Source organism: Podarcis liolepis, assembly GCF_965112155.1.
Source record: "Podarcis liolepis genome assembly, chromosome: 14".
Taxonomy (NCBI): Eukaryota; Metazoa; Chordata; class Lepidosauria; order Squamata; family Lacertidae; genus Podarcis; species Podarcis liolepis.
The window spans coordinates 36211811-36455674 of NC_139569.1; the positions used below are offsets into that span (position 1 = coordinate 36211811).

Consider the following 243864-nt stretch of genomic DNA (forward strand, 5'->3'; position numbering starts at 1 on the left):
CACTGTAGATGAGTCTAAACAATGCCATATGCTGACTGAGCAATAGTCACAATTCTTATTATTCCATTAAAGGTTCCACTCCCCCTCATTTCTTTGGCTCTGTTTTAACACTACAAATCAAGGCAGAACTTAAAGATACAATCAATACATTTTAAGGAGTCAGATTCAAATAGCAAATTCAGTTTAAGATGTAACTTCCGCTGTGCTCAGATGGGTTTACAGCCAGATTAGTGACAATAGGATTGCAGCCTAATCATCCAAACTTCCTTTTGTGCCACGCTTTCTGGGCACAAGTTTGGGATTTCCAGGTCCATGACAAAGAAAACCTGAGTCCTGTTTACTCCGATTCAGCTATAAAATGTGGGTTTTCCTGGGGAAAGGGGCGGGAGAAAATAAAACCACTTGGACACAGAAATCCCAAACCTTTGCCTAGAAATGAGGCACAAAGGAAATTTTGAATGAGCCCTGTGTGATCCTATACATGTTGACTCAAAAAACTAGCTCCATTGAATTCAATGGAACTTACTCCGAGGTAAGTGTGTGTATAAGATTGCAGTCTCATGTTAACATCTTATCATAGCTGTCAACATTTTCCTTTTTTTAAGGGAAATTCCCTTATTCCAAATAGGATTCCTCGCAAGAAAAGGGAAAAGTTGACAGCTATGGATCTTATTAACTTTAATTCAGGCTAAAATGTTTGATGGGCAAAAGCCTTTAAACCAAAAAATCATAATACAGTGGTACCTCAGGTTAAGTACTTGATTCGTTCTGAAGGTCCGTTCTTAACCTGAAACTGTTCTCAACCTGAGTTACCACTTTAGCTAATGGGGCCTCCTGCTGCCGCCGCGCCGCTGGAGCACGATTTCTGTTCTCATCCTGAAGCAAAGTTCTTAACCCGAGGTACTATTTCTGAGTTAGCGGAGTCTGTAACCTGAAGCGTATGTAACCTGAAGCGTATGTAACCCGAGGTACCACTGTACTTCTGATGCATTGTACTTTGTTTACGCCTTGTTTCCTGGAGCAGGATTTGGGCATATGGGATGCCTTGGGTCATATCTGCTCATAGCTGTCAACCGTCCCTTATTTGGTGGAAAAGTCCCTTATCCCAGCGCTGTGTCCCACTGCTGTCCCTTATTGATGATGTCCCTTAAACTTCCGGGGTTTCAAAGGAAGCAGCTCCTCTCCCTTCTTCCCTCCCTGCCGGCCAGGGAGGAGGGAAGCTCCAACTGTGTTGCTTGGCTGCGTTGCTCACCCAATAAGAAGTCTAAGAATGACTGGGGGATGGAGCTTGCATGCCTTGTGCCGATCAAATCGGCCGCGTTGCCTGGGGACTCGCCTTTGCTCAGCGCTTCCCAGCGGAGAGGTGACGGTGCTTTTCCTTGATGCATTCCCTTTGCCGGGTTGCTGCGCTGTGGGAACCACCGCTTGAGGCTTCGTTTGGCTGCTGGCTGGGCTTTCTGCCTTTGGCTCAGAGGGGCTCAGAAGTTGAACATACCTGTGCTCTGAAAATCCCATATTTTGGCTGCTGATCCCTTATTTTTGAGGCTGCTGGTCCCTTATTTTCAAATCTGTAAGTTGACAGCTATGTATCTGCTTCAGCCCCACAGAGTTATGGGTGTCTCATTGTGGGAACCAATGCACTTCTGTAGTGTGGTTAGGAACGAATGGCTGCTTCTAGGGGAAGCTCTCAGTTAATACCCAGCAGAGCACGACTCCGCTGTTTTTCTCAGCTGCTTTCCCACCTTCCCAAGCCGCACCTCAACAAAACGTATTTTGCTTTTGAAGAGTTGTGGGCCAGGGCCTCCTTCTCCCCCTACGCCACTGCCCTTGCAACCCCCTTGCTGTTTTTCGGAAGTGCCGCTTGCCCTGGCAGCATCTTCTGTCACGGGTACGGTGTTTCCAGAGCCTCGGAGACACTGAGTCACCTGCTCCATTGTTCCAGGTCAAAGGAAAAAGCTGTCTGGTGTGATGCGTGTGGCGATGGGGCAGCAATGGCTCCCGAGAGGCCCAAGGAATGTGCTGAGGTGTATGCAGCCTTCTCTCCTTTTCCTGGAAATACCGCTGAGGGAGGATGCATAATCACAATGCCTGTTTGCTGCCAAGCATCACAAATCTCTCTTGCCAAGGGATTGGCTGAGCTGACAGGGTGTCGCAGACAAAGGAGGACTGGGATTGGTTGGAGAGCAGGGATGGAGAACCTCTATCAGCCTTCCAGGGGTCACGTGACAATGGCCAGCCCAACCACATCTCTATACTGGGCAGAGTGGTTGGGCAATTAGGCATAGGATGGTGACGGCCTCAGACACATTTAAAATCCAAACATACTCCATTTTGATATAATGTATTAGAGGGTAATATAGGGACGCGGGTGGCGCTGTGGTCTAAACCATATGTATATCACATTTTTATACCCTGCGTATTTTCACACTTCGTCTTGCACTTTATTATTTCCCCATTTTTACATCTTCATTTCTGTGTTGCTAATTGTAAATATTTACTCAAACCCTGCTAGTGATTCTACTTCTTTACAGTTTTGAAAAGGCTTCCAGGTTCTAATCTTGGCATCTTCAGGTATCTCTATTAAAGAGCCTTGTCCAAATCCTGGAGAACCACTGCCAGTCAGTGTAGGCAATATTCATCTAGATAGACCAATGACCAGACTCCGCATAAGGCAGCTTGCTACATTTCCCCCTTTTGACTTTAGGCTTCATTTTCCTCTTTACTACCACTCTGAACTATTGACCCTCCCATGAACTGTTAACCTTTCTGGTTAGAACAGACCCTTTCAAAAAGAAAACATGCGTTTTGGAACAGAGCGCCATCATTCACGTTCCTTCCTTCATAGTTTCACATCCCACCTTTAAATTCCTTCCCCTCCCCACGCACAATTAAAACAATAATATAGAATAATATAGAATTTAAATGTTGCAGTGAGTTCAATAATAACAGCGGTGATATCTCCAGAGGCATCCCTAACCTAGAGAGAACGAACGGGCAAAACGCATTCCAAAATATATAGCAGATTTGTTCTGATTTGGTTATGGCGAGGTTATACAACAATAAGCATTCACACTGGGTTCATTCTGTTTTGTTTAACATAAGAAGAGTCTGCTGGATCAGGCCAAGGACTCATTTGGTCCAGTATCCTGTTCCTACAGTGACCAGATGCCTGTGAGAAGCACGACCAGAGTCCAAGACACTCTTCTCTCTTGTAGGTCTCAAGAACTGGTTTTCAGAAACATTACTGCCTTCCACTAAAGAGGCGCAGTATAGCCATCATGGTGAGTAGCTATGGATCGCCTTGTCCTCCATGAATATGCCTCATCCTCTTTTGAAGCCATCCCAGTTGGTGGAAATCGCTGCCTCCTCTGGGAGCGAGTTCCATAACTTAACTGTGCGCTGCATGGAGCTGTACTTTCTTTTACCTGTTCTGGATTTTCCAACACTTCGCTTCAATGTATGTCCATGAGTTATTGCTTGCAGGGTGTTTCTACATCGGCCCATTAATCAGTCACTTATCCCACATTTTTCAGTCCGTTTCTCCATCGCTTTCCCAACTGCAGGAGCGTGTGTGTGTGTGTGTGTGTGTGTGTTTAAGAAGACTTGTTAAACTATGGTGGCAGAGCACTTGAATCCACATTAATTAATTAATAATAATAATAATAATAAATTTTGATTTATACCACGCCCTTCCCGGTTCAAAAACCGGGCTAACAACAAAGTTAAAACACTTAATTGTAAAAGCAACATAAAATACAGTATAAAAACATGAATAACAATAAAATTCAAAAATCAATTTAGGGGAAATAAGCAATTAGATAATCCCCAGGGCTAGCTGGCTGAATTGGTCCTACTTGGGCCAGCGAGGAGGCCAGGGGAGAATTAGCTGTGGGATCTCAGAGCGGGTAATCTTCATAAAAGGGGAGGGGGAGGGAAGAGAAGGGAAATAAAAGATCAGGCTGAATTCAAATTAAAGACCAGGTGGAATAGCTCTGTTTTACAGGCTCGACGGAAAGAGGTTAAATCCTGAAGGGTCCTAGTCTCATGGGACAGAGCATTTCACCAGGTCGGAGCCATCACTGAAAAGGCCCTGGCCCTGGTGGAGGATAGTCTGAATTCCTTAGGGCCCGGGACCTCTAAGCTATGGTTATTCATGGACCTTAAGGTCCTCTGCAGGGCATACCAGGAGAGGCGGTCCCGTAAATACGAGGGCCCTAAGCCACAAAGGGCTTTAAAGGTCAAAACCAGCACCTTGAACCTGACCCTATACTCCACCAGGAGCCATGAACACAAATTTTCCAGTATGCACTGGAATCTCTCCCACAAAACAGTGACTGTCTGGAGGCACCCTTTAGAAGAAAACAATTCCCCCCCCCCCCTATTCAGTGCTGGCTGAGAAGCCAACTTAAAGGAATCCATCCAAGTCAACAGCTTATAGTTCAAGAAGTCTTTCCTTAACTGGGAGACTTGTAAACAATGTAAGGCAACAGACCCTATTGAATTGTACTGTCCTTCACGGAAAGGTTCTGTTTCTTTAGTCGCTGGTTCCTGCTCCCGCTGCAGTTTCCGAGACAATCAGGACCTGTGTCCACTTGCCAGCTGGAACTGGGTCAGACTGACCAAGCCTTTAAAACCAGCCCAAGGTTTCTACATGAAGAGATCTGAGGGTTCACATCTGAGAAAGCATTGGTCTTGCATGCTGCAAGGTGTAGTAGTAGGTAGGGCTGCTGATAAAGACTCCAGCTGAAACCCTGGAGAGTTGCTGTAGATGCTGCTGGATCAAATGGGCCAAGGGTCTCATATAGGCAGCTTCCTATGTTTGGAAAGACCGGCACCCTTAGATGCGGAAGCCCTTAATTCCTCACATTCAGGGATTCTCTCTAGTTACTCAGCGAGGAGGGCAAGCTATGCACTTTGCAAAATGCTTGCAGGTGCTTAAAAGCATCCACTACCAGCATAGCACCCACAAACTTTATCTGAGGAGAGAGAAAAGTGAGGTGGTGAACTGCAAAAAATGTTGAAAATAACTTTCGTTTTAAAAAACCCAGAAGCTTTTCTATTAGGAATTTTAGGTACCGGCATTCCAAACGAGCAGAAAAGACTTTTTATGTATGTGATAGTAGTCACACGGATGCTACTAGCCCAGAGATGGAAAGAAGAAAGAGTCTCTACCGGAGAGGAATGGCAAACTAAGCTGATGGACTATGCTGAAATATCAAAGCTGACTGGAAAGCGCAGGAACCAAGAGGACAAAAACTTTTTAAAAAGAATGGGGGGGGATTATAATTTACTTAGGAGACCACTGTAAACAGATGAAAACATTGGCAGGATTTTAATATCAGTTGTAATGTAACAGGTATTATGGATAATATGGATGAAAACAAAATATAGATTAGGAAATAATATGTAGCTTAAAATGTTCACATTAGGACACATGGAAGAGATGGTCGTGAGATTCAGAGAAATCTCTTTATACATATATGCATTTGGTACTGTTATAAACTCATATTTGTAAAACCAAATAAAAATAAATTCAAAAGAATTAAAGAAATAAAAAAGGGAGGTGGGTGGATGCTTTCCCCATGTAGGAATGAGCTACACATCCCAGCATTCCTGACAGAAAAATGATGCTGTTTCCTGGGATGTGTCATCCTAGTTCCTTGTGGGAATAAACTATCTGGGTATCTGCTGCGGCCAGCTCCCTCAGGTAAGGTTTGTTAGTCCTAGTGTGGGCAGGCAGTCTAGGATTGGGGCCAGCAAGGTTAAACCAGGGCTCTGCTCACCTTGACTCCACTCAAGTGAGGAGTCAAAACAGGGGTGGTCACTTTTGTGAGCACCCCTATTTGATACCTCAAACCCCCCCCCCATCTCTAGCTGGTGTCCGCATTTACACACCACATTCTTCCAAGGAGATTGCGGAGGATAAATGAATTTGTTTCGTTTATTTAGTTATTTAATCATTGTGACTGTTATGTAGTGACTGGCCCAAGGTCAGCCAGTGAGTTTCATGGCTGAGTGTGAATTTGAACCCTGGTCTATCAGGTCCTAGTCTAATAACTCTAACAACTACCCCACAGTAGTGCTCAATATTTATTCATTGCATCTGTTAGCGCTACTTTAAAGGTAAAGGGACCCCTGACCATTAGGTCCAGTCGTGGCCGACGCTGGGGTTGCGGTGCTCATCTCACTTTATTGGCCAAGGGAGCCGACGTACAGCTTCTGGGTCATGTGGCCAGCATGATTAAGCCGCTTCTGGCGAACCAGAGCAGTGCACGGAAACGCCATTTACCTTCCTGCCAGAGCGGTACCTATTTATCTACTTGCCCTTTGACGTGCTTTCAAACTGCCAGGTTGGCAGGAGCAGGGACCGAGCAATGGGAGCTCACCCCATCACGGGGATTCAAACTGCTGACCTTCTGATCGGCAAGTCCTAGGCTCTGTGGTTTAACCCACAGCGCCACCCGCGTCCCTCACATACACACAAAGGACCCAAAGTGATTTAAGAACAAAGTCAAAGACAAACAGGTGAGATCGACTGAAAGACAACATACAAATTAAAATCCCTGAAGTGCTTATCCTGAGGTAAAACTGGACAGAGTCTCTCAGCCTATCCTATCAGGGATCCAGCGTTGACTGGTTTCCACCAAGCTGTCCATGCAATTAGTGAAATGGCCAGGAAACCACAGAGTAGCTTTTTCAGAAACACGAGAGCCGATGTAGGTTCAAATCTCTAGTTAGCCACAAAACTTAGTGGCTGTCCTTGGGCCACTTAATATCTCCCACATTTCACACCACACATGGCTGTTATGAGGACCGAAAGGAGAACATATCTGCTGCCTTGATCTCTACAGATGACTGGTGGAATAAACATTTTCATGACCTTGATTGCTTTGGGGAAATGGTCTTGTAGCGATGCTCTAAAGCAGGCATAGGCAAACTCCGGGCCTCCAGATGTTTGGGACTACAATTCCCATCATCCCTAGCTAACAGGACCAGTGGTCAGGGATGATGGGAATTGTAGTCCCAAACATCTGGAGGCCCGGAGTTTGCCTATGCCTGCTCTAAAGAAAACTGAAGCACTGATCAGCTTCTCCCCCACCCCCAAAAAAACCCACCCTTTGGTGCTATGCTTGCAGCCAGGAATTTCCTGGTCGCAGGAGACGAGGATGCCCATCTTCTGATGTTTCCTGACCAGCTGTCTTCCAGGCACCCAGCAGAACAAGCATGCTGATAGCCAGGAGTTAAAGACAATGTTTGTCTCTGCAGCGTGACCTACAGTGTGAGGGGGGCTCCCATCGATTTCCTGCCTCTACATCCTGAAGCTGTTATCAGCAACTGCTCCCCAGAAAAAAATGTCGGAAGGATGCTTGTGGCAAAAGGCAGAGGTGCCAGGAAAATCTTGCTATAATCCATTCCTTTATAACCATGGGGCCTGGAGAACATCAAAGTGTCAAGGTATTGTGAGCGAGTTATGTGCATCTCTGGAGACTCGCAGGCTGAAGCCGATGTGTTTGAAATCGCTGGAATGGGGAACATCATTGTACCATTAACTTCTACTGTTGTTTAAACAAACCTCCAGTTAAATGCACAAAGAGAAAAAGGAGATTTACACAGTGCTTTGCCGAATTGCTAAAAATGCTTCACAAGGGCAAAATATCTGTACTCCTGATTACATCCCTGTAAAGTAGGCTATAATCTACCGTAGAGAACACCAGTTTGGCAAAGGTTGATCTATTCCATGCTGCAGATGAAGCTTAAGATTACGTGGTAAATCGATGGCTAAGGTTTGAATTTGTAACTTCACTGCTCAGATTCTAAAACACTACTCTATCATGTGGCGTCGTCTGGTTCACATAACTGATTAAGGCTGTGGTTCTGTGCATGCTTACCTGGCAGTAAACTCTACTGGAAGCAAAGGGACTTACTCCTGAGCAGACAGGCATAGGTGGTTGAAGAATGTGCTTTGGTCCAGAATTTCATGTGAAGCAATATGCAAATTGAAACACATAGCCATTATTTTAAATGGGCATGTCTCCAAATTTTGTTATGCAGCTCTCCAACCAAATAATGTGTATGAAAGGGCAGTGGCGTAGCGTGGGGGGTGCAGGGGGGCCGGCTGCACCGGGCGCAACATCTGGGGGTTAGGGTTATGGGGCGCAAATCCACGGGTTAGGGGGCGCAAATTACTTGCCTTGCCCCGGGTGCTGACAACCCACGCTACGCCACTGTGAAAGGGTGCATATTAGGGGAAATTGTGCATGCATTCATGAAAAAAGCATATAAAAATGCATAATGAAGGCAAATTTGCATGCAAAAAATGCCAGCAATTGCAAAAAGAAATTGCTTGCAAAAATGTGTATATCAGGGGAAATCATTTGTAGACGTGTGAGAAAAAGTTTGCACTAAAATCACTTTTCATTATGACCTTTAAAAAATTGCAACATTTATGTATACTGGATATATTTTGTATAAATATATTTTGTAATGTTAATATTAATATTTAAAATGCAATGTGGAAATGTGGCAAACGGAACTCAACACTGGAAAAATGTGAGCCTGAGAGAAAATGGACTGGTTCATCCAGTCCTAACAGTAACATAATTTAGTTTTATAACTTGCAATAATCTCACACTTCAATGGATCGTTCAGGATCCTCAGGAGAAAAGCCACTTTCTCCAAGAGTTGCATTAAGTAAGTGTATGAAATTTTTAATTCATGCATTGATCAGTCAAAAGCCAGATAGCTATTCAGCTTTCTTTTTAAAATAAAATATAAAATTAATGAGCTGACAGTCCTATTTATAATTGTGGAGTGGGATCACAGGGCAAGGTTTTAGCCGATTTGGCAAGGCTGTTGCCCTGTCTTGGCACAGACTTTTATTATATCCGTGCCTGTCTCGGATAGCGGCCAGGGGCTGAGGAATTTACTAGAAGCTGGGAGGCAATTAAGAGCTGATCCATCCTCCCTCTGGGACTGGCACCTAAAAACCTTTGATTGTTAAACAGCTGCAGTTTGAGCCCTTCCTTTGGGGGCTCACACTTTCCCATGCATAGGGGAGAGAGAAGCAGCTCAGGCCCAGATGAGCTGGGAGCGGTTGCCAAATGAGAGCATCTGTGGGGCATGGCTAAGGCACAAAAGCTTATGAGCCGCTTGGTCACAAAAAGCAGAGAGAGAGAGAGACAGACAGAGAGAGAGAGAGAGAGAGAGAGAGAGAGAGAGAGAGAGAGAGAGTGAGAAAAGAACCAACTCCCAATATTCTTCAAACGAGCCCCTTTTCTCTCTTTGAAATGGCTCACAAACCCTGAGAACAGGGGGCATTTGTTCAGCTGCCCTGGAAATAGGCTCAGATTCTCCCACCCTGGGTGATACAATCTGCCTATAGAGGCATCATCCTGTGGACAGTTTCCCTGCAAAGTGAACAGGCGTCTAAATAGCTCTTTCGGCAGCCAAGAGGGATGTTCTTTCTCACAGAATTTCAATCTTGCCCTTCTTGTGGATCGGAACCACCATTTAAAGGGTAATAATAATAATAATAATAATAATAATAATAATAATTTGTTTATACCCCGCCCATCAAACATTAAAAGCTTCCCTAAACAGGGCTGCCTTCAGATGTCTTCTAAAAGTCTGGTAGTTGTTGTTCTCTTTGACATCTGGTGGGAGGGTGTTCCACAGGGCGGTGGGTGCCACTACCGAGAAGGCCCTCTGCCTGGTTCCCTGTAACTTGGCTTCTCGCAGCGAGGGAACTGCCAGAAGGCCCTCAGCACCAGGGCTGGATGATGGGGGTGGAGATGCTCCTTCAGGTATACTGGACCAAGGCCGTTTAGGGCTTTAAAGGTCAGCACCAACACTTTGAATTGTGCTCAGAAACATACTGGGAGCCAATGTAGGGTAAGGGAGGACACCCTGGCAGAGCACTTGATGGAGATGCTCTCCCTCCATGGTTGGAAGAGGCAACAGTGCTTCTGAATGCCGTTGGCGGAAATCGCAGGGGGGCTGTGTCCTCTAGCACTCAGGTCTGCTTGCGGGTTTCCCACAGGCATCTCGGTGGCAACTGTGAAAGCAGGATGCTGGAGTAGATGGGCTGCTGACCTCATCCAGAAGGCTCTTAAGTTCTGCACATGTTCTGCACATAAGGTCCTAGTTTGGATCTCCAACATCTCCCATTAAAAGGATCTCAGGCAACAGGTAGTGGGAAAGACTTCTATGTGGGACCCTGGGGAGCCACCACTAGTAAGAGTCGATTATGATGATGGGCTAGATGAACAAATGCAAAGGGGCAGAAGGTCCCAGGTTTAACCCTGGCATCTCCAGGTAGACCAGAGGGAGAGTTGGGAGAGATGCAGCCCATCAGCATAGACAATACTGAACTAGATGGACCAGTTGTCTGGCTCAGTATAATGTAACTTTCTATGTCAAGTGTGGGGAACCTTTGGTTTTCGGGTTGTTGCTGGCCATTAGCAGCAGCATCTGGAGGTCCAACAGTTCCCTACACCTGTTCTTAGCCTAACCAGGTGCTTCCTGCTCCCACATTGCTTGCCGCTTGCTCTGGGCCCAGTCTGCACAGCTACCCAGGAGTGCCCAAGGCAAGTGATGGATTCTTCTGCAGCTCTTTGTTCCGGTCACTTGTCTGTATGGGCAAGAAGTGGGCAGGCAGTAAGCACAAGGAAAAGGTGGAGAAGCAGCAACAGCAGCATAGCCAGGAGTCTCCAAGGGCAGAGTTCGCTGCAACCACAGTCTCCGTAGTCATGCTACCAAACACAAAGGTGAGATTTCATGGTTGTGTGCAAGAGGTGTGAATAAAACCATTCACACAGCATCTAAACTGAGTACAGTGGTCCCTTGGTTCTCAAACTTAATTTGTCCCGGGAGTCCGCTTGACTCCTGAAATGTAAGCTTTCAGAATATTTAAAATTAGCCAGACTGACAGATATAATAAGACAAAAACCAAAAAGTGAAGTGAAAAGGGGAGTGCCTAAATGAATACCTTAAAAGCCAAGGTTCGGGGACAGAAATCTGGCTGAGTCTGGCATAACCTTGTGAAGTGAAAGGATAAGAAAGAGAGATTTATATCTAGATGCTAGGATAGAGATGATAAGGAGAACAGGATGATACAATGAGAGGTAAAGAAGGTGCTGTGGTATTGGTGGAAGTCAATGTTTGTTTTTCTTTTTAGTGTTTATATTATTAACTTGTATGATATGGATTTGGGTTTTTGTATGCTGGTTTTTGTGTTTTGCTATTTTTTGATATTTTTCGTGTTGTTGTTGTGTGGAAAATACTAATAAAATTTATTATTTAAAAAATGTAAAACAAACCTGTTCGAAAACCAAGGTGTGGCTTCCGATAGGCTGCAGGAGCGTCCTGCACTCAAGCGGAAGCCGCGGAAGCAGTGTCGGACATTCAGCTTCTGAAAAATGTTTGCAAACCGAAAGACTCACTTCTGGGTTTGTGGCATTTGGGAGCCAATTTGCTCAGGAGCCAAGCCGTTTGAGTACCAAGATACCACTGTATAACCCCCCCAAGAAATAAGCATGATGTCACTTAACAAACAAACAAACCAGGAGGTACCTTATAACACCTTTGTTCTCGTCTGCAGGATCACATTGTGTCCTCTGCCCACTTCCACTATTCTGTTGCATACTGTTGAAAGCTCTTTGCTGCTTCCTCAATAGAGAACACTCTGTATTTAGGAAGCTGTCCAAGATTTCAGCTAGGAATCTTTTCCCAGCCTTACCTGGAGGTGGTGGGGATTGAACCTGGGGGCCCCTGGAAAGTATGTGCTCTGCCACAGAGCTACAGACCTTCCCAAGCAGGGAAGCCATTCACTCTGCAATAACCTGGCACTCCACTGCCTGATATGCCAAGAGAGTTGTTTGTTCTTACGGTTGAAAAAAAGACCAGAAGATTCCTACAATAAGTTGTCAGCCGTTCCCACCATTCATCATCAGCTGCATTGTGCGAGAAATCACAGGCTGAGCTTTGCATTGTACCTTGGAGCTCTTAGCTATTGTGGGGTTGGGAAGGACCCTGGGGGTCATTGTCCAATGCAGGAGTCTGGCAGCCGCAGCATCCCTGCTGCCTCTGATTAAATGCCTCCACTAAGAACATAAGAACCTGTTGCATCAGACCAATGGCCCATCACGTCCAGCCAGTGGCGTAGCGTGGGGGGTGCAGGGGGGCCCGGCCGCACCAGGCGCAACATCTGGGGGTTAGGGTTAGGGGGCACAAATCCACGGGCTAGGGGGCACAAATTACTTGCCTTGCCCCGGGTGCTGACAACCCACGCTACGCCACTGCGTCCAGCATCCACTTCTCACAGTGCCCAACTAGATGCTTGTGGGTAAATGCTCAAGCAGAACCCAGGCACAAGAGCATTCTTCTCTCCTGTGGCTTCCAGCAACTGGTATTCGGAAACTTCTTTCTTCTTCGGCAATCACTCGTGGCCAAGTAAGATTGTCTTCCATGTCTTAACAGTGTGTTTGCAAGTGACTGTGGAGGCCAATTCTGGATCCGCGCATCCTTCCACAGTGGGAACATAGGTTTCCGGGTGGGAGTTGATCCCAGTAAGGATTTGCCAAACATGCCTTCCTCTTGGCTCATTTCTCCCTTTCATTTTGAGTTCGTGCTTTTTGAAAGTCCATGAAGTCTTTGGTAGAGGCTATTCTCCAATTGGAGCACTCACAGGCCAGTGTTTTGCAGTTTTCAGTGTTTATACATTTTTTATATATTTGCCTTGAGAGCGTTTTTAAACCTCTTTTGCTGTCCACAGGCATTACGCTTTCCATTCTCAAGTTGGGAATAGAGCAGTTGCTTTGGAAGATGATAATCATGTATCCGAACAAGACCATTGTTGTTGTGACAACATTACTGCCTCCACCAGTGGAGTCTATCACCTTCTAGGGTAATGGACTCCATAGCTGGTACCATGGTGATCATAAGATAATTATTCTCATATTTAGCCGAAACCTGCTTTTTTGCAATTTCCACGCACCAATCCTATCCTACTCTTTAGGGCTGGGTTGGGGAAGCCTGGTGTATCTATGCAAACATACAGGTTGAGAATAGGTGGAATTGCATGGCAGTAAACATGCCAGATCTCCATTAGCTTCCTAGGTTGAACACCATCGTCATCATGATTTCTTGTAGCAGGTATGGTGGACTTCAATCAGGGTCCCAATTTGTCTCATGTTTTCCCCAAACCTTGCCCCACATCCATCATCATATGTGAGTCTTGACAGCAAGGCTTCTAGGATCAGCTGTGTTGTGAAAGTGGTTTAGCAATTCATTGCTCTTAATGGGGACCTCTGGAACTTTTAGCTCTCTTGGGGGAATAGGGGTCTCCTAGCACCTCTCAGTGTCCTTAACAAACTATAGATCCCAGAATCCTTTGGGAGAAGTCATATGACTGTTTAAAGTGGTACAGTACTACTTTAAATGTATGGTGTCAACATGTCATGTAGTTGGTTTAAAATAGCATGACCATCCAAAGGAAAATAGGGCTTCAGAAAACCCAAAAGGAAATGCCACAAGATGTGACAATGGCCAAAGGCATAAAATCAATGGCTTTAATGACCAGGGTGTGGTGTGAAGGCACATGAGACCACCACGTTGCTGAAACTAAACCAACCTAAGTGTGGTCTGCACCTGGGAATCGTATGCCACCATGGAAGAAAGGTGGGATATAAATGTGAGAAAATAAATCACAAATAAAGGGAGATTAGGCAAATGCATGGGTGAATAGTCTATCCATGGCTACTGGTCATGATAAACAGCGGAGACTGGTCCATGAAGGTAAAAAGGTCCACCGAGGCCACCAGTCCTGGGAGGTGGCTTTGGCTATCTGCTTCTTCCTCCTTAGTCTCGGTTTTGCCATTGTGGAACTCAGCAGTAAAGCAGAATGAGTTTTTCCCCCCCTGCCATTGTCTCTGGCGCCACCTACTGTTAGCCTCCCTCCTTTACACCCTCCCAGTCCCAATAGGCACCAGCCACCATTGGTGGTGGTTATGCATTGCCTCCTGTATCAGAGGCAGAAAACTGATAATGAGAGTGAAAATTTGCTGAATACCGGTTGATACAGACAAGGAAATATTTATTGCCTCAGTGCTCTGCTTATTATGGGCTTCCCAAGAGGTGTTTGGTTGGCCACTGTTTGGGACAGGACCCTGCATTAATCCCTCATCATCTTCTTATGATGATGATGTAGTCCTCTCCACCGGCAGCTCATGCCTTTTCTCCTTTGCACATAAATAATCAAAGCCTTCTGGGCATCTCTAACACATCACCAGCTTTTCTTTTTTGGAGCTTGCTTAGCCAACCCTCCCCAAAGGAATGTCTCTCTTGAGCTCACGCTTTGACTTAAGAGTCTGGTTCCCAGCAGCACCAGACGTCACCATCCCATCCGCCGTGCGACCTGCAGCTGGAACAAGTTGCAGCTGTAATCTAAGACCTCAAAATACGACATTGGAAGGCTGGCATGATGCACCCGGGAAGCATTTGTGGATCAGGAAGCAAGTGCAGCCAGTAGGGTAGGGGTGGGGCCTGCATTTATCCAGCAAGCCAGATCTTTACCTTCCCTACCTTCCATGACTCAAGCTTGACAGCTGGGCAGGGCTGCTCACCGGTCCATCATCTGACACAATGGCTCCAGGTGACCCATTTTCACTTGAAACCCTACGTGCAAAGGAACAACTGATCATTGGTACCTCTATGCCATTCACAGAGCTGCAATTCCCAGTGATTTAAGCATAAATCCTGTTTCCCCCCCAAGGGAACTCTGGGGACTGTAGCTCTCTGAAGGAAACAGGTGGTCTCCTAACAAACCTCAGCACCCTTTAAAAGAAAATTCTAGCTCCCAGGAAGAGGGGACTGAAGTGGTATCATAATGCTTTAGATGTATGGTGCAAATGTGATTCACTCTCTCTCTCTCTCTCTCTCTCTCTCACACACACACACACACACACACACACACACACACACACACATGTAGGGGGGGGAGGGATGGAAGCGCCAAAAGGAGAGGAAAGTAGGAGGGATAATATAAACAGCCTTGCCAGATGCATTGAGCTCTCCCACCCCACTCAATAGGTTATCAGTTTCCTCCTCAGTGGAGACAGTGGAATTGCCAGAGCCAAACCCAGACTGGGCCTGTGTGGGCCAGAGATGTAATTGTTTTGTGCTGATGTGGGGCACTTTTTGAGTACACACCACCACCTGTATTGCACAGGCCAGACTCGGGCGGTTACTTGTGCATTGTCAAGTAACAAGAGCACAATAGACCAGAGTTTTGCATAAAATGTGAGTTTATATATGTATTAGTGCAAATTTAGAAAAAATGTAACTTGAAGGCAATATATGCCCCCATGTTGTGGGGGGGGGGTGACCACATGAGCTGGCTGCTGGGAATCTTCTTCATCTGCTGTCCGGGTGCTGCTCGTAGGCAACTTCAAGGCACCTGATGGTCTCCCTGATGTCTTTAAAACTCAAAATGGGCAGTCCCTCAAATAGAGGCAGTCTTTCCAATTGAAGACTGTCCTTTGATTGACCTTCCAAGAGAAGACCATCCTCTGCAGGTAGGGCGCATGGCTAGCCTCAGCCAGATGTGCTCTGAACAGGTTTGCTCCAAGCACAGAGCACTGCAGAGTGAGCAGGCAACAGCACATGGGGAAATGACTGACAGAGAAGATCTATAGCTGATCTGCCATGGTGCAACACAATGGATGGGACTCCCTCTTATAGGCCGGCACAGATGTAATGCAATCTGCCTCTTAACCATGTTTAAGACATCAGAGACAAGCCATAGGATTATGCACACCCTAGTCCTGCCTCCCTGACACCAGCCTTAACCAGGGTTAACATTTATATTAGGACAAGTCTTCACCAGGGTACCTATTGACCTTGGTTCTGCAACTAGCTTCAGAACCCTGGTTTACAATGTCAATATATTCCTCAACCAGTCATGATAAGCAAAGGGGATTTGTGCTTGAGCAAAGTCAGCCGGGCAAAGAATGCATACTAATCGGTGGCCTCATTCCCAAACCCTTAACCACGGCGAAGGAATGGCTACCCAGTGCATCTGCTTCATGTGAAGAGTCAGTTCAGCTCATTGGGATCCGCCTTATCTTGCAGCAGGGCATCTTCAGATTTGGGCTCCTTTCTGATTGGCTGTCACTCTTTCCAAGCACTGGATGTTGTTATGCTTGCACTAATATAGCACCAGAAGCATGAAGTTGGAAGACCTCCTTGTCCATTGGCCTTGAGGGCTGTGTGTAGCCCTTCGGTTGCGTATTAGAGCACCTGGGTTACTTTCTACACACATGCATACACCCCTCTCCCTCCTCCCACTAGGGAAGAAGCATCACCCAAGTGCAAGGACATTTTCCAGCCAGGCAAATATACTAAGGAGGGAGAACAGGGCTAGTGAGAGGCTTGATGTGGGGGTGTCTCATGGACCAGACAGAAAGGCTTGGAGGGGCCCATTCGGGCTCCCAGGGCCAAGGTTCTCCACTGCTGACTTAATACCATTGGCCACCTGAAGACAACTTTCATTGTCCATCTCTTTCATCTGTACAGTAGGCCAGGAACTTAACAGTATTATCTCTCACCCCCAACTCTGCCTCCCTCTCCCCCATCCATTGGTTCTGCCTGGGATTCCATGTGTTGAAAGAGACATCAAAAAGCAAGTGTTCTTAAAGTTTGTTTTAATACTGAGAGTCTTTACTTAGGGACTGTGTCTTGCTGAGAAGCCATAGCGGATACCCTCAGAATTTCCTATGGCTTACAAAAAAAACCTGTGCTCTGGGTTAATTGCTTCCAGATCCCAGACGGTGGCCCTACTTGAAGCCCCTCTTATTAGGTTTGTCTTACCGAAAGCCATGTGTTCCCCCAGCCGCCACCACACAGACCCCTTCCAAAAGGGACATTCCACATTTGTTTTTGTTTTAAAATGCTGTCCTTCCTTCCTTGACACAGCTTCTCAGAGCCCCGCTTCTTCACAGGGCCTCTGCCAAACGTGGTCTCCAAAAGAGAGAAGCAATTAGGGGAAGCTGTTGCGTTAGTCGCAAGGAGAGGGGCCTAGTGGGTTTAACAAACAACAGCAACAACAACAGTGCCGTGTCTTTTTCAGTATGCAAAAACTGGAGGGTTGGAGAAAGGTTAGACTACTGCCAAAACAGCCCCAGCAAAGTTTGAGTAATACTTTACAAATCTGTGAGTTCACCCCGTCTCCAATCTTTTAGCATCCTGAGAAAAATTTATCAAGGGAACAGGTAAACTGGGAACAGGGCTATGTGGATTTCATGCAGTGACTTCCATTGCTGGAGGAAAAGCAAGCTGCTAGTCCCTCATGGCTTTGAAAACGAACTTGGGAAAGTGTGAGCAACCGCGTGGTTACATGTGAGGAGCCGAGAGGGGCGGAGGCCTCTGTTTCCAGGAATTAGGGGCATTATGGGCTTCTCTGTGACTTGTGAAAGCAGAATAAATTACGCTAAACTTCAACTTATCTTGCAAAAACTTAGAACTTTGAAACCCTGGTTTTTTTGGTCTGATGTTCTGATCGTGTTTTGAAAAATAATGATGCAAGGGAGTATATATACAACACTGCCTGTGACCTACATCGTACCTAGGCTATTAAACTTGCATCTTAGACCAGCCATTGGTTCCTCCAAAGAATTCTGGGAAATGTGGCTCTGGGAAGCTGCTAAGCATTTTCCGTTACAGTCGCCCCACACCTTGAAGCACAGTTTCCAGGGCTCCCTGGAGAGAGGGCAAGGACTGTTTGAACCAGTTTGTGTGCACGCCGATGTCGCCAGGAGGGAATCAACCATGCATGGGGTAGGGCTTACAAAAGCAAGAGCCCAGACAATCAACAGTGGCTCTTAAAGTGCAGTGCAAGGGACCCGCAAGAAGGGGCCGTGGTGATGCAAACAAAGTAAGCCAATCCCTGAAGGAGCCAGCTTGTCAATCGTTCTTCAAAAGCAAAAGATGAGGGGGAGATAGAAGACAAGCAGAGGGTCGAGGAGGTAACAAGGCCCCCGGACCATGATAGCTGCTGGCTCTACAAAAAATGGTGTTCCCAGTGCTTAACACAGGGCATAGGATTTTTTATCAATTGGAACTAGGAGTAGTGGATTTGGGAACAGAAAGCGCCACAGGTCCGGGGATGCAGGGGGCAGGAGACAAAGTGGGTGGGGAAGTCAGTCTGGCTCTCTGCTTCACGGCCTCCATGGTCAGGGGTGTGGGGGCTACTCATCACAGCCCAGAAGCTCCACTCGCAAGGTGATGCGGTTGTGCCAGGATTCGGGGAGGATGCGCACAAAGCGGGTGTAGAAGGGAACGTCAAACACATTCTTCTTGTGCGAGTTGTTGTCGTAGTTGCCTTGGAATATCTGTGCCAGTGAAGAGAAAGAAGAATGGTTAGAAAACACAAGAGCGGGAAGGAAGCAGGCCGGCTGACCTCGCAGGGCTGTAAGCAAGGGTTACCCTTTCTTGATTCTTCAGCATTTTAGTGTGAACTTCTCTTTTAATACACACACACACCCTTGGCTAATGTACCCTTTGTTGCAAGCAATTTCTCCTGATATAATGCTGCATTCTACGTTTCTTTTCACTAAAGTATTCATTTTTAAGCCCTGAAAAATGTCGGGGAACTGCGTCGCAAATTTCGGATAAGTGCAGATTTTGAAGGGTGGCTGTTTTTTTGGTTCTCATCTTGTCCTGGAGAGTGCAGATTTGATAAGATTTGGCCTTAAATGCAAACTGAATTGAATTTCTCTCCTATTCCTCAGTGAGGATGGGAGTGGTTTCTAAAACACAGAGGATGCAAAATTCCCCAAGCCTACCTTGGTGGCGTTTGTCCTGCTATCCTTGTAAAGAGTCCAGGACTTCCCATCTTCACTATAGGCCACTTTGTAGGCGGCAACATACTGAATGTGCCCAAAGTCACGAGCTCCTTGCGTAATGATCCCTGTCACCTTCTTCTCGGCCCCAAGATCGATCTGCAGGGAAACAAGGACAATGTTTAATTTGTGAAAAGGAAGAAGAAAAGAAGGGCCCAGACTCAGGTGAGGCCACCTTCCCTGGAAACCTTTTAACCCCAATGCACAAGTTCTTAACCCATCCAAGGTTGAAAACTCCTCTTAAGACTCGGAAGATGTGCAGAAAAAGCATCCAAACCTGGGGGCAAGTTTGCATACAACTGAGGGCTCATCCAGACTTCCTTTTGTGCCACGTGTGGGATGTGACATCACTGTAGCAGTCAAATAAAACACTTCCTGTTTGCCCAGAGTGGACACACAGGGGGATGTTACTCCAGCCAGGAGGACTTCCTGTCCCACCTGGTCTGGAGCATCCTCTGTGTGTGACTAGATAGATGGGCGTGACCCTGTGAAACCCTGTAAAAGGGCCAGTCACACAGCCATCTTCCTCTTTTGCTGCTCTCTTCTGATACTGATGCTTTTGCTGTCTGCTGGCTCCCAGCCAGCAGCACATGGGCTCATTCCTATATGGGATGAACTGAAAAACTCTTCTGTAACTACAAGCTAAAGCTTGCCTTCAGGATAATACTGTGAACTGAATGTGAGTAAACTTTAAAAGAGGATTAGACAAATTCACGGAGGACAAGTCTATCAATGGCTACTAGCCATGGTGGTTATCTTCCAGGCACTGAATATAAGGTGCTGGGAATCACAGGTGAGCAGGATGCTGTTGTGCTCATTCCCAGCTTCCAGGTTTGTTTGAGGAATCCGGTCGGCCACTGTGAGGGCAGAGGGATGAGCTAGATGGGCCACTGGCAGGCTCCTCTTATGCCACACATTCAAGTGCCCAGTCTTCACCCTTGCACTGCCCTTCCACCCCTCCTTCCTGCATAGGAGCAGCAAGGCCTTACCTGAAGCCACTCGTCCTGTTTGCTGCGGAGGGCAGCCCAAGCGTTGCTCTTGCCCGTCTTGTCCAGGCGGGCATAGTGCGGGTGCCAAGTGAATGCATCGATGCCCCATGTCTTGTAAACGCTGGAGGCTGTGATCTGCTGGTCGCTGATGAAGTGGGATTTCATGCCCAGCGGCTCCGAGCAACCTGCCATGTTGAAATACACTGTAACACAACAGTTTACACAGACACAGTGAAAGGGAAGAGACCGGAAGCAACAGATGCTCAAAAGAAAACAAAATTAAGCACCATCAGACAGACAGAAACACACACACACATTTTCCCCAAGGCAGCAGCTTTCAAAACTTCCCATGCTGACCCATCAGCCTAGATCCCCCCACGTAGAAACATGCCTGCCACAGAAACTCCCATGTGTTGCGAAGATTCTGGGGAAGGTTCTAAGGCAGAATTCTGCAACCTGCATCCCTGTGCTCTGAACATCAGCAGTGGTGAAGGGCTGATGGATGCTTCAAACCAACTTGTCCACCATTAGGGATCTCACTAAAAGCAAGTCTTGCAGCTTCCCGGAAACTGTTTTAAAAACAAGGAACCAAAGCACAGATGGAAACACAAAGGCAAGGGCGACGGGAGGAAGCCAACCCAAAAGATGGAATCCCAATGATGTCCACAAATATTTACAAGTCACTTTGAGGGTGCAAGAGCTGGGCATCTAACATGTAATCTTTCAAGTGTTGCTGGATGACACCTCCTGTTGCCTCAATGGTCAGGGAATGATAGGAGCTGCAGTCCAGGAATATTTAGAGCATCAAAGGTTAGCCACCCTGGTTTTTACCCAATAATGGTGTAATTCCATTCCGATTTCATCAGTGGATATTCCTCAATAATTATCCTTCAGATTTCCCACTTCTCTGAATTCTGTGATACGCTTCTCAAGTCACAACACACACCCAAATGCTGTTCTAGGATAAAATATTTGAGATGCATACTCAGAGCAAAGATGTTTAATTGGTGTTTTGTGATTAAATGATAATTTTTTAAGTACATATTTTTTAAGTCATGGGTTAATGCGGAGGGTGGGAAGAGCTGTGGCTCATTGTTAAGAACATATGTATTGCATGCAAAAAGTTCCACATTCAATCTCTGGCATGTCCGGGAAGGACTCGGAAAGACCCAGGAGAGGTATTGCCGGTCTGTGTGGGCAATACTGAGTTCTGTCACCCTCCACCAACATTTCAGCTGTAAGGTCCTCAGGGCAGGGGCCAGTCTGGGTTTCGTGGCACTGCTCAGCAAAGCACCGAGCAAATTTACAATACTACATCAGAGCTGTGACAGTAAGAAGCAGGAAAAACAGTCAGCTGGCCTATAATTCTGAGCACCACCAGAGGGTGTCACTGTACAGTCGTACCTTGGTTTTCAAACAGAATGCCTTCCGGGAGCCCGTTTGACTCCCGGAACCATTCGAAAACCAAGGCAGGGCTTCTGATTGGCTGTCTTGCAGCCAATCGGAAGCCATGCTGGATGTTCGGCTTCCGAAATTCGTTCGAAAACCAGAACACACACTTCTGGTTTTTGATCATTCAGGAGCCGAAATGTACGAGTACCAAGGCATTCGGTAACCAATGTACGATTGTAATTATAGATGCAGAGGAGGAGGAAGAAAGAGAAAGAGCCCCAAAGTCTCGATGTGGGCAGTGGTGCAAGTCGAGCCATTTTAGACTTTGGGCTTCCGCCTGCCACTTGAAAATGCTAATATGCGTTACTTCATCTATTCTGGAAACGCGTTAAGCCATATTCCCAAAAGTGAAAATCCAAACAAAGTTGTTGGAGGGCGGGCGAAGTTGATGACCTTTCTCTGGGAACATGTCCCAAAAAAAAAAGAGCTTTGGAGCTTTTGGGGGATTTTTAAAGGAATTTTTCTTTAAAAATCGCTCCAGTTGCCATACATCCGGGTTTTCTTATATATATATATACATTTTTATTGAGTTTTTTTACATATCATTTCCAACATTCATTTAACATAACTTCTTATCTTATACAATATTGCAGACTTCCATCAACACCTCTGATGATTTTCCATTCTCTATCACTTATTCTGCATTTCTTAATTTCTCTATTACTCTTAATTATCATTAACTAATAATTCTCCTCATAGTCTTTCTTGCAATATTTCAAATAGTCCTCCTTACAGAACTTCTTGCAGTCCTACTAGCGTAATCTCATACATCCAGGTTTTCCAGGACATTTTGCCGACTTGGTAAAAATCCACCCAGATGCCATTTTGACAGTCCAGTTCCCGGACGTATGGCAGCCCTAGTTAAGCCAACCCTCCTGGATTGGGGAGCCCACCTGTTCATTCTATTGTGGGGACCCCGGGCGTTTGCCCATATGTCCCGCCCTGACAGCACCACTGCAATAGGGAGGCCTCCTGGCCTAGACAACAGGACCCAACAACCAAGACTCCATCACTGCTAGGGAAGCCAAAGAAAGCCTAGTCCTACCAGGCCAGTCCTCACCAAGTGGCCGCTTCCAAGATCAAATTGGAAATGACTATTTTGAGCAAAGCCCAACAGTGGAGATCCATGTGGTTGGAAGGGACCACAAGGATTATCTGGTCCAACCCCCTGCAACGCAGGAATATTGTTGCCCAACACGGGACTCAAACCCACAACCCTGAGATTAAGAGTCTCATGCTCTACCAACTGAGCTATCCCAGAGAGAGTTTGTCCCATAAAGAGGAGACAGAACAATGCATCAAACCCCAGCCAGGCAGATGCATATTTAAAGTTCAGAAGTGAGGACTGCGTATCAAGTCTAGTCTTTTCTTAGCTTCCCAGCAGCTTGGAGAAAGATTCTCAGTTCCCCTCTCCGTGGCCCAAACAAAGCCAGATGAAAAATATGATGCAAACAGCAAGAAATCATGCAAAAACAGGCCTTTTTTAAGTGCAAAATCTGGGCTGCCTCTGCACAGAAATGTTAAACGTTTCTTTACAGAGCAGACAGAGCTGGCAATTATCCACAGTACCCAAGTGGCCAATCTGAGAGTCCCAGTTTTCACAGTTAAGTGCCAACAGATTTTGGAAATTAGAGGTCAGCAAAGGCAACTGCTTCAACCCTGAGGAATTCCCCCAGGGCAATTTGGGTGACCTGCTATGGGGACGGGGGTGAAATTCAATTCGGTTCACATTTTAATGTGAGCATACCTGGTTTGCCTTTTCCAAAGCAACATGCAAACCAAATATACAGCTATCCTTGGAAAGTTTGCATTTTTCCAAATTTTGAAATGCAGTTCTCCACAGACAAGTAACGTAGGCAAAACATCCATATGTCAGGTTAAAGGATGAAAATACATTAGTGAAAATAACATACCAAAATGCATTGTATTAGAAGAGATGGCTTTGCAAAAATGTACATATTGGGGGAAATTGACAATGAAAAGCCAATGAATTTTCATGAGGACCTTTTCTTTTTTAAAAACAAAGTTCACAAAGCGATGTGCAAATGTGGAGAACTGAACTTAGAATTGGAAAAATGAGAAACTGAGAGAAACCAACATTGACCTATACCCCCATCCCTAGACCTACAGTGACATTTTGGCTTACCCAAACCAGATTAAGGAAAAAGAATTCCAACATGGAGGAAAGGACGGTGAAGTCAAATTCTCCAGGGTGCTGCTGCCCTCTGATTGTCCATGCAAGAAAGTCCACCACCACCAAGACATTTAGGCCACATTCGCACCATGCGTTTAAAGTACTCTGTGACTACTCGAAACAGTCACAGCTTCCCTCAAAGAATTTTGGGAGCTGTGGTTTGTTGTGGGTACTGATTTATTTGGAGACACCTATTCCCCTCACATGGGACGCAGGTGGCACTGTGGGTTAAACCACAGAGCCTAGGACTTGCTGATCAGAAGCTCAGCGGTTCGAATCCCCGCGACGGGGTGAGCTCCCGTTGCTCGGTCCCTGCTCCTGCCAACCTAGCAGTTCAAAAGCACGTCAAAGTGCAAGTAGATAAATAGGTACCGCTCCGGCAGGAAGGTAAATGGCGTTTCCGTGCGCTGCTCTGGTTTGCCAGAAGCGCCTTAGGCATGCTGGCCACATGACCCGGAAGCTGTACGCCGGCTCCCTCGGCCAATAAAGCGAGATGAGCGCCGCAACCCCAGAGTCGGTCACGACTGGACCTAATGGTCAGAGGTCCCTTTACCCCTTTACCATTACCTATTCCCCTCACAGAGCTATGATTCCCATAATTCCCTGGGAAGAGGGACTTGCTGTTAAACCACTCCTGGTTCCCAGAATCCTTTGGGGGAAGCCATGAGTGGCATTGCAGTACTTTAAACGTACGGTGCCAGTGGCCTTAGACCAATGGGAAGCATTTACCATTCATTTCGCAGCCGACCAGCTCAAAGCGCAGAGTGCAGGCTCTACGGCAGATCACAGGGTAGATGCGGAGGTACTGGGCTGTTACCGGAGGATTGAAGAGGTTGGTCACTGTGTCTTCATAGTCTGAGTTGCCAGTGTAAACCTGCCAGGAGAGAGGGCAACGGTGAAAGGATGAGACCTTAGGAACAGAGTTGATGGTCTAGAGCAGGGATAGTCAACCTTTTCATAGCTACCGCCCACTAATGCATCTTTCTTGATGGTAAAATTTCCTTACCACCCACCAGTGCTTGATGGAAGGAGGATTCCGCTTGTGACGTAGAACCCCCTATCGCCAACCTAGAATCCTGAAATGCCCACTAGTGGGTGGTAGGAACCAGGATGATAACCCCTGGTCTAGAGTCACATCTGCTCTCTAAAGAGGACATCTTCTTAGGCAGCTACTTCGAAGAGGCAGCATGGCAGAATGGTTAGAATGCTGGCACTTTTTGACAGAGATCATGAGCTCAAATCCAGCTCTCCCTTCTAGCAGGTTTGTTGCGATTATAAACGTGTGGTGACCTGCATCTATGCAAACTATCCTGAACTCAATGGAGGAAAGTTGAAATAGCAACAGAAACTCTGTAGCTCAGTGGCATTGGCCTTACACGCAGATGGTGTTGCCAGTTGGTGCAGACAATACAGAGCTAGATGTATCAAGGGATGCGGGTGACACTGTGGTCTAAACCACTGAGCCTCTTGGGCTTGCCAATCGTAAGGTCAGCAGTTCAAATCCCCGCAACAGGATGAGCTCCCATTGCTCTGCCCCAGCTCTTGCCAACCTAGCAGTTCGAAAGCACGCCAGCGCAAGTAGATAAATAGGTACCACTGCAGCGGGAAGATAAACAGCATTTCCATGCATTCTGGTTTCCGTCACTGTGTTCCATTGCACCGGAAGCAGTTTAGTCATGCTGGCCACATGACCCGGAAAGTTGTCTGTGGACAAACGCAGGCTCCCTTGGCCTGAAAACGAGATGAGCGCTGCAACCCCAGAGTCGCCTTTGACTGGACTTAACTGTCCAGGGGTCCTTTACCTTTACCTTTAGATGTGTCAATGGTCCGACTCAGTTTAAGGCAGCTCCCTATGTTCTTTCTACTTCTACTACAGAGTTTAGAGCTTGCAGGAATAACAGAGGGAGCCAATATATAGGAGAAGGAAAACTCTGGTCCTAAACCTCTGTTGTCTTGCGGGATACCAACTCAAACAGTTCTGCTAGCTCACAAAACAAACTTGCTGTAAGTATAATCAGAACAGCTTAAACCAGCTATTTAATTGGGGTGAGGTGGGGGCTGTTCGTGTGCTGGGACCCCCCCCCCCACACCAACTCCCCCCCCCTTTCATGCAGAAGCTAAATCAACTCTTATGTACCTTTATCAGGCTTCCACTGGGACAAGAGAAAACGTTTAAGGTGGGGTGGGGAAGGGTGGGTCTGAGGAATGGCTACTATGCAATGTGTTTCTGATTATCGCGCTTAGGGGGGCTTTGTCGGTGCTTGCAGAAAAACTCAAAGAACTTCTGGACTTCCAAATATTCAGCATAGCCTCCTCAACACCTGCACGGGGACAAGTAAGGACCTACCAGGCTCAGCACAGTGAATTAAGCATCATTAGTATTCTCTGAGAAGAGCTAAAATGTTTCTTCTTCCATGGTTGGGAGAGGCTGGAATTGCAGCAATCTAAAGGAAACAGGGAGGGCAGGGCAGCAGAGCCCTCAAGGCACACCTGCCAATTTCAGTTTGTCTCAGTCCCCCCCCCCCCCAAATCTTAAATTCAGTTCTCCACCTTAGTTCGCAAAAGGCAACTTTTAAGTCCTCATGGAAAAACTCCTGCCGCTCATAAGATTCCTTGCAACACCATTTGACAAGCTCAGATATGTTTCAATCACAGTGGATTCTTCTACGATTGCAACTAAAAATGTATGCTGTGCTCAAAACTGTTCCTTTTTTGTAGCAAAAGGTGATGCGCTTCAATGGAAAAGACGGCTTTAGGAGAGAGGAAGCCCATTTTTTTCTAAGCAAGACATTTGTACAATGCACTGCCCATCTCGCAAGGCCCTCCTACAGTCCAGCTTATGAACCCAGGCCATTTTTTGTGCGCAATTTTGCCTAACTAATGCATCCGATGCTAGAAGAAGAAGAAGAAGAGTTTGGATTTGATATCCCGCCTTTCACTCCCTTTAAGGAGTCTCAAAGCGGCTAACATTCTCCTTTCCCTTCCTCCCCCACAACAAACACTCTGTGAGGTGAGTGGGTCTGAGAGACTTCAGAGAAGTGTGACTGGCCCAAGGTCACCCAGCAGCTGCATGTGGAAGAGCGGAGACGCGAACCCGGTTCCCCAGATTACGAGACTACCGCTCTTAACCACTACACCACACTGGCTAGTCATGGTAAGAGCACTTTTTTGAAATCAAAAGGGCATTACTAACCTACGTCCATTCATTTCAATGGGTCTACTCGGAGTACGGCTAGCATGGGAGTCACCCCACTGTTTTTAGTTTACTAAAAGTAAGTAAAATACACATGCTAAATTTAATCATTCTCTAGGGCAAGAGTTTGGAGGGGGGTTAGGCTGAGGGCCAGATCCCCTCATGGACAACCTTCTGGAGGCCACATACAGGGGGGCAATGGGAGAAGGGCCGGAGGGGGGGAAATGGGCAAGGAAACTGATGTGTCCTTTGTACATCAGGAGCTCTGTGGGAAATTCAAGCAACTGCCACTCTGCGCAAGTCAAAATCAGTTTTGTGGGTCATGGGGCAGGCATCAGCATCCGAAGCAACTACAAAAAGCGACTGCGGGATGGTGCCAAGCCTAACAACAAAGGCACTGTTTTAGTGGCCTACCTTGGGAGGCTGCTGTTAAGAAAAACAAGGTAATGTATTTTATAAAGCACTTCAGCATCGTTCAGGGGTACAGGTGGCGCTGTGGTCTAAACCACTGAGCCTCTTGGGCTTGCCGATCGGAAGGTCGGCGGTTTGAATGCCTGCAACAGTGAGCTCCCGTTGCTCTGTCCCAGCTTCTGCCAACCTAGCAGTTTGAAAGCACACCCGTGCAAGTAGATAAATAGGTATCACTGCAACGGGAAGTTAAACGGTATTTCCATGCATTCTGGTTTCCATCACGGTGTTCCATTGCACCGGAAGCAGTTTAGTCACGCTGGCCACATGACCCGAAAATCTGGCTCCCTCGGCCTGAAAGCGAGATGAGTGCCGCAACCCCATAGTCACTTTTGACTGGTCTTAACCATCCAGGAGTCCTTTACCGTTACCATCTTACCATCCACTTTTTTTTTTTTGTTTCCCCACCTCTCAGGCACAGCTGCAGCACCTGCCCCGTTTGCTCACCTTGTCATGATCTTGCTCCTCATCCTTAATGTACATAAACTCGCGCCCGTCGAGGCTGTAGGCTACTTTGTAGGCCCGGACATATTCCAGGCGGCCTACGCGGCGTGCACCTTGCGTGGCAAGGCCAGAGATCCTCATCTTCCTCATCAGGTTGACCTGGGGTGAGGAAAAGCAGGCAGAAACTGGATAAACATCTCTGTATGTATGTGTGTGTGTTTGTGTGACTCAACACTAATCAGATGTTTTGTGTGTGGCTTATTTGCCCAACAGCATGCTGGGAGTCACAAAAACAAGCACAGCACATTGAAGCACCCATTTCTCTTTTTACCCCCACCCATATCTATTTATTTAATTTATATCCATTTATATCCCTCCCAAAGGAGCCTTAAAACATCAGCCTTAAAAACAATGAAAGCAACACAATCCAAGCTATGCTTATTAGACTTATTGGTCACTTGTAACCTAAGAAGGTATCAAAGCAACTTGCATTAAAATACATTACACCATAAAAAGGAAGTCGCATTAATGTTTCTGTAATTCAAACAAGCTGCCTCAACAGTAACAGCACATTCACCATTATTACATAATCGACTCAGTCTATCAAAGGCCTGTTTCCACCTGGCCCTCCCAGTTTGAGCAAATGCTCCTTGCTTAGTTTTTGGCCTCCCACGTTTCGAAGCCCACCATTACCTGAATCCAAGGGCTCCTGTCATAGTTACTGGAGGTCCAGGCATTCACAATCCCCTTGTTGTTGAGGCGGGCAAGCTCTGGACCCCAGCGCTGCAGGCCAAGGAACCCGTAGTGCACTGAAGAGGCGGCGAGCTGTGTGTTCGAAATGGCTCCTGACTCCATGCCGAGAAAATTTGCACATCCTGGAGAGGGTCACCAAGACCATAGGGAGGAGGGCAGGGAAAGGGGGAGAGAAGACACTGAAACCATCACATATTGCTTCCCTGTTAATACCTGCCTCCACTTCCCTCCCCAGCTTCTTCCACTGTGTCAGCTTTTCGACTGTAAGCTCCTTGGGGCAGGAACCTGCCTCTTGCACTCTGCAAAACAACACACACACACACACACACACACACACACACACACAGCGAGAGAGAGTTGGCACCCTGCAAACAACACCACAGAGAGAATTGCCACATCAAAAGAGTAGGAGAGCATCAGACTTTTTGGCTGTGAAGTATTTATCATTCTATATGAAGCAAAGTGGTACTTCAAAGTCCCAAGCAGAGACTGTTCTGTGCTTTTATAGAATTTTATTCAGATCTGCATGCACTCAATTCATTCCATACCGTGTTATTTTATTTTAACATTTGTTAAACAAGAAGAACATCCCCTCCCTTTTTAAGAAGCATGTTGCAACCTGCCAGGGAAACATGGCATTATAAGTTTGTTTATGATGTTGCCTTGTGTTACTTTTCATATGGTTCAAACTTTGGTCCTTGGGATGGCTGGATAGCTATATACAAATAAATGTATATAATTTAATCTCGCACACATACATATGCCATCTTCGGCTGCTGGAGAACCTGGGGGCCTGCAAGATCCCTGATCTCTGACCGGAGGTGGGTGCAAGCTCTGGTTCAACCTCAAAGGAATGCTGTTCTCAAGCCAATGGCTCCTGCTCCCTATTTCTAGCAAAGAAGCCCTCAAGGAGATGGGAGGGGAAATATCTTTGTGGGGTTATTCAGAATAATGTGTTTTTCTAGTTCTTATCTCCCTTCAAGTGTCTAATTTGTTTATGCAATAAAAGTGTCACCAAGAAGCAGAACATCATGAAAATAAGTCCTAGAGGAGTTTTTGGGGGACTGAGACTCTCAATCACTTCATGCTTAAATTAAGTTAAGCAGAGAAGACAATTACGTGTTAATTATCTCTGACGTGTAAATGTGAGGGAAGTTCACGAGAACTGGGCAGGCATAGCTTGAGCGGGAACCCAAGTTTAAAAGAGAGTAAGGAACAGTGGGGAATACTCAAGCGGCTTTCTTGTAGGGATGGTTGAATCTGTAAATGTCATTTTGTCTTTTTTCCCCCAGTCTTGCAATCTTCCCCTCTCCCCCAAATAATGCATTTCCCCCAACATACATTTCTGAAAGCACTTTTGCTTCATATGAATTTTGCAAGCCGTTTCCCCCTACATGTAGAATTTGCATGCATTATTTTCTCTAATACAGACGCAATTTTTGTGTACACATTTCCCCCCAAGGTACACATTCTTGCGCATACGCTTTGGTTGGAAAAGTGAAGAAGTGAACATTGCGAAGGATAGCTGCATTTTGGTTCCTGCACTGATCTGGAAAGGGTAAAATCAGTCAGAAGAATTCGTCTTTCATTCTACTGCATAGTGCTAGTGTAGGGCATTGCACAGGTAGGTCATGTGTGTGTGTGTGTGTGTGTGTCTACACACACAAACACACACACACACATATATAAATTATATTTATTTCTTTTTATTTGCACTGCAAGAGATTAGAGCTTAGTTGGAAGCCATGACTGCTTCACAATGCAGAGGGCACCTTAGCTCACTATTGGCTTATAGAATTTTGCAAGATTTCTGCATGTATACAGGTGATAACGCTCAATGCAGAAACTGGGTTATCCATGGGCATAATTTTATTTTACGTATACACAATCTTCTATATATTTCTGAATACAAGATGCTGGTGTAATGGTGTTTTTTTAAAAAAAGAAAGAAACAGACTAGGAGCGGGCTCAAATCCCATCCCAGCCATGAAGCTCTGAGCCACTTGGGAGTCTTCTCAGCCTAACCTACCTCACAGAATAAACTCGAGGGTGGGAAGATAATCAGTGCATCTTGCCTTGAGCTCTTCGAACAAATATCAGTGTAAGCAAATAAACTTCAGTTCATCAACCTGTTGGCAAGCTTCCCCAGGGTCTTCCAGCCGCTAGTTTTCAGAAGCAGACTATTGGGCTGGATCACAAATGGGAGACACCCCACCCCACCCCTGATCTTGATGGATCCCAACTCTCAACAGCCCAACCAGCAAGGCCAATGGTCATTGATGTTGCAAGTTCTAGCCCAACAACATTTGCAGGACCAATGATTCACCAGCTGTGCTCTAAATGGATCTTGGTCATTTCATCACTACCACCCTCCACACCCGTCACGGAGCAGGAACTTACGGAGTTGGCAGGATTTCCCCAGGTAGGGCGGCATGCACTTGCAGGCATAGTCCCCACTGAGATCCAAGCAGGTTCCTCCATTCTTACAGGGCTGCGAAGAGCATTCGTTCATGTCTACAGCCAAAAGGAAAGAAGAATTGAGTTGATCGCCCCCAATGCAGCCAAATCAGGATCCCCGTTTCACTAAATACCCATGCATTTGATGGCTTAAGAATATTGTTCCTAGCAACTTCAAGATTGCTGGATGGAAGCATGCTTCAAATTGTAATTGCTGCTAGAATGTTTTGGTCCGTTTTAGAATTGGCTTGATGTGTTTTTCTCTTGTATATCTATTTGCCTTCCTGCCCTCCTTGGGGAGGAAGGGCAGGATATAAACTCTATAAATGAAAAGAAAACCATAAAAGAAAGCTTTGTTGCATTTGTCAGCCATGTCTTAAGACTGCAAATATCTGAAGGTCATTTGTGGCCAAACAGAAGATAAGGCAGGGTACCACTGTACTTTTCCTATCTTCGATGCTACTTTGAGTTGCCAAAAGACAGATAAATTGTGATTTTCTTTGTGGAACAGCTGTAACAGTTACCGGCTGAAGCTGTATCTGCCATCAACAACAGACTCGCAGAGAAGAGTACGGAGTATGAACAGCGAGTATAGTGCACTGGTTAGAATGTCAGGCTAGGACATGCAGGACCAGGGTTCAAATCCCCACTCTGCCAGGAAGCTAACAGGGTGAGCCTGAGCCACAGATGCAACATCTCACCCTTCATTGCCTCGCAGGGTTGTTGTGAGGGTGAAGGGGGGGGGGGAGAAGGGACAGAATTGCCAGACACAGGAAGAACAAGGATATAGTTTGAGTGCCTCACTTGTACGTCTAATAAATCATTTATTGGTCAACACAAATAGAAGTTATTAATACTGCAGCTGTTGTATAAGGGATTATTATTTTGACCAGAATGTAATTGAAATTAATAAGATTTTGGAATACAGAAATAAAGAGGGAAAGGGAGATATAAATGTAAAATCTGGCCTACTATAAACATGGATGTAATTGCAAGAGGAGGTTGTTGCCCTGCTTGGGGGCGTTCCTAGAGGCACTGCTGGAAACAGGGTACCAGACTGATGGGCCATTTGCTCCAAGCCAGCGCGAGCTGCTCTTCCGTTTGCAGCTGCAACTTTCCCAAAGACACATCTCACACTCACTGTTTTCGCAGTGTTTGCCTTCATAGCCTGAAGGGCACTTGCAAAGGTATTCGGTGAAGACGTCACCCCTGTTGGGAACCACCTGGCACTCGCCCCCATTCTGGCAGGGGTTTGGGTGGCAGGCACCTGAAAACAAGTGGTGCAGAAGGAGAAATTAGATGCAAACAAGAACATCTCACAGCCCCTGCTAGATTTAACTATGCAAGAGGAGGCCGACAAACCACCACCTTCAGAGTTATCAGCGCGCCCAACACACATGCAATTTCATTAGAAATCTGGTTGGCCGCTGTTAGAACAGGGTGATGGACTAGATGAGCTACTAGCTTGATCCAGCAAGACACTCCTTATGTTCTAAAGAAATCATGTATGTCAGAGCAGCTGATGGTTTGCAAATGGCAATCGGGATGTGAATATCCTTTCCCAACAAATGAGATGTGCATGTCATTAGCATTGCAAAATATATTCTGAAGTGCAACGGAATAACAATAGCATAATTAGCAGGACTGATGTGCTTGCACTTGTTTTAACTCCGCCATTGTTGCAGTAAGCATTTGGGGTCCCAAGGTGGAGAGATTTTGAGACCACTGCAGAACTTGTGTCAGGAGTCAGATCAGTCCCTTATCCAATGCCTTATCTACCGTATTTTTCGCTCTATAAGATGCACTTTTCCCCTCCTAAAAAGGGGAAATGTGTGTGTGTCTTATGGAGCGAATGCAGGCTGCGCAGCTATCGCTGAAGCCAGAAGAGCAAGAGCGCAGCAATCCCTCTTGCTCTCCTAGCTTCAGGGATAGCCACACAAAGGCTCGGGAGCGCAGCGGGAGCGCTCCTGCCTCTTCGCTCAAGAGGCTTTGCATTGCTTTCTTGTTTCTTGTTTCCCTCCTCTAAAAACCAGGTGTGTCTTATAGAGCAAAGAATAAGGTATTCTGCGATTTAGTCATGCTGGCCACCATGACCTGGAAAGCTGTCTGCAGACAAACACCAGCTCCCTCAGCCTGAAAGCCACAACACCATAGTCGCCTTTGACTGGACTTCACCATGCAGGGGTCCTTTTACCTTTTTTACCTATCCAGCATTTTCCTCTCTGGGCTCCTCCAAGCAACTTCACTACTGAGCACTCATCCTGAGTTGGTTTTACTCTTTTTAGAGCTTGTGTTGTATTCCATTTTCATTATGCACATCGTTTTGATGGCTTAATGGTAGCCTATAAATCTGTATTAATAATCATCATAAACCATCCTCTGCTTGCTTAAGTTCTAACGATAAACCCCACGCTCCGAACACCACATTTACCTTTCTCGGTTTCATTGCAATCAACCCCAGTAAAGCCTTCTGCACAGATACAGAAGAAAGGAGATTCGGTGATGCCGGTCAGGCAAGTTCCTCCGTTCTGACACTTGTTCTCTTCACAGAAGTCACCTGGAAAACCAAGGGAGTGAATCAGTGCAAGGCAGCAGCTTTGTAGTGAAGGTCCCTCTTCCCCACCACTTCTGAATCATAAATACCAACGGGGGTCAGCATGCTGATTTGTCTGAGGTTCCCATTTCCAATTTTGTCCAGGAGTGGGGGAGGGGTCACAGAAAACATACAGTGGTACCTCGGGTTACATACGCTTCAGGTTACAGACTCCGCTAACCCAGAAACAGTGCTTCAGGTTAGGAACTTTGCTTCAGGATGAGAACAGAAATCGTGCTCCGGCGGTGCAGCAGCAGCAGGAGGCCCCATTAGCTAAAGCGGTACCTCAGGTTAAGAACAATTTCAGGTTAAGAACAGACCTCCAGAACGAATTAAGTACTTAACCCGAGGTACCACTGTATTTGGAGAGGGGCCACAGCTCAATGGTACAGCATGTGCTATGAAATAGAACAAAAATAATCCCCAGAAACCATTTTTATCCTGCCTGTTTTTCTAGGGATTATTTAAAGGGGGGAGCATCCTCATAGGCGTCGGAAACCTTTGGGCACCCAGACGCAGCTGAACTACAACTCCCATCAGGCACGCCAACACCTAGGGGCTGAAGTAGTTCTGTGGGGGCCATTTTTGGGGGGGGAGGGTCCTCTCAATGTTCAGAGGGAGTTTGGCTCATCGCGACATCACGTTGGGCCCCCTCAATCGTCTTGAGAAGATGGCGCCTCTGACTCCCATCATCTTTGGCAACTGGCAATGCTTGCTGGGGCTGACAGGAGTTCAGCAACAAGTAGAACCCTGGTCCAACTGCACTGGCTACCAATTAGTTTCTGGGCCCAATTCAAAGTGCTGGTTTTGACCTATAAAGCCTTAAATGGCTCAGGACCGCAATACCTCAAGGACCACCTCTTCCCATTTGAGATCATCTTCTGAGGCCCTTCTTTCTGTGCCCCCTCCTTGAGAGGTTCGGAGGGTGACAACACGAGAACGGGGCCTTCTCTGCGGTGGCTCCCCGTCTGTGGAATGCTCCCCCCAAAGAAGGTTGCCTGGAGCCTTCATTATACACCTTTAGGCGCCAGGCAAAAATGTTCCTTTTTAACCAGGCCTTTGATTGCTCTGATTGACATCCTATGCCCTTTTAAAAAGTGGCTCTTTGGGGGGGGGCGTTATTGGGTTGTTCTTTTTATTCTGATTATGTAAGTTGTGGTTTTTATGTTTATCTTTTCTCTGAACCACCCTGAGACTTCCGGGTATGGGGTAGTATATAAATTCAATAAAATAACAGCAACAATAACAATAACTAGGTCAAATGTTTCCCACACTTGGTGTAGCAGCAAATTCCATAGTTAACTATGCGCTCTGTGGAGAAGTACTTGTGTATACTTAAGTACATTAGAATAGCCTGCTGAATTAGGTCCATCTATTCCAGCATCCTGTTTCCACAGACGCCAAACAGATGCCTAGGGAAGCTATGTCGAAGCACTGGCTGGCTTCACAGTTTTTCATGCATCGTGATTTTTGCACAGCACACACACGCACATGATGATTCGTAACATATTGCCAGGTCAAAAATTATGAAACCGGTATCACAATATGGACTTCAAACCGGTTTTGGGCGATGTATTGATATATTGCCTAGCTCTAGTCATCATTGTGATAGGAATTTTATGGTCTTAGATATATGGTAATGTTCATAAGCGTACCAATCAAGCACGTACATAGATCAGCACAGGAAGACCGACCTGGAACCATTTTCATTCCTAAACTGAGCAAATGTTTTCTCTGCACAGTCAAAGTGGGAAACCTCCCATTGTCTTTTTCCTCACAAATCCTGTCTTAAGGGCACATTTAAGATATGAATAGGGTGTGAGCCTGTGACCTGGCCCAGGAACTAAGTATTTATCATTACAAAAGACTGGCCAGGCTGCCCAGGCAATCCAATCAAGTAACCTGCCAGGCAGGAGATAAACAAGGACAGGAGAAAAACAACATTCAAATTTCTGTTTAGACCGCCTTTTCTGTGATGTAGGTATGATGTATCTGAGGGGTGGTCTTAGGTTACACCCCTTCTGTGATGTATGTATGATGTTTCTGGGGGTGGTCTTGATCTACAGGGTGGCAATTTCAAAAGTCTTTATAAGGCCTTGCGCGCCATTTTTCTGGGTTCCTCCTCTCTCCTGCGGGTGAGGGGAGCACCCTGTTGCAACAGATCAATAAAGATCAAGCTTACTAGCTGCTTTGCTTCTCAATATTCTCTCTGTCTGGCCTCTGTTATTCTCTCCTACCAATAGGGAACCTATGTAAGGACTCTATATGAGCTCTTGGATACCCCATAAGGGAAAAGGGCAATTTTTGTTTACAACATCATCTTGCAGAAGGGAATCCCACAGTTTAACTATGCACGGAGAGAAGAAGTACTTTCTCTTTGAAGAATTCCTTTTGTTTTGCCTCTTCTGAATCTCCCGCTGTAGAGGACCCAAGGCAGATCGTCCAAAAATAGCCTCCAGGCTCCTTGTTTGCTGGGGTAGGGCTTTAACGTCCATGGCAGACAGATTTCATTAGCTTAAGCTACTCCTCCCAGCATTATTGCTCGTAAGTCTTTTTATAGCAGAAGTCCCTGGGGTTAATCTCACTTCCTAACACTCTGCTCCTCCAACAGGCTAAGAAGAAACCCGGCTCCAAACTGTGTTCAGAGGTGCATGGGCAGCTCTCACAGCCCAGCCTGGGAAGGGAAAATAAAAAAAGCAACAGAGCTCAGGCACTGCCTGTGTTGTCGCCCTGGCTGGTGCCAGATGACCTCATCTTCCATCAATGCGCTGCCACGAGCCACAGCCAGGGAGGAAGGGATGGCCATAGGAATCTGAGATGTTGCTTCCGATCTGACTTGCTCCCAAACAGACAGGAGTACTTAGCTGCCCTCTGTGTCTCTCTGCCCTGCCTTTTGGACAATTAATGCAACTGAGAGCCGGGTTCACATGGAGTGGAGTGGCCAAGTTACTACAAAACAACAACAACACTGAGCGTCTTCAGTGGAAGTAGGTGGCTGAACAGAAATGCTTTGGCAATCAGCAGGGATGTGTGAATGCCAGAGTTTTGCAAAAGGATAAGAAAAAGAATTCAGAATCCAGGTTCTCAGTGAACCTCTGAGTTGTACTGAATTAACTTTTACTCAGAGTTCCAGGGGTCAGCAAACTTTTTCAGCAGGGGGCCAGTCCACTGTCCTTCAAACCATGTGGTGGGCTGGACCATATTTTGAAAGGGGGGGAATGAATTAATTCATATGCCCCACGAATAACCCAGAGATGCATTTTAAATAAAAGGACACATTCTGCTCATGTAAAAACAAGCTGATTCCTGGACCATCCACGGGCCGGATTTAGAAGGCAATTGGGCCAGATCCGGCCCCCAGGCCTTAGTTTCTCTACGCATTTAATTGACTCATCAAACTTAATGGGCATTCATTTCAATTGGTCTAAAAAAGTTAGTTGAATACAACCCCAAGTTTTCATTTAAAAACAACCCACCACCACCACCAAGTTTCTAACCCTTAAAAGGCTGGGAAAATAATATTTGGCTGTACAGTGGTACCTCAGGTTACATACGCTTCAGGTTACATACGCTTCAGGTTACAGACTCCGCTAACCCAGAAATAGTGCTTCAGATTAAGAACTTTGCTTCAGGGTGAGAACTGAAATCGTGCTCCAGCGGTGCAGCGGCAGCAGGAGGCCCCATTAGCTAAAGTGGTGCTTCAGGTTAAGAACAGTTTCAGGTTAAGAACAGACCTCAGGAACGAATTAAGTACTTAACCTGAGGTACCACTGTATTGAGGATGGGCAGCGTCCCAGAAGTTTCAGAAGCCAAGTAGAGGTGATTTCAGAACATGGCATTCTGGGACAGATGCCAGGGCCACAGCAGGAGAGCTGTTAACGCCTGCTCTGGGGCTGCCTTTAAGGGAGGGTAAATTCATGCCCCAGTGCTTCAAGCAATCCTGCATCTGGGGTTGGTGGGAGCTAGAGTTCAACAACAACCAGATCTGCCTTCCCCAATTTGCTTTGGACTCCAATGCCCATCAGCCCTAAGCCAGCCTTGTCATGGTCAGGGATGATGAGAGCTTTCATCCAAAACACCTGGAGGACCAGTGTTAGAAACCCAGACAGGTATATAAGCTAACAACCGTTGGGTCACCCCAACGGAATGTCTAGGCGCCATTCCACCAGGATGAAGTTTTTCATTGTTGTTGTTGTTAGTCATTTAATTTCTATAGCACTTTATATTTTAAAGTAAAAATTTCAAAGCAGTTCACAACACATTAAAATATCAAATAAAACAATCCAGAATAAAGCAAACTCAAGCGTCAAGGAAAACAATGTGGGGAGCAACTTTTAAGACTATCCGCAAGCTGTTCAGCAAAATTGGAGCATGTGTGATTACACAGCTTCCAAACTTGTCCATCATGATACTTTGTGAATTGCCTGCCTCAAACCGCCATCCATAGTCAGACACATTTAATTTCCCTGTCCAGACACTTTAACTACCCCTGTCTCCTTCTCCCTCCCAGATCTGTTCTTCTTGCTCTTGCCCAAATTCTCTGATAAGCAAAAGACCCCCATTTGACAGTTCCCGTCTTCTACTGATGAGCAACTTCCTCCAACCCAGTTACAGAGCACTTGACACATTCTCAGCCCACTGAGGGGTTTCTCAGATTCCTGGCTACATCTTCAGAGGTGGCTGCTCGGGTAAAATACAGTCCGAACACTGCTGTTCTGTCCACCTTTTGGTTTAATAATGTATAATTTGACATGAGCTTCATTCACAAAGCACGGTTTCCCATTCATAAAACATATTATCTCTCATGAAAAGGTTATGAATTGAGCTTCTCTGGGCGGGGTGGGGGGTGTGCAGCATTCACCCTCAAATTACAGCAGAACCAATTAATTTCCCTGGTGTGTTCCTAATAGGACAGGCATTAAGTAGGTCTCTGCACAGCTCTGCAAGCCGCTTACTATTTCAAGGAAGAGGCTAGAGCAGAGGAGAAAGTCGACAGCGTGCAAAGGAAAAAGTGAGTTTTAAAGGGCGACTCTCCTGTCTGTGAACTCCTGCTACAATTTCTGTGACAATGGAACTCCAAGTCAAAAGGCGGGATATAAATACCTTAATAATAAAATAACATCTTCATTCCAGGACGCTGTATTTTTACAGTTGCTTTTATACTTGTAATTTTGATGTCTGCCTTTATTTGTTTGTGGACTGCCTAAGCAGTTCTTCTGGAAATGAAAGTGGTATATAAACCCTTTTAATCATTAACATCTGAAGCTAGACAGGCCAGTGACCTGACTTGGTATAACATGGTTTTTGAAGTCTCTACAAGTCTCAGGTTCAATCCCAAACAATTCCAATTAGAAAGGACAGGTAACAGGCAATTGTCATAGGAGAGAGAGTTGCACCAGAAATCCTTCAGAGCTGCTGCCAATCTGAGTATGCGTTATTATTTCTTTTATTTATTATTGACATGTCTAAGCAGCGCCAGAGCGAGAGGTCTCTGGGCAGTGGTGTAGATAAAAATGGCTTAAAATCTCATGTGCCCCCTCCATGGGAGATCTGGACAAAAACAGGGCCTTTTTAGTGGTGGTTCCCCACTCACAGAATGCTCTCCTGAAGGATGCTTGCCTGGCGCCATCATTACATATTTTAGGTGCCAGGCTTTTCTGCTAGGTCTTGGGCGAGTGGGATGTTTTAATCCTGCCTTGTAAAAATACAGTTGATTAAAATTTTGTTTTTGTTTTATGCTTTTTGTAATAATAATTTATAAAGGGACTGGTAAATTTAAAAAGCAACAACTATAATATAAAGCAGAGTAGATTGTACTAGCCTAGGTGAACAAGAAGCCTGATCTGGTACAAGGCAGTGTCATATCCTACATGTAGTCTGTTCCTTTTGAATTATGGTGCTGGAGGAGACTCTTGAGAGTCCCATGGGCTGCAAGAAGATTAAACCTATCCATTCTGAAGGAAATCAGCCCTGAGTGCTCACTGGAAGGACAGATCCTGAAGCTGAGGCTCCAATACTTTGGCCACCTCATGAGAAGGGAAGACTCCCTGGAAAAGACCCTGATGTTGGGAAAGATGGAGGGCACAAGGAGAAGGGGACGACAGAGGACGAGATGGGTGGACAGTGTTCTCGAAGCTACAAACATGAGTCTGACCAAACTGCGGGAGGCAGTGGAAGACAGGAGTGCCTGGTGTGCTCTGGTCCATGGGGTCACAAAGAGTTGGATACGACTAAACAACCAAGGGTCCTCTTTAGGGAGTCCCTGCAGAATAAAAAGGTTGCTCCCAGACCCATTGGTGCTCCTTTATATTCTTTTCCTTTCCCCCATTCTGACTGCAGGCTAAGAATGTTTGTGTCCTTTGATTAGCTACTGTTTAAAAACCAGCTTCATTCCATTTGGCCCTGATAAACAAACCAGCAAACAATGGAAAGGGGGAAACATATCTTCTGGCTGGGATAAGAAACTATTGTCTGCTTGCAGAGGGAAGGATTGCCTAATGATTAAAAGAATACTATGTGTCTGCATCGGGACTGTTGGGTCAGAACCAATTCCCAATTATCACTTCACTCACTGTCACGAGGCAAGGAAATCGGATGAGAAACACAATAATGCCCCCATGTGTGAGAACCATGTGTCTGTTTCCCAGAATCAGAAGTGTCTGGGGATAAACAGGATTCCTTTAAGGCTAGAGAAGAGGGGAAAGTAGACAGCGTGCAAAGGAAAAAGTGAGTTTTAAAGGGCGACTCTCCTGTCTGTGAACTCCTGCTACAATTTCTGTGACAATGGAACTCCAAGTCAAAAGGTGGGATATAAATACCTTAATAATAAAATAATATTTTCATTCCATTCATCTTGCCTGGAACTGGAATAGCCCCAATTCCTGTTGCCCACCTCTCCCTTATGTTTCATGACCCCCAAATAAAAGCCCAAATCATTCCTAGAGAGTTTTGATTCGTTGGGAAGAGTAGCATTTTCTGTACGCTTGACTCTAAATCGCTTGGCAGAAGGAATGAGAATTATTTTTGCAGGGGCATCACTGATTGAAGGTGGCTTAGGTCACATTCACACCATACATTTAAAGAACATTTTACGCCCACATCTTCCTTCAAAGAACCCTGGGAATTGCAGTTTATCCCTTGCAGAACTACAATTCCCAACAACCTTGACAGGCTACAGTTCCAAGGATTATTTTGGGGAAGCAATATACTTTAAATACCCTGGTGGGCCTGATAGTAAAGTAAAGGGTAAAGGGACCCCTGACCATTAGGTCCAGTCGTGACCAACTCTGGGTTTGTGGTGCTCATCTCGCTTTATTGGCTGAGGGAGCCGGTGTACAGCAGGACTAAGCTGCTTCTGGCAAACCAGAGCAGCGCACAGAAACGCTGTTTACCTTCCCGCTGGAGCGGTACCTATTTATCTACTTGCACTTTGACATGCTTTTGAACTGTTAGGTTGGCAGGAGCAGGGACCAAGCAACGGGAGCTCACCCCGTCGCGGGGATTCGAACCACCGACCTTCTAATCAGCAAGTCCTAGGCTCTGTGGTTTAACCCACAGCGCCACCCACATCCCATATGCCAAATATCAGAGGCTGGTCCCCTATTCACCCCTATATTTTGGGGTTGGCAAGTGTGGCGAGTGAGTGGGGGACCTTTATCACCAGTGAAGGGGGCTGGATGGCCCAGAGGTTGCCAGATGCGGAACTTAAGTTAGAATTTTTAAAAGGAATGAGGACAAGAGGACAGATTGCACCAACAGCAGAATCCACTGGGATTTTCATTCATGCAGAATCCAGTCTAATCCCTTTTCAGCTACATACATCTCTGCACCTCCACCGTCCTGAGTTCCGGGTTGTTGTTTTTTTCCTCCTCCAACAAAGACTTAGAAGTGCTGACTCTGCCCTAAAGTGCTAACAAGAGGAGGCAGATAATGCTTAGCTCACTGTTGGGTTCAGGCCCGTACCCATCACAGCCCTGCAGTAAGCATTTAAGCAGTCTCCTCCCCACTGTCACCATCAATCAGAAATATAAATATGCTGTGTTCTCTTCTCCAGCAGTTGCCTTAGGAACCAGGTAAAACCGTCGGAAGAAAAAATCCCCGATTCTGACCACACAAAGGAGCATTGCCAAGTGTGGGAAGAGATGTTACAAGGAACATATGCCCTCAACTTCCTCATTCTATTGCTAACTTGTTTTTTTATCCTGCACTCCTTTCAAGATCGGCATACTGCACATGATTCCTTCCCATGAACGCATGTTCTGTCCTCACAGCAACCCTGTTAGGTAGGATAGGCTAAGAGGGAGCTGTTGGCCAACAGTCTGTTAATGAGGTTCAGGGCCAAGTAGGATTCAACCCCAAGTCTCCCTGACCCAAGTCCAACAGCCTACCCACTAGAAAAGGGGTGAGCAAAATTCAGGCTTGGAGAATATGCTTTGTTGTCGTTTTTACTATGTACCCAAGGTCCACCCATGGGAAACTGGAGCAAAAGAACTGCATATAAAATTAAATAATTCTGAGCCCAAGTGTTTGCTCCAAGTACCAAAACCGAATGGAGCTCACAGTCCTTGCAAACAAAAAATCCCAAGTTTCCTTTCAGCAGTGTTAATCGGGAGTCATTTGGTTGCTATTAGTACTATAAGCAATTAGGAATCTGACTCCTTGCGGATGAGGTGATCACCAGCCACTATCCTATCCACAGCCTTGTCTGCACTACACATTAAAGCTGTATCATACCACTTTAATTGGTCGTGGCTTCCCCCAAAGAACCCTGGGAAGTGTAGTTTGCTGAGGGTGCCGAGTCATTAGAAGATCCCCTATTCAGTTAGCAGAACTACCATTTCCAGAGTGCTTTAACAACCAGTCCCTCTTCTCAGGGAACTCTGAGACTTGTAGCTTTGAGAATGGAACTAACAAACTACAGTTCCCAGGATTCTTTGGGGGAAATCACAACTGTTAAAGTGATAAGATAATGCTTTAAATGCATACTGCAGATGGGGCCCAGATCTCCCCTCGCCCCATCGCTGTACTATATTATGTTGGCTGTTCAAGGCCTATTTACCATGGATAGGGCGTAAGAAAAAATATGATGCTTACATCCCAATCCTGAAAGCAATTGTTTGGAATTACTTTTCAAAGAGCTTACTAGGGAAGAGGCACAGTTCAGTGGTAGTGCATCTGCTCTGCAAGCAGAAGGTTGCTGGTTCAATCCCCAGCAACTCTATGTATGGCTGAAACCCTGGAGAAGCTGCCAACCAGAGTAGACAATTCTGAGCTAGATGAGCCAATGATCTGACTCCACCTAAGACAGCTTCCTGTGTCCCTATGTACTTATTTGTTTATATTCCACTGTTTCTTCAGGGAGTTCAATACACTGCATCTTCACAACAGCCCTGAGAGGTAGGTTAGGCTATGAGAAAGCAACTGGCCTAATGTCATCCAGGGCGCACTTTGGAAAGAGGAGATTTTTCATACTCAAGGCAACTGAGAGTACCTCCATGGTGAGCAGAAAAGGAGTTGAATTATTTTGCAAGAAGTAGTAGTTTTTAATTTCAGACCATCACTTTGGCCCAACTTACACATAAAACTAAACCAAAGCAAGGCTTAGTGCAAGCAAGCAGGTTCCCTGACTGAAGGGAACTTTTGTTTTTATTGTGTATTTCATGTTTTCATATTGTGATTTTATGTTGCAACCTGAGACCTGCGGGTATAGTGCAGTATACAAATTTAATGAATAACCAATAAATAAATAAAAGATCACTGTGACAATACTCCTCCCCAATGCCGCTGCCCTACAAGGGACGAAGCCATGGTTTGGCATATTGTTAAAACCCAGACTTATGGTTTGTCTACCCTAGATAAAGTGGTAAGCCAGGAACACACCTTGGTTAAAGTGCATGGTTTGTCTGGAGCAAGACAAACCATGGGGCCAAGGTCTGTATGCAACATTAAGCCAAACCATGGTGCCTTTAAAGCTATAGGAGCCTCAGTATGGAGGTGCATATCTAGGTAAAACTTCCAGACAGCAGCTTCCAAGTAAGATTAACCCTTGTGAGGGGCCACTGCTCAGAGGTAGGGCTGGGAGAGACTTCTGCCTCAAAGTCCAGAGAACCATTGCCAGCCAGTGTTGACAAAACTGAGCTAGACAGAGCAATGATCTGACCGGTTATGGAAGCAGCTTCCTACGTCCCTAAGCTCCTTTCGGAAATGAGTCACTGCACTGATCCAGTGTCTTCCACATCCCCACAAAAGCCTACCGACATCTTGCCCACAAGCACCCAAAAAGACCCTTGGGAGATTTATTAGGAAGTCCCTTTAACCAAACATGCACACGTACCTGGAAATAGGTCGGTATAGAAGGAGAACAAATATACATCTCCAGCACCAAGTTTTAAGAAAAGAGGTTACTTATCCCCAAAACTACCCTGAAAGCCTAGAGCAGGCCCCCTTAGGCTCTCCTTTCACTTTGATTTCCACAGACCAATTCCCGTGGGAAAATATGGTGCCTATTTTCCCACATTGCAAAATGTTAGTCTGATGATCCCCAAATCAAGTCAAGGTTCAGAGGGTGGGGGAAGAGAGCACAGCCTTACTCTTTGTGTTGATCCCACTAGCTATTGTTTGTAAAATGTTACTGAGGAACGATACAGATAGGCTAAAACTGGGCGAGTCAGAGGCTTGTGGATTTCACTAGCTCCCTTTCCCTTTCCCTTCCCCCACCGTTTCCCTCCACAATTTGAACACAGGGTCTGCTTCTCTAAACTTCATAACCAGGTCTTCGTCTTAGAGCTTGCCAAGGCTAAATGCCCCAAACACAGGCAGGGAGGAGGAGAACCATAAAAATAAAGCCAGGACTTAGCGCCGCCCGCCGCCCCTGGCGAATCCATCATTGCGCACAGAACTTCTCGAGCATGTACAGAGCGCTTTTGCCTAACCCTAACCAAACCGCATTCCAACCCAACGCGTAAACAACGCGCTTGTGCGTTCGGCTGATCTTTTCAAATGGGCATTTCGAGATTTCACGGCGCTTTAACGCGAGTTTCGTGGAAGGATTTGGTCGGCAGCGAAGGAATAAATCGAGAGGGGCTGGGCTGACAAACGGATTTAAAGCCAGGGCAGCTTCGCCTTCGAGGCGCCCCGCGCGCAATTTAAGAAGGGCTCCCCACCCACCACCTCCAGTAGCCAAAAACCAGGCAGGGAAGCGAGAGAAGGGAAGGGAAAATCAGCGCTGCCTACTCACCGCTGACAGCAACCAGCAGACAGAAGGCGAGGAGAGGCCCCAGCAGGAGCTGCGAGGAGCTGGGTCCCTTCATGGTGCGTCGTTCCCCTGCGGGGCTGGGCTGGGCTGAGCGCGCCTCCCGTCCCGTCTCGTCCTGCTCCGCTCAAGCTCAGCAAGTTCTGCCGCCTGTTTGTGTTCCTGCTCCGCACAGGCGAATGACTCAGTGCAGCCCAAGGCAGCGAGCGAGCCCGCCCCCTCTTTCCCTTAAGGCTCAGCCTGCCAATTACGCCCCGCCGCCACGTGCTCCGGCTGTCGAGCCAATGGCAAGCGGCGTCGGAAGGAGCAGGAGCAACAGCAGCGCAAAGGAAAGCCGTTTGGCCCATTTGGAGGGATGGGTGAGCGGACCGGGATGGGCTGCTGGGCGCCTAGACGCCAACATTTGGCTAAGCGCAGTCGTGCTTGAAATAGGTTTACCACCTTTGTTCTGGTATAATACAGGACAGGGTAGGGTGGGGGGAGCCCCCGATTTATTTATTTTCCATCTGATGCGAAGTGACTTCAAAGCAAACCATTATGATCTATTTTTTTTAATTAAATAGTTTTCATTTGATTTTACAAATTTGTTCACATTCCAAATCACAAATAATAAAAATTACACAAGATTCTTCCGAATCTTGAGACTTCCCTCCTCCCCTACATGGGTGCTTTAGTTAACCTTTAGTTAACCTTTTCAGCTACATATTATAAGTCATCTAATTTTTCGGTTCTCCATTGTGTCCAAAGTCTGTGTAACATTACTTGAGTTATTTAAGACCGGCTAAAGAGTTCAAATGCTTACAGTGGTCTCTCAAGTATAGTACAGTGGTACCTCGGGTTACATACGATTCAGGTTATAGACTCTTCAGGTTACAGACTCCGCTAGCCCAGAAATAGTACCTCAGGTTAAGAACTTTGCTTCAGGATGAGAACAAAAATCATGCTCCGGCAGCGGGAGGCCCCATTAGCTAAAGTGGTGCTTCAGGTTAAGAACAGTTTCAGGTTAAGAACGGACCTCCAGGACGAATTAAGTACTTAACCCGAGGTACCACTGTATAAATTTTCCCCATTCTTTGTTGAAGTTTTGAACCTTTGTTGAAGTTTCTGATTTTCCCGGTCATTTTTGCCATCTTTGCATAGTCCAACAACTTGGTCTGCCATTCTGCTCTGGTAGGGACCTTATTGTCTTTCCAACTGCAATAGAAAGGCATTATGATCTATTGCAGCCTAACAGGACGGCCCCTCCGGAATTTGTCACACACGTACAGGCACACACATGAATTTGTAGATCTGTCTATGCTTGGTTACCCAGAACTTAAATACACTCTTTCAAACACGTGCATTTGGAGAGGATCCCTAACTTGGCAGGGAGAGAGAGAGAGAGAGAGAGAGAAGACTTGAAATACAGGACAAAGGTGCACCAATACAGGATGCAGCATTTTACATCAAATTATGGGACAATAGTGTATTTATACAGAACAGGTAACAACCCTACTTAGGTTTGCCATGGCACCTTATAATACTAGCATTAATTATAATACGTTATAATAGTACTGGGACGCGGGTGGCGCTACAGAAGTTTGGTGGTTCACATCCCCATGACAGGGTGAGCTCCTGTTGCTCGGTCCCTGCTCCTGCCAACCTAGCAGTTCAAAAGCACGTCAAAGTGCAAGTAGATAAATAGGTACCGCTCCAGCGGGAAGGTAAACAGCGTTTCCGTGCGCTGCTCTGGTTCGACAGAAGTGGCTTAGTCATGCTGGCCACATGACCCAGTAGCTGTACGCCGGTTCCCTCGGCCAATAAAGCGAGATGAGCGCCGCAACCAGAGTCATCCACGACTGGACCTAATGGTCAGGGGTCCCTTTACCCTTTACCTATAATACCACTATGCTGTAGTGTTTAGAGTGTCAGACTAGGACCTAGGAGACCAGGGTTCAAATATCCACTTGGCCACAAAGTTCACTGGGTGACCTAAGGCCAGTTGCCAGTTGCTCACCTAACTGACAAGGTTGTTGTTGGGATTAAATGAGGAGGGGGGAGAGGAACACCCAAGCCAGCTTTTTGGAGTGTTGCAGGAATTTATGTAAAGGGGGGGGGTTGCCCCTCCAGCAGATATCATGCAGATATCATACACACACACCCTGACTACCAAAATCAACACAATCACTTCAGCAAATGTCCCCACAAAACACTTTGTCCCAGTTTTTCCTTTCTCTATTCAAAGCACCTCTGTTGCACATTAGCAAACGTAACAATTCGGAATAACAGATACAATCTTGCTTAAAATGTATATAGGAAGTGCAGTGTAAGCGATGGAAGTTAATCAATGAAATTTTATTAATATTTTCATATTGAGATATTTGCAGAATAAATTTGGAAGAAATTCTTCCAACTTTTCTTCTTTTCTCTCTCTATTTTTTCCTCTTTTTTTCTTTATATATATGTGTGTGTGTGCTTATCTGAAATATATATGTATGTATGTATTTGCAATATTTTGCTTATATTTTGTAATAATTATGTTAAATAAATTAATTTGTTTTTTAAAAAACCAAATGTAACTATTCACTGATAAATGTATCTACATCCTGGCTCACTGGGAAAACTTTAGAAAGTCATATAAAATCTCTCCAGTATGGATTTGCACCATTCTGACTTTGTTCTGTTCAGGAATGGAATGGCTTGCGAAGGAAGGAGGCTGGGATGTGGGCAGCCATAATCCCTGAAACCTGGGATCACGTGCACAGCAGCCTCTTGCACAAGAGATAATCACTGGCATCCTGGCAAATGGGTGTCAGACAGGCAGTCATCCCACGGACAATGGCAAACCATCCAGGAATGGATTAGGTTCTTGGTTAGGACAAAGAGATGTGATTAACTTGGCCTCGGAAACCAGGAACTTCTTTTGTCTTACTTGATGGGTGTGAGGTGGAGGTCAAGGGAAGGATGGGGACAAACCTGATGCTCAGGTTTCTGTCACCAGACCCTCCCAAGCTGTGATGTATTTGTGGTGGTGTGGGTATCTTTGTAAAACTGATAAAAGTGGGAACCATCCTTTGTTCTGGGCTTCTTTCTGCTTTTCCCATGTGGTGGGTGGAAGGCCTGTTGCAATGGTCTTTTGAATAAAGACCAGGCCTACTGGCTGCTGCTTTGCTCCTCTATTCCTGGCTGGTGTCTTTGTTTGGTAATCCAAGTGAGCCCAGGGATTTTCCTTTAACAGGAGGAAAGGGGAAGATAGAAATTCAATAGCAAATAAATAAAATGGAAAATGTATATAGGAAATGCAGTGTAAGCGATGGAAGTCAATCAATGAAATTGTATTACTATTTTCATATTGAGATATTTGTAGAATAAACTTGGAAGGAATTCTTCCAACTTTTCTTCTTTTTTCCTCTTTATTTCTTCTTTTGTTTCTTTTTCATATATATGAGCTTATTTGAAATATATACGCATGTATGTATTTGTAATATTTTGCTTATATTTTGTAACAATTACGTTAAATAAACAATACAACTATTTTTAAAAAACAAAGAAATAAATAAGGTGGGGCCTCCAGGGTCATTGGATCAAGTTGAATGGTGGAAGATTCAGGAGAGACAAAAGGAAATAATTCTGTTTAATTTGCTCCCACAATATGCAGTGATGGGCGCTGATTTGGATGGCTTTAAAAGGGGATTAGACACATACAGTGGTACCTCGATTTAAGTACTTAATTCGTTCTGGAGGTCCGTACTTAACCTGAAACTGTTCTTAACCTGAAGCACCACTTTAGCTAATGGGGCCTCCTGCTGCCGCTGCGCCGCCGGAGCACAATTTCTGTTCTTATCCTGAAGCAAAGTTGTTAACCTGAAGCACTATTTCTGGGTTAGCGGAGTCTGTAACCTGAAGCGTATGTAACCCGAAGCATATGTAACCCGAGGTACCGCTGTAGTTAGAAGATCAGGCTGGAATCATTATCAGCCATGATAGTGTACTGCTTTCCACATTCAAAGGAAGCCTGCCCCTGAATACAAGGGAGGAGTGTGCTTTTGTGTTCACGTCCGTCTTCGGGTTTTCCACAGGCATCTGGCTGGCTGGCCACTGTGAGAACAGGATACCAGGATACTGGATTAGAAGTGGATTCGGTCTACTGAAGCATTTTAGGTTCATTTTATATTCTTATTTTCATCCCAAGGACCTGATCTCCCAACACTCACAAAGAGACTCGAGCTGAAAAGCGTACCTTGGGAGTTTCCCTTCCATGCATGCGACTTTTGAATTCCATTTTTCGATTATGCACATAGCCTGTTTCAAAATGTTGGTGTGCAAACTGTATTTTAGCCTTGTCATAGGGTGATAAAAAAACTGCACACTAGTTTTTGATCACAATCACTCACTGTTTGTTGAACAGGGCAGTTGAGGGTAACAACTAGGCACAACGGCGCATACCCTCCCTGCAAATAATTGGGAATGGATGCTCAATAAACAGCCGAGGATGTATATAACCTCCCTACAAGCTTTGTGCAAACAAATTGGAATGAATGCTCAATGAACCAGTGGTCTGGAAGTGACCAGAGAGAGAAAGGAGTGGCAAGGTGAGAGAAAAGGGGGTGGCCTGGCCACACACAACGGTCTTTGGTTCTGTCCCCATCCACATTGAGTTCTACCCTGTCCTGCTTTCGTCTTTGGTGTCCTGCCCCAAAAATATTGCCCCCAAGGAAATACGACCCTCACCAGGAGAAAAAATACCGTATTTTTTGCTCTATAAGACGCACTTTTTCCCTCCTAAAAAGTAAGGGGAAACGTGTGTGCGTCTTATGGAGCGAATACAGGCTGCGCAGCTATCCCAGAAGCCAGAACAGCAAGAGGGATCTTTGTTTTCGCTGCGCAGTGATCCCCCTTGTTGTTCTGGCTTCTGGGATAGCTTCATGAAGCCTCCTCAGGGCAATGTGGTGTAGTGGTTAAGAGTGATAGACTCGTAATCTGGGGAACCGGGTTCGCGTCTCCGCTCCTCCACATGCAGCTGCTGGGTGACCTTGGGCTAGTCACACTTCTTTGAAGTCTCTCAGCCTCACTCACTTCACTGAGTGTTTGTTGTGAGGGAGGAAGGGAAAGGAGAATGTTAGCCACTTTGAGACTCCTTTGGGTAGTGATAAAGCAGGATAGCAAATCCAAACTCTTCTTCCCCCTGCCCTGAAGAGGCTTTGCGCTGCGCAATGATCCCTCTTGCTGTTCTGGCTTCTGGGATTCAGAATATTTTCCCCCTTGTTTTCCTGCTTCAAAAACTAGGTGCGTCCTATGGTCTGGTGTGTCTTATAGAGTGAAAAATACAATAAGTTGTCCATCCCTGGACTGGTGACTTGGCTGCTTTTTTCAGCTTTGTCAGGAGACAAACGCATCACAATCATATATTTGAGGAAATTAAATTAGAAGAGCTTGCCAACATCTGGAAAAAGTCCCTGGCTACTGGTGGTTTACAGCGCACACAGTTCTTGGCATGCCCTTTTTTGCCCTTTGATCATGTATGGCTCAATGACTTTCACTCTGCTTTTCTATTTCCCCAAGGGTATTTCCAAACCCATGACCCACATCTCTTAAAAATAAAATTAAAATTGGCACATTTTACTCTCACAGCCTGAAACATGTTTGTGTGTTTTAGCTTATTCTGTCAGGTTGATAATAATAATATTAATTTATTATTTATACCCCACCTGTCAGGGAACTGCCATCAGTGGCACAGGAGAAGGAGAGGGTCTCTGAGTCTGCAGGGGAAGGTCCCAGCGGTAGAGGGAGACTCAGCTGGGAAGAAGGGGAAGAGAATGAGTGTAACACCAGGGATCCAGGAGAGCAACGGGACAGGGAGGTGCAGGGGCTCCAGGACTCTTCATTGGAAGTTAGCAAGGAGAGCCCAAGCACCCCGCTGCCCACGCCCACCCGGCGCAGGAGACTCCCGCGCAGTGAGAGGCGGCGACGATTGGGCGTCAAACAGCTCTTATGTTGGCAGCGCTTTAAGAAACGCCCACAGACAGATTCTACGAGTGACTAAGAGCAGCCACGCTAAGATGGGCTGTGCAGTCCGGAGGGTTTAACCAGGCAATCAAATGCTCAAACGGAGCAGGATTATGCACGAGTAACTCCCAACCCATTATACCACCCATCTGGCTGAGTTTCCCCAGCCACTCTGGGCGGCTCCCAATCAAATGTTAAAAACAGTACAGCGTTAAATATTAAAAACTTCCCTAAACAGAGCTGCTTTCAGATATCTTTTAAAGATAGGATAGCCGCTTATTTCCTTGACATCTGGTGGGAGGGTGTTCCACAGGGTGGGCGCCACTACCAAGAAGACCCTCTGTCTGGTTCCCTGTAACCTCACAATGAGGGACCCACTCTCAGAGGTGAAAAACTAAAAAAATCTAATACAGTGGTACCTCGGGTTACATACGCTTCAGGTTACATATGCTTCAGGTTACAGACTCCGCTTACCCAGAAATAGTACCTTGGGTTAAGAACTTTGCTTCAGGATGAGAACAGAAACCGTGCTCCGGTGGTGCGGCAGCAGCAGGAGGCCCCATTAGCTAAAGTGGTGCTTCAGGTTAAGAACAGTTTCAGGTTAAGAATGGACCTCCGGAACGAATTAAGTAAACCTGAGGCACCATTGTACATGAAACAGGGGTAGCTACAGGGGGCTAGCTGGGGTTTTTGCCCCAGATGAAACCTCCAGAGGCTCCTAGACTGTGTATGCATGTACACAAATGTTCATGTGGTGGGGAGTGCCAAACTGGGTCTTTGGCCCAGCTGAAATAAAGCCTAGTTTTGCCCCTGCCTAAGATCTTTACACAATTCATTAGCCTGCTGCATACCATACCAAAAACAGACAAACAAACCCGTCTGTTTCATTTCCGGTTACCTTCTCATGTTATCCAGGATTTATCTGGATATCTACCGCCCTGTCAGCCAGCTTTTCCGAGCAAGAGACGGAAGGCCCAAAGAATGACTAGTGTTTGCCATGATAAATAGAGATAAAGACAATGGTTCCTTTCCCAATATCCCTTTCGGCTTATGACTTCCATGATGGCATCAGCTGCTAATGCAACACTTATTCTTGAGCGCCTCACTATCAAAGCCCATCCAGCCACCAAAATGGAGGCTATAGATAAAACCAAGGACTAACCAGAATTCACAACAGCACACATGACATTGCACACTGGGTTAAGTGATACAGTCCTTGATCAGTTGATAACTATTAGATCTTGGTGGATTCATTGTGTAAGCAGGCCACTATCAGTTCATGTGTTTTTTCGTTTCCTTGATATTGCTATCTGACATTGTTTCGATGATTGGTCTGTTGTATTTATCATGCTTTTGTTGCATCTTTCTTTATATGGATAAGGTGTTCATTGCTTGCGAAACCTTTGAGCGGTACAGTGGTACCTCAGGTTACATACACTTCAGGTTACATACTCCACTAACCCAGAAATAGTGCTTCAGGTTAAGAACTTTGCTTCAGGTTGAGAACAGAAATTGTGCTCCTGTGGTGCGGCAGCAGCAGGAGGCCCCATTAGCTAAAGTGGTGCTTCAGGTTAAGAACAGTTTCAGGTTAAGTACGGACCTCCGGGACGAATTAAGTACTTAACCCGAGGTACCACTGTATATAACTATAACATGGCATGGCATTTCTGCGCTTATTGCTTCTAAATATAATATATCAGGCCCCATCTGCACTATACCCTCAAAGCAGTATCATACCACTTTCAACAGTCATGCCTTTCCCGAAAGCAGTGTTCCCCCAACCTTGGGTCTCCAGCTGTTTTTTGGACTACAGCTTCCATCATAACTAGCTAGCCAGAGACCAGTGGCTATGGATGATGGGAATTGTAGTCCAAATGCAGCTGACGATCCGAGTTTGGGAAGCAGTGCCCTAAAGCATCCCTGATAGTTTGCTAAAGGTGCTGAGAGAGTTGTTAGGAGATCCATATTCCCCTCACAGGGCTTTTCCTTGGACTAACAATGAACCCAGCATGCATAACTTACCAACCCTCACTTCCCATAGAATTAAGTGCAAAATAATTCAGAGTATACTGTAACAGAAGAGGAGCTTGCGGGCTCAGTATTCTGTTATTACAGCGGCCAAAAATATGCCCATGAGAAACTCCGATACAGGACCTGAGTACAACTGCGCTGTCCCTACTTCGGATTCCCAGCAATTGGTATTCAGAAGCATGCTGCCTCCAAAAGCAGAGTTAGAACATAGCCTTTATGGCTAATAACTATTGACATACCCTCCAACATTTCTCCAATGAAAATAAGGGCGTACCATTCCATAATGATAAATTTACCCCACATATCTTACTGGGTTGCCCCAGTCACCCTGGGCAGCTTCCAACATACAGTGGTACCTTGGTTCTCAAACGTAATCCGTTCCGGAAGTCCATTCCAAAACCAAAGCGTTCCAAAACCAAGGCGCGCTTTCCCATAGAAAGTAATGCAAAAGGGATTAATCCGTTCCAGACTTTTAAAGACAACGCCTGAAACAGCAATTTAACATGAATTTTACTATCTAACATGAATTTAACTATCAAAAACCTCTCAGAAACGAGAGTCTACCGCCTTCCGAGTCCTTCCCATTGTCAAGCAGCTCTTGCTGCCAGAAAGTTCTTCCTGAACTTTAGTCAGAATCTCCTTTTTGTAGCTTGAAGCCATGGCTTCAGGTCCTGAGGGCCTCTGGAGCAGGAGAAAACCAGCCTCCTCTTTCTTCCCTGTGAATGTGCCCTTGTGATATTGACAGGGCTGCATGGTGTGGCTCTCCTATCAATGTCCCGAGAGACAGAGAGCAAAATGTTTCTCTCTCCCCTTTCCCCACCCTACACAGAATTGCAAGGGGTCAGTGCATCTGGTTGGTAAGAAGATGGTTGGAGTTTGGAGCCCAGCCAGGGCTGGCTGTGGGCAGGATCCTTGCATTGCCGGGGGTTGGACTAGATGACCCTTGGAATCCCTTCCAACTCTACCATGCTATGATTCCATCAAGCAGCTAAAGGAATGGGCAGGGGAGCAAGATGCGGAAGAAGGGGAGGTACAACCACACACCCCAACAGCAACCTCTGGCCTGACCCACGGTGGCCTCATCCCAGCACACTTTCACTCCCCTGGTGTTATTTTTCTTAATTCAGCTGCCTGACAACCCAGCAGCCTGGCGCCTGCTTCCCTGCTTATGTCACAAAGTGCTGCTTTGCAAGCAAGCCCTATATTGCCCTGCAAGAGGGATGCCTGTCAGATGATGGTGAGAGACTTACCGAGACAAGTCATGATGTGAAAGAACTGTGAAGGTAAGAGGAGCTCCGATGCCCAGAGGAGAGGAGTGGCATAGAATAATTATTATTATTATTATTATTATTATTATTATTATTATTAGCCTCATCCATCTTGGCTTGACTTGACTTATCCACAGCTGTTGACAGCTTGGCAGGTCCTCAGCTGTGGTCCCCAGATGATATTTTCTGTTGTGAAGAACTGGTTGCTTACAAGGTTGAACCATATGGCCTTTTGATGCCTCTTAACCAGCCATAGGCAAACTCGGCCCTCCAGATGTTTTGGGACTACAACTCCCATCATCCCTGACCACTGGTCCTGTTAGCTAGGGATGATGGGAGTTGTAGTCCCAAAACATCTGGAGGGCCGAGTTTGCCTATGCCTGCTCTTAACTCTAAGGCACATGCCACACCTGTAAGTCATGGGGTCATTCCCTTAAAATGTCAACCTATTTTGGTATTATTTGTTTGCACCACCACTGTGTGTGACCCTCGATAAAGAGGTTCCTGCCCCGAGGGGCTAACAATCTATAATTTGACACAGGGAGGGAACAGGGGAGGGTTGAGGTCCAGGGTGGAACCTGAGTCCTCCTGGGAGACACAATAAACCAGGGTCTCTGAGTTTAGACTTTGGGATTACCAGACATTTCCCATCTGTAACCTCTTCCTCTGTTTTTGCAATATGGCAGTTAAGGTGATGCTATTAGAATTCCTAAGAGAATGTCAAGCAGGGAGGGAGGGGGAAGAGAGAGAGTGGAATTCTGGTGGAGATGGAAGGTTGGAGGAGGCTTGGAAAGGGAGTGTGAATGTGGGGGGGGGAGGCAAGTGAGAGTCAGTTGAGAGCGGTGGGTTCTAGAAGGGGGGCACTTGGTGGGGGACCTGAAGCTGGCCTGGCCTTAGGATCAGTAGTCCAGCTGACATTGCTAGGGGCACATGGCTAAGAGAGGCTCTGCCAGCTGCCCGGGAACAGAGGTAAAGGTAAAGGGACCCCTGACCATTAGGTCCAGTCGTGGCCGACTCTGGGGTTGCGGCGCTCATCTCACTTTATTGGCCGAGGGTGCCGACGTACAGCTTCCAGGTCATATGGCCAGCATGACTCAGCCACTTCTGGCAAACCAGAGCAGTGCACGGAAACGCCGTTTACCTTCCCCCTGGAGCGGTACGTATTTATCTACTTGCACTTTGATGTGCTTTCAAACTGCTAGGTTGGCAGGAGCAGGGACCGGGCAACGGGAGCTCACCCCGTCATGGGGATTTGAACTGTCGACCTTCTGATCGGCAAGTCCTAAGCTCTGTGGTTTAACCCACAGTGCCACCCGCTGTCCCAGGAACAGAATTCCCTCCATTTAGATGAGCCACAGAGCCAGGGCTTGGCTTGTACTGCAGATGCCCAGATGCCTCGCACCACCCCCTCCAAGCACCTGAGAAGCAGCTTTACAAACTGTTTTCCCAGACATTTCCCATTTCTAACCTCTTCCTCTGTTTTTATTTTATTTTCTGCCTCCCAGAAAATAGACAAACTAAGGCCTGGGGGTCGGATGCGGCCCATTTGCCTTCTAAATCCGGCCCGTAGATGGTCTGGGAATCTGTGTGTTTTTACATGAGTAGAATGTGTCCTTTTATTTAAAATGCATCTCTGGGTTATTTGTGGGGCCTGCCTGGTGTTTTTACATGAGTAGAATGTGTCCTTTTATTTAATATGCATCTCTGGGTTATTTGTGGGGCATAGGAATTCGTTCATTTTTTTCTCTCTAAAATATAGTCCGGCCCCCCACAAGGTCTGAGGGACAGTGGACTGGCCCCCTGTTGAAAAAGTTTGCTGACCCCTGTCCTAGGACAAGCAGGCCACATAGGCAGCTGTGGATAGCGAAAGAAGGTGAGACCGCAATCAAAGTTGTGGTATGTTAATTCCATGGGGAATCTGTTATGTATTCAGACTGGCTGCAGTTCTCACTCTGGGCCACCAGTATGCAAATGAAGGATTGAGAGTTGCTTTCATCAATTGGGTAGTTTGTTGGAACTAGTTACTGTTACAAGTTATTGAGCATTATGTAAGGCAGCCAGCTTCACTGTTGTTCAGAGAGACTCATAGTAGTGCTAACTGCTGTAATAAAGAGCTGTTGCTTAAAAGAGCTGTGTCTGTCACCCATCTTTCCCACTATACAACATAATCCATTCCCCACATGTGCCAGGAGGTCGTGGTGCCAACCTGAGTGAAACAGGGGTGGGGGGGTGGGGGGAGAAAATAATTGGGGGAGGGCCCATGGGAACCCGTTCCCCTAGAGTAGATGCTTAAGAATACAATGTCCTTCTTCTTTCCCACGGCTATGGTTTGGGAGAGCAGCTTAAGTCTCCAGCCAAGCAGCAGCAGCCCAGCGGTACCAGGTGGAAACCCAGCATTTGCAGGTATGCTGTGGTCTTCTGTGACTCTTCTATTGCTGCGGATGGGGATTGCCATTTCTTCATGCCAGCAATGGGACAGCCACTTCTCTTCCTCCCTGGCTATTGCCTTGGGGAACAGCCCCCCCCCCAGGAGCTGTCTCCATGGCTATGGCTTCAGACCTGCAGGAATCAATACCAGCCTACTAGTCCAAACCTAAATATTTTGGGAAATATAGTTTTCCATGTTTGGGATTCAATTTAAGCATATAGCTGTCCAGGACCTCCTAGATCTCAAACAAGGGCACGTTGCACTTATTCTTGCCATCTTCTTCTTCAATTCTTTAGAAATGCTGCCCCCAAAACATTAACACCAGAGCCAGGTTGAGAAATCTTACGAAATCCCCAAAGTTGACAGAAATATAATGCCTTTCAGGTTCTTTCTTTGCCTTCTTAGTCCATATTTCTTCTAATTTCTGCATCCCATGAAAACGTCCTTCCTGAGATTCTAGCCAAAACCAACCGGGGGTCTCAGTTACCGTAATGAACCTTAGAATAAAATAGATGCATATATTTATGTGGAAGTCCTCCAACCAATCAGACTAACTAAGCTTGTTTCTTCCTTAGGAGAGAGGCACGCCGGAACAAAGGAAGAAAGGCTCACAGTTCAGGTAGGTGGAAATGCCAATTGAGTGCCCCATATTATAGGAATGCTTCCTTCCCATGTCCCCCACCCTCATGCGACAGACTGGTGCTAGCACGGCTGGGAGCCAGGCGCCTGCTGATGTCTCTGTTTTCTTTGTCGCAAGGAAGCCTTTCCCCAACATCTACTTTGTTCTGGCGAAATCCCTGGAGAGACATGACGACCCTCAGGTATGGGGGCAGGGGGAAGGAAGGGGTCCTTGTGAAACGCCTTTGGGGGGGTCATAGGAACACCCTCTTCACCTGTGGCTTCCAGGAAGTGTTTTTCAGAAGCATTTCTCCCTCCAACTGGGGAGGATGAGCATAACCTTCATGGCTAGTTGCCTTGCATAACCCTCTGCGCCATGCAATTGTCTCACCCTCCTTGAAAGCCACCTCATCCAAGATGCTCTTGTGGGGCATCTGATTCTCCTTGGCTTCCTTATTCCTGCAAGGAGGTGGCTCTTGAGAGATCGGCAGTGCGAGCTTGTTTACTCTCCTTACAATGTTCCACCTGGTTCGCAATTGCACGTGTACATTATTCCTTGACAATGACAGAAAGCCTGGAACTTTCGCACATCTAATTTGTATGCATTTGGCTTTGTGTTCTTGGCCCCAAAATCTAAAGAATCAAAATGGGGGGCAGAAAGGCAGGTGTCCGAAACTTTGGCAATCCCACCCAGCCCTGAACTCCATGTGTTTTGACCCTATGAGATTCTGGTTGGAGGCGCGATCTCCGGAACATAACCCCTATGAAAGTGGCAGGCTTCCTCTTGAGAGCATCCACCACGCCGGACATTCAAAGGCCTCTTCTACCACTTTCATGGTCTTGGCTTCCACCAAGGAATTCTGGGAATTGTCGTTTGTCAAGGACCTACTATTCTCAACAGCTACCATTCCCAGCACCCTGAACACACTACAGGATTGCCAGGATTCTCCATGACTGTGAAAGTGGAGACAGAAGCCTTTAAACAGCAGCGAGGTAACCACTGTATATAAAAAACATAATAAAACATTAAACATTTTTTTAAAAAAACTTCCCTATACAGGATTGCCTTCAAATGGCTATGGGGTTGGAAAACTCCATACCCTCTGTAATGGGTATGGGGCTGCTCGTGCGTAAGTTGCCGCCTCTCCTGGCTATGTTGCCTTGTTAAACCTTTCTGTCTGGACAGCCCTTCAATTCGTGGCTGCCTCAGTCGCTAGCAGAATCCGTCAGTGGGCGTTTCTTAAACCCCTTCCAACATAAAAGTTGTTTGACTCCCAGTCTCCTCCTACTCTCTCTGCGTGGAAGTCTTCTGCGCAGGGAGGGCGTGGGTAGTGGAGGACCCGTGCTCTCCCCGCTGGTGTCCAGTGAAGAGTCCTGGAGCCCTCTCGCCGATTCCCCCATCTGCCCCCCTTTATCCCTGGTGTAACGTTGATTTGCTTCCCCATCTGCGGAGCTGCCTCTCTCCCTGCTGGGCCCTTCTCCAGCATCATTTGAGAGCCTTCCCTCCGCCTCAGGCTCCGATGTCAGTTCCCTGACACCCTCCAACATTTCTCCAATGAAAATAGGGACATCCTAAAGTGGGACATTCTGGGATCAAATCAGAAACCGGGACGGCTTCTCTAAATCAGGGACATCCCTGGAAAATAGGGACACTTGGAGGATCTGTACTGATAGGCTTATCATCTTCCAAAAATTGATCCAGTCCTCTTTTAAAGCCCCCAAAGTTGGTGGCCCTCACTATTTCTTGTGAGAGCGAATGCTGACAGTTTGTCAGCAGCCCTGGAGAGCAAACTTGGGCCAGTGTTCACACTGTACATTTAAAGCACTATGATACTACAATTCTCAGAGTGGTTCATCAATTGATCCGTGTTTCCAAGGAACACTGGAAATTGGAGCTCTGGGAGGGGAATAGAAGCCTCCAAACAACTCCCAGCACCCTTAACAAGGCACAGTTCCCAGAATTCTGTGGGGGAAGCCATGACAGTTAAAAGTGGCACCATAGTATGGTGTGCATGTGGCCTCTGACTCTGTCTGTGTGTACAGATAAGATAGTACAACCCACCCTGGATATCCCTGCTTTTATTCATTGACAGAGTCCGGTTCCCTTGCACATTATCCTCACACTCTTCACTCCCAGTGCTACTGAAGCTGAGTCATGCGTGAGGAATGCCAGGACTTCAGTGGGAGGAGTTGGGTCTCCCGGACCCAACAATCTAAGAGATTAAAGAAGCCTCTCCTGCCAATTGCAAGGGGAAGTAAGAAGTCGGAGACGATGCTGTGCCAGTTGGATAGGCCTATGTCTATCAATGCCAATTTCAGCAGGTGATGGAGGAGAGAGACCTTTGTACAGCACAAAGTCCTTTTCTTATTTCTCTCCCCTGCAAAGAACACAAAGGAAAAGGAGAACATTACAGCTTGGGAAGAAAGGGGAAGTACAGTGATTCTTTCCCCCACCCTAGCATACCCTCCAACATGACACTGCCCCAAACCGGGACACCATTTTCCTGTTGTTAAAACTGTTAACGGAGAAATCTGAGGGCTCCCTTGGACAAAAAAACAAGGACACCAGCCAGGAATACCAGAGCAAAACAGCAGCCAGTAGGCTTGGTCTTTATTGAAGGCTGTCGCTACAGGACTCCCACCTGCCACCAGGTGAAACAAGATGGAAGCCCAGAACAAAAGAAGACCCCAACTTTTATTAGCTACTAATCCCCCAAACTACACCCCTAAAACTACATCACTACATCATTGATACATCACAAAAAGGAGGGGTTGAGGGAGGAGTTGTGGAGGTAACCTGAGTATTCTGCCACCTGGCTGGTTCCTCCTTTCCCCCTCCCCATGAGTACTTTCCAGAGGACAAAGGGGAATTTGCAGTTTCCTGCCCCCAGAGGGAAGAGGTGATCACTGTCCTTTGTTCCAGTCCGTGCTGAATCCACTCCCATATGCAGGTCCTTTGTGAGTGTGATGGTCTTCTGTCTAGGACCATCAAGGTTGGCATGCCAACTGGGCAGGTTTGGTACGCTTGAGAGGTTATGCCTGCCCTGTATCAAACCTTCACCATTTTGTAGTCCTTCCTTCATGGAGTAAAATAAAAGTGGAACAGTCAAGATCCGATGTATGGTTGATTTTCTATGAATTTATAACAGAGGCGTTGCGTATGTCGTGTGTGTGAGAGAGTGTGTGTGTGTTGGGTTTGTACAAATTGAATGATGGGGGGGGTTCCTGGGACACTGTGCAGGTCATGTGACCGAGATCATGACCCTGAAAAAAGCACTTTGGTGGGGCATGGTGTCAAAAAAATGCACGTTTTGGTGCACCACGCAAAATCACTGCCCCGAAAAATGGGGGAGGGGCAAGATTGCAGCGCAAAATCGCAGCACCTAAAATGGCTGCCGTGCTCTCATGAAAAAAACCAGGATGTACTGAGACAGTGGGGAGGGGAGGAGGTATGCCCTACTGCAGTAAGCTGTGGGCCAGAGGGCAACTGGCTACCTGGTTGGGGAATTAGCATCCAGCTTGTGGGTGCTGGCAGAGAAAAGAACCCACAGGAATCCATGCCCTATTCAGAGTTGTGGGCAGAGGTATTCTTGGCACTGAATATAAAAGTTGTCTAACAGGAAACAGGGCATGATGTGGGGCGATCTATGCAGGGATGGCGTCAGCAGCCAGAATTACCCTCGGACAAATGCCTAAGCCCTAGCACCTCACCCGGACCCCACTGATGCTGATTCTCATGACTCCTTTAATTCAGCTGTCCCTAGCCCATGGACTTATCTGGTAACAGTAGCTGGGCCTGGGAAGCTGTCTGCTACAGTATTTGAAATTCCCCACAATGCTTTGGACTGCCAAGCGCAGAGGAATTATAAGAAATCATCATTTGGCCTTGAAGAGTCCTCTCGTTATGTCGGGGTGCTATTATTATTATTATTTTATTATTATTATTATTATTATTATTATTATTATTAAAGATTTTCTTGATTTACAAAAGTGTGTGCAATGTCCCTCTCTCGTATTCCCCCCCCCCCATGTAACATTTTTACAAATCAGTTTCATTTGTTGAGACATAAAGAAGAAAGGGGAGGGGAAGGTGGAGGGGGGGAAGATGGGTGGGGGTGGGGTCAGGTGGCGATGTTTCTATTTTACTTACTATATGTAGGGTTTGGTGTCAGCGTTGCTTGTGCAGGTTCTTTGCTGTTCAGAAAAATTAACCGATAAACTGAAACTTACACGGGGACAAATAGAAGAAGACACCTTCACCCCGGTATGGCGCCCCTTTATCACATACACAGCCCAACAAGACAATGACAAAAACCCACCAACAGCATACAAATCAATATGGTCGGGGCGGTGTTGTTGAGGGAAAACAGCTTTGTGGGTCAAACTGGGCTGATTCCACCTGGGAGCTAGGTTTTTAGGGCACACGCCAGTCGTCTTTGGTCAGGGGTTTGTGTACAGTTTCCTTTGTTGTGTTGGAGAACAGCCTAGAACAGGCATCCCCAACCTGCGGCCCTCCAGATGTTTTGGCCTACAACTCCCATGATCCCTAGCTAACAGGACCAGTGATCAGGGATGATGGGAATTTTAGTCCAAAACATCTGGAGGGCCAAAGGTTGGGGATGCCTGGACTAGAAGGAGCTGCAGTTGTTGACAGTTCAGCATCTTTGTTGAGCAGGGAAGGGACCAGAAATACAGATTGTTGCAATAACCACTGGCAAGGAGACAAAGCCATTTTGTGCCATTTTTATAAAACCGCAAACCCTGAAACGTTTTCCCTAAGCCAAAGACGTGGTGTAAAATTCAACCCTCTCCTTCCTGAATGTTACCAGGCTAATGTTGCCATCAGCACAGGACAAAGGTCCAGGGCTCCATTCATACCCTCCAACATTTTAATCTCAGAATCTGGGACATGGCCCCGCCCCCACACATAAGTCACATGACCCTTGCAATATCATAGAGCCTCAAAACACGAGTTCTGGAGCTCTATGATTGGGTGCTTTTGGATACTCACAGAGTCCAAAACCGGGATGTCCCAATTTTATTGGGGCAGTTGACAGGTATGCCCATTCAGCACATGTAAGGCAAAAAATATTTTAAAAATATTTTTTTTTAATTAAAAATGGGAAGGGGTGATGTTAAAGGTGAAATGCCAAGCAGAGCCTAATAATAATCTGCTGCCTAAAAATCTAGAGCTAGATCTATCCATTGCAAATTAAAGGAAAGGGTTTTACAAAAGGATCCATCTGCACTGTCTTTAAAGCAGCATCGTAGCACTTTAAGCAGTTGTGGCTTTCCCCAAAGAATTATGGGACCTGTAGTTTGTTAAGGGCGCTAAGAGTTCTGTAGGAGACCCCTATTCCCCTCACAGAGCTACCTGGAAAGCAGACAAGCCCTGTTGTCATAGTCTGCAGTCTGTCTCCTCTCTTCTCTTGCTTCTGGGTAGACAACAGAAAAGGCTAAGGAGTATTGCAGCAGGGTATGGATTTGATCCTGAGGCCTCCAGTTGCCGATTCCCTAGCCCGGCGCATAGCATAAAGCAGCGATTGTGCAGAAAAGGAAGCCAGAGAATGTGGGTGAATGTTTGTCAGCTGCCCTGTAGAGTGGTGTTTACACTCCAACAGTTATTGCAGGGTGAGCTCTAATAAAACAGACCATCTATTATTGGAAAAGTGTCCTTTCCCTCTCTTCTCTCTCTTGGGGGCACAGATGCTAGATTGAGATAAACAAATCACTTTTAAGCATGGAGCAAATGGAGTTTTGTTTTGTATTTAATGACAGGCAGATGCCAAATAAGGACATTGTTCAACAATCTCCAAGAAAATGGGACTGTAGTGGAGCAAACAGAGGGATCCCGCTGTTCCCAGGGATAATAACGGAGGCAAGCTCTGTTCAAGTGACCAGGAGGAGAAAAAAGGAAATTGTTTTTGTGTGTGGTGGGAATTGGACTGGGAGAGAAATATGGCTTGTTGGCAAGTATAGATAGATATAGAACCAGTGGAAATTTTTGCTTCTACTTGACTCCTAACCATTTTTTCACAGGCCAGCTAAAACATCAACATAGGAGAAATCTATTTTTGTCCTGGTGGATTAAGCAATGAACAATAACTCTATGTTCCCTTTTTGAAGTACTTTCAGACAGTTTTGATCTAGGGCTATTAAGAGACTTTGGAGCCCAGGTGCTCTAACCAAAGTGTTCGATTTGCTCCCTTTTGTTGCATTTGCTTGCAACATCTGGCACTTCTGTGGGTGCTTAAGGAAACTCAGATAATTTGCAGTTGGTTTGTTAGGCTACAGCATCAGGTGCCCAGCCAGTTCCCATGCCATTTGACTGGCGTGTCATGTTTTTGTTTTGATTCCAGGTTCCAATCTGAGCAGCGGTTAAGGCTGCAAAAAGAAGGCTTGCCTTATAGTGATGTGGGAACAGAGGTCTTGTGCAGCCCTGGAGCTGCAGTTGTGGTAGAGGATCTGAGGCCCAAATACTCCTCAAGCATCTCTACTGGAGCTCTTCCCCTGTGGCACTCAACCTTCCCAGCCCACTACACTGTCCCAAGCTATCCACCTCATATTGTTGTTTAGTCGTGTCCGACTCTTCGTGACCCCATGGACCAGAGCACGCCAGGCACTCCTGTCTTCCACTGCCTCCCACAGTTTGCTCAAACTCATGCTGGTAGCTTCGAGAACACTGTCCAACCATCTCGTCCTCTGTTGTCCCCTTGTGCCCTCCATCTTTCCCAACATCGGGGTCCTTTCCAGGGAGTCTTCTCTTCTCATGAGGTGGCCAGAGTATTGGAGTCTCAGCTTCACGATCTGTCCTTCCAGTGAGCACTCAGGGCTGATTTCCTTCAGAATGGATAGGTTTGATCATAACAGCCGTGTGACCCCCAACTTTCTCCTCCCCTCTCTGCGCCGAAGACTACTGCGCAGAACGGGCGCTGGCAAAGGGGGACTCACCTCCCCTCCGCTTTGCTCAGGCTCGGTGTTGAGGCTCTCAATAGCATCTTCTGATCCTTGCACCCCCTCCCCACTGGAGGTGTGGCTTCCCTCCTTGCCAGAGGAAGAACTACTTGGCAAGATCTTCGGAGACTCCCTGTAACACAGCTGCCCTTCCACCTCTCGCCTCTGAGCTGATGGCAGTTCCTTGACACCTGATATCAGTTAAGATGAAAAGCTGGTTAGAAATACACTAACTGGCCAGTTCTTGAGGCTACACACTATATCTTAAAAAGCATATTCTACCCCTTAAATGATTTTGGCATGGTAGTTCTTCCCAGCAAGCAAGTTCTTCCCAGCAAGCCTTAACGAACTACAGCGTCCAAAATTCTTTGTGGCAAAAGATGTGCTTCAAATGTGCTTTAAATATATGGTGCATACACAGCTCATCAAGGCCCCCCAAATTTAAGTTTTCAGATGGTAAATATAAGAATGGCAAGTCACTCTAGAATTTCCTTTGTGCTGTGCTTCTTCCAGGCTTTTCTCATTCAAGTGATCTGAATTAATAAATAATGCCTCAACTAGGCAACATCGCCTTTCTTCATTTGGTTACCATTTAAATCATCTTGCCGCTTGACCTCTCCTGCATTCAGATTCTCTAAAGCCCACGTGGCCCCATTATCTCTCTCCCTAGCAATCTTCCCCTCACCCTCCCCGCTTGGTTGCCGCCAATCTGACCTACAATGCTTAAGCAGACTAGGTCACACCGCAGTACAACGAGGTCTACATTTTATAACTCATTTATCTGAGCTCCAAGGAGATTTGCCATGGCCTTCAAATTAAGCCTCCAGCAGCTATGTATGTGCTTGTGACATGGTGGGGGAGGAGAAGCTGCAATTTCCCAACAGTCTCAAAAAAGATTAAGTCCTATGCCTGCTACTAATCCTTCGGCCGGGACAATCAAAGCCCGCACTCAATGGCTGGTATCTCTTTCGAGGGACCAGCTACGCATCCTAGCCAGCTACGCATCCTGGGCACTAAAAATAACCAGGTACCACAAGCAACAAGTGCCAGGAGGATAAAAGTTTAACAATGGCATTGTATGGGATGTGGAGCCAGTAGCATACAGTGGTACCTCAGGTTAAGTACTTAATTCGTTCTGGAGGTCCGTCCTTAACCTGAAACTGTTCTTAACCTGAAGCACCACTTTAGCTAATGGGGCCTCCTGCTGCCTCCGGGCCGCCGGAGCCCAATTTCTGTTCTCATCCTGAAGCAAAGTTCTTAACCCGAGGTAATATTTCTGGGTTAGCGGAGTCTGTAACCTGAAGTGTATTTAACCTGAAGCGTATGCAACCCGAGGTACCACTGTAGAGGCAAATTCAGAAGTCCAGGGTCTGTTCCAGACATAGGTGCCAACTCCCTGGAGGCCTTGTGTTCCTGAGCACCCACAAAATTCCCCATGAAGGGGCCGGGCACCCACAAATTTGGGTGCCAGGGCAATGCACACTGCATGGCATCCATGGCCCTGGGCACCTACAGTCGCGGGGCCAATGTGGCACTCCTGCTTCAAGATAGTCACACCATGCCCCTCACAGCGCCACGAGTCCTCCTAAGATTATACAGTGGTACAGTGGTGCCCCGCAAGATGAATGCCTCGCAAGACGGAAAACCCGCTAGACGAAAGAATTTTCCGTTTTTGAGCTGCTTCGCAAGACGATTTTCCCTATGGGCTTGCTTTGCAAGACGAAAACGTCTTGCGAGTGTTCCGATTTTTTTTCGCTCCGCCCTTTTTTCTAAGCCGCTAAGCCGCTAACAGCCTTTTAGCCGCTAATCCGCTAAGCCTTTAATAGCCGCTAAGCCATTAATAGCCGCTAAACCGCTAATAGCGCTAATCCGCTAATAGGGTTGCTTCGCAAGACGAAAAAACCGCTAGACGAAGAGACTCGTGGAACGGATTAATTTCGTCTTGCGAGGCACCACTGTACCTCGGGTTAAGTACTTAATTCGTTCCGGAGGTCCATTCTTAACCTGAAACTGCTCTTAATCTGAAGCACCACTTTAGCTAATGGGACTTCCTGCTGCTGCCTTGCTGCCAGAGCACAATTTCTGTTCTCATCCTGAAGCAAAGTTCTTAACCCGAGGTACTATTTCTGGGTTAGCGGAGTATGTAACTTGAAGCGTATGTAACCTGAAGCATATGTAACCCGAGGTACCACTGTACAAGAATCTTATAATTATGCAACAATAATAATTAGGGAGGCTCCAATACTTTGACCACCTCATGAGAAGAGAAGACTCCCTGGAAAAGACCCTGATGCTGGGAAAGATGGAGGGCACAAGGAGAAGGGGACGACAGAGGACGAGATGGTTGGGCAGTGTTCTCGAAGCTACCAGCATGAGTTTGACCAAACTGTGGGAGGCAGTGGAAGACAGGAGTGCCTGGCGTGCTCTGGTCCATGGGGTCACGAAGAGTCGGACACGACTAAACGACTAAACAACAATAATTAGGGATGCACTGCAATGATCAATGCAGATCTCCATGTGTTGCAGTATCATACCACTTTAAACAGTCACGCCTTCCCCTCAACAATGTTGGTGAGTGTAGTTTGTTAAGGGTGCTGAGAATTGTTAGGAGATCCCCCATTCCCCTCACAAAGTTACATTTCTCAGAGTGGTTTAACAATCACTTGTCACAGGGTATTATGGGAATTGTACCACGGTGAATTGTACCATCTGCACCATCAATTTAAAGCAGGCTTCCTCAACCTTGGCCCTCCAGATGTTTTGAAACTACATTTCCCATCATCCCTGACCACTGGTCCGGCTAGCTAGGGATCATGGGAGTTGTAGGCCAAAAACATCTGGAGGGCCGAGGCTGAGGAAGCCTGCTTTAAATTGATGGTGCAGATGAGGCAGCTTCCTGTGTTCCTTTTGGCTCTGCCTGCGATTGGCTCTAGCTCCATCTACTGTTTGGCCTCCCTGTCTTCCACCCTACCAGGTTCCACTGACTCCCAGCTACTGTTCCACCATTGATGTGACTTGACCAAAACTAAGAAGATACCCAGCTTGACTCCAGCACTGGACTTCTTTACAATGCCATAAAACAGCGGTCACAGCCTTTTTGTTTAAAAAAGAGGGTAGGGGAATCTGGGAAGAGCACCTCTTTCTCCTTCTCTCCAGTCTTAACCTCAAAACTGGAGAAGAAAATGCGAGCAAACGTTTGAAAAGCCAGATGGAGATGGGAAGCTCCCCAATAGTTCCACACACATTCCTTCCTCCGCAACACATGGAGTATTCTGTGAGCTTTAGAGGAAGTAGTCACCCGAACATAGCTGTACTGGGGAAATATTTCCGAGAAGAAAGGCAAGAATGCTTGGGTAATAAGCTTTCATTTGACATTCTGAGCAGATTTAATGCAGAGGAAATGATATGGCTCAATAATCTGATTCAAATTCCTGTTATTCTTTTTTTAAAAAATAAATAAATCATTTTTATTAATTTTCCAAATACAAAAAATACAGAAAAGAAGAAAATAGAGGGAGGGAAGAAAAATACAGAAATATCAAGAAATTCCACAGACCAGACCAAAGCATAGCTGTCAAGTGTCCCTTATTTGAAGGGACAGTCCCTTATTCCAGCGCCATGTCCCGCTGCTGTCCCTTATTGATGGATGTCCCTTAAATGTCCCTTAAATGATGTCCCTTAAATTTCAAAGGAAGCAGCTCCTCTCTCTCCCTCCCTGCCGGCCACAGAGGAGGGAGGCTCCAGCTGTGTTGCTTGGCTGTGTTGCTCACCCAATAAGAAGTCTAAGTACGACTGGGGGGTGGAGCTTGCATGCCTTGTGTGTGGTTAGTTAATGCAAGCTGAGGGGTTTTTTGAATGCTGGACGCCATTTTGTTGCACGTGCTGCTGCAAACTTTGCAGTGCAAAGCCAGGCCGGGGAGCCATCTTAAGTTGAGGCTGCATAGGCCTTGTGGTGCATGTGATTCAGATTCTATTCAGTTGAACCTCTGGTTACAAAGTTGGTTGGACAGTGTTCTCGAAGCTACCAGCGTGAGTTTGACCAGACTGCAGGAGGACAGGAAGACTGGAGTGCCTGGAACAGGTGAGGCTGCAGGTTCCTTATTTTGGCTGCTGGTCCCTTATTTTCAAGGCTGCTGGTCCCTTATTTTCAAATCTGTAAGTTGACAGCTATGGACCAAAGATCCCGCCCCCTTTCCCACCCACCACCTTAACTTATACTTATAACAAATTTTAAACTAAAATATGACTTCCTTCCATCAATGCTTGACCTTATTTTACACTCTTATCTTTATTGTTGTGTTGGTTTTTTTTTTATTTCTCCCCCCCCCCATGTAAGTTTTGTGTAAGCAAATTAGGATGAATACTCAATAAATAGGTCATCTGCAGGCCCCCTCCCTTGGATTTCCACAGGCACTCTTCAAATAGGAGCAGCAGCAAGCAGAAGACCACCAACCCACGTCAGTGTGTGAATCTTATAGATACTTGTATGTCCCCATCCCCTTGTCCCACCATGGAGCATAAAGCAACTTGAGTTGGTAGCTGTAGATAGGAGAAGAAAGGGGCTAAGCATCTCCTTCCCCAGCACCACTCCCCCAGTCCTATCCGCCTTGCCCTTCCAAACTCATGCACCACAACTGTTTCAAATTTCAAAAATGCCCACAAGAGATCTGATCATAGTTTACCAGCATCTCTCATCCGGTGTGGCTCTTCAAGGTCATAACCAAACAGGGAGCTGGAATCGTATGCGGCCCAACCCTCCTGCAATTGAGTGGGATATGACAAAGCCAGCAACTCAGATTGTGCCCAGAAGGCAATAGGGACCGAGTGGAAACTCTGAAATAGCCATTCCCCAGCTGGTTTCAAGCTAAATCCTCCCCCCCCCCCGTAGATTCCCATCTGCAGCTTCATAAAATCACATATTTTGCAGGGCACTGAAACCGCAATTGATTCTGGCTTGCCGGAGCCCCATATTCAGGAAAGGCTTTGCCAGTGGCTCATTCTTCCTTCTTTATGACTACTCCTTTCCTTGAACGGAAAGGAAAATCCCCTCAAATAATCAAGCCCTCTCGAGCCAGCCATGTGCCCTAAATGAAAGCCATGTGTGGACTGTCACCAGCAGACGTCTCCCAGTGGGGCTCAAGCCCCTGAGGCTCTGACGCTTGTTATGCTGAGGTTAGGGGTGGGGGAGAAATTTGATTCAGTTTGTGTTTACAGGCAAGCCTACCTAATTTACCTAATTTTCAAAACAGTGTATAAGCTGAAACACAGCTTTGCTTAAAAACTTGCATTCCCCCCCCCCCCCGGACTTTTGCAGCCAAAAAATAATATTCTAGGGGAAGCTGCCAGGAGCAGACAGCAATAAAACACCCAGTGTCTTTAAAGTTAACTATTTATTCAAATAAACCAAAACAGCACAGGCTCCGTGATCACAGCAACCCGTCCTGGTAGGTCTTGCCCCAATGAGGCAGCTGAGAGGATTGAAGGTCTCTGCCTTCCCGCCACTCTCCAAGGCTCTTTCCCTGGTTCCTTCACCAGCAGCCTACGGCTCTTTCGCCTTGCATCTCATTGCTCAGTTTGCCCTCTTCATTTATCGGTGTGTTCTGGGAGACCAGGGGGGAGGGGAACTGGTCACATCAGGAGGCTGGCTTCTTCAGCAGCCTGCCTCCACGCTGCCTCTTGACCCACGTCTGCTGCTGCCTCTGATTCTGGAGTGCTCTCTGCCACAGCCTCTTCCTGCTCACTAAACCTGGCCACCTCTTCAGCTTCCGACACCTCCTCCCAATCTGCCCCCTTTTCTCCCTCTGACCACTCATCGCCATCCCACCACCAATCTCCTGGATCTGAGCCTTCTTTCCCCAGGGGTTCCCTTGGGGATTCCCCAGCTGGTGGCGCTGTGGTCTAAACCACTGAGCCTCCTGGGCTTGCCAATCAGAAGGTCGGCGGTTCGAATCCCTGCAACAGAGTGAGCTGCTGTTGCTCTGTCCTAGCTCCTGCCAACCTAGCAGTTCGAAAGCATGCCAATTCAAGTAGATAAATAGGTACCACTGTGGCGGAAAGGTAAATGGCATTTCCATGTGCTCTGGCTTCCGTCACACTGCTTGTTGCTCCAGAAGCGGTTTAGTCATGCTGGCCACATGACCCGGAAAGCTGTCTGCGGACAAATGCCGGCTCTCTCAGCCTGAAAGCGAGATGAGCGCAGCAACCCCATAGTCGCCTTTGACTGGACTTAACCATCAAGGGGTCCTTTATCTTTATCTTTACCTTCCCCGTCTGCTGCCTCAAACCACTCCTCTGCATCCAGCCAGTCCATGACGGTAGCATGTGCACAAAAATGCACATATTCGTGGAAATAGCACACAAACAAAGCATGACAATTGGCAACACTGCTTTGCAAAAATGTGTATATCAGAGAAAATGACATGAAAATGTGCCCATCAGGAGAATTTTGCACTAAAATGCTCGTGGTTTTTTTATTTACCTGTCTAAACGGTTCATGCACCTGCATTGGTTTGTGGTCTACATGATGCAGGGACTGCGAGCCTTCCTTGCTGCTGCAGCTGTTTAAGCAGTGCCTGCAGAAAGCCAAGAGAGGGGATCCTGCTGCAGATAACCTATTTATTGTGTACTCATTCTGATTTGCTTACACAAAGCTTGCATGGAAGAAGAGGGGAGAAATTCTGTTTTCATTTAAGGGAGAATCTACCAGCTCCACACTTATGCAAACTACAAGGCAGTCATCCTCCGAAATACACACTTCCCTAAATTTTGCAGTGCAGTTCTCCAACCATGTAATGTGTATTAAAATGCCAGGACTCAGTGTCTATATATGAATTCATGTATTAGTGAAAATAATATACAAGATGCATTGCGTCGGGGAAAGCAGTGGTTGCCAAAATGTGTGGAACAGGCAAAATTGCATATCAAAATGTGGATATTGGAAGACATTTGTGCTAAAAGGGAAATGAATTTTAAAAAATTAAGAATTGCAAACTGAGGAGGGAATGTGGAGAACTGAATTAAAGATGGGAAAAATGAGAAATTGAGAGAGACAAAGCTTATGACACATTTCAGAAGATGGTATGTGTGCGTCTCAGTGTGTAAGGAAATGTACAGGATGTTTTCCATAGGCAGGAAAACTATAGTGTGCCATGTAAGCAATTAACAGAAATCCCCTTTCTTTCTACACTTCAAGTTGAGAAGGGATGTTTATAACTCCATTACACTCCTGTATGGCTCAGTTTGTCCCCCACCTTTCAACCGAGTAATCCTGGCCACTTCTTATCATAATTGCCCCCTAGCAGTGGTGTAGTGGCAAATTTTGAAACACAGGGGCTTGTAATGACAGCCTACACAGCTGGGCCCCCACAAAGGCATATCCACAGGCACCAGACCGAAGCTGTCAGCCTAAACCTTTTTATTTCCAACTTACGGTACTTTCAAATGACGATGGTTAAATCTGAAATGCAAAGGCAGTAGTTACAAAAACTACATGTCCTTTCCTTTCTCTCTAGTGTGTATGTACCCTGAGTGTGCAGCACAGCTGTCAACCGTCCCTTATTTGGCGGGAAACTCCCTTATCCCAGCGCCATGTCCCGCTGCTGTCCCTTATTGATGATGTCCCTTAAATTTCCTGGGTTTCATGCTCGCCCGGCTCGGGAGAGAAGCAGCGGCTTGGGGTCCTCCACCGTGAGAGAGAGCACACGCACGAGCTGCCGCGTCTCTGTCTCTCCCTTTTCCTCCTCAGGGGCGCATTGTGAGGAGACGGGTGGCGGCGGGCAGGCAGGCAGCCCCTCTCTTGCGAGACTTCCACCGCGCTGCCAGGGGAAGCCGGAGGCGGCAGCTGAGGAGGCAGCCTGAAGGAGGAGGAAGAGGAGCAGATGGGGAGGGACGTAGAAGGGTGGCACTTCAGGGCCGCCACCGCGCTGCAACCGCCTCATGCTGGGCTTGCGGGTGGCGTGGGTGAGAGTCTCCCTCCCTCCCTCCCTCCCTCTCGGGTGGGGAAGGGCCGAGGGAACTCCTCGCACCAGGACGACAGCAGCCCCGAAGTGCTGCTTAGCATAACCTCTAGCCAGTGCAGCATCTTAATGCAGTGATTTCCCCCTCTGCATCCCTTTCATAACTCTATTTTTATAAATCATATGTCCATCCATAGTTCAAATTTTTACTACAAGTTTTCTGTCAGTCCTACCAATGTATGTAACTCTTGACAATAGCTTTTCAAATAAATTATGAACTTTCCCCATTCTTTATTAAAGAGGTCCTCTTCCTGGTTTCTAATTCTGCCTGTAAGCTTTGCCATCTCGACGTCGTTCATCAGTTTTGTCTGCCACTCTTCTTTGGTCGGAGTTGTAGACCCTTAGGATCATCTAGTCCAACCCCCTGCAAAACACAGTCAGTCGCAGCAAAATCAGCATAGCTTCATCAGTGCTGGATTTATGTATAAGCTAAGCAAAATCCCTTATTTTGGCTGCTGATCCCTTATTTTCGAGGCTGCTGGTCCCTTATTTTCAAATCTGTAAGTTGACAGCTATGGTGTGCAGGCTTGACTTACTTACCTGAGTTGCTAAGGCTACTTATTGCACAGCCTCCCCCCCCCCATGCATTCACTCTCTGTTTGGGCATGCATATTACTTGACGGATAGTCCTTTCAAGGATGGTGTTTCAGGAGAGGTGTTTATTGTTGCTCTTCATGGATGCAAGGATTTCCCCCTCCCAGCACCCATACAGTATTGCTGGCAACATGCTCCAAGGTCATGAAATGCTGACTGACCTTTGGGAAAAAAAAGAAGAAGAGTTTGGATTTGATATCCCGCTTTATCACTACCCCAAGGAGTCTCAAAGCGGCTCACATTCTCCATTCCCTTCCTCCCCCACAACAAACACTCTGTGAGGTGAGTGGGGCTGAGAGACTTCAGAGAAGTGTGACTGGCCCAAGGTCACCCAACAGCTGCATGTGGAGGAGCAGGGAAGTGAACCCGGTTCACCAGATTACGAGTCTACAAATCTTAACCACTACACCACACCGGCTCCCAGGTGGGAACCAGGAAATGAAATGGAGTATCCTGCAGGAAGACAGCTGACTGGAACCCTGAACACAAGCACTCCCCCACAGTGCAACGTTTTACAAGTCCCAATTGTAGTAGAAGAAGCAGCAGCAGCAGCAACAACAAAAATAAATAACTAAATAAAATTCGCATATAAAGAGCATCTCTCAAATATCAGAAGTTTGGAAACTTGTTCTAAAATAAATAAATGTCTCCAGCACTGTATCAAGGCTTCCTTTTTCTCACTATTTGTTCTAGATAATTAAGCACAAAGATTGACTTATCTGAAGTTCCTGGTGTGATAGTATGACAACTAACAAAAGTAGCATCTCCAAATCAGTGATGATTCCTTCTCAGCCAAGTACCTATATAGTCATATGGGAAAAGATTAGTGTGAATCATAGAAAAACCAACAGCAATTCTGGGAATTAAGATTCCCTATGAGATTGTGGGCCATTGTGGAAATATGGCTATGTGCACATTAGCAACATAAAATGCAGTGCAGTTGTCTTCCCAGTTGCATTTCAAGTCATTTTTTATTTTACTTTTTATGTTGCCCAGAGAGAAGACAGTGGTGTCTCCGTCTAATGCACATTGCCAGTTTCCCTGCACAGAAGTCCTTCCTATTCAATGAAATTGCCAGTTGCGCACAGTGCCAGATTTATGTATAAGCTAAAGCAGTTATAGCTTAGGGCAGGGATAGGCAACCTAAGGCCCATGTAATGGGTCCATAAATTACCATTTATAGCATATAAAAGGTAAAGGGACCCCTGATGATTAGGTCCACTCGTGACCGGCTCTGGGGTTGCGGCGCTCATCTCGCTTTACTGACTGAGGGAGCGGGCGTACAGCTTCCAGGTCATGTGGCCAGTATGACTAAGCTGCTTCTGGCAAACCAGAGAAGCACACGGAAATGCCGTTTACCTTCCCACCAGAACGGCACCTATTTATCTACTTGCACTGGTATGCTTTTGAACTGCTAGGTTGGCAGGAGCAGGGACCAAGCAACGAGAGCTCACCCCGTTGCCGGGATTTGAACCGCCAACCTTCTGATCAGCGAGTCCTAGGCTCTGTGGTTTAACCCACAGCACCACCCGCATCCCATTTATAGCATATATTCAACACAAAAAACAGCGACAATTTGTTGTTGGCAAAGGACAGCTGGACATATAAAGGGCCCCATTATCTTCCGTAGCTTAGGGCCTCATCAAACCTAAATCCGGCCCTGTCTGCGCATGAGCAAGAGGTGTCTCGAAAGCACATGCCACATCTTAAACGCAGCTTACCTTTTCAAATCAGATGGAAGCTGGTTTAAGGGTAAATGCAGAAAAACAGCAGCATTTCTTTAAAAGCTGCAGGATACATATGGACTGTGGCTACACCGTATGTATACACGGCTTCAAATATCAGAGGTGGGAGCGCACTGGAGCCAAAGTAAATTTGCAATGTGCGCACAGCCAAAGAAGGGTAAAGATGGCATAGCAGGGTTGGCGACTCCCCACCCTCACCTGCCCCGGGTCCTCTTTCTGTGCCTTTAATTTGCAAACATTGCATCTCTGTGCTGTGAAAGGTATTGTCGGGTTATTTCTGCAGCGCAAGGTGTTGTGAAAGGACGAAGGACCAGGCAATGTGCAAAGCATCTGCCTCCCACACCCTGCTTCTTTGGGTGCTTCCAGACAGGGGCTTCACCTGCAAACAGGTCACTGGGATAGATCTCTGGTGTGGGGCAGATAAAGCCGCAGCTGCAAAAGGAACAATTGGGAGCGCTAGAATTCATAGAATCATAGAGGGACCCTTAGGATCATCTAGTCCAGCCCCCTGCAGTGTGGCAGTATCAGTGGCGTGTGGTGAAATTTTCCATAGGGGAATAGGGCCAGAGGTGGCAGCATGCGAGGGTGATTGGACAGGATGACATCCTGACATTTCGCCCTCCCTAAGCCAGGCAGAAGCTTTCTGGGCTTTGGGGAGGAGGTGCCAGGCTTTAACACTTTAATACTTTAATTTACCGGGAACATTTAGGGGGCTAGCTTAGTCCACTGATCGCACACCACTAAGGAATATGCAGCTGTCCCTTACAGGGATCAAACTTGCAACCTTGGCATTAATAGTATCATGCTCTAACCAACTGAGCTATCAATTACAATTCAACAGCAAAGGCAGGTCGGCTGGGATCAATCCTTAGTATTTTCCCAGATGGTGCGAATCGAGACAGGAATCCTGAAAGGCAGAGCATTTAGAAAAGGCAGAGCATTTAGTTAGAAGAAACATGGGCGTAATGCTCACCCTGTTTTCCTACGCTCTTTTCTCTTCTTTCATCTCTCATATTTCCTGTATCGTTGCTTGTCTTCCTCTCCTCTTTTTCTTCTGTTTGCTTTTCTTTCCCCCTCTGCTACTGCTTGCATTTTGTTTCTTTTACTTCTCGTTTTCCTGCTTCCTGCTTCCATCCCTGGTTGCTCCTTCCCAGGCCCTCCAGTACATCCTTCTCCTTTAAACTTGTGAGCGGCTGATACACATCCGATGGATGAAACAAGAAGCCGTGTCCCGAATGTCAGTCTCAGTCTGCCGCTCATCTTTAGGGAAATTTTTAATGTTTGATGTTTCATCGTGTTTTTAATATTCTGTTGGGAGCTGCCCAGAGTGGCTGGGAAAACCCAGCCAGATGGGTGGGGTATAAATAAATATATTATTATTATTATTATTATTATTATTATTATTATTATTATTATTGAAATGTATGGAGCAACAGTGGTTCCAAAGGTTGCACAGCACAATCCCCAAATCCCCGCGACAGGGTGAACTCCCATTGCTCGGTCCCTGCTCCTGCCAACCTAGCAGTTCGAAAGCATGTCAAAGTGCAAGTAGATAAGGAGATACAGTGGTACCTCGGGTTACAGACGCTTCAGGTTACAGACAATTCAGGTTACAGACTCTGCTAACCCAGAAATAGTACCTCGGGTTAAGAACTTTGCTTCAGGATGAGAACAGAAATTGTGCTCGGGCGGCGCAGTGGCAGCGGGAGGCCCCATTAGCTAAAGTGGTGCTTCAGGTTAAGAACAGTTTCAGGTTAAGAACGGACCTCCAGAACGAATGAAGTTCTTAACCCGAGGTACCACTGTAAGTAGTGCAAGTAGATAAATAGGTACCGCTCCGTCGGGAAGGTAAACGGTGTTTCCATGCGCTGCTCTGGTTCGCCAGAAGCGGCTTAGTCATGCTGGCCACATGACCCGGAAGCTGTACGCCGGCTCCCTCAGCCAATAAAGCGAGATGAGCGCCGCAACCCCAGAGTCGTTCACGACTGGACCTAATGGTCAGGGGTCCCTTTACCTTTAAGTTAGAAATATGTATTTGTTTTATTTATTTTTTACATTTACACAGTGCCTTTTCCTTAAAAAAAATGTTTAGGGGTACTCTCATTTTGACTCAATAAAATCACCATTTTATAGTTCACATCGGGGGAAATAAATACAGTAAATGGACAAAAGTACAAAGGTTCACAAAATATTTAGGGGTATGCGCCCCTCCCCAGAAAAAAAGCACTGCATTTATATCTCAACTTTCCTCAAGGAGCTCAAGGTGGTGTACGTAGGTCTCCTCCTCCCCCTTTTATGCTCACAACAACCCTGTGAGGTAGGTTGGGCTGAGGGGCGGGTCGCCTGGTGAGCTTCGTGGCTGAGTGGAGATTCATTGGCAGTGAACATGTTTCGGTGGCTGGACTAGATGATCCTCAGGATCATTTCTTGCAATTCTATGATTCCATGTTGGTTGCCTAACAATAGAACAGGAAGTATCATATCTCCCACTGCTGGGCTGGTATCTCAAGTCTAGACTAGAAAAGGGATCAATGATTGGATCTCCCACCTCATCCAAATTTTGATAAAAAGCAGTTGTGAAATGCAAGAGGAGGGATATGGATTGGGACTTTGGCGCTGGGGGAGAGGGAGTTTAACCCATTTCTCCAAAGCAGTTTTTCCTATGAAAATTGCCCCACAAAACTGGCAGGGGGTTTTTGCCCTGTTAAAAGAAAATATACCCATCACCGCTCCCGTAAAATGAAAGTGACAAGAGTATGAATTATGGATCTCTGTTCTCTCACCAACTTTGTTAGTTTTTAAGGCAGTAGTTTCCAAAGGTGTTTTTTTTAAAAAACAACAACAACACCCTCATAATTGCTTATTGGGATGAAAAATTGCCACGAGATAATATATTTATTTATATTTATGTTTAGTCATTTGAAGTACAGTGGTAACTTTGAAAAGACGTCATTTAAAGATTTAAACTCCAACATCAGAAAAGTGGTTCCCCTCCTGTTTGCAGGAGAGGAGGGGAGAAGTCTGAGCATTAGTTACCTGCAAGAAAAGGGGAAAGTAAAGATATATCCGCTGCCTCAAAACCCTGGGAACGGACTGCCTTTGACAGGGAAGCTGATCAGTGGGAGGACTGTCAGTACGTTAAAAGTAAAGAAGTCTCTGAAAGATACACTGTTTTAAGACTGCTCCTGATTATAAAGTAACTTTCAAGGGTACTGAAACTGTGGCTTTTAAGGGATAAGGGGGACATATAAGGACTATATTTGTTTTAAAAAAGAGTTACAAAGTGAAGCTGGAAGTGTGTCCCCCTAGAGGAGACTTGGTTGCAACAACAATTAAGCCACTAAGTAACTAAGCCATTGGAAAATTCCTTTTCAAAACAAATCTACGAGGCGTGAGACTGACCTTGAGTTTGCATGAGAGTGTTATGGCAAGTGAGAAGGAAAAAGTAACCAGGTCTGGTAGACCAGTGTTTCCCAACCTTTTTTGGGCAACGGCACACCTGTTTAATGAAAAAAATCTCGCGGCACACCACCATTACAGCCCCGTGATGTCAGCGCGCAGCGTCACGCCGGGAGGGACGCACGAAAGTGAAAGTTTTTTCCCTCCCCCTTGCCAGGGAACCTCCAAGCTTTGGGGGTGGGAGGAGGCAGCAGAGCGAGGGACTGAGGGACGGCGGCAACTGAGGCGGCGGCGGCTGTTGTGGTGGCGGCGGCGATAGCGGGCGGAGGAGGGGGCGGCGGCGGGGCTTGAGGAGCCATCGCCGGGAGTTGCTGCTGCTGCTGTTGCTGCTGCTGCCCGGACATGCCGGCCTCCTCCTCCTCCGCTGTCTCGCGCTCCTCCCTTTTGCACGCGCTGCCCCGCCGCTCGGCACCACCACCGCGGAGCCGCCCCCGGCTCGACGCGGATCCTCGCCGCCGCCGCCTCTCACCGCCCGACTCGCCCGCCTCCCTCCCACGGCACACCAGCCAACGTCTCACGGCACACTAGTGTGCCGCGGAACACCGGTTGGGAAACACTGTGGTAGACAATACAAGGCTGACATTACACATCAGCGAAGGGCTTCAATTTCTGGTGCAGCAGGCACAGCAGGAGCAGCTGCTTTGCAAGAATGAATGAACGAATCTTTATCTTGCCAGATAATTTTCAGCAGTTTCGGACAGAAGTTTAAGAGAGTAGATTGGATTGGTTTTACAAAGCCTTTCCTAATATATACTCTTGGGGTTTTGTTCCATTCAGATTTTCAAGGAACACAGCAAGCTGTTCTGCAAAAGCTTCCAGTGCAACTTTACTTGTGGCTAACAAACAATGATCCTCAGTAGGAGCTCAATTTGGAATCACCTTAACAAAACCTTTGCCTCTTGGCTCCTTCCTGCGATAGATATGTTGATGAACATGCAACACATTTTTTTTACAGATAGGTAGCCGTGTTGGTCTGCCATAGTCAAAATAAAAAATTCCTTCCAGTAGCACCTTAAAGACCAACTAAGTTAGTTCTTGGTATGAGCTTTCGTGTGCATGCACACTTCTTCAGATACACTGAAACAGAAGTTGCCAGACCCTTCTATATAGTGAGAAGGTGGGGAGGGGTATTACTCAGAAGGGTGGTGGGAATGGGAGATTGGCAGATAGCTGAGATGAGCCTCTTGACGACTCTTAACGACTGTAATAGGTCTTACAGGAAAAGGCAAGGGGTGAGAAGGTGAGAAATGGCTTAGTCATGTATAATGAGATAAGAATCCAATGTCTTTGTTCAGACCAGGTCTCTCCATGGTTTTAAGTTTGGTAATGAGTTGCAATTCAGCAGCTTCTCTTTCCAGTCTATTTCTGAAATTCCTTTGTAGTAAAACAGCTACTTTGAGATCTTGTATAGAATGTCCTGGGAGATTGAAGTGTTCTCCTACTGGTTTCTCTGTTTTGTGATTCTTGTGATTTTTTTTGAATGACTGAGCGGCTCTGAGATCAAAGTCCCCCCCCCCCCAAGAGGTAGCCTTTGTCTTCAAAATGCTCATTTATCATTGTCATTGCATGTAGGTTCCTCCTCTTTTGCCCCAGTAGATGAATGTGGGGTGTTTGTGTGGAGAGAAAACCAAGTGTGTTATTTTTTGTAAATTACCCAGTTAATTTTCCAGTTTGCTTCACACAATTTCCTGAAATTGACTTCTGAAAAGCTAATTGCGTGCTTAGTATGCATTAATAACCAGTCAGGTGACTTTAAATCTGTTCCAGGAGTCCGTTCGACTCCCAAAACTGTTGGAAAACCAAGGCACTGCTTCTGTTTGGCTGCAGGAGCTTCCTACACTCAATCGGAATCTGCGAAAGCCGCGTTGGACGTTCGGCTTCTGAAAAACGTTCGCAAACCGGAACACTCACTTCCAGGTTTGCAGCATTTGGGATCTGATTTGTTCGGGAGCCAAGCCGTTCAACTACCAAGGTACCACTGTAATAATGAATTGATGGTGATGGTGATAATGATGGAAATTTTAATTTCAATTATTTCTCCCGGCAGCCAGTTTAGTATCGAGAGAGCTGGTAGAAATGCAGGATTGTACAAATTTTCAGTAGCGTATTGGGCTTCAAATGTGCAGGCTGTTCTAGAATCGGTCCAGACCTAGTGGCAAAGTACAAAGAATGCAAACAGCGTATTGATATCTCACTACAAATAAAAAAAAACCAAGACCAGCGAAGTCTTGCATAGAAGGGAAATCACTGAGTCACCAGCATTTCCTGTGCCACAGTGCCCCCTAGCACTTGTGCATGGTATTTTGTACATTATTAACTGGGCTTACCAATTTTAATTATAGATGCTCGCAGTTCTTTGAGCGTGGGTTGTAGGACTTGGTATTCATGCCTGACTTCCAGTTTCCTCTCCAAATATTTGCCAAATGTTACCCAGTGGCGGTTCTAGGATATCTGACACCAACAAGGAGTGCTAACGGTGGACTAATTTCAAGGAAAGCACTAATTTGCCAAAAGAGAGTCTTGTGATACTTTTAAATACTAGCAATGATCATCCTCATTATTATATCATTATTATGTTTGTTGCCCACCCTTCGCCATAGGCAGCGTTATAATTTAAAACACAGTATTAAAAAGAGTTTATAAACAAATTACAGCCGCAGAAATAGGGCGGGTCCTGAAATCACACACCTTGGGTGTCAAACGGACAGGGCAAAGAGGCGAATCTTCAGCATTTGCTAAAAACTGTATAGTGAAGGTGACTCTGTAGGGAGGGAATTCCACAACTTAGGGGGTGCCACAGATAATGCCCTCTCCTGGGCTGCTGCCACCCTGAGCTTCTGAGGTTGGTGGAACTACCAATTATGGTGCAAGCTTTCATGGATTAGAGTTCGCAGACGCATGAAGTGTCATCCTCATTTGGCTTATTCTATTTCACAAACATACTGTAAGCAGTAGCCTGAGCTAGAAAAGAAAATGATGTACAGCCTCATTTATAAAGCATAAGTTTTTGTGCACATACTCAAGTAAGCAAGAATTACAATTCATCACTAATTTCATATGAGCTCCTGAGAATCTTAATTTCCCCTCCCTTCAACATCATACTTTCACTGTGATCTGGGAATACCCACCTACCTGCCACCCCGGTAACAGGTTGAACAGGGGCTCTTTAGAATCTAAGAGCCCTGCTGGATCAGACAAAATAATTTGATTTTACTTTTTTAAGGAAATGAATGTTGCGGGTGTCGTCTGGAGCCAGTGCTGCAGCTGTCTTCGCAGGGTCCTTAAATACCACATTTTTCACTCTATAAGACACACTTTTTCCCTCCTAAAAAGTAAGGGGAAATGTGTGTGCGTCTTATGGAGCGAATGCAGGCTGCACAGCTATCCCAGAAGCCAGAACAGCAAGAGGGATCGCTGCGCTCCCTCTTGCTGTTCTAGCTTCTGGCTTAGCCTGGCTCTGTCCCTTCCCCCACCTCCCGGAAAAGCCCCCAAGAACCGCGCTCCCTTTAAAGAGCCGTGTGGAGCGTGTGTGCGGCACTTGGGGGCTTTTCCCCAAAGAGGGAGAAAGGCAACCTGTCAATGATGGGCTGCCCTTCTCCCTCCTCGAGGAAAAGCCCGCAAGCACTGCACACACGCTCCACACGGCTCATGAAAGGGAGTGCTGAGCAGAGCCTGGGATGCATACAGGCTTTGATCAGCGCTCCCTTTAAATAATTTTTTCCCCTTGCATTCCCCCTCTAAAAACTAGGTGCATCTTATGGTCATGTGCGTCTTATGGAGCAAGAAATACGGTATATAGAGCCTAACCCCTGCCAGATACTGACACTCCTTTGCCCAATATTCTCTGTGTTAAGAGAAAAAATGGCACACACAAATTGAGGAGGTGAAAGAGAATTAATTTGGGATCTGCGCTCGGTTTAGTTCCAGGAAAGGGCAGAACGAAACTGCTATGTTAGCCCCGTATTGCTATAGACGCATTCTTATTTGGCACAATGCTTAAGACTAGGAGATATCCACAGAGCATTCAGACTCGAGAGCCAGCTCCTGTTTGCTAAATCTACCTTTCCTTACTTTGAAGCATTTACACCACCTCCTCCATGCATGCCTACTACCCAAACCATTAATCATGCTCACGCACATTGCCCATCTTTAAAAGCAAGCCTCTGCATTTTTTTAATAGAACTCGCAGTGTGTCATTATGCTGTGTGTTACACCCACAAATGCATGCATGAACTTGCTTGCATGGAATCGCTACTTAAAGGAATACAGGATGTGGTTGGTTTTGCAGTGTAATTATTATTATTATTACTATTATCAATCAAATCACCTTCTATCTACACAATCATCTCAAGGTTATGTACATTAAAAACACGACCACAGAGCTTGAGGAACTTATAGTAAATTTATGTTGGTGTTTCCTGAGAGCTGGAAGAAGTTTGCTTCTGAATTAAAATTAAAGCATAAAAAGAACCCAGTATCCAGATGCATACTGCACCTGACAGCAGGGAAAGAACGTGCCTGTCAGAGTTCGTAGCCCCTGAAAGTCTTATCCACCACGAATTTGTCTAATCCTCTTTCAAATCCATCCTACCTCAGCCTTCTGCTTCAAAGCTGCCTTATTGATTAGGCCACACAACAGCTCTAAAGAAGGTGGCTTTGTTTATTTGATTTGTGGATATCAAGTCAATCACAGCCCTCATTTCTCTCCCTCTCTCTTCTTAATTTTAAAATAACCTTTATTATACAACAATTTACATATAACTTAGACAGTACATACAATACATACAACAACATAGAAACACCATAGACACTAACGTACAATTTCTCATCAAACAAAACACCCTTTTTAACTTCCAATTCACCTCATCGTACTTTTTACATTTTGTTAATCTATATGCATTTCGTTATTATTTAGCTTTCCCATTATTTGTCAAGAAAATTTTATATGCTTTCTCTATCTTTCAAAATTCAATCTAGGTCTGTCAGGAGATTTGCATTATCACAATAATTTTAAAGGTACAGTGGTACCTTGGGTTAAGTACTTAATTCGTTCTGGAGGTCCGTTCTTAACCTGAAACTGTTCTTAATCTGAAGCACCACTTTAGTTAATGGGGCCTCTGCTGCTGCCGCTGCGCCACCGGAGCACGATTTCTGTTCTCATCCTGAAGCAAAGTTCTTAACCCGAGGTACTATTTCTGGGTTAGCGGAGTCTGTAACCTGAAGCGTATGTAACCCGAGGTACCACTGTATTCTTCAAATATTATCCAGTCTTTTCTAACTTTCTGATTTGAATTTCCTCTCATTCTCCCGGTCATTTTTGCGAGTTGTAAATACTCTATCATTTCCGCTTGCTAGTCTGTTTTGGTGGGGATACTGTTGCTTTTCCAATTCTTTGCTATCAAAATCCTAGCCGCTACGGTACATGAAGAGGGTTTTAAAATTTATCTTGATTCACATGGATTTTTCCCCCACAGCCCTCATTTCTCAGTGGCTGAGGTCTTTGTAAATGCATGTTTGCAGAACACATGTTAAATTAACAGTGGTTCTGGGTGTTCCTCTCAGGGTTGGGCTGAAAGCAAACAATATTTCTTTGTATTGCAAATACGACTGCAAAGCAAGCAAACAATGGTAACCAGGAGGAGACAACTGTGGGAAGGTGGGGACCGTCAGTCCTCACAACTGCCGGGATGTGTTGCTGAACCCACTAGGCCTAGCATCAGGAGTTGACCTTGTTTCATTGAATAAAGAGTTAACTTCATTGATGCTGTGTGATTTATCGCTGGCCCACTCCTGGCACTTGCTCCTGATAGCGGATGAGGGAGCAGCAGCCACGCCTGAGCAGAGCACCTGTGGCCTTGGCTGCCCTGAGAGGGGCCGAGGCAGCAGGTAGGTGGGCAAGGGAGAGAGGAAGCAGCGGGTCTGGTGGCAGCAATCAGGTCCTCCTCCCCATGTGGCTGCTCCTTTGCCTTCGCCACACAGCAGCCTCTTTTTTAAAAAAACAAACCTGGGTGTCATGGGGGGAATCTTTGTGTGGGTGAGGTGGGTGCCTTTGTGGGTGTTTTGAGGTAGGGGAGCGGTTCATGACTCCATTTGTTCTTACTCCTTGTGGCACTTTAAATTTTAACCCACTTCCACCACCACTTTGTAATAATAATACAGTGGTACCTCGGGTTACATACGCTTCAGGTTACAGACTCCGCTAACCTAGAAATAGTACCTCGGGTTAAGAACTTTGCTTCAGGATGAGAACAGAAATCGTGCTTTGGCGGCGCGGCAGCAGCAGGAGGCCTCATTAGCTAAAGTGGTGCTTCAGGTTAAGAACAGTTTCAGATTAAGAACAGACCTCCAGGACGAATTAAGTTCTTAACCCGAGGTACCACTGTAGTAATAATATATTATTTACAGTCATACCTCAGGTTACAGATGCTTCAGGTTGCGTTGTTTCAGGTTATGGACCGCCGAAACCCAGAAGTACAGGAACGGGTTACTTCCGGGTTTCGGCAGTCGCGCATGCGCAGAAGCGCCGAATCGCAACCCATGCCGCTGCGGGTTGCAAACGTGCATCCTGCACAGATCACGTTCGCAACCCGAGTGTCCACTGTATGCATGTATGTATGTATGTATACATACCCCGCCCATCTGGCTGGATGTCCCCAGCCACTCTGGGCGGCTCCCAACAGAATATTAAAAACACGATAAGTAAATCAAACATTAAAAGCTTCCCTAAACAGGGCTGCCTTCAGATGTTTTCTAAAAGTCCGGTAGTTCTTTATTTCCTTGACATCTGATGAGAGGGCGTTCTACAGGGCAGGTGCCACTACCAAGACGGCCCTCTGCCTGGTTCCCTGTAACCTCACTTCTCGCAGTGCGGGAACCGCCAGAAGGCCCTCGGAGCTGGACCTCAGTGTCTGGGCTGAATGATGATGCCAATGCGCACCCAAAGATAGGGGGAGGGGGAATTCAACATTGTTCCAAGCATTTCAGCTTGCTACATGGAATGACCACATCCCCGTCTGCCCCGTGCACCGATCTGGGGTTTCTCCTGGCTCAGCAGATCCAGTTTTCCGGGGTGCTGAGAAAGGTTAGAAGGAAAAGCTCCTTTTCCCAAGTGGAAGCCCATCAGCTGACGGGACCCATTAGTTGAATCCCACCCAGGAATTTGTTGCTGTCATGTGTGGTTTGGACCTGAGCTGTGGTTCAGCATAACATAGCAAGGCATTTCCATTTTCTCGTATTAAGAACCTGAAAATGTCCCTCCCCCCTTTTACAGAACCCCCTGTATCATTCAAGCTTCTGTAGCACCACTGCAGTGGTTGGTGTTTTGCTTTGGAGGTTGTATGTCCAGTCCCTGTAGCTGAACAAATAAAGGGGCTGGCCGTGTCTCCACTGTACGACTTGTGGCACCAGTGGAGAATTGAGTTTGTAAAGGGCATGAACATGGTAGAGAGAGAAAAAGCTTTGCCTAAGGGAAAGGAGCATGCAGTAGAGTCATCATAATCTAAATATATATTTAGGAAAGGAGCCTATTTTCTTTCGACAAAAGTGAAAGAATGCCCGGAGCAAAATGTAAAGGTTGTTGTTCTATTTCCTCCCTCTCTGTTGGGTTTAATTAAGCGCCGAATTAAAACTGTAAAGCAAACACAAATTGAGGGGTTTTCTTTTTAAATGAAACGGGAGCTTGCTCACTGGATGGGGGGGGGGGGACCCCTCATGCTGCTCTGGCAGTGATAGGGATGTAGACTAGAATGTCCCTATTTTCATCTGAGGAGTGTTGGAGGGTATGCTGTCTAGTCTAAGGTTACCAGATATTTTTTTCAATGAATCCGGGGACACTTTTCAACTTCCTGCTAAATAGGTGAATTTTGTCAGGGGACTGATTTGCAAATCCGGGGATGTCTGGTAACCTTAATCCAGTCACCACTGTTGAAGTAAGATTCAGCCACGAGTTCAGTTATCTTGTGTACGTAGAACAGGGAGTGCCACCTTGGATGGCTGTAAAAGGGGATTAGAGAAATGTATGGAGGAAAAGGCTATTGATGACTACTGTCCATGATGGCAACGCTCTGCCTCCACAGTTGGAGGCAATGCTTCTGAATACCAGTTGCTGGAGAAGAGAGGACTCTTGTGCTTGGGTCCTGTTTGCTGGTTTCCCACAGGCATCTGATTAGCCACTATGAGAACAGGATGCTGGGACTAGATGGGCCATTGACCAGATCATAGCTGTCAAGCGTCCCTTATTTGGTGGGAAAGTCCCTTATCCCAGCGCTGTGTCCCACTGCTGTCCCTTATTGATGATGTCCCTTAAATTTCCCGGGTTTTAAAGGAAGCAGCTCCTCTCCCTCCCTCCCTGCCGGCCAGGGAGGAGGGAGGCTCCAATTGTGTTACTTGGCTGTCTTGCTCACCCAATAAGGAGTCTAAGAACGACTGGGGGGTGGAGCTTGCAGGCCTTGTGCCGATCAAATCGGCCGCGTTGCCTGGGGACTCGCCTTTGCTCAGCGCTTCCCGGAGGAGAGGTGACGGTGGTTTTCCTTGCTGCATCCCCTTTGCCAGGTTGCTGTGCTATGGGAACCACCACTTGAGGCTTCGTTTGGCTGCTGGTTGACTAAAATCCCTTATTTTGGCTGCTGATCCCTTCTTTTCAAGGCTGCTGGTCCCTTATTTTCAAATCTGTAAGTTGACAGCTATGGACCAGATCCAGCAGGCTCTTCTTATGTTTGCCAAGCTGATACCCGTCTCCAGAGGTTTTGGACTATAACTCCCTCTATGCTTGCTGGGGCGGATGGGAGGTATAGTCCAAAACATCATGAGGGCACTAGGTTGGCAAAGGTACCTGTGTCAGGAGTGAGCCGACAGTAAATCACACTGTGCAATTTGGAGTTAACTCTTTATTAGCATGAACATGACCTGCACAGACTTAGAGGAGTGTCGGGCCAACTGAACACAGCAGCTCTTCCCTGGTAGGTCTTGCCCCCTGATAGTTCTTGCCCCATGGATCAGTTGCTGAGACTAAAAGGCCCTGCCTCCCCACAGCCATCTAAGTCCTCTCCTCTCCAGGGTTTTTCCCAATCAGAGACTGCGCCTGCGTGAAACCAACCTCTCCCTCACTCTTTTCATGCCTCTCTTCATTCTGGGAGGCCAGTGGGGAAGAGAGCTTATTGCAGCAGAAGTGGAATGCACCCATGACTCTTCACCAGCCTAACTCATCTCTGCCTCTTTACGTCCCTCCTCCCACTCGCCTACTTCAGATTCTGCTTATGATTCTGGACTTCTCTCTGTCACAGGCTTTCCCAGCTCAATAAAGCCTGTTACCTCTTCAGCTTTCAACACCTCATCTTCTCCCTTGGACCACTCATCATTGTCCCACCACCACTCCCTGGGCTCTGAGCCTTCTTTCCTTGATGGTTCCCCAGCTGGTTCCTCCCACCATTCCTTTCTGTCCAACCAGTCCATGACAGTACTCTAGGCAGAGTCAGGCATATCTATGCTCAATTACTTCATTAAGCAGGCTTACATGTTCCAAATTACCATGGGACCAGGCTACATGTTTTAAATTTAGCCATTTCTTCCTTATGGCTTTGTTCCATTCCTCCATGGTGACTCAGAATCTTTGGGACTTAGTCACCTTGATAGACGTACTAGCCTTTGGAAAATGTGACTACATTATTACAAACTTGTTTTTATAAATTACGCTTTCAGCAAATGCACACAAAAAACCCCCAACACAGTAGTGAAGGAAGGATATTTTTACAGAACTATGTCAAACACCCAGGATACTAATATAGTCAGAATTAATGTAGAATAGTACTGTTGAGACTTACATAATTTAGGACCAAGTCACCATTTTAAACTTGGACAACAGGGCTGCCTCAGACATTGACTATGGGGAAAGATTGTAGCTCAGGGTGGTAGAACATGTGGTTTAGATTCAATCCTTGGCATTTCTAGTTTAAAGTATCAGGGTTAAGGGTGCTGAAAGTTGTGAGGATTCTCTGCACAAAGTGGTGCCAGACACACCTCTGTGAGGAAGGAATTATACAACTTAAGGGCTGCAACACAGAATGCCCTCTCCTGAGGATGGTGAAACTACCAAGAGGGTCCCCTCTGCTGATCTTAACACCCAAGAGAGTCTGTAGGCAAGAAGGCAGGTTTTAAGACATTTGGAGCATAAGTTGATTAGAGCTTTATACACTAATGTCAGCACCCAGAATTGGGCTCAGGAACAAACTGGCAACCAATGCAATTAAAACTTATGAGTTCTAAATGGATCCCTAGCTAGGGTTGCCATATTTTTAGTTGACTTGCCTAAGATTCAGGACAAAGTGCTGCCTTTCAGACGTCAATTCCACCTTTTGAAATCCCGGTAATGTCCGGATGTATGGCAGCCCTGACCTCAGCCAGTAATCTGACTGCTGCATTTTGGACCTGTTGAAGTTTCCAAGTCATCTTCGACGGCAGCCCCACATATAAAGCAACAATTGCTGTCTCCTTTTACACCTTCTGTGACAGTGCATTACAGCACAGGTGCCAGTCAATCAGTGCCATCTATAGTTTCTGCTGCAAACTGGCAGAAAAGGATTTCCTGAGCTCAGGTCCAAAGATATTGCTTCCGCAATAGTTTGTATGCCCAAATAATGTACTTAATAGTCACATGGATCCTCTGCAGGGGCTGTCTCTGGGTATGAATTCTAATAGAAAAGAGAGTCATTTATAGAGGAGAGTTGGGAACTCCTATGTCTGGCTTGGCACAGGGTCCCCATATCTTCTACCCTAGCCATGGAATATGCAGACTAGAATAAGTATTATTTTTGGTCTATTTTTGCTTTTGCTGGTGGCTGTTATTACAGCTACCAGCTGCAGTTTGGACTAATCTACCAAACTGAATAAATGTTTACACTTGGTCCTCAAGCCATTTTGGAGCACTTCCACTAAATTCAGTAGGACCATTCTGAAATAAGTGGGAGGACTGCAGCCGCTGCTATCAAGAGGCAGCAATGAGAACATATGACTCAATTATTCTGTAAGCACATGAGAATCCAAGACACACAAAGGAGCTGTCACGTTGAATCAGCAAGTGCCACCTTTGGCAGTCGCTATGAAGGTCTAGTATAGCAATCGCATGCACATGATAATTTGAAGGCCAGGCAAATGTTAAGCAAACCATTATTTCTATATTCAGGGTCCAAATGTGAGTGTCAGTGCTTTGGTGCCAAAATGTCACCATCCACACACAAGAGGGAAATATTAGCAGGCTCATGGAAAGCCCATGTTTGCAGATGTGCACATACAACCCCCCCCAAAAAAAACAGAGAACACCTAATGGGGAGGGAAACCCCAAAATAGCTCAGAGGATAGCTTAGGTTTGCTAAGTGTCCATACAATGCTGACTGACGGTTGGAGTGAAACAGTCTAACTAGAAGGGGAAATGCAATGCAGTAGCCATCGACTAGCCGGCAGGAATGCTCCAGCATGCAATGTTCCATTGAAGGTATCACTTATAATAATACATTTTTAAAAGATGTAACATTTGGTATTTTTATAAGGAAGATATGTGGATCACTGAAACTGAGTTATGCTTTAAACACTTGAAAATAGTGCCTTCTCTTTCGCCACCTTTCCACTTTAAATTGCCCCCTTTTCTAAAAATAAAACTTGTGCACAATGTGTACTTTGCCCTTTAGGAGGAAGCTCATCGACCTTTGGCTAATCATAGTTTCTCAGCTGCCCGTACCTCGCAGGGTTGCTGTGAGGATCAAATAAAAGAACACAGTATGCTTAGCACAGAGCTCACTGGAATGAAGTCTGGATGCAAATGTGATGAACAATTATTTTATTAGTGCAAGCTCACCATCAACCAGCTTTAAAGCATCTAAGAGACCTCATTTTAGTGGGGAATAAATAAATAAAGCCTAAATGGCTGCAGTTGGGATTTTTATAAAATTATTTGCTGTCTTTTTCTCTCCTCTTCCCCCAGTTCTTTCCTTCTTTATTAATGATAGCAATAATAGGAAACACTCAGATCTGTAGCTAATTCCTATTTGTTGTGGAGAACATCCCCCCCCAATGTTGTTATTCATGACTTTTCTTTAGTGCTCAAAAAGGATTGCATGTGTGTAACTGCAAAGAAGAGAAGACTACTAATTTCTGGTAAGCTGAGTATGAAGAATTTTCAGTCGCTGCCCAAATATTTAGGATAGAAATTCCTAATGCATGCGACTGTAGCATTCTTTGAAAGGCACCAGCTCTTTCTTCATCCAAGAATAGCTGATGGAAAGGAAGATTTAGAGGTTAAAGCGTAGAAGCATGAATCAGACCAATATATCTCTCACCAGCTGCATGCCTGCTTTTATTTCTCTCCTTGGAGGGGTTTGTAAAAGAAAAAAGTCATCCCTGGTCATCCTTTTTAACTATGTTCACTATGGCTGCAATGGGAATAAGTCATGCCTAGTGAGTGAATTGTAAGTGCAGATGTATTACAGGACAAGGGAATCACAGGACAGGGACAAGGACACAATCATGGCATGCCCTTGTCTCTCTCAAAATAGTTTTCGTTTTAATGCCCACTTGTATTTTTTGACATGGCTTGTCACATGGAGTATGTCACTTGGGACACACGGGGGGGGGGAGAGATAGGCAGGGCCAGCTCTTTGTGGTAGCCCGCAGCCAAATGTTTGTACTGAAACAGGAACTGCAAAGGCAGCTTTCCGATCTCATTGGCAGTCTGTGCACAGCAGCTGCCTTCCTCCTTTCATATCTTCTGCATGCAGCACGGGCCTGCACACTTGGATGAATAATGAAAGGGGCTGTTGCTCACTCTGTTTGGACCAGCCTCTCTGCGCAGCCTATAGGCTGGCTTTGCACACAGAGGAGGAGAATGAATGGCATTGGACATGGGGCCTGTTCATAAACACATGAGCTGCCACGTGCAGAGGCTAAGACTGCACTTAAAGAGACCCGCAGGATGAATCATAGGGCATCACAAAAGGATCTGTGGAACTCCACCCTCTCTCCAGACAGTGTAGGCAACCACTTGAGAAAAGGTCAATAAATGGCTAGAGTTTTACAGAGTGCTATTTAGGGATGAGCAAATATGCCACGTTCAGTTCCTCTCAGTTTGCCATTTTCCCCCAATCTTGAATTAGTTCCACGCATTTCCGCATCAGTTTGTGATTCTTTAAAAAGCAATCATAAAAAAATTCATCAGCATTTTAGTGCAAATTCCTCTTAATACAGTATGCACGTTTTTGTATGCAATTTTGCGTAATATAACTATCTTTACAAAGCAACATTGCTGATATTATGCATTTCCTATGTTATTTTCACTAACGGAACATTTTTGAATTTTGTTTGATTTCACTGGAAAGCTGCGCCAATCCATTTATTCTGGGAAAGCTGGCACTTTCCCTGTGGGGAGGAAACAAGTTGTGCACAGGCCAATATAAATTCTGAGGGGTAAACATGGCTTGCCTAACATTACAAGCTTTTCCAAGCCAGGCGAAGGCCTTCCTATTTGCCCGTTTTTCAGACTGCCCCGTTGTTTTCAACACCACACAGAAAGCTGCCTTGGCCCATGTTGCTCAGTATTGATCGGCATCAGCCCCACCTGAAAACTAAACCTGGCACCCCTTTGCATGCAAAGCACCTGCTCCCATAGTTGAGCTAGGGCTCCTTTCTGTTCTATACAATATTTTGAGCTTTTGAAGTTTTTGGCTCTTTTATTTTTTGTATGTATGTTACTCTCTTGGAAAGGGAAGGCAATGAATAAATATTATGAATGAATGAGACAGCCTGAGGCAAAAGAACTGAGGCAGCATCTTCCACCTGAGGTAAAAATTAAAAAAACAAAAAACCCAACACCCACCCCGCCCCTTTCCCGCTCATTCCCTCTTTCCCCTCAGCGCGACGCAACGCTCAGGCACGCGTCACTTCTCCACCCATCCCTGACTGACACCCCTCCTGGCCCAATGGCGCCTCGTGTCTCCGCCCAACTGCGTCATAAGGAACCAATGGGCATCCTCCTCCTCTTCCTCTTCTTCCCCGGACTGCTGCGGGGAGGGCAGGGCGGCGTCGGCGTCGTTGCTGCTACCGCCGCCGCTGCCGCCGGCGCCGCCGCCCTGACAACCTCCAGGCCCTCCTCTTCCCACCCCCTTCTCTTTTCCAGTTCCCACTCGGACGAAAGGCCGGCTTCCGACAGCCAATCCGGCGCCGGCTGAAGGTGGAGAGTGGCAGGCGCGGGCGCCAATGGAGTGACAAAGGCGGCGGCTGAGGAGAGGGAGCGGGAGGGGGTAAGCCGGGAGCCCGAACCAGGCGCGGGTGTGTGGCGGTGTATCTCCATGGGAGTCGCAGTCAAGACAGAAGAGAGCGCGAGAGCCCGGACCGGGCCTACGCAGGTGAGGCTGCGGCGTGAGGTGCGCTGGGGGAAGGGGGGCGGGCACGAAGAAGGGGGAAGGGATGTCTGTTATGTGGGGGGGGGGGGGCTGAGGCAATCTCCCAAATTGGGCGGCGACCAATAGACAATCTGCGGGGAGGATGTGGTGGCACTATTAGTCCCCTCGCCCTTCTTCCACTTGGACCGGGGGGGGGGGAGATGCGGGAGGCCTAGGCACCTTCGCACCTGCCTAATGTGGCGGAAAGGAGCAGGTGATGGGTGGGGAGGAGCGCGGCTGGTGGGCTTCTGTCGATTCCCCCCCCTCGCACCCCCCCATTTTGCCACCCAAAGCGGCGACAACGTGGGGGGGGGCGGGGTTGGCTTTGTGACCTTGGCCCAGAGGCCTCCCTCCTTTCCCAGCCATGCCCGGGCTGCCCATCCATCATCATCACCCTCTGCAGGGAAAGGCAGGCCCCTTCTTCCCCCCCATAACAACCACCTAAATTCCTGCTGTCGATTTCTCCTATTCTCCTTTCCAGCTTCTATTTCTCCTCCTCCACCTCCCTCCTCAAACTGTTCGTTTAATTTAATTTTAAAGACATTTTTAATTAGATGTTTCATATACACACACAGAGAGAGAGCGAGAGCCGTAGCATCTTATGTGGGCTTCTCCCTCTCAATCGCTCTCTTTCTCTCATCGGTTTTCCACAAGCATTTGGTTGGTCGCTATGAGGATAGCATGCTAGGCTAGATGGGCCACGAGCCTGATCCAGCAGGGTGGTTTTTAGGTTCTCTCCTCTCCAACCCCCCCCCCAGCCACACACAATTATTTTGTTACTGTTCCATCTCTTTGAGTATTACTTTAATAATGGGGTGTAGAAAGTAGCCTAAACAAAAAATACTGGCTCCAGTGGCGTCCCTTTAGCTTTCCTCTCTCTGCACGTTAAAATCAGCAGGTCCGTCACTTCAAAACTGGGGAAAGAGGGAGAACTTTTAGTATCGGGGCTGTGTGTTTTAAAAACAGCCCCCCCCCCCGCTCCATCAGAATAAAGGTCTATTTAGTAAGCAAAGCCTGGAGGCAAGGGTCCTCCTCTGTTGAATAACAGGGGTTGCCTGTGCCCCAGCAAATGTAGTGAAGAGGTACAACGATTACTCCAAGGTTAAGTTGTAAAAGAAGGTGGTTTCATCTTAACAGCATTTTATGTGGTTTTTCTTTATCACAATGGAAATGCTCTTGAGAAATGATAGGGTCTACAACTCAAGAATTGTAACCGAGTCTGCTTTTTTTCTTCCTAAATGGTCTGTAATAGTGATGGCTGAGGTTCTGCCCTTTACCAACTGTTTCCTCTTTCACCTCTTACAAAGGCTCTTGTTTGTTTTATGGTTTGGTTTCATGGGCTACGCCCCACCTATCATACCCATTGTTGTTTCACGTTACTGCATGGGTTTAACATAACATGAAGTATTACTAGACTCGGTTTATCCTCTTCTTACATTATGGACTGGGTAGGGGGTTGAGGTGAGTTTTCACATCTCTCTCCTTTTCTCCTATTCCCCAATATTTTTGTGTGTGCAAGGGCAGCAACATTTACTGCCTAGGTTCAGCATCTTTTTCCTACTGAGTAAAAATTATTCTCCCTAATTTTTCTTTCAAATATGCTTCCCTTCCTGTCGTCTTGTTTATTACTTTCTGGTCCAAACTATGGTTATCCAAGTGCTAGTCACCTCTATCCTTTGAGCCATGTGTTGCTTCTGCTTTGGGAGATTTCACTGAACTAGCCCACTGTTTCTCCTAGTGTCATTCTCTACTTCCTGCTGTTTCTGAATTGTACCCAAGACAGACTTCCTATTATATATTGACTGGTGATTATGATCTTCTGTGCAATGCATACATGTTTGCCCGTATCCAGCCAGCAAAATGGTGCTCCACCAGGCGTGCTTCAGAATTTCATTGACATTAGTTGTTATCCCCTCTCTACAAGTATATGTTGCCAGAGGGAATAATGACAAATGTCAATGAAATTCTGAAGCAAGAAGCCGGGAAGGGCACTGTTTTGCAGGTGGAATGTGAGGTAATGTATAGCCATTTGTCTTCCTATTCCTGAATCTTATCTATTCCACACTTGTCTTATAGCTAGGCTTTATAGGTTGGTTACTTAATTTAAAGACAGTTTATAAAGTTAGTTGCTCCAGTCACCTGGGAGTTTTTATTATTTTGATTAATTGAAGTTGTTATAAGCCATAGAATAGATGAGATTACACTGATAGAATAAGACTTATTCTAAAATAATCCATGCACAAGAAGACTAAAAGGGGGCATTTCCCTCTCCCTTTTGCTTTTGCTCTTTTGTGTTATACACTTATACTGATTATAACTGATAATTATACTGAAGCCTTTCAGCAATTTACCATGCTCTAGATCCATTATTTCTGTTTGGAGTGAGTGGTGGAATTACTGTATAGACTGTTTCTGTATCCCGCTTTAGATTTCACCCAATTGCTGTTTTGTCAATGACAATCTTGTCAGCTTTGCATGAAGAAATGAAAAGTACTGTAAATCTTGTATTGTGTCCCTTAAGGGTATTAAATACAACTGTACGTATTCTGTAATATGTAGCAGTTAAAACAAATAGCTGGCAGGGCTTGTCACCCAGTGGTATATACATGTTCTGTATAGGCACTCATAAGTTGTCTCATACAGAAAAGTGAGATGCAGAGATGCAGTGACAAAGGCCAGAGCGGGTGCTGGCTTTGAGTGGCAACAAATTTGGTTTCTCTGATCCTTCTGAGACTTCTTCGGCCATAAAGACCAAATGTCTCCTGCTGAATATGTGTCTTGTGATTCTTGATAATGCTTTATTGTGCTTATATTCACTCTGGGCCTTGCCATCTTGCTATTTGCTTGATTTATCTGTTACTTTTTTATGATATTTATTAAAGTTTCAGAAAAGATTACAAAAGTAAGAAAAAAAGGAAAAAAGAGAATACAAAATACAGAAAAATAAAAACAATTAAAAACAAATCAATCTTTCCATGTCTTGTCTTTCATTTACTTGTTTCCCTGACCTCCTCACACCTCCCTTTTTTGTATTCCAGTTCAGTTAGTTAATTCAGCAAATCCTTTCCCTCTTTGTTTTTATCTTAATCCTTTATCTTAATATATTATAACTTTAGATTCTCACCTATTAACAATCCATTTTTACATACTCCTTTGTAACATTGCTGCTAAGACCACTTAACTTCATTCCGACATCAATCTAATATTCATTAATTTTGCAGTATTTCTGTAAATAGTCTTTAAATTTCTTCCAGTCTTCTTCCACCGACTCTTCTCCCTGGTCTCGGATTCTGCCAGTCATTTCCGCCAGTTCCATATAGTCCATCACCTTCATCTGCCATTCTTCCAGGGTGGGTAGATCTTGTGTCTTCCAATACTTTGCAATAAGTATTTTTGCTGCTGTTGTAGCATACATAAAGAAAGTTCTATCCTTCTTTAACACCAATTGGCCAACCATGCCCAGGAGAAAGGCCTCTGGTTTCTTCAGAAAGGTATATTTAAATACCTTTTTCATTTCATTATAGATCATCTCTCAGAAAGCCTTAATCCTTGGGCACGTCCACCAAAGGTGAAAGAATGTACCTTCCGTTTCTTCACATTTCCAACATTTATTATCGGGCAAATGATAAATTTTTGCAAGCTTGACTGGTGTCATGTACCACCTGTATATCATTTTCATAATATTCTCTCTTAAGGCATTACATGCCGTAAACTTCATACCTGTGGTCCATAACTGTTCCCAGTCAGCCATCATTATGTTATGTCCAACATCTTGTGCCCATTTAATCATAGCAGATTTCACCGTTTCATCCTGAGTATTCCATTTCAACAGCAAGTTATACATCTTTGACAAAATCTTGGTTTTGGGATCTAACAGTTCTGTTTCCAATTTTGATTTTTCCACCTGGAAGCCAATTTTCTTGTCCAAATTATATGCCTCCATTATCTGGTAATAATGAAGCCAATCTCGCACTTTATTTTTTACTTTTTCAAAACTCTGGAATTTCAATTTGTCTCCCTCCTGTTCCAAAATTTCCCAATATTTCGGCCATTTGGCCTTCATATTGAGCTTTTTCTGAGCCTTCGCTTCCATCGGTGACAACCACCTTGGGGTTTTATTTTCAAGTAGGTCCTTATATCTTATCCAGACATTAAACAGTGCTTTCCTGACAATATGATTCTTAAATGCTTTGTGTGCTTTGACCTTATCGTACCACAAATATGCATGCCATCCAAATACATTATTAAAACCTTCTAAATCCAAAATGTCTGTGTTTTCAAGAAGCAGCCATTCTTTCAACCAGCAAAAAGCTGCTGATTCATAATAAAGTTTAAAGTCTGGCAGGGCAAATCCACCTCTTTCCTTTGCATCCGTTAGTATTTTAAATTTTATTCTGGGCTTCTTGCCCTGCCAGACAAATCTAGAAATATCTCTCTGCCACTTCTTGAAGCACTCCATTTTATCCAAAAATTGCAATGTTTGAAACAACATTCTAGGCAATACATTCATTTTTATCGCAGCAATACGGCCTAGCAGTGAATGCTTCAAATTTGACCAGATTTCTAAATCTTTTTTCACTTCAGTCCAGCATTTTTCATAATTGTCTTTAAAGAGATTCCCATTTTTAGCTGTCATGTTAATCCCCAGGTATTTCACTTTCTTGACCACTGTTAAACCTGTATCATTCTGAAACCTCTCTCTCTCAATCGCTGTTAAATTTTTCTCTAAAACCTTTGTTCTTAACTTATTCAGTTTAAAACCTGCAACCTGACCAAATTCTTGAATCAGTTCCAAAACTCTTTTGGTACTAGATTCTGGCTCCTGTAATGTCAATACTAAGTCATCTGCAAAAGCTCTCAATTTGTACTGTTTAGCTCCGACTTGTATACCTTTAACCAATTGGTCCCTTCTAATCATATTCAGCAGGACCTCCAGGACCGATATAAAAAGCAATGGGGAGATTGGGCAACCTTGTCGTGTCCCTTTTTCTATCTTAAATTCCTCCGTCACCACGCTATTAACAATTAATTTTGCCTTTTCAGAATAAATTGCACTTACACCATTTCCAAAGCCTTGACCTACCCCCATCCCCTGTAGATTCTTCTTCATAAAACTCCAAGAAATATTGTCAAAAGCTTTCTCCGCGTCCACAAATGTCAAAACTGCCTTGGTATTAATATTCACTTGTAATTTTTCTAAAATATTGATTATGTTTCTTATATTATCAGACAAGTGTCTACTCAGGAGAAAGCCTGCTTGATCTTTATGAATCTCTTCCACTAACACCTTTTTTAGTCTTTTAGCCAAGATGTCTGCAAAAAAAATTATAATCCACATTAAGCAATGATATGGGGCGGTAGTTCTTAAGCTGCGTCTTTTCAGTCTCTGTTTTCGGTATAAGTGTGATATACGCTTCCTTCCACAACTCTGGTGCCCTTTTCCCATCCATTATTTCATTACAGACTTCCTTTAAAGGTTGTACTAGCCATTCTCCTAAGGATCTGTAATATCTAGAAGTCAGTCCATCCAGTCCTGGAGATTTTCCTAATTGCATATTCCGAATGGCACCTTCTACCTCCTGTTCAGTTATTTTATAGTTCATCAATTTATCTGTTACATTTTATAAATGATGTTAGCTGTTTTGGGACTTTGGTTGAAAAATGGGATATAAATCTGCTAAATACCTAAATATGTACTTGCATATTTTTTCTGTGTATCTGAGTCAATTTAAAACTGTCAAGAAAGATCTATAATGTTTTGTATGAGTTCTGAAATATGTTCTGTGTATCTGTAGTAGTACTTTGATAAATGTACTACTACTTTGATAAATGTACTACTAGTTGGATCGTCACCTAAAAGATTTAGGTGATGGTCCAACTAAGATTTACTCAGAGTAGACCTATTGATTCTCCTTGCCCTTTAATTGGTCTCTTAGTATTAGTATATCATTCAGTACCCATAACATTGTCAAAGGATCATACTCCATAAATCAGAAGTTATGTTTAGACAATTCCTGCTTTTTCATTATTCAAGTTACAGACAGCAACTGCAAGCAGTCAACCTTTCTTGGACTTAAAAGAAACCCTCTTCTGAGAGTTATCTTGCAGTGTTGCTTCTGTTTAAGCAAACAGCATGGGTGTTTATCTCTTCCTCTTAGAGTTCTGACACTCAAAACCGCTCATATAATAAAAAGCATATCTGATATATTACTGGATCCATGTCTTCTTCACAGCGAATATTTTGCCCACAATATCACTTTGTCCCTCCCTTATAGGGACCCACCCAATTCTTCTGATTGCAAATTGCTTTAACTGATTTTAATATTTTATACTATTACAGTACTCCATTTGTTTTAAAATTCATGTTCTACTCTTTTCTTTCTAAACTGTGTCATGTCATGCCATTATAACATTATCATTATAACAGAGTTTGGATCAGTCTGCTTTTATAAAGTCCTTCACTCTCCTGGGCAGATACTTTCATGTCTTAAGGCAGCTGAGACAAACAATCAAATAATCATCTAAGCATTCTAGTAATTGTGTAGGAAGTTTTGAGCTATTTTGGAAGATAAGTTTTTATTGTGGAATTATAGATTCATAAAGGCTTTGTTTGGTAGTTAGATTCCATTATTGAAATAGAGAGGGCTTTCCCTTTGTTGGGAAAGGCGCTAAATGTGAAATTGCTTATTATTATACTTTGAAGGTGCTGGCTGGCTATGAATTAATGTTTATCTTTCAGCTTGGTTTATATCATTCTCTCAAAGTTTTCTTCTCATCCTGAATACTGTGTAATCTTAAATTACTATGACATTTCATAGAAGAAATAATTTTGGAGATCTAGGAGTGGAAACTTTGGGTTGTGCAGTAGAGATTACCAGAGCTCTTACATAGGAGAAGCAGGGTATTTTTGTCTTTTTTTTTTTTAAAAAAAGTGTGGCTTAAAATTAGTTGCAAATAAACTCATGCTGATAACTGGCATGTAAAAAATAAATGAGAACTATTTAGCATCACTGTTGGTGACCTGTTTGGCCTTGTGACTAATAATATTTACAGTTTAATTATACAGTAGGACATTTGGAACTTCCTGTCATTTAGCACTAAAAAAATGCAGATCACGTACTTGTCAGAATTATGTAACAGTTCAGCAATGAATGATTATATTCCAAAGTTCACTTTCTTTTGAGAACATTCTGTAGGCCTTAAAATGTATATAGAATGAAATATTACTCATCATCAAACCAGTATTCAGAACTGCAATGGGGAAGTTAAATTGTATAGCAGCTTGTTTAGCTCAGCAAATGTTTCCAGCGACTGCAATTGAAAATGAAGAAGGGGCTGAAGTAGATAAGTCCATCTTCTGGCAAGCAGAAGATCTCTTCTAATACTAGTTTCATGTGCAGCATTGGAAAAATGTGTAGGTCATAGTCTTTGGAGCTTTTAGTTGGAGAGGGAAGGCAGGTGAGAAGCACATGATAATGGTTTATAAAATTTGTGAAGACAGTGGATAGAGATTATTTTAATAAAGTTGAAAGATTTGAGATTCAGAACAGTCAATAGGAAGTACTTCATAGGTAAGGGTACCCCTGACCATTAGGTCCAGTCACGGATGACTCGGGGGTTGCCCGCTCATCTCGCTCTATAGGCCGAAGGAGCCGGCATTTGTCCACAGACAGCTTCAAGGTCATGTGGCCAGCATGACTAAGCCACTTCTGGCGAACCAGAGCAGAGCACGGGAACGCCGTTTACCTTCCCGCTGGAGCAGTACCTATTTATCTACTTGCACTTTGACGTGCTTTCAAATTGCTAGGTGGGCAGGAGCAGGGACCGAGGAAAGGGAGCTCACCCTGTTGTGGGGATTCGAACTGCCAACCTTCTGATTGGCAAGCCCTAGGCTCTGTGGTTTAGAGCACAGTGCCACCCGCTTCATACTTGCGCATAATTAAACTATGGAGTTGGCTTTTGCAAGATGTGGTGATGGCCATCAACTTAGATGGCTTTAAAAGGGTATTAGACAAATTTATGGAGGATAAGGCTATCAGTGATTATGGCACACATCCAGGATTAGAGATAGCATGTCCCTAGTTGCTGGGGAATATAATGCTATTGCCATCGTGTTCTGCTTTGTGGGTGTCTCAAATGCAGCTGCTTGGCCATGCAGAAAAACAGGATGCTTTACTTACTAGATAGGGTCATTCATAGCACAAGCAAATAGGCAGTGGTGAAAGCTGCAAGCAGATGGGCTTCCTGAGGACATATTACCTAAGAGTCTCCCAAAATTGAGAGCCAATGCTGACTATGAAGCTGCTGATTGCTTATATGGAGTTTAAAGGAATGAGAAGTGAGAGATCTTAATAACAGATCTTCCACAAACTGCATTTAATTTGACCCTCATTGTATTCTCTGAGGTGTAGAATCATGAACTGAAGAATGTAAGCACTAGTTAAAGATAGAAATGTATGTGGAATTCAAACTTGTAGTGGATTAGTCTTTGCATGTCTTCAGTAACTTTCAAAGTGAAATGTACATCTTTTTGAAATAGGTTGCAGATTTCCAAACCTTAGATATTAGGTTGTAGATTTCTGTAGTGCTTTGGCATATAAATGCTTTCATTAACATCAGTAACTGGTGATCTCTATTTTTGCTTTTGACTGTACATTAAATGCTTTATCCATCCAGTCCAAAACAGTAGACCTTTATCATACCTTTGTATGATATACCTTTATAGCACCTTGAGAATAAAATACTTTGCACATTGCTTCTTTATCAAAAACCCAGCTAGAGACTATGCTAATTCCAATTTATACAGATGGAGATCTGAACTTAGATAGTGATCTTGTGCAATATTAGTGAGCAGTGACCTCAGATGTTTCAAATCTGAAACTCTGTCCCTCATACTGGGTCACTTGCACAATCCTTGAAAATACAAAGTCCATATATTAATAATCTCTTTCCTCTTGATAATGAAAAAATGTTGAATAAAATCCCCTTCATATCCTATTTTCCTGATGGAGAAAATTATTTACTTTTCTGATACCTGACAGTTTATGCAAACACACATGGACTATGCCCCGAGCAACTGCGTTTCTGAACCCTGGTACCTTTGGCGGAGACGAGTGGGGATGGCATATGAGTTAAGAGTGTTCCACCCTGAATTGTAAGAAGTAGCTCTTATAAATGATGAAAGAACTGCTGTGAGCTCAAATTCCAATTCTTTGAACAGTCTTTCCCTTCCTTTTGTTAGCTTTTGAAAAGGGCATTGGGTAAGGAGAAAATGTTGAGCTGGTTGTAAGTACTGCTGTCTTCTTGGAGGAACTAGATTAACAAATAGAAGAGAGTGCTAAAGGTCTTTTTTAGATTATTTGATTTTCACTCCTCTTCCTTCCTTTCTCCTGTCCCCTTCCACCTTTTCTCTAGATGAGCACAGTTGTGATTTGGGTATACTGTATTATAGACTGGCCCTAAAATTCCCCCTCCCATGCTTCTGACACAGCTTTGTTACTGGTAACTGCTTCCTCTCTTTGTCTGTTCCTAGAATGTTTAAAGAAGAGTCTGGATGTAGCAACAGCTCACTGGGGGATTCTGACTTTCCCATTGTGGTGCTTCCTAGTAGAGTTGGCTATGACATTAGGTAATGAATTGGTCATATGGAGAATAATAGAGAAAGAGCTCTTGTGAAGCCTCAAAGGCACTAATCTTTTTCAAAGATCTTGGGTGCTTTGGCACCTGAAACCTTTCACAAAGGTTCTCCCCTTTGAGGACTCACAAGAGCCCTTTCTCACTTACCCTCCTCAATGTAAAATGCATTGCTATTGGAAAGCATCACAATGGGGGAATACAGAAACCCCCAGAGTGAATGAGATGTCACTATGCCTAGCCACCTCTCCTTTTAAACATCCTAGGAGCAGACTAAAGAGGAATCTGTCAAAGGTAACTTAAGCTACATTAGAGACAACTAAACTGGTGATAATTAATGCTCATGGACATTAGCCTATTCCAAATTGGTGCCCTCCTGATATTTAGAACAGCTCACATCAGTTTCAAGTTAGAGGGCACCAGGTTGGGGAGGGCTGGTTTAACACACACTGCCTTTTGCTTCCCAATTTCTACCGAGCAGTCAGACTTGAAGCTACAGCTCCTGGATTCCTGCTGTCTAATTTCTAGAATGCTTCCTTGTTAAAGACTCAATGTTCACCCAGCTCTCATGTCTGGGAGTCTGCTCTCCTAAGAGCATAAAAGCCTTGGTGGAGCAGACCAAATGCTCATCTGGTTCAGCATTCTGTTCCCATAGTGGCCAACCAGATGGCTATGGAAAACCCACAATTAGCACTCTCTCTACTTGTGCTCACCCGCAACCTCTAATATTGAAGGTAGCACATAGCCCTCATGGCTAGTAGCTGTTGAGAAGCTTGTCCTTCCCAGTCCTAAATAATGCACACTTGTGAATTCACCACTGTTAACTCGTCTTGGAGAGGCAGCACCCATTCTGAACTTAAATGTCCTTATTAGCACTTGGCCTTCTTTGCCAGTTTAGTTGTTTGGTTAGTAAACATAGGGAATGAAAGGCATGCATTTGATACTTGTGGACTTCTCTGCTTTGTCAGGTAAGTAGACTCCAATTTATTTTTAGTACTGTATCAGTGCCCATTGGAAGTACTCTCAGTACATTTGATAACAGGCTCTGCCATTTATACCTTTGAAGGATACAGAACATATTCCAGTTTTGAAATTTGAATTATTTAGCTTATTAAAGAGGTGAATGACACTACAGCCATATTCCTTCCTGCCTTTTCCCTGGGTGCGGCAAGGGTGTATGCTCTACTTCTGCAAACATTCCCTTTAAATGTCAAGAGCTTGATTGGAGTTTGAGTTATTACTAACTTCCTTTGCTTTAGGCTGGTTTAGTTTCTTCTAGAGTATTTAATTGCTAGCACAGGGTGTTGCATTTGATCTTATCTCATTAGTTCCACCCTCCAATCTTTCCTTCATAGGGATATTCTACAAAGCATTATAATATCTATATGTTTCTGCTTTTATATTCTTCTACGGCAGGCTTCCTCAGACTCGGCCCTCCAGATGTTTTGAGACTACGATTCCCATCACCCCTGATCACTGGTCCTGCTAGCTAGGGATCATGGGAGTTGTAGGCCAAAAACATCTGGAGGGCCGAGTTTGAGGAAGCCTGTTCTACAGTATTGCCTCAGTTCCTGTGATTACGCACACCAAAGGTTTTATCCATTGTAACAGCCATCACTTCAACCATCTTTCATCCAGCAGATATTTTGCACAGTTTTGCATTAGCATTGACTTCAATATAGACTTTCTTTGAGTTTTCTTCAGGTAAAACGTTGCTGCTGTCAGATATGTGTTGGGGCAGCTGATATTGAACAATACAAGTTTTGCTAATGTTAGAGGAATTCAGGTTGAACAACTTTTTATAGTTTATAGGTACAAAAGTTTTTATTGTCAGCTTAATTTTGACTCAGGCAGATGTACAACCTTGTTCTCCTATGTAGCATAAATATTATACAGGACTATATCTCGTGGCACCAGTATTGCTGATTATGCCAGCTTTTATCGGCTTTTTGTTGTATAAAATGGGAATCTACTACTGTTACATAGATTATATGTATATATAAATCTGTTACATAGATGTAACATACTGTTACATAGATGTAACATACTGTTACATAGATTATATGTATATATAAATCTATGTATAGATTATATATTCTGCTATGCTGTTGTCTTTGCAATATGGTTTTGCCAAAACATGGAAGCAAATCATATTCACAGATTCATATGGTGGGCTACTGCACATGATTAGCTCTCTTCAACTTCAGGTGGCCCCTGGGTAGCTGGCTTGCATGAAGTGGACCTATGACAGCTATCCTCTTGTGTTCTAGATGGGTTGTGCTCTGAGCCTGTTGTGACTTTTGCTGTGTTATTATTGCCAGTAAAATAACATTCAGTTTGTCTCTTATTTTATAGGTTAACCTTGATCTGAACAACATATTTGCTTAGATGATTCCCGAGTCTCCTGCATTTAAGAATAAGTGGCACACAGCAGAAGGTGGGTTTTATGTGATTGAATGCATTATTTGAGAGTTGTCAAGGACTACTCTCAACATCCTGCAAATTATTGCTAAACAGAGTGCTGCTATTTTGGTATGTAATCTAGCAATGCTTTTTCTGCTGGTCTCAGTTGTGGCCGAGTCTATCGTGCCAAAATTGTTGTTGAGGTTTTATTATATGGAGGAAGCTTAGGTTGCCCGGGAGCATATGTATTGGCTCCTAACAAGTCCAGATCAGCTAACCAGTTAGTTAAGCTTTCAATAGAGGTGTAGCAAAACCTCTTACTTGAGATAAGGCATCTCCAGCCCCATTTCTTGCACTCTTGCCATATGAAGAACCAGGTAGTCCATATAAGACAAATTAATTTCATCTTGCTTTGCAATTACTTCTGCCTCCCTTGATTCACAATAGTCAAGCATAGATTTGTGGACCAAACCTGACAAAGGAGTTCCAGACAATTTATCTAAAGCACTACGGGTCTGTGTTTTTGTGGCAACTGTATTAAAACTGTTAAAACTGCAGAGTCCTTCGTCGCAGTGAGCTTTTAAAAAGCATTCCTTACCAGTTGAATGCTAAATGCTACACTCCCAGTGCCTGTCCTCCAATTAAAATATATTGCTTTTAAGCCCACGTAAAAGTAAAAGCAGATATGCTCCTTGCCTGTATAATGCAATTAACATTAGTGGTTGAGCCAACTGACTTTAAAACTATTCAAAATAACAAATTAAAACAGACCACAGAGCTCAAGGACAAGCAGCCTTACTCATTGCCATGTTCACGTGGACTTTTGTAGCTTGTTAGTTCTGGGGAAACTCTTAAAAGCTTCAATGAGAGAAACTGCAGTAACAAATTGAGCTTAGTAATAACAGATGGTTGTGTTTTTCACTAACATTATATTCATTTTACAAGCCCACCATTCATCATAATGATCCCAGGGTGGGATACAACATAAAAAGCAACATAAAACACAGTGGGCTATTGCAGTGACGTTAACCATTACCATAACATGTCATCAGATTGTTGGATAAAAATTACAATGCAATTTTTACTAGTCCAGCAAGCCATGTAATTGGCCACATAACCTCAGCACTTACATAAGCCTTAGATCTAGAGGGTAGCCCCCACTTGTGGTCCCATCAGTGGACATGGCCTTTTTGCTGGCGATGTAGGATAGGTACATCTCTGTGGCTGCAGCCTCATAGCAGAACTCCTTTGTGGTAGGGTTGTGATTGTCCCTTAGATCATAATTATTACACTGTTCCTAAGGACCCCACTTGTTTATCCAGGAAAGAATGGGGCCAATGAATACCTTTTCTGTTGTACTTGTGAGTTCTGTGTCTTAAATTGTATTACTGATATTATTTTGTGTTGTGTTTTTAAAATTGCTTTATGTATATTCTGCATTGCGTTTTTAAGGTTGCAATTTGTTTGTATTCTTTGCTTATTTATACTCTTCCTTGGGCTCTTAAGGTAGGTAGAATGGGATAGAAATTCAAGGTTATCCAACCATGTTTATGTGGCAAGTTTGTCAAGGAATGGCTGTAGCTGGCAAACCAGCTGGTGCTGACAATAGACACTCCTTGCCATTGACAGCTGCACAAGTCATCTCCTGCATGGATGCATTTGCTTCTACTCCTCCATGATTCAGCATCTTTGTGTAACTTCTCTTGCGATTCTTGTATCTTGTTTCAGTTAGCTGATTTTGTTTTTAGAATAGGCACCAGAATTGTTCCTTTGTATCATTTGCTTGGATAGGAGCTTTATCAATACTGGCAGAGTCATCAAACAACATTTAGACAGCATTTGGGGGGGGGGGGTTGGAATAAATATCCTAATTCTAAACACTGTCTACAGAATTATAGACACTGTCAAAGCAGCTGACTGATAATTCTGTCATGCAGTTGTTCTTTGGAGTGTCTAATCTTTAATTGGTAATATAGAGATAAAAATCAAGATAAGGATTGTCAACCAAGAACAGAAATCTCTGCTTTGTCAAAATGTTCTGGTGTAGAGTCTAGAGATTTATTGTGTATGTACACATAGCTCTTAAGCTAAACTGGATAATCTGTTCTGTGTGAGCCTGCCCTGATCTGGGCTTTTTATGAATGTTTTTTATACATGAAAGCATTTCTAACAACACTGTTCCATGGCACCGCTTTGTAAGCATGTCTCAGTTGCTGAAAATAGATTTCTGAGCTTTATTTTTCTTTCATAGATTTCAAGATGAATTCCTTAATGGAAACCCCTGAGCTGCCGGCAGTATTCGATGGGGTGAAGTTGGCTGCTGTTGCTGCTGTTCTTTACATTATTGTCCGCTGCTTGAATCTGAAGAGCCCAACTGCCCCTCCAGATCTCATATACCAAGACACTCCTTTGTCCCGCTTTCTACTCAAGTCATGCTCTCTTCTAACCAAAGAGTGAGTATCCAATGAATATATGAATGTTTAGGTGTCCAAATGCAAAAATTCATACATAAGAAGGGAATTATTTACAAATGGGAAGAGATCTTTTATTGGGATTAGAATGGAACATTTTTGTGCAAATATTAAGAACATAAAGGCTTATGTGAATGAAACATTTCTATCTTTGGAAAGTTGTGTATCGTATAGAGGTGTTGGATTTAAGAGAGCGAGGCTGACTGCATCCTGTTGTTGAGTTCACACTTGGTAACAAGCCTGGGTTTGTTGCCATATAACATGTGGAAAGAACCTATTTTGCTTGATCAAACTCCAAGGCCCATCTAGTCCAGTTTTCCATTTTTTACGGACAACCACATGTCTCTGGTGATCATAAGCAGGGCAATTAAGGTAATGACACCCCCCTATTCAGTCTTCAGATCTAGTATGGGGAATGATAGTGCTCCTGTACTTTTTGGAGCTATCAGTCTAGCATCAGGAAGTGTTATTTGCTGAAATGACCAGGTCATTGCTATGTCCTTAGTTGAAGTTGTTTTGTAGCAATTTTGTTGAGTTGGACTAATACCCATTTGCAGTGAGATCTTTGGTTTGGAGAAATAGTATTAAAACAATATTACTTACTGTCAAACCTCAAAAACTACCAAAATAATTCATCAAATCTACTTTCGTTGGGGGAGGCAGGAAATTTCATGGCAGTAATGCATTAAGCCACCTATCTGTACCTGCAGATACTGCACAAAGGTGAATGAACAATCCACATTTTAATCTACTGTGACTCCTCCATGATAGGCAAAGAATCTTTGAGGAGTAGATGGAAAGTCTGGTCTATAGCAAAATACCATTTTTATTTTAAGGTTTTGAGATCACTATTCAATGTATTAATTTTCTTTTTGCTTTGTGTTGATGGATATTTGTCTTTTATTTTTGGTGTGTTAAAGTGAATATATATTATTTTTAAATGAAATTGTGCGCAGCGGGAGGCCCCATTAGTGAAAGTGCACCTCAGGATAAGAATGGTTTCAGCTTAAGAACAGACCTCTGGAACGAATGAAGTTTGTAACCAGAGGTACAGTGGTGCCCCGCAACACGAATGCCTCGCAAGACGAAAAACTTGCTAGACGAAAGGGTTTTTCGGTTTTTGCGTTGCTTTGCTAGACGAATTTCCCTATGGGTTTGCTTCGCAAGATGAAAACGTCTTGCGAGTTTGTTCGCTTTTTTCTTAAAGCCACTTGAAGAGGCGCAGTTGCGACGGACCGTGCTTCGCAAGATGAAAAACATTGCAAGACGAAAAGACTCACGGAACGAATTAATTTCGTCTTGCGAGGCACCACTGTACCACTGTAATAGCAGCAATCTCTGCATCTGTATCTGCCACAACTCTGCTTTGATGCAAATGTACAGCAAACCCCTTTTCTATTATAGAGATATGTCCACTGTTACATCTCCTTACTGGTTGAGTTTCATTGAAAGAAGGCAGCAAATACAAAGGAAGAACCTCTCAGAGAAACTTGTTATTGAATCCAGTAGTATAGAATTTCATACTTCATGGCTTCCTGTGGATTATCAGAGCTGAATATAATTATACATATATAATTATGTAGCTAAATAAACTATTGGTTAAATCATTAATGTAAAATTATGTTTGATATGTGTGGGAAGCAATAGCTTTATAGAAAGTTTCCTACCATTATGATACAAAAATCTGAAAGATTTTTATACAGGTAAACTATTGCAAGTCTGTCTTGTTTAAATGTGAATATAAACTAAATGTTGGATTGGAAAATGAATATGTATTAAAACAGCAGAGCAGTAAAAACAGATTTCAGGGAAAAAAGTGTCAGGTGCCTCTCCATAGGAAATAGAGCTTTCCAGAAATGAGGCCTTTTCATATACTGCATTGCTACCTGATCTAAACAGTTTTGGGGTTTTTTTGGGGTTTTTTTGCCATTATAATCTGAGTGGGTTGAAGGAAAACCACCTTCAACCATCTGAATTTGCTGTACTGTATAGCCAAATACTTGTCATACACTTGTGTAGAAAAGCCCCTCCCCTTCTCTCATTCTGACTTGGTTCTGATGTAAAGCAGAAGTATGATTTTGTTTTAATGTCTAGACCAGAGCTGGTCCACAAACTGGTTGTTTGGGGCTGGCAAGCAGCTCAAAAATAAGGTAGAAAACAAAATGTTAATAAATTTTGTTTAACGTTAATTAAACAAAATTAAATGTCCACAATTAATATAACTAAGTAAGATTTGATAATTACTGGACAGATTTGAGCAGTTTGTTTTATTTACACCAGGTGGAATGCAAATATTCATATCTGAGGAATGAACAAATTGGTTCTTAATTTACACTAATTTAGAGGAAGCATTGTATATATTTGGGAGAGACATTTATTTTAGTCAGACTACAAACTGTAGGGCGAGCATAGATTCAGATTGTTAAACGGTCTGATTTGAATTTTTAAAATCCTATTCAAAATTTTAAAATCTTAATTTTTTAATTTAAACAATTATTTTTATCACTGAGACTTGGTAATGTCTGCATTTGAAGGCTCGTTAATAGTTTAGTGAGCATGTTAATTTTTTTTGTTTTGTTTTTTTAATCTACTTGGGTGTAAGCATTGAACACAGAGGAACTTTCTTCTTGAGAAACGTGCAAGATTGGGTTCCAGTTAACCAAGTAAAAAACTGCTGTTAAACCCTGTACAAAATGCATGGAATCTTAATTACTGTGTTCCTTGGGATATTCCAAGGACCTTACTGAGGCTTAAGGGATTTTGCATGCCTCTTCTAGTTTGATCTCCTGATTTTAAAGGACTGCTGGAACAAGTGAGTAAAAACTCACACAGGTCAAACTGTAATTTCTGTTTTAATCAAGTTAGCTTGTGTAGGAACTGGACTCCTGAAAGGAGCGTAAAATAATGACAACACAGCACAGTTGATGAGGTTTAACTTCACTTTCCACCTGACCAGCATTTGTAGTAATTTTTGAGTTTTTGTTCTCTTTCCCCCAAAATCATTCAGCAGTAGTGAACACTTGCCATGGGGTGGCAAGGTCAGCAGGACTGCAAGCAGCACATGATAAAGTGTTTTAATCCTCTTGCCATAGTACATAGCACAATACATCTGTGTTCAACCTGCATAAAATATTTTAATGGATAATGGGCCAAGCTGAGCTTTTTACATTCTATATTAAGGTAAAGTGTGCAATTGGGTAGAAAGGCAAAGCACAATTTTAACAAGCAAGTAAAAATGGCTTTTGCTTGCTTGCTTTTGGATCAGCTCTCAGGGTGATAGGGAATACATGTTGCAGGCTAGACAGTTGGTTTCCTGTGCTGAGATGGTGTAATACTGAAAAGCAAGATTTTATTAAACTTGTAACATTTCCATGTACATGATCTTGAGAGGCTTGTTGACTGCTAGAGGAATGTGATTTGGAAAGCAAAATACTAACACTCAAACAAAAAGACTATTCCATACATTTGCATCACTAGTGCTTTGGTTATGGGCACTTGGCCTTGGGAAACATTGCACAGACTCATCATTATTCCCAACGTTCCTATGAAACTCCTTGTAGTTGGATGTGAATTACAGTGGTACCTCGGGTTACATACACTTTAGGTTACATACGCTTCAGGTTACAAACTCCGCTAGCCCAGAAATAGTACCTCGGGTTAAGAACTTTGCTTCAGGATGAGAACAGAAATCGTGCTCCGGCGGTGTGGCAGCAGCAGGAGGCCCCATTAGCTAAAGTGGTGCTTCAGGTTAAGAACAGTTTCAGGTTAACGAATTAAGTACTTAACCTGAGGTACCACTGTAAATTGCACGTTGGGGGCCTCTTGAAAGGCCCTTAGATATTAATACCATGGAATGGTGGCAAAAGAGGATTGATCCAAAGTCTGCCAGGAGTACAATAGAAACTGCTCACTGATAAACCACTCCCCAAGTGACAGTGTTATCTGTTATCAAATGTAATTGTGTGCAGCTATGCACCGTTTCTGTGTTTCTCACCAGCATAATGCATGTTTGAACTGTGAGTAACTGCACTGCAAATACACCTTTATTAGGAGAACAGTCATGAAGGAGAAGAAGCTGTATATTAGGCTGCTAAATGCTTTGCTTCATAAAGGAAGTGTAGAGTTTGGTGAAACTCTTGAGCCATATAAATGTATTGTGTTTGTGGTTGGTGAGAAAAACAGGAAAAGGTAGTTCCCGCTGTGAAATTTTTGCAAGAACTACTTTGTGAGAACACTGCTGTGGAGCAAGTCAGTGGTGGTAAGACAACTAAGTCATTTTTAGAGTGGTCCCACTGATATCAGTGGTTTAATCAAAACACTTAGAACCAGTGACAATTAAAGTTAAGATTTTTTTTCTAAAAGTTGCCATCAGCCTAGGGTGTCCTTCTGTAACCTATGTTTCTACAGTGTGCAGCATAGTTAATATTTATTTATATGTTTCCCCCCTCTTAAACTGTTTCAGCTTGGCAATAATTCTGGATCAGTAATAACTTTAATGTGAGAGCCTGTAGCACTAGAAGCCCAGGACAAAAGCCCAATTCTAGGCACCATCATTTGTTTGCTTATTTATTTATTTATTATTCTGAATCCTGCCTTCCTTCCATTTCGGAACCCAAGGCAGCATCTATATGGTTCCAAGGCAATTACTGACCTGACCCAGACCTAATTAGCTTCAGCATGGTAGAGTATAAGTAGCACAGTATCAACAAGATCTTGTAGCTGATGGCGGTCTTCTTAATTTGGTAAATGCGCGCTGTGCCCCAACTAAAGTTTGCTCATAGCAGATCTTTTAATTCAGTCATGTCCATTAGTGTCATTGGGTCAACTTTGATTATGACTAAATTTGGATAAAACTTTGGGTTGCTCAAATTTGGCTAATGATAATTCTACCTTAACATTTTTTTTTAAAGATTCTGGCATATTCTTAAGCAGCATCTTAACAACACTCTCTTAGTAAAGTTTCCAAACTTCGAAGTCTTGTCATATGCCTATAATGGGAACAAGTAATTTAAATGCTAGTGCAGCTCATTAATCTGAAGATCTTGTGAAATGCTCTTACTGTTGTCCACAGGAAACTAGGAGCATCTCTGGCATTCTTTTGAGAGTAGCATGACTATAAGCAGCACAATTGCATGAATGCAGTGCTGTTTACTAGAGCAAGAAGAGGAACTTTGTGTAGAAACTGAAGCTAAATGGCTGTGTACATATGTTCTACTTACATATAATCAACATGACTTATGTATCATTTGCACTACCGTTGTAGGAGCTGCCACGATACTGGTCTATATATTTTGGAATTATTAACCACAAGGCTGTTAAGAGCATTTAGAACACCAGTTTAGGACAGCTAACTGCATAATGGAAATTTCTTTTTTTCCAGTCTGCTAAAAAACCACCAACTATCTGTATTTCCACTGCTGGTGTTTAATTTCTAATTAGACCATACTGATGACCTTTCATGAATAATTCTATTAGCAACACCAAACATTGCACAGGATATGAAAGATGTATGAATGTGTTTGAACAAATTGGATAGGATTGCAGTGCTAGTCAATTGACTACCTGTTATTTGATTACTGTCAAAGATTCCAAAAAATCACAAAGTCTGTGTGACTGATAGCCCCCTTTTTCGTTGTATCATGCTGTCCTCTGATAGCAATACATTGAGGGCCCTTTTGCTTTACCTACAAGACTCAGTAAAGCTATTGTCTAATTTTAAAGGGGGGCAGGCACCTCTGCACTGCAACTCTTGTGTTTCCTGTATTTATTTATTAAATTTGTATTCCCCCCTTCATCAGTAGATCTCAGGGCAGTTGACAACATGCTTTCCTTTAGTGAACTACAAACTTTTTCTATGTTCCTAAGCAATACTGACTGGCTGTCCTCTTAAGAATGTTTACGTTATTGGGAATCAGTTATTGATTAATGCTCCTGCATTTGCAACAATACTAGTGTGTGTATGTGGTACAGTGTGACCTAGCTGCAGCTCTGCAATAATTTCAGTATGCCTACCTGCCCTCTTCCAAATTAAGCCATGTGGCCAACTTTTCCCACTGGCAATATGCTATAAATACAGCCGTGTCTAATCAGAAGTAAGATTCAAGAGAAAGCATAAATCAAGCATGCACATGTTGCAAATGACCCAGACTTGGGGCTATCACTGAAACCATTTCATTTGCCCTGGGGTCATGTAGAAGGGATTGGGCTCTGATGTTTTCTAGAGCCATAGTATCTCTTGTAGTTTTCATATTCCTCTCTCTTCTAATAAATCTGTGCTTCAATATTTGGCTATTGTTTGACTGTTCAGGTTACTGATTTATTTATTTATTGGAGCAGGTGCATGCACATGTGTTTTACTGGTCAAATGTTGACCTGATCTCTCTTCATAATGGGTTCCCAGGCCTTGTAGGGCTTAGGACGCAATAAGTATTGGAGCACCTCTCCACATAAGAAGGGAAGAGGGCTGTTTCTCTTATGAGCTCCAGGTTAAGGAATGTTGTCCCCTACGATGACTGTCTGGTGCTTATGTTAGCAACTTTTCAGCACCAAGATCATGTTTTCGCCAGGCATTTGATAGAATGTGCTGTTTTGGTCCATTGCTTGTGTATTACTGGGAATTACTGAGAATCAGTTGCTGACAGTCAGTTGCTGTAGAACAATGTGTAGTGACATTCTAATGCTGTTACTTTTCTGTGTTTTGTATTTTTGCTCCAAATTAGTGATAGCTGCTCAGTTTTAAATTTTATTGAGTTTTATTCTGTTGTGAGTCACCTAGAGACTCTTGACAGGTGGCAGGTAAAATCCAATGTATAAGCACATAATAAGTATAAGCACATAATTTAGACATTCATTATACTTTTATGTTGGGAGTCAGGTTCTGATGAGCTCACCAGTGTCAGGCATGATTGTTCTGTGTACAGTAGAAAGCTTGCTTTCCCCCATTTTGATATGCTCATGACCTCTGTATTGGTACCAAGGACATACTTCTTTTGAGTAATGAACTAGGTTTCCTGATATGCATTGAAAAGGTCCCTCCTGTCTGGCAGCTTTGTATTGCTCACCTACTGATTTAGATTGGTGTTCCTAAAGCAGATAAAGTTATCATCTTTATATCTTTATCTCCCCACCCCCACCAAGTTTCTTCTTCAGTACACCAGCAAGCATAAATCCGAGATAAAAGGCCATCTGCTTTGGCACCAGGCCGTACCACCTTCCTGATAAGCATAGTACAGATGTTCTCTTCTTCTTTGAAAGGAAATGCTTTTGTAAGCATTCTGTAGCTAGTGTTTATCAGAAGTCACTAAATTATACCTGATACCAGATCAATAGGTTGGGGGCTCCAGTTCTATATCTGTTGGCCAATGCACTTACCAAGCAGCTGCTCCTTATTTTTACCCCTGCACATCACAAAATACTACTCTAGGAAGGAAGTGCCCTTGTTTCAATAGCAGATCTGCTGTCCTAAAGCAAATAAATGCATTTGTTTTCTTTGTAGGTACATTCCACCTCTGATCTGGGGAAAGAGTGGGCACATTCAGACTGCCCTCTATGGAAAGATGGGGAGAGTAAGATCACCGCATCCTTATGGACTTCGCAAGTACCTCACAATGTCAGATGGTGCAACAGCAACTTTTGACCTCTTTGAACCACTGGCTGAAAACTGCATTAGAGGTGAGATAACAGCTGTTGTGGGTTTTTTATTAGAAGTTTGAGTAAATGTGGGGGAAATACACTACTATTTTTGGCTACCATTGGCAGGCTAGGGAGCCACTGCTTTCACAACTCTGGGACATGTTTAGGTGGTTGTAAGCTTCTGCAGCTAGTGCTGTTATGAATCATGTACCAAAAAATCAGTTTTTACAACCAAGTGATAAGATACAAGGTTTATGGCCTAGATTTCCCGTTGAGTTAATGGGCATGAAATGCTATTCCTCTGACCCATAAATAACATAATGCTTAGGATTAAGGTCTCTAAACAGGCTGTTTTGCCTGTAGGACTTTTCTCTTGTGTATATGGGCTTAATCACATCTGGAACGTGTGTGTGTGTTTAAAAACAATATATCAAAATTTAGTGAGTAATGACATGTCTTTCTGAAGGTGAGGTATAAGGGGCCGTTGATTCTGCTTGTTTTGAAATGTTGCTCTAGTGCATAGGAAGCTGCTGCTAAATATTCTAAGAATTTCACTCTCAAATGTGGAATTGTACCAGATGCTGGAGGGTTGATTCTTACTACCAAGCATTGTTTCCCAATGTAGATAGCAATGTGATGAGCTGTAGAGCTGTTCTCAGCAGTTGATTTCTCGGCAACTATGATTTGATCTTTAAAAGAAGGAAGCATTGCTGACCAAATTGATATTTTTCAGTGTATAAATCTGGACCCTTTATTTAGTCAACAGACGTGCCAAAACAAACAATTCCTTCTCTTATAAAGTTATTTCTAGTTAGCCTCAAAGACCTTCAGTTTTAATCAGATACATTACCTCAAGGTTCTTCATGAAGAGTTTCAAAATAATGTACGGAAACTGATAGAAATCCTCTCTCTCAGTGACATCGTTTGGAGTGACATCTGTAGTAAAGTGTTAAAATAAACTCCTCTCAGTCAGGTGAAAGAACTTAGATGAACAAACTCTGAAATTGTGCAGGGCATATTGTGTATTTCCCTTGATGATATAAACATAGCATATAAAACATCACTACAGATTGAACAAACTGTATGCATCAGGAGCAAAAATTGCTTTGTTGTGAAATAAATGTGTTTTGTCTTTGTGGAATATGAAACCGGTATAACTAGCATGTATTCTTTTGCTTTTGCTTTAAAACTTGCCTCTCCCGACCTTTTTCATTGTGCAGAAGATATCACAATGGTAATTTGCCCAGGAATAGCCAATCACAGTGAGAAGCAGTACATCCGCACCTTTGTTGACTATTCCCAGAAGAATGGCTATCGATGTGCTGTGCTAAACCACCTTGGAGCTCTGCCAACTATTGAGTTGACTTCACCACGCATGTTTACTTATGGTAAATATTGGCTCTTTCATCTTAACCTTTCAGAGTTACTTTACAACTGGACAAATTCCTCTAATGTCAAAGCACACTAGATGGTGCCTTCTGAAGCTTGAAAGTGTTGTCTGTGATAAAACCTCCTCCTTTTTGCTAATTCCCAAGCAGGATGACTTACTTGCTCAATTTAAAAAAAAAACAAAACAGTATTCAAAGTAGCAGCTATTACTTGTGCTAAGTCTGCATTAATTTTGTTTCCAAAGGTTGATTCCTAAAACCCCTCTCTTTACAGTACACTATATTGGGAAACATTGGGAAGGGAAAGTAGTAGGGACAAGATGACTTGCTGAGATAATACCATGATCACCTTGCCAATGTTTTGCCATATATAATGCTTCACAATGGGATGACCATGAGATAGCAATTGAAGATGCAACCACTATAGCATTACCAGCTTCCCAGCGTCTGTGTGTCCAGTACATTCATCCACCTAGAATCTATTTACTCAGTTTCTCTTTGCCAGAAAAGTAATTGATGTGTAACTTTTCAAGATAGCTTTAGAGAGCAGGTGAGCATAAAGCTGATATCTATTAAAGGAGAGTGGGGATCTCTTTAGCTGATGTAGGCCTGTTGGCTCTTGTCACATCTTGTATCTCAGTGCTTGTGATTAGAATATCAAGCCTCCAGGGTGCGGTCTACTGCATGGATGCTCTTTAATAACCATAGTCTATTACCACCCTCAGGAGATAATTCTGGAGTGTTGTTGCGCAACCCAAAATGTTGTTGTAAAGCTCTGCACCGCCCCTCCTTCCTATGGGAGTTATGTTCTTTGAGGCTTAGGTATGGTGTTCATAAACAAGGCTTGAAAAACATTTTCAAGAATGAAGATGCAGCCTCCCTACCAAAAAAAAGTGCTGTGCAATGTCTCTCCTCCCCAAAGTATTAAATATCAAGCTGTGACACATGTATCCTCTCAGGGGCTGGGAAATCAACTCAGTACCTGCTGAGCATATTTCAGGCTGAGCATGCCCAGCCACGGAGCTGCATCTGGTCCAACCCTAGCCACCCTATCCTCTTGTTCTTTTTGGGAAGACATCCTCTGAAAGGAAAGAGATGAAGTGCATCCAAAACCTTAGTATAGGGTTGCCATATTCCCAAATTACAGTCCGATTTTTAAAAATTGCAATCTGATTCCCGGACATGTGGCACCCCTACTTTAGTGCAAAGCTAAGCACCCTTTCCTCTCCCAGAAAAGAAGGCATGCAGGGAAAACGCAAATGAGGCTGCTATATTCTAAGTTTGGGAAGCATGCTGCTTCATAGTTGTGGGAAGGTAAAAGAAAGTAAGATGGTGATAGAGCTGCTGCAGCCCCAAGAGAGCTAATGGGAGAAGGGGGTGAGAGCCGAAGAGAAACTGCATCTGTAGCCAAGGGTCCAATATGAAGCTCACTGTCCAACCAATGTCTGAAATGTTTTGCCAAGATCCCCATCTCCCCATATTCTGTGACCCTCCAGAATATGGAGGTGAGAAGCATGCCAGTAACTTTTTGTGCCCACCTTAAGGGCTGCCAGAGTGTCTCAGAAACCCATGTTATGTTACTTAGCTGGAACACAACATAGTCCTGTTTCAGTCACTGCAAGCAAGCCCTGGGGATCAGCGTGGTATTGGTATTAAGGCTTCTTGGTGCTGTCCCTAACTCTAAAAAAATCCTGAAGGGTTATAATGTCTCTGAGGGCTGTAGCTCAGAGGTAGAGCATCTACTTTGCATGCAGAATGTCTGGGATTCAGTCCTTATAATCTCCAAGAAGAGTTAGGAGAGACTCCATCTTAAACCATGGAGAGCCATTGTAAGTCATTGCAGACCATACAGAGCTAGATGGACCCCATTGATCGGTATAAGGCAGCTTCCTAGGTTCCTGTAAATGTTTTTGAAGGAGTGGCCATTGACAGTAGAAAATAATAGCCAGGCCATGTTGGCACAGGAGTGCTATGTGTATGAATACAGTCTTCAGTTCCCAAAAGTTTGTACAAATCCCTGCACATGAAGGATTACAGTCAAATGCACAAATTAGACTTAATCGCTGAATAGCTGCTGGAAATCTGGACTGTGAGCAGCAATTTGTGTGTTTTTTTTTTGCAGGGAGGGGGATACTTTACAGATTTCTCTCCCAGTTTACAGTTGGAAGAAATGACAGTGTGTGTAGTATTTTTAGTTACAGCTTTTGGCTGGAACCTGATGACTGCTGAACAGAGAATGAAATATTTTGAAAAACTTGCTATGATCCTTTAAGGGGGGGGGGGAGTTTTCTGCTGTAGCCGGCAGTTAGAGGCTCTGCTCATATGGCAGTAAAAAAGGGAATAAAAAGGTTCTTTAGAAGAGCAGGGTGGGTGTATTCTCCCTCTGTATGATCTTCTGGAATATCACTGTATATGTGCAAAAATGCCCATTGTGATTCAATAATGAACAATGATGTTAGAAATGTTGTCTCTTGAAGTGCATATGTGAGCTCTAGGGGAAGATTGGGACTTTAGATGCATCTGTGATATGTTATGTTTATTTTTTTTTTGCTGTTCTACAGGTTGCACATGGGAATTTGGAGCCATGGTGAACTACATCAGGAAAACTTATCCTCAGTCCAAGCTGGTTGTTGTGGGCTTCAGCCTTGGTGGAAACATAGTGTGCAAATATCTGGGGGAGAACCAGACTAACCAAGAGGGTGTATTGTGCTGTGTCAGCGTATGTCAAGGGTACAGTGCACTGAGGTAAGCTTGGTCTTGTAGAACAGGAGAAACTTATGGTAAATGCCTAAGGAAATAATCTGCTGGTCATGGAGATATGATACAGATACCAAAAGCTTTCTTTGGGGTTCAGGGGCATAAAAACTTTAGTTGTGTGAAGTTTTGTTGCTAAACTGTGTTTTGAACTTTTTGCACAAAAAAGGGAACTGGGAACTTACAGCAAATTTCATCATTAAAATTGCTGTTGGCATATTCAGTTGCTGTACGCATTTAGTTGAGAGCAAAGGGTGCAAACCATTTCCACATATACCCAGCCTATTGATTTGTACTCTTTTATTCATTATTAGCAGTCTCTTTTGAAGCTTTGTCATGGCCAAATTTTTTGAGATCTAGTGCCAGTGGGAAGAATATTAGGCACACCCTTCCCTCCTGCTGTTCTTTTGTTCAGAGTCACAGTCTCCCAAAACTACTTTGGCTCTGTGTATTTCCAGTGTTGAACTGAGGCTCCAAACAGGATGTATAGTAGTGTCCATGTGTGCACACAGGAGCTACATATATCCCAAGAGATCAAAAGTGACATTTTAAAAAGGACCTTAAAGATGTTTGCTTTGTGCTACTTAGAAGCACAGCACTATTATATTATATTATATTATATTATATTATATTATATTATATTATATTATATTATATTATATTATATTATATTATATTATATTATATTATATTATATTATATTATATTATATTATATTATATTATATTATATTATATTCTGCCCTATACCCGGAGGTCTCAGGGTGGTTCACAGAACAAAATCAAAATATAAAACCACAAAATACATAATCAAAATGAAAACAACAACCCAATAACCCCCTCCCTCCCCCCCAAACCCAAACATTTTAAAAGGACATAGGATGTCAGTCAAATCAACCAAAGGCCTGGTTAAAAAGGAAAGTTTTTGCCTGGCACCTAAAGTTATATAATGAAGGCACCAGGTGAACTTCCCTGGGGAGCGCATTCTACAGATGGGGAGCCACCGTAGAGAAGGCCTGTTCTCATGTTGCCACCCTCTGGACTTCTCAAGGAGGAGACACACAAAGAAGGGCGTCAGGGGATGATCTCAAGGTCCGGGTAGGTTCATATGGGAAGAGATGGTCCTTGAGGTATTGCGGTCCTGAGCCGTTCAAGGCTTTACAGGTCAAAACCAGCACTTTGAATTGGGCCCGGAAACAATTGGTAGCCAGTGAAGTCAGACCAGGATTGGTGTAGTATGCTCAAGCCATCTTGCTCCGGTGAGCAACCTGGCAGCTGAATTCCGCACTAGCTGAAGTTTTTGAAACGTCTTCAGAGGCAGCCCTACGTATAACGCATTGCAGTAATTCAACCTTGAGGTTACCACAGCATAGACAACAGTAGTTAGGCTATCCCTGTCCAGATAGGAGTGTAGGTGGGCCACCAGCTGAAGCTGATGGACAGCACTCTGGGCCACTGAGGCCACCTGAGCCTCGAGCAACAGCAAAGGATCCAGGAGTACCCCAAAGCAATGAACCTGCTCCTTCAGAGGAAGTGTAACCCCATCAAGAACAGGCGATCTCCACCCATCTGGTCTAGGGAACCACCCACTAACAGTGCCTCAGTCTTATCTGGATTGAGTTTCAGTTTTTTGGCTCTCATCCAGTCCATTACCAAGGCAAGACACTAGTCCAGCACTTCCACTGCCTCACCTGCAGTTGTAAAGCAGAAATAAAGCAGAGTGTCATCGGCATACTGCTGACAATGTACTCCAAACCTCTGGATAACCCCACCCAGCGGTTTTACGTGGATGTGAAGGTTCCACGGGGCTGAAAAGCATTCCCCAAGCAACACCCTCTGGGAAGTAGGACTGGAACCACCGCAAAGTGGTGCCACCCAACCCCTAGTTCAGACAGTTGCTTCAGAAGGACACCATGGTCAATGGTATCGAAAGTATTATAAAGCCAGATTACACTGGAATATTGAAAGATAGAGTCTTATATTCTTGCCAGTCTCCAAATGATGAGTAGAGGTTTAGGAAGGGAATTTCTTGGTGTTCTTTCAGATCTGATTAGATATTTGTACATTTACAGTAATGTTAATTCAGGCAGAGTATGTAGCAACCATGCTTTTTATAGTTCTGTGCGCTGAGGGCAGTGTATTCTGAAAGAAAGGTTAAAAATCGTTTGACCTAACCTTGATGAGCTCTGGTGTATTTTAAGGTCAAAACCCAAGGGGAGGGTACTGTTCTAAAAAAACAACAACCAATAATTTATTTCGTCACCCACTTGCACAAATGGATTTAGAGTTGGAAGCCTTCCCTAGAATGACATTTAGTATGCAAAGTTCTGCTTATTAGGAAATAAATGCCATTGAAATCCATTAGTTGCAGTACTATAGCTGCAACTGTACTTTAACTAAAGGATGTTGTATCTGAACGTAAATACTACACAGGAGGCCCTTCTGGTTGGAGAAAGTGTCAAGCAAGCTAAGGAAATGGCAACCTCCATATTAATAGAAGACATAGCAATTCAGCTCTGGTTCCAAACTGGACAACAAAGGATCCCTTTATATTTAAGACTGTGCAGCTGCAGAAATCTTGTGGCAGGATTAAATTTTTTAAGCAAGAGGATTAGAAATTGGAACAACATAAGCTTAATACACCGTGTCTTCTCTCCTCCCCATCTCTAAAATATTTGTCAAACTTTGTTTGAACCTGAGAAAAATGTGAGGATACTGCATGTAACTGCAAGATAGATTTTAGACTTTTACAAATTGCTTCACAAGACTGTGCCACCTTTGGCATGTGTACACATTCAGAGACTGCTATTTTAAAAGGGAGGTGGGTATTGTGCAAAAACCTCTCATTCTTATAAAGTACTAGTTGCTCTGTCTGTGTTTTCCTTACTTAGTTAACATTGTTTTTTTAAAAAAATAGCAGTTTCAAATACAGTTTTGAGTTCATCTGTCCATGCTCTGTCAATTTTTGTAACGCATGTTTGAAATTACCTGTTGAGACAACATAGAACAACCCATCTCTTCCTGGAAAGTTCTGTTTTGCAAGCTGTTGGCTGTTTTGTGCTCCAGTTTCTAATGCTTTTGTTCCCCCTGCTGGCTGAATCCTTTAATGACACATTTCTCTTATGCATTACTGTGCGTTTGAAAAAGGAAAAAGCTGATTCCTTTTGAAGGTGTGATAGCTTATAGGTGGCCCCTTGAAGTGAATCAAATTAGTTATGTGGAAATGCTGCCATGTATTTGCAGAGTACTTTTTGTTGCTGTGACCCTGGAAGCTTGCTTTTCCAGCTTTTAATTAATTTGCCCCATGTCATATCTTTAGGGCACAGGAAACCTTCATGCAGTGGGATCAGTGTCGGAGATTTTACAACTTCCTCATGGCAGACAACTTGAAGAAAATCATATTGTCTCACAGGTACAAAATGATGCTCTTTATATTCTAAATGGGCCTCTGTGTCAGCTGATAATGTGCAGTACCATAAATTGTTCTTATGTGTCACCAAGTTGAGCAGGGTACCAACAAAATTAATTCTCCTCTGGATCAGTAGCTACTGAAGAACCATGTGCATTAGTAACCTTACTTTCAGAAACATCTTACTTAAGAAAGTCTGTGACACTTTGGCTGTGCTTGGGGAAAGGGTGTGAAATTACAATAACTGGTTGTTTGAACAGTTCCAGGTTAGCAGTAGTCAAAGCTTATAACTGTAGTTGCTGTATTGCTTCCTGTTTAAGCCAGTATGGAAAAACAGCTTTAAGAGACTCTAATTATGTATAGGATATAGAACCCCATTAATTCATCCCAGATAACTAAATATTATGACAACTTAACTAAATATATTAATCTTCCTGTTAAAAGAGCTCTTAGTTGTAAGCATGAGCAACCTTTAGCAGGTTTGAAGGACGGCTTGTTTTTCTCCATAATGGATCTTTTGTGCTCTAAGGCCAACCCTCAAACCAAACTTCCTTTTGCACATTTTCTGTTCCACCTCTGCTTTTCGGAGAACATGATCATGCATCTGATCCATAGTCTACAGCACACACCCTCTTGCATTGTTCTCACCAATGCTGACAGGGCTATTGCTTAGTAATGTAATTGCCCACAGGACCTAGTGCAGGGGGTGCTAACCTCTGGCCCAGGGGCCTCATTCAGTCCCCCAAGCAGATTTTTCAGCCCCTGAAGACCCCACTGCTTTTTGCAGCAACATAAAGGTGGAAATAAATTCCAGCATTGGGATGGGCAGAGAGATTTCTTCTTTCAAGGATACCAAGGTGGCATACGTGGTTGTGCGCATGCACACACACTGCCATTTTATTTTTCAGCCACACTGTGAGAAAAATGAGACTGAGATGTCTGGCCCAAGTTAAGTCAACACCAGCAAGCTTCATGGCTGAGCAGGACATTGAACTGGGATCTACTGCTCTAAGGCCAACTTCCTGACTACTGCAGTACACTGATTCTTAAGCACTTCTGACCTTGGCTCAATTTTACTACTACTACTACTACTACTAATTATTATTATTATTATTATTATTATTATTATTATTATTATTATTATTATTATTAATACCCTGCCCATCTGGCTGGGTTTCCCCAGCCACTCTGGGCAGCTCCCAACAAAGTGTTAAAAACACGATAAAACATCAAACATTAAAAACTTCCCTAAACAGGGCTGCCTTCAGATGTCTTCTAAAAGCCAGATAGTTGTTTGTTTATTTCCTTGACATCTGATGGGAGAGTGTTCCACAGGGTGGGTGCCACTACCAAGAAGGCCCTCTGCCTGGTTCCCTGTAACCTCACTTCTCGCAGTGAGGGAACCTCCAGAAGGCCCTCGGAGGTGGACCTCAGTGTCTGGGCTGAACGATGGGGGACGCTCCTTCAGGTATACTGTTTGTATCTGCACCAGTTTCTGCACCAGTGTCAAAATCTGTGCCAGTATCAAGTCTTCAGGGCTGAACAAAACTGCCTTTTGTATTTTCTTCACACGGGACAGATTCAGAATTGTATTGGAGATGACAGTAACATGGATCTTAAGATCTGTGTCAACATAAAGCAATTTATGGAGTAACCTTCAGATCAGCAGTAAACCCAATAGAGTAGGTTCTCTAATAGTTACAGTATGTCTGTGTTTCATAGTCACTCACTTCATTCTCTACGTTTCAGACACACCTTGTTTGCTGAGAGCCCTAAAAAGCCTCATAGTTTATTAGAGTCAGACTTGAGCAGACTTCACACAGCAACATCCCTTATGCAGATTGATGACAGTATCATGAGGTATGGACATCAAGAAGCACATTTGGTAACTCTCCCCTGTCATTTAGACCTTCCTGAAATGCAAGCTGCTGTTATCATCTTTGTGCATATAACTCCCAATTCTTTCTAGATCTTATTGTTTACAGGTTTGTCTTGCCTCTTGTTCGTTAGACTTTTAAAAATGAATTTACCATGCTGTAAATAGCAAAGCTGTTGAGTGAGTGAAATTAGGGTGCAGGGTGACGAATCAGACTATGCAGCTGAGGTTCTACAGTGTTTCTGTGAAACATATCTTCAGCCAGTACTAGAAATCTTTTCTGAATGGTTAGAAAACAGTGATCCTTGTCATCTAATTCCTTTGGCAAATTCCAATAATTTGAGTTACTCGGTGGTGCTACAGAAACACCTGAGGGGTGCTGGTAAAAGTTCATCAGAATAGAGCTATTTTGTTTGAAGTACCAATGCCCCCAAATGCTAGCACCACTGCTGAATCACTTTCAGGTATGGTATAGATGGAAAATGAAGCCGGTCTGAACGAAATGTGTATTTTAGATTTGTAGTTGTATCAAATTCTTCATATACTGATTTGCCAGTAGCCATTGGCATAACAAAAAGTTGTGATTCCTTATGATCAGTGCTTACCACTTTCTACATATTGTGTTACATAGCTGAACTTCTGTCATGGAGTTTCAAGGGTAGGTTTTCCAGTAGAAACTAGATAAAGCCTTTGTTGGTTAGCCTTAGTTTCCCCTACACCCTGTAGTGATATGGCAAGAAATCAACCCTGTCCTCAGAGGACACCCTCCTTTTTTGGCTGCACACTTGTTCCTCAGTAAAACTTGCATTCCCAAATAGGCGGACTAGGAGTTGCTATACCTCCTATGTGTGTTTCCTTGCTTGTTTTTGCTTGCTTCTGTTACTTCATCCAAGGAGTCCTGGAATGTATTGTACACAAATAATTCGTAGGATGCCCTGTTTATGACTCATGACCACTACAAATAATATTTAGGGTGGCTGGGAGTTATATGAACATCAACATTACGTTCTACTAGTTAGGTAGGGGATTGACTTTTGTTCTTAGAAGAACTTGGGAGCCTGATGTTGCATCTAAAGAGGGGCTAGTAATATAATTAGTTTTAACTTCCTTAACTTAGGGGTTCTGCAGTTAAATCGGAAAGGATGTTTCCAGTGTATTTGATATGGCTACGTGTGTGTACACTCCTTTCCACATATTTGTCTTACTGCTTCCTTGCCTGGTATTTTGTTCCCTAGCTAATTGTTTACTAAGTAGCCACATTCTTCTTTTGATGCTTTTTTCCTGCAGGACAGTCAGTCTTGGGGAATGGAATTTAGATATTAAATCTAAGAACAAGAGGAACATATAAATAGTTCCATATTCTTTGGATGTTTCACTAGTTAGTTCTTTTGAAAGCCGAAGCAGAATGTTGGCTTTAACTTGTATAGAAGTAATCATTTCAAGTGTCTTATTTGGAGAACTATTGTAATCCTTTGCATAAGAATTAGAAGAAAATATGTGTGATTCTATAACAAGAAAATCTCTAAATGCTTAAGCTTTCTTTTTACTGTGTCTCAGGAAGTTCCATGGCTACAGCACCTTAAAGGAATACTATGAACAGGAGAGCTGCCTGCATTACTTGCAGAAAGTAAGTTGATATGATATTGTTATTCTAGTTTTTGACATGCACCACTTATGTCAGTATGAGATTTGAGGTGAGATGGAGAACGTCCCCATGTGCTTCTAGCCAAATTTATAGCACATGTTGCTGAATAGTAGTTCTAATCAAAAGGCTTTATGTGGGGTCATCATAAATGAGCAATAATTTTCCTTGCCTTGGAAAGTATGCTTATTTGTGGTATGGTCAGCAAGTGGAAATATGCATATCTGAAATTTTCACAACCAGTTTATTATCTTTTGAAGAGACTAAAGCTCCTCTATCTTATGATCGGGTACTTGGAGACCAACATTTCTTACAGAATCTATTTATCTATTGTTTTTCTGTAAGGCAATTTCTGATTAACTTCTATGGAATAGGCTAAATATGCTGTCATTAGTGCTCCCCCCCAATTCTGTTGCCGTTTTCCCTAAATTTAGAAAGCAGCAGATGTCTGTCACTGGAAATATTAAATTTAAGTCACCGTAGCCAATTCTACACTCTTGAGTTTTATACTAGTTCAAAAATTTTTTCCACCTATAGGAAAACAGTGAATTGGTTTTGCCTCAAACCCAGCACTGCAGAAGATATGCTATTGACTGCTGCTTGTAGTAATAAAAGCTTTCTGTGACAGAAATCACTCACACTGGTGCTAAGGAGCCCCTCCATCAATTTTAAATGTGTATTATCTGAACAGTGGTGTTTCTGCAGGTTCAGGGCACCTACAGCACTTGATGTACTCAATTGTGACTTCATAACTAGACTACAAACAAGATTGTGTTCCACAACAGAATTCTTTTTTTTAAATCTGCAGATCTTTGTTCCCCTCTTGCTGGTTAATGCTGCTGATGACCCTCTGGTGCACGATAGTCTCTTATCAATACCAAAAGCCCTCTCAGGTGAGCTGAAAGCTTCAGTAAATAGATTTCTGCAAGGCAGTGTAGCGTTGTGATAACCTAAAGATAGCCTTGGAGGGCAGAAGGCATGTTTGTTTTTCCAGACAAACTTGTAACCTATGCATGTGTCTCATATAGCACCATAATGTGCATATTCTTTACAGAGTCCAAAAGGATAGGCCCCTTCCCCATGGAGTTTTCAACCTAAAATTTGACACTAAAGGAGCCGTAGATGAGGGTAATGGGATATCTTACTTTCTAGAAGGATCAGTGGGAAATACCCAGCACAGACTTGATTTCATGTAGCTTGCATCTTGACTAATGCAACTGCCTTATAACTGGAGTATCATGCCTACCTGGAACACAGGTGGCTGTATATACATTTTCCAGCCAAAATAATACAGTAGAGTATAAGGGACGCTGGTGGCGCTGTGGTCTAAACCACAGAGCATAGGGCTTGCCAGTCAGAAGGTCGGTGGTTTGAATCCCCGCAATGGGGTGATCTCCCGTTGCTCGGTCCCTGCTCCTGCCAACCTAGCACGTCAAAGTGCAAGCAGAGAAATAAGTACCGTTCCGGCAGGAAGGTAAATGGCTTTACCGTGTGCTGCTCTGGTTCACCAGAAGCGGCTTGGTCATGCTGGCCACATGACCCGGAAGCTATACGCCGGCTCCCTCGGCCAGTAAAGCGAGATGAGCGCCACAACCCCAGAGTCGTCTGTGACTGGGCCTAATGGTCAGGGGTCCCTTTACCTTTTATACCTTAAACCTGAGGTTTTACTGGACAGAGTACTGTACTTTGGTAAGATGTAGATCCTGTTGAATTCTAAACTTTGTTTTTTCACTCTTGCAGAAAAGCGGGAGAATGTCATGTTTGTTTTGCCATTGCATGGAGGTCACCTGGGTTTTTTTGAGGGTGCAGTACTCTTTCCTGAACCCCTCACCTGGATGGATAAGCTTGTGGTCCAATATGCCAATGCCATCTGTCAGTGGGAGAAGAATAAATCACAATGCTCCGATACGGAACAATCATCTGGCCAAGAATAAACAGTTCCAAAGACTTCAGGTTGTTTCACCTTTAATCCCCATCTTCTGGAACTCTTAATCTCTTCTGCTTTTCCAGACCTAACTTCTGAACACGTTGAACTTGGGCATTGACCATAGTGTTTCATGCCAAAGTAGAGCTACGGCCAGAGAGGCTAATGACTGGCACTGAGCAAGTTGGGAGTATATTTGATCATTTGCAGTACAGTTGTGTATTGGAAGAACTGATGCACTGTATTGGTGGGTTGCCATCTATAGCTTGCTTCAAGGTTCTGAAACAAGTGCAACAAAAGAACATTTTTGAAATTAGCAAGAAGTTTTGATGCTCTTGACCATCTGTTCACACTTTCACTGATAGAAACTGAAACAAAAAAACCCATTTCTGGTTTTTGCAAAACTTGTCTAGCAGTCAGTGATGTGCGTTAGGAGTTACAGTCTGTTTGTGGTTGCATTTTTTCCCTCCCCACCTGGGGGGAGACATCTATATCTATCTGTAGAGGAAATCAGTCGTAGTTCGCTCTGCAAGTCATCGGAAAGGCTGTCCACAAAACAAGGGGAAAGCTGAAAGAATTTTGAGTTTCCGGAATTGCATCCCTTTGAGAAGGGGGGTGGGGGGGGGGGCTTGCCCTTTCTGATTAATGCACTTCGAGGGTTTAGATTGCTTTGAAAGTGTTTGATGTGTAATCAGCACTACAGTTGCTCCAGAATTCTGGAGTGATGGCTGGGTGTGTACAGTCACATTTTGCTTTTTGTTGAGACTTGGCTCAAAGATGGCTTCTGGGTTGATCAGTCCAGTGGATTCCCTGTTGTGTTACTACTCGAGACTAAACAAGTAGCCTTGTGATACTTGCCTTTTCTAGTATAAAGAATTTTTATTTTGACACAAGACATTTGTGTGCTCTTAACCCAGGCCTTTTAATACGGTCTCTGAATGGAAGCCACTTGCTATCAGTTTGTAGGTGGCCCTTTTTTGTGTTTTGTTTTCTAGAGTACTTCTTAGCAAATCTGTATGTATACTCTTAGGAACTTTGTGTGTGTGTGAAAGAGAGAATATAATATCCATCTATGCTTTTTTTTTTTTTTTTTTTTTTTTGGTCTTGCCCACATTTCATGTCTGCTAGGGAAGAACATAATAGATAAATAAATTAAATCCCCAGACTTCTAAAGCGTTGAACTGGCTATTTTCAGTCAGTATGCCTTGCCTTAGAGGAGATGGGGATTTGGTGTCTACAATACTAAAATGCTTAAAAGGAAGAAAAAAAAGTTCTGTATCTAATGCATCTACAGTTACTAGGTTATATAGGACAATCTGATGAGTCCAGTGTTCTGACTTGTCTTTCAGAGCAAAGACATCAACAGAAAATTGGTGAATGATGCATTAGGCTGAGTTACAGTAAAAAGGTGGTTTTTTTTACTGCCACACAATAGAGAGACATATTTCTTCACTGAGCTACAGAGTTTCCACCCTGGAAGAAAAATATTCAGCCATATATGTATTAATAAGACTTTTTAAAAATCTGATATTTAGATTACTTTTCTATTAAGACAGTGGAACATTGTAGTAAGACACTGATTCCCTTCAGAATTGTCAGCTCACTGTTGCCTCCTTGTGGTCCCTTTCACCTCTTTTTGCAGGAGTTCTCATGCACCCCATTTTCCATAACAGTTAGCACTTTATTGTTTAATCCTTTTTGATTTTGTTTCTCAAGGCACTTTAATTATAGTGTGATTTTTTTAAAAACATGGATAGGAATCCTTTCTGAACTTGGATGCTTCATAGAACATATCCTGGAGCAGCTTAGAAATTCAGAAAGGTGTATGTTGAGTTTTCGGGGGTTATTCTATTCTCTTCTAGTTTTATTTATTGAGCAATAATTAGCTACTGTAGCAGAGGTGCAGTTCTCACATCAGGAATAAAAACTCCTTCAGCCTTAGTTCAGCAACCTTGACATGTCTGGCAAGCTGTGTAGAACTCATGTTCTACCCCCTCAAATCTGAGGGCGTGACCAAGCCTAGCAAGGCATGATTTGGCCAGTGCTTATGGCTCTTTCCTTTTCCTCGAAGAGTTGGCTCTCCATTCTTTTTCAGCCTATTTGTATGTTATTCTTTGGATTTTTCTTCTATATCCATAAACTGCCAAAATCCTACGTAAACCCTAGTGTGCGGATGAAATTATAGGTGCATAAGCAGTGCAGGTCACTATCTAGAGTCTCCTTTCTGTTTGAGTGGAAGTAGATGTTGAAATCATTTTTAGTTACTGCAAATATATATTGGAAGTGAATGTAGCTTCTTTACCCCCACTTAAAATTTAGAAAGTTAGCTATGAGAGTGTCTGTTTCACATCAGTCTCCACAATATTAGTTTTTTCCTCTTTAGTGTGCAGCTGTTTTGCCAAAAAGAGTTTGCCTAGCAGCACATAAGCATAGAAGCTCCTCTAGCCCTGCCACTGAGAGCCATCTTTCTCATCTGCCCCACTTCTGGTTTCTCTTTAGATCATATAAATCTCATCTGCCCCACTTCTTAGCAAATAGGTACTAAATAGCGGAATTTAACACTACCATTGACTTCTACCCAAGTAAGACATTTTTGATGCATTTAAAAGGGAAACTGCATTTTTCACAAAGGAAAGGCTTTTATTACCTTCTCCTGCTTGAAGGCGGATGTGAGGATGCAATTATTTGTAAAGGGCCCTTCAGCTATGGAACTAGTTTTGCACCTGAACAAGAAGATGAGTTGATGCCTGCTTTTGATGGCACTCCAGTGTTCATATTTAGGCATTCTTAAGCTTCAGTACTCAGGGATCACATGGCAATGCACCTATGTAATACAGCCTTTTCAAAGAAGATCACTTCAGTGGTTAAAATTCTTTTAAATGGAGGAGAGCATGAACCACTCTTGTCTAAAACCATCAAACCCTTGAAAATCATTAGCGCTCTTGTGAAATGTTAGAAGGGATCCCTTTTCCCTACACACACACACACACACACACACACACACACACACACACACACAAAATGTGGAGCTGTTACAGAGTCTTTAGTTCTCACTAACATGGCCATATAGAAATTTGGAAACCTATTTTGCCCCAGAACACTGCCAGTGAGACCATAAAATTTAGGTTCTCAGTCTGCTTGATAGACACACTTGGGGATACACTTAATGCTCCCCACCCCCCAGAAAAAAACCCCAGTAGGGGAAAGAACGAGTTAACTTGATCCAACAGGAGGAAGTGGCTTTACAAATTCCATTTTAAAAATATATGTGATTCTGACTTTCAGTTAGTATTTTCCAGTAAATCTGTGATTCTGCTGTAATGCATCTCCCTGCTTATCAGTAGGCTAGACTTCAGCCCCCCCCCCAAAAAAAAGATATTACATGGAAACAAACAAACAAAAATAAGGAAGCATCCAGTACACTAACATTTCTTCCATCCCATTATTTTTGCCAGTAAATTTGAACTTGGTGATGCTTTCTGTGTTACGATTTGCTGTTTGTAACTGTGCACAGGAGCTCACCAGATCTTGTTACTTAAAAAAACAACAACAACAGCACACCTCTTCAGACCTTTCTGTTTGAGGTGATCTGTTGCATTCAATTGGTTTGCCACGTGGTAAGAGCTGCCATGTTCAATTATTTTCAAAGCAGATTTCATCAGATGAAAGCATAAAGCAGCTCTTCACTGATAACATCTGCAGCTTTCTGTAAGCTGTGCATCTATTTCAACATTCATATCTTCACTGTTTTGTTGATGCCTGCACTAAAGTGGCCTGGTTGTGGGTGAAATGCTTGTATTCCAGACATTCATGGACTCTTAAGGTTGGGCACCTTTTTAAGATTGGCTTCGGTCTTTTTGTGAAGGCTTATATTACTTAGGTAGCAGGCCATGTTTACAACTCTCTCTTTTTTTGTCCCAGACTCATGCTGAAAGTGTTTGGTATATTCTTTTCTAAAAGGGCATGCCCTACATTCAGTTATACAGAGGTTAGCAGTTTTCTTCCAATTGTATTGTCATTGGCCTTTGAGTTTTCTTCCAGAATAGAAACTTCCAACTCCCTGTCTGGGGACTCTTATCATAGGAAAGCATCTCTACAAGGAGAGGTCCAGGGGTGTATCACTGAGTAGTCTTGACAAGAGTAATAATAGCCAACAAGATGGTTGTAAAGTATCTGAAACACACCACCGGCCCCCTCCCATATATCAGTTGCCTAAGCAATCCTCCTTAGCTACATGTTATGCAGACCTCTTAGTCGCACACCAGGCACACTTATTGCCAGTGATATAAATGAGGGCGAAAAGTAGCCTTCTGGTAGTGTACTGAGCAAGGTCTCCATTGAAAAGGGGTGGTGGGTGCCATGCAACGCTGCTGGAGTTTTGTGGCCTTCGTACTATTCTAACATCTTGTTTCGCTGTCTCCACATGTTCCTTATCTGGAATTGTTTTCTTTTTAAAATCTCCTTTGCCTTGAAGCGCCTCTGGTTTGGTTGCTTGACAAAATGAGTTGAAATCAGCCGGGTGGAATGCGGGGGCAGTGGGATCTTTCCCCCCCTTTTTTAATCAAAAACTGTACTGTATCTCATTGAAGCATCTGGTGTTCTGTTCTTTTTGCTGGTTACATTAAAGGGCACAACCATGAAAGGGCAGCATTTATAAAGCTGGAACTGAGAATTGGTATTCCCCCCCCCCCCCGCTTTTTTCCATTTTGCAACCAGAGCAACCATCCCTATTTCCTCCATGCAAGACATTTCCTCAGTTTCTGGGACCACCAACCTTCCGCACTTTTGCTGGTTCAAATCCTTGTAGAGTAAGCCATTGTTTCAAAATTCCTGAGATGGGGATTCACTGTTTTTCAGCTTTTTTTTTTTTTTGCAACTTGCAGGAGTTATTCTTTTGCTATATGCAGCAGAATCTCTGCTTGTACCAAACAGCCTTTTCCAGAATTGAAGTAGGTTCAGTTCCAGATCAGTGGCTGATAAAAGCCTATGCAGACATCACGGCTTAATTTGTGTGGCTGTTTCGTACTGGGAACCTCAAGAACTTAATCTGCCATTGAGATTCATCAGTGTAGTGTGTTAGAATCTGTGAGTCTGTCCGTTCAAGTTATTTCATCGCAGCTATTTCGATTGCATTTGATAGTTAATTCATAGATTTGTTCTGACAGCCTTTCACCTTATTTAAGAAAGCACAACTTTAAAAGATAAACACCCCATTTTTCTCCTGAACACACAGAGGAATATCCGAACACCTCAGGAAGCTAGACCTGTACCTGTGCGCTCTTTGATTTCTGTCACTGCAGCTGCCTTATCGGAGTGAGTTGAGTGTTTGGTTTTTTAGGGGGTTTTGTTTTTTTTTAAGAAAATGTCTCTTGAACCTCAGTTTTTTTCGTTTTTTTCTTTTTTGGTAATTTTTGCTTCCAGACAGACATTTTGGAAAACATCACTTTCACATTCCTAATTCCTTTGGAAACAAAAATGCTGCCCTGAACAGGTTTCATGTGTGTAAGTGACTCTCATGGTTGCTGGTTCCTTTCTTGTCTCTTAGGAACCAGTTGCTGCTGAGATGAAAATTTGCAACTAGCAATGCAATTTTTCTAAATCTGCTAACGTTTCAAGTTATTAAAAGTGTGTCCTTGATCTTTTTTTCTTAATTTTTTTTTGTTCTGTGTGTGATAAACAGAGTCATGCAGAACAGAGTAATTTTGTTATATTTGATTCAATGGAATTTCTTTGCTTAAAAAAATAAAGAACTTATTTGAGTTCAGAACACGTTGTTTTGTCTGTCATTGGTTTCAACTAGCATAGGAGGTACAAAATGGAAGTGATATTATGACAACTATTCAGGGTGGATTGATTTTAAATCATAATTTTAAACCAGCAAGGGGGCGGGGAAACTGATCTGCAAGGAAATCTGACTACTAAACCAAGTTTAGTTTACAGCCAAGTAGAGTATTAGTTACAGTTTCATTCCTATACCCAGGCCTTGAAGCTCTTTGTCACACAGTATACAGTGGTTTAAGAACACCTTAGTTTATGAACAACTTGGATTAAGAATGCTGCAAACCAGGAAGTTGGTGTTTTGGTTTGTGAACTTTGCCTTGGACTAAGAACATGTTTCACTTCCTGTTGAGTGTGTTCCATTTGTAAATTGAGTCCCCCGCTGCTATGGGAAAGATCACCTTGGTTTAAGAATGCTTTGGTTTAAGAACGGACTTGCAAAATGGATTAAGTTTGTAAACCAAGGTACCACTGTACATTGTGCATGCTTTCCTTAAATAGATAGCAATGAAAATCCCATACAAGCTCTTTCTACAAGCAGCTTCCATAACATCTGTGAGGTTGGGTGTGAGAATTTAGGAACCTGTGCACTGGACAAGTCTTCTTTCCACACTTGCTCATTTCTGTTTTTCTATGCCTTGGCTAGCCCAACCCTTGCAGAACCAGCAGCAAACAAAAATGACTGCTATGTGTCTATGATTAGCATTTTCCTTTCATTTGCCACTTGGTTTTTGTGAGGATTGAACTGGCCAGAGCACAGCAAAAGAGAAAAATCTGGGAGTCACTGGGCAGACTAAGAACAGTTTGTTTCCATCTAACAAAAATGAAAATGTCTGTGCATGGCACAGCAGATATTTAAGTATACATATTTTGAGAAATAATCACATTGATTCTTCATTTACATGGAAAAGCCTCTTAACTTGCAATGTATCTAGTGGAAGCATCGCTACCCCTACAGTTAATCTTTGAACTGAGTCAACTGTACTGGTAACATGCTTATATCCAGATTTAATATTAACCTAGTTATTTAAGAGAAAAGAAGCCTAGAGAAAGAGACCTGGGGGGGAGGAAGTACAGCATTGCAGAGATGCACAATGCTTCAGTTCACAAATTGATCTGAAATGACCATCCAGATTTGGGGCTTGTGGCTTCTAGTCAACAACACACAACAAACTGGCTTTTTGTACTGCAGCCTACTTAAGCCCCCAGAAATTCTAGGAACCAAGCTGTATATGACCCACAAAATCATGTGCTGCTCTTGGTGGGCTCTGTCACAGCAGACTGCAGGTCTGCATTGCTTACTCTAAATTCCCCGCATTTGGGAAAACATCAAGTCAAAGGTAGTGGTGCAGCTGGAACTCCTTTCTATAACTTGCTGATTTTTGTGATCCAGGGGGAAATGCTTATTCCGTATACTAGTTATATGGGTGGTGGAGTGATGGGTGCTTCTTTTATTTCTTTGGGAAACCTTAACCTGACTTAACATGGGTGAATTCATCAGAAAGAGTGGCAAAGGGACACTTGATTCCATCCACATCCCTTGCTCCACCTAAGTCTGACCGAACCCAAAGGGTGCTCATCAATGGTTCCTCTTCATCCTGGAGAACAGTGACTAGTGGGGTGCCACAGGGTTCTGTATTGGGCCCGGTCTTATTCAACATCTTTATCAACGACTTGGATGATGGACTCAAGGGCATCCTGATCAAATTTGCAGATGACACCAAACTGGGAGGGGTGGCTAACACCCCAGAGGACAGGATCACACTTCAAAACGACCTTGACAGATTAGAGAACTGGGCCAAAACAAACAAGATGAATTTTAACAGGGAGAAATGTAAAGTATTGCACTTGGGCAAAAAAAAATGAGAGGCACAAATACAAGATGGGTGACACCTAGCTTGAGAGCAGTACATGTGAAAAGGATCTAGGAGTCTTGGTTGACCACAAACTTGACCTGAGCCAACAGTGTGACACGGCAGCTAAAAAAGCCAATGCAATTCTGGGCCTCATCAATAGGAGTATAGCATCTAGATCAAGGGAAGTAATAGTGCCACTGTATTCTGCTCTGGTCAGACCTCACCTGGAGTACTGTGTCCAGTTCTTGGCACCACAGTTCAAGAAGGACACTGACAAACTGGAACGTGTCCAGAGGAGGGCAACCAAAATGGTCAAAGGCCTGGAAACGATGCCTTATGAGGAACGGCTAAGGGAGCTGGGCATGTTTAGCCTGGAGAAGAGGAGGTTAAGGGGAGATATGATAGCCATGTTCAAATATATAAAAGGATGTCACATAGAGGAGGGAGAAAGGTTGTCTTCTGCTGCTCCAGAGAAGCGGACACGGAGCAATGGAGCCAAACTACAAGAAAGAAGATTCCACCTAAACATTAGGAAGAACTTCCTGACAGTAAGAGCTGTTTGACAGTGGAATTTGCTGCCAAGGAGTGTGGTGGAGTCTCCTACTTTGGAGGTCCTTAAGCAGAGGCTTGAGAACCATATGTCAGGAGTGCTCTGATGGTGTTTCCTGCTTGGCAGGGGGTTGGACTCGATGGCCCTTGTGGTCTCTTCCAACTCTATGATTCTATTCTATGATTCTAAGTCATATTAATGCCTCTGGGTAGGGTGAGATTGTGATGCTGAAGTCGGTAGCTCAACCAGCTTCCACCCCACCCTCCACTCTGAAAGACCCCCGTCTTCTCTGCAGCATCAGAGTAGATATCCTGTTTGGCTTGAGTGGGAGCCAGTGGTCTAATGAATGCACCTCTTGTAGGCTTCTTCGGAGCTTTTTCTGTTTCAGAGGGACCCCTGCTGGTTTGCTTTACAAATCAAACAGTCCTGGTATTTATCTCTAGGAAGAGGAAGAAGAGAGAGGTGGGGAATGCTGTAGATCTAATTTCATAGAACAAGGAAGAGAACCTACTTCTCTTTGGGTAAGCATGTCTGCTTTCCAGCACTGCTGGTGCCTCTTGCCTTAATGAGCAAAAAGGGGAGTATGTATGAAGCAAGAATGAATGAAATTGGTCAACTGATCATATCACTATATACCCTCATCTGAAATTTAGTATTCAGAGAATACAGCGGGTCAGTGTGCAGTAAAAATGAAAAATCTGGCTGAGGCAACAGTAAACCTTGCCACAGATTTGTTGCTGGGCGCCTGTGACATGCGTACGATGTGCTCCAACCCCCCCCCCCCGACTTGGGTGCAAGACAGCGCCTCTGTCTGGGGCCTTGGAAACCAGCATGGAGGACCAACAAAGACTATGGAAATGAAGAAGTAAAACAAGATGGGGGAACTTTTTTCCAACCTGAGGATTACATTTTCTTCTGGGCAACCTTCTGGGGCCCACATGCCATTGGTGGTCAGGGCCAGAGGCAAAAATGGGCAAAGCAATGAATGAATGTCTTTTATACCATAGACTAGTTTCTAAACACATTCCCCTTTGGCCTCATCCAGGCAAGCAAGAAGCATTTTCAGAGTTCAAGGATATGTTCCAGCCAGGCAAAAACCCTCAGGGAAGATGCAAAGCAGGGCTGTTGAGGGCTGTGGCTGGTGAGAGTCTTAAGAGCCAGATACAGAGGCCTGAAAGGCTGTATTTTGGCCCTCAAGCCTCTGGACCTCCATATGTAAAGTAAATCAAACTCGTGATTGCGGGGGCGGGGGGATAACTTTGTGGGTGTCTTTTCTAGGAAGAAGAAGAGTTTGGATTTGATATCCTGCTTTATCACCACGCTAAGGAGTCTCAAAGCGGCTAACAATCTCCTTTCCCTTCCTCCCCCACAACAAACACTCTGTGAGGTGAGTGGGGCTGAGAGACGTCAAAGAAGTGTGACTGGCCCAAGGTCACCCAGCAGCTGCATGTGGAGGAGCGGAGACGCGAACCCAGTTCACCAGATTACGAGTCTATCGCTCTTAACCACTACACCACACTGGCCTGGAGCGTTTTCTGATGGTGAAGCCACTTCATTGTCTCCACAAACCTCAAAGCACATTCATTGATACAATTTCCAATGAGCTATTTCTGGGTCTTTTGCTAAAGTTGCTTTCAAAATGTTGAAGACATATGTTGAAGGCATGTCTCCTCTCCCAGTGGCTGCCATTTCCCCTCTTTCACCTTTTGCCCAGGGGTGATAGAGAGGGATCTCTCTCTCTCTCTCTCTCTCTCTCTCTCTCTCTCTCTCTCTCTCTGTGTGTGTGTGTGTGTGTGTTTGTGTGTGCTGTGATTCGAGGAAGTGCAGAAAACTGTCGGAATGTGGGATCACCCACAGAATCCAGCTTCCTAAGAATTTAAGCTTTTAATTCCTTTAAACAACAACAACAGCAGCTTTTTTAGGAGCATACACTTGAACATTTTGATCAATGCCTTCTGAAATCTTTGAAGCCGGAGGAATTGCACATTAGGATTTCTAGTGGTTGGCGTATGGGGCCTTAATGCCTGGCATGGCTGCTAGGAACGCAAAGCGTGTAAAATAGTACAAATTTACTGAAAATATTCTGCAAAAAATTCAACCGTAAGTAATCCTCACAGGCCGCACAACTGGGCTTCTCAGAGAATTTTGGTTTCTCCAAAGCACAGAGAAACTCGGCGAATGTTGCTTTTTGTGACTCACAAATGAAGAATAACACCCTTGCTGCTGTTGGTTTTTTTTATTCTGTATTGAAAACAGTCCTTGGCTTGTGTGCTGTTGCAGTAATGGACTGTGGCTGTGCCATTTGCACTGCCTTTGTGACAGCTTTGTCTGTTTCCTCTTTCCTTAGCCACTTGCCCCCCAATCCAGCGACACCTGGGCTCTAAAATACATAGCTATATGTGGGTGCCCACTTTCTCCCCACCATTATAGGGCAAGCCAGTAAATCTATGAAGGCAAATCTCAACTACTTGACTACCTGAGTGCTTGGTCAACAAAGCTTGTACTGCCTCATCTAGAATGTCCCCACCACAGACCATCTCTCTCTCTTTCTCCTTCCTTCCCCCTCTCTTTCATTCCGCTTGCTTGTTTTTCCTGGGTGGGGTGAGGTAATAAAAGGAAAAAGGATTATTCTTGAGAGAAATGGCAGGGGACTTTTCATTGCTCTACTGCCATCTGGTGACAAAGAATAAGACAGAGTGGCAAAGCAATGTACACCCAGATTTTATGGCCACGACAGATCTTTCAACCAATGCTACGTTTAACAGGATGGCTGGGAGACACCTCTGCGCCCTATCTTCTATGCCAAGATGCTGCTATTTAAAGAGCTGTGTCTTCAGCATCAGGTCGGGTCCCAAAAAGCAGCTCCGCGGTGACTTTGCCGTCGTATTTGGGCAGATTGCCCCCAAAATCTGCTGGCAGGATATCGGCATCGATCTCTCGGTAGAAGGTGTCGAGTTCGTCGCCATGCACAAACACCTGGGTGTGAAAAGGAAGGCAGAAAGGTTGAGCTGAGAGATGCTGTGTAACTGGGGGCAGAGCTCAGCTATTTCAGCTATTATGTGATATATAACAGTGGACGCTGGTGGCGCTGTGGGTTAAACCGCAGAGCCTAGGACTTGCCGATCAGAAGGTCGGCAGTTCGAATCCCCACAATGGGGTGAGCTCCCATTGCTTGGTCCCTGCTCCTGCCAACCTAGCAGTTCGAATGCACCTCAAAGTGCAAGTAGATAAATAGGTACCACTCCGGTGGGAAAGTAAATGGCGTTTCCGTGCGCTGCTCTGGTTCGCCAGAAGCGGCTTAGTCATGCTGGCCACATGACCCGGAAGCTGTACGCCGGCTCCCTCGGCCAATAAAGCGAGATGAGCTCTGCAACCCCAGAGTCGGCCACGACTGGACCTAATGGTCAGGGGTCCCTTTACTTTACTTATGATTCTATAATGATTTGAAATATATGTTTAAAATAACCTTGGCTTTAAAAAAACAACCTGAAGCTTTCCTTTTAGGAATTATAGGTGCCAAAATCCCAAAGGAGAAGAAAAGACTATGTAAGTGACCACAGCTGCGCAGATGTTATTGGCCCAGAGATGGAAATAAGATAAAGTCTTCTACCAGAGAAGAATGGCAGATGAAGTTGATCGACTATGCCGAAATGGCTAAAATGACTGGAAAAATCGGAAATCAGGGAAACCAAAATTTTAATAAGGAATGCGGGAAATTTATAACTTATCTTAAGGACCATTGTAAACAGCTAAAATCGTTAGCAGGATTGGAATATCACTTGTAGCTTAATGGTGAATTTTAGACACAATGGAGAGGTAAAAGATTTGGATCATCATAAAAGATGCAGGAGGAAATGATTAATAATAGGACCCACACAGGGAGGAGGGAAGTCCAGGAGATTCATTGGAATCATATTTTTATGTTCTATGTTCGATATATGACTATCATTTTAATCTGAAAAACCAAATAAAGTATGCATGCATGCATGCATGCATGTAGGTAAAAAAGAGAGATTCTCAGCTATCATTTCAAAAGAGAAACATGTTTCTAGCCCATATGACTGAGCGGCTGGATATCAACAAGTGATGCAAAATCATAACACCAGGCGTTTGCTACCCTTGCAAACAGCGGCTAGGTGTGGGGAAACCTTTGGCCCTCCAGATGTTGCTGTACTACAGCTCCCATCATCCCTGACCATTGACCGTGCTTGCTGGGGCTGATAGGAGTTGCAGGCAGTGTGGTGTAGCAGTTAGCGTGTCAGGCTAGAATGCGGGAGACCAGGGTTCAAATCCCCACTGGGCCATGATGCTCCCTGGGTGGGGGTGACCTGGATCAGTCACTGCCTCTCGGCCTACCTTACATAACAGGGTGGTTGTGGGGATTAAATGAGGAGGGGAAGAACTATGTACACCACCTTTTGCTCGTGGAGAAACATGTGAGATACGAAAATTATTGTTTTATCAATAATAGATCAGCAGCAACTGCAGGGCCAAAAGGTCTCCACGCCTGCAGTTCCTGGCAGAAGATGCCCAATCCCAGTAACCTCTCATTTCTGGTCGGGCATGCTTGCATTCCTTGACTGACAATGCTGTATTCGTCTTCTCATTGCTCCTTACCCTTCTGCGGCATAACTCACCCTTTCCAGCAGTTTGTTTTTCAGGAACGGTTTCACCACGTTGTAGGTTGTGGTGAAGTACCACGGCTGGTGGATGAAGTGGACGGCCTTGAAACGAGCTGGGAAAGAATCCTAGGGATTTCCAAAAAGAGCACATGGTTAAGGCAGCCAGCCGCAAAAAAAGAATAATACAGTGGTACCTCTGGTTGCAAACGGGATCCGTTCCGGAGGGCCGCTCGCAACATGGGCAGAACACAACCTGCGTCTGCCCATGCCGCGATTTACCGCTTCTGTGCATGCGTGTGACGTCATTTTGCGCGTCTGCACATGCGCGAGCGACAAAACCCGGAAGTAACCCTTTCCGGCACTTCTGGGTCACTGCAGGACGCAACCTGAAAACACGCAACCTGAAGCAAACATAACATAAGGTATGACTGTAGTGCAAAGATGAGACAGAGCAGCTAGGCAGAGGGGACTTTTATTGCTTCAAAAGCCTGATTTCCCCTTTTTGGATGGGTGGAGGAAGCGAAGCAGTTCCAGTAAACCACCACTAAGGGCTGTGTTCTTTGTATGGATGTAAAGGGCAGGGATGAAGCACTTTGTGTCCAGGGGCCAAATACTCCATCCAGTGTTTTGGACTCTTTGGCCAGTCATACCCCTCACTCAAGCACTTTTCCCCCTGGCTTGAATGTGTCTCTGAACTGTGATAATGGCTGTGTAGACACCATGAATTTAAAGCACATTTTCCCGCCAAGGAATCCTGGGAACTAGTTTTGCTATGGGTCCCGGCAACTGTAGCTCTGTGAGGGGTAAAACTACAGCTCCCAGGATTCTTGGGGAAGGCGTACAGTGGTACCTCAGGTTAAGAACTTAATTCATTCTGGAGTTCCATTCTTAACCTGAAACTCTTCTTAACCTAAGGTACCACTTTAGCTAATGGGGCTTCCCGCTGCTGCTGCGCCGCCGGCGTGTGATTTCTGTTCTCACCCTGAAGCAAAGTTCTTAACCCAAGGTACTATTTCTGGGTTAGCAGAGACTGTAACCTGAAGTGTCTGTAACCTGAAGCATCTGTAACCCGAGGTACCACTGTACTTCTAATCTCTGGTCTGTACACACAACATCTCTTGCTTGATGGGATGTAGGGTAGAAATGGGAAAGGTGTCAACTGTTGAGTGGCTGGAATGTGCAAAAAGTTATCGAGTTTTCATCCATCATAGAATTGTAGAATTGGAAGAGGCCCCAAGAGTCATATAATTCAACCCCCTGCAATGCAGGAATCTCAGCTAAAGCATCCATGACAGAAACAGCAATCTGGAAGACCAGAGGAAATACTTCACACATTTTTGAGCTAAAGGGCAAAAGTGTTCAGGGGTCAGCAAACTTTTTCAGCAGGGGGCCGGTCCACTGTCCCTCAGACCTTGTGGGGAGCTGGACTATATTTTTGTGGGGGGGTGAACGAATTCCTATGCCCCACAAATAACCCAGAGATGCGTTTTAAATAAAAGGACACAATCTACTCATGTAAAAACATGCTGATTCCCGGACTGTCCGCGGGCCAGATTTGGAGGGCGATTGGGTCGGATCCAGCCCCCGGGCCTTAGTTTGCCTACCTATGGTTTAGGTACAAAACCAGTCCATGTTCTTTTCCTTTTTGTTAAAGCTGAAAATGCGGGGAGGACAGTTCATCCAGTGGTAAGGAGGGGCATCTGCCTCCCCTTGCCCTCTCCATCCACTCCCAAAACTCTGCCTGAAGCACTGATTCCTCTCCTTGAGTAACACCAATGCAGGTATGGGATGATCATTTACTTCTTTCCGCGATGACTTGGCTCGCCTTATCTGACCCTCCTTTGCTCAAGAAGCAGCCACGCCAAGTCACGCGGCACAGCTGCAACTCCCTGCTTGGCGCCCATCCACAGGATCGTGCCCTTCCCCAAGCCGCTCAGAGAGACACTGGCCAGGTGAGGCTCCAACCAGGTATTGGCACCTGGGGAGCACCGGGCATCTAGTGCTCTCGTGCCTCTGGCCTTGTTTACCACTGGCATGCAGTCCCTGGGAGTTACAGATAGGTAGCCGTGTTGGTCTGCCATAGTCAAAATAAAAAAATTCCTTCCAGTAGCACCTTAAAGACCAACTAAGTTAGTTCTTGGTATGAGCTTTCGTGTGCATGCACACTTCTTCAGGTATCTGAAGAAGTGTGCATGCACACGAAAGCTCATACCAAGAACTAACTTAGTTGGTCTTTAAGGTGCTACTGGAAGGAATTTTTTTATTTAGTCCCTGGGAGGTTTTCCATAATAGGATGCAGCGCATGGGTTCAAAAAGCACCACCACCAAGTATAGGACATAGGAAGATATGTTCCTTTGACCGTGCTCTAGATGCCTCTACCTTCTCCTTAACAGGAACTGTTCACTAACGTGTTCCTGGCTTTTTAGTTCATTCTTTTAGCCAGATCTGGATGCTTTCCTGTTACAGATCTCTTCTCCTGCCTGAAATTTAGCCAAAGGGCCAAATCGCACCATCACGCTCATCAGATTGATAAGTGATGACTTGCATGGGGCCGTGAAGGACCATAGCCCTTTCTCTCCAGCACCTCAAATGTTCCTGTGAATGTTTCTGGTTGTGGCTACATCATCTTTTTGTTCCCGTTCCGAGCACCAATAAGCAGCAGACTTTCATCACTCAGTTGCCTACATGCCTACATAGAGGAAGTACCGTATTTTTCGTTCTATAAGACACACTTTTCCCCCTCCAAAAAATAAGGGGAAATGTGTGTGCGTCTTATGGAGCGAATGCAGGCTCCATGGCTTCAGCAAAAGCAACTCGAAGCCTCCGAAGCACAGCAGGAACGCTCCCGCCATGCTCCCGAGGCTTTGTGTTGCTTTCGCTGAAGCCTGGAGAGCGAGAGGGGTCGGTGCGCACTGATCCCTCTTGCTCTCCTGGCTTCGCTTTGCTGGAGAGGTGCTGCGCAGCTTTCCCTCTCTGCGCAGCGCCCCTTCAGCGTAGCGGGAGGAGAAATGGAAGGGGCTCAGTTTCTCCTGCCGCTTCGCTGAAGGAGCGCTGCGCAGAGAGGGAGAGAATTTTTTTTTTTTTTTGTTCTCCCCCTCTAGAACTAGGAGCGTCCTATGGTTGGGTGCGTCCTATAGAGTGAAAAATATGGTACTTCGTAGGTGAAAGGACTTTGGCTGCAGTGGCAAGCTGGCAAAAAGGAAATTGCTGCCACCTGAATGAATTTTGCATGGGGGAATATACTGTACAGGGGCAAGGCTGTAGACTGGACAAGAGTCGAAATCAGTAGAAGGCAGCTTCCTATGTTTCTACAAAGGAACTGTCCAGGGTTGGTTGACATCATTGATGACACACAATGGTCATGTGATATGCTGTTTGCCCCCTGGTTCTAGGAATGCCTCTTGCATAACCGGTAATCTATTGGGTCCAGGTTGTCTTCACTGCTTTCTAGGGAGGGCAGTGAGGCAGACTCACCTGCAGCATGTCCACCATTTTCTTCAGTTCGGATGGTTTAATGCCAGAGGCCTGCTGCATGGTGAACCCATTAAAGTTCTCAATGATGCAGAAGCCATTGATTTGCGTCTCCTCGTTCTCTAGCAGCTTCTCTAGGATCACACAGTAGGCGCGAAGAATCTGGATCAAAACACATGGGGACAGGAGCTTATGTCCAGAACTCTGGTCAAGTTGATGGATTTCCTTCCTCCCATGCCCTGGGAAACAGGCAACCTTTCTGTACATTGCTGCTGAAGTCAGTATTTATTTTGTTAATTAAATCTCTATGCCTCCTTTCATCCGAGGATCACAGGGCAGTTTACAATAGAAACACACACACACACACACACACACACACGCAAAACAATAACAATAACAACATAGTAACAAACAAAAACAATACCCACCCCCAAAGCCCAAATGATGCTCCATCTTACAGAATGCAGAGCAGATGTGGAGAAACTTTGCCCCTCCAGCTGGGGGCAGAGTTCAGCTATCTGAGATTCTCAGCTTTCATTTAAAAAGCTAAGTATGTTTCTAGCCCATATGACTGAGTGGTTAGGATATCTACGCTAACCTTAAAAACAGTCAACAACTGATGCAAAAGCATCACACTAGGAGTTTGCAACCCCTGCAAGCAGCAGCCAGGTGTGAGAAACCTTTAGCCCTCCAGATGTTGCTGAATTTAGCACTTGCATTGTCCCCAGCTATTGGCCATGCTTGGTGGTGCTATTGAGAATTCAGCAACATCTAGAGGACCAAAGGTTCCCCACGCCTGTCCCTAAAGACCCTGAAACACCTTGATGAGAAGTAGTAACTTGCAGCAGGAACGGGGAATGTTCTTGTATCGACGGTTGTTTTCCCTTGGGGATAATCTTTCAGGAGCATCCTTGCACTAGCGAGAGGTGCTCCCTCCTTGTCTAGTCAGTCACCAGAAGCATGACTGCCCTTGCTAGAGGGCTGAAATACCGTATTTTTTGCACCATAACACTCACTTTTTTCCTCCTAGAAGGTAAGGGGAAATGTCTGTGCGTGTTATGGAGGGAATGCCTACGGGTGGCATGCCTACAGATTTTCCTCCTCTAAAAACTACGTGCGTGTTATGGTCGGGTGCGTGTTATAGAGCGAAAAATACGGTAGTTGCGAGAGGGCTTCCACCACCACCACCTTCCATTGCTCCAGGAGTCGGATTCTAACACAAAAAGAAAATAGTCCTGCACAGATATGAAGCACCTATCACATCAGGCCATTGTTCACTACCAAGCATCCCAAACCAGGAGGTGGGTCAAATATACAAGAAAAGAATGAGACATTCTGGTGTCTTATTTAGTTGCTGTGTATGCTTGTACAAACTTCCACACTTTACTCTCCAGGTGCCGTTGAACTCCCAACTCACATCAGCTCCAACGAGCATGGCTAGTGGTCAGGGATGGTGGGAGATGCAGTCCAGGGGTGAATAACCTCAGACCTGGGGCCAGTTGTGGCCCTCTGGGTTTCTCTTTCTGGCCCATGGAACTCTGCAAAGGCCACACCCATCACTAGCCCACCACTGGCCCCACTTCCACCCCACCACTGGCCCTTGGAAGGTTGGCTAGAAGGGAATGTGCCCCTCATGGTGGAAAAGGTCCCCCACTCACTATTGTAGCTCAGTAACATACGGAGGCCACAGGTTACCCCTCCCAGTGGTAAGCATTGGTAGTTTAATAGTGGGGGGGGGAGGGAGCACAGGTGCTTGCAGTGTAGGACCTCTGCTCAGAGATGCTCACCTCATCAAAGGTGATCTCCTCGTAATCCCAATTCTCAATGTTGAACAGCAGCACCACCCGTCCATACTTGTCCCTGTTGGCCAAGATGCCTGGGTAGCCAGCCTCAATGGTGCTGCGCACAGCCTCGGGAGTCAGGTTTTCAAAGAGCTCTGGATACTGCTGGCGGAAGTTGACATAACCTGGTGTGAGGGGGAAGAAAGATGGAAATGATGAGCATGGGAAGAGAGACTGAAGCATTGAGCTAGATTAGGAATGGGTGAAGCTGTGGCCCTCCTGATGATGATGTTTTATTATTTATACTCCACCCATCTGGCTGGGTTCTGCCAGCCACTCTGGGTGGCTTCCAGCTCATATAAAAACATAATAAAACATAATAAAAAATCATCCCCAGCTAGCATGGCCAATGGTCAGGGATGATGGAAGTGGCAGTCTAGCAACATCTGGAGGCCCACTAGTTCCCCGTCCTTGCAAATGTTCCCCATCCTTGCAAGGAGTCTGTGTGCTTAAATGGTGGGGCTATCAGGGCAGAATTTCAGGTCAGAAGCTCAGGACCTCACAGAAGGAGAAGGAGGAGGGTCAGCTAACATAGCAGTGATGTCTCATCACATATTGAGGTAAGTAATGAAACCAGGCAAAGATCTCAAAGGAAGGTCAGTCGCTTGGTGGTAATGTGTCTGCTTTGCCTGCAGAAGGTTACAGGTTCAATGCTCGACAGCTCCTGGTAGGTCTGAGAAAGAACCCTGGAGAGCTGCTGCCAGTCAGGGTAGACTAGGGTGAGGGAAACTATGGAAGTTTTGCAGTCAAATCTAACAATGCATATTTTTGCTAGTTGGCACATGAAGGGGTTAAGACCATAGAGCTGTGTTGCTGATAGGCAGACTCAGACCATAGAAACGTAATTGGTAGAGAATGCTCTGTGTGATGTCATTAACCCTCCTCTCCTGGGAGGGAAGGAGCAAATAAGTATTTCCTGTTCCTTTCCCCTCCCCCCCTCTCTTCAACTAGCTATGGGAGCAACCATCTCTCCACTTGTTCCTGTATAAGGCACATGCCTGAAGTTGTTTTGGCTGTAAATACAAGTATTTTACCTGCATTAGTTTTTACTTCTGTTGCTGGTAAGGATGAATGCTTGACTGTGAGTAAACTATACATTTTAAACTTGCTTTTCAGTTTGGAGCCTGTTTCTTTGATAAACAGGGAAACAAAAGGGAGACATCAGCCTAACGACTAATTCCTGTGCTTCCAATTATACTTGCTCAGATGGGAGTTATAAACTCCACTGAGAGGGCTTTCTCTCGTGGGAGTATCTGCAAAAGCCCTGTATTTTGGAAAAAGGCTTGTAGCCCCATTTTCTCTTTGTCTCAACCCACATACATGGGCCTGCAGAGGGATCAAAGATAGTTAATGCATCCCCTCACCTACCTAATAAAACCCATCAGTAACCAGTGCGTTTCTGATGTTGTTGGACTCCATCTCCCATCAACCCAACATGGCCAATGATCAGTGATGAAGGGATCTGTAATCCAACACTGAGGGATGGGGAGGACAGGTTCCCCATTCCTGGTGCAGACAGTACTGAGCTAGATGGACCAAACATATCACACAGTACAAGGCAGCTTCCGATAAGCCCACTCCCACTGCCCCCCCCCCAATAATACCATGAAGTGCAAACTCTGGAATTGTACTTGGGACAGTACTTGGGATGCGGGTGGTGCTGTGGGTTAAACCACAGAGCCTAGGGCTTGCTGATCAGAAGGTTGGTGGTTCGAATCCCCGTGATGGGGTGAGCTCCCGTTGTTTGGTCCCTGCTCCTGCCAACCTAGCAGTTCAAAAGCACGTCAAAGTGCAAATATATAAATCGGTACCGCTCTGGCGGGAAGGTAAACGGCGTTTCCGTGCACTGCTCTGGTTCGCCAGAAGCGGCTTAGTCATTCTGGCACATGACCCGGAAGCTGTACGCCGGCTCCCTCAGCCAATAAAGCGAGATGAGCACTGCAACCCCAGAGTCGGTCATGACTGGACCTAAAGGTCAGGGGTCCCTTTACCTTTACCTTTTACCACAGTACTTAAAACTTGTTGCTTCAGGACTCAGGAACCTAACTAGGTTTATTTATTTTTTCATCCCCCACCCGCCCATCTACATTCCTTCTCAGTAAAAACTAAATCATTCTGCCTCCTTATTTTTCTCATGCTTGTTTACCAACAAGGGGATGATCAACCCAGATTTCCATTCTGCAGGGGGCAGGAATAGCAGGGGTAGTAACTTGTTTCACTTGTTTCCTGTTAAGAGCCATCAGGCGTGAAATGGGGAAGCGTAGCTTGGGGCGCTTAAATAAAAACGGGCAAAAATCCTTCCCTTGTTCCTCATCTCCGTCGCTAGTTTTGTTAATTACTGCCCTGTTGCATAAACAAAGGGAGCTCTGAAATAGAGCCAAGCAAATATTTTTCTTCTTCTCCAGCATAATCTCTCCAGTTTGCCAGTAAAATCCCTCTCAGAGAGAGAAGGGGGGGGGACACACAATACAGTGGTACCTCAGGTTAAGTACTTAATTCGTTCCGGAGGTCCATTCTTAACCTGAAACTGTTCTTAACCTGAAGACCACTTTAGCTAATGGGGCCTCCTGCTGCTGCCATGCCGCCGGAGCCCGATTTCTGTTCTTATCCTGAAGCAAAGTTCTTAACATGAAGCACTATTTCTGGGTTAGCGGAGTCTGTAACCTGAAGCGTATGCAACCTGAAGCGTATGTAACCTGAGGTACCACTATAAGGTAACAATACACAGCGGAAGCACCCAAACGGAGAAAAACCTCTTCCTACAACCTAACTTTGGGTTTTGCTGGCAATTAAAGGTGTTGCCCCCACACTCCTCCTTTTTTCTTTTTAATAGGCTAGATAAATAAGCCAATATCACCTGCCCACTCCCTATGCTACCCTAAGGAAGGATGACTACAGCATACCAACAAGATTTGACTGGGTCTGTTTGCATGCCAAAAATCCCCACCTTTAATCAGATCATAAGACCTGCTGATGTCAAATTTACGGGCTCGGATGAAACGCAGGAAGAAAGCATCATCTTTTCCTTTCACTTTCTCAGCCACCACCTTGCAGATGTCCTCTCCTCCTTTGGCTTTCTCCTGCACCAGTTCCCGCAGCTCTTTCACAGCCAGCTCGCGCTTCTCCAGGGTCTCGTTCAGTTCGTCCTTGGCCTGTGGAGGAGAAGAGAAGCCGGACAGTGTCTCAATGGTAGAAGATGTCACAGGAATGGGACAATACCTGCTTTCCCTTCTCTCCCACGCAAAATAGCACTTGTGTGCTCATATTCATGGAAGTGTTCTCCTAAACAGAAACATGTTCGCTAGCTGTGGCCATTGGTCTCATGATACCGTATCTGGCATGGCCCTCGGTGCTCAACCAGTTATTTGTTCTTGCCCTAAACCTAATGCTGTAGGTTTCAAAATTCCTTCCATCGCTGAGCCCTATTCTATATCAACTTGTCTTCTAAGCAACACCAGAACATCTGCCATACAAGCCCAGAACACAGCAAAGGATTCTGGCCTATGTTGTTAATATTTCTATGGAGTGTCGGCCAGGTCTGTTGACTATCACCATTGCCCTCTGAAACCAGAGTATATATAGAACAACACACCTAGCATTCCACTTGTGGTTGTACTATTCAGGAAGAAAATTGGTGGCAGTGAACTAAAATGGCTTTTGTCTGCTATTGCTAGGCAACTCACTGAGGAGCCACCAAAGGAAATACTTTTGCAGACAACTGTCCCAATGTATTTTGGCATACCAAGCAGTAAAATAGCAAGGAATGTCCCAGCTCACTTTAATTAGTTTTCACTGTAGAATCCAAGTGCTGTCATTTCACATAGCTGGTATGAACAAAATCGTATCATTTTCTGGATATTAAGTGGGCTGGTTCACAGATCCTATATTGAGCAGCAGGTTAAACTAAAAGGCCTCCAAGATACCACTCAACTCTAAACTTCTATGGGCATTCCATACTTTTCTTTTTACATTTAATCCAGATTTCCTCCATTAATTAAAAAGTGACCCATTATATACCCACAGTTGCCACTGGTATGGAAGAAAGGGCATTCACAAAGTAAAGGTAAAGGTAAAGACCCCTGGATAGTTAAGTCCAGTCAAAGGCAACTATGGAGTGAGGTGCTCATCTCTGCTTTCAGGTTGAGGGAGCTGCCATTTGTCCGCAGACAGCTCTTCCGGAGCATGTGGCCAGCATGACTAAACCACTTCTGGCACATGGAACACTGTGACGAAACGCCGTTTACCTTCCCGCCGCAGTGGTACCTATTTATCTAATTGCACTGGTGTGCTTTCGAACTGCTAGGATGGCAGAAGCTGGGACTGAGCAATGGGAGCTCACTCCTTCACGGGGATTTGAACCTCCAATCAGCAAGCCCAAGAGGCTCAGTGGTTTAGACCACAGTGCCACCCGCGTCCCCAGTGAAGGAGACTATAATGTGATTGATAGCATTTCCACCAAATAAGTATATTGACCCTTAGATATGCCTACAGGACTCCCGTGAAGGCTATATAAATTATGTTGGTATACAGATTCCAATCATTTCAGGCCCTGTGCATTATATTTATTGTCAAACGATCAATGTGAGCTTAGAAAAATATCTTACAAAAATACCTTCCAATCAGCAATGTGAGCTTGGAAAAATATCTTCCAAAAATACTTTCTGATCAGCAAGCCCAAGAGGTTCAGTTGTTTAGACCACAGCGCCACCCACGTCCCTGGCATTCACAAATAATCCCTTGGCAACCTCAAAAGTAAGGTGAGTGTGACCAAAAAAACCATGCACTGAGCGCCCTGAGCACTTCCTCTCCCCCTTGATCATTTTCATAACGCAATTTATTTTCTCATTAATTGATGGAGAATGGTAAAAATGCAAGAGTGGGATTTTCAGCACAGCAGTAGGAAACCCTGAGAAAGACATGGCTTTGGTCTGACCTAACAGGACTTATGCTCTTAATTAGCGACTTCTGCCTTTGATACAATTGTATGTAGGAAATTAAACAATGGACACATTGCAGCCCTTTGATGATTCTTGCATAAAGCAGCCACCACACTGGGCCTCCCTGTAGGGTTGTCTCTGCCTCTACATCAATGGCAGCATCAAACCTGGAGCGCCATTTCTTTGTGCTTTTCAAGGGAGAACAAGGTAACCGCCGTAACAACTGTTAGGACTGCCAGTGATGGACCTGGGCTGTGGTTCATCTCTGTGGCTCAGAGCCTAGCAGAAGCCCTGGTGGACCCAGGACGCATGCGTGTCTGTGTGTGTTCCCCTTTGTCTTCCCCCCTGCTATGACCCTCTGGTCTCCACTGAATATTACATGACATGAACAGAGGCGTACTGGTTAAATTGCAGTGGAACAGCCATGCAAAACATGGGCAAACTTCAAAGAAGGGTCCCTGATACAGGCCTTGAAGGATTCTTAGCTAGCCCTGTTGGCAGGGAGACGAGGCATAAAAATTCAGTTTCTGTTTTCTCAGGAAGGTAAGGCAACAGTCTCACAATGGACCACCGCTCACCTTGACATCACTAAAACCTCTTGTTCTCTCTCTCACGCACAGCTACGTAAGTAGTTAGTTTTTGAAAGGTTAATTAGCCACGTTGAGCTCCATGAACAGGCCACCCTCTGGAATCATTAACAGCTCTCAGTCTTTGGCCTTCCCTCTCCACCCTGCCCAGCGATGCTCACCTTTTGCAAGGTATAGTCAGGGATTTTCTCACACTTCCCAAAGACGCGGCCATGGTCCTTGGTGGTCAGCCTCTCGAGTTTGGAACGCAAGGCTTGCTCCTCCTCAGAAACGATCCTGAATGTGCCAGTCTAGGGGTGAAAGCACAAGGGGGAAATGAACTCCTGACTTAAAACATCCCCATCATGTCAACTGCTCATGCAAGAACTGACAAAACTTGCATAATACTTGGCACTCTATGTAAAAAATATTGACTCTAAAAGGAGAAGACCTGTGAATATTTTTGCAGCAGGGTCCTTACAGTACTGTATAATAATAATAATAATAATAATAATAATAATAATAATAATATTTGTACCCTGCCCATCTGACTGGGTTTCCCCAGCCATTCTGGGCAGCTTCCAGCATATACAAAAACATATCAAAACATTAAATGTTAAAAACTTCCCTATACAGGGCTGCCTTCAGATGTCTTCTAAAGGTGGACCCAATCAGCATGAAAGGAGAGTTTTTTCACCACTGTATACCCAAAGCAGAACATTTAGGAACTGAAAACATAGTGTTTTCTCTTTCCAGAGTTTGGTGCCCAAGTTCTGTTAAGTACAATCGAACTTCATGGAAGACACAGCGTAAGACACTCAGAAAGAAGATAGTGGAGCATTCCAAATCATTTTTGCCCATGTACCCGCACAGAAAATTGTCGATCTATCTGAAAGGCAACTCATGGAGATTTGAATTGATCGTTGCAATGCATCCTTAATTATTATTATTGTGCAATATTACTATATAAACATAGAAGGCTGCATAATGTTTGAAGGGGTGTGACTGACAGGGGAGATGGGTTTAACTATCATGACCCTGCGTGACTGAATTTGCCACTACACTACTGGCTGTAGATCAGTGGCAAAGTGCGTACTTTGCATCTAGAAGGTTTTGGGCTGAATCCGGGGACTGGTGGCAGGGTGACGATGAGTGGTCAGAGGAAGAAGAGGGAGAAGACTGGGAGGAGGAGGTGTCAGAAGTAGAAGAGGTAACAGGGTTTAGTGAGCAGGGGAAATCTGTGGCAGATAGAAGTACAGAATTGGAAGCAGGGGTGGATGCAGAGAGGAGGGAGGCCAAGAGGCAGAGATGAGTCAGGCTGGGTGTCTTCTCCTCCTGCTGTGACAAGCTCCCCTGCCCCCTTGTCTCCCAGGATTAGAAGAGGTGTGAACAGGGAGGAGCAGAGACAGGCACATCGGTGGAGTCTCAGATTGCTTGGGAAAGACCTGAGGAAGGTGGAGATTTAGGCAACTGCCTCATAGGGGCAAAACCCACTGAGAAGAGTCGCTGCCCTCATTAGGCCTGGCATTCCTGGGCAGGTCTTATTTCTTCTGAATCACTTACTCTGTGTGATTTATTCCTGATACCTGCTCCTGACATTATGCATCTTAGAGGCAGAGTTCCCCAGTTGCCTGTTACTGTTCATCTACCTTTTCCTTTCATCTGGGCTGAAGCAAGACAGAAGCAGGTGTTTATTGTGGGCTCAACGCTGCTCACAAATGTAAGGTTTTTGCAGTGTGCCCACGCAATGGCATCAGCATAAAAATGCCAGTCCAGATTTGCCCTATCCATGGAATATCTTTCCATTGCTTTGGATGGACTAAGATGCTTTGGAAGGCCTTTCCCCCAAAACTGCAGCATATAAATATTCAACAACATTTTCACATGGTAGGCAGCTTCCTGGATGCAGCCACTATTTGTCCCATGTGGCAAAGCCAAAGTGACATTGTCATCAGTGCTGGTCTCAGCATTGGTAGCGGCCTGAGGGTGTAGAAGACTGATGCTAGCCCTGCTGAGAGCAGGGATGAATCAAGATCTCCTTAATCTAAGCCCGGTTAGAATCAGGAAAAGGGAACAAATGGAATGGAACAAACAGAATCTGTACTCACCACTGAAGTCATGTTGTCGTTTTCCTAATCCACGCAACCACTGAAAAGAGAGAATGAGGATTGTCAGGCTAACATCACCAGGAGGCAACACACTGACACCTGTTGCAGTTCACTCTCTGGTTCAGAGAGATCTGGCAACTTTCCGCAGCTGAGGATCCTTCAGAATCCCAAGTCCGCCTTGAGGGTTCTAGAGGAGACCTAGTGAGGCTGTCCGCAGGAAGTCCCAGCCTCTTCTCATTACCAGGAACTTAATTTTCAGATAACATTGCTGGGCTGCCTCCTTTAATTATGTCTTATACAGTCCCCAAAGTTTACTTTCTCTCTTAGGTTGCTAAAGGCTTCCAGCTGCTAGCCTTTGTTGGTTGTGGAACTTCCCAATTATATGGCTTTTACTACTCCTCCTGTTTGTTTGAGTCTTTATCTACTGATAAGGGTGGGGCCAACATCCCTATCCTATCACCACGTCAGCTAATGTCCTGATTGCCTTTGTTTATCCTTGGCCATGATGAGTACATGAGTACAAGACTAGCTAGCAGGACCAGTAGTCAGGGATGATGGGACATACAGGAAGTCCTATTAAACTTGGTGGCAGTAAACATGCATTGGAACTGGCTGTTTTGTCTTATTTCAGTGCCAGCGCAATATGCAGAAGGTCTTGGGTCCACTCCCTGACATCTCCAGTTAGCAAGGGATGGGAGAGACCAGTTTCTGCCCTGGAGAGCAGCTGCCTGTCAGACTTGGAGGTGAAGGGCCAGATGAACAAAGGATATGCCCTGGTATAATGCAGCTTTTAAGTTCCTGTGTTCATAGATGGGTTTCCTACATACGAGACTACATGAACAGGCTACCGGTAACTTGTTGCACAAGATTGTGCGATCTCTTGCACCACGAGTTTCTGCTAGTGCAACTGTTGCACTGGAGAGATAGCACAGGACAGGATAGTACGCACCCCGGAAATGATCTCTTTCAGCTTCTGCCTTCTGGAAGAAGGTATAGGGTTATAAAGGCCAGGACTAGCCGCCTGAGAAACAGTTTCTACACAAATGCTATTCTGGTTCTAAACACAGCATAAGGAATCTCTATAGTATATTGTATTTTAAAATGGGGTTTCAGAGTTTTTAGGGGTTTTTGAATGTTTTATGTAGTTTTTCAGTTTCATTGTTCTGTATGGGACAATGACAATAAAGATATCGTATCGTATCGTATTGATTCCTCCGTTGTGCAACACTGAAACTCGTCCATCTGCTAGCTCAACAGCCCTGGACACAGCTCACAGAGTTCGAACGGGTACATAGCGGTTGTCTAGTCCAACCCCATGCAATGCCGAATCTGCAATATAGGGTTCCAAGCAGAGAATCCCTGACATGTAGACATCTAGTCCTTGCTGAAACACATCCAGTTGTTTTTAACGGCTGGGCTGCGTTTGCTGTGATTTGAAGCAGTATTAAACCTGCAGCACCTATACTCTCCCAACCAACTTTAACAAGAAGGGTTGCAGCGGCAGAATCTAAGCTGAAAAAAAGAATCTCGAAATACTCACCAGGGAGGTGAAACAGTTCCAAGAAGGTCAGTGTGCAATCCAGGCAGAATCACCGTAGTGAATAAATTGAACATGCAACAGGCAGCAAAGAATTGAGAAAAGGCTGAAGTGCAACAAGAGGAAACCCAGGCAAAAGCTTTGTAGAGTCACCGGGCTGGGATTAGACCATCACAAGGCATCGCTCGCAAGAGCTCTCTAATTAGGTCAGCACAAACCAGGCGAGGGACCCCATTAAAAAATTACAAAAGGCCGGCGAGGAGGGGGCGGGGGAGAGAGAGAGCAAGTGGTCTTGGCTCACAGAAGTTCATGGCGGGGAGGCTGGCAGCATTCTGGGGCCGATTAGCCAAGTATAAAAGCTTCTTATTGTATAACTGGGCCACACTCATTAGTGTAACATGCAGGGTGGAAGGAAGGGCTTTGGGGGACATTGCAGAGGGAGGGAAGGAGGGAAGAGGGTCCATAACTTCAGCGGGGAAGGGCTGTAGCTCAGGAGCAGAGCACATGTTTTGCATGCAGAAGGTCGCAGGTTCAATCCCTGGCATCTCTAGTTAAGCAAAAGTGGGAAAGGCTTCTGCTTTGGAGAGCCAATGTCCGCCAGGATGTCCACCAGCCTAGATGGACAAATATAGGCCCCATCTACACAATATGTTTAAAGTAGCATCATGCCACTTTAAATAGTCATGGCTTCCCCCAGAGCAGCCTGGGAGCTGTATAGTGGAGTAGGACAGCTGGGGGGGGGGGAATCACATGTGCCCCTTTGGTTTCAGATAGTACATGGGTAGATGAGTCTGTTAAAAGTGGTATGACACTGCTTTAAATGTACAGTGCAGATGAGGTCTTATTTAAGGTAAAGGTAAAGGGACCCCTGACCATTACGTCCAGTCGTGGCCGAATCTGGGGTTGCAGCGCTCATCTCGCTTTATTGGATGAGGGAACCGGCATACAGCTTCCGGGTCATGTGGCCAGCATGCCTAAGCCGCTTCTGGAGAATCAGAGCAGCGCACGGAAACGCCGTTTACCTTACTGCCAGAGCGGTACCTATTTATCTACTTGCACTTTGACGTGCTTTCGAACTGCTAGGTTGGCAGGAACAGGGACCAAGCAACGGGAGCTCATCCCATTGTGGGGATTCGAACCGCTGACCTTCTGATTGGCAAGTCCTAGGCTCTGTGGTTTAACCCACAGTGCCACCTAGGGCAAGTTAAAAAGCCGTTCTCTGATGTACATTTAAACAATGGGTTGCATCCAGTGCCAGCCCTACTGAGAGGAACCAGAACTGGTGGATTCATTCATCCCTAGTGTAGCAGCAGGCCATGCTGAAATTCCCTCTTCTATGGGTCAATGCCAAACCAGGCATTTAACGTCACCATACTTTGGCCCCTAGGTTCAATTTCAAGGGTGTTCCAGGCTGCTGCTATTTTGGGGTGGGATTCAGTCACGCACTGACAAATTCAGGTTGTGCAAATCAGGTTCTTCACCGCCTTGTGTGATGAACCCCAATGGTGGAGGCGGCCTTGGCTCACCCCTAGTTCTCGTGAAACCCTATAGGAGCTCCTGAGTTGTTGCAAGATGGGACATGGCTGGCCGCCCAGAATATACACCTTTTTACCGCAGGTTCATCCCAGCCACCCTCCCTTCTTGTTTGCCCATTACTGTGGACTTGGTTGGTTTCTGGTCCAGAAAGGAATTTTGATCCCAACTGCAATTTGTCTCTTAATTGGGAGGTTTTCGCTTTTCCCTTAGTCAAGGACAAAATGTTTCTTGTTAGGTGTTAGTCTCTTCCTTGAAATTCCTGGGAGTTTACCTTAGTGAAGACCTCACTTGGAAAAACAATATAACTCAGGTGGTTAGGAAGGCCCAACAGAGACTCCATTTCCTCAGGGTCTTGCGAAAGAACAATGTTAAATAACAATTGATGACCTCCTTCTACCGGTCCACAATAGAAAGTGTCCTCTCATATTGTATCACATTGTGGTATGTTGGCTTGACAGCCATGGACAGAAAGTCTTTACAGAGGGTGGTGAATACAGCACATGATATCATGGGCTGTCCCCTGAGCCCGCTAGATGACATCGCAAGGGATCGTTGTCTTAGGAGAGTGAGAAAAATTCTCAGGGACGATTCACACCCTGGCCAGCACCTCTTTAATCTTCTACCCTCGGGAAGGAGATATAGAAGTATAATCAGTCGTAGCAACAGGCTAAAAAAATAGTTTCTATCCGTGGGCTGTTAGGCTGCTGAATGGAAAATAATATAGTGCAACTGACTTTTGGGGTTGGTGCGTTGTGCAACAAGCACACAGAGTGCAATGAGATTGAGTGTATTGGGGCTTGGTTAATTTCATTGTACACAGGTTGTACATTGACAATAAAGGTATTAAATATTACATATTCTTGTCAAAACTGATGGAAAATGGAATCAGGCAGGCAGGGGCGGAGCTAGCTGCACCCAGGGTCGAGCCTAGCCACCCGCGGGGTGGGGTGAGTGTCCCAGGGGGGCGGCGATGTCACCCCCTCCTCAGGGATGACACCTGGGACAGACCACACCCACAGCACCCCCCTTCCTCTGCCAGTGCAGGTAGGCAGGATCTGCTTAAGACAAACCCTCATACGTAGGGTTGCCATATTTCAATAAGTAGAATTCCTGACTACCCCAGAAATAGTGATTTTAAGCTTTTTGAGCTGTTTCTCATGCTTTTTCCATTGCATACGTCCGGGTTTCCCCTTACATTTTGCCGATTCTGCAAAATTCCTCCCCAACGCCATTTTTACACCTGGAAACCAGGACATGTCAGGAATTTTCCTAACATATGGCAAGCCTACTCATACAGGGTCTTGTGGGGTTGCACTATAGGCTGCAGCCTGGCTTGATGTTATTTTTTTATTTGCTTTTTAAAAAAATAGTTTAACAACAACAGCCGCAAAAAAATGCAAACGTAACTTGATTCTGTGTTTCCTTTCCTTTTGTTATATATGTGCCCTTTGCTGTTGTTATTCTTTGTATTGTCATTTGTTTTAAAGGGCATTTCATGTTGCCATTTTAGATTGCTGTGGGAACTCAAGGAGAAGGGTGCACAATAAACAGAAATATTATAAATAAATGGTACTGTGCACGATTTCTTCAAAATGTGGTAAGCCAGCTCTGCTGTGTTTGGGTGGGTGGGTGGGTGGGGGGGCTCCTGCTTATTTTGTTGAATGCATCCCTGGACTTCTGTCCTATTCTGGCAGCACCACTGGTACAGAGTCTCTTTCTATGTAACCAGAACAGAAGACTCTGCTGAATTCTGACAGAAGAGAATAGGACAAAGTGTATATCTTCACTGGCAGTAAAGACAGCAGTGATTATCAACGGTTACTTTTGCCTTCCTCTTTCAGTCCAGAGAGCGTCACACCAAAGGGGGCTTCCCAGGGGGCACAGTGGCAAAACAGATGGTGCAACGCTATGGGGAGCTTATGCCGGGCATGTTTTGTAACTGTGTTGAGGTTTTTATTTTTATTTTTATATATAGTTACATATTTGAACGAAGTAATAATAATAAATAAAGAAAAATAAATATGAACACCCCACCCCTGAGACCATTCCATTGTAACTATCTAACCTCCCAAAATTTCAACACCTCTTGCGATGCTTTAACCCCTTTCTGTTTTAACAGTACAAATTCTACAAATGCCTCCCATATTTCCTCAAAACCATTTATCCTGCATATTCCCCGTCTTACCTTAATAGTAAAGGTAAAGGGACCCCTGACTACTAGGTCCAGTCGTGACCGACTCTGGGGTTGCAGCGCTCATCTCGCTTTATCGGCCGAGGGAGCTGGCGTACAGGTCATGTGGCCAGCATGACTAAGCCGCTTCTAGTGAACCAGAGCAGCGCACGGAAACGCTGTTTACCTTCCCGCCAGAGTGGTACCTATTCATCTACCGTATTTTTCGCCCCATAGGACGCACGTTTCCCCCTCCAAAAATGAAGGGGAAATGTGTGTGCGTCCTATGGGGTGAATGCAGACCTTCGCTGAAGCCTGGAGAGTGAGAGGGGTCGGTGCGCACCGATGCCTCTAGCTCTCCAGGCAGCTATCCGCAAGCCTTGCAAGCCCGGTGGGAGTTCCTGCGGGCTCACAAGGCTTGCGGGCAGCAGCCTGCAGCCCAAAGCACGGGGCGCCCTCCGGAGGGTGCCCCCTGCTTCGGGCGGGTGTCCGCAAGCCTCACGCGCCCGGCGGGAGGTTCCGCTGGGCGCGCGAGGCTTGGGGCGGCAGCCTGCAGCCCGAAGCACGGGGAGCCCAAAGCGGTGCAAGGCTTGGGGCTGCAGCCGCGGCTGGGGGGGGGAAATAATTTTTTTTATTCATTCCCCCCCCAAAAAACGAGGTGCGTCCTATGGGCCGGTGCGCCCTATGGGACGAAAAATACGGTACTTGGACTTTGAGTGCTTTTGAACTGCTAGGTTGGCAGAAGCAGGGACCAAGCAACGGGAGTTCACCCCGTCGCGGGGATTCGAACCACCGACCTTCTGAACGGCAAGTCCTAGGCTCTGTGGTTTAACCCACAGCGCCACCCGTGTCCCGTCTTACCTTAATAGCACATGTTAACTTATCATTAACAGCTATATCCCACACCTCTTTATACCATTCTTCCATTTTATATTCACCTTGCCCCTTCCACTTCCTAGCTGTAAAAATTCATGCAGCTGTCAATAAATTTGTGAGAAAGTCCTTCGTAGCCCGCGAACCTTCCACCCCCACATATGTTGAGATTTAAGGATTTGAATTCCATTATCGCCAGAACCGTGGTTGGAAATGAGTTCCCACTGTGAGACAGGGAGAAAGGGGGAGAAAAGAGGTACAGGACTATTTATTGGTGGAGCTGTGTGAACAAGGCATGGATGGGGTTCAGCCAAAAGCCACTCAGATTCCCCCCCCCCCAAAAAACATAATGATTTAGCATCTAGAGATTTGAAACTCGTATGAATTACCGTATTTTTCGCAGTATAAGACGGACCAGACCACAAGACGCACCTAGTTTTTGGAGGAGGAAAACAACAACAAAAATATTCTGAATCTCAGAAGCCAGAACAACAAGAGGGATCGCTGCGCAGCGAAAGCAGCGATCCCTCTTGCTGTTCTGGCTTCTGGGATAGCTGCGCAGCCTGCATTCGCTCCATAAGACGCACATACATTTCCCCTTACTTTTTAGGAGGGGAAAAGTGAGTCTTATAGAGCAAAAAATACGGTATATTAGCACACCGTGCTCGCAAAGCAACTGTTAAGCAACTGCATGTTTGAACCAGTCTTCAGGGCTGCTGCTTCACTCAACCAACTTGGAAGGGTGTTTTGTTTTGTTTTGTCTAAAATAAATTGGTGCAAACTCTTTTAGCACGTGAAGATACGATGGATTGGATACAGGGGAATGAAGCAAACTGGTTACTGGCTTCCAGTGCTGTTGCAAGTACAGTATATAATCCACATTTGGGCACCTCCCCCCAATATAACCTAGATGGGTACAGTAGCAAAAAGTGAAAAATTGCTCCTTAGTCTAAAATTACCTAATTGCGCCACTGATAGCTTCTGTTCTCTTGTGTTAGCTCTCATCTGTGAACAGTTCAGGCTTTTGTGGAAAGCTTCAGAAATAAGCCGGTGTGTTTGCAACAAGAAAGGCCACTTAGGTTAATCTCTGCTTCCTTTTAAACATAGGTTGAAATCTCCTCATGGAACAAAGGCTTCCCCTTGTTGCTGGGTACTTAGGGGTTTTGTACAAAATGATCCAAGCCACGCGTGAGGCAAGAAAGAAATCCAGGAAAAGGCCAACCTGCAAGAAGTGTTACCCTCACTCTGATTTGGTTTCATGATGGTGATATTATTATTATTATCATCCTTCCTGGCAAGTCTTGAATGGGCTTTCTGTCCGAACTCTTGGCAGTGAAGAAAAGTCACTCAAGGGTTAAGGCTGCACGGGACAACAGCAACTGGAACAAATGTTATGTAAATGAAATGTTAAAAAAAATAAAATCAGATTGTTTTGCAGAGAGAGGTTGGATGAGGTCAGGGCAGAAGCAGATTCCCAGGTCTTGCTGATGTGACCCTCATTTGGGATGGTGGAAGAGAGAATATGACAGAAGGACTATGGGTTGCTTTCAACTAACGTATACTCAGAGTAGAGCCACTAAGATAAGCAGCCATTTGGGTCCATTAATTTAAGTGGGCCTATTCTGGGCGGCTGAATACAACACTGTACAATGGTACCTCGGGTTACATACGCTTCAGGTTACATACGCTTCAGGTTACACACTCCGCTAACCCAGAAATAGTGCTTCAGGTAAAGAACTTTGCTTCAGGATAAGAACAGAAATCGGGCTCCGGTGGCGCGGCGGCAGCAACAGGAGGCCCCATTAACTGAAGTGGTGCTTCAGGTTAAGAACAGTTTCAGGTTAAGAACGGACCTCCAGAACAAATTAAGTACTTAACCCGAGGTACCACTGCATACTCCACTGCCATCAGCAGAACCTACTGGATGACACCCATCGCCCAATCTAGTCCAGTCCCCTTATAAAGCCATCCACGTCAGTGACCATCCCTGCCTGTATCCAGTAGGAGTGAGTTCCATAGTTTAATTACGTGCAGTGCTAAGAAGTATAGTGGTACCTTGGTTCTCAAACGCCTTGGTACTCAAACAAGTTGGAACCCAAACACTGCAAACCTGGAAGTGTTCCGGTTTGCAAACATTTTTCATAAGTTGAACGTGCTCCGTTTTTAATGCCACACTTAAATTTTGAGTGCCACACTTACGTTTTAAGTGTTACGCTGGCGTCTGTCTGTTTTTGCTATTTATTTTGTGTTTCTGTTTTTGCGGATTTTTGTTTTTGTGACTGTGTGGAACCCAGTTCAGCTACTGATTGATTGATTGTGTGACTGCAGTACATTGTTTATTGCTTTCATTTTATGGATCAGTGGTCTCGTTAGATAGTAAAATTCATGTTAAATTGCTGTTTTAGGGGTGGTTTTTAAAAGTCTGGAATGGATTAATCTATTTTGCATTACTTTCCATGGGAAAATGCACCTTGGTTTTGGAACGCTTTGGTTTTGGAACAGACTTCCAGAACGTATTAAGTTTGAGAACCAAGGTACCATTGTAATTTCTTTTATCTGTCCTGAATCTTCCAGCATTCAGCTTCACCCGATGATTTCTTGTGTTCAGAGGGAGAAACACTTTTCTCTATCCATGCATAATTGTATAAAAAGTACCAAAAACTTGCTAAAAGCAAGAAGCTCCGAGCACTGCAACCGTTCTTCATAGGAGAGTCTCTCTGGGCTTTTATTTAGTGAGCACCCCTTTTATGTAGCTTCTGTCCCTGTCCCCACCGTTTTCGTAAATCGGCAGGCAGCAAGCAAGCCTCGAACGCGCGATCTTCCCAGTACCGCGCCGGCCACCCTACGCGCTGCGCCACAGCACCATCCGGGGACTTAGCTTGCAGCGCGGGGGGTAGGGTGGGGAGAACAACGGCGAAGCGGAGGCGGCGCATGGGTTGCCTAGGGAAACGGAAGCTGTTCAGAGAGGGGCGGGACTCCGTTGCCGGGGCAACGCTGACGAAGTTCCAGGCGAGAAATTCGGCGCTCGGGGAAGTTTTGAAGGAAGGTGAGGCCGGGAAGCAGCGCCTGAGGCAAAACAGAGAAGAGGGTCGGCAGCGGGAGGGGGCGCGGACGTAAGAGGGTCACGTGGCCGAAGGTGGGTCACGAGGTGAGCGGTGATTGTTGGTCATTAGCCAAAAAAAAAAAAAATGACAAGTATTTTTTTTGGGGGGGGGGCTTCCTTTGAGCCAGGTTAGAAAAAAAGGGGGAAGGTGAAACTGTGTCTCTGAGCATGTGGAGAGTGCCTCTTTTGTTTATAACGGTTTCTGTACCAATTTTTCCCCCTACAGGGAGCTCAAAGTGGCATAAATGATTCCCACTCCCTATATTTCCAGTTTTGTCAGCGTAACAAGTCTGTGAGGTAGGTTTGGCTGAGCGTTGAAATTGGCCTATTGAGCTTTATGTATGTGTGTTGAAACAAGAGTCTTCCTAGTTGGCTGCACCATCATGGATACACCTGTGTCACCCCAGATAAGAAAGCTTGGTAGAAGATGTGAAAAGAAACCCAGCCGTTGCAGCAAAGTTGTGGCAAGTGGCTGTACGTTTGAATACTTTCCCACTCGCTGCAGTCATACAAAAATACAAAGATAGCCCCAGCGTGTCATTAAGGAGTCATCCAAACTTCAGTTCCACCCCACCCCAACCTATATAATGCGCTTTTTTTATTGGATTCAAACACATCCCCGCTTGTAGTGCAGAGTGGTGCAGTCCACAAAAAGCTGTACAGTTTGAGGCTGCTATTTGCATCAATTTACCTTTCAAGGCCTTAGATACAATCTGAGTTTCCTCTGTTTGTTTCTGTAGGTTAAAACTCTTTTGCTAATTTTACAGATCACAAGTTTTTTTGTTTTGTTTCGCCAGCTCTATTAACAATGGACCAGAAAATCCTGACCTTGGCGGCAGATGAAAAAGCTGAGCAACTTCAGGCATGCCTGCAAAGCCTGAAAGAAAATGAGGTGAGCTGTTGTGATTCTCACAGCATTTCAGTTGGGGGTGTGTGTGTGGATCCACTGATAGTGCCCTTGTTTGGGGCTGATTGTAAAGAGGGAAAGAGAATCTGTGGTCCTATGTATGCAGCTGAACTCGCAACTCCCATCAACCCAAAACACATGGAGAACCACTCCTATCCCTTCATTTGGACATTGCTCATTCTCTTCAGTGTATTGTTTCACCATCATGGCTTCCATGATCAGTAGTTTTGTGTCCAAATTGTGAGGCATCCATATATAGTACCTTCATGCACCTTTATTCATAGTTTGCTAATTGCACGAGTTGCAAGTTGCTAGATATTTGTATTTATTCCTGTTGTATTTCCGTTTCCTTCTACTAACTCATAGCTGTGGGAAGTCCCGTGCATTTGGGGAAATGGTAAAAATTGTGGTGACTGTCAGTGGGCAGCTATGCATCTGCCGTATGCCCAGGTTCTGCAACTTTTGCATTCTGCACTATGCAGTATCTGGAACTAAAACAGAATCTCATGCAATTTGTATGTTTTTATACGTCTCCCTCCTCCTGCAATGTTACCTCCTGTACAGTTTTATGACAGCTAGATAATGTCGTTTTGCTTACATTTTTCATCATTGTGTTAAGGTTGCCAAGTCTCCTGCCTTTTACTAACTACTAATGACATCTATATCCAATGCGTTTCTTGCTCCTCTTAGAAATCATAGGCAAGTGGATTGCCACTTCCAGTTTTTCATGGCCTTCAAGTGTTACTGTAGTACTGTATATAATTCACAAAAATATTTTTGGGTGCATGCATTCCTCTGTGGTTCTCCCTTTTCATGAACATGGTGTATTTTAACTGCATGTCAGGCTATCTAGTAACAGGCCATTCATCTAGTCATCTATGATGAGTGGAGGTTGCTTCCAGGTGACCAGGCATGGAGAACTGAAAAAAGTTTAGGGTTAGGCAGCCACAAATGATTAATGTAAGTATGTAGGCTAGTAAATATTTTGGATGTATCTGCAAGGCCGTATTAAGAGGACGGTAAATTTATGTGCCTTAGTGATGATTGTATGGAAATTAGTACCTGGTTACACACAGTGTTTCTATTATCATTGGATGTAGAAGCTTAAAGTGATGATAAATGAATCTTGTGCTTCCCCCCTCTTCTTGCTGCAGTTGAAAGGCTTAATCACAAAGCAGGCTTTGAAGGGAAAGGAGATTGGTGCCCTCCTGAGAGGAATCTTCAAAGGTACCACACAATGAGTTGTGATAGACTGATCTATGAATCCTTTTTTTTACCCAACTGTTCCATGTATGACATTGATATCTTACAGTTCAATCCTAATCATGTCTACTCAGAAGCAAGTCCTGTTGAATTGGGTTAGGATTGCAGCCTTAAGCAAGTACTTGAGTGTGGCTGTAATCCTATGTTCATTTACTTGGAAGTAAACTCAGCTGATGTCAGTGGGACTTGCTACTGAACAGAGAAATATGGGACTGTGCTGTAAAGAATCTTCTAGATTTTATTTTTTTTAAGAGACACGCTGTGGACCAACTGAATGAAGTGGTCCCCAGACCACAGTTTGGGAACCCTTGTTCTAGACAGTATTGCTTGCAGGTGGGGAGAGTTCTTTTGAACTTGTCCCAGCAGTTGGGTTTCCACTTAAATGTGCCAGTGTTAAGTAATTCCATGTGGACACAACTGATGTTTATTTGTGAACAAGATACAAAGATATAGACTACGAAAGGGGATATTTTAATTTGGAGCTTCTGTTAATAAAGGAATTTGGGAGTCATGCAGAACCCTTTAGCTGTTTAAATTGCACAGAAGAAAGTGAGTAAATGGTCAGAAAAATTATTGAGAGTGTTGGTGAAGTCTAGGCCATCAGCTGCTCTTTTATCTCTTGTAAGAGCTGTCTTAAAATGTTTGCTCAAGTAACTTCTTTATTGTTTTTGTTTCCCTTGGAAATTCCACTCCAGGTTCTCCTTGCTTCCAACAGACGGGCGTTGTTAGGAGGCTCAGCGTTTATAAGCATTGTGTCCAGTTGGTGGAGTCGGGGGATCTGCATGTGGAAGTTGCATCTGAAATTATACGGCTGCTTATGTTAGAGGTAGGAATGGAGTTATCAAGACTGGTTTCTCCAGATCTACAAAGTGAAATGGAGATGATGGTTCCCTTCCACTTCTAGATTCCACGCTTAAATTACATTGCGGTCATCTCCTGAGAATCCTGACCCTATGCATGTTGCGGAACATGCATGTTATCTAGTGGGGCTGATTTTCAAGACACTACGTGTGATTGCAGCTTTAGAGAGCAATCCTTAACTATTAAGAAGGGTAGGTAAGGAAAAGGCTATTTGATATTGTGGGCCTCCTTCTCTGCAGATGGAGGAGTCCACAGTGTGGTGGAAGAAAGCGGTGCTGTGGTCACTGACTTGCCACCAATGTTCTGTGTGTGGTGGAGCCACGAATGGGGACACATTGTGGGAGGCTGTGATTTTTCCAGATCCAAAGCCTCCTTGTTCCCCAGACACGGATTCTATACACATACGCACACGCCATTACTCTGTCCATCTCCTTGGTGATGAAATCATTTCTAGGTCATAGGTTTCCTCCTGGTGTTACACCTGTGCGTTTGACAACAGTTCAGCACAGTGTAATTTTGTAAGTGAGGCTTCTCCTACCACTTAGGTCTATCACAGGAAAGTTTTAATCTGCTCAGTTTCTGTGATTGAAGTACAGGATCGGGACCCCACTGCACGTGTGCATATTTAACATGATCAAAGGTAGCCAATCACCCATTCCCTCTCCCCTCCCTCTCATTATATATAAGGGTCTGATGACTTCTGTTTCAGTGTATCTGAAGAAGTGTGCATGCACATGAGAGCTTATACCTGTAATGGGAATTGGGGTTGCTTGTGCGTAAACTGCAAACTGCTCCAAGCTGGTTGTATAGCTAAACCTTTCCCTGGTTTGACAGCCCTTACAACGCGACTGTCTCAGTCACTGGCAGAATCCGTCAGTGGGCGTTTCCTAAACTTCTTCCAACATAAAAATTCCTTGACTCCAAGTCTCCTCCTAGATTCTCTGCGCAGAAGCTTTCTGCGCAGCGTGGGCGTGCCAAGCAGAGGTCCTGTGCTCTCTCCGCTGATCTCACTGGAAGAGTCTCGGAGCCTCCCCTCCGCAGTACTCTCAGCCTCCCCTTTCTCCCTGGTGTCCCCTGGATTTCCTTCCCCAGCGGAAGCTCTCTCTCTCTCTCCTTGCTAGTTCCCTCCCCTGCATCATTGGAGAGTCTTACCTCTCCTCTTGCCTCTGATGGCAGTTCCCTGACATACCTAAAACTACTCAGTTGGTCTGTAAGGTGCTACATTATAATTTTTAAATTCTTTTGGAAGGATTCTTTTAAAGACTTTCTTAGATCATATAACTTTTTTGAAGACTTGATTCTTTTAAAGGAGTTTTTAGGTTTTCAAGAAGAGTCTTTTTAACTATCTTTTTAAAGAATTGTTTTAATTTATTTTGACTATAGCAGACCAACACGGCTACCTACTTGAATCTATGATCAAAGGTAGTTTGTATAGTTAGAACATTCTAAGCCTTCAGGTTCTTATTGGCTAATGTGTCATGTAATAAATAAGTGATACTGTTCATTTCCTTTCACCCGAGGAAAGACATCCCAGTGTGTTCATGCAACAACTATTTCTAATGCAGCTTTCACTGGCAACTTGAGATTGCATTTTTAAAATACTTTCGTTATTTTAGTCTGGACCCCTCCCCCCTTGGTGCATATTTTCATATGCATCTTCCCATATCTTGTCCCTCATTTTTCAGGCTCATGAGCTGCCAGGTTCTGCATTGGCTGACCTGGCAACTTCGTTTGTTGAAGCTATCAAAGGTGGCATCTTGCTCAGTGGCAGGTCTTTGGAGCTTTTCCCTACAGTTTTGACTGCACTAGCGACAGCTAAAGAGACGCTGGTTTATGGGGCAGGTAAGCCCTATCCCTTCTTTCTTCCTTGTTTTCATTTGACTAGCAACTCGTTCTAAGTGCTCTTGTACTGTGTGCTTTCCCACCCCTTTTCAGGTGAGCTGAGTGGGGAAGAGTTTAAGAAACAGCTGATCAATACACTTTGTTCCAGCAGGTAGGCATGTCTTCAGCAGGTCATGTACAGTTCTGTGCTTGCCTTTAGAATTGTTCAGAATGCACCAGTTTTATGTAAGCAACTCTTTGCTATGTTTTATCCAGTCAAATGTTAAACTCTGCTGCTGCTTTTTATTGGTGTTCACTTGACTTCCACCAAAATGGTGAGTTGCAACAACATAAAAATGCAATAGCAAAACCAGTTAAAACATTTTACATTCAAAAGAACAGGGTTGGTCCTAAATATATTTTTAGGTGTCAAAGACCAGGGTAAAGAAGTGTGTCTGCATCGTATGAGAAAAGCCAGGCACAACTCTTTGGGGAGGAAATTCCACGGCTTAGAGGTTGCCACAGAGAATTGCCTCTCCTGGGCTGCCACCACTGAACTTCTGAGGGTGGCAGAATAACAAAGAAGGCTCCTTCTGCCAGTCTTAACACCCAAGAGGGTCTGTAAGGAAGGAGGTAGTCCTTTCAGATATTTAGGGCCTAAGTTTTTAGGGCTTTGAACACCGACATGAGGACCGTGAATCACGTCTGGAAATGAACTGGCAACCTGTACAGGGTTGTTGCTTTCTTTTTTTGGAAAGGGGGGGGGCAGTTATATGTGTTCTAACTAGGACCCCAGCCAGTAATCTGGCTATTGAAGTTTCTGAGTCATCTTCAAGGGCAGCTATTGCAATAAATCCAACTGTAGGTGCACTGGGGCAGACATCTCTCTCACCACCCCTTTATTTCACAAACTGTCATGTGTAACACAACTATCCCTGCTGGAAGTATTTTTTGTTAGTACTTTATTTTCTGTTTTCAAACCTTCTGATTGATTTTTATATGGGCAGGTGGAGTCCTCAACATGTGATACATCTCTCCTCCATGTTCAGGTAGCCTCTCTACCATTTTTTATTTTCTTTTTTCATTGCTGACTTGGGGAGCACTTACAGAGGTGAGGGGAGAGCAGTGTCACTAGGCATGTCAGTCATAATCCATGCTTGCACTTTGGAAGAAGTTCTAGTTGGCCAAGTGTTTCCTAAGTGGGAAAGGTTCTTGATCCAAGGCTGATTTCTGGGATATACCATTTGGGGGCCAGTGTAGTGGAGACAGTATCAGACATGGAGCATGGAGACTTGGATTAAAATCCCCACTTAACCATGAATGATTGTGGGCCAGTCTCAACCTAACCTGCCACACAGGATTGTTGTGAAGATAACTTGAGGGGTGGGGCTGCCTTGAGCCCCTTGGAGGAAAGTTGGGCTATGAATGTAAATCATAAATAATACTTGCTGGTTTTTGTACCGTGGTGTCTGTGGACCCAGAGGCTTCTCTGCTGATGTTTTGGACTGATGTTTGGGTAGATGATCTGGACTGGCTTTCATCTTTACTCTGCAGGGACATCCCACTGAGTGCAGAAGAGCTGCAGTTTGTGGTGGAAAAGGTCTTAAGGATGTTCTCTCAGTTGGACCTCCAAGAAATCCCTCCTTTAGTTTATCAGCTTCTGTTGCTTTCTGCAAAGGTAAGCTTTTAGGAAAATTTGACCAGGCTCCGCAAATCTCAAAACCTGGACCCTGCAACTGACATGCAGTAGGTTCTGTGGATGACTCAGGTCAGATAATGATGATGATGATAACAACAACAATAAGTAATAATACTAATAATTATTATTTATACCCTACTCATCTGGCTAGGTGATTTCCAGTACATATAAAAACATTATCTAACATTAAACATTAACAACTTCCAATTCAGCCCAGCATTGCCTAGTCTGATTGTTAGAAGTTTTTCAGGGTCCTGGGAAGAGCTCTCCTGGTACCTGGTCCTTTTAACTGGAGATGCCAGAAAGTTTTGATCTGATACCTTCTGCATCCAAACATGCACTGCACTACTGAGACACAATCTCGCTCCAAATGTTTGTATGAATGTTTATTGTTACTGTGCTTTATTACTGTAATACTGTGGTGCACTTTCTGTTTACTTTGTCTCGTGATCTTTCAGGGCAGCAAGAAAAACATTTTGGAGGGGATAATCAGCTTTTTCAATCAGATGGATAAAAAGCAAAAAGAAGAGCAGGGAAATTCAGAGTGAGTCCCCTCTTATATTCTCATTTTTTTGCCCTGATATTTGTTACTCTCTTTTCCCTGTAAGGACACCTTCGATTCTGGGGCAAATGTGTTGTCTTAGTTTCTCTGTGCCACAACTGTCTTTCTATATTTGGCTTCTCTGTGACTGATGCTTTTCAGATCAATGGACCTTGAAGAAGCCACAGTGCCCCTGGACCAACTTCGCCATGTGGAAGGCACCGTCATTCTGCATATCGTGCTGGCTATTACTCTGGACCAGGATTTGGGAAAAGAGCTAATAAAATACTTAAAGGTATATCAAATGCATAATGTTGATGCTGAGGATGTCGCTGATATGCCAGATATTGGTAGCATTAATCTGTTTATGCCAATGTTAGATATAACATTGATAACTGTTGATAGCAATCTTCTAGGACTGAGCTCACCCCATGGGACATTGTTCTGACGTAAGCTAATTGTGGCTTGAAATGCCAGTCACTCCTAGAATTCTGTGATGTCTTACCTGCTTTCATTTTTTTTCAACTGGGTGAAATGCTTGCTGGCTTTGGCACTGTGTTCCTGGTTTTTTTAAGCCACACTTCTTTATATCTGATTTATAGGGAGCTGTGGTGTGTAATGTCATCTTACCACATTAAACAATTGCATTGATGAAACTGGCAGTTGAAATGGGGTGTGTGGCTCTGTGGGTCTGATGCTTGTTCCCAGGTTAATAAATTATGACTTATTAAATCAGGAATGTTACATCCAAATGGAGGCCCCTCTTTTGCAGAAAGAGAGACACAAAAATCAAAGTAATCTAGCAGCCCTGCTTATGTTAACCCAACCACATGGACCTAGTGGCTGGACTTGTGTCCTCTTTTTGGCTCTTTCTCCCTGCAAGACAAAGAGAAAGGGGTAGAAGGGAGATTCAGAATTCAGCTCTGCAGCATTTATACAGCTGTGGGAGCAAAACAGTCCCAAGCACTGCATTTATAGCAGAGCAGTTTCTCAAAGAGGACTGTGTTAGGGAGGCTATCTGCAAGATGGTCTTTTTTCCTGTAAAAAGGAGAGTGAAAGACTTTACACAGGCTTGAACCAACTCTGCTGCCTAACCATCCCCATCTTTTGTTGAAGTTTTGGAGAGAAAAGTATTTGGGGCACAAGGATCCAGAGGGGCTTTGGGAAGGCTGTGATGGCTTCTGCCATCCAAGTGCAAACTTGGCTTTTGACTTTTGTTTAGAAGAGCTGGACATTCAGCCAAAGCTGAGAACTATGTGTCTGAATAACTAAGCCAATGCTAGCTGTTGCAGAAAACACTGAGCTACATGAATCAGTGGTCTGAGTCACTATAAGACAGCTCGATGTGGAATAAATTACATGGTGAAACAGATTCAGTGACATAGCTGCCAAGCTTAGTCCGCTGAGACAAGAGGAACACTCATGTTCGTTATTGGTCTAACGTCCATTCTAACTATAGTTTTAAATAAAAAATGAAACATTTACTTTATAAATCTCTCTCTCTCTCTCTCTCTCTCTCTCTCTCTCACACACACACACACACACACACAGAGTATATATATAATCATCTCATGATAAATATGAAGCCCTCTAACTTTCTCCATTTGCTTGATGCTTTGTAGACTGAGCAACAAGGGGATCTTAGCAAGGTCTTGTGTCCCTTCAGCATAACCATTCTGCTCTCAGTGACCAGAATACACCGATTTGAAGACCAGGTATGTCTTTCCCTGCTAGCGCTTGACTACATCAGTGAGCCTGATAGAGAATATTTAGGGGGGCTGATGGAGCTTTTAGTTGGCAGGTTTGTTCACGCGATGTTTGGTTCTGGCTGGGACTCTCAGTGGTGGAAATTGGACAAGCGTAATCTCTCATGCCCACTCAACTTTTGTGCTTTAGGTCTTTGACTTTTTGAAATCTTCAGTTATGAGGAGCTTCAAGGACAAGCAGTTTCTTCAGGGCTCTAAGTTCCTGCAGGAATTGGCTCCTCAAAACTATGACATATCTGCCGTGGTTTTGGAAGTTGTGGCAAACAGGTGAGTTTCTGCAGTCTACCAATGTAGAACTTGATGGACAAATTTCTCACCGTTTCTCTACTCTCTCCTCAACCCCTGGCATTATTCTTCAATAGTAATGCACACATTTAGTAAGTGGGGAGATGTGCCCATGCCCAAGAACGTACATAAAAAGAATCTGCTTATGCCCATCTGGTTCAGCAACCTATTCTTACAGTGGTGAACCATATGCATATGCAAAGCCCGTAAGCAAATGAATAAAAAGTAAATGTTCTTTTAAAGTTGCTGTCTCCCTCTCCCTTCTTTTAATGACTCCATCCAGTGTGTTTGGTTGGGATCATGTGACTCGGGGCCTGGTGGATCTTGGATTCATCCTGATGGACTCCTATGGGCCAAAAAGAACTTTGGGAGGCAAAGTCATGGAAACGAACCACGGCCTTTCTAAAACTCCAGCCCAGCAAGCTTGTAAGTTGGGAACTGATCTCCTATTGGAAGCCTTCAAGGTAAGGAGATGCCATTATAGGGAAACAGCTGTGATTTATATTATCTTCTCCAGTTCTTTGATAACATTTCAAGCATTGTTGAATCTTTCAGTTAAAATTGGAGCCACACCTTTCTTCCTTAAATCCAAAAATGTTTACTTTTACACCATATAAGAGAAGGAATTGCACACCCCTTGTACGTTCCTGCACAAGTCACAGTTCTGAGCACAACTTATGATTAGGCTGAGCTAAGCACACAGTAATGATATGCACACTGTAATAGGTATGAGTTACTCGTGCGTAAACTGGTGCCTTTCTCGGTTAATTTGCCTTGTTAAACCTTTCTGACTGCACAGCCCCTTCTCATCGTGGCTGCCTCAGTCACTGGCAGAATCCGTCAGTGGGCGTTTCTTGAACCTCTTCCAACATAAAAGTTGTTTGACACCCAGTCTCCTCCTCCTCTCACTGCGCGGGAGTCTTCTGCGCAGGGAAGGCGTGGGTAGCGGAGGACCTGGGCTCTCCTCACTGATGTCCAGTGAAGAGTCCTGGAGCCCACTCTCCAATTCCCCCGTCTGCCCCCCTTTATCCCTGGTGTTGCGCTGATTGGCTTCCCCCTCTACTGAGCTGTTTCTCCCCCTGCTGCTGGGTCCTTCGCCAGCAGAATCTGGGAGCCTCCCCTTTGCCTCTCGGTCTAATGCCAGTTCCTGACACACACATTTTGAGGTTGGCTAGCTGCCTTTGTCTGCACCAAAAGTGACTGATCCATCATCCTTTGCTGGAGGGACATTAATTCGGGTGAGGGTCTTTCCTTCCACTTGCTCCATAGTTAGGGCTATGTTAGTCATAGCAGCAATATTGGAGTAAACTTTTTTAAATCTGCAAGTCTGGCTACAGCCTCAAAAGTCGACCTATGACTGAATTTTAGTGTCCTGTCTGCTTTCAGGTCCATGAACCGATCAGAAGTGAAATACTGGAACAGGTCCTGAACAGAGTCATCACAAATGCAGGCTCCCCTATAAGCCACTTCTTAGGTAACTGTGAAATGAGCAAAGGGGGCACATTATTGCAAGGGAAATCTCATGATCTCATGTCTGCACAGTTCGATAAAACAGCTTTTTGATTTCTTTTCTCCCTCAACTTCAGAAGGGAGTGGTGCTCCATCTGTTTTCCAGAGCCATAAAATACCATGACGGAAACCAGAGCGCAAGGAAATGCTGTTTAGCTTCCCACCGCAGTGGTACCTATTTATCTACTTGCACTGGTGTGCTTTCAAACTGCTAGGTTGGCAGGAGCTGTGTCAGACCAATGGGAACTCACCCAGTCGCAGGGATTCGAACCGCCGACCTTCCGATCGGCAAGCCCAAGAGGCTCAGTGGTTTAGACACTCTCTCATGTACCTTATTGTTATTATATGTTTTGTTGTTTTTGAAAAACTATACCAGTCTTTCCATTTACAGAAAGGGAGTTTATGCAAAGAAAGTCCAAGGGAGTTTATGCAAAGGAAATCACACCAGATTGCTGCCAAACCTAAAAACCAGTGGTTTGTAGCAGTTGTAGTCAAAATGCAGTTTATTCCCAATTAGAGCCCCAGTTGCATACAAAGTTATTTTCCCACACCCATTTTATCCTCATAACAACCCTGCGATGTAGGTTAGGTTGAGAGATGGAGACTGACTCTCGTTTGCTAACTGAGCTTCCTGGCTGATTAGGGCTTTGAACACGAGTCTTTTTGGTCTTTGTCTGAAATACTTAGTGTCTGGCCCTCAATCCTTAGTGAGTACATATTTGAAGAAGTCAGTTGTATGACCTCTTATCTTTCAATGTTCTACATTTTTTGGAAGTTGACTTCATAATTTGTGCAGTTGTCTTTTCTTGATCTGTGAACCTACGAATCAAATGCACTTCTTTTTCTGTCCCTGGTTCTTGACACCTTGGCCTTCTCTTTCTCTTATTGAAGGCTGCAGCTCTCCTTGTTACCGTTTTCTCTTTCAGATCTGTTGTCCGGTATTATCCTGTCTGCCCCACTCATCCTTCAGCAGTCTTCTTCAAAAGTCGCAGAAGCCTTTGATCATTTGTCATTCTTGCCTCTTGACACAGTACAAGGGTTGCTTAAGGCCGTCCAGGTAAAGTTCTTTTATACTGGTCAGTTTTCAGCTCAAAAAGTCCTCAAAATATCTTACGAAAGAGTGCAGCATATTAAAAAAAAAGACTTCAAAATATATTACTACTCTTAAATTCATTCATTAAAATATCTTTTTATCCCTTCTTTCCATCTAAAACAAATCCTTGAGACACCTTGCAATCTCATCCGTATATTTAAAAATCAATAAAAGATGGAAAGGGCATGGGATATAAAGTTAATGTATCAGAGATCAAAGAACTCAGCAGGCCAGACAATTGCTAGAAAACTGATGTTTCTGCATAGTGGCATAAAGTTGTTGTGGAGAATGTGGGACAGGTTCCCTTTGACAAGGCATTCTAAGGTCTAGGTGATGCTTTCACCTGTATGCCAACCAAACGCTACACTCAGGTCTTGCTTGTGGGCTTCCCGTTTATTTCTTGCAGTTCTCTTGCGGCTCATAGATTGGGAATGACTGACGTGGCTCATTGATTAGGCTGATACAATGTCCTCCTCACCCTTCTCTTCTTGGCCTTCCTGCTGCTGCTCCTTTAGTGAAACTGCAGAACACTTGGTTTAATGCGTTCTTTTTTTCTCCCAGCCCCTGCTGAAAATTAGCATGTCCATGAGGGACTCTCTGATCCTTGTTCTTCGCAAATCAATGTTTTCTGGGTAAGTTGCCATTTTTTATGCTTTCAAAGTAAATAGACATCTATGGAGTTCCTTGGTTTCCCTACCCCCACCCCTCACTGCTTTTATCACATAAACAACACATGTGGAAAGGAGGGTGTAACCTGAGGAGAGTCCCAAGAGCCAGATGGGGTCGCCAGGAGTGCTATACGCTCCAAATTCTGCATGCGTTAGTTTTTTTACCCAAGGGCTTACCCACAACTCCATTTGCCCTGTCTCTCCCCACCCCCTGACTGGAAAACCCAGTCTTTAGCGCTGAATCAGAGCAAACAGCAACTGGGTTTTCTGCAGATTGCTGTTTGTTCTGATTTAGCACAAAAGAGTAGGTTTTCTGCTTGGACCCATGACTTTCTAGGCACAGGACAAGTGTGGGCAAGCCCTTTCCTGAAGCCTTGGGGGAATTAGTTTCTCCACGACATGAAAAATGAACCAAAGTTCATCATGCTTGGTTGATAGAAATAATTATTTATAATGGGTCCCAGTAATAAAATGTCCAGCATGAACAAGGTAGGGAGGACAGGGCACCCCAGAATTCTCAGAAGAAGCATCCATGGGTGTCCTTAATTGTTCTCCCTTGCCTCTGTTTCCATCACAGGCAGCTGGAGGCCCGTAAGTCAGCAGTTGCTGGGTTTCTGCTCCTTTTAAAGAATTTTAAGGTTCTGGGTAGCTTGACCTCCTCCCAGTGCAGCCAGGCAATTGGTGCGAGTCAGGTAAGCAGCCAGCAGCTTCCCAAAGGTCCTGTGCAGCCCCAGGCACATAGGATTGTGGCTTCAGTCATAATAAACCGGAGATGATTTCTCATGACTCTGTTACTGCCTTCTAGGTCCAGGTGGATGTTCATACCCGCTATAACGCAGCAGCCAATGAGGCCTTTTGCCTAGAAATCCTGGGCAGTTTGAGGCGATGCTTAAGTCAGCAGGCTGATGTCAGATTCATGCTCTATGAGGTAAGGAGGATCCTTTTGGCCGTGGTTCCACATAATTTCTTTGGTTCAAGCAGTGTCGAGGTTGTGGATTAATGTCAGCATCTGCAGGCCTTTGGGAAGCTGGTTCCTGGTCTTCTGTAAGTGTTTGTGTGCTGGTGTGTTGTAGCGCTCTAGTTGTATAATACCCTTCCACACCTCTGCTGTGCTTCATGGCAGTGCGATGGGACCTGATTTGGTTTTGTGTTTTATATTGTGAGGATCAGTTTTTGCTTCTGAGCATAGTGGCAGGCAGCAGAGGCAACATGGTTGTCTTCCATTGCCTACAGTGATGAAAATTGCCTGTGAGTGTTTTTAAGGCTCTATTATTATTATTTTAACCTTTTTTTCCCTCTCAGGGTTTTTATGATGTCCTGCGGAGAAACTCCCAACTGAGTAATTCCATTCTGGAGATGCTGCTGTCTCAGGTATATGGCAAGATCAAAACATTGCAGGCTTGGTTCAGACAGTATGACAAACCATAGTTTGGTATTGCATGTCCCAGCCCCAGGCTCACATGCTCTCTTCTCCCCAGTCTTCCCCTCCCTGTGTGATCTTGGCTTCTCGGTCAAGTCAGGCCTTTATTGTGCATAGCCAAGGGCCATTACCAATCTTAGTTTCTGATTCTGGTTTCAAATTCAGGTTTATAGGGAAAGCACAAACCAGAGCATCCTGGTTCGGACAAAATGGCAGCCTTAGACCCGGAAGGTTTTTCTGTTACCATTTTTTGTTAGTTTTTAAGATGCCATAGGACACTTCATTGCTTTTGCTATCTGGTGGGGTAGCAGAGTTTACACAGCAAGAGGAGGTAACTCATAAGATGAAGTGAAGACGTGCATCAACTTAGAATCTTATCCTTCTCTCTCTTATTTTTTTAAAACTGCTGCTTATACCTGCGTTTCTGGCTGCCACCGTTGGGAAATGTACAGTCATTGATGGTTTAACCAGGGATGGAGAACCTTTCCATAGACCTCATTCCCTCATTGGCAACGTTCTCAGGGCTGCAAGCTTGTGACGGGCAGAGTAAGAAGTAAAAAGGGGGTGGGACCAGGGGCAAAAGTGGGCAGAGCAACAGAAGTGACTCTTAAGGTAGACACTGTGTGTGTTTGCTCTCCATCCTTCATCCATGCAAGCAAGAGGTATTATCACAGATCAGGGACTCGTTCCAGCTAGGCAAAATCATTCAAAGTGGGTGCAAAGCATTGTCAGTGGAGGTTGTGGCCTGGGGAGAGTCCTGGGGCTCAGGTAGAGAGGTGGCCAGAGAGCTACATTTGGCCCCTGGGCCTGGGGTTCTCCAACTCTGCTTCAAAGCACCTGAAACTCAATACAAGTATTAGAAGCCCCATGGTGGTGGGGAAAATAAAATGAATGGAAGGTCAGTAAGCAGTGCATCAGTTTCCTAAGAGAGAAGGCAAATGCACATATCTTGAGCAATGCACTTGAGATGTGGATTCATGCTTCCCCCTCCTTTTTGGACAGATGTACAAACTCCCAAACTTGGGAGTAAGCTGTCTCTCCTGTTTCCAGGTGAAGCTGTCTGTGCAGAAGGTTAATTGGCTTCCCTTTGTGTCAATCATAAAGACACTTCCTTTCCACCTCCCTCTCTCGCTGCCCAGAGCATTGCTTTAAGTTTAAAAACAAAGGAGCATAGAATTGGTGATTGGTTGTTTTTTAACTATTTAAATAGAAAAAACATGTCAGGCACCTGGGGGGGATGCTGGTTTAAATGGGAGCAGGGGGTAGTGGGAGGAGAGGGTTGAAAATCTGTACTAATGTATATTTGAGCCAGGTATGTATGTCAGTGGATTTTGCACACGGTGGTGGAAAAAAAACTATTCCTGTTCCCGGGCAGAGAAGTGTGGGTAGGAAGTATGTATCTGTTTTCACCCTAGTTCAGCAATCCTAAGCTAGGGAAGATTTATTTCTTCTTTCTAACTTTAATTCAGATGCTTAGCCTTTCTCCCCGGTTCCCTCTCCTGCCTAGCAGCAAAGTGGGATGATTCTCACTTGTAAAATGTTGTTCCTTATTTATTGTGGCAGATAAAGCGGTATTATGAGCCAGAACCTGACCTGCTGCCCCCGTTAAAACTAGAGGGATGCATCCTGGCTCAGAGAGACCAAATCTTCCTGCAAGAACCTTTGGTGAGAGCGTTGAAGGATTGAGTCACTTGGATAATGGCTGTTAAAAGTTTGTTTTCAGTTCCACTGATATCTGGAGCTTGTAACTAGCATCTTTCAAAGGAAAGTGCCAGCATATTTCTCATAAATTAAGAACTGGCACCACTACAGACGCCACATAATACGCATTCCATATTTGTAAGAACTTGATCACTTCGTGTGGCAGCACCTGAACTTTGGAACTTCTTGCCTATTGAGATCAAGCAGGTGCCATCACTGTACTCTTTTTGGCACCTACTAGACAAGGGACGCAGGTGGTGCTGTGGGTTAAACCACAGAGCCTAGGACTTGCCTATCAGAAGGTTGGCAGTTCGAATCCCCGTGACGGGGTGAGCTCCCGTTGCTTGGTCCCTGCTCCTGCCAACCTAGCAATTCGAAAGCACGTCAAAGTGCAAGCAGATAAATAGGTAAGGTAAACGGCGTTTCCATGTGCTGCTCTGGTTCATCAGAATCGGCTTTGTCATGCTGGCCACATGACCCGGAAGCTGTACGCTGGCTCCCTCGGCCAATAAAACGAGATGAGCGCCGCAACCCCAGAGTCAGCCACGACTGGACCTAATGGTCAGGGGTCCCTTTACCTTTAGACAAGCCTAACCAGATGCTTAGAAAGTTGGGGTAATTTTAATCCGTTTCAGTATTTTTACTTTTGTATGTTTTTAAAGTACGGTTGTGATTTTTTCCTCCATTTTATTGTTTTATCTTTTTTGTAAACCACTTTGAGGTTTGTTCTTTCTTAACAAGCAATATATAAATTTATTAAATAAAATAAATAAATAAACTGCAGGTCCTTTTATCTTAAACAATGCATTACTCTGCACTGCTTTGGAAGAAAAGCTTCCAGAGCGGTTAGCAGCTGCCAGGCCTGAATCAGAAGCACAAGGGAGGAGGCTGGGGGAGGGTTAAAGGCCCACCCGCACTATTAGTGAAATGGCGTGAATGGTGTCCTGTCCAGCTTGGCCCTGGCAGAACAGATTACTGTATAGCAGAAGTTTTCAACCTTTTTTGGGTCCACGGCTTGATCAACTCCATTCTTTCTGCAGCACCCCTGTGGGGCTCAGAAGTCCAGTTATGTCACCCCTTGCCTGCAGAGCTGGCAGCCTCTTGCCCTTTTTCAAACATCCTCCCTTGTGGAGGGTTCCCTCAGCCTCCTCTCCCCTCTCCTTGGTCTCCCAGAGGCACCATTTGCACGTGGAGCTTCTAGCCAGGACTGCTGCAATAAACAGCTGTACAAGCCTTTGGGATGCAGAGATGCAAGAGGACATCAGAGTAGGGAGGGAAAGAAAGAAAGAGGGACAGAGGCCAGTGTTGCCCGCACCACCCCTGGCCATCATTCAAGGCACCCCAGGGTGCCACAGCACACTGGTTGAAAACCACTGCTGTATAGTATTAACCCCTCTGTGCATTAATTTGACTTAAGCATGGTGGTTATATGAAGCTGGTATCTGTTGCAAGAACATTTTCCTGAGGAGGGAGGAGGCATCTGAGCAACCTGCATGACCATTAATGATTGATGCTGCAATTTCCTTCAGGCTCACTTACTCTGCTGTATTCAGCATTGTCTGACCTGGTATAAGAGCACCTTAAGCCTGCGCCGACAGGCTGAGGAAGAAGAAGAACAAGAACAAGAAGAAGATGATGATGATAATAAGGGTCTCCAGCAAGACTTGGAGGAGATGCTGGAGTCGATCACACGGCGAATGATCAAGAGTGAATTAGAAGATTTTGAACTGGTAAGTTAGGAACAGGAAGGGAGAAGACTGCTCCTTTCTTTCTTTCTTTCTTTCTTTCTTTCTTTCTGCAAAGTCCTGGAGATGAGATTTTAATTTCTTTGCTTTTTATGCTCAGGATAAGTCGGCAGACTTCTCTCAGTCTACAGGAGTGGGCTTGAAGAACAATATCTACGCTATTTTAGTGATGGGCGTCTGTGAGGTCCTGATTGAGTACAACTTTAGCATAGGGAATTTCAGGTAAGGAATGAAATTATCCTCCCTCCCTCTGCCCTCCACCAGCATCTACGCATACAGCCAGCAGGACTTCCCAGCTGCAAACTGCATGGGATAGATCTTGCAAGTTCAACACAATTCCTGATAGCAGAAATAGTGAGAAAACCTAGATGGTCTTGTTGAGCTCAACACTTGGGCCCTTGACTAAGTCTCTGGAGGTTCTGGGTTCAGGTGACTGCCAGTGGTGTTAATCCCAGCTCTCCTCATGTAGTAGTGGTCCTTTAATCCCAGTAGGATGGAAATTAGTTCAGACGTTACTTTGTCCTATCCTCCCTCAATTTCTTTTAAAACAGCTTTGCAAATGGGTCCAACTAAGTTACCTGTCCATTCTAGTGAATGACTAATATCTGCATGTTTGTCTGTGTCTTTCATGAGTGAAACATGAAATAAAAATACCTAGGTTCTGTTTTGAAATCGTTTGTCTCATAGTTTTTTGCATTTTTATTTCTGCAATGTGTGTCGCAGCAAGAGCAAGTTTGAAGATGTTCTGGGCCTGTTCAAGTGCTATACCAAACTTTGTGAAATCCTGAAAGAGAAAGCTGGGAAGAACAAACCCACTTCGGCAAATAAAATTGCCCGCAGCTTCCTTTCCATGGGCTTTGTGTGCACGTTACTTACAAGTCTCTTCAGGTAAGGGCCTGTGTTTCAAGGCACATTCATCTAGGGTATCTAGAAATTTTGTATCTCTCTTGATACCTGATTGTGCTTTTACCCAATCTTAGTGGTAGCTTAAGTCACCTGAGATTACACCACTTTCTCCTCTGGCTCCATCCCTGATTCCTTTTTTGCCATGTTGACAACCATTGAGAATTTGCTTTCTTCTGATGCCCCAGGGACTGTTCCCAGAACCACGAGGAGAGCTTGGCCGTTCTCCGCTCCAGCAGTGAGTTCATGCGCTATGCTGTCAGTGTGGCCTTGCAGAAAGTACAGCAGTTGGAGGAGACGGGACAAACAGATGGGCCTGATGGGCAGAACAGAGATAAGATGTTCCAGAACCTCTGTAGAATCACTCGGTGAGTCCCATGGCCTGAAGACTTTGGTGTGGTATTAGTAAAGGGTACCTCTTAAATATCTCAAGCTCTTACATATTAAAAAATGGAGAAAGAAAACAAAGAGGAGTTTGAAACTAAGTGTTGGGATTCTGAGCAAGTAGCCTCTTGGTCTTTGAGGCCACTGAGCAGCAGACTTCTGTAGTAGTTAGTTAAGTCAAACTGTTTTGTACAGTTTTTGCAATATTGTAAACAATATCATATAGAGGTTTCCAATAATAAATTCAGCTCTGTAATACAGGCAGAAGATACTGCCATCATAAAGTGTATCTAGGCAAGAAGAATATGCATCCTGAATATTTTTTATCCTTCTGGCTTGAGAGAATCCCCAAGGCAAGAGAAATGAGCTGTTTCTTGAAGCTGCCTGTCTTAGGTATGCCGGTGGTTCCCAATGATAGCAAGCAAACCTGAACAGATGTTCATCTGCCATGCCTCCCCTGACTCTGCTCTTCCTCAGGGACAGTGGGGGCAAAGGGAAGTTAAGAGTCCATCAGGCATTTCTGCTGTTACTCCCAGTCCTCAGCACTCTTGACTGTTGGAGGCAATGCAGAGGCAGTGATTCTTAAAATCATCTCCCCTACCCTCTTGCTGATGTTGCTGACTCCCACAGAAGCCAGGGGTGTGTGGAGGTAGGCTTCTAGGCTTAATAGCAACCAGATGTTTTCCATCTCTCTGGGGCAGGAATTCTTTGCCTAAGTTGTGTCCACCCACGCCGCTCTGCTCTTTCTCAACGGCAGTAGGGGCGGAATGAAGTCCAGGGGAAGACATACATTTTTCTGGGTTCTCTACCCAAATTCACCAGCTACAATGGTGAATGATACACTAGTGGAGGGATGCCAGGTTCCCTGCGCAGACTGCAGCATGTTAAGTACACAACTGCCAACCCCAATGGCTATGTTCTGCCTCCACCGTCAGAGGCAGTGACGCTTCTGAATATCAGTTGCTGGAAACCACATGAGGGGAGAATGCTCTTGCACTCAGCTCTTGCTTGCAGGCTTCCCATAGGCTGGCCGCTGTGAGAATGGAATGCTGGACTAGGTGGACTCCTGGCCAGTTCTTACTGGGATCACATTGTGCCACTGAAGACTGAGGAAGTCCTAGCCATAATGAAGGACTTGTCATAAGATGTCATAAGATGCACCCATTCAGCAGGGTGCAGCTTGTCAGCTATATATAGTGGACGACCAGGGATTTGATTTTCATTCTGTTTTTGCTGCCTGCCTGAGATGACAGAAACCTGAGAAATTATCAAGCAGCTGGCATGCCCAGTGTGTGGCTTGCTGGCTGTGCATGGTTTTGTTGGCCACAAACTGTGCAAGCCTGACTTTGACTGTACAGTGGTACCTCGGGTTAAGAACTTAATTCGTTCCGGAGGTCCATTCTTTTTTTTTTAATATATATTTTATTCAGGATTTTCTTGTTTTACAAAAGTGTAGTGCCTCGTATTTTTTTTCCCATGTAACATTTTTACAAATCCGTTTCATTTGTTGAGGCATTAGGGGGAGAAGAAAAGAAAAAAGAAAAAAGAAAGGGGGGGTGGAGAGAGGGAAGATGGATAGGGGTGGGGTCGGGTGGCGGTGTTTCTATTATGTTTAATGTATGTAGAGTTTGGTGTCAGCGTTGCTTGTGTTGTTCACTTGTGTTCCTTTGGTGGTGAGAGAGGTTGGGGTTGGCCTAGGGTGTGATTGTTTGCTTGTGATTGGCTGTGGTGATCTTTGTTTTCGTGTGTGGGTGAGGTGGGTGGGTGTTTTGGATCAGGTTAGCCATATTGATTTGTATGCTGTTGGTGGATTATTGTCACTGTCCTGTTGGGCTGTGTATGTGATAAAGGGGAGCCATACGGGGGTGAAGGCATCTTCTTCTGTTTGTCCCCGTGTCAGTTTCAGTTTATTAGTTAATTTTTCTAGTAGGGCTGTTTCCCATACTATTTGGTACCATTGGTCCATGCTTACTCCTGACAGGTCTCTCCAGTGTCTGGTTATGGTCGGAGGTCCATTCTTAACCTGAAACTGTTCTTAACCTGAGACACCACTTTAGCTAATGGGACCTCCTGCTGCCGCTGCGCAGTCGTCGTGCGATTTCTGTTCTTATCTTGAAGCAAAGTTCTTAACCCGAGGTACTATTTCTGGGTTAGTGGAGTCTGTAACCTGAAGCGTCTGTAACCCAAGGTACCACTGTACTAACTTTGACAGTACTGAGCAAGAGGTGCATGTAAGAGATGACTTGACGTGAACTTCTGCTCCCACCCTCCTCTGCATGCATGAATAGAGAGTTAAGCACAGTAATAGCGGATGAGTAGTTTGGGTACAAGAGTTGGCTGTTCCTAGTCATCACACATGGCCATTAAGCCTGCCTTAAATCACCCCCTACTTTCCCCCTTTCCCCAAAGAGTCCTGCTGTGGAGATACACCTCAATCCCAACCGCAGCTGAAGAATCAGGCAAGAAGGAGAAGGGCAAGAGCATCTCACTGTTGTGCTTGGAGGGTTTGCTGCGGATCTTTAACACCGTGCAACAGCTGTATCCAGCAAAGATCCCACAGTTTCTGCAGGCACTGGGTAAGCATTAAGGCTCATTTTCTGCTGAATTGTCAGTGAAGGGGCTGGAAGTGTCATTGGAACACTCCTGCGGAATGCTCTTTCTGTAAAGATTCTGCAGGCTCCTTCTTTGTTAACCTCTGGGTGTCTACTAAACACTTTTCTATGCTGCCAAGCTTATGCAGACAATTAATAAATCTATCTTTTGTCATAGTGAGCTGATGATCTGTGAATTTAAGTTTTTGCATGGTGTTTTTATTGTATATGCATATAAAATTATTGTAGACTACTGATATTTTTTAAAGAAACTGCAGCATACAAGTATTTTTATAAATATAAACAAATATACTGCCGGCCACTGCTTTTCAAAGTAATGATAATCTCCATGTGCATAGCTGTGATGAATTCTCTCTCCTGACCTCAGCTTCTACCTTGTTGCCATTCTCCCTCCTCCTTTTTTTCCTTTTTGCCAGATATTGCAAACGAAGATGCGGAAGAAGACGGAGACGTTAACGTCACTGAGAAAGCAGCCTTTCAGATTCGACAGTTTCAGGTGAACTGCAGAAAGGTGATGTTAGGGTTGAACTGCTTGAAGGGATGGATCGACTCTTGTTCAGGAGGATGCAGGCAGAGATACTGGGCCTGTGCTCTCAGTTTGCTGCTTACAATTTGCAAAGCCATTGGAGCAGATCTAGGAAAGGAGCATCTCCTACTTAGGGAACTGCTTAAGAATACTTGGATAGGAACAGAAAGTTTGAGTCTCAAAAAGTGTTCACCCCACCTTCCTCCCCTCCTTTCATTGGTTTCCTACATTTGTTGTTTGCTCATGCAATCTATTTTCCTTTCTCCCTCCTTCTCAGAGGTCATTAGTGAACCAGCTCAGCAACGCTGACGATGACTTCAGCAGCAAGGAAGCACTTCTGTTAATCAACATCCTTGCAACTCTTTCCAAACTGTTGGAGCCCTCCTCCCTCCAGGTATATACTGCAGAGTGATGCCACTGGTCTGATCCATCAGCCGTTCCTCATGTTTAAGCTGGTCTCTGTGTTACATGTGGACCAGCCCTCAGTCCAATCTATCTGATTAAACTCTTGCTTTTAATACGTATCATTTACTTATTATCTCTTAACTCTTCTGATCTGCCTTTCAACCCACATTGAAAACAGCTCTCATGGTGGCTTTACAACAACATAAACACTAATAATTCTGTACCGAGTAAAGTCACCCTCTCTCTTCTTGTGCAGTTCATGCAGCTGTTATCCTGGACAGTCAAGATTTGCAAGGAAACTAGCCTAGGTAAGATTTCTGACCAGGTAAGACTTCGTTCCCCTGCCTTAGGCCTTATGACATCTGCAGCTTAGGTCATCAAATGAAATGTAGCATCCAGGTTTAAAGAAAGGGATAAATAAATTAATGGGAGATAAGGTACCCAAAGTTGTTTGACAGAAGTTCAGGCCACTAAACATCTTCATGCGACCCAATGCAAGTGCAACACTGCTTGATTTCCTTGCCATGATTAGGTTGCATCCTGTGGGTTCACATTCTCTTCTTTCTCTCTCCCTTCCTTACTTACCATTTTTGGAGCTGTGGTCAGCATTATGCCTGTTTCGGTGTTTTTGACAAAAGCAGCACTAAATAGCACTTTTTGGCCCTGGTTACGGGATGCAGGTGGCGCTGTGGGTTAAACCACAGAGCCTAGGACTTGCCGATCAGAAGGTCGGCGGTTCAAATCCCCGTGACGGGGTGAGCTCCCGTTGCTCAGTCCCTGCTCCTGCCAACCTAGCAGTTCAAAAGCACGTCAAAGTGCAAGTAGATAAATAGGTACCGCTCCGGCGGGAAGGTAAACGGCGTTTCCATGTGCTGCTCTGGTTCGCCAGAAGCGGCTTAGTCATGCTGGCCACATGACCCGGAAGCTGTCCGCGGACAAACACCGGCTCCCTCGGCCTATAGAGCGAGATGAGCACGCAACCCCAGAGTCGGTCACAACTGGACCTAATGGTCAGGGGTCCCTTTACCCTTTACCTTTAGCCCTGGTTAGTGAAAATTATGATAGAGTGCGAGTATGCTAACTTTAATTTGCTTTGAACATGAGAAAAGCAGATTAAGCAGTGTTAGATTTGCAGAAGGCCTGTTAAGAGATGGAAGGCTGGGCTGGGTTGGTTGTTGGCCTGACCCAGTAGACCAGCCATGGTGTCTCCAAAGCTGACTTGTGTTTTCGCTCTCCACAGATGACGCCCCTTGCTGCAAGGGCTTGCTAGCCCTGCTCTTCAGTCTGCATGTTCTCATCAAGAGCCCAGGCAGTGTATTGCGTGAGCTTGCCCAGGATATCCATGCTCAGCTTGGGGACATAGACCAGGTAACATATCAGTTGGGCCTTTTAGACTGAGCTGATCAGTCTGCATGCATTTGCCAATGCAGAGCTTGTGCGCTTGTTCTGTATCCACAAATCCCCTACCTGGATATAGCTGTTGAAAGAACGTAGAATCAGGCTGGTGTAGTGGTTAGAGTGTTAGACCAGAGAAATTTGGGTTCAAATTCCCATTTAGAGACCAAGCTCACTTGAGTGACACTGAACCAGTGACTATTATCCTATCCTACATCGTGGGGTTGTTGTGAAGATAAAAAGGAATGGTGGAATAATAATAATAATAATAAAAGATAGGTATCTAAATTACTGTTTGTTTCATCTTTTTAATCCCCCACTCTCTACCCAGGATATTGAAATGGAGCACCAGTCCCACTTTGCTATTGTGAATGCCAAGACAGCAGCTCCTACAGCTTGTGTGAGTTGGTGTAAAAACGAAACAAAAAACACAACACAAAACTAGGTTCAAATTTAATGAAAAGTGATACATAAATGTGACAAGTAAATTCTACTTGGCAATTTCCTATGGCTGCAAGGCACATTGTGCTATCCAAAGCAATTTCTTTCTCTCTTAGAGCCAGTGTGGTGTAGTGGTTAAGTGCGATAGACTCGTAATCTGGGGAACCAGGTTCGCGTCTCTGCTCCTCCGCATGGAGCTGCTGGGTGACCTTGGGCTAGCCACACTTCTCTGGTCTCTCAGCCCCACTCACCTCACAGAGTGTTTGTTGTGGGGGAGGAAGGGAAAGGAGAATGTTAGCCGCTTTGAGACTCCTTCGGGAAGTGATAAAGCGGGCTATCAAATCCAAACTCTTCTTCTCTTCTTAGTTACTAATTTTGAGTCGAGCAGAGAAGGTCCTCGAAGAGGTGGATTGGCTGATCAATAAGATGAAGAGTCATTTGGGACTGGAGGCAGCAGGTAAGAAAAAGAACAGTAGTTCTCAAATGGTGTCCTATTGGGTTGTCTCTTGTTAAGAAATATGAACAGCTCAGCTGACGATTCCCACTCTCATCCTTATTGTCAAGTCAAGAAAAAGCAACACAGGATCAGGGACAAAAGGCCTTTTGGCACAGTTTTTAGGAAAAGACCCAAGAGAAACAAGTTTTCATACGACAAAAAACAGTCCATCTGTCCCAAACATGGTCAACTCTGTGAAATTGTTTGAATTAAGCTCAGGAAAAAATTGTTAATCAGTACAGATGACAGCCACATTCTAGACCAACTGAAATTTCCAAACTGAATTCAAGGACAACACCAAGTAGAGCTTGTTCCAGTAGTGACCAGGATATGATGATCAAGGCCAGCATCTCAAGGAAAAGACACATAAATCAAAGCTGTAAGAAGTGAACTTAATGGATGCTGCTGCTATTTGACCAACCAGGAACTGGGCTTGAACTTGGAACACGTTTAAACTGTGTACCTGATTTTTAAAGGGGAGTGCACACCCATTCAAACAGGCTATGTGACTATTTCTAGATCTCAAGGACCTTTGTCTTTGTGGTTTTTACGAAGCTTTTTCCTTCCTTTTGTAGAAGATGCCTCTCAAGCAACAAACCCAACCCAGCCTCTGGAAAAGGCAATCATTCTTCAGCTTGGGACTTTGTTAACTGCATACCATGAGCTGGTACAAACAGCCTTGCCTCCAGGAAGCTGTGTGGACACACTGCTCAGGAGTGTCAGCAAGATGTACACCACTCTTACAAGCCTTGTAAAATATGTGAGTGCTCTTGACCCGAGGCATGAGGTTTGGGTTTGAGGGCCTGATCATCATCTTTCCCTAAGCCCAACTTAGCCTGGATGCCTAAAAACTGATGATGGGCTACTCTCAGGTAGCCAGTAGTGCATAGATCATGCAAGTTTGTTTCTAAAATGTATAACCTGCTATCTAGCCTGACTAATTCTTATGGTGCTTTACGTTAGCCTACTTGGGCAGAAAATCCCTGTGGAAGGGCACCACTGCTAAGAACATCCTGACTCTTAATAAATTGCTACCTGCCAAATTTCAGTTGAGGGGGTCGCCAAAAGTATTATTTCTCTAGGATCTCTGCTGCTGATCTTACACAACACAAATGCTAACAACAGGCAAGGATGCCCAGACCATTTGCATTCTGCAGCAGGGAGTTCCTGTGGCTCATATACCATGTCCTCTTGCATTGCTTTTTTTTTAGTATCTCCAAGTGTGCCGAACCACAACATGGGCGATTCCAGGACGGCTAGAAAAGCTGGTGGGTGTTACGTGATCCTGTACAATGCCTGTTAGTAGGTGCTGAATAAATGTTTTCTGCTTTAATTCTGAAGAAAATTATTGAAATAAGTGGCATTATCTTCTCTAGGTTAGACTCTCTGGCTCCCACTTGACCCCCCAGTGTTATGCCTTCATCACATATGTGCAGGTAAGCCAAAAATTTGAATTTCCCATTTCACACTCCCAATCCCAAACAGTGCATCTACTAACCTAGGGGAAAACAGCATTTACATATGCTGACGGCACAGGAGGCATCAACCTTGCTGAAGCCAAGTGGGTTTGGGTCTGGTCAGTGCCTAGATGGGCCCATACCTGTGCTTGCTGCCTTGAGGTTCATTTAAAGAGACTGCTCTGTTTTGGTGAAAGCTGTGATGCTGAGGAAGCTAAATTCTGTACCCGGCACAATTTCCTATGCTCTCAGCATAAATAGCCCTGCTCATAAATGCAGAGAATGTTGTTATCAGTGGCAAGACAGGAAAATGAGAATCCTAACAATAATAGAAAAGAATGGAATGTATTCTTTTTTTTTTTTTTTTATAAAATTTTTATTGGTTTTACAAAATTTTAAAAAGACAAACAAACACTAAGAGAAACAAACAAACACGCATAGTTTCAAACATATTTTCATATAAACCTCTTTTCTTGGACTTCCCCATACCCCCCCTCTCTGCATCCCAATGTCCATACTTCAACTAGCAACTCCCAATTGTTGCTTTCAAATCTCTGTCATCTTAGTCCTTTTTTTTTCATATTCTAACCTTATATCCCTGTACCCCTTTGTTTCTGAAAACCACAACATTTTTAACATTCGTTAAGTTTATAGTGGTCCTTAAGATAACTTTTAAATTTTCTCCAGTCTTCTTCCACCGTCTCTTTTCGTTGATCACGGATTCTGCCTGTCATCTCGGCCAGTGTCATATAGTCCATCACTTTCATCTGCCATTCTTCCAGAGTGGGTAAATCTTGTGTCTTCCAGTACTTTGCGATAAGTATTCTTGCTGCTGTTGTAGCATACATAAAGAAAGTTCTGTCCTTCTTTGTCACCAATTGGCCGACAATGCCCAAGAGGAAGGCCTCTGGCTTTTTAGGAAAGGTGCATTTAAGTACCTTTTTCATTTCATTATAGATCATTTCCCAGAAGGCCTTAATCTTCGGGCATGTCCACCAAAGGTGATAAAAGGTACCTTCAGTCTCTTTACACTTCCAACATTTATTATCAGGCAAATGATAGATTTTTGCCAGCTTGACTGGGGTCATGTACCACCTGTATACCATTTTCATAATGTTTTCCTTTAAGGCATTGCATGCCGTAAATTTAATACCGGTGTTCCATAACCACTCCCAGTCAGCTGACATAATGTTATGTCCAACATCCTGAGCCCACTTAATCATAGCCGATTTAACTGTTTCTTCCTGTGTGTTCCATTTCAACAGCAAGTTGTACATTCTAGATAAGTTCTTAGTATTGGGTTCTAACAGTTCAGTTTCTAATTTTGATTTTTCCACCTGGAAGCCAATTTTCCTGTCCTGTTTAAAAAATTCCATTATTTGACGATATTGGAACCAATTTTCTACTTTATGCTTCAGTTTCTCCTGACTTTGTAGTTTGAACTTATCTCCATCCTGTTCTAAGATTTCCCAATATTTCGGCCATCCGACCTCCATATTGAGTTTCTTCACTGCTTTAGCCTCCACTGGTGACACCCATCTAGGGGTTTTATTTTCCAATAGATCTTTGTATCTTATCCAAACATTAATCAATGCTTTCCTAACAATGTGATTTTTGAAAGCACTATTGACTTTGTCATACCAAAGATATGCATGCCAACCAAAGGCATTATTGAAACCTTCCAGATCCAAAATGTCCGTGTTCTCGAGGAGCATCCATTCTTTCAGCCAGCAAAAAGCTGCAGCCTCATAGTACAATTTTAGGTCCGGCAGGGCAAAACCCCCTCTTTCTTTAGCATCTGTCAATATCTTAAATTTAATTCGGGGCTTTTTGCCCTGCCAGACAAATTTCGAAATATCTTTGTGCCACCTCTTAAAACATTCCATCTTGTCGAGAATCTGCAAGGTCTGAAACAAAAATAACATTCTAGGCAATACATTCATTTTAATTACTGCAATTCGGCCTAGCATTGACAATTTCAAATTTGACCATGTTTCTAGATCTTTTTTAATTTCTGACCAACATTTTTCATAGTTATCCTTATACAAATTCGCGTTCTTAGATGTTAAGTAAACCCCTAGGTATTTCACCTTCTTTACCACAGTCAAACCTGTTTCCTCTTGAAATTTCTCCTTTTCCATATCTGTTAAGTTTTTCCCTAAAACTTTAGTTTTTTGCTTGTTCAACTTAAATCCAGCTACCTGGCCAAACTGTTGTATTATTTCTAAAACCCTTTTCGTACTAGTGTTTGGCTCTTGCAAAGTCAATACTAAGTCATCTGCAAACGCTCTTAACTTATAATGTTTAGCTCCGACCTGCACACCTTTGACCTGCTGGTCATTTCTTATCATGTTCAGCAACACCTCCAGAACTGAGATGAAAAGTAATGGGGAAATCGGGCACCCCTGTCGTGTTCCTTTTTCTATCTTAAGTTCCTCAGTCACAACATTGTTTACAATCAGCTTAGCTTTTTGTTCAGAATATATTGCAGCCATACCATTCTCAAAACCCTGGCCTACCCCCATCCCATGAAGATTCTTCCTCATAAAACTCCAAGAAATATTGTCAAAGGCTTTCTCCGCATCCACAAAAATCAATACTGCTTTAGTGTTTATATTCACCTCTAGCTTTTCCAGAATGTCTATTACATTCCTTACATTGTCTGCCAGGTGTCTTTTAGGGAGAAAGCCTGCTTGGTCCTTATGAATCTTCTCCATCAAAACTCTTTTAAATCTTTTTGCCAAAATGTCTGCAAAAATTTTGTAATCCACATTAAGGAGTGATATTGGGCGGTAGTTCTTAAGTTGGGTCTTTTCAGTCTCTGACTTTGGTATGAGTGAAATATATGCCTCTTTCCACGATTCAGGCGCCCTTTTTCCCTCAAGAATCTCATTACACACTTCTCTTAATGGTTGAGTCAACCATTCCTTCAGCGATTTGTAGTATCTAGAAGTCAGTCCATCTGGTCCCGGAGATTTGCCCAATTGCATATTCTGAATGGCAGCCTCTATCTCTTGTTCTGAGATTCTCTGGTTCAAATCCATCTTGCTTTGATGGGAGATTTTTTGTAATCCATATTTTCCAAGGAATTTATCTATATCTTCTTCATTTTGGGGGCCTTGAGTGTAGAGTTTTTTGAAATAACTTAAAAAGCAGTTTCTAATTTCATTAGGTTTAGATATATTCTTTCCATCCACCTCTAGGCTTGTAACTGTATTTAGTTTCTGCCTTTTCTTCAGTTGCCATGCCAGAAGTTTACCACATTTATTTGCTGATTCAAAGGTTTTTTGCTTCATTTGCTTTATCTTCCATTCAATCTCTTGGTTCATCAATTCCATATATTGTGTTTGATATAGTTTGATTTCTCTTAGAATGTCCTGAGATTTTGGTTTTGTTCTTAATTTTCTCTCTCCTTCCTTTATCATTTCCAAAATCTTCTCTTTTTTCTCATTTTGTTTTTTCCTCTTTATTGAATTTTGTTGAATCAAAAATCCCCTCATAACCGCTTTACTTGCATCCCAGATCACTCTTTTCTCCACGTCGGTCCTCTGAATGGAATGTATTCTTCTGACTAGACCAAGTCGTGTTTTAAATCTGGGAGGTACTGATATGGTGAATTTTAGCACTATCCTACTCTTACTCTGTGTTCTGTGCAGCAAAAAGCTGCAGACTACAGAACTGTCCTGCCCTTATTTAACGAAGGTGTGGTATGGATGAGGGGCTCAGTATTTCCTGCAAAGATGGATTACGATTGCAAAAAATGACTTCTTCAGAGTGAGGACTATGGAAAGGTCAATGGGAAGACCAGAACTGGAGTAGCAAGAAGGGAGAGGAGGATAGGTCTGGATTAAACCTAAATATAAATTCAGCAATGAACACTCCCTGTAAAAGGGGCTTTCTCTTTTTATGAATTGCTCCAACATTTTATACCAGCTTGTTAACCCTATAATACAGAAACTCAATCCCCTATCTTTACATGCCAAGCAACTTCTCCTTTCAGAATATCCAGAGTGAAACCTTGAGCATGGCAGGAGAAAAGAAAAAGAAGAAAAAGGAGAAGACAACAGCTGAGGTGTCCACCGTCATGGTGAGGATGGTTATTTCTGCCCAGAAATACACTGGACCCTTAGTTATTTAATTGAGTTTCAATGGGATGTACTTAAAGCCTTAAGTCTCTGCTCCTTCAGTAGCAGAGGATGGCAGCCTAAACTACCACTGAATACTCACAGGTGCAGTTTGAATTGTGGAGGACAGATAAACTTGCACAAAGCCTTGAATAGCTATGTTTTTCAAGTCAGTTTTGTCGCTCAGGGTTTAATCAAATTCAGAGCATCTATATCTCCTTAGCATTTGGTTCCCTAATCATGTGGATAATACTCACCCTGAAATGATATTAAAAATATTTGAAAGGCCTACATAGCTATTTACTGTGAGATCCTGTAATTGTGCTGCCACTGTATTTAATACACTTCAATGCTTTCCTTCCCTCTGTAGGCCAAAGTGTTGCGGGAATCCAAGCCAATTCCTAACTTGATTTTTGCCATAGAACAATATGAGAATTTTCTGATCCATCTCTCAAAAAAGTCAAAGGTAACATTCTAGTCTAAGAATGTAGCTGCAACTTTCAGGCACACCTTGGCAACTTCTTAGGATAGCTCAGCTGGTAGAGCATTAGACTCTTAATCTTAGGGTCATGGGGCCACACTGGGCCAAGAGATTCCTGAATTGCAGGTGGTTGGACTAGATGTCCCCCATGGTCCCTCCCAACTCTGATTCCATGAAAATTATGCAAGTTAACAGGAAATTGAAATTGAATTATTATTTTTATTGACACTTAAAAAGCTAAGCAGTTCAAATGAAGGACTGTCCTTGCTGAATAGACTACTCATTTATCAGATACATTTTGTATATGTAATTGGTAATCTTTATCAAATACTTTTGTGCAATGAGTCACGTCTGTTAGAACCCAAGATGAAACCCAGAAAGGCCTGTGTCTACCGTTTGCAAGGAATACAGACAAAAAGAATAAAAGTAATGTTTGTAATAATTAGTAATCTTTTCTGTAAATAGACAAATACCTTCTGTGCTCCAAAGTGCTGTTCATCAGGGATATAGATCTTAGAATAAGGGACACCTGCTCCTTTATGTATCCAATATTTATGATATTGATTCGGTATGGTCTGAGTCACTTTTGGCACAAAAAAGTACATGTTTTCACTAACTTTTTGAGCCTTGACACTGTGATTTTTACTACTGATATCTTACTATTTGTGTTCTGTGATTTTCAGTATGTAAATGGCTTTGAGGTAACTTGTGATGAAAAGTTGTGGATAAACTTGGGTTTTTTTTGCTTCTATATTTAAGTTTTCATAAGCTATGCCTATAGGTGGTGCAAGCTTTCACTCTGACTACCCCTTGGGCTGCTTGCTGCAGGTCAACCTGATGCAATATATGAAACTGAGCACCTCCCGGGACTTCCGTATCAATGTGTCTACTTTGGAGAACGCTCTACAGGAACAAAATGCTGAAGATAGGGAGAATGAGCCAGCCAATGACCAGGTCAGTAGTAGACATTCTAAAAAGATGCAATCTATTTTCTGCCAATATAAATGTAAATCTGTACTTCCAAAGTGCCTTCTATGAAATTCATATGAAGCTTAGTCAGTTGTATGCTAATGGTAAATACCCATTTCTGTACAATGGCAACTTGTTTTGAAGTGTGGGGAATATCCCTTTGCATCATCCTGACTACTCAATTTCACCACTGAGTCTCAGCAGCCTCTGTGGGGGGTGAGGAAGACACATGAATGCTAATGAGATGACAAAAATGAAGAACATGACACTTTTCTAGCAGAAGTTAATTTTCAGAGGTGTTTTTCAGAGTAAAAATTGCTTTAAACAGCAGGTTTTAAAATTGTGTTTCAGTAACTCAGGACTCCTCTGGCGCATTTACTAATAGCCTGTTTTCATCTCTTTTAGAGCACTGCATCTACCCAATCCAACACCAGCCAGGAACCCAAAACTAAGAGGCGACGTAAAAAATAAGAGCTGCCTTGGTCATTCCCAAGTGACTACTCTAGCTTGGTTCTGCTTGCCCTGTGAAGCATTAATGGAGAAAGATGAATGTCTCATTTTTAAGACGGGCTTTAATTAGGTTTCTGCTTGCCATACGAATGACATGCAATTCTCTGAATGCTTGTACCACAACAGGCTACTGAATAACCATCCTGGCACAGCCCAGTTAAAGTGCAATCTGTCCTTCTGGATGTTCTGTCAGTGATTCACCTTTGCAGCTGTAGCCTGTTTTAATGATAGCCCTGAAGTCTTCTCCCTCTTCTCAGTGAAAAAGTGCAAATCACAGGGAGTGGGCAGGTCTCCTTGCTTAAGCTGCTTCTGGGAGGATTCACTGAGCTGGTAGGTTTCCCGTCAGTTGAAGTCTTGCACCCTATTTTTGTTTCTGCAATGACCCTTTGGTTATTTTGAGAAGTTGATATATATCAAGAGCATCACCTGAAATAAATTAAATAGTCATGTTTACACCCCCCAGCCACATAACAGATACTGAAAACCACTTTGAGATCTACTTGTTGGTCTTGAAATAGCTAGCAAGCTGGGAAGGGAATAGAACAAGTAATCAACACCACTGTTTATTCCAAAACTACTGATATTACAAGAGAATGGTGGAGAATATTCCTAAATCTAGGACTGACCGCCATTTTTCTAAAATGCATTTTCCCTAAAAGATTTGCTTTAAAGGATTCCTGCCAGAGCTTAATTTAATAAAATACATGAACCCTTCTCCTGCAGTGGTTTCTTCACAAGCTGTCATAGTTGGAACAAAATTGCCATTGCAGCTCAATAATTAACAAGCTTTAGTTATAAGTTGTTTAAACACTCATTAATTCACGCCAATTAAAAAGTGATTATGTCAAGTGCTGAGCATAATTACTACTTGTGAGACAAGATTTCATCTTGAAGTGTTTGTAAGCACTCTGTTATTTACACTGTACCTTTGCACTATTTCCAGTCAGTGGCTGGATAACAAGCCTAGAGCTGATGGAGTGAGAACAAGCAATATGGGAAAGCCAGATGTTGCAGAACGGCTTCCCTATGCAAATGTATCAAAGCATAATAAAATGTTACATTGGGCAAAGAAACAAAGACTGACTGGGACATCCCACAGGTATTGTGAAGATGGACTCTCTCCTTTCTGTGGGAAACTAAGGCTGCTGTGCATACTTGTTGTTGTTTAGTCGTTTAGTCGTGTCCGACTCTTCGTGACCCCATGGACCAGAGCACGCCAGGCACTTCTGTCCTCCACTGCCTCTCGAAGTTTGATCAAACTCATGCTGGTAGCTTCAAGAACACCATCCAACCATCTCGTCCTCTTTTGTCCCCTTCTCCTTGTGCCCTCCATCTTTCCCAACATCAGGGTCTTTTCCAGGGAGTCTTCTCTTCTCATGAGGTGGCCAAAGTATTGGCGCCTCAGCTTCACGATCTGTCCTTCCAGTGAGCGCTCAGGGCTGATTTCCTTCAGAACGAATAGGTTTGATCTTCTTGCAGTCCATGGGACTCTCAAGAGTCTCCTCCAACACCATAATTCAAAAGCATCAATTCTTCGGCGATCAGCCTTCTTTATGGTCCAGCTCTCACTTCCATACATCACTACTGGGAAAACCATGGCTTTTACTATACGGACCTTTGTTGGCAAGGTGCATACTTACCTAAGTATAAGTTTCAGTGAATTGAGTGAGGTTTTCTGCTGGGTAAGTCTTTCTACTTGCACAAAAATGTAAGGTGTTATCATATTGCAGTTCTTGTGGCAGCAACACAAACAACATCATGACAACAGCAGGTGAGGTGAGTGAGCAGGCAGGTGGCCCAGGAAGGCCTTTCCATGTTCCCTGTGTCACCGCTGCCTACTTGCATGTGGACACACACACATACAACAAGGAAGCCCGAGATCTAAATGAGTGAGTAGCCTGGCTGAATGAGGGCTGCTTGTCATTAAGGGAATGAGCCTTGCAACAGTGATGGTGCTTGTGTAAACAAGAGGGGTAGCAGAGCAACAAAAGCAGGAGTGGCAGCCCCAGTGCTACAGAAGCAGATAGGGATCTATTTGGTCACTCTTCGTCCCATAGCGAAGGGAACATGCAAGTGCAAGCCTGACTCCTGGACTCACTCAGAGGACAAATTCTGGAGAAAGGAGATCCAAGCACAGCCTTGTTGAACTGGAAGGCTCTAAAAGGACATTTACAAGTTTTTGGCCAAAACCATGCACTGGGGATGGTCTAGTTAGCACATAAAACCATGGCTTAGTGCAAATGAACAGTCATGGGTTCCCAAAGCGCAGATCATGGCTGTTGTGCTCATGCCAGTCTTGCTGCTGTGCTTCCCGTATTGCATCTGAAGCCAGTCTTGTGGTTTGCCTCACTCTAGACAAACTGGTTCATCCAGAATGAGAGACAAGCTACCCTTCGCTGGGAAGTAGCACAGCAACTATGATCTTCATTCCAGGAACTCACTCACTGGTGCTGAACCATGGTTTGGCTTAGTGTTATATGCAAAGTGGATCAATATATATATATGGCGCTCCTGGTTTATATGGCTATTCCAATGAGTAGACATAAATTATTATTCAGTAGTAGCACAACAACAGGATTCAGATAATATTTCTGTGAGAAAAGGAGGTGCTAGCTTCTCTAGAATTAAGAAAGTGGCACAATACTCACCCTGGGGAATATTGTATCTTCTTTCCATCCCTGTTGGGTTAGATGGAGTGACACAATCCATCGTCACCTCTTTCCTTAAGCACCGATCAATGTCCACAGCACTAAAGAAGGCCACTGATTGAGGCAGATCTTGAATACCCAGTTTATATGAAAACATGCACCTGAAAATACAAGCAATGCAAGTAGTACAGATTTAGGAAATTCTTCTGAAAGGTGTCAGCTTTCAGTTATCACATCAACTACAGGCACAAATCCTCACATGTTTTTACAATTCTTTTTTAAAGACAAACAAACTCAAACTCACCTGAGTGCAGTAGTGCTCTCTCTACTTGTGATTGCCAGCAGCTGATATTCAGAGGCATAATGCCTTGGACAGTTAGCACTTTTCCCCCAGCCAGAACTCACAGGAACATGAGGCAAGGACAGGAGTGACACACCAATGAAGGATAGTCTATAAAAGCTGGTCATGTGGTTCCTCACATCTCCCATGTGGAGATGGACACCTCGTTCACTCAACCCAGAAAAAGTATTTATTGCAAGGATTTGGACAGCCCCACAACCCCAAATTTGATACTATGTCTTCTCTATGTAGTTGCTTTCCCAAGTGCTTAATATATTTGCTCTCAGCCATGGAAGGTAGGCTAGTATTATAAGAAATCTGTCAGGCAATCCGTTATTTTCCAGCTGAACAGATATCCTGAACATTGGCCTGTGGAATGCCATGACAAAAATGGTGCTTACCGTGTAAGGAGGTTCGTGATCTGCAGGGCGAGAGCTGCCCGGTAGCGATCCTCACTTTGCACCAGGTATCGCACTTCGTCATGGATGCTGATACAAAACCGCCCATCAATGTTGAACTCTTCAAGGAGCCATTTCATTGACACAAGCATCAGGTGCAGGTAATCTACAGCCGAGCTCTGGACCACCCAGTTTATTCTGCTGGTTATAAACTGGAAGAGAGAGATACTGTTTTCTATTGTAAACCTCTTGCTTTTCTTGTTGGCTGCCTGCATCTTGAAAAGCATGACCAGCGTATCAATGTACACAACCACTGAAAACTATTGAGCCCTGATCTTTACTGCACAATATATGAATTTGCCAAACACATTTTTAAGGTGGCTTGGAGCTTGCACTGCTCATAGAGTTACAATGAAAGCACTTGGCATGGAAAAGACAACTTGTTGCAAACACTTGATCCACGACATAGCTTGCTACGCTACCTACAGATAACCAAAAAGCACAACCACCTTGCAAATACAGTGGTACCTCGAGTTACAAACACCTCAGGTTATAAACACTTCAGGTTACAAATTCCGCTAATCTGGAAGAGTTACCTCGAGTTGAGAACTTTGCCCCAGGATGAGAACGGAAATCGTGTACCAGCGGTGCAGCGGCAGCAAGAGGCCCCATTAGCGAAAGCACGCCTCTGGTTAAGAACAGTTTCAGGTTAAGAACGGATCTCCGGAACGAATTAAGTTCGTAACTAGAGGTATCACTGTAACTTTTAAGACTTACAATACTAGGTGTACAATTTCTACTATCCAACCTCCTGCAAATACGTGTTGCTTTTTTGTTGTTATGTAATAAATTACTAACCCTTGTAGATCTCCCCTGCCTGGTTGTCTAGTGGTGATTTTTACTCACTGCAGGCAGTGAAATCCCGCATTACAGCTCTTGCTCTTCTTGGGAAGGCTGCCAGAATCATTCTCAGCCTTTCTCCACAATCATAGACCTGGAAAGGAATGCACCCCACCCCCCGCCTTCAGCATGCACAATCACATGTACATGAATATTGGCATGCTCTGTGTGGCATGAAGCACACCATGGGAAAATGCCCAACAGCAAGAGTTTTAGCTGCATGCTCTGCTTCATACAGGCAGCTGGAGAATTTAAATGAAATACTGTTGCTACATGTTGCTGGTCATTGGCTGGATACTTCCATCTTCCCTTTCCCATTCTCCTAATACCACCTTTGCAGTGAAAACCCTTGCAATGCAAGCTGGGCAAATTACTTCTGCCACCAAAACACGCTGTAATGAAGCAAGGGCTGGAATTCAGAGTCAAGAGGTCAGAGTCAAGAGGGTTCCCTCTCACCTCGCCCTTGACAGCAGCTGGCTCCAATGCTCTGCTGATGTGGCAGCCCAGCACAGGGGTGCGAGGAGATTCTGACATGGCAATGCTTTCCAGTTTATTGAACATTTCAGACTCTGTCCCACTGGCCCACACTCGTCGGTTCACCACATCCCACTTTTTCCTTCGAGACCTGCAATATGAAGAACATAAGAGCTGAACAAGTCATTCAGCAACAGACTTCTGTTTAGGGATTTGTCAAGGTGCAGGTACCAGGGTGCATGGATTGTGCTTACTCCGTCACCAGCTACCCGCTTCCTGACATTTTTCTCTGCAGCATGGAAAATGCAGCTGGAACTCCAGCCCACCTATTTCTTCTCCATTAGACATCTCTCTTTCTCCCACCTACACTGCAGAAGTTTTGTAGCAGTCTCTATTTCTAGGCCTCACAAATTAAAGCCACCACCCAAAATATAAACCCTGGGTCCTGTACCACTAAGTGCTTAGAGTGGAGAAAGAAAAATTCAAGTTAATCAAAAGCAAGGCATTAAAGCCCAGTGATCGAGCTGCTCAGATAAATGCCTTGTCTCTAGCAGGCAGGGGATGGGGCAGAGGGAGGGACTCCTCCCTATGGGTGCTTCAAGCTTGCCTACCGTATTTTTTACTCTATAAGTAAGGGGAGATGTGTGTGCGTCTTATGGAGCGAATGCAGATGGGAGGCTCTGCTCAGTGCTCCCTTTAAAGAGCCCCATGGAGCGTGTGTGCAGCTCTTGGGGGCTTTTCCCCGAGGAGGAAGAAGGGCTGCCCTTCTCCCTCCTTGGGGAAAAGCCCCCAAGAGCCGCACACACGCTCCATGCACTCTTTAAAGGGAGCGTGGCTCTTGGGGGAGCCTTCATCCCTCTGCCCTGAAGAGGCTTCGCATGGCTATCCCAGAAGCCAGAACAGTAAGAGGCTATCTCAGAAGCCAGATTCCTCTTGCTGTTCTGGCTTCTGGGATTCCGAATATTTTTTCCCCTGTTTTCCTCCTCCAAAAACTTGGTGTCTTATAGAGCAAAAAATACGGTAATCTGCACAAACTGTGCCTTGACCATGAATGGGAACAGATAATCTGTTTTGGGTTACTCTCCTTTAGTAAGAGAGAACGTCAAAAATTATCTCTAAAAGTTCATCATCTTCTGGAGAAAAGGCCATGGCTGTTCACAACCCAGTTATGTTATGGTATCACATAAACCCGCAAAGCACCAGAGACTTTTCTGAAATCCAAAGGAGGACTGAATAGCTACAGCACATATGCCACCCCACCACGGGGGGCGGGGAGGACATTATGTGGTGATAGGAGGGATAGGCTTCAGCTTCTCAAGGATTTCCATTTTCCAAAACACATTTGTTACCCTTTGGCTAAGAGTGCTTGGTGATACTCAGAAGCCACAAGGATGGCTAAATAATTTTTCCAGTGGGCAGGCTTCAGTGGCCCACATAACCTTTTGCCTTTGTCTGTGACCAGCAGGAGACGGAACTGAGTAAAATGGAGCAGAAGCATGTACAGTGGTATCTCGGGTAACAGACGCTTCAGTTTACAGACTCCACTAACCCACTAACCACTTAACCTCTGGTTAAGAACTTTGCTTCAGGATGAGAACAGAAATCGCGCAGCGGCAGCGGGAGGCCCCATTAGCTAAAGTGGTGCTTCAGGTTAAGAACAGTTTCAGGTTAAGAACAGACCTCCAAAATGAATTAAGTTCTTAACCCGAGGTACCACTGTAGATTTTTGTGGTATGGAGTTTAGATGACCATGGCACAGAATATTGATTTTTAAAAAAGTTTTATTGTACTTTAGTGCCAACTGCCCTGGCTCAGCTCAAGCATAACGTTCCAATAGAAAACACCTTACCATTTTCCTGCTTCTCTCTTTATCTTCCGCACATCTTCCAGGGACACAGAACCACCCTCTTCCCTTTCTACGGGGATGCCAAGCTCTTTCACCAGCCATTCCCCTTCCTCGGACAGATAGCAGCTGCAAGAGGAGAATGGAATAAGAAACCACAGGAGTTGGGAGGGACCCAAAACTGCCAACACAAAACACCCCCAAAGTCCAAACTAAGTAGGACCTTCAGCATGGCAGTTCAGGCAATAGTTCAAGTTGGAGCCAAACAGGAACTTAGAGTGAGCAAATAGCCTTGGGGGTAAACTGTTTAGAGCTAAGTCACATGATCTGGGAAAGAAACAGCCCCACTCTCCTCACACAATATCCTCTTATCCTGAAAAAGTTGGTGTCATTAGCAAACTTGGCCTCCCCACTGCTTACTTCTAATTCCAGATCATTTATGAACAAAAGCACAGGTCCCAGTACCAATTCTTGGGGGGACTCCACTTTCTACATCTCTCCATTTTGAGAACTGTCCATTCATTCCCAAGCTCTGCTTCCTATTCTTTAACCAGTGACTGATCCACAAGAGGACCTGTCCTCTTATCCCATACTGCACCAAAAGCTGTTTGAAAGTCCAAGTATGCAATGTCTACTTGACCATCGCTATGTTCACTGACATTCTCAAAGACACGGGAAATACTAATGAGACTGGACTTACCCTAAGGCACCACCAGAAAAGAGCCATTTCCCTCAATGAGACGGAATGGTTCTTTCCAGATATAAAAACTGCAGGCAGTAGTATTTTTAATCACTTTTTTGTTGTTTAAAAAATACACTGCCCAATTACAATGAGTTGTTTTAATTAATCAAAGGTTTTTTTAAATCAAGGTTGCAGAAATTACTACAGAGCACGAACATGATACTATCCAATCAGAGGTGGGCTCTTACCGCCGAATCCCTTTTGTAGCAACATACAACTGGCGAGCCTTTTCACTGGCCTGTTGCTGTGTCAGGCGATGGTTGAACTGCATGAGGAGGCGCTCTGCAAAGGGCTGCCCTGCCCCATAGATGCGCCCATAGTTGAACACTTTGGCATGTTCTCGGCTGATCCCCACTGTGGAGGCCGTCTTGCTGTGCAAGTCTGTGGCATTGCTCTTCTTCCCCTGAAGGGTCATCCAGCCAAAAGCCGTGCTGCCTTTGGTGGAGAAAGAAGGGGTTAGTGTGGTCCTGAAGAGGGTGTGATAAAAGAGACCTTGGAGTGAAACGGGGCCAGTTGTATCTCCGTAATTCTGTACAGGAACAAAATATGGCACTGGATACAAAATGGAGCTCAGAACCTCAGATGTCAATTAAAAACAAGTTTGTAGTCCTTATGGTTGCCTAGATACCATAATGCACACTGTCGGACAAGGGTACTTAAGCCCTGGGGGATGCCCCACTGTTGCTCCAACTGTTCAGCCAGGGCACAAGCTTGGAAAAAATGCCAGCTACGTAGCTGCCAGAAGTGTGTGTGCATGTGTATTCTGTGCACCTTAGGAGCTTCTGTAAGTGTCTGCTTTTGTCAATAAAGAATTAAACCGCCAGCCATTTGTCCTCCTTGGCTGAGTGAGCTTAGGACACAAATATATGGTAGTCTCTAGACCCCTATAAATTATTTTAAAGAGATATGTTGGTCTGAAGAAGGCAAAAAGTGGAATTTCTAATACAGTGGTGCCTCGCAAGACGAAAAGAATCCGTTCTGTGATTCTCTTCGTCTAGCGGTTTTTTCGTCTTGCGAAGGAAGCCCATTGACGGATTAGTGGATTAGCGCTATTAGCGGCTTATCGGATCAGCTGATAAGCGGCTTAGCGGCTTAGAAAAGGGGGGGGAAAGGAAAAAACCCCCGCAGGAACTCGCAAGACATTTTCGTCTTGCAAAGCAAGCCCATAGGAGATTTGTTTTGCGAAGCACCTCCAAAACGGAAAACTCTTTCGTCTAGCGAGTTTTCCGTCTTGCGAGGCATTCATCTTGCGGGGCACCACTGTATGTAGTTTACATACCGTACTGTAAAAATTTACAATAAAAAACTGTATTTCAAAAACACAGCATTAGCTATGATAGCTAAACAGAGCTTTCACATTCCCAGGCAGTACGTATACCCCTGACTATCAGCTGCTGAAGGAACAGACAGGGAAGGGCCGTTGTGAGTGGAAACGCTCACCATGCATGCCAGCAAAATGAGCTTCTCCCAAGACAGCTGCTATCCAAAGTTCCTGGGAATCCACATCAGCTCCAACCAGATGGTAGCCAGAAGGGGCCTGGACCATAGCTTTCAACTCACTGCCCACCCTGTCAGTCTGCAAGACACAGAGAACATAAGAAGATTCCTGCTAGATCAAACCAAAGACCCACCTAGTCCATCATTGTGTTCACACAGTGGCTAAGCAGGCCCAGAGTGCAACAGCACTCTCCTGCTCATGGATATATTATTACAGAATCTTCTAGTTACAGCAGTGATAGCCCGAGCTCGTAATTGGAAATCCATGCTCCAAAAATCAAAATAGCTAATGAACTAATTGGACTTTGTAGTAATGAATAAACGAACCGATAAATTATGTTTGCCAGAATGGCTTCTCTATTCCTGTAAATTAGCCAAAGGTGTCTATTTCTTATAGACTGGAATTCTCATTATGGACAAGCAAAGCAGGATGGACGTATCTTTGGGCAACTGTATTTCAGTTTCTCTCTCTCAGTAAGCATAAAAAGCATTAGAAAATCCATACATACTCTGGCATTACTGGCTGTCAACCAGGTGGGCTCCACAGCTCGGCGAGTTATTGTCCCGGCAGTTACCACCTGTGGCAGGATGGCTCCATAGCTATTCTCCTCGTCATAGTCTGGGTGCCTACAGAAACATCAGGGCGAGCCCATTTCATATAACATGAGGAAGCCAGCCTTGCTAGTGATCAAGTAGCTACTTGACAGGAACAGCTAAGACTGCAGGTAAACCGACACATCCTACAGAGGCGAAGGGTTCTAAAAGATTTTGCTGGAGTAGCTGCTAAGCAGCTGTTCATGAACATTCATCACTCTTAACTGGCTGTTACTCTTCAGGTAATATACATCTCTGACATTTGCTTGAAACCCAATAACCTGGTGGAGATTCTTGAGAGAACGCAGAACTTATTCCAAGTCATACAACTAGCCCATCTAGACTTATGGAATAAGTGGCATGCAAATCTGGTTAAATAAACCAGACTCAGCAGGCAAGTCCTTTGTGAGCCAGAAGTAGAAATGTATCCTGCAATTACTCCAGTATCTGGGATAAAGCCCCCCTCCCATGCTCAATAGAAAAACATGGATGGCAATCTGTCGGATTCTTTAACTGTGGTTCCTGTATTGCAGGGGGCTGGACTAGATTGCCCTTGTGGTCCCTTCCAACCCTACCATTCTATGATTCTTTGAATATCAGCTGCTCTCCCAAAACAGAATCCTTTTACTTTCACAGTCCAGATAATTTACAGCATGGCTACACATTACACTTGCCAGGGGAGAGCAGCCTGAATGTGCAGAAACTGTCTGCTGAGAGCTCAAAAGATTCTCCACCAACAGGCAGCAAAAGCTGGAGGCGATACAGATCAGATAGCAAAACAGGGCTGCTATTTTTCTGCAGGAGCTGGAAAAGGGAGGAACAGGGAAAACTGAGAGGTAGTACAACAGAAATCAACAAAAACGCTGCTTCTGAGAGCAGCCAGCTTTGCAACTTGCTAGTCTGATTTGTAAGACTGAAGATCTTTGAAGAAAGAGCAGAAAAACAGAAGTTTGGAACCTAGACACACCACCTACTTCTAGAGATCAGAAGAGACTTGTGAATGCACCACAAATTATATTGTGTTGTTTGTTGTTGTTGTTGTTGTTGTTGTTGTTGTTGTTGTTGTTGTTGTTGTTGTTGTTGTTGTTGTTGTTGTAAGTCACTTTGGTAACTAAATTTGGCTGAAATAAAAGGGAAAAAATGACATCTCTGTATGTGTACCTGGTCACAGATCGAGGCAGCTCCCCTTTCTTCAACCACACCACCATCTGGGAACTGACAAAACAAAAGGGAAACAAACTTCAGAAAGCAAACAGCAGAAGCTAAAGAACTAATGTCTTGCATTGGTCCTTGTCTCCTTGCCTGGCCACACCTAGTCTCAAGCCCTTAGCAGGCCATAAAAGGAATAATTGAGCTGAGCTAGTGTTTTATCCAGGGCTCAACAAGCCCAGTAATAAGACTGAACTATACCAAGCACACACACCCCAAAAACCTCCCTCCCCATAGCACTTAGCAAATTGAAGATGACTCAGGGGAGGGGCTCCTCTCTTGTTGCAAAGATTAAAATTTAAAGGTTGGAGTAAAGTATACAAACTGAATGGTTCATGGCACAAGAAGCACATTTACCTCGGTACTGAAAGAAGAACTTGAATTATCACCATACAGCATGGGAGCAGGGATTAAAGTGTCATGCAGTTCTGCAGACTGGTAATTTAATTCAAAGGAAGTCACCCCTCACCTGATTCTTTTGTGAGCATTTCTCCAAAAGGAGATCTTCTTGTTGATTTCAAGAGCTTGTGTCCCTTCTGTGGCCCCTATGCCAGCTTTCAGGGTGCCATCCTCCATTTTGGGCAAAAAATCCTTAGCAAATGGGCTTCCAACGTTGTTTTCATTCCCATCCTTTTAACAGCAGGAGATGGAAGTTTGCTTTAGCTTAAGGTATCGGTTATAAAACGGGATTAGCCAGCATAAAACCCTCCTCCCTACTACATATGAAGTTGCCTTACAGAAACCCTTAACGGTCCAGTCCAGCAGCTTCTATTCTGACCAGCAGCAACTCCGATAACTGGATTATGACCTCCTTAACACTTGTGAAATGTTAAAGAAGCAATGCCTTGGAGCATGGGTAAGATGCATTTCCTTTCCCAAGGAACAATCCTTAACACCAGTCAGAACATCTGGCAATAGGAATAAAGACTTCTAGGTCACAAACTGCATTTTCCAGGCCGATTTGAACACTTGGCACCTCTTGCACATACTTTGTTCTATTCAGGAAAGAAATATTACATTTCCAATAGAATTTAATAAGAGGCTTCATTTCAGTGGCAAAGGTGCATAGCCTTGAGAGGTCTATAAAACCATAACTACACTCTTATTCCCCCCCCCCCCACTACAAGGATATTAGAAAAAAGAAAAATAATCAAGTGGGAAAAATTTAGTGAATACTCAAGGGGGTGGGGGAATGTTCCCTGTGTGGTGTTTAACAGCCTCCATATATCACAGACACTTTGTTGCATATATACTTTAATGCAGTTCAATTAACTGAACTCGAGAAAATTATCAATTTATTTCTATATACAAGAAATTCCTGCTCACCTTGTGAGGTAGCCTGAAAAACCAGCACCCAGGGATATTGACCTCATTGTAAGGACCATTGCCATGGTGATAATCAGGATGACTCTTTGAATGGTCCAGCTCATCCTGTTGGCAAACCAATGTAGGGTTAGTTGGACCTGAATGTACAAGGATGTACATGAAAACAAAATAGACAACTCAAGATGTAGGAATGCCCCACCTCATAAAGGCAAACCAAAAAGTTTTAGAGAAGCATTCTTGATTAGATATCTGAATGATGTTTTTACCATCCATGCCAGCAGGGCCTCAACCACCTCTGTCATATTTAAGAGGAACAGTCACCAGAAAGTTGGGAAAATAGATCCCTCTCAATCTTTCTAGGAACTCTTGATGATGCTCTCAAAATTCTGCAATGCCTGATGCCACCGATTTGCTATGGTTCCTCCCCTCCCATTATACCTAAGATCAGGGTTGCTGGAGTAGACAAAGGGTTTGGGGCATTTGGGAACGCTCTTCCTACTACCTCCCCAATCAGACGAGCCCCTCATTCAGGCTTTTGCCCAGCACTCCCAAGATTCACTACTCAAAGCACACAGGTTTAGGCAATACATGAGTACAGATTTCCCCCCAATTACTGTTTTTCTCTCAAGGAGGTATACCATTACCTCACTAAATTGCTTGGTTACAGGATCTGAATCCATCTCCATCTCCGCACGGCTGAGCTCTTCAACCTGGCATGAGGGAAAGAGATCTCTTTAATAGCTAAGCTCATTCTCCCCTCCCACATCTACTCATTTTCCTGATCCCCATCTGACCAAGAAGGTCTTTCCCAAGTGAGGAAAACAAAAACTCTTCGCGTGTAGAAACCTAGCTTAGTTTCATCCTTGACATGCTTGCTTTCTTTATCCAGTGAGTTTTCTTTTTAATATGGAGAAAAATCACTTATGCAATGCCTTTACCTGAAATTGTACAGTTTAGCAAGAACTGCGCCGCATAATTCTACTGATCATGTATCACAGCTGTGAGACACACAATTTGTACCTTATGCCAGAAAGTGCTATTTTCTGTTAACATGAGCTCTTCTTCCAGCGTGGTGTCCAGTGAGATAGGTTGCTCTTTGCCTTTCTCCTTGCAGTGTTCCTGGTACAGATGCTCAATAACCCTACAGTTAAGGGGAAAGTAGTTTTGCTTTCACTGAATTCAGCAAATTATCCTGTTTCTTGATCCCATTTGCAAAGCAATGCTAAACTTTGCCATAAGAATGTTACCTGACAAGGAGATTGGTGCACTGGGCCTGCTCACTTTAATGAAAGTAGTTTTTCATTGAAGGATGTTGAGCACTTCACACCTTTACTCATTTGCAAATATCAGACCTAAAAATAGCTTTCCTTTTTGCAAGTGGCTATAGTTCAGCCATACAGAAGTGAGATGCTCCTATGCCGACATTTCTACACCCAGACAAGCAAGAGGCACTATTGCCATTCATGAACAAATTCCACTCAAGCAAAACAACTGGAGGATGGAGTGGCCTGGAGGGCCAGACAGAGGCCTGGAATTTGGTCCCCCAGTCCTGAAGTTCCCCACCCCTGGTTTACAAGGCCTAGCTCTTACATGTCATTCTCCAGGGCTAGGGAACATTCCTTACGTCTCACTGCAATTCACTGTGGGGCTGAAAGAAGACAAGGAGGAAAGGAGGAAGAAGAAAGAGCTGTGTGTGGTGGAGGCCCCTATACCCATCTTTTGGACCCCCTGGGAAACTCAACAAATCTGCTATACCCAGAACTGCGTGTGCTGAGTGCAGCTGAATGGGACACAGCTGTAGGCAGCCTGAGGAAGTACCATCTACCTTGGGCCTGCTCAAAAAAAGCAAATTTTGCATTACGGCTCCTGAGATCAAAGAGTATGTTTTCATCTATTTCAGGAGACAACTGGATGTCATTTTGAATCAAGATGGCAGACTGAAACTTTTGCACTGATTTTAGCCACTGATTTCAAAACTGAACTCTTCCCACCCCATTTCTTTGAACTGGAAAGCATCACAAAACAATGAATAAAATGGAGTGATGTGTGGACAATCCAGTATAAATCCACAATTTACTGCATAAATATATGTTGTAGAACACACCCTAAAAAATCCACCTGGACGGTCCCTGAAAGGTACCAAAGTGAATAAATGAAGCTCTCTCCTGCTGAGAGCACCTTCTCTGCTTGTCTTTGGAGGCAACTGCTTAGGTCGGAAGCAGATTAAAATCATCACACCTGCAGGGTACAACAAATGGGCTACAAAAGGAGGTGAATCTCCTGGAGAACCATGCATGCAACTGCATTTGCTCACCTTCATCCTTTTTCTAAAACGTGCCTCTCACAATTCTCCCCTCTTTTGGGTTCCAAGTATAGCTCTGGTGGCAGAGACCCAGTAGTGCTTTATTCACCAAGCATAATCAACAATTCTCCCCTCTTTTGTTACCTTTGTGTCCTACCTCTTCCTTTTCTGCCTTCCACTGCAAACTCAACAATTTTAAACTATAAGCTCCTTAGGGTAAGGACCTACAGTGGTGCCCCGCAAGACGAAAAACGCGCAAGACGAAAGAGTTTTCCGTTTTTTGAATCGTTCCGCAAGACGAATTTCCCTATGGGCTTGCTTCGCAAGACGAAACGTCTTGCGAGTTCTTGCAAGTTTGTTTCCTTTTTCTTAAAGCCGCTAAGCCGTTAATAGCCACTAAGCCGCTAATAGCCGTGCTTCACAAGACGAAAAAACTGCAAGGCGAAGAGACTCGCGGAACGGATTAATTTCGTCTTGCACGGCACCACTGTATCTTTTTTCTGTGACTGTATGATGCAATGCATACACTGATTGCACTGCATCAAATATTATTACTAGCAACAATTATAGACCATGGCAGCTTTTCACCCCAGAATGCACTTCTTACCTGAAGGGGCAAGTAGGCAAGTCAGCATCTGGAGTCCCCTCTGGCAGGTTGTCACTCCTCCCTGGCACCAGGTAACCCCAGCCGTATTTCTCAGAGTAGTGCAATGGAAAGCCATCCCAGGTGAGCCTCATGAGCTTTGGGGTCACTCTCATCTGAAGGCTGATAAGGCTGGGCCCAGGCACCCAGCTGGGATCATCCAGTCTCTGGCACAGCTTACGATACCACCTATGCAAGGGGAGAGTAGACCACAAAGTCAACATAAAGCTTTCCTCAATAATGCTAGATAATTGGTTGTTCAGATTAAATTTTATACCAAATTGCTCAAAGGCCTTCACCAAGGAGCTGTATGGAAATTCATTAAATAATAATTACATCTCCTGTCAGAGTTGATTTTACACAGTTTAACAAAAGCTACCTGCTCTGTCACTGATGCTTCCAGGTGGCCTGCTCCTTTTTTAAAGTACAGAACTTTTCCAATCGAGCTGCTAATGGGAGACTCTGGTTGCTGACTCTCTTCTCAATACATTATAATCTGAACGGCACTGACTCAGTTTGAATACATAGAAGCATGTCTCATTGTAGGAAATTAATTATAGGGGGGGGGGGCTTCCATTCTACAATGCTATGCTTCGTTAGCAGCAGTAGTAAACTTTTTTCAGGCTGAGGGCTGCACTGGCTTATGGCCAACCCTTGGGGGGAGGGGTTAAGTGTGAAACTGGGTGTGTCCAGTGTAAGAAGTGGGTGTGGCAAGAGCTGCCATTCAAAAAGCTGCCTTCTGAGACTTTCCCACCAGCCATTCTACACTATTGAAAATAATTATTCATCATTCATTATTAAATTTAATCATTTTTAAAAGAGGCTGAATTTGGGAAGACTTGGGGATCATAAAATACTTTTGTGAGGGTTGGATATGGGTTGTAAGTTAGCCACCCGTAATCTTCACTATACTACATAGGCCTGTGACCTTGCCAACGGAATTCTGTATGTTCACAGCAAACGGAATACTTCAGACAAATAAGTGGTTGTTTGACCAATCGTCTTGTAAATCAAACTGTTCTAACTTTTAGACAAAAAACATCCATAGGAATGTTAACAATTTATTTTACTCTTTTTTAAATGCCAACTGTAATGTAGGTCTACTTCTCAGGAACGTGGGTAAATCTATGTCTAAGCTGCACACTTCTGATAACAGATGGAGGCTCTCGTGGGCAAATGCTCCATATAAAAAAAATCCATGCACATACAAAACTAACATATTAGAAGCCTAAACTGGAATCCTTCTTCCTGACAAAGAGATGAACAAAAGGTCCTAGGAGGGTCACTGTCTACAACTTCCCTTTAGTAACGCACCCTGGATGGCCAGGCAGGTGCTGAATTCTCTTTGGCTGCAAAGCTACAGTCCCCTTCAGACGGTCCAAGCACAATCGGCTCTCAGGGAGTTGCTGTTCTTCCTCTTCAGTTGGAGGTCCCGGATCTGTTTCCATGATACAACAAATCAGGAAGGAATTATTTTTTCAATAAGTACAGTTGTTGACAAGGCTGTTTTATAACTACAGTACATATTACATCAAAAGGCTTAAGAATCTACGTGGATACAGTTATTTGGTGGCCTGCAAAGCCTATAATCCAATGCAGAATTTGACAGCTAGCAAATTTCTAAAACTCTTAATGGCCAAGAGGAATTCAAATACAGTGCTTAATGCACAGTAGCCTAGGGAAGAGTAGAAATGTAACTTTAATGGTCAGGAGAGAAATGTTTTCTTGCTGAAACGTGTCAGCTCTGTAGCACTCCATAGTTCTTATGTTCCTCCACTGCCTCTATATTGCACTCCAAACACCTGTGTATTCCATATTTATCCTCCAAGACTGTAATTAAGAAATAAATAAAAATGCAACACCACAGACACCCTTTTTAAAACAGCACCTCTGGGATCTCAGGACTTTTTAAGATTCTCTGGTAATACTATCGTACTTTGAAATCACTTGAGAGCTGGATGCAAAACATTCTGCCTGCAATACACACACGCTGAGGTACGTATTTCAGGCTCGTAAATAAGATTTTAAAAGATGCTTGCTCCTACCCAATTGCAAAGACAGCTTAGCGGAACGGATCTGGATCAAGGGTAGATTATATGCTTTGGATCCAAGAGGTAACAGGTTCAACCCCTAGTGTCACCAGGTCGACTGGAAAGAACCCAAGAGAGCTATTGCCAATCCGTACAGACAATGCTAAACCAGATAGACAAAAGATCTCATTCCATCTAAGGTATATTCTTTCCAGTGGCGTAGCGTGGGGGGTGCAGGGGGGGGGGCGGCCGCACCGGGTGCAACATCTGGGGGTTAGGGTTAGGGGGCGCAAATCCACAGGTTAGGGGGCACAAATCCATGGGTTAGGGGGCGCAAATTACTTGCCTTGCCCCGGGTGCTGACAACCCACGCTACGCCACTGATTCTTTCTCTCTCTCTCTGATTAAGATTTAGGAGAGAAAGATTACAACTGCCAGTAGACAGTAGCTGTGTGCTAGCAAGCTAGTAGTTAATTATGACGATGCTCTTACCTTCCTGCCACTCTAGCATGGAGGCTTTTTCCACCGCTTTGGGCAATTCATCATTACTATCTTCATTCTTCTTCTTCCCAATTTTCTTCTTCTTTTGCTTAAATTCCTGGAGATCCCACTCTAGATCCCACAACCAGGGATCACATTTGTACCTGTTTTGATACATCAGACCAACCACCACAGGTTAATTTGAAGAATACTTTTTTCAATTTCCATCAGTGAGATGGGTCTACAAACTCCTGTTTATTTACAGCAAGGGAGAGGAGCTGAAAGGGTACTTTTCTCCACCATGTCATAGCAACAACTTCACAGTTTATCTAGAAGCACTCACTGCTGAAACAAATTCCTTTACTAAGTAGTAGTCTGCTTAATGAAACAGTATTGCATTTCACAAAACCCGCAGTCTCAATTCTATCTTAACCTTGCAGTCTTTTTTTAGGGGAATTGCCCCACCCCCACGCATACTACAGATTTTAATGCCAGAACTAAATGTCAGCTGAAACTGTGGTCTGAGAACCCAGTTCTCCAACTGCAAAGATGAGGGGGAGATGTGGCAGATGTGCGTACATTCTAAATCTTCCACATTTCCCCTTTTCATCTTCTGTCCTGGTCTACCTCCTCAGCTGAGTTTCCCTGAGGTGTAGCAAGCATGCAATTGGGACCCCAACCAGAGGGAGGGTTGAGTGATGCATCCTCCTTCCAGCTCTGTTGCTGCTTCATAGTGTTCTCTCCTGCCACTGCTTAATGGAGAACCAGGTCTTCACCAATTATGAAGCTCTGGCTTAAGCAGCAGTGCACTGTAACAGTGATTATGATAATACCCCCACCTTTCCTCATGAAGCAGCTGGCAGGCATTGTCAGCTAGGTTCATCAAGGATTTCTTCATCTCCTTTTGCAGCTCTTCATAAGTGACCTGAGCTTCATCCAGGTACCTCTCCCAGTTCTGATTGACAGGAAGGTAGGAGACTCCCATTTCCAGCATCCCTGCAAATGTGACAGGATGGGGACACCTAACCAAGAAACAGAAAAGGGGGGGGGGGAGAATAACAGAGTGGAGCCAGAATGTTGGAAGCAACTGGACTAAGCTATGTAAACTAGACATCTGTTGACCTTAGTATACAATGGAAGCAGATCGTAAGAGCCTGTCGCACTATGCATGACCAACGGACAGAACCAAGGATGGATCCATGTAGATGAAAGGCTGAGGCCACATTGCTAGGAACAAGGTCCAATAGCTGAGAGCACTGATCTGGGTAACAGATGGACCCCTTCACTCTCTCTTATATGTGCATGGATGTCATTAATTCCAATGAAGCCAATTAAGTTCTGGAATTGGGGCACTCTTTTTTTTACAGCAAAGTCAAAAGTGTACTCTTTACTCCTGACATTGGGCAGTCCGCAAGGACAGATTGCCCACAAGGGCTATTCCTCCCACCTGGCGGAATGAGATTCCACAAGAGACAAAACATTTTGTGCTTACTCCCACCCCCAAGGTTTTTGTATTGTACAAGCTTTCCCCTCACATTCTCTCTGCCCATCACAACAGATGTTTTATTTAATATGACAATCTAGTACAGTGGTACTTCGGGTTATAGACACTTCAGGTTACAGACTCCGCTAACCCAGAAATAGTACCTCAGGTTAAGAACTTTGCTTCAGGATGAGAACGGAAATCACACGGCGGCGGTGTGGCGGCAGCGGAAGGCCCCATTAGCTAAAGTGGTACCTCAGCTTAAGAACAGTTTCAGGTTAAGAACGGATCTCCAGAACAAATTAAATTCTTAACCTGAGGTACCACTGTACATTGTTTGATGTAACTCACAGAATTATTTGGCTCAGTTTTCCAACATGCATTGTAAATTCTGGTTAACTATTATCTGTGTTTCTTTCACTGAGAAATTTTGTATATGCACTTGTACCACTTCTGAAGAGTTACCACAACTGAAGAGTTGGGGAGATACTGCTTCTTGTTTCTTTCTCGCAAAATTGTAACACTGGTTGATTTGTACTGATACTTTACCACCACGCTGAACCTTGCAAGTTTTATCTGTATATAAAGAAAGGTGAGACCAGAATCCCTAGCAAGATAAAGTGTAAAGGGGTTTATTGATAATCTAACACCATCTTGTCCCTAAGATGCTTCTGACATACAAAGGCAACCTAACACTATTGGCTAACCCAGAGCAAGCTATCTCATAAATGGACACACCATAAAAAAGAATTCCACATTTCAGAACCTCCCACCACAAATACTCACCTTTCCAAGAAGAGAGGAAGCTGCTCCTGGAATACTTCATAAGTAGCCTGGACATCAAGTGCACAATATCTCATCAGGTCCTTGGAAGGGAGACAGAGAGAATAGAGGGAATGGGAGAATAAATTATGTACACCTGTATCAAAAGCCACATATTACTAAGTCACACCATTGGTCAGTCTATCCTAGTATTCTCCTCTGACTGGCAAAAGCGCTCCAGACTGAAATCATACATATTTCCCAGGTATACCAAGACCCTTTCCTTCACACTATAGATGCCAGACTTTAAACATGGAACATTCTACATGCAAAGAATATGCTCTACAACTGAGCAGTGGTCTCCTGATTCCTTCCCTTAAAAAGCACCATCCCATAGATTATCTCCCTACCTGGAAGTTATTCCTGATGTCATTCATGCTCCCTTTGACAAAGAGTTCCCGGGCTTCTTTCTCCAGTGGCTGGCCTCCAACATATAAGGCATGCACATCTACTAGATTGTTGATGCTACTAATGTTCACCCAGTCCCAGGAGGCAACCTGCAAGGTAGTAAGGCAGCAGAGTAATGGCTAACTAGTCCACAAACCCCCAAAATGCCTACTTTTGGATGGAAAGCACTTAAAAACATTTAAGAAACCATCAGATTGGGTCCTCAATCTATAGAAATAAGACTTCCATTATGATTAGTTCTAACCCTCAGAATGAAACAGAACATCTACACAGTCCAGGATCTTTACAAGAATGGCAAGTCCTATGAGACCTTGTCTACACATGTGAATGAGGCGGCAGAAGGTTGAGATGGAATCTTGAACTGCATTACTGCAGAGAAATACTGCATTTTTCGCTCTATAAGACGCACCAGACCACAAGACGCACCTAGTTTTTGGAGGAGGAAAAGAAAAGAAAAATTCTGAAAGCAGCAATCCCTCTTGCTGTTCTGGCTTCTGGGATAGCTGCGCAGCCTGCATTCACTCCATAAGACGCACACACATTTCCCCTTACTTTTTAGGAGGGAAAAAGTGAGTCTTATAGAGCAAAAAATGGTAATTCCAGTTTTGAATGATCCTCTACTGTACATAAGAAAAAATCCTTCCTGCCAAGAGAAAAAATAGCACAGTAGCGAGAAAGGTTCTATCCTAGTACTTTGTCAACCATGTCTGTTTTCTATTTATGTATTTTTAAAAAATATATAGGTGACTATTTAAAAATATGATCATTCTGTCTAAAGTAAAGCCATCTATTATACCATCTCAGCCCTCCACCACCTCATTCTGATGTATCTGTAGATCAGACTTACTGTGGCATCCATACAGAAATATAGCTATAGTTTGGAAGGCCTTTATCGGAGGATTGCCTATGAAACAATGACAATGCAAGAGGCAACAGAAGTCCATATTACTTAACAAAACTTTTCACACATCTAGGATGTTGCCAATCTCCTCCATGCTGGCTCTGCACTTCTCCCCTCTACTACCAATTCAGAATGCTTTTGCCAAAAAAAATTCTCCCAACTGTCTATGGTGATCTCTGTCAGTCTTCTACTAAAAACCCCATGGTGGTGGAACTGCATTTTGCAACTTTAGTAAGAGACAAAATTGTACACATTAAGACATGCAATTATGAGGAAAGGAGGGCAATTAGTTATTTTGGAAGAGAGAAATAAAGTGTTCAGTCCCAGCTAATGTAACCTCAGGTATAAAAATGACATCTCAATCTACCTCTTTCTCCACTCCTCTCATAGGACAGAGTATTAAAAACCAGTTATTCAAGTGTGATGCATGTATGAAATACAGATAGCACTTTAGTTCTGCAAAGTGCTTTCCAACCATCATTACATTCTCACAACAATCCAACAAGGCCAGACATTCTCATTCCCATGTTATATATAAGTATGATTTGATCAAGGTTGCTGAATGTAGAGCCAGAAAGGACTGACACCCAAAACAAAAAAATAGTTTAAAAAAACTAAAACTGGGTTTGAAAGGAGTTTTACTTCTCAATGTGTACATACACATTTATCTTTGTTTTACTGTCACCTCTAGACAAATTGGATTTGTTAGTTTGCGAAACAATATAAAATCCTAAAAATCTGTTTACCGGAGACCAAAGAGGAGCTAGCACCCAGCCACAAGCAGTAATCCTTCTTCCAAACTACCTTCTGCTCTTTGGGGGGGGGGGGGGGACATCTCCAGTTCAATATACACTGGAGTACATTACAATCTTATCTAGTGCTGCCGCTTTGCAAGCCCTATAGATATAAATTGGGGCGGCTTTGTGAATAAAAGGAGGGATTAGCATGCAACTCCTCTGTGCCTTTCCAACTCACCTCAGGGCCATCAGTTTTACTCCGTGTTTTCTTGATATGCTGCTGCACCTGTTGCTGCCCTCTTCTCTTGCCATGTTTTGCTGCCATCCAAAGGCTGCGTTGGAATCCTGTTAGCCCGGAGATGGCCATGTGCATACTCATGGTGTCCAGGAAACGCATCCGGGAGCCCTGAAATATTTGTTTTAATGTCACAAACACTGCAAGAGTCATACATGGCAAACCAAAAAAATAACATGGTATAGCTCTTGTTATATGCTAAAGACACCTCTTTAGGTTTATCCTACGGCATCTAGGATATATGCTATGAAGGCCAACCCTCTTCTTCCTATTGTAAATTATTTTAACTAGTTTTAAAGTTACAGGTATATTTTTATATTGTTATAGCCTGCCTTGGGACCTCATGGTGAAGTGCAAGTAGGAAATCCAGTAAGCAACAACAATAGTGAGGCAGCCTGGAGGATAAAAGAGTATTACATAGAACTTGCTATGATGTATGTTCAGGAGCAGGTCAACTGTGGGTCAAGTTCAGCATCATGTCTTACCAACAAAAGCCATATAGATACCTCAGGAAGGGATCACAGGCAGGGTGTGATGCCAAGATTCAAACTCAGAGTTCACAATTTAACTACCCTGCTATCAGGTGAAATTCTAGCCAAACGGCTCGTACCCAAACTATACATTCTATCTCCACCCTGAGGATTTGAAATTCTGACTGCAGCTTCTCACCTGCAGGGGGGGAGCAGGGGGGGAAGGGTGGTGCTTAACCCTTCCCTCTTCTGCCTCTTTCCACCTGCAACTCCTTCTCACAACCACTTTTTCTCCAGCTAGGATTCCAGACTCATACATCTGATCCAAAGAGGAGCTTGAAACCTTGCTGGAGAGAAAAGCGGCAGGTGAATGAAGCATTAATCACCCCTCTTCCTCGGACCATGGTCATTGGAATGTGAATGTATGGGTATCGGAATGTGAATTCGACCTGGCAGGGCCCCCTGAGAAAATTGATGACAGACTGGCAGGCCTGTGGAAATCAACGGACAGATTGTGGGAATGTTCTGTACTGAGGTGTGGAAATGGCGTCTGTCCTTTATGTGATATGGCTCTTGGAGAGAGTAAAATCCACACAGGATATGTTTGTTTTCAACCCGCTTGTGAAGATTATCAGAGATCACAAAGAAAGGAATATATGATAACAACAAGAAGATGAGGAAAATAACAAAGAGACTATCTGGACAGAACTGTGTAATTAAAGCAGCAGCAAGAGTGATGTTTGGATCCCTTTCGGAGCTCGAAGTATGGGTACCCCCAACAAAATTTTAAAAATTTGGCTGTATAATTAGGAATTAATGTGATTTGATTGGCCTGTTAATAAAAATTATTTTTTTAAAAAATCACCCCTCCTCCTCATGTATGGATTTACCCTTGCAAATAGTACCCTCCTGACAGCAGTTTGCAGAGAAGCAATGGCTGGGTTTTAAAAATACAAGGCAATAGCAGAACACGTAGCTCTATCATTGGACAAACAACCAACAAGGACAGCTGCTTTGTTTGCAACTGCAGCATCAAAGATTCACAAGGACTTTGTAATAAAATAAACACCTAGCTAACTGCTGCGGGGAAAATTTTGCTTCAATACAGATCTGCTATTTGATCTGCTAAACTTCATTTCTACAAGTATTTATTTGAATCTTGTTTGTTGTGCAATTTTCTAAGTTATGGCTCATGGCTATGATAGCAACTGAATTGATACATGTTACCACAAACATCTAGCCTTCAGCCACCAATAACAGCTTGCATACAAGAAAAGATTGGAAGACAAAGATGACTTACCTGAATCAGGTACTGTTCTTTGATGTGTGCACGGTCAAAAGAGACATTGTGACCCACTACCAGCCTCTCTTGCCAATCCTGCTTGGCAAGGCTGCTGCTCGTTTCCAGAGGGATGAGATCTGACAGAGTCAACTGGCTGGACCAGGTGTACCGTTCCTCTAACAGTCGCTTGCTACACCATGAGTACCTGGGGAGCAAACACAACCAGCTGTGTGAACTAAAGCACTCTTTCCAGGGCACGATAGAACACCTGAACCCACCTTCATTTCTTTCTAGATCTAAAAATTTAGTAATTTCAGAAAGAACGCTGCAGCATTGCACTCATTTTAACATCCATATCAATTTCATTTTTTGGGGAAAAAATGTCACAATCCTAAGAAGATTTACTACAGAACGAATCTTGTTGAACTTAGTGGGAGATGCTCAGGAGCCAGCACACGTAAGATCACACTACAGGAGCACCTACCTTTTAAAACAACTTTGATTTTAACACCTGTGCTTTAGGGGAGGGTCCCCTGCTGTGTGTAAAGCTTGTCCAAACCAAATGGGCATATTCACACAGATGACTAACCATGTAGAGCAGTGTCCAAATAGATCAAGTTCCCAGCAGCTATCACACTGCCAGAGAAGACAAGGACATGGTCATATTAAGAACCTAACATCAAGAATTTGGTGCCTCTTGTTTGGCTCTTCCCTCCCAAAATCCTTTTTTGCTTTCATGCTACGTCTTTGTAATCATAGGGGCAAATAATGTGTTATTTTATTAATTTTTAAGTTGCTTTGTGGGCTTTTCCAACTGAAGAGCAGGGTGAAAACACTTTGAATCACCACCACCAGCATTTATTTATTTTATTTTAAAATTTTAATTTAACATGGGCCACATATTGTATATGTGTACTGAAGGGATAGCTAAACTAGGATTCATAAGATGAAGTTCAAGAAAACAAGGAAAATACAGCCCCTTTTCCAATTCTCACTTTGCTTTGAAGAAGTTTAGGAGGTGAGAGTTCCAGTGTTCTAATTTAACACATCTCTGACCGTCCCACAGCATCTGTGCACAACCCACACATCTGGTTAAGAATTTTGTGAGTCAACAAAGAGGGCTTCCTCCAAATATATAATGGAAGGTCACACAACCCCCTCCCCCAATACAACATTAATTGTCTCTTCATAAGCACAGTTTCTTGTTCTTGCTCTTTTACAGAAGCCCAGGAAACTCTTGGTGGAAACATTTATTCTCTTCTGGCACTCTTTCAACAACAGAACCCCAGAAGAAAAGATAGCAGCATGATGTATAAGCGGGAGGGGGGTTTCAGCCCAAGGGCCACATTTCTCTCTGGACAAACTTCTGAGGGCCACATGCCAGTGGTGGGTGGAACCAAAGGCAAACACTGGCAGAGCAACAAATACAAATTGTACTTATGTACCATAAGCTAATTACAGGAAAGCAAGAAACATTATCCAAGTGCAAGGACACATTTCAATCATTCAAAAAAAAGGGGGGGGATATGAAGCAGGGCCAGGGAGCGGTGTAGCCTTCAAGGGCCAGAAAGAGACCTAGAGGGCTGCATGGAACTGAGGCTCTCCAGCCTTGCCCTATGGTATGAGACCTGGAACTGAATAAGAACAGGAAGAAGTGGTCTGTTAGAAAGATGTGAGATGCTGATTGATCAGGGGCCTTTGGCCAAAAAGTGGTATATAGGAATAAAACAATGAGCAGTGAAAAAAGTATTTTGGGACACTGGGGACAGAAGCAGTGGGACACTGACTAGGTCATGTTGTTGTTGCCTAATAGGTTCTATTTTTACACAAAGTTTGTAGGAACAAAAACTTTCACCCTTCTACCAGAGCTGTTGGCATCTTACCAGGCATTTGAGGAAACAGCTACTGCAAGCGTAGGGCACTGGCCTGCATTCATGCACACTTCCACATCAAACACCAAGGCCCGCTCATCAGGGAAATCAACAGCTGTCTTCTCCCCACTGGGTCCATATCGTGTCCACCCAGCTTTCCAAGCCCACTCCTGGGGCACTGGTGGGATCCCAAACTGAAGAAGTTCCTTAGCAGCTTCCAGATATTGGAGGCTCTGCTTCTGTGCCAAGATGCGGAAGTGTTCATCGATGTTGGCCCCATACAACTGGGGCAGCTGCAATTCCACATCAGGAAGAGTAGTTGTCTCTTTGCCCCACAAGTCATGCTTCTGCAAGTGTGCCACACTCTTCTGGATGTCTTCCTCTGAATATTCAATCTGGGCACCCCGGAAAATCTGCTCATGAAGATGCTTAGAAAGCATCTGGATGCCAAGTGGATTGATGCGTTGCTGTTTGGGGACAGAACCAGTATCTTGTGCCATCTCCTCCTGAACCAGGCGGCTGGCAGAAGAACCCGAGGACCACCTCTGTATTCCCCGTAATCCAAAGGGACCTGTATTCCACACCAAGCGCTTCATCTTCACTAGAAATGAGCAGCATGGAGGATACAGAAGATCTATCAGGAGACAAAAAGTATTAACAGAATTGAGGTTTCGTGTGGAATTTTTGCCATCTTCCTGCCCAAGATGCTGGACACATAGTGTTTAAAGTTGTGAAGCGCCTAGACAAGTGTTCCAGATTCAGACAAAGGATTCAAAACCTCACTCATCCACAAAGCTTGCAAAATGACTTTGGTCAAATCACTATCTTTCAGTCAGACTGACTTCCCAAGGTTCTTGTGAGGGTAAATAAGGATATGTATAGGAATGGAAGATGAGCCTGCTGGATCAGGGCAACCGCCAATCTAGCCCAGAATCCTGTTCTCAAAGTGGCCAGCCAGATATCTCTGGGAAGGCTACAAGAGCACTCTCCTCTCCCCTGGTTTCTAGCGACTGGTGTTCAGAAGCATTGCTATCTCCAGCTGTGGAGGCAGAGCATAGTCATCATGGCCACTAGCCATGGAGAGCCACCATGAATTGGTCTCATCCTGTTGTAAAGCCAACCAAGTTGGTGGCTATCACTACCTTCTGTGGGAGAGCTCCCTAGTTTTAACTATGTGCCACGTAAATAAATACGGGTGTCCCGAGCCCTCTGGAGGGTGAAATAGAAAAGCAGTCCATAATATCTGTGACTGCTAAGAGCAGCCCCTTCCAAAACTACAATTCTATGAAAACAATGATGATTATACTTGTCTTCTTGAGATGATGATGAGAACAATCATCATCATCCTGACAGTAAGAGCTGTTCAACAGTGGAATTTGCTGCCAAGGAGTGTGGTGGAGTCTCCTTCTTTGGAGGTCTTTAAGCAGAGGCTTGACAACCATATGTCAGGAGTGCTCTGATGGTGTTTCCTGCTTGGCAGGGGGTTGGACTCGATGGCCCTTGTGGTCTCTTCCAGCTCTATGATTCTATGATCAATAATTTTAGTATATGCCACCCATCTAACTGGGTTGCCCCAGCCACTCTGGGTGGCTCCCGACTGAATATTAAAAACACAGTAAAAACACCACCAACACCACTTTGGACACCAAACGTCCAGAGGGCATAAGACAATATTTCTGATTCCCAAATTCCCACCCCCCTTCCAAAAAAGAAAGAGAGAGACATATATCTACAGATTATCTCAAAATTTACCTACCCCCTCAGTTTAGCTTCTTTTCCATGCCACCCAAAGGAGTTAATATTTATTCTCCTCACCAGCCCCCCAACCCAAAAGGGGCGCCCACAAATTATCCCCTTCCCTAAATTGGGCTATTTTACCCCCTCCCCCCAAATGGGCTGCCCCTCCTCACAAAAATAGGGTGGTGGTGGGGGAAGAAGCTATACAGCACCACCACCACCAGCCCCCACCGCCCGCCCCCTTTCGTGGGTACACGAAGCACCCAAAACACCATGAGGTGATTTTTGCCCACGACCCCAAACTCCGCCCCGCCCCAGAGCTCACGAGGCGAACCTTCCGCCGGCGCGCGACTGGAGTGAGCTCGCCCGACACGGGGGGGGGTTATTATATGGAAGCTACCAAAGTGTCCTTTCGCGTCTTAAACACAGCCCAAATATTGAGAGAACAAGTAGAAAATAGAGAAAGCAATGAATTTGCCTCAGACACAGGCTGTGCTGGTTTTGTTTCCCACCCACCTCCACTTTCTTCCTTCCCTCTCCCCCCTTGACACTCGCTAGGAAATGGTATCTTCCAGAATGTTTCAGAACCAGCTCCCGGCTTCTCAACTTCCTATAGGTCTAGCGGAGACCCTGTCTCCAGCGCGGCCGCGTGGCCTAATGGATAAGGCGTCTGACTTCGGATCAGAAGATTGCAGGTTCGAGTCCTGCCGCGGTCGAGAGGGCTTGCAGGTTCGCCACTGAGTAGGAGGGACTTAGTGGCAAAATTGTATTTTTGCTGCTTTTATGCAGCACCGATTTCTGTGCAGATACAGTATATATATTTTTTCACCATCTTGGCAACAATCACTGGCTTCCGTAATTAAGCAATCACCTTGTTCTCCTCCGCTAACATTTGGTGCCTTTGCATTTTCGCTGTTGCCCCAATAAGCGCCGTTGGACTCAGTCGGGGTTATTTCTGAGCAGACACGATTGCGCTGGAAGTGTTCGTGCGCTCAACAAGGCTCGCAACTCCGTAACAGTTTACGACTCTGCATGTGTTTGTGGGAAAGTGTGGCAAGGCGTGTAAACAGCCTGCAGGCAAATCAGGATGAATGCTCAGTGTCGCCTGACCTTCCTTGCAAACAAATCAGGAAAAATGCTCAATAAAGACTGGATATAACCTAGCCTCTGCCTAAGCTTTGTGCAAGTAAATCAGGATGCGTAGTCGTCTGAATTGCACATAGTCTGAAATTAAGGGGTGCTTACGGTAAGTTTTGTTGCACCAGGAAGTATTTCCCCTATTGTGCACCAGGTGGCAGTGTTGTCTGCTTCTTAATAATAAAAACACTAAGTTGGTATTTTACACTCTCTGCTAACTTTCAAGCTACAGAAACCTGAGGAATCCTTCTATAAGAAAGCATTTGCTGGCCCTTATGCTGTTCGTGATGATGGGTCTGTTATAAGGTAGGCTCTCCAAAGTGGGCAGCGACATTGCCCTGCTGGCCTGGCCAACGCTCCCTGCGGACAATGTGCCCTAGAACCCTTTGCAAAGCTGATGTGAAAAGCATTACCCTGAAAGCTGAAAGTTTGGAAGCCACTGTCCATGTCTGTTCTCATCTAAGCTGAGAAGTTGGTGGAGGCATCAAGGGGTTCTCTATGTCTATCTGTGTTCTCTTTCTAGGGTGTGTGTTTGCTGCTTTTTCTTTTTTTCAAATAATTTTATTGGTTTTCCAAAAATTTTATACATACATACATACATACATACATACATACATCTTAACTGTACTTGATCCAATCTTAGTAACATTGTTAAGTGACTTCCTCAAAACCCCCTGGCTGAATTTCAGTGTATATCATTGTAACAGTTTTCCAAAACCAATTTTCTCATAAAATTAACTTAATCACTTAACATCTTTGTTTTCATTTTGACTTTAAACATATTATTCTCTAACATCACATAATTAAATCCTAAGCCTATCTGATATTTGCACATTTTTCCAATTAAGTTATCTTAGCATATTTAACGAAATAGTCTTTGAATTTCATCCATTCCTCCTGGTACTCCTCCTCCTCCTGGTCGCAGACTCTTCCAGTCAGGTTGGCTAGCTCCGAAAAGTCCATCATCTTCATCTGCCATTCCTCCACTGTTGGGACTTCTGTGATTTCCAATTCTTAGCTAACAAAATTCTAGCTGCAGTTGTGGCATACAGAAACAATCTAACATCTTTTTGGGGCAATTCCAAACCTATTATTCCAAGAAGAAAGGCCTCTAGTTTCTTAATAAATCTATATTTCAACATTTTTTTCCCAATTCATTATAAATCTTCTCCCAGCAGTCTTTCACCTTGGGGCAGGTCCACCACATATGATAAAAGGTACCCTCTTTTTCTTTACATTTCCAACATAGATTATCACTATTATGATATATCTTTGCTAATTTTACAGGAGTTAAGTACCATCTATACATCATTTTCATAATATTTACCTTTAACACCGTACATGCAGTGAACTTGACCCCTTTCCTCCAGGGTGTGTGTTTGCTGCTTCTGCCAATAAGGTATATGAATGACCATGACTGTTTGCTCGGTTCCCTCCTGCTTATTGGAGAGTCCTTCAAGCTTCCTGCAAACAGCTCCAAGCATCACCTCCATCACCACCCCCTTGGTTAATTAACCCTTCAATTACAAAAGGAATGATCCCAGCTGTTGCACTTCCAGCTTATCCCCATCACCTGAAACAAGCCTTACTTCCTAGCAAGTGTGTTTAGGATTAGAACTCAGTAGGTGATGGGGGCAAAAATATAATCCATTGGCTTGCCTCTTATTGGCTGTGGCTCCACCGTTGCCTTACTAGTCAGGACTAGAATAGCCAATAGGCAGGCTAAATAGGTGCTTTTTTGTGCTTTTAAGCATGGAAATAGCAATCATAGGGAAAATCAGAACTTACTACACACTCTTCCTCTATTTTTCTCTTCTCTTTTTATTACTTAGTAAGGAGTGCCATGTGCTGCCCAGATATTTTTAGAAACCAAATAATATTGCAATTTTTAAATAAATACAGTGGTACCTCGGGTTAAGAACGTAATTCGTTCCGGAGGCCTGTTCTTAACCTGAAACTGTTCTTAACCTGAAGCACCACTTTAGATAATGGGGCCTCCTGCTGCCACTGCACGATTTCTGTTCTCATCCTAAAGCAAAGTTTTTAACACGAGGTAATATTTCTGGGTTAGCGGAGTCTGTAACCTGAAGCGTCTGTAACCTGAAGCGTCTGTAACCTGAGGTACCACTGTAGTGCAGTTTGTACATTTGGACCCATCATGCCAAAAACTGGGTGGAGTAAACCGGAAGTCGTGTTTTGGTCTGTCTTCTTGATTCAAAATGGTGTGTGGGATCCAAGCGCCGGTGAAAACTTCTGCCCCCATCTTAGGAATCTTTTGTGCAAAGTTTGGCGATATTGATATATCAAGGGATGGTCGAACCTTTGCCAAAAAATAGGCAAAGACAAGCCAAAGTTCCATTTCAGTGTGCCATCTTGATTCAAAATTGCACCTGGCACTTAAACATTGAGGAAGACTGCCACCTCGGAAAGCAGCATGCTGAGTTTGGTGATGAGATCTCAGGAGGTGTCTGAACATGTAGAGAACAAGCAAATGGACAGTCAGATAAACTGTTTTCTGGAATATATAGTGCTGTTGATCCTGAACTAAACCAGGAGGTGTCCTACTAACATAGACTGAAGTATTGCTAATAAATCCAAACTTGTCATGTGCTGCAATAAATCTAGGCTTTTATTATTTTATTTATTATACAGTGGTACCTCTGGTTACATACACTTTAGGTTACATATGCTTCAGGTTACAGACTCCGCTAACCCAGAAATAGTGCTTCAGGTTAAGAACTTTGCTTCAGGATGAGAACAGAAATTGTGCTCCGGTGGCGCAGCGGCAGCAGGAGGCCCCATTAGCTAAAGTAGTGCTTCAGGTTAAGAACAGTTTCAGGTTAAGAACAGACCTCCGGAACGAATTAAGTACTTAACCCGAGGTACCACTGTATTTGATTCATTCATACACATGCACACATGTGCGCGGACACACACATAAAAATAGTGTATATTGTGTAAGATGTTTGTTTGTTTGAATTACATGTGGGGGCACCATGATCTTTTCAGTGTTAAGGGCTTCTAAAAGTGTTACTTTGTCCCTTGCGATGGGCAACAGCCACCACTAAAGAACAGGCCTTCTCAGACATTCGCAGAGGCCCAACCTTTGAGACCCCTAGTTGTCATTGGGGGGAGGGGGGCAGATGGCACATCAAAACAAAATAGGGCACCCAAAAATATTGAGTGGTTTCTACAGTGATCTGATGGGAACATGTTCATCACAGTCTAATCTTGTGCCCTCAGATCTGATACATCTTTATTAATATTTATGAGCATTCTAAACTCTCTAATATGACAAAATCTATATCGGTTGCCTTTTACTAAGCCACAGCTCTTATTTGCTTAAACTGAGGCCATGTACGTATTAGTGGCTTGAAACACAGTGAGGTCATTTCCCCCTTTCAATCCACTTTCTTACATTGCTGTACACACTGGAGAGGGGTAAAATATGTCTTCGCCCGAGGCACCTCACCTCATTGGCTTCCCCATTCCAAACGCCAGTTCACGGAAGCTGTCTTCTGCACATGTGCAATGGCTCTTTCCAATGTACACACCTCAGCTTAGCTGAGGCTTCCATTTTCTAATTGGCTGGGAGCTGGTTTGAGGGAAAACACATCCAAGAGGAGTATTTCTCAAGAAACTACTGACTACAGATGAATTGTGGCTAATGCCATGTATATACTGCTTCAAGACTGTGTCACGTTTTTCACCCAATTCACATAAATACTTAACATCTATTTAAATTTGTAAAACAACAACAACAACTTTCAGCCTCAGGCTCAGGACAAAGCCCAACTGGTTCTGGTCCTGTTTAGATTAACCAGGCTGTTCAAGAAAGAAGCTGGAAGCGAGCCTTTAGCCCAGGGGTCAGCAAACTTTTTCAGCAGGGGGGGTGGTCCACTGTCCCTCAGACCTTGTGGGTCTTTTTCTTTTGAAGAAAAAAAAAAGAACAAATTCCTATGCCCCATAAATAACCCAGAGATGCATTTTAAATAAAAGCACACATTCTACTCATGTAAAAACATGCTGATTCCTGGGCTGGATTTAGAAGGCAATTGGGCCGGATCCGGCCCCCGGGCCTTAGTTTGCCTACCTATGCTTCAGCCTCTGACTGTGACAAGTGGGGTTAAAAGTGAGATATTATTATGAGCCATTATTGGCTTATAACGATGTTACGATCCAACGTATGTTCCAATAACCATCCGTAATGGTTGTGTAGTTAATGCCTTAGGCTTGTTCCTGGAGGAATGCCTTCAAATAGACACTCCTGATAATGAGATGGCAAGCTTCCAGTAAACAGCTGGGCTGGGTCCCTTTCCTGGCTTTTAAAGTGGTTTAAATAACAATTCCTAGATATTGGGAGCTGCGGGGGGGGGGGGGGCTGCAGGAAGGACGGGCCTGCTTCTCCATTCTTCAGTGCTGTTGTGGAGACCCGCAACCATAAATCTCAGCAACACAGTTTGGTAAAACTTGTCATTTCCCCCACTTCTGGGTGCTCGTGAGTCTAAAAAGATCATCTGGGATTCCATGATGTTTCGTGATCTCGGCCTCCTTTCGTAGGGGCAGGTCAGGGCAAAGAAGGAACGAGAACAACTACAGTGGTACCTTGGGTTAAGAACCTAATTCGTTCTGGAGGTCCGTTCTTAACCTGAAACTGTCCTTAACCTGAGGTACCACTTTAGCTAATGGGACCTCCCGCTGCTGCCGTGCTGCTGCTGCACGATTTATGTTCTCATCCTGAAGCAAAGTTCTTAACCTGAGGTACTACTTCCAGGTTAGCGGAGTCTGTAACCTGAAGCGTCTGTAACCCGAGGTACCACTGTATAGTTGACCTAACCCACCGCACCCCCCCCCCATAGATGCCTGTCTGGAATACAGTGGTACCTCGGGTTACATATGCTTCAGGTTACAGACTCCGCTAACCCAGAAATAGTGCTTCAGGTTAAGAACTTTGCTTCAGGATGAGAACAGAAATAGTGCTCTGATGGCGCGGCAGCAGCAGGAGGCCCCATTAGCTAAAGTGGTGCTTCAGGTTAAGAACAGTTTCAGGTTAAGTATGGACCTCCAGAACGAATTAAGTACTTAACCCGAGGTACCACTGTATTGTGTGTCCCCCTCCCCTTTCTCTCTCTGAGAGGGATTTCCGTGCGCTGCTCTGGTTCGCCAGAAGCGGCTTAGTCATGCTGGCCACATGACCCGGAAGCTGCACGCCGGGTCCCTTGGCCAATAAAGCGAGACGAGTGCCGCAACCCCAGAGTCGGTCATGACTGGACCTAATGGTCAGGGGTCCCTTTACCTTTACCTAACAGCTCTCCACATCCTTAACAAACTACAGTTCCCAGAATTCTTTGTGTGAGAAGGGGAAGCAATGGTTGTTTAAGCAGTATAAGATGGCTTTAAACGAGCAGGTGTTTCTGAGCTGGATATAAATGGCCCGTATACTTCTCCAGTGTGTTCTGGCCTTGAACTGGGACCTCCCTTCTGTCATATTTCACCAGTCCCCTACCCTTGTACATTTCACCTTTGTAAGCCTTGTAGCGGCACCCCTCCCTTCATTATTTTATGGAAATGAGGGCTGGTCCATCTGTGAAGCAGACTGAGGCAGCTGCCACAGGCAGCGGAATCCGAGGTGCACCTCTGCAAGCACGCCCCCTGCTGCCAGAGAGGAGAAGCAGATTAGGACTGGGCGATAATCAGGTTTTCAGCATCGTGATGTATCGTCAGTGAAACATCACGATGTAGTGATACACCACGATGTTGGAAAGGAAGGAGCATTGGCCCCAGTCTCTTGAGGCTCTGGAGTGAAGTCTTTTTAATTGTATATATTGCTTGTTTTATGTTGCTATGGTCGTTGGCTAATGCGAATAAAGTTTATCTATCTATCTATCTGGAGTGAAGCTGCCATCACTCCCGCTGCCACCAGTGCCTGGCACAGCGGTGAAGGAAGTAGCCCACCTGCTCGGTCGGAGAAGAAAGTTAAGGCGCCGGCCAGTAGGCAATCCCCACCTGCGATATACCGCCGGGTCCAAGCGCCATCTTCACCTGGCTCTCAAACCAGTCTTGGAGAATGTATCGATATATCGACCAGGCCTAAAGCAGATCTTTCAAGATATTGCTGGCACTCAGATGCCCAGCTGCACAACCCAGGTTAGTGAGGCTTCGGTGGGGATGGCAATGGGTGGCGAATAGCGGGTAGCACATTTACATGGTGGCACCTTCCCATTTTGGCTCAGGCAACAGAATGGCATGGGTCCCCTATGTCAGCCACCTTGGGGGGAAATAATTGTCTGAAAAGCAGGGTTGAAAAACAGGTAACAAATAATTTGAAGCCAGACCAGCACACATTTCTTTACTTTTTAAAATGTCTTTCTATTCCACTTTCTTAAAACAACAACAACAACAAATCTCCAAGCGGTTTGCAAAAATAACCAAAACCCAATAAAATGGCATAGTTAAAAACAGCATTATAGAAACAAAAGTGGATAAAATATAGTTCATAAATAACAAAAGGCCAATCTTACAGATCAGGGAAAGTCAAGGTGAAAAAAGGATAAGAATAAATCTGAAGCAGCAGTTTGGTGTAGTAGTTAGAGGGACTCGTGATAGGACCTGGAAGACCAGGGTTCAAATCTCCTCTCAGCCATGATGCCCACTTGGGCCAGTCACGCACTCTCAACCTACCTCACAGGGTTCTTGTGAGGATAAAATGGGGTATCCTGTAGCGTCCGGTGCCATGAATAAAATGTCCAAGCCAGGGATGATTCTTTCAGATATTGCTGGACTACAACTCCCATCATCCCTGACGATTGGCCACAGGCTGGGACTGTTGAGTTGAAGTCTGACAGCCATTGGGCGGGGGGCACAGGTTCCCCACTGCTGATTGACATGATCCATTTAGACTATGGTTACCAGGCATCCTCGTTTTCTGGGAACAGTCCCTGGATTTACAAATCTGTCCTCAGACAAAATCCGTCCCCAGAATGTCTCCAGATTTCATTTCATGTCCCCAGATTTATATTTTAAGTGTTGTAGATTTATTAGTAGGGAATGAATGTTGTGTGATTGTTTCAACGGCACAAGACACATCATATGGAGACTTCCGGCGAGGCAAAATGGCGGGCACCATGGCAGTGAGCAGCTCCTGAAGCCAGCCAGAGCCATCTGCACTACCAGGCTGGCTCCGGGCTGCTGAGACTGCTGCCACTGCTACAGAGGAACCAGGGATGCCTGGCACGTCAACTGGGGAAACCACTGACCCCCCCTCCCGCCCCGTGACCCAATTTGAGCCGGGAGCGAGAGTGTCCAGCCAGCCAGTCGACTGCCCAGCAGCGCTCCGGGGCCAGGAAAAACCCCAGAGCCAACGCAGGGAGAAGGAGGAGAGGAGAAGGAGAAGGAAGAGAGAGAAAGAAGGAGAAAAAAGAGGGGAGCCCCAATCTTGTTGCACCACTGCCACTGAGGAGAAGAGGTAGGAGAGCACCGGGAGGGCAAGGACATGTGGATGAGCCCAGGCCCGATCCGAGCCTTCTCCACAGTGGCTAGCGCTCCAAGAGAGCAGGGCCCAAAGGAAGGCCGTGCAACAGAGGAGACCACAGAAGAGAATATATTAATTCTCTTTTTAAAAAAATAAATAAATAAAAATTTTCTTTAAAAAAAAAAGTGTCCCTGGATTCTTTGAAAAAAATCTGGTAACCTTAATTTAGACCAGAGGTTTTCAGCCTTTTTGAGTCCATGGCTCCCCTGACCACGACATTCTTTCTGCAGCACCCCTGTGGGGCTCAGGAGCCCAGTTATGTCTCCCTTGCCTGCAGAGCTGGCAGCCTCTTGCCCTTTTTCAAACCCCCTCCCTTGGTGAGGGTTCCCTCAGCCTCCTCTCCCCTGTCTTTGGGAGTCCTCTGGGCAGCAGCTGCTGTTGCCCCTGGTCTCTGAGCTGCCCCATGGCCCACCCCAAAGAGAGGTGCCTCCTCACACTGTCCCACAGTGGGCTGGAAAGAAGATATCCCCAGCCTTAATGGTCCAACAGGTGTCCAAAGGTGAACACCTTACCTTGGAAGGCAGAAGTGGCAGCAGTGGGCACTGCCAGGCCTGCCAGGAGGAAAGGCTCCCCTTCAACACTGGGCATTGAGCTCCCAGGCAGGCCTTGCACACAGCAAGCACAAGAAAGGCTAGCACAGTGCTTGCTTGCCTGCCTGCCTGCCTGCCTGCCTGGCCTCCTACTTCTCTTCTGTCCATTCCCAAAAGCAAGGGCTGGCAGACTGGCTGGCTGGCTGGACTCCCTCACCCACTTGCTTGCTGGCAACCAGCAACACTCCCCCGCCAGCCCCAGAGGCACCATTCACCTGGATATCTTGTAGCCGGGGCTGCTGCAACAAACAGCTATGCAAGCCTTTGGGAGGCAGAGACACAAGAGGGCGGAGGAGCGAGGGAAGGAAAGAGGGACGGAGGCCAGTGTTGCCCACGGCACCCCAACCATCATTCAAGGCACCCTAGGGTGCCACGACACACTTAGCAAGCAACAGTGGAGCCTCCTCCCTTACACACACAGTGAAAATAGTGGTACAGCAGATCTTACTATTTATTTATTCCGCAACATTTACATACCACTTGATTGTAAGAAAACCGCAAAATGCTTTACAAAGAGGAATAGAACAATAAAATGATCAGTTAAAAGAAGATGAAAAACAGGTACTGCAAACATTTATAAAATCAATTAAAGTCAATGATAAGCTAAAGACGCAGGTTAAGACGCACACCAACGTTCTCCATGTCTGGATAGATAAAATAGCAAGTGCCAGATTCAACGTTCTCCCTTCTGCCTTACTTCAGGGCAGATTTGAGGGTAAACCATATACAGCACGGGTCTGCCCTTGTGGCTCGTTGGAAGTTGAAACTGCTCTACATGTACTATTACGTTGTCGTCTTTATGAGGATATACGTTTGACTTTTATTACACCTGTTTTGCAAAAGTCCAGGAAAGAATTGGAACTCCATAGTTTAAAACTACTGCTAGAGGATAAGAATCCCAAGACTACATTAAATGTAGCCAAATTCTGTGTGTCTGCAATCAATCGCAGGAAGCAAGTGGTACCCCATAATGACCAAACCCCCAAATGTTAACTACAGGGAGCACGCTAATAATCAATTTTAATTTTTATATTTAAATCCTTGTTATACTCATATTGTCTTTTGTATTTCTGATATTTTTATGATCTGTGATATTGTGTGTGTTGACGCTGGTCTGTGACCGTATTAATAAATTCAATTCAAGTGCCTTAAAAAGTACAGTGAAGACTCCTGCCTGATGTCAATAGGCAGGGAGCTCCAAGGTGTAAATGCTGCTATACTAAAAGATCAATTTATTGTGAATGCAGAACAAGTATTATGTGACACCAGATCCACAGATTACTACCTCTAGTGGGTCACTTTTGACCATAGGAGCCAACTCCTAGACGCTGAGGGGGCTTCTGCCCCCCCAATAAAATATCTGAGAAGGCTGCCCCCCCAAATGTTGATGGGCATTGCCATTGAAATGGTGTCTGTACACTGCATCATGTGATCAGTTATGCAGGCTTACCTGCCCACCCCCAATATTTTGTTCAAGTTGGAAGCCCTGCTTTTGCACTTTGCAGGATCTTGTAGTGCTTCAATATGTTTAACTTCACGCAAGAGAGCAAGTCAAGAAATATATACGTTTAGACTCATAATTGCATCTTGTTTTTCAGCCTTCAGTTGTGTCTTGAAACTGTTCTTGGTTATTATCTGCCCTTCACCAGGCGGCCCTAGGAGAGGTTACAGAAATCTAAAAGGCAGCATTAAAGACAGTATAAAACAAATTGAACCCATGACTAGAGCAAAGGCACAAACTTGGCAGGCGTTTTGTTTCCTACAGCCAACCTTGGCCAACCTGGTGCCCTTCAGATGTTCTGGACTGCAACTCTCAACAGCCGCAGAAAGCACAACTGGTGATCAAAGATTTAAGAGAGAAAGTGGCTTGGTCCTGTTCTGACCACACAGAGCAGGAGAGGGAAATTTTTTGCCAGCCCTAAAATTAAAAGGGAATAATTACAGGAAGCTTTCATACCCTGCTCAAATGGCCATCACTGATCTCACTCTCTAGTCTAGTGCATTAAAGAAAGAACATGCAAACACACACACAAAAACCCAATCAAACTACTTGGACACAATCCAGCCATAGTTAAAGCATTTTCTTTAAAAATGCTTTGATTTCAAGTGACAGAACACCAATCAGCTACTTCCACTGAGACTTAAATATGCTTAACTTTGGCTGAATTATATCCTCTGCTAAGAACAAAAGATACTTGGCATTGCAACTACATGAGGGCAGCTGAAAATGGATGCCAGGGTGTTATGGCTCTCCAAATACACAATGGCATTATATCTTTATAGCTTTATATCTTTTCCTTAGAGAGAGAAATAATAATATATACATATGTTGTGTGTGTACTATATACACTTCTAATTCAATGAGAGATGAAATCACTTCATTCCCACCCCCCCATCCTTGGATTTCTACTCTTATGCCACTGGTTCTATAGCTTTATTGATCACAATTGTTCCCATATGAACTCATTTCCTTCCTTCCTTCCTTCCTTCCTTCCTTCCTTCCTTCCTTCCTTCCCTTGGGTTGTAGGATTTCCTTAACAGATCAGTTTGTTGAATTAGGATTCTTCCATGCTCTCTCTCATGCAAAAATGCTCGCTTGTGTAGGAAACAAGGCAGAGGTCGCGCAAGGAAAGGAAGCTGGCACGATTTCTGAAAAGACCCCTTTTGGCAAGGACCTGGGCTTCTCCTAGGCGTTTTTGTAAGTGAATGATAACAGTATCTTCGAATGACTCCTTTCTAGAGTAATGACACGGGCATTTCTGAAGGGGTTTGCTCTGAAGCAAGGGAAAAGGAAAGAAGCAGACTCAAAATGCTTTCCCTCCAGCGAGAAAGAGCTCGGCTTCCTTACGAAGGAAGGCAGATTTCAGGCTTGTGGGATCTACTTTGAAACACAAACTGAAACCCTTTGATGCGCCAATTGGCGCCTGGTGCAAAAGACCAGGAATTTGTTCTGAAGACCAGAACTGAACTGAACTCATACCAAAACTCATTCTTGGTTACCCCAAGTATCGCAGCAGCGTTATTTAGCGGATAGGGTCGTTTTGTTGCTGCTCTTGTTAAGTCATAGGGAGTCAGAAATCCTTGCCGATCTACTGCGAAACACTCAGATATCTACCAGGAGATGCAGCAGATCGACCTTCTGCCCAACCCTGCCTTAGGAAGAGGGGGCTTAGCTGCGTATATATTTAGGGAAGAATGAATTCTGTTGAACCAACCCTCTCCAGAAATCCCAAATATTGGCACACCAGGCAGACAGAAAATCCTGAACAATTGCGGGTGGAAAATAGCTTTCTCTGTTCAGATGAGACACAGGGAACCCCAAGAAGCTGCCATCTGGTTCAGTGTTGTCCACACTGGTTGGCAGCGGCTCTCCAGGGTTTCAGGCAAGGGGTCTCCTACCCCATCGGGGACTGAACGTGGGTCCTGGGACCTTCTGTAAGCAAAGCCTTCTCTCCGCCACTCAGCTACGGCCTTTGCCAGTTAAAAGACATACAATGAGGTACCAGGTTTGTTTGCAAAGCATATTCATAATGACGAGGTGGAGACGGGTGGGAGACGATGGTGTTCCCTTATAACGTTTAGTATTTCTGGGGAAAAACGACTGTGATCCCTGCACTTTGCAGCGCGCATGGAGACGGGGTTATTTCTTTGCAAACAGGCATAGGATTGGGACCAGCATGGCTATGATGTCTCCCAGTGGTCCCAAATTTCGGGCACATATACAGCTGCAGGAAAGTAGTGTCGGGGTGGGAGGTGGGGGAGCGAATTTATTTGTGAACCAGGATTTTCAAACAAGCAATCCGGCCCTCCGCGCAATAAAACGGACCCTTCGCTTCTCACGTGTAAATGGGATTAACTGGCGTGGTGCAGTTTGAACCCGGGGTAGGTTAGTATGGCTTGAAGTCCATACTGCAGTTTTGACGCCTGCGTCACTGCCTCTCCCGCTATATAAAGGGATTTTGAGAAGTCCCATTCCTTCCGGAACGCTTCCTTTTTTTGAGGGGGGGGGGAGAGAAAAGATCTCCAAAAGGTCAACATGAAAAGATTGTCACGAAAACAGAATGGAAGCGAGTCTGTCGATTTATTTTATTTTATTTTTATTTGTTCTATTCGGGCCCCCCCCTCCTAGAAAAATCCTCTTTTCTTGAGGAGGTAAAGGGAAACGAAAGGAATCCATATGAGCATCGGAATGCCCTTTTAGTGTGTGTGGTTATGGATAGTTTTGTGGCGGGAGTGAATCCTTTGGCATCAAATTCTCGCAGGTCAAAAGCATTGTGCTTTAAGGAAAATGCAAAAATATATATGAAGCATTCCACCGGAAACACTGTAATCTAGTGTGATTTATTCAGGAAAGTGCGTGTGGAACCCGTTGGAGCCTTCAGTGACGATGAGTAGCAAATAAGAAATTCGTGGGGAAATTTCCGTTTCCAGATTTTCTTAAGCGAGCCAGCAAGTGTTAAAAAACCAACAAACCTCTTAGCCTGATCGTCGGGTGGTGGGGAAAGGCAAACCCAGGTTTTATAATAGCATTAGGATGGCATTGCAATGCAAAAGCTTCAACTTTAGCCCATAAAATATGGTGGGTGTTTTGGGACAGAGTGGCGGGGAGAAAGTTAGGAGCAAAAAGATAGAATGCATATTTTTCTGGAGTAACATCTACAAAGCTGGGCGACGCAAAGCCGTGCAATTCTCAAAAGGGCCGCTAGGGGCCGCCCTTGCTCACCGCAGACCTGGCAGAGCAGCTGCCAATCAAAACAGCTTCGGATACTTCGAAAAATATATAACACTCCTAAAACAAAAAATCGTCATTCACCTTTTAAAACCGATGTTGGCAGGAAGGGTCCTAAAATTAAATGTCGCACATCTGTGCATTGCCAGCCTCCTTATATATTTAGCAGGTTTTGTCCTACTCCCATCAGATTCTCGATGGAATAATATTTTAGGGGATATAAATGTAAATGCATAGCTTTAATTAAATAGGCGAACTCTGTGAATATGCCGTGGGTTTTTGTTTTCACGTGTCTGAGTGTTTCACTGTGGGTGCATGCATTGGCGTATGATTTATTTATTTATTTACATATATAAATATTATAAACGTCAGAGGAAAACTTGGCTTAGAGACGCAAGAGTCGTGCTGCCATGTTTATTGCGTAGGCACCTCGTCCCACGATATTGCAAACTGATATACTCTCTAAAATATAGGAGGAAGAGCATTTTAAGCCAAAGAGTAAACATACAAACAAAATATGTATTTATTGAACGCCCGTCTTTTCATACAATCTACAAGCAGAATTTTGCTTCGGTTAAAATACACCGGAAGGCTCATCTCTTTCCTGGGTTATCGATTTCGTCTTAGTGGATGAATGTTCCAGAAAACTGTAGAGGCGGGGAGCGTAAATGTTGTCTTTTTTAAAACAACAACAACAACAAAAATTACAAATTCACGAATTTATTCTGTTTAAATTATTTTTTGTTTGCAAAACCGGTGGTGCCTGGAGCGAAGCAACCGGATTCTCACGCCACCTCCGGTTCCTTTTTTTCTCCAGCATCCTTTTGCCTGGAAATAATGTATAAAAGAAAGAAAAGTGCGCTTTTAAAAACTGAAAATCTTCCGGCGTCACAATGGAATTTCCACTTCTTGCGGGAAACCGTTTAGATACTGACAATGTTCCAAATCTGCGGGGTGTGTAATCGTGCAGTTTCTCTTCCTCCCCGCTCCTCAATATTTACCTTTTAAAAAAACAACCCCCCCAAAACACACACACACACACACACACACACACACACACACAAGCCAGACTGTGCGGGGTTAGAATTTAGACATGACCATCTCTAGGGATGTGTGTGTGCGTGTTAGAAAAACAAATTCGGTTTCTATCTCCATAAATTTCATAAGGTTCGCTCCAGAAATCCATTTCTTAAGTGAAATGCTATTAGAAGTCATTAATTAATTAATTAATTGGGAAATATTAATCGAGGTCGAACATTTAACCCCGAAGTAGTCACCACTAGGAAAATAATCTTCCAGGAAAAGGGAGGTTTCTTTTTTCTTTCTTTCTCCCCCCCCCCCCCCCAGAAAACAAACAAGGCGGGCATGGGGGGGGGGAACGACGACGACGACGACGAAGACGACACCCAGCCCTGGAGAGAAGTAAACAAGCATATTACCTTAACGTGATTGCAATAAACAGGCCAGACAATTGACAGAAAAGGGAATTTGTTTAACCTCTCCTGCCCTTTCTCATTGAAACAAACCGGTCCCTTTTTGTTCCCGGGCGGCTTCAGAGGGAAGAGAACAGAATCCGGAGGTCAGGGGTTAAGAGCTTCGCCCATTCTCCTTGCTTTTATTTCCCTGCCCTTTTTCACTCAGGGGATCATCTTAAAAAAAAAAAGGGGGGTGAGGAAGGTCGCTTGATGACCCAGAAGTGTCCCTAGACATTCCATTACAGGATATGTGGATCTGGATAAGCCAAAGGATCCGATCTGTCAGGGGAGGGAGACCGAATCTTACCTTTCTAGGTCGGGGGAAGGAGGCAAAGAGACCTCCCAGACCATGCTAGGATGTTGCTGGTGGTATATTATATTTGGCACCCAACTTCTCGAGCTCTTGATTTCATAGCTCCGAGCTTGGTTTAATTCTCTCGGTTGCAGCCCACGTCCGTTCCACCCAACTCTTCTAGAAGCCCTTTGGCAGGAGAAGCCGGGCAGGAAAGGTTTATGGAATAAAGGAAGATGAAGAAATGGGCCAGGGCAGGGCGCGATGGAAAAGCATTCCGGGCAAAATTGAGGTCTATGAAGTCTCATTGATTTCAGAGAGAGAGAGAGAGATCCGTTTCGACGATCACAAGCACCAGAGACAGTTTTGAACTTTGGGTTGGATCGAGTCCCAACGTTTCGGTTCTGTTCTGCTTCTTCTTGAGAGTATAGTACATAAAGCCAAGCTATTTGAGAACACTCAAAATACAACCCAAAATTTCAAACGGCGTTGCTCTGATGTTTCTTTAAATATATATATATATATATAGAGAGAGAGCATGATACTTGCAAAACAGAACGGGAGAAGGGTGGGTTTTTTTGAGGGGGGGTTATATTAATAAAAGCGATAAGAAAAGCGATCACACATCCACAATGTGGATATTCAGTTGCTCTATTGCGTGTGCATGGCTATTGCAATTTTGTCCATTCCTAACGCGGAGACTACGTTCGGCTCCATTCGCGTCTCAGGGAGTTCACATGAACATTGCTTCGTCAAGTACTGGAAATCTATATTAGTCAACTTTCCCTGGTTTGCAAGGAGGGTGTGTGTGTGTGTTAGGTGGGGAAGTGGCAGAGGCGAAAGGCTGGACTTTGACAGCTTCGTGTTGAAAAGTTGTTCCAGTGTAGAAACTGAAGTATTTTGATTGCAACAGCAACGGGATATTATAAACTGGCCTCTTACACCCGCACGTGTGTGCGTGTGATAGTCACTGTCCAAAATGCGGCGACTGTTGCTACACACGAGCACGTGCTTTCTCGCACACATTTACACAGGCGTGAGAAAAATAAAACCAATCATGTATCGTCACTGTCAGTCACTTAGTCACACGTACACGCCAACAGATAGATGCACACACACACAAACACACACACAGGCGTGTTATAAAAACAACAACAACAATTATACGAATGTAAATCGACAGTCCCTGTAATACATACACACCAATAGGTGTGCCTCCTTCCATCCAAACTATTGGCGTGTTTATAAGGCAGGTTGTGTGTGTGTGTGTGTGTGTGTGTGTGTGTGTGTGTAACTTAGACCGACCTGTCTTTTTCTCCAGCCGTCTATCTCATCTGCCGTTCTTTATGGACACTGTTTTCACACAAACACACGCGAGCGCGAATAATGGAACTGGGTGCGTAAGGGAAACGGGGCTGAGTGAGGACGCAGACCTCAGATCAGAAAACTGCCGGTCGTCTCTCCCTTCCTCCGAACCGGGCTCCCCATCCGTTTATGGTGTGCACGCATCCCTTCCCCCGGTTCCGTCACCCCAGTCGTGAGGATAGTGTGCTCTGCCCGTGGGCAGAAATGCCCAGATAGCGCGCAGCGCGGAGGGAGCCTGAGCCCGTGGGGAAACTCTGGACTACTGGAAAGGGGGAGCGGAGGTTAGGGGGCAGGCAGGGGGCTGTGGATTTCTTCGCGTTAGCAGCGCCCCAACCGGGACAGGCGACCGCGAGCTCCGGAAGGCGGGGGCGGCCACAGAAGAAGCCTCGCTCCGAATCTTGCTCCGCAATCCAGTCCAGCGGAGCGTGTGGACGCCGCCTCGCTCGCTTCGCCAAAACTCGGTTGGCAGGGCTGGAACGAGAACGGGGCAGCTTTCTCGAGGTGGTTCTTCAGTCTAGGCTACTAGGAGGGCTGGAATAAACCCCTCGATGGACGGAGACTCCCGCCTCTCTCTTCTCTCTCTCTCGAGGTGGGGCAAAGAGAGAAACCCCCATCCTTGAGAGTTTCCCCCACCTAGTTCCCCTCTTCGCCTTTTGGGACCCACGCCGCCTCTTCTTCCTGCCTTTTCGAGGACTTGGGATTCCTCTCCCTTTTCTCCTTCCAAACTTTCCCCCAAGTCTGCGGACCCTCCATCCTTCTATCGCCCCTCTCCGCCCACCCCAAATATTTCATCGATGTTCCCCATCACTCACCCAACCTCTGCCTCTCTTCCTTCCTCAGCACAAGTCTGTAAGTTATTTCTCTCCCCCATTTATTCTGATAATGAAAGGAAAAAGAGCGACGAGGCTTGTTATTATAGATATTCATATATTTATTAGGCGAGCATCCACAGCCAGGAGCCTCGGAGGAAAGGAGGCGCCGGGGGCTTTTTATAGGTGACGTATAGACCTACGTGGGGTGCTCTGGCCCCACATGGCCCCTGCTTACAGGCTTCCCACATCCTAAAATGACATTTCCCCGCAGTCCTCCTCGTCCTCCCGCCTCCCTCTGAGGTGAGGAGGGAAGAGGGGCGGTGGGGGGAAATCAGCCTTCGTTGTTCTGCTCGGGAGACGAGCGACGGAGCTTCAGTTGCACAGAGAGACACAGAGACGGAGGAGCGCAGGGAGGGAGCTCTAAAAAGGACCCTCCATTTGTGGGAGGGGGAACGCTCAGGGGAACCCCCCCTCCCAGGAAGAGAGATCGAGAGCTGAGATCCAGCAAAGTGGACGGGGTCGCCAACTCCTCTCCTGCAAGGTAAGGTTATCGCGGTTCCTATTGCGTGGCGTTTGCTTAAGACACAGTAGAGAGAAAATGACTCTTCATTTCTTTCTTTTTAGAAGGGTTATTGGCTAAGGAGCTGCGGAGATTTTGGGGGTGTTTCGCGGGGTACAGAAGAAGGCTAAATTTTCAACCTGGAATATAAATGATGATGGCGGGGTTGGGGGGGGGGCTTTCCCCACCACAACAAATCACAAGTCCTGTAGTGGAATTTCTGACCTTTTACTGTCTGAAATTGACTTGGGCTGCCGCAGTGGCCCCGGACACGTGTCTTCCTTCCTTCCGTTGAAGGAGTCTTAGGATTTAGAGGAGGGTGTGTGGAATACACACACGCGCGCGCTTGTGTGTTTGTGCATGCGCGGGTGTGCGTGAGTGTGAAACACAAGCCATTCTAAGGTTGTTGACTGACTCTGTCTGGATTGTCAAGAAGAGTTTTCTGGATCCTGACTCTGGGCAACTCATTGGCACATTTTTGTCGGCCACTTCTAGGGGTTTTTTTTAGGAAGGGGAAGGATGCCCCTCTCCGTCTCTCACTCTCCAGATGAAGGCCAGCTGAAGCTCTCTTAGGCAAAAACTTATTATCTGTGTGTTTGCGAGTGGGGAGAGACTTTACAGCACCTTGTATGCAGGAAGGAGAAGGGACAATATAGTAATTTCCTCCTTTAGGATTTTGATTGATTGATGGAAAAAAAGAGTATAGACCCGCTTTTAAAATTGGGATGTAAGGTATATATGGGAGCCCTTTCCCTCAGCTCCATATGAACTCTCCGTTGCTTCGCATGGAGCAAAGGGAAAGGCGAGGGACAGCAATTCGTTGTTTGTTTGTTTTTTAAGGCTGGGAGTAATATTTGCACACCGTTAATCCGGATCGCAGTCCAATATTCTCCTTTTCACACAAGGGGGGACATGGAGGAAACGTTCATTCACTCGTATGGGCGCTAGGGAAAGAGGTTGGGGACTGAGAGGGTTTGGTTGACCGTGAGAAGCAGATAACTTGTGAATTTTCTCCCCATCGTCCTCAGAGATGTTAGTCTGGTGGTAGTAGATTCCTGGCGCACTAGATAACGTAGTGGGCTGGAACAGCTCTGCCCTGGACCCTGTGTGGATGTGTATAGAAACTATGATATATTAGTTGGATATTATCCTTCCTTTTGTGAGTTTAGCAGAGTACACCCCTTGCAGGAAAAATAGGAAGACTGCACACCCAGCCCTGACTTTATGACTTTCTTATCTGTTATGTGTGCTTGTGTGTCTATATCAATATCTAAATAGATTACACACACACACAATCCCAAAGCGAATTGTTTCCTGCAACGCTCAACTATTCCTTCTCGGAAAGCACAGAGCAGTTTTACAAGCAAAGGTCGACCCACACAGACACATACACACACGCCGACTCCTCGGGCTCGAGGTCCCCGGTGGTGTGCGCCTTTAAACACACCCAGACACACAGCACACACCCGCCGCACCATGGTCACCATTGGAAAGTTGCCTTGGCAGAAACTTCACTCAATAGGGCGACAATGGAGCCCCCGGGGCGGGCGGGACAAAAGGGGTTGGAAGTAGTTGAACTGCCAGGCACGTCCACCCCCCGGGTGCTTGAATTAAAAAAGAAGAAGGAGAAGGAGGAGAAAAAGAAATAATGAATGAGAGAGAGGGAGAGAGAGAAAGAAAAATGAAAGAAAAGAAATGTACGGGGGGAAGAGGGAGGGGGAAGCTAGAGAGGGACTTTTCTTTGCGCTGGTGAGAAAATACTCCGGGCAAAAAGTTGGTCCGGCGTCTTCATTTCAGCGCCAACGGAGCAAAGCTAATTCAATAGGAAACGCGAAGGTTTCCAAATAAAGAAGCGCTGTTAATGTGAAAAGTTCGTCTCTGGCGAATTAATTGTTAGGGCAAATAAACTCAGCCACGGAGAGACGGCAGTAGGTCGGGAAGGGGATTATTACTATTATTTTCTCTTAACTGCTGGTTGACGTTTCCTCTGCAGTTACGCAATGATTTTTCAGTGCTCGTCCTTTCGCGGAGAGAGTTTAAATCTAACCCACACAACGCTATCTCAGATACTTCCGGGGGAAAGGAAGGATGTCATTTGCTGTTGTTGCTTTTATTTTATTTTATTTTAAAAAAATATTTATTTATTATTTTTTTTAAAAAATAAAATACGACCCTTTGTCATAAAGCAAAATGAGACAGAAATCGTGGCAGGGCCTGGTGTTTTCCAAGAGAGCGCCGTGATACTCGGAGCATCTTCTAAATGGGAATTTGTATTTTCCTGTTCAGAAATCCGAAGCGATCAGCAAGATTTTTGTAGCTATCCCATCTATTGTATAGCTGCCTCTTCCGAAGTTTGGTTACTGCTAGCGAAGGTTTGAATACCTGTTCTTGTGGTTTCAACGTTTTATACCATAGCGCCTCTTTATTATCCCGTGTTGTGTGATCGTATATTTATATATCTATCTATACATACATAAATACATACATACATACACATATATATGCATATATATGTATATATGTATATGCATGTGTGTATATATATATATATATACACACACACAGATTGAGTCTACAGTCCAAGTTGGGAAATATTAATGGCCCAGAGAAAAGAGTTGCAGAAGCAACGGTTGGTTAAATAATAATAATAATTTTTTAAGCGAAGCATACTGAAAAATGCAGATTATTTTTTGTGTGAATATGGAAAATAAATTCATTACATAACAGAAGGCTGAGCAGGAAGGAGAAACAAGACGTTTGGAGATAAAATAATAATAACAGGTGTACAGTGCTAGCTTAGACAGGTCTACTCAGAAGTAAGTCCTATGAAGTGGGCCTTATGACCAGATAAGTGGCTATAGGAGTGCAGCTGCAATTACTATAAAAAAGGGAGGGGATCCAAATACATAAATAAATAAGACAGCGACTAGAGCTGCTCGAGGCTAATGAAAGCACGGCGCGGGGGGAGACGTGGAATCAAGAAGAGAGAGAGAGAAGAGAACCAAAACGGGAAGGAACTGATTTAAGGCTCCAAATGCTCGAATTCCAATTCAGATGTCCACACGCCCACATTCACCTAAGCACAGCACCGCCTCGCACCGTCGGTTTTATTGGGGGTGGGGTGGGGTGTCGTCTGTTCCAGCGCAACACTGGAATGGCCCGCAAGGGGTTAAACTGATTGCTCATGAACTTGGCCTGTCTGTCTGTCTGGATTTTGATGGATGGGGTAGACCCCGCTGGCAAGTTCAGGCGGCAAGACCTCCCCCGCGGCTTCGGCGGTCCTGGGAAGCAGACGACAGAGGGAGAGGGCGGGGGAAGGGGAGGGGGAGGGGGGCGAGGGAGGGGAGGGGGAGACTTCACTTCCCCGTTACTCCCCCTCGCTTTACTACCGCAGCTTCCCACCCTTCTACCTCGCTGCAGAGGAGGGCGAAGTTGCCCGATCTCGGATAGAGAGCTGCTCTTTCCTTGGCCTCTTCAAGGCCCCTAATTCTCTTGGAATGGGATGGAGAGACAGGTAGAGGGGGAAGGTGGATCCACGCGATGGAAGGAGAAAGCAGGCTGGGAGAAAGCGGGGCTGGGTTTCAGCATTTGGACAGCGCCCGAGGCACGGTACCCACGGTGGGCGAAGAGGGGCATGGAGCGAGAGGCAAGCGCAGAAAGCGGGGGGCCA

General features: G+C 44.5%; 5 protein-coding genes across 13 annotated transcripts; 2 read left to right on the top strand and 3 right to left on the bottom strand.

Moving 5' to 3' along the window:
- Nucleotides 1-16685: 16685 nt before the first annotated feature.
- On the bottom strand, nucleotides 16686-44932 carry MFGE8 (milk fat globule EGF and factor V/VIII domain containing). 2 transcript variants are annotated; one of them, XM_083475165.1, is made up of 10 exons: nucleotides 44676-44932; nucleotides 33278-33403; nucleotides 31988-32113; nucleotides 30790-30903; nucleotides 28330-28511; nucleotides 27640-27795; nucleotides 24261-24405; nucleotides 19886-20070; nucleotides 18840-18995; nucleotides 16686-18386 (listed from the first exon to the last, which is right to left on the bottom strand). In XM_083475165.1, the coding sequence occupies exons 1-10, from the start codon at nucleotides 44746-44748 to the stop codon at nucleotides 18243-18245; spliced, it is 1407 nt and encodes a 468-aa protein (XP_083331291.1). In that variant the 5' UTR covers nucleotides 44749-44932; the 3' UTR covers nucleotides 16686-18242. The 2 variants fall into 2 exon arrangements, with proteins under 2 accessions (XP_083331291.1, XP_083331290.1); XM_083475164.1 differs by having other exon boundaries at nucleotides 19886-20088; nucleotides 44676-44920.
- Nucleotides 44933-91817: 46885 nt separating this feature from the next.
- ABHD2 (abhydrolase domain containing 2, acylglycerol lipase) lies at nucleotides 91818-133105 on the top strand. Of its 3 annotated transcripts, XM_083475176.1 has the most exons (12): nucleotides 98113-101803; nucleotides 101877-102137; nucleotides 104199-104280; nucleotides 106498-106699; nucleotides 114213-114388; nucleotides 115570-115737; nucleotides 118299-118482; nucleotides 121810-121902; nucleotides 123649-123759; nucleotides 125333-125402; nucleotides 126226-126310; nucleotides 127158-133105. In XM_083475176.1, the coding sequence occupies exons 3-12, from the start codon at nucleotides 104232-104234 to the stop codon at nucleotides 127349-127351; spliced, it is 1332 nt and encodes a 443-aa protein (XP_083331302.1). In that variant the 5' UTR covers nucleotides 98113-101803; nucleotides 101877-102137; nucleotides 104199-104231; the 3' UTR covers nucleotides 127352-133105. The 3 variants fall into 3 exon arrangements, with proteins under 3 accessions (XP_083331301.1, XP_083331303.1, XP_083331302.1); XM_083475175.1 differs by lacking the exons at nucleotides 98113-101803; nucleotides 101877-102137 and adding an exon at nucleotides 91818-92174; XM_083475177.1 differs by lacking the exons at nucleotides 98113-101803; nucleotides 101877-102137; nucleotides 104199-104280 and adding an exon at nucleotides 91818-92174.
- A 4637-nt stretch (nucleotides 133106-137742) lies between these two features.
- On the bottom strand, nucleotides 137743-154907 carry RLBP1 (retinaldehyde binding protein 1). The gene is made up of 8 exons (XM_083475235.1): nucleotides 154612-154907; nucleotides 153072-153111; nucleotides 151146-151274; nucleotides 148408-148612; nucleotides 145407-145585; nucleotides 143623-143781; nucleotides 140163-140273; nucleotides 137743-138501 (listed from the first exon to the last, which is right to left on the bottom strand). Exons 2-8 carry the CDS (start codon nucleotides 153081-153083, stop codon nucleotides 138343-138345), a joined length of 954 nt encoding a protein of 317 aa, XP_083331361.1. The 5' UTR covers nucleotides 153084-153111; nucleotides 154612-154907; the 3' UTR covers nucleotides 137743-138342.
- Nucleotides 154908-162137: 7230 nt separating this feature from the next.
- FANCI (FA complementation group I) lies at nucleotides 162138-195349 on the top strand. 4 transcript variants are annotated; one of them, XM_083475316.1, is made up of 39 exons: nucleotides 162138-162233; nucleotides 162517-162587; nucleotides 163088-163182; nucleotides 164352-164424; nucleotides 165156-165286; nucleotides 167007-167163; nucleotides 167257-167314; nucleotides 168150-168191; nucleotides 168697-168820; nucleotides 169300-169385; nucleotides 169545-169677; nucleotides 171005-171097; nucleotides 171279-171415; nucleotides 171717-171897; nucleotides 172820-172907; nucleotides 173869-173999; nucleotides 174597-174667; nucleotides 175281-175395; nucleotides 175509-175631; nucleotides 176006-176074; nucleotides 177687-177788; nucleotides 179354-179554; nucleotides 179670-179791; nucleotides 180293-180457; nucleotides 180661-180840; nucleotides 183266-183432; nucleotides 183885-183964; nucleotides 184272-184388; nucleotides 184656-184707; nucleotides 185640-185767; nucleotides 186126-186194; nucleotides 186602-186692; nucleotides 187307-187491; nucleotides 187943-187999; nucleotides 188108-188167; nucleotides 192189-192275; nucleotides 192683-192778; nucleotides 193622-193747; nucleotides 194168-195349. In XM_083475316.1, exons 3-39 carry the CDS (start codon nucleotides 163099-163101, stop codon nucleotides 194231-194233), a joined length of 4047 nt encoding a protein of 1348 aa, XP_083331442.1. In that variant the 5' UTR covers nucleotides 162138-162233; nucleotides 162517-162587; nucleotides 163088-163098; the 3' UTR covers nucleotides 194234-195349. The 4 variants fall into 4 exon arrangements, with proteins under 4 accessions (XP_083331442.1, XP_083331440.1, XP_083331443.1 ...); XM_083475317.1 differs by having other exon boundaries at nucleotides 162213-162335; XM_083475314.1 differs by having other exon boundaries at nucleotides 193622-195349.
- POLG (DNA polymerase gamma, catalytic subunit) lies at nucleotides 194317-222057 on the bottom strand. Of its 3 annotated transcripts, none has more exons than XM_083475321.1 (23): nucleotides 221720-222057; nucleotides 219980-220601; nucleotides 218115-218301; nucleotides 216288-216455; nucleotides 214354-214500; nucleotides 213968-214047; nucleotides 212538-212720; nucleotides 211711-211862; nucleotides 210503-210626; nucleotides 209153-209377; nucleotides 207264-207384; nucleotides 206888-206953; nucleotides 206244-206348; nucleotides 205387-205547; nucleotides 204870-204923; nucleotides 203624-203741; nucleotides 203058-203193; nucleotides 201806-202052; nucleotides 200882-201004; nucleotides 199015-199183; nucleotides 197662-197870; nucleotides 196921-197081; nucleotides 194317-194698 (listed from the first exon to the last, which is right to left on the bottom strand). In XM_083475321.1, exons 2-23 carry the CDS (start codon nucleotides 220561-220563, stop codon nucleotides 194634-194636), a joined length of 3585 nt encoding a protein of 1194 aa, XP_083331447.1. In that variant the 5' UTR covers nucleotides 220564-220601; nucleotides 221720-222057; the 3' UTR covers nucleotides 194317-194633. The 3 variants fall into 3 exon arrangements, with proteins under 3 accessions (XP_083331447.1, XP_083331445.1, XP_083331446.1); XM_083475319.1 differs by having other exon boundaries at nucleotides 222030-222052; XM_083475320.1 differs by having other exon boundaries at nucleotides 222039-222051.
- Nucleotides 222058-243864: the final 21807 nt, after the last annotated feature.

Excerpts from the sequence above, each read along its gene's own strand:
- MFGE8 (XM_083475164.1), bottom strand. The coding sequence starts at position 44,748 with ATGAAGGGACCCAGCTCCTCGCAGCTCCTGCTGGGGCCTCTCCTCGCC. Across the intron at positions 32,114-33,277 it reads TTGCAATGAAACCGAGAAAG|GTGCCTGCCACCCAAACCCC; the intron begins GTAAATGTGGTG and ends ACTTGTTTTCAG. Across the intron at positions 18,387-18,839 it reads GCAGGACAAACGCCACCAAG|ATATTCCAAGGCAACTACGA; the intron begins GTAGGCTTGGGG and ends TCACTGGCACAG.
- ABHD2 (XM_083475175.1), top strand. The coding sequence starts at position 104,232 with ATGATTCCCGAGTCTCCTGCATTTAAGAATAAGTGGCACACAGCAGAA. Across the intron at positions 104,281-106,497 it reads TAAGTGGCACACAGCAGAAG|ATTTCAAGATGAATTCCTTA; the intron begins GTGGGTTTTATG and ends TTTCTTTCATAG. Across the intron at positions 115,738-118,298 it reads ACCACGCATGTTTACTTATG|GTTGCACATGGGAATTTGGA; the intron begins GTAAATATTGGC and ends GCTGTTCTACAG.
- RLBP1 (XM_083475235.1), bottom strand. Across the intron at positions 140,274-143,622 it reads AAATGGTGGACATGCTGCAG|GATTCTTTCCCAGCTCGTTT; the intron begins GTGAGTCTGCCT and ends GGAAATCCCTAG. Across the intron at positions 138,502-140,162 it reads AAAACAAACTGCTGGAAAGG|GTGTTTGTGCATGGCGACGA; the intron begins GTGAGTTATGCC and ends TTTCACACCCAG.
- FANCI (XM_083475314.1), top strand. The coding sequence starts at position 163,099 with ATGGACCAGAAAATCCTGACCTTGGCGGCAGATGAAAAAGCTGAGCAA. Across the intron at positions 176,075-177,686 it reads TGGAGATGCTGCTGTCTCAG|ATAAAGCGGTATTATGAGCC; the intron begins GTATATGGCAAG and ends TTATTGTGGCAG. Across the intron at positions 183,433-183,884 it reads ACAGTTTCTGCAGGCACTGG|ATATTGCAAACGAAGATGCG; the intron begins GTAAGCATTAAG and ends CCTTTTTGCCAG.
- POLG (XM_083475321.1), bottom strand. The coding sequence starts at position 220,563 with ATGAAGCGCTTGGTGTGGAATACAGGTCCCTTTGGATTACGGGGAATA. Across the intron at positions 203,742-204,869 it reads CTGCCTCGATCTGTGACCAG|GCACCCAGACTATGACGAGG; the intron begins GTACACATACAG and ends ATGTTTCTGTAG. Across the intron at positions 197,082-197,661 it reads ATCACGAACCTCCTTACACG|GTGCATGTTTTCATATAAAC; the intron begins GTAAGCACCATT and ends TTGTATTTTCAG.